General features: G+C 35.8%; 7 protein-coding genes, 3 long non-coding RNA genes and 2 pseudogenes across 14 annotated transcripts; 9 read left to right on the top strand and 3 right to left on the bottom strand.

Annotated features, from left to right (window-relative positions):
- Positions 1-1,006: 1,006 nt before the first annotated feature.
- On the bottom strand, positions 1,007-22,109 carry LOC100313611 (FYN/Yes-like tyrosine-protein kinase). Of its 2 annotated transcripts, none has more exons than NM_001168076.1 (12): positions 21,915-22,044; positions 17,271-17,541; positions 16,369-16,462; positions 15,235-15,333; positions 14,324-14,427; positions 13,989-14,138; positions 12,248-12,403; positions 11,218-11,363; positions 10,871-10,984; positions 10,280-10,430; positions 9,739-9,870; positions 1,007-1,947 (listed from the first exon to the last, which is right to left on the bottom strand). In NM_001168076.1, the coding sequence occupies exons 2-12, from the start codon at positions 17,464-17,466 to the stop codon at positions 1,733-1,735; spliced, it is 1,557 nt and encodes a 518-aa protein (NP_001161548.1). In that variant the 5' UTR covers positions 17,467-17,541; positions 21,915-22,044; the 3' UTR covers positions 1,007-1,732. The 2 variants fall into 2 exon arrangements, with proteins under 2 accessions (NP_001161548.1, XP_085348770.1); XM_085492644.1 differs by lacking the exon at positions 1,007-1,947 and adding an exon at positions 2,497-5,611 and having other exon boundaries at positions 21,915-22,109.
- A 6,309-nt stretch (positions 22,110-28,418) lies between these two features.
- On the top strand, positions 28,419-32,882 carry LOC100375501 (N-acetylglucosamine-1-phosphodiester alpha-N-acetylglucosaminidase-like). Its single transcript, XM_002730607.2, has 6 exons — positions 28,419-28,510; positions 29,690-30,175; positions 30,966-31,105; positions 31,543-31,651; positions 32,169-32,297; positions 32,723-32,882. Exons 1-6 carry the CDS (start codon positions 28,419-28,421, stop codon positions 32,880-32,882), a joined length of 1,116 nt encoding a protein of 371 aa, XP_002730653.1.
- A 648-nt stretch (positions 32,883-33,530) lies between these two features.
- LOC144347232 (uncharacterized) lies at positions 33,531-34,314 on the top strand. The gene is made up of 2 exons (XM_085493007.1): positions 33,531-33,735; positions 33,911-34,314. Exons 1-2 carry the CDS (start codon positions 33,531-33,533, stop codon positions 34,312-34,314), a joined length of 609 nt encoding a protein of 202 aa, XP_085349133.1.
- A 12,625-nt stretch (positions 34,315-46,939) lies between these two features.
- LOC100375349 (transforming growth factor-beta-induced protein ig-h3-like) lies at positions 46,940-65,095 on the top strand. The gene is made up of 13 exons (XM_006811375.3): positions 46,940-47,625; positions 48,084-48,317; positions 48,654-48,748; positions 49,332-49,489; positions 51,294-51,476; positions 52,452-52,602; positions 52,778-52,915; positions 55,837-56,049; positions 56,445-56,569; positions 57,704-57,877; positions 60,729-60,830; positions 61,889-62,126; positions 62,372-65,095. The coding sequence occupies exons 1-13, from the start codon at positions 46,949-46,951 to the stop codon at positions 62,566-62,568; spliced, it is 2,685 nt and encodes an 894-aa protein (XP_006811438.2). The 5' UTR covers positions 46,940-46,948; the 3' UTR covers positions 62,569-65,095.
- On the bottom strand, positions 63,988-192,606 carry LOC100313633 (hippocalcin-like protein). Of its 4 annotated transcripts, NM_001168094.1 has the most exons (8): positions 192,493-192,537; positions 147,966-148,005; positions 115,342-115,408; positions 88,092-88,254; positions 72,303-72,500; positions 70,438-70,706; positions 66,544-68,182; positions 63,988-66,433 (listed from the first exon to the last, which is right to left on the bottom strand). In NM_001168094.1, exons 5-7 carry the CDS (start codon positions 72,409-72,411, stop codon positions 67,976-67,978), a joined length of 585 nt encoding a protein of 194 aa, NP_001161566.1. In that variant the 5' UTR covers positions 72,412-72,500; positions 88,092-88,254; positions 115,342-115,408; positions 147,966-148,005; positions 192,493-192,537; the 3' UTR covers positions 63,988-66,433; positions 66,544-67,975. The 4 variants fall into 4 exon arrangements, with proteins under 4 accessions (NP_001161566.1, XP_085348772.1, XP_085348773.1 ...); XM_085492646.1 differs by having other exon boundaries at positions 63,988-68,182; positions 192,493-192,606; XM_085492647.1 differs by lacking the exon at positions 88,092-88,254 and having other exon boundaries at positions 63,988-68,182; positions 192,493-192,606.
- On the top strand, positions 125,895-126,654 carry LOC146731928 (uncharacterized). Its single transcript, XR_014926989.1, has 2 exons — positions 125,895-126,034; positions 126,529-126,654. It is a non-coding gene; the product is annotated as an uncharacterized LOC146731928 (long non-coding RNA).
- Positions 192,607-192,822: 216 nt separating the features above from the next.
- Positions 192,823-205,080, top strand: LOC144347303 (solute carrier family 66 member 3-like). Its single transcript, XM_078007384.2, has 7 exons — positions 192,823-192,980; positions 196,509-196,591; positions 199,719-199,791; positions 200,371-200,437; positions 201,534-201,654; positions 203,096-203,137; positions 204,799-205,080. The coding sequence occupies exons 1-7, from the start codon at positions 192,823-192,825 to the stop codon at positions 204,888-204,890; spliced, it is 636 nt and encodes a 211-aa protein (XP_077863510.2). The 3' UTR covers positions 204,891-205,080.
- Positions 205,081-205,352: 272 nt separating this feature from the next.
- Positions 205,353-208,014, top strand: LOC146731929 (uncharacterized). Its single transcript, XR_014927003.1, has 2 exons — positions 205,353-206,154; positions 207,658-208,014. It is a non-coding gene; the product is annotated as an uncharacterized LOC146731929 (long non-coding RNA).
- Positions 208,015-224,190: 16,176 nt separating this feature from the next.
- Positions 224,191-228,412, top strand: LOC144347226 (uncharacterized; annotated as a pseudogene).
- A 17,530-nt stretch (positions 228,413-245,942) lies between these two features.
- On the bottom strand, positions 245,943-249,477 carry LOC102809913 (solute carrier family 35 member G1-like). Its single transcript, XM_085492835.1, has 2 exons — positions 249,317-249,477; positions 245,943-248,007 (listed from the first exon to the last, which is right to left on the bottom strand). Exon 2 carries the CDS (start codon positions 247,968-247,970, stop codon positions 246,864-246,866), a length of 1,107 nt encoding a protein of 368 aa, XP_085348961.1. The 5' UTR covers positions 247,971-248,007; positions 249,317-249,477; the 3' UTR covers positions 245,943-246,863.
- A 4,145-nt stretch (positions 249,478-253,622) lies between these two features.
- On the top strand, positions 253,623-260,670 carry LOC146731930 (uncharacterized). The gene is made up of 2 exons (XR_014926985.1): positions 253,623-253,775; positions 260,563-260,670. It is a non-coding gene; the product is annotated as an uncharacterized LOC146731930 (long non-coding RNA).
- Positions 260,671-262,464: 1,794 nt separating this feature from the next.
- On the top strand, positions 262,465-277,767 carry LOC146731931 (uncharacterized; annotated as a pseudogene).
- Positions 277,768-281,230: the final 3,463 nt, after the last annotated feature.

Raw genomic sequence — 281,230 nt, forward strand, 5'->3', positions numbered from 1 at the left:
CGCCTCTTTCAACTTTTCCCGGTTTCTTTACGGGCGATGTTGCCAAAGTACCATTTTCGGTAGCCAATGCTCGTTTATTCTGCCACCGCCTCCCCACTGACGCCTTGACAGGTGCTACATAGCCAACGTGTATTGAAGTGCGCCCTCTCTGGCAATACTAGAGATACGTCCTTCAATGCATTGTTCAGTCAAATTGTTCGTTATACATGATTTTCTTCCCATTCTGAGATTGAACTGACATTTTACAACCGGATACTTGAAGATTAACATCCAAATAAGTGGACACATTCAATCTACTAATCTGTTTCCTCATTTTCACTATATTACACTAAAGAATGCAGTTGTTAAAAACGACAACGTGAAAGATCAGTAATATTAAAGCGGGGTGGGGGGTCGTCACCTGCGCACGCGCGGGAATTGAGTCCCAAGCGACAATAACACACGCTAAAACGCAAAGGCTCATGGCTAGACGCTTGTTTGTAAACAATGACACGCTATGGCCATCTGACGCATGCGCAGGTGACAACTCCCCCGCTTTAACGTGCCAGTTGTTACGCTCTCAGTAATAGCATAGTAACTATAGGGTTGCTGGGTATGAACTTTGAACTTATAACAATGGTATCAATATTTTGCACAGACCGAACCATGCTCGAAGCGGAGCATCCAAAAGGACGGTCACATTGAAGCCAAACTGTAATGTGATGCAAGTTTCAAATTCTAGTACGCACTGCTATACGATCAAGTGGTAGTCTGCAAAAATAGTTCTAGGTCACATACCGAGTATTATCCTGGAAATGGGAACAACTGTACAAGTTATAAAGCTTCAAAACATGCATTGGCGTTTTATTCACGATCGGCAACACAACCGTGACGCTACATCATGATTCTGTTTATGATCAGGGATCACGGGTAACGTCAAATTTGATTGGGCGTATGCTTTACACCGAGCGCGCGAAACGAAGATTCAAATCATGCCAACTACCAGCTACAATTAAAACTTTGCAACAAAGATAGAATTTATATATTTAAACGACTTGCGGTGATTTAGTTATTATAAATAAAAGATAAAATGAAATACTGTAAAGGGCTTAATTATTCACTGGGTTTTAATTTGGCTTATTTCGCTGACTGGAAAATGCGCTAAATTAAAACCCAGTGAATATGTAAAATTTAGCATAGAACACATTATCTAAATGATAAAACCGTGAATTTAAAACCCACTGAATATGCCTGAAATGGCAAATCAGTGAAATTTAAACCCAGTGAAAATTAGTCATTTTACAGTATAATATACTGTTATTACAATAATGTGATCAGGCTTTCATAACTTATGACGAAATACAGAAATCAATTATGTCTTATTTAATATCACGATGATTTCCTCTCCGTAATTAAACAACGTTAATAATCCGAGAAAGTCTTTTTACACATTAATCACGACGATCAAACAATTACAAAATAAATTTGGAATCTATTCGATGACATATACAAGGTGAAAAGATATTGACATTTTCAAAATGTTAATTTAAATTCTAACCCCCGTTTTTCAGTTTTGTTTTCTCAGGATGATGTTACTGTAATTCTTAGATACCCCCCGGCGGGTTTTTTCCCCCAAATTTTGTCACGGCAAAAACCGTCATAATCGTAATTCATTCATTCATGCACAACAACAAACTGTCACACCTAGCCAAAACACATGTTCCTCTTCCAAAGTTTTGGAAATTTTTTTGGTTCACAGATAATCGTTCGCCTCGCTGTAGTTAGCTTCAGTACTAACAAAGTAGTCGTCTAGGAAGCTGAACAAAAACTCAAAAGTTGGTCTCTCAAATGGATCCTTGGCCCAACACTTCATCATGATGTACTCGTAGAGGCTGTCGGGACAGTACATCGGTTTTGGCATTCGATAACCACGTTCCACTTGCTCTAATACATCTCTACCACTCATTCCTGTAGGAATGAGACATAAATGAAAGTTAAGATGTCAAAATCCAAACACAACACGAATCACGAGCTAATCAGTCTCCGAATTGCACTCACAATGTACTGCATACACGTAACTCAAGGACGCTTACCTATATTCATTTCTATCGTTATGCGTATACCCTTAGGGTGAGTCGAAAAGATATAATCAAAACGATGTGAATTGGAATTTTTTTTTATAAGGCTTGCAGTCCGCCAAAATTGTGACGTTATTGAACACTGCGCTATTTGATTGACTGTAGGATTGAAATTTATAAATATCTTTTTAGTAACCGTACCCCTAACGTTTTCAGCTAACAGAGTCATTCAAATTCAATAAAAATGTGTCTAAATACTAAATATTTCTAATATATACGTAATATATAATTGATGTTGGGAATTGCAAATCAAGTTATATAGGGTCTATACAATTAAATAATTTCATAAAAAAATATCGCTGTTCACGAAAGAGTCCCAACACGATGTGTCTGGTGAGGTAAATAATAATAAAAATGTAAATAATAATATTACACTATGTTCCATACTTGTCTGTATATTCTTTATTTGAAACTTGTTATTGTACAGCTGACATATGATAACATATTTAAAAACAATTCTTGAGTGAAAATAATTTGCATCATTTATCAAAAACACGTCATTATCGCGAACGGATTCAGAACTGTAGTAACCTTGCAAACACGATGCATATTGAAGATGTATAATGACTTGCACTTGTAACATGCGCAATGGAGGTAGACATTACATACTTTAGATGACGTCATGCGCAATGCTCGTGAGAGGTTATGCGCAGTGTGAATATGATGTCACTCACAATGTTACATCTGTGAATCAAATCAACTAGCTGGCCCACAACCTAAACGATCTAATTTATACATATTCCTATCTACAAATTGAAGTAAATTAACAAAAGACACGCTTTTGATAATAACTTCAACATATATAACATATTCATTAGTTCAAAATAGCTAAAATGGAACTGCTGTCATCGTCCGATGACGTCACTAAATCCGTTAAAAACAGGTGACGAATTTCGGTAAATCAAAGGATTATTGTAAAATATTGTAAATAAAATACCCAGACAATAAAAAACATGTAGCTAGATTATACACGAGTTCTGGTTATGGAAATACAATTAAAATAGATACAATTCTTGAGACATAGTTCATATTACTAGATTCAATACAAGGCTCAAAATGTGCTTGATTGAAATTCAACATTAAAAGAGTCCAATCTAATATTACTAGTATTGGTCATACACTATTCGTGGTTTTCTACTGCAGTCACGTGATATTGTGTTTACGCCACCAACCTATTGACTCGCACCAATAGACGTTTTTCGGGTATTTCAAACAGAAAAATAGTTACTACTAACATGCGCCGCCATAGACTGATATTCTACATATCCATTTCAGTGATTATTATACGTCTAGTTACGAAGCAGAATAAAAAAATATGTCGGAATTAATGACGTTGTGATATCACGTGACCCCGAACTTCCGAAATAGTATATTGCAGACCATTGTGACCAACAACCACTAGAGTTTGGAAGCGTAGAACAGTTTCCGGGAAACCATTCTCAAATGTCTGATGATTCACAATCACATATCCACCAAGGAAGGAAGGAAGGAATACGTCACAAATGACGTATTTATTGGAATATATTATTAAGCAGTTAAGGTTTATACATACTATTGACAGTTTTCGCAATTAATAACTTTAATAATTTTGCCGGAAAAAATCGTAATCTGAGTAAGTACCAGTATAAATACAAAATTCAATTTCAAAATTAATGACACAATATCAAAATTGAAATAATATTTCATTATAAAAAAAAAAACAAATAATATGTGCAATGTATTAAAGCGGGAGGGTCGTCACCTGCGCACGCGCGGGAGTTGAGTCCCAAGCGACGATAACAACGCACACCAAGAACGCTTGTTTGTAAACAATGACACCTATGGGCATCTGACGCATGCGCAGGTGACGACCCCCCGATTTAAACATAAAGCACACAATGCTAGCTTATGCGGATGAAGCAATACGGGGATTAGTCATGGTTAAGTAATATTATTTTGAAATAAATTCCCGTATTAACATAACTTAATAAGAACAAGCTGGATTACTTGTACATGTTATTTTTAACCCACCCAATGTATAATGTTTCCCTCCAAAATTCGGAAACGCATATATCTGCAACTTTCTATAAATTCTCATTGGTTACAAATCTAAATCAACATTTTTGAAAAACTAATATATAGATTTACTTTTGTGAAAGGGAACGTGTGAATGGTTAAAGTCCTCGTTGAGATGATATTTTAGATTCATTAGTGTTACATAATCGATGCAGAAAGATGCGAGAAAAGACGATTTTGCGTTCATTGCGAGATCTCGCGTAATGCGTGAATAACGTATACCCAACGTCTACGCAAAACTCGAATAATTTGATTTTTAACTTGAATTTTTTCATAGTTCAATGTCGAAAGGCCGACCTTACAGAGCGGTATATGGCCTTGAGAAAATATTACTTCATCAAAATGACCATCATGAAAAAGCGTATAGCGTAGAAATTTCTCCAAAATATGTTTGTCGAATGCCAGGCAATGTTTTGACGCCATTACGACGCCGTGACATTTTTACATTCGATTTCACGCATAATGCGGGATCTCACAGCGAACGGAAACGATTTTAATATGTTCGAATTAAAACGCTCGAACATTGACGATTTTATTCATCAATGATTCAACGTAGTTCACACATATTTATAAAACTTGAATATATTTAGTAAACCTGGAGTAACAACTGCAGTAGTTGTAAGACAACTCGTCTTTGTAAAAATTATGGAATATCAATTCATAGTTAAAAACAATGTGTCATTCCAAAACAATTTTTTTAGTTGGTGCAGACGATTTTCAAAAAGGCGCTAAAGATAAATATAAGTATTTTTTTCCAGTATTTCTGTTTGTTGTCATACACACTAAAAAGCATGTTTATCACGAATTAACAATACTGTATTGGTCGCCCATGAAATATCAGTGGAATTTTTATGACGTAATAATGAATCAAGCAAACGCGCATGCGCGTTACCAAAGGAATACCACTTGCATATTGTCGGCGAAAAACACAATATCTGTATTTCTGTTTACAAATAATCATATATCAAAACGTATGATTCTATCACAACACCATGAGAATTTTCCAGATGTTCAACCGTTCAAAAATATTGCCATTATTGAATGTACAACGTAAACCAAACTGCATGAAGTTATTTTATATTGAAATTTGACGAAATTCTGATTATTCCTCTTCTTGGGATTATATGTGATGTTATGCTGGAGTATTGTAGTTTACCCATAGTTCATAGCTTAATTATGCATTCATAAATCACGTCACTTCCCTAACAACAAAGGTCTGCTTCATTACAAACAGTCTTCTGCTTGACTGTAGCCCGGCTCTGAGCTAACAAAATAGTCGTCTAAAAAGCCGTGAAGAAAATCGAATGTTGGACGATCATATGGTTCGTGGGCCCAGCATTTCATCATTACGTCATCATATAAGCTATCCGGGCAGTGCCTTGGTTTTGGCATACGATATCCACGTTCAACTTGTTCTAACACTTCTCTGCCATTCATACCTGGTAAAGTAATGAATGAGATAAATTTTATTTATTATATCAATAACGATATCACCTAGAAAAAAATATGTATAGTATCATTACATATCACACATGCATGTCTCCCCATTTGTGAGTGAGTGTGACACCCAGTACGGAACTCAAAAACAGAATTGACACACTAGCACTGCACCTCCGTACGTACACCCATCTTGTCTGACATACAAAAGTGGGAATAGCATACATAACCGTAGAACTTTACACACATTTTGGTCAATTTACAGCCAAAGAACACAACAAAAAGTACAACAACCATTAACAAAACAATCCACAAGGATAGGGCAAAACAACAATACAACTCTTCCAACTAAATCCATATTCAGTGCACAATTATATACTAAGTAGCTCTTCCCACTGATTCCCTAGATTAGTGTACTTGTATTCTGTTTTACACCTCTTCCCACTGAATCCCTAGGTCAGTGCACTTGCGTCTATTGTTATACTTCTTCCCACTGATTCCCTAGATTAGTGCACTTGTACTCTGTTTTACACCTCTTCCCACTAAATCCCTAGGTCAGTGCACTTGCGTCCATTGTTATACTTCTTCCCACTGATTCCCTAGATTAGTGCACTTGTATTCTGTTTTACACCTCTTCCCACTGAATCCCTAGGTCAGTGCACTTGCGTCCATTGTTATACTTCTTCCCACTGAATCCCTAGGTCAGTGCACTTGCGTCCATTGTTATACTTCTTCCCACTGATTCCCTAGATTAGTGCACTTGTATTCTGTTTTACACCTCTTCCCACTAAATCCCTAGGCCAGTGCACTTGCGTCCATTGTTATACTTCTTCCCACTGATTTCCTAGATTGATGCACTTGTATTCTGTTTTACACCTCTTCCCACTGAATCCCTAGGTCAGTGCACTTGCGTCTATTGTTATACTTCTTCCCACTGATTCCCTAGATTGGTGCACTTGTATTCTGTTTTACACCTCTTCCCACTAAATCCTTAGGCCAGTGCACTTGCGTCCATTGTTATACTTCTTCCCACTGATTCCCTAGATTAGTGTACTTGTATTCTGTTTTACACCTCTTCCCACTGAATCCCTAGGTCAGTGCACTTGCGTCCATTGTTATACTTCTTCCCACTGATTCCCTAGATTAGTGCACTTGTATTCTGTTTTACACCTCTTCCCACTAAATCCCTAGGTCAGTGCACTTGCGTCCATTGTTATACTTCTTCCCACTGATTCCCTAGATTAGTGCACTTGTATTCTGTTTTACACCTCTTCCCACTAAATCCCTAGGTCAGTGCACTTGCGTCCATTGTTATACTTCTTCCCACTGATTCCCTAGATTAGTGCACTTGTATTCTGTTTTACACCTCTTCCCACTAAATCCTTAGGCCAGTGCACTTGCGTCTATTGTTATACTTCTTCCCACTGATTCCCTAGATTGGTGCACTTGTATTCTGTTTTACACCTCTTCCCACTAAATCCCTAGGCCAGTGCACTTGCGTCCATTGTTATACTTCTTCCCACTGATTCCCTAGATTAGTGCACTTGTATTCTGTTTTACACCTCTTCCCACTAAATCCTTAGGCCAGTGCACTTGCGTCCATTGTTATACTTCTTCCCACTGATTCCCTAGATTGGTGCACTTGTATTCTGTTTTACACCTCTTCCCACTGAATCCCTAGGTCAGTGCACTTGCGTCTATTGTTATACTTCTTCCCACTGATTCCCTAGATTGGTGCACTTGTATTCTGTTTTACACCTCTTCCCACTAAATCCCTAGGTCAGTGCACTTGCACCCAATGTTATACCTCGTTCAGCTGTATTCCTAGAACTGCGTACTGGTACCAAGCGAAACACTTCTTCCAACTGAAACCCCAATTCAGTGCACTTGAATTGCACACAGCGATACACCTCCACCAACTGAATCCTTTGATCAGTGCACTTTCGCCCAGAAATACACCTCTTCCAACCTTAGCCCTTGCATCAGTTTACTTTCACTCAGCAATATACCTTTTCCCACTGAATCCTAAGATCAGTGCACTTGCACCCAGTGTTATACTTCTTCCAACTAAATCCCTAGATCAATGAACTTTCATCCAGTGATATACCCAGTGATACACCTATTCCAACTGAATACCTATATCAGTGCGCTTGCACCCAGTGATACACCTTTTCCGACGGAACCATTAGATCAGAACACTTGCACCCATTAACACAAAGCTTCCTAAGGTTAGAATAATTTCAACCAATGATACCTTACAACTGCCCATATGTAATCACATTTTCATCTGACCATTGTGATTTTGAATTCATTGCAAATTGATAAGCAGAAGCACTGGGGTTAAAAAATGTATACTTAGGCAAAACATTACAAGCATGCAAGGGGAGCAGAGCAGTGCAATACATCTTTATTATAAATTGCGCCTTCTAGTGTCGAGGCACTTCAAAGCGTCGATAATGTTTGAAACTGTAGCCGTCCAATATTAAAGCGCGGTGGCAGGGAGTCGCGCAGCGCTTGTTCAAATTTCATGTAAAGAAACAATGTATTTTACACGCGTTGTATATGTCGCTATGAGTCCCATATCGAACAGGACGCGGCACGACGACTGCCGCCCTTTAAACATTAATTTGTCAACGTATTTGACTATATTCCTTATGACAAACGACTCTAAAATCCAACACAGTGGTCGATTTAAACATTGCCTTCACTCATATGCGTCATTTTGACGTCAGAGACGGAACCGCCCTGTCACTAGAGTGCGCTATTTATAGGAATCGTGTTTTATCAAACAAGCATGTGAACACATTTGACCATATGGAAATATGGAGGTGGCAAGAATCACATGACACTATATTATACAATAGATGTGGACATCATGAATCTAAATGTCAGCGGAACCACACATATAAAATTATGCGATCACTACAATAATAAAGTCGGCAATCACACACCATAGTGAATCAGTCATGTGATTACAAGAAATAATGTGATCACAGTCACGTGACTACTAATCGACGTCATGTGTTCACTACAATAATAAAGTCAGCAATCACACACCATAGTGAATCAGTCATGTGATTACAAGAAATAATGTGATCACAGTCACGTAACTATTAATTGACGTCATGTGATCACTAACAGTCCACACGAGGTGTATATCATTTATTATTGTCGCGACCCGGGAAAATGAAACCCACAACATTTGCAGGTTGGATGAAAGCCGATTAATGTAATCTTAGATAGATACACCCAATACTACTACATGAAGTTACACTACACAAATAGGTAGAAACCGATCCTCAACTTACCCATATACCCGACGTTCGAGTAAAAAGGCTAACTGTGATATCGGCACATGGTTTGCTATTCTTTAAGACAACGCGCAAGTTGCGAAGAAATAATTTTTCATTAAAATTACGCTATACGTGGTAGGAGTCATTTAAACTTTTACAGAGATCCACAAATAAAACAGTTCAATGACAGACGAGGCATCACGAGGCAAAGTCATTTATTTTCTTTAAAAAAAATCCAAATATTCTAAAATATAAACTATAATACTCCATCTTGGAACTCCAAATATTAAGACGGCCCGGGAGTACCAGGGTCCGCTATTACAAATACCAGTCAAGTCTGACTGGTATAGCTAATTACAATGCAAAAAAACAAAACACAAGATCTTACAAAGATTCAAGATCTTAATGATAAGTTTAGGAAACACGTAACTGACTTAAACAATGACATACAGCGAGAATTTCAGTGAATAAAATCCAAACTACTGAAGTCCAATTTCACATTGCCTATACTATGCGCAATACCTTATCAAAAAACGCCCAAAGCTAAGCTGCAGACTTCAACAGTAGATTATTCGTTCGTTTACTGGGGGATATGTTGTATTTGTCCGAAGCTGGACTAGAATACAGGTCGACAACATTTCTAACATATAGCCACCTCAACATATATATATATATACAATGAGAAGATACAGCATGAGAGCTGACATGTTCATAAAACGTGATATGATAAAAAAAATATTAGTTAAACTTCTCCTATATTCAGAGAGTCAACAACTGCCTTAGCACCAGATTGGTATGGGATTGAGAATATCTACATGTCATTAAGGATTACATACCTGCATAAGGCATTCTGCCTTTAGTGACGATTTCAGTCAAAAGAATACCAAAACTCCAAACATCAGATTTAATTGTAAATCTGTTGTACAGTGCTGCTTCGGGTGCTGTCCACTTGATAGGAAACCTTGCGCCTGTCGGAATACAAACATTGTGACGTCACTTCCTATGCTATATAATGTATATACATATTCCTGAATGATGTGAGGCTTCGCATAAATTGAATTGTAAATCACATAATACAGCGCTAAAATATTTGCAGGCGAATGACCTCGTGTACATTTGCCAAGCCCAAGCAAGAGGTAATTTAGATATTTTGTTCAATTGGGTCATAGCGTCGAGCGTGGTCGGCGGCTCGTACACGCTCAAACTGTCTTCATATGCTACAATCTTGTGTGGCATGTCAGGTAAACCCTTTTGCCTTGCAAATTATGATGTTATCATTTGGAGAACTATTTCAGTCAATACTACACAAACTAACGTTGACGGAATTTGATTTGATGCAACAAAGTATCACAAGACTACGAAACTATCATTTCATACCTTCTCTTGCGACATATTCATCCTCGATAATTCTTGATAACCCAAAATCAGCAACTTTATATTCGTTCTTTTCGCCAACTAAGATATTTCTCGCTGCCAAGTCTCTGTGTATGAAATTTTCTTTCTCCAAATAGACCATCCCACTTGCAATCTAGATTAACATATAAATTAATAAAGCCACATTACACGTCAACATATAAGGAGTATGAATTAGCTGAGACAAACGTTATAAGCTAAATTGGGCCTTATGTGCAAACAGCTGACGAGGTCTCTTTGAGTACGAGAATACAACGAGATTTGTTTTGTCCCTCAAATAATGTTTGCAATGACCAGATATTAGTCACCTACAATAGAAACGTTTGGATAATGTATAACCACACTCCAGATGATTGGAAGCATATATTCATGTACAAGAATTTGTATACGTCGCAAAAAAATGTCAATAAATAAGCTGATATTCTATTGGTCTGACTGCTAGATGTTAGGGTTGAGTAGCCAATCAGGCACAACAATTTAAGTAGTTTCGATTCAAGATTTACTAGCTATGAAGTAATGAAAATGTACATTGCAGGAGTTAACTATTGGTCTTACCTGCGTTGACATGTCAATCATATCTGGAAGCTTACTGTGGTGACCTTCGCCTTCCCTTAGGTAGTCCAACAGACTGCCTTTAGCCATCATTTCTGTTACTATGTAAATCGGTTCCTGGGATATTTAAGATAATTTACAATAAGCCATTTTAACAGTCAATCATTCAATTGATAGACGACATAGTGCGTGAGGTATCAAGGAATACACAGGTACGATAATCATGACTGGAAGTGAGTATTCTGACACGCTATGTCCATTTAAATAATTTGCACATGCAATGGTTTAGAAAAAGTTACATTTTCAATATATTTTGAATTAGAGAATATAAAATGTGATTTTTTAACTACCATGTCAGAGCAAACAGCTAGTAGGGACACAAGATTATCGTGGCGCAGTTTTTTCATGACGTTGGCTTCACCCAAAAACGCTTCTGGCGACATGGCACCAGGTTTCAACGTTTTCACAGCAACTTTTGTAGTTTGGTTCCACAATCCTAGAAACCGAAGCAGATATTTATGTGTTGTGAATTAGATTATGAGACAACTCCTTCTCTATATTAATTGATAAATACTACAAACTTGAATAATGAAATGAAACATATCGTAAATCTTGTGAGTGTGGGTTTTTCACAAAACAATTCTGCATAATATTTTCCACAATTTTTCAAATATCTTGAATAGGGCCTGTAGGAAATGGTGGTGCAAAAATAAAACTTTCTAGAAAACTACATACAAATTTGCAAAATTGGGCACCAAACAAATTTGGGGATTGTGACGTATTGATGTTCAATTTATTAATTATTCATTGAGCAATGGACGTGGCACAAATTATCGATTGTACAGTGAATATTAACGGGATACTAGTGTGACGTAAATATGTGATTAATTGAGTTGGTGCCTTCTTAAAATTCTGTTCTTCTCGTTTTTTTTTCAGCAAGGGTAAAACAGGAACAAGAAAGTATTTTTTGAATTCGATAAATCAAAGCAGTATATATGTGGGATTTGTTTATTGTATGCAAAATATATCGACACATTTTGCGCGAAAAATACTGGGTAAAATTTAAGTGGAAACAAAAATAATTGTACAGCAACGTATCTAAGCAACATTTGGCAAGAAAGTAAACGCCAACATGTTCCTCAATTATTACAGGTACAATATAAGTTTGAAAAAAATACATAAAAACTGCTTGAGTTATTGTAACCACAAGAAAAAACTAACTACAACTACTGCAACAACAACGTGAACAGACGTTTTTCTACCTTATCAACCTTTATTTACGATGGTATGTACAAGGTAGCAAAAAAGGTCACAATGAGACACTCTCTGACGGGTGCAGTGCTACAGTGGAACACTTGAGCATTATTCAAATAAACTCACCTTCCCAGACGTCGCCGAACTGTCCCGAACCCAACTTTTTGCTGAGTGTGAGTGATTCTCGCGGTATTTCCCATTTATCGTGGCCCAGTCCTGGTGTGTTAGGATTCTCCTTGGGACACGCCACCGTCAGTTTGCAGCAGAGACCGTCTGAGCTATCTGGAGAGGAAATGCGTTCAGTGAGAATGGCTGTCACCAATTATGCAAAATTTGAACAATTACTTCGCAATAATTAAGTCATGGTAACACGAATAAAATAAATAAAAACTAAAATAATAAATAAACAAATTATAATAAATGTAATCATAGCGTAAGTCAAGGCGAATACCGTAACGATCCCTGGAAGATCTCCACAAATGCAGAAGAATGCAATTTCCTTTTTTTTGTTATACTTTCCTTTCCCTACTTTTACTTGGAATGATTTGTTCGCTTTTTAGTAGGGTAATAGGTGTATGTTACTTTTATGGGCAGTGAATGTCACATTTAATTACGCCTTTCTTTAAAAGGGTACCTGAGATGAACTAAAAAACTATAGTGGTATAATTTCCCTGTTCAAATTAGTAAACGTCCAGAGTCACGTTGTTAGTTTGAAACGTAAATACTATGCTATATACATCTTCGCTAGCCAAGGTCTAAGTTTATTCGGCCAAGCCTCTAAATAGACCTTGGCAGGACGACCATCAAATTTGCGTATTCTAACAGCGCCCCGAGTAGTCAGTTTCGGCTAATCATTGTCCAATCAGTTTGCGTGTTACACATCCCTCTTTGGCGTTTCATTTTAAACAAAATGGCGGCGCCCATAAATCGTGATATTTGTGATGATAAAATTGCGAAAGTTTTCGGTGTTGGTGCCTTCAAGCCTCATCAGGTACAGCTTTGTGTGAGAAGGATGTCTGCATAGCGACAAAAACAAGAAGTGGAATTTTGTTTTGCCTTGTTTCGAGACGCGCCAAATCTAATCTCACTGCTTAAGATACGCAATTAGCTTATGCGATCCCACACGGTATCCTGTAGAGGCCTATAGGTCGAAGACACGGGACCGTGCGATTCGGACGATGTGCTACAGCGAATTTATTATTAATAAATATTTATCTTATCCATGTGGTTGGCTATATTGTGCCTCTATCAACTACAAAAAACATTTTGATACCGTAGATCGCTGTTCACTGTTTATACAAATTAGTTAAGGTTAGAGTACGGGTGAAAGTTTTTAAAACTCGCAGCGGAATGTGCAGCTCAGTGAAAGCATGCGTCAAAACACCCAAAGGTTTTGTTTCATAATCTGTTGTGGTGCTGTTCGACAGAAACCGGCCCGGTTATTTCTCCTCTCGACTGTCATTGAAACTTGTATAAGGAATGGAACTGTTATTTTTTGGTATTCATGTTGGGTCAACTTTATTATCTTTTATTTTCAGGCGATCTAGCGATGCTTAGCACCTCGCACATTTGTACACGACGCTTATTGATTACTGTGTAAAAGGCAACATTAAAGCGCGGTGGTCGTCGCGCAGCGCGTGTTCGAATTTCATGTAAATAAACAATGTATTGTACACGCGTTGTATACGTCGCTATGAGTCCCATATCGAACAGGACGCGGCACGACTACCGCCCTTAAAGTGATAAAGGCTCATTCATCTATGTATGGACTAAAACAAAACAACAAATAAATAAGCATGATAATAACAAATAATTAGTGATACAATGAAATATTATGTAAATTAACTAATTAATATATAACACTCACTTTTATAGTGCTTTACTAACTCGACCAGAGTGGGGAAAATAGCACGCTGAGCAATGAAGAAACCACCGGCATCCATACTTCTAATTCTGTAATGTTTGACAGTGTAACCTTTGGTAGCATCATAATCCAATGTAGACATAGAATACGCGCCTACAATTTAAAAGACATCATTGGTTAACATTCATTCATTGATTCATTCATTCATTCATCATTCATTGATTCATTGATTCATTCATTCATTCATTCATTCATTCATTCATTCATTCATTCACAACCGTATTAGGAACGTTAGAAGCAAACCACCCATTAAGCAAACGAACCCGAGGGTCACCGACCTTTCACTGTTTCGGCGTCTCTGATCAAGAACGTTCCTCTCACTTGGGTTGCCATTTTTAACTTTTTCTCGGCTTCTTTACGGGCGATGTTGCCAAAGTACCAGCTGCAATTCAAGCAGGGCAACAAAAAGTAAATAAATGAATCGTATTCAATAAGTTATTAGTGTATTAGGACCATAACAATTACTTTCTATTTAAAATTGTGTTTGCGAAACGTGAAATTTGAAACCATAATTGAACAATCTGAATTCATTGCGATTTTGTGATAAAATCCGTAGAAAAAAAAAAGTTGTGTAATGATTTTTGCAAATAAAGGCGAATATAAACAAGCTTATTCAAAGAAAATAATTTACAATTGACTAAACATGTACATGTAGAGCACAATAGACCTGTTAATTTGGTAAAAATGTCGTCTGCCGATGAAACGGCAAATGTACACGTGTTCTTTATCAGACGATAATGTGTACACGTGATCATACAGACCAATCACATTCTGCGTATTAAAATTCGATATGAAACTATTATTTACTGACTTATTGATATTATAGATTTGGGGGGAGAATTACCACAATATATTATTACATAGTCACGACTTACCACGGAAATATGTTGTGATAAGTTAGGAGGAAGTCAAGCTTAGTGATGAAACAATGTTGCTAGACTTTCGAAACAGCTTTGACGTTTATATATCACTCACATAAATTATTTTTATAGTGTATTGGGGAGGAAGTTAAATATAGTAACGTGGCAATGTTGTATGATTTTCGACAATTATTCAAATGAAACATTTTTGTGTATTTTTCAACAATTTTCGACCAGAATGAGCATAATTTCACAATCAAAAAAAAAATAGAAAACAAAAAATGACACTGGCGGTGAAAGTGATATCGACCAAATGTTTAACGACTTACTCTTGTGATTCAATACTGATCTCTTCTGCTATGTAATTACTTGGTACATATCCTTCTATACTATCATTAACATGACGAGCCATCCACCAATCACCAGCACTGTAAAGATGTACAACAGCTATTATGAATAACTTATAATTGTTATATACTTTATCGAAGTGCACATTATTATGATTCATGTTCGATATTACACGGTGACGTAGTGCACACTATCATGATTTATATTCGATAGTACATGGTAATGTAGTGTACACTATAATGATTCATCTTCGATAGTACATGGTGACGTAGTGCACACTATCATGATTCATGTTCGATAGTACATGGTGACGTAGTGCACACTATCACGATTCATGTTCGATACTACATGGTAACGTAGTGCACACTATCATGATTCATGTTCGGTAGTACATGGTGCCGTAGTGAACACTATTATGATTCATGTTCGATAGTACATGCTGATGTAGTGCACATTATTATAATTCATGTTCAATATCACATTGTGACGTAGTGCACACTACTGTAACATGATTCATGTTCGATAGTACATGGTGACGTAGTGCACATTATCATGATTCATGTTCAAAAGCACATTGTGACGTAGTGCACACTACTGTATCATGATTCATGTTCGATAGTACATGGTGACGTAGTGCACATAATCATGATTCATTTCAAAAGCACATTGTGACGTAGTGCACACTACTGTATCATGATTCATGTTCGATAGTGCATGGTGACATTGTGCACATTATAATGATTTATGTTCGATGTGCATACAACTCGAATTACTGTTACGTAATAATAGATGATTTCTAGTTTATTGAACAAAACGATAAAGTGTAAAATCTATTCATATACAATTTCGTGCACAGCAAATTTATTTTACATATCCAATCTCTTGGACATTTTTGGACGCTCGTTTAAAAAAACAGAAGTGAGATAAATCAATCTCATTATGACGGAAGGCCAAACTCTTAATCAGAAATGGTCCGATTTTTTCCAGTAGAGAGCAGTTAGACAAGGGTGGCCCTCAATCGACGTACTGTAAAAATTTGATAATACACAGTAATGGTGATGCATTACGTGCGTCGATTATGTGAAGGTCATTGCCATGACAACTGGTTGACTCACCTTTTATCTAGGATCAGTAATCTGTCGCCCTTTTTGAATGCGAGGTCATCGGCCGATCTTGAGTCGTATGAGTACAGAGCAACATATATTGTACCTTGAAAGAAAGCAAAAAATAAATGACTATCGGAGTCCAACTAAGCGCGGCCATTGTATGTTTTACAAACTTATAACTTTGATAAATTAGTCAATAATTAAGACGTCAACAGAAAGTACCATGCCAGTTACAACGCGTCAATAACACAATTTCATACCGTGGCCCATAACTACAATCGAGACGTAATCGAGATATAGAGCTAACTTCAACGACTTGATATATATAACGCGTAAAACACACTTAAAATGTAGTGTGAATGAACCCATACCATTTGTAATATTAGTTTAATATTGTATTATAATACATTGGACTATGTTTTAAAACAGCTTGAAAACGCTGTTCTGGTTGCAATTGCACGCAGCTATAAGTATTCGTTCGATTAATCTATGAAATTCTCGATTGCGCATGCGCATTGATTGTTTTAGTGCGTAAAGTAAGAATCATTGCATATGCGAAGCGTTTTTTGTATATCCATCGTACAAATTTTATTATGTGTGCTATAAAAGTGACATTTGTAGTTTATGATGAAACTTCACATGGCATTATTTTGTGTAAAAATATATTAGAAATATTTTTTCCTTCAACGAATTGTTTGACTGTGGCAAGATGAGTGTAATGTTACAGTGTAAATCTGAACAAAACTACGTATATGGTGTGCGTAGTCGAGTCGAATGGACCTAATAAAGAGTGTACCTAATACACAGCGAAAAAAACCAAATCAGGCCAAGTCAAATAATATGTTAAAAAGACACCCCGACAAGAAACCAATGTTCGAGATGGAAACAACTTGAAGGTGAACACTACTTACTGCCCTCAACGTGTGTCGGTGAAGATGGCGGGTCCGCTGTTATACCCTTGGTCGGCTCATTCGAGTAAGAGTTTCTTTTACCATCTTCTTTAGCATCCGATTTTTTTCCTGACTTTTCTAAACGTTTCTTTTCTTTCCTCGTTTGCTTCGCAAGTTTCTTTTCCTCCTTTTCCTCCTTACTCAGCCTACCTCCCATGGTTACTGATATACTGAAGTCCTGTTTTCAGTATTTTGAAATGACAGATGAGAGGTTGAAGAAAGATTGTGTGGTCTGTCAAAGAAAAACATAAATACAACACGAGATAACTCACTCATTGAATCCATGTGTACGTTTATTTCAAATAACTCCTTCGTTTTATTTATTTATTTATTTATTTATTTATTTATTTATTTATTTATTTATTTATTTATTTATTTATTTATTTATTTGTTTGTTTGTTTGTTTGTTTGTTTGTTTGTTTGTTTATTTATTTATTTATTTATTTATTTATTTAGGAAATGAGCTAATAGTCACTTAGTCATCCTACAGTTCATGGAAAGAATGCATGAGTAGTTTTGTATTTCGTATAGTTTGAAACATGACATTGAACCACCATTTTTTTTAGTATCGTCATACACTCCATTGCGAACAAGACTTCAGCATCGATGCGTGTCATCTTGTTATATAATAATCAATGATGGTCACTGTAACCAGGCAACACGATAACTACTTCTAATTTTTACTTCCTCATAATTAAGTTCCGCAACTCAATAGATTACGCATGTGTAATTAACAGAACATATCATGATAGCGAGGTATGAATCCTGTAAAAATTGAAACACCAGAGCAAAATGTACAAAACCCTCCACGCGGATATTTTGAAGCAGAGACCCGAGCATGCGAAGTTCCCAAACATGTACGCGCTAATGGCGTTACACCGCCGCCACTGGTCATTTCTGTGTAAAAAAAAAAAAAAAAAAAAAAAAACGTTTCTATTTACTCTTCACGAATCGATACTTTAAAAAAAATATAATATTAAAATACATATAACCTATCTAGGAAATATACATTGTTATAACGGACGAAGAGAGAAACATAAGTGGCGATTAGGATTTCCACTCAGACGTTTGTAATAGCGGAAGTGGCGACAAGGGGCGGAGATAAATTTATTTACCATGAACATACATGTAGCCGAATTGAGCCATAAACATTTGTTTATAATTAACAGACGAAGAATGCGGGGAAGCAAAGTGACAATAGGGGAGGGGGGGTTCTGATTTTTACTCAGACGACTGTGATAGCGGAAGTGGCGACAAGGGGAAACTCCCAATCACTGGTGACGTCGTGACAATGATAGCGTCACATGGCAGATGAGCATTATGTTTTTTCTTACATTTTTTTTAAATGTATCAAAGGAAAGATGTTCAGCATTTTCCCTGCAGCAGCATGCCACAGAATACTAGTAGCAAAAACAAAAACTCATAAATATGTTTTTTTTTGACAAATAAGCACAGTAACCTTTAAAGCGCGGTGGTCGTCGCGCAGCGCGTGTTCGAATTTCATGTAAATAAACAATGTATTTTACACGCGATGTATACGTCGCTATGAGTCCCATATCGAACAGGACGCGGTGCGACGACTGCGGCCGCCCTTTAAATAATCACAACGATCAAATCACGTGACTATTGTCAGCAAGGTAGACAATGTACATGTTGTATTCACGGCGAACATTGTGTTATAACATGAATTACCGGGACAATACACCGGTTAAAGAAGACGTGGTCTTCTGATGTGTGAGATATGATGTTGAAGAAAGTCCGCCCACCATGTGTTAAATATAGCGACACGGAAGTAGGTAACTAAATCTCCAAATGACACGTGTCTATATGAAATTTATACAGTAAGTGTGATACCGGTGTCCGCTCTGACTGCATTGACTGCATTAAGTTTTTTTTTCTTCTAGAAATGAGCAAGCAAAGAATCTCAATAGGAAACATGTGTGGAAAACACCCTCCCGGTCAGACTGTGTGACGGGACTGTGAGGCCGCACCTTCCTAGGGGCTCTGTGGTAATTTAATTCGCTATCCCGGTCCAGGAAAAGAAAACAGTTACTACGCCTGTAACATATTTATAAACTTGAAATCAACACGCATTTGGGGCTATATTTCTATAAATCAAAGGTTGTGTTTTGACAAAGTGAATGCGTCAAAAAAGGAAAAAGGAGTGGTTTAAGGAAAAAATGATCCATGAAATAATTTTCCAATGCATATACTAGTAGTCAGTGCAAAAGTCTTTGCAGAACATGGATGCTTATGCATCATAAATTACGTGTAGACAACATGTCACTTTCAAAGGGTATATCTGTCAGATTCCCGTATACTGTACAACACTTTCAAATAGCTACATGCCATTTTAGCGAATTTGAATCAATGCATGAATTAACTGAATCTTAATTTAGTTAAAGTGGCAATAATCTTACTGTGAAAATATACTCTAATTAACGACATCTTAATTTAGCGAAATTGCGGATTAGCTAAATTAGCTAAAATAGCGTGTTAGCTAAAAAGACATGTTTTACAGTATATACATATATAGCAAACATCGTGTGCATTCAACACAGTTGCGCAAAAACGTCACGGGCCAGTTAAATGGCATTTGCCTCTTGCATAATCTGTCCTTCGACTTACTGTTGGTGTCCAGCCCCAGCTAGGATTTGAACTCGGGATGTAACGAACTTGAAATTCAAAAAGTCCGGCGCTACCGATTTGAAGTACCCTTCTGCAGCGAAAGTAACGACTGAACAAACTGATCTGTGTCAAAGTTTATTTTTCTCCTAAACTGTAGCCAGACATGCACGTGCCGACCCTTGATTCTATTCAGCCGCAGGCATCTATTGTCGGCTAGAAGCCCTGTATGACCCTGATGATACGGGTCGCTGTAATCTGACGAGGCTTATGCAATGACGATGGACTATTTTCAGTTTTAGGGTCATGTGACTAAAAGTACGAAGGAAAAAAATGTTTTATCAGTATATATAGTAGTCAACAGATAAATGCTAAATATTACCATTTTTTCTAGTATAGTTGGTATAACTTTCTGATTTTGATTTGCTACTAACTAGCATTAAAACAGATCACCCGATTTCAGTGACAATGTGGTTTTATGTGGAATTATGCCGCAGTTAACTAAACCATACAATGATGGCGTTTGGGCAATAAACTATTTTTCGCCAAGAAATTAATATTCCGCGATATAAAGCCATATCAACTAAGACAAAATTGTGCCCGGTAAACAATAAAAAATAATAATAATTGGTTCATGATAATATTATTCACAGTTGTGATGAACTACTTTATTTATTTATGAAATAATGCTATTCCATAGATTTCCATAGCGATAACTACAGAAATGTCATTTTTTACATATATTCAGACAGTTTTCCCAGGAAAAATAGTACTGAGCAAAAAACAATATTATTTAATAATTTTGAGAAAACAAAACAAAACATTTTTTTCAAATCGAAGATGGTTACGGCCTACTTTAATCATACAAATGAATATGTGTTACCTTTAAATTTGATATATTAAATCACACCTACTTTCCTTGTAACACTGTAGAGTAACTAATCTTACCAATGAAATTGAGTCATCTATTCGATATTGTCAGAACTTGGCAAATATATGACTTATCTTATATATAATGACATGACATCACGTGACATGATCACCGACATTCCCGTTATATGTTCACTCGGAAGTAAATGCGCCTATATTAAACGTCCGCCGCAAAATTCACCAATGATTTTAATAGGTGTGCTTACATTTTGAACCTTTAAAAAAACTGAAATGGACACGCTGTATGCAAAACGTTTTGACCTGTTGTTTAACAATCTATAAATAAATTACAGTACATTATTAATCTACATAATAAATCATGCATATTATTATTATTATTATTATTATTATTATTATTATTATTATTATTATTATTATTATTATTATTATTATTGTTATTATAACCATATTCCGCATGTTCTATCTAAGAAGTACGACTGCGAATAGGGTTGGCTGACAGGCATGATATCAGAACACTGCTAAGTACACAATGACATTCCATCGTGCGTAACTATTTAATTAAAACGTTTTACCGTATTGCAAATATGAATTAATAAAAAAAAGGGTTAAATTTCAAGTGTGATAAATAAAAAACAAAACGATAATTAATTAAATCAAACATTAATTGGTGACACGGATTATCAAATAGATATAATCTCATACTGACGAGGGGGTAGTGGTAGTGTCTATGGGCCACATTAGACTTAACTTGACGCTATCTTGAGAATAAAAAAGACGTATGGTGTCATAAACGTCGCGAACTGTGGATTTAAGAATAAGCATTAAGGTCTGACTCGTCCACCCTCGTCTTTAATCAACCTATATTAAGGGGCTCATAACGAACGAACATCGCCTGGTTCAAGTTCTAATATTATTACTAATAATCCAATTATCGATATAAGATTAGTTTTGACCCATATTGATTCGGTGAATTGTTTTGACAAAACTAACAATGGAATGAAGAGGCGGAAGTAAAATGCATAAAACCGATCGCCATTTATGTCCAGTGGTAATACCACCATTTAAAGACGTGTGCAACTAACGACCTACCTTAAGTCACACTCCTGTGTTCTCTGGTATCTTCAAAATAATTTTCGGTACCGATCAGCGAGTATGGATGACTAATTTTCGATATTTTGAGCGTTTTCTGCCATTACTTTACGTATCCACCTTGTCAGCCTTTTGGTTTCAATGGGAGCTGCCAAGTATTTTTACGGGGTCATTTCCTGGTTCAGGGTTCAAGGTTCACACTAGGCCAAGCTGGAACAAGCGGATATTCAAATTAGGACAACTTGTTGCACAGTTGAGGCGAGGCAAACTCCATTTGTACCAGTCTCCAAAAGTTTCAGACATTTTTCACGAGTTCACAGCAATCTCCGCAGATGGCAGACTTTTGCCAGAGTGCGTTAGACTCGGATTTTGAAGCGGGGTGCTAACGGAGTGTTAATTAAATCGGAACACGGGTAGAAGTGTAAATTTATACCTCCATGTTCAAGGTGACCGGGGTGTTTATTGATCGAGGTGTTAGACAATGTGTTATATACCACGGACCGGAAGGAGTGAAAAATGACGGGGATTTGCTGCTCGAACTCAAAACATCGACAGCTGTTCTAAGGAAATATTGGTCTGAAAAAAGACGAAAAAAAGCTGTTTTATTACGGAGAAAGGGCATTGGGCGATTACGTCATGTCCGTGCAAAAACAGTTTTTGATGACAATTATTCTGTATGATGTGTTAGGCTGGGTGTCATGTTGGTTTGTATATTTCTACGTTTGAAATAATGGGGGGGGGGACTTGAAAAGGATTTTCCAAGCTAAAATCAGAAAGACGATAATGCACACGGGAAAACATACTAATACATTAAAGAAAATATATATGTACAGGTATGACACCGCGAAAAATACGCTCTTCCAGCCACCCATCATGTTTTCAAATGATCTACCCTTCAACCTGGGAGAAGTAGAAAATTGGCCACGGCGTGACGTCGACCCTGTCACGCAGGGTTGCCTATCTGGGAGTCATTATTAGACTTCGCCACTTGGACGTTACACAGTACAATAACACATACCAATGTCGCGATAGCTTTAGAAAACAATTTAGTATAAAATACACGAAGGGTCGTGTCTTTGTTAGACTAGTAAAAACATAGGCCATTGTAAATGGTTTACACTGAGCCGGTGCGTGTACACTATCGAGGTGACTCTCAACAATTAGTCTGGGCGTGATTGATTGTTCGGTGGCGTGAATACCGAAAACTATGGTGGCCCATATAAGAATTCATACCCTAAGTGTTCGTTACCGCAACGTTTGGAAATAGCTAGTACATGTATATATGTCAACTAGCTCTTTTCCCATATTTCTTTTAAATATGTTGGTCTGTAGGCAACGTGAAATTATGTCCATTTGGCACATGTTATAGAAAAATAATTACATATATGCAAGATTTAGCTATGATATCGCTAATATTACGGTAATGTTCAGTATCGGTGTAGATTCTAATAGCGAAATTGACATATACTGTGAAGTAATTTATGTTCACATGTAATATATTTTTAGCTAAAGGAATGATTATGTGAAAATAAAATCAAGTGAAAATATCCTTTTTATATATTTTACAATCAGCTAATCAAAAATAACAAAACGCTAATTTTTTTTTTACACTGATTAATCAACGCGACGTTTGTTGCAAATCGAACAAAATAGTACAGTTTCAGACAATTCCATGCGATTTGATTGGTGGAATTACTGACAGTAAATTTGGAGTTGATGAATAACATCACATGTTTGATTAAGACTAAAAAACGGGTTTCTAATATTTGATTCACCCATCAAATAACGGTGTGTGATGCAATAAACATGGTATTTTATAACAGCATTGATATATTACACCCATAATATGAGGAGGGAAGTGAAAATTTTACTATTTCTTCATTTACAATGTACCTTATGAATAACTTAAGACCATGTCAAACGGAATTGATTGTTGGATTTAGTGGTACGTATCGGAAGTACACATCAGACCTATAGTAATATAGTAAAATTTACTTTCCAGTACGGGAATTCGTTGTACCAGATAATTATACCTCTGTCGTTCATACTTATTTATCCCTTGGTCACAATATTAATTATATTTTTGGTGATATTGGAATTATAGCGTCCCTGCTTTCTTCTATTGTGAGCAGTAATCGGAGTACTGCTGCCATGTATGATCACCGTCGCAGACTTGAACGTATACAAATTAAATTTAATTTAAACACTTTGAATCCCATAGACATGTTCTAGTATTCAAATATGTTAATAAAATTTACCACTCTTTATGTATTTTGAGAGAATTTCTATTTCAGATTTCCTGTGCGCGTTCACAGAAAGAACGTCTATTTTAAATCGGTCGGGGATTTCCCGTATCAGAAAACTCCCTTTCTTACCACGTGCAGTGTATCAAGTGCTTGTGGATATTTTAATGGCATTACTAATGGTTTCAGCAATTCCTTTCATTTTACCCTCTTTACTATTAAAACATATTGTTCAACTTATTTTATTATTATTTGTTTATCTTATAATCTTTTTGTATCTTTACGAATAAAATAAAATAAATTAAAATGCGGCATACGATTGATTTGTTTATTGTTTCTGAATATTATTTTATTTATGTGTACCTAGAAAATAAAATTTATTATTAAGCGATCACATCTGTAATATTAGGTATTTAGATAGCACATTCACTGTGACAACGAACTCAGTTCGCCAATTTACTAGTACGGGATAGTCTGCGTAAGTTCGATCCGAATTAAGCAGAGTACTTGTAAATGTGTGCGATCCAGTGAAATCCAGCATGTTATATTATAAGTTGTGTTGTTTCATTTTATAAACGAATGTGAAATATCGGTTACGCTTCAAATATAGTCTCGATGTTAAGTAAACTTGTTTGCTTTAATTACGTAACAAATCTGACTTCAAATTACTATGAATTATGAAAATGTTCAAAATGGTTTATAATAAATAAAATCGTATATTCTGTTCGCACCAACGGAACAGTAGTATAATTATGTACTTGTTCCGCTTTTGTGACTAATTATATCACTGCATTGAAAAAACTAAATGAATTTTTAATCCTTTTTGAATCCCTCTGAGATGACCTGACTCCTTTTGGAAATCGGTGAACTGAAGCTTTCCGGTGAACCGAATCCTTCTAGTGAGGGTAAATCATGATGAACTAAATCATTCTTAGGATAAATAAATATTCTTGTATGTGGACAACATAAAAACGAAACTCACTTACCCTAAAACGAACAGGAAGTGTGTGGTATTTACCAGTTATGTTTTTCCTAGAAAGGGTATTAAAGATAAATCTCAAAGGGCTTTCCAGTTTGTACGTATTCAAAGACGATCTTAGGGATAATTTGGAGTCTTTTACTTAATATATATGTACAAAGCAGTGAACTCGCCCGGAACCATAACGTTTTATTTTAATTATGCGCGTTCACGTTGTTGTAGGGACAGCTTAGTGACAACTTTTTCATTGGGTACGCAACTTTAGGAAATAACAACGGGCAAACACACTACTTTTCTTCTAGTAGCCGTGTACATATTAAAACAATTGCAACGTCATATGAACTCCCTAGCACGGCCCTAAGTCAAAAACGTTAGTCGGTGATGAAACTAGCACGAACGCTTAACACGGTCTGAGAAATAGTAATTACGTTCTGGATCTGACCCGCTTTTAACGACTCTGTCTAACGAAGTGTACGTGAACGGTTAGCTCATGGCAGGCTAAGCGCCGAAAACACCATTGTATGTCTATTTAGAAGAGTTTTTTTTTTATTCATCATAACTATTTTTTTCGGTATGCCATTTCCAACGCGATAATCAAAGCGCACATACATAGACATTATTTTCAGGGAAAAATGAACTCAAAGTGTGGCTCACTGTTACTAAGTATCTGCAATCTTACACTTTCTGAATCACCATTGTTATTGTTTTATATCAATATAATAGAACTACATTGTATATTTATATCACTAGAGGGCGGTTATTGCAAAGATACCAGTATCCTCGGGGCGGAGCTACGTCACCAGACGTTCCACGTTGCTCTGCGCGAGCTGCTGGGGAACGCCGGTCGAGGAGCCGGTGAAAATATCAAAATTTGAGAACAGTTCAAACTCAACTTTAAAGTAATCCCGAACCACCAAATTTATATATGTTGGACATGCAGGAGTAATCTTGTTACACTGTTCAGGGGAGTCTGAAAACCATCCCAAAGTACCGTTTTCTGAAAATTTTCAGCTTTTGTTTTCACCGTACGCGTGATGGTTGCCAGGCGGGGAAAATACCCGGATGTCCACCCCCTTTTTGATAAAAAATAACAGAGATTGGCTGCGTAGAGGTTCGTCGCAATTTAGAATTGGGTAAATTTCTCAACAATAATATTGTTGAATGGCCAGGCCTTAGTCTGTTCCAAGAGAAGTTTTTGTTCATCATTTAATCCACCCTAGACACGACACTACCGGTGTGTCCCTTCAACTGTGGTTTTTATGGAAAGAGTTAAAATCCCCCCACGCCTATTCTGAGTCCCTCACAATTCCCCCCAAATAATTCAATATGCCCCTCCAAATATAAGTAACCCAAAAGTTTGGAGTAAGGATGCGGGGGGGGGGGTATATTGCCTCCCGCACATTACATAACACGCGTGGCATATTGTCTGAATTGCTTACGTGATGTGTCAAACATATGGCTGGGTATGAGCAAACTTTTGAGACGGCGCTTGATGGACAAACAAATCCGTTTATAGATAAAGGGATTGTGGTTTAAAGTACAACAACGGGCGCCGAAATAAACTGAGTTTTCATGAACAGTTTCTTTCGAAGCCTGTTGTAATATTCGGGAATCACTGCATGGTATGATCTTAGACTACTAAACTGCCTTCATCCTCCGTCTTTTTCATCGTGTCACTGACTAAATGAAGAAATCGCACAAAAAAAAACAATTCGGCCACGTGCATATGAAAGAATGAATTAGAAAATACACTGCCAGTCACGCCCTCTGACGACAAAGCACTTCACCAACTTAAAGGAGTGAAAGGAAAGTGGTTGATATCGTCGTTGTATTCATCGCAAATACACCAATTTTGTTTTGATAGGTTTACTACACGAACAACTACACAACCAAACAAAGCTGTCACTGTGAGCGACATCGCGTTCAGCCTCGAGGGTTAGTTAACGCATGGAGGTAAAAAGAGATTACCTCCATGGTTAACGTTGATAGTCTGTAGCTCAGTTAATTGAACCCACAGTCACTACTCCTAGTAGAGTGACTGTGGTGAACCGCGGCCACCTGCATATTTAATAAACATATATAATATCCTTAAAGAAAGTGATTACCAAAACTTGAACAAAAAAGAACAATTTAAACTTATACTACAGTCACCAAATACAAACCATATTATCACTCTCTGCAAATATTTAGTTAAATATAAACACTAATTTTATTTTGTCATGTTCTTTTATATTTTATACATATTCTATGCTACATACAGTGATACTTACATATCACAGTATTTTAATATTTCTTATATTATTAATAATTGTCTGTAGTATTTTTGTCGTTCACTAATTTTGAATTCTTTTTAAATCAATTTTTACATTTCATGTACTTTTATTATTTACTTTATTAATCTGAAAACCTAAAAAGAAATGTTAACTCTTTCTTTACGGTATTAATAAAGCATTATTCTATTCTATTCTATTCTATTCTATTCTATTCTATTCTATTATATTCTATTCTATTCCATTATATTATATTATATTATATTATATTATATTATATTATATTATATTATATTATATTATATTATATTATATTATATTATATTATATTATATTATATTATATTATGACCTTGCGTGGCGTTTTAGACAGTGCAAATCGGCATTGTCAAACCGTCTATGTGGTCTGGAGTTTGTTGTAGTCATCTCATTTAAATATCAATACAACAAATGAATGAACCAGTTCCTACTGCATAGCACAGATCACGTGACCACACATCCAATTCTACGTGAATAAAGCTGAATGATTTGCTATTTGGTATCCAGCTACTCTGTATACGTTTTATTCACTTTCCGTTCCTCTCCATGTGTATATGCAGTCTCTCTATAGTCTATAGAGGAACTGTGGTTTTGTGCCACCCACCGCCGGCCCCACGCGAATAGTACAGAGTTGTGGACATTTGTAACTTCGGACTTCGATATTTGACGTTCAAATCTAATCACTGTAGAATAAAAATAATATTGACCTTTGATAACAAGCCAATCGCAATATCAACAATGGATACGAATTCTGAGAGAAACTGAACACGGATAAGTGAAATTGTTTACTTAATTTATAAATGAAAAAAGAAAAAGAAAAAAAAACTGAATTCTGCTATCGGATTTTACAGATGATGTATTATTAATAATTCCATCAACGCCACTTGGTTGGTATGACCCTTTTATTTAAACACTAAACATGCTGGGTCACCCGCCAGATTGCTATCGGTACATCACAAAACGGATTTATCATCATGGCTACCATAAGCATAACTCCGATTGTTGCGTTCTTGTTCCTGTGTTGTCATGAGCTAAATATCGTCAATGCAAGTAGTAATAAATACGGGTGAGTAATAAAAACTGTAAACTAAGTAATATTACATATAGCATCGTGACCGGACGTTCATTTCCCGATCTTTGGCGATGTCAACTTCGACAACCAAGCAGCTCGGGACTGTGTCCAAATCGAGCACGCTATCTATAGTTAGTGTATTTTCGTCCTACTACTGACAGTTCCATCTATTCGTCAGTCCGTTTTTCCTCCGAAAGAAGTTGAGAGAACCGACAAAAATCGTTTGAAATGTTCTTGTAAGAAAGTTTCTTTCATTGTCTGCCCGTATTATTATATATGCATATGCCATAAGTAAGTACATCATTCGTTAGACCATGGAACCCATGGTTAGACGTTGTATCTTAGTAACACGTGTCAAGATACAATGATGGCATGTTATCTTGTTAGCAGACACGTTTAAGTTCACGACTCGGTTTATTTTAATCTGTTTCGTTTGCACTAACAGCAAATAAATAGAGCAGCGAATGAATACATAAATAGCCATAATGTGACAATATTGTATCAGATCTAAAAATTGCGGCGGTGACAATTAATATTGATTCCCAGTACTCTTATCACATGATAAAACCAACAACTGTGGGGTCGCGATGGCGTAAACTTCTAAGGGACAGCTCAGTTTGTTTGACCGGAGTGGGCCGGCAAAATCTTCATCAGGCTGTACAATCGATAAGGCCCCACAGCCCAATCATGAATTTAGAAAAGGGAAACAATTAAATGACCCTCCTCAAATGAGCAAATATCTGGAATGCACGTATGTGGTCGAATGCCATCTTCACTGTGAATTACAGATTTGAATATAGGCGCCCACGAACCTGGGTCTCAACCTTAAATGAAGATTAGTTTGTTATGTATTTTATTTGCCCTTTTATTTTTCTGTTTTGTATGTGTTAAATAAAAAAAGAATTAGTTTATTAGCTTACTGTATTTTGGCGACATCAATACCAAATAACTCATGTACATTTGTTTGTAATGATAATGATATCACTTTTATTTAGTACCATGCGCTAGCATTTTTAGCAACTTGAAAATTAATAAGTGCAAAAAAAGTCGATCGCTATAAAATTCCCTGTTCAATATATATAAACTGCATTCACCTTCAATTAGTGACACGGTCTCTAGTCACGTGGTACATCTGATCACGGAACCCTAAGTTATCCATTTCCCTTTCTGTAGTGAACATCCAGGCAATGATTATCTGACGCCATATCGCCCTGGTAACCACGGGCCACGGCATTCACATCGATACATACGGGACTGCGTAGGACGTGAAGAGGGAGAATTAATTCACGAAGCTTACAACGTGCACGAACGGTCGACCGATGAACCGCTGATAGAAGCGCGCCATTTCATTTACGACATTGTGTCAGATTCGGGCGAGACACACACCATCCAGGGTCACCACACCACCGTAAACGATCCAATGAAATTGTCTGTTTTAGAACCATCAACCCCCGGAGGTTGCGACCGAAAAGACCTGGAAACGGTCGTGGAAACTGGTAAACAGAAACAGTGCATCATGGGATTGAATGCAGGCTTTTTCAACACGAGCGATGGTAGTTGCCTCGGCAACGTTATCAGCGACGGCCGATTGGTTGTAGATTCGGGAGGATTAATAAACGCCAATTTTGGTATTAAAGAGAATGGTCAGATGGTGTTTGGGTGAGTATTTTTGTTGCTACGGAAATTCTTCAATTGTTTGCAATTGTTTAGACAGTCGGTGAGACAAAAGAGCGGTATTAACGTAGCGGGAATGGTGTTATGACATTTTTGAATAAAGAATTCACTTTCAACTCATTCTAATCCTTCATTCACCACATCCCTTAAATTTGAATATAATAGCTTGTCGTTTGTTCACCTAAACGTCACGTGACAGAATAATTGCCAGACCTTGTCAAAATAACTATAAACACACGATTTCTGGAACACACTGCAGTATTTCCAGCTGAAGCTCACGGGATTCACGGTGTTACTATGTCCATGAAAGTTTTTCCTGACAAAGCATTGCATTTTAAAACCCAGATACATTCTCGTTAAACAGAATTAGTTATTTGTGGCTTCGGCAATATTTAAAGCGGGGGGGGGGGGGGGGTCGTCACCTGCGCACGCGCGGGAATTGAGTCCCAAGCGACGATAATAACTCACGCGAAAAACGCAAAGGATCATGGGTGTCATAGCGTGTCATTGTAAACAATGACACGCAATGGCCATCTGGCGCATGCGCAGGTGACGACTCCCCCGCTTTAACATAGTATATGTTTTTCAGTGGCCATATTTTTCAGATATAGTAGTTGCAGCAGTGCTTTCCAAGCACGCGATGTGGGGTTTAGGAGATTGTTGATTTTTTATAATTGAAATTTAACGACTGGTAAATGACATTACAGTACGAATTGCCTTTAATCAAAGATGGCGATGACCGAACATGATGGCGTTCTTTCCAAATAACCAACAGGTATTTCAGTCAAGAAGAAGTTACGAATCCGGAAGTACCGTTTATGCAGCTCGTAGCTGGCGTTATATGGATTCTTAAAGATGGTGAGGTGTTTATAAATACCAGTAAGGAGATAGAATGTGAAGATATGCAAGAAACAGGTATTTATATATATATATATTTTGACAAGTCCTATGCTAGAAAATTACAGTGCACTGTACACACGTTGTATATGTCGTATGGGGCTTATATCAACGCGCCACGAAGATTGTGACGCTATAAAACAATATTAGAATTTACCAAACGTGGTGTAATTTGATAAAAACTGTAAGACACCATGACTAACTTGACTAACAATATAGATGAGCTGATTCCAATGAATGAGTATAGCTGTCTTGAAATGGACAACATAATTTCAAGAGAACAGCTATTTGCATTAACATCAAATTCAAAACCCGAAACCACAATTATTGTTTCCTGTTTTACAATATCGCATTGCGACAATAAACGACACAATTTGGTGAATGAACAATTCCAAGCTGTAACACTGTAACATAACATATACCACATCATGCACGAGAGTATAATGTATTTGCAGGAGAAATGGATTATTTCGTTGACGTTTTGTCAGCTAGAGCTGCCGTTGGCCATGACAAGGAGGGAAGACTGATCATGGTACAAGTCGATGGAAAAACAGGAGACCATGGGTGAGTCACTGATACATCGCAAAGCGGAGCTTACAGCGTTCTATACCTAGTTCAGCTGCGTAAAGAAGTGCGGTAATCTGCCAGTGTGCGATATCCTGACAGGACTTTGGTGTGGTAGCCATGTAACTACACAACCCTATGCTAGCTAGCCCTGTTCTGTACTGCACTGTGCTGCAATCTACTGCGCTGCGCATGCGCTGCACTATACTACGATACATTGCGCTGCCCTTTGCTACGTTACACTACATCGCGTTGCGTTTTGCTGCATCGATAAATAAAGGCGCTAACCTAACATGACTTCAAATTAGCGAAATTGCCATGTCACTACACAGCTGTACTGCACTGTGCTGTACTGTACTGCATGCGCACCTGACAGCGCTGCACTGTGCAACGCCACATTGCGTTGCGCTACACTACACTGCTATACACGAACTGGGGTGTGTCCTGTAATATTTCCAACTGAAATGAAAAAACAAATGGCTACAAATTCCAATGATATCATGTTGTTCTATTTTAGTATCAGTCTTTGGGATTTTGCCGACTTTTTACTTGAGCTTGGTTTAGTGAATGCTATTAATTTGGACGGTGGGGGCAGTGCCACTACTGTTGTCAATGAAACTGTCACTGGCTACCCAACGGATTACTGGTACGTACGAGTATATAACATCTAAACAAGGCTATGGTTATTATTCAAAGTGAGAAAACATCACTACCGTCGTTATAATGTTGATGTAACTTGTGATTAACCAATACATATATCGTAATTTGATATCATCATATTTCTGAAATTAAAGCAGGAGGGTCATCACCAGCGCATGCGTCAGATGGCCATAGCGTGTCATTGTTTGCAAACATGCGTCTACCCATGAGCCTTTGCGTTTTTAGCGTGTGCTGTTATCGTCGCTTGGGACTCAATTCCCGCGCGTGCGCAGGTGACGCCCCTCCCGCTTTAACACATGTTCGTTTTTTTTAAAATAAGTGAAACGCGCAGTTACCAGAGCGTGTAATTTAGTAACAAAGGTCAGCACATTATTCCTCGTTTAATACTATTTGTTCCTAATCTATTTATAGTTACGAAGATTCGATATTTCGTTGCGCGAGAGAGCTTTCAACAATCCTGTGTGTGTACGACGACGAACTCAATCCTGTAAATGAGGGCGCTATCATCAATATCTCCAGAACTTCCGTATTTATGATGACCTTCTTGGCAGCCGTATCCATGGAGAATTAACATTGTAATACAAGCACCTTTCCTGGAAGTGGTGCCACCTAGCGACGAAGCGCCACGTAATGTTGGTTGTGTATACTTTCGTAATTTGGAATATATCAGTTATATCAGAAAAAATATTAATTGTTTGAATTAGTGGATTAATCCATATAAAAACAATATCAACAGGTTGCCTGGGTCGCTAGAGGGAACCACTTATGGGAATCAGTGTATTCGAATGTGATGTATATTTTAAGTTTACAACGCATGGAAAAGGGTATTAATTTCTTGGTTTGACCAACATGAATATATCCAATGTAAATTTTGTTGCATGTGAAATTAAGTGAATAAACTATTAATAAAGGATCCCAACTGTTTCCAGAAAAGAAAAAAATAGTGTAACCGTGCTTAGATAAGGAAATAATACTGTTCATCAAAAGTCTAAAATAATGAATCAGTTATTTCGTTGTCGTGGAAAGTTAAATTCAAATATAGATCTGTTCTACGCAGCAAAATTATCGCTATGATCACCACCGTGAACACGTGGTCCAGTTGCTATAGAATAACACACAATGCTGACCCTTTACACAGTAGGTAATTTAATATAAGCCACTAAACAGTCTGCTGCCAGGCTACAAACAGTTCACAGTTAAGGTCAGATACTGCTGAAACATGGACGAAGTACGTGTGCCCGCGACAAAGGTGATGTTATGGACCATATTGCGAAGCACATCAACGGTTTTCACAAAGTCTATCAGCTCTTTAGACCGAGTGAAGATATTCTTCGAACCTTTCTCCAATGCCTACTATTTCGGCGAGGAGAGACAAAGCCGTCGATACAACGACAAACCGCCGATACGAGGTCTTACGTTCAAAAGTATGCAGTCAAAACTAGCCGGTACATTTACGGGATACAACGCAGTGTTTAGCAAAGAGATGGCATACTCTCTAAAGAACAGATTCGACGTGATTCCCCCCGGGATACAGACACTCATTTTTAATCCGCAACCCAAGTAAATCAGTCAAGTCGCTTTATAAGTTGATTTCAGCAGGCTCGATTCCAGAGTGGTCAACGTTCCTCGCCGAAGAAGTTGGTTTCCGTGAGCTGTGGGAGTTGTACGTGTACATACAGAAAAACCATAGTCATAACCATAAACCCGTAGTTGTGGTTGATTCGGACGATTTACTGAATAATCCTAAGGCTATGATGAAAGTATACTGTAACGAGATGGGTCTTGTATACACTGATGAGATGTTGAATTGGGATGCACGCCCAGCTGAGTATTGTGAAGCATGGGAAGACGGCTGGTTTAATACAGTGGTTGCTAGTACTGGGTTTGTGAGGCCTCACTCCGAGAACACATCACAAATGCAATTGCCCGAGGATGTACAAAGAGCACTAGCAGACGCACAGGTTTATTATGAAAAACTGTATTCTTGTCGTTTGAAGGTTTGAAATTCCACAGATTTGATATAACAATGAAAATCATAGAAACTAGAAAATTGATAAGTGTCGAGCTGCTATTCTGTGCTAATCGTGTCAGGTTTATTACAGTCATTTGTGCGGTTGTGTTCAGATTTTAGTCATAAATGGCATAGTTAATTCTTGGGGGGGGGGATAAATCAGAAAATCCGTTCCAAATCAACTAACATTGTTTCTATCAAATCATAACTTGAAAAAAAACATAAATCTTCGGGTAATTCCTCATAATGACGTATGCAGCACATAAGCCTTTGGAATTTGTAGCTATGTAGCATTCGTTTCACTCTCTTCCCCATGATAGCCCTAAACATATTGGTATACACCTAGTCGTTATCTGAAAAACCTTTGTCAGTTTGGCGAATATTTAACGGTAATAGTAGTATCAAGCACAGTTAGGACTTGATCATTAAAAGTTAGGGCGAGGATTAATCCAAAGAAAAAAATACGTAAGAAAATGTTTTGGAACAACGCATTTAATAAAGACAATACAATTGTCTATATTCACAGACCTGCGTCCCTAATCTCTATCAGAACCATGTACATGAGGTTTTCTCACGATGTTAAGCAATGAATTGTTAACAGCAGGCATATTATGAACGTATATTCTACGGAATGGTATATGTTGTTGCATTTCCAAGGTTATTTATCTTTGAGAGTCGTAACCTAGAAACTACGTAATCAGTCAATGGTTTGCAGTTACGCGTATTGGTTGGTAACCTACAACACATGCCTAGATATTTAACAGAGTTGTTTGCAATTGTAAATGGAGTTGGAAGCTGAAAGCTGGTATTTGGTTGTTCCCATACTTTTTAACTGATTATTGAGCACACGGTGGTGAGCATGATTAGACCGCGATATGATTATAATCTGATAGCCGTGTCTCGTGATGCTTCCCAAGGTCTATTCCCCCGTTTCCTGTGGATACACTAGTACTGGGCAGACATCAGACACTCCGTTAATACCTGGAAAGCAATCTCACATTCTGTATCCCAGTTAAACATTCTATTTTTCTCCATTAATCTATGCAAAGGTACTGCTATCTTGGCAAATCCTTTTACGTACCGGCGATAATAGGACACTGTCCCCAAGAAACTTCTTACATCCTTCACACTTGTTGGCGTTGGCCACTCTTTTATGGCCCTGACTTTGTCTGGATCCGTGGCTACCCCATCTTTCGACACTATATGACCCAAATACATTACACTGGTTCTGAATAGGTCACATTTCTTTGGCTTGAGTTTTAGTCCGGCTGCCCGCAATCTGCCTAACACTATTTCCAGACGCTCCAACTCCTCATCAACATCTCTGCCATATACAATTATATCGTCTAAATATAACAGGAGTATTTCCCACTGCAATCCAGCCATTATTCGCTCCATAAGCCGCTCAAACGTAGAGGGCGCATTGCAAAGGCCGAAGGGCATCACTTTCCAACTATACAGACCACTACGGGTCACAAAAGCAGCTTTCTGTTGTGCCTCTTCATCTAACTGGACTTGCCAATAACCGCTAGCCAAATCTAAGGTAGAAAACCAGCAAGCGCCTGACAGACTGTCCAGAGAGTCATCTATTCTGGGAATTGGATACGCATCTTTAATTGTCACATCATTCAGCTTCCTGTAGTCAACACAAAACCTTGTCCCACCATCTTTTTTCTTTACTAACACAATTGGTGAAGCCCAGGGACTACAACTTGGTTCAATAATACCGGCTTTCAGCATCTTTTCCACCTGCTTCCCCGCTTCCTCTCTCTGCCAAATTGGTAGTCTTCTTGAGGGTTGCCTAATAGGAGCTGCCTCACCTGTATTAATGGAGTGTTTAACCAGATGGGTACACCCCATATCATCATCACCCCTGGAAAATACATCTGCATACTTCATCAGCAATGCCGCTACCTTTTCTGCTTCACCGTCCTCCAGCTCTGCTGTACTCCGCCTCCATATATCATGCAAATATCCTGGCAGTTGCTTTTCTTTCAGTGGTACCTCATTTTCTTTATCCCTCTCTGCTGTAACCACACCTTCCCCCTCTGATAGCGGCTCCAACATCCCCACCGCAGTGCCTTGTTTTACATGTATCGGGTGTGGGGTTACATTCAACAACCGTACTGGTATTACCCCATTACAATCTGATACTAACGCTCTTGCCACCATTATTCCTCTTTCCGCAATCGGGTTTCTATCTGTTGGTATCACCATTCCCTGCCGAGAGCCTGGGATCTTTCTGTTAGCATCACATCGTACTAACATTTCACTGCCAGGAGGAATATCAACTGCTTTTCTCAGCACCACTCTGGCACAAAGAGTACGGGCCTTCCAGTCATAACATGGGACTATTTCATCAAGAAATTTCAGCTGTAGATTCTTTATGTCCACTACACAGCCTAAGGTAATCAGCAATTCCATCCCCAATATTGCATCAGTCTCCATATCCACTACAATCACATCGGCTGTGGTTTTGTATTTACTTATGCGTACCTCCATATTAGCTCCACCATGCTGTTTCATCAAGGTACCGTCTGCTTGCCGGATCCGAGTCGTCATGGCTTCCAATGCAGGTCTCTGCATCTCAGGTATACGCTCATAATGTTTTCTTGACAACAGGGTTCCTGATGCCCCTGTATCTATTAAAAAATATCCCTGTAATCCACCTATTCTGCCTGCCACAAATATACCGCTTGTTGCCCTTGTATAGTCATGTACGGTAGGCAGGGGTCTACTTTCCTTTCCTGGGGGGTCCCTGTATCTGGTTCCTCTAGTTTCTTTTCCCCTTGCTGTGTACCCTGCCCCTCCTTCTCTGCACCATTTTTACTGCTTATTGGGGTTGCCTGGGCCTGTCTGCATTTCCGACCCAGCCCTGGTCCCTGGGGTTAGTTTTGATGCGTTTCCAGCGTATCTGCTTGGTGGGGTGGTACAGTTTCTCTTTATATGCCTCCGTCCACCACATCTGTAACACTCAATTCTTATCAGGCGCCACCTTCTTGGTCTTTTATCTTTCCCTCCACCGAATGATTGCTCTCCTATCTGGGTTGGTTGGAATTTTCCGACCCCCATTTCTTTTATTCCTTCATTTAGTTCTACCATCTCCGAGTCACCTTCAGCATTCAGCACCCTGCCAAATTTGGGGCACCGCTCAGCCAATCTCCTTTTCTCTGACATCACGTGTGATTCAGTCTCCAATGCAGCCTGTATCGCCTGGTCAAATGTTTTTGGATTTGCTCTGAATATACCGTCTCTTATTTCCTTTTCAGGGATGGCATTCTTAAAATACTGCCTGCCTAGCCTTTCTTGGGAAGCAGGATCCATACCTGGGTAGGCCATCTCTGTTAATTCCTGTATAGCTTCACCCAATTCTTGCAAACTTTCATCTTTCTTGCGCTGTCTAATCCGCAATTCTGCCGCATATGTATCTGCTTGCCCACCGGGACCAAATCTCCTGTCCAGTCTGGTGACTAACTCCTGGTACGGTATTTCTCCACCATCTGCTTCTTGGGTCAGCACTTTCTGCGCCAAACCGGACAAACTCACTGCTAAATACCTCGACTTGTGTACCATATCGCAATTATTTACAATTGCACTTTGCTCAAAATAGGCTTTGTAATCTCTCCATGGCGTTTTCCCATTAAATTTTTCTGGAATTATGTTAGGCTTTGTCACAGCATACATGCCCCTCTGACGGAAAGCCTCCTCTCCTTTCAGTGCTTTTTCTCTGCACAACTTTGGTCTAACTACCAGCTCTGGATCCTCTTTTACCTCCTCAAATAAATCTGAGGTGGGGTTTGTCAGCCATCTGCCAGTTGATTGTGCCCGGGGGTACCCAAGCCATAAGTCATCTGCTCTGTCAGCTGGTCTCCCTCTCAATGCTGATCGGTACCGTGGTGTGGCTGTATCCAGCCTCCATTGTATATCTGTTTTCTCTGCTACTGCTGATTCACTCCGCTTTTCCGCTGTAACTCTACTGCCAGTCAACAGGTCAGCTTTACTCATTTCTTGGGTCCCATAGCCAGAGGTTGGTGTCACCTGTGGGGGCAGCTCCTCTGCTTTACCCTCTGGCTGCACAACCCCCTCTTTTTCAGTCTCCACTGGATCTTTAAGCTCTGCAGTATCACCAGCTGCTGCCTGTGCAAACTGTATTTCTCTTAATGTATCAACAAAAATTTGCCGATAATTTCTTTGCTCTGTATCAGCTACTGGTTCAATCTGGATACTCTCTACCGCAATCGGCTTTGCCATTTCTGGATCTGCTACTGGTTCAGTCTGGATACTTTCTACTGGAATCTTTCTCTGCCATTTCTTGATCTGTAACTGGAGTCGCCTTGATCTGCTTTCTCTGGTTCACCTCCTCTGCACCAGTTGTATCCCACCGCTGCCACCAATGTGACGTTAAATGCGGGGGGCCTTTATGGGGCTACACCGTATTCAGGATCAGGGAGCTTGTCTTTAATACCGGTCTAATAGTCTTTGTCTTTGGTAGCGTGCTTATCTTATAAGTCTCCTCCCTATCAGCTCGTCCACTGTCACAGGGTGGGGATCGTTTGGTGAATGTATATCACCACAACTGAGACTGTGCAGAGAAAGAAATATACCAGTAATGATTATAACAAATCAACACAACACAATATATACGGTTTCCTGTACTTTAATAAACAAATAACAGGGATGCTGGTCACTGGAACCAGCAAGGAGGGGAATACACTGTAAAATAAAATAAATTAGAGACTTGATCGATGCTGCAGGGAACACTCCACTCTCCATTGGACAGCAATGTGCAATGTTGCGTTCCTTCGTGTCTGGCACACTGTCGAAGCAGCTGCACTAAAATTTAAACTCGTGCTCTGTGTCCAGGGAGTATCGGCAACTGCACTGCTATCTGCTGCTACTGGTAGCACTGGTACAACGGGAGTAGTTCAGGCAGTGAGCTTCAGTGGTTCCTGTTGATCAGCAGGGATTACTGCACAGCACGTCTGCATATGTACCCCTGTATAGGGTACAGCTCACTGGAGTCAGGAATCAGCATCACAAGATGTTACAGGATCAAGTCAGGTCACCTTCCTGACTAAAGATTTTCCCTTATGTCTCAACTTAAATACCCTAGCTAATTTATGGCCATGCAAATAGTAAAATGTATATAACGAAATGATTGGTTATCTCGAAATAGCCGACAAATCAGTGTACAGAGGATGCCAATTTTGGTAGTGGAATAAACCACTCTTAATCCAAGCTCTACCAATTTAAAGTAGGAGACTCGGGTCAATGATGTCATATCTATTTTCATTGCCAACAACACTGGGCTCAGCACATTCCAAGGTATTTCACAATCACCATGTCACTGTCTGAGACATACCATTATGCCACAGGGAGAGACAGGATGTACGGTATGTATCTCAACTTCTGCTGACAACACAATCCAGTGACTGTATCAGCAGTCTTAAAAATAAACATGTGCAATGGGTTGTTGCAAAGTATCCAAACATGTGCGCTTTTATTTCACACAGCCAGGGCTCTGTACTTTTCACTTACAATTTATACAATTTATGTCACAATATATTCTTCGCCAATACTGATTTGATGAATTTCAACAAAACTGTTTCCACTGCAAATTTAACGTAAATATACATGTGGATTAAACTGAAATTATAGAAAGTGCAATGCAATAAACATGTTTCATAGATTTATAATTAATATAAGTAATACTATTTCTTGGCTGAAATATCTAGCATTCTATCCATAATTAGCATTTTTCCCTTGTGCATTTGTTTCATTATTTCTTTATTTCATCATGCCTTTTGTTGCTCTTGATAGCTGTATCATTAATAGACCATGTTCCGTTTACTGCGAGATCCCGCGTTATGTATGATATCGAACGTGAACACAGGACAAACAAAAGTCGTAGCGTCGTAGTGGCGACAATCATTGCCTGGGATTCGACAAACGAGAAAGTAATTTCTATGCAATTTCTATGCCTAATAATGTGCTGTACACATTTGATAATGGTCAATTTCGATGAAGTAAGGGTATTCAAAAGCAATAATTCCCCGTCAAAGATTGGCCTTTCGATGTGAGTTACAAAATAAAGAAATACGAGTTCAAAAGCAAATCGTTCGATTTTTGCGGCAGACGTTCGGCGCGCGTCTTTCATGCAGCTCGCGAAATTTCGCAGTTGAAAGAAAAATCACCTAATGGAGATGTTGGATCTTTTATTTCCCCTATAACTCGTCACAAAGCATACAGGGTTTCGTATTATTCGCTGATTTACAAATGTTTGATTTATAATCACGCTTCAGGCTTTCCATTTATTAGAAAGCTGATCACCAGTAAAATGATGACCATGCCTGACCATTGCTGCTCTGATCCTTGCCCATAGGTCTTTATGAAATTTAAAACATTGTAGTAGGTAAAGAAATTACATAGACGTCACTGGTACATGCGGGATGGTCGTCACCTGCGCACGTGCGGGAATTGAGTCCCGCAAGCGACGATAACAACACACACTAAAACGCAAAAGCTTATGGGCTCATGCTTGTTTGTAAAAAAAAAATGACAGATGATGGGGCAGCAAATTTGCAAACTCGCTAGCGAATTGGCTAACTGCTTGGGTTTCGACTAAACGGTTGGCTTTCGAATCTCGCTGGCGCCGGTTTGTGATCGCGTCCACTCTTGGCGAGTCTATATTGCATTAGGGGACATAGAATGTTCTTACGCATCCTCAGGCTGGTACATGTATGGATTCCCCTGAATGATTTGAGCCCGAAAATGGCCACAGTCAGCTGGCGTGATAATATTATAAATGCAAATAATCCACCGATAATTATTAGATGAGGTTAATCTTCTTCAACACTGCTTGAAACTAAATAGACAAGTTGAGAAACAGTACAGTTTCCTACAAATCAGAGGGAAAGTGACAAACTTTCACACTCAACTTGAATGATCCGTTTTTCAACCGCTGAAAAAATCGACCTCATTCGTCGTTTTTGTGTGGACACGAAGAGCATGGAACACTTTCCCTGGTATATTTCAAAGCGAAATCGCCATCCAACTGTAAGACCGTCGCTGATTAGCTCCTAGAGTATGAGGATCTTCCCCTACTGTTACATAGATTCGTCTTAAGTGGGCGTAACCGCAAGACGGCACCAGCGAGATTCGAAAGCCAACCGTTTAGTCAAAAGCAAAGCAGTTAGCCAATTCGCTAGCGAGTTTGCAAATTGGCTGTCCCAATACTTCTGAAACTTGCTGTAAGTCAGTGAATTGACTGATAGCGCCGGGGTCAATAGAATGTCGAGTCCTATTATCAGTCAACAGAATGTCGAGTCCTGTTATCAGGTCAAAATTCAGGCTTTCAACTTGAAACTTGATATCCCTCAGGCTGTTTGTGAGTGTTCATGTTTTAGATAACATAAATATACAAATACACCAACATCTGTTGTTTATCATCTACGTGAGAGGTCTATCTCACGTTGGGAAAATTTATTACCAGCGAGTTATAAATAACCCTACGTGTTACATTTAATCTTGTGATTTAGTCCAGACTGGCATTCACAGAGTCTTTCGGAGTAATACTCATCACTCGTATCAAAACCGATGATATTCGCAGGGTGGAACGCATTGGGTCACTTTCTGTCTGAAATACCCTTACCACGAAGACTAGTTTTACTCGTACAGTAGTCATGTCACGGAATTTAAAAGATTTCTCGTACGTGGATCTACAATCATCGAATATTTTCAAGCCATGTGTGGCCAATACGTTCTGTATGACTCAATGCATCATAGATCTTCTTCGCCGGGGAGACGAAAATCGCTACGTTACACTGTAAACTCATTGCGTGTGATGACTATTTATGTCAAAAGTTATTCTGTGAAACGATCAGGTAAATATATATTTTAAATCATAGTAGCGTAGTCCGTCATTTTTTGAAAAAAACAAACTGTACGTCGATCAACCGATTTTGCATACTTTGCATTTTAGCGGGTTTATAACCGCGGTTTTACGGGGTGGGGTGACTCATACTTTTAAATTTCCAACACATAACCCTCTTTATATGACTATCGGCTTTTAATATTATTCTCTCTCTCTCTCTTTTTCTTGTACGACAGATGAGCGATTCTGATTAGAGTGGTGGAATAAATAAAGTTTACAGACTGCTTGACTCATTGAAAGTAATAAATGTATAAATGAACAACATATGTATATATAGAATGAATTATTTTTTTATTTATCACTGTTTACTGTTATTGACTTTTCTTTTCTATGTTTTTAATCGAATCGTTTATGTACTCGTATTTTTTTCGTGGCGTTAAAAATAAATTGAACCACGCCACACATTTACATGTATGTACGTATTTTTCGAGGTGTTAAGAAATATTTAATCATGCTAAACATTCGCACGCTATGCAACTATTTTCCTTACTCTCATCGTATGTTTTTTCGTGGCGTTAAAAAAAATACTCCACCACGCCATAAATGTATACTTCATGTCAATATTTCATTCTTGTTGACTTCTTTTCTGCAATAAATTCCGTTAGTTTTCAAAATGCCGTGGTTTTATTAGCGTGTGTGTGAGCGCCCTCTACGAAACATTCTGAAAAATCTTTTCTGACGTCCATGCTCGTCCAATTAAAAAATAATTAAAAAATTTAATTAAATAAATAATAATAAAAAAAATATTTAAAAAATGATGGTAGTTTATGCAAATGTATTCACGATGACCTCGACACGACCTCGTATTCACATTTATTTTATATAATCGCACCGGTACTCAGGCTTGTACCGGCGAATAGATCATTTTCCGTTCACTGCGAGAATCACGCGTTATGCGTGAAATCGAACATAAAAACAGGACAAACAAAGGTCATAGCGTCGTAGTGGCGTTAAACATCGCGTGGGATTCGACAAACGCGAAAGTATTTTGGGGACATTTCCATGCTTAATAATGTGCTGTCCACATTTGATGATAGGCAATTTCGATTAAGTAAGGGTATTCGGAAGCAATATTCCTCTGTCGAAGATCGGCCGGTCGGTGTGAGCTACGAAATAAGGAAATTCGAGTTCAAAATCAAATCGTTCGATTTTTGCGGCAGACGTTCGACGCGCGTCTTTCATGCATCTCGCGAGATCTCGCAATTGTACGGAAAATCTCTATTCTCAGGCAACGGGGCGCGTGACCCTTGTTACGCAAGATCTTGGTATCGGCGGTATGACCCTCGGGGGTACGTTCTCGACCCTGGAACAATGTTCGTCAAACTTCGGGCGAACATGGGCGAGCGCGTTCGGTCATTACGAACATAGTTCGCGTGTCAAGAACAGTGCACCCAAACGCACCCAGTGCAAGCACCCAGTAAGAAGCGAGGCGCAGTACATTTATATAGCGCCCTCTATGGTTTCTTTATTAGGATGATCGTGAATCTCGGACTTTAATAAATGACCACACATTTCGTGACCGAGTTTGAAAATCATGGAAAGTACATTTCAAATTCAAATTGTAGTTATTATTGTAATTTTTAGTAAAAGGAATTATCATAAAACAACCATAATACTGTCACGCTCGCGGTCTTGTGACATAGCAACGATACTTTAGCAGCGCCATTTAAACGTCTTCCACAAGACAATAGTATTTTAATGTTGCAGTTCATTACCCAATCGCACGTTTATAAATGAAACTCCTTGCGTTTATAAAATCCTGGCATCTGATTGGTGGGAATGGCCAAGCTATGTTAGAATGTTTTTTATGGATCGACTCGTTTCCTTTTACGTTTTAATTAATAAACTTTGAATTATACACCGGGTTCTACGAAGGCGAGAATTTGTTCTATAAAAAAATGTTGTAAATTTGAAATGGCGATTGAAAGCAACTTGGCTAATCATACACGTAGTGGATGAATACCATCTGTATACAACTACACCCGGATATTTAACCTTTAACCTTTAACCTTTCGTTTGATACCGCCTCGCTTTTGAAATTCAACGTTCTGTGCCAAATGATGACAATAGTTTTTTTTTCTTCTTGTACTAACATTTCTTTAAATTTATTATAACGAACGAATCACTGTAAGGTTTAGCTTGTAATTCAGCCATTCCGAGTACACTCAAAAATGACCTGGTGAGTCATTATGTAACTATGTAGTTGTCACAGAAGTGTGTCATTGGCTGTCTCCATAACTTCAGAACATTACCATGGGAACTCCCATGCGCAGACTGGCTCGTACGTCCACAGCCCCCCCACCCAAATGACTGATTCACCAGTCTAGCATTTGCTTTGAATTTTAATAAAACGAGAGTAACTTTCGGGATAAGTGTTTTATAAATATTTATAAATGTTCATAACAAAATTCACGTATCCATGAAACCAGGTGTACATAATAGTGGTAGAATAAATTCAACTATTTTTATACTTAGGGATTGGTCAGTTACTTCGGCCTAGGGGGGGGGGGTCGGTGGATCAGTAGGGGGGGGGTTACCCAGTTTTTGGTTGTGCGAATAGGGGGGTCACCCTGTTTTTGATATCATGTTTTCCACAATTCACACACGCGCTCATGCATATATTTTATAAAATGTTATTTCAGAACAAACGATAAAAAAGTTAATCGTACAAATGTGTTTTTAATAATAACTATTACCTATATTGCCTATAAATTTGTTGATGCAAAAAATGTTATAGGCTAAATATTTTGAGGTTAAAGTTGCCAAATAACTAACAGATTATGCAATGCGGCTAGAACCCCAATTATACAGTTAAGTTTTAAACACATCCCAAGTCCATGTGCTGCTGATATCAGATTGTTTTATTTCAAGTCTGAAGTCACCATTGTATAAGATATTTACTGGATTTATCCAATTATAACAGGAGACGGAAAGACAACACAGCATTTAGTACAAAGAGCAGTGACAATTTTTGTTCAGCAAATCAAAACAGTTAAAATTGTGAAAATGCTGATATATAAATGATGAAAAAATAAATAAATATATTTTTTTGTTTTTTTAACTTTTAAATATGCATATTTTGCTCTGTAAAATACCAAAATCCAACACAAATTTAAGCAAAAATCAAAGTTTCCTTTGTTTTCATAAGCACAGATTGTGTTTTGGGTGTAAAGCTTTCCTGGTCTATAAGATATGAAAGATATTTTAAATCCAGCTTAGTTTTCAAAGAGTTCAAACCGCCTAGATTCAAATCCTCTTTTCCTATCTTATAAGGGCGTTTATCAAGTGAGTACTCCACAGCTTTGCTTTTATTTACTATCTTTAGCAGCATAGATTTCCCTCCTTCCTGCAGCCGTTTCTGTAGTCATTTTTTGGCTTTAAGATTCCCCTCCCCTCCTAAGGTCTATTAAATGCAAACGCTAAAAATTATGTCAAAATTATGGCAAACCATGATATTTTCAATGCACATATAATACATTTTGTAATCATGTCAAAGCCCAAACTGTTAATGTTTCTTTGTTTTTTTAGGGGGGTCAGCATGTTTTAAGTTTTAAAATATAATGTTGGGGGGGGGGTCACCCACTTTTTTTTATTTGATAGGGGGTGGGTCAACTGAGATTTACAGCTGGCAAAATGGAATCTGCCGACCCCCCCCCTAGGCCGAAGTAACTGACCAATCCCTTAAAGCTAAATGCATTTACCATTTTGTGTAAAGAATACTTATTGATGCTACGGGTATGCCACCTCTTCCAGAAACGTACTTTTCGCACTTCATATAGCAATAATAAACTTAGTATAGAAATACATATATGTATTTCAATACCATGTTTCAAAGAAATCACTTGTGTAGTATAAAATAGAGACTCTCCAACGTACTGGTAGAAAAACTACAACCATAATATCTGGCTGGTGCCTCCATTGACAAAGTTGCATTGAAGTTATTGTTTTTTATCCCTCTAAGAAATATCTTTATGATCCGTCCTTAATAATATTTGATGTCACTGTTATTTAGTTCAACGTGTAGGTCCTTCTTTGTTTCGATGTGAGATGATTTGGTGTGTGACTTGCAAAAATGTTGATGGCTTTTTGTTGTTGGTAGTGAAACAAGGCGCAGAAATAGACTTGAGTTCGTGGTCAAATAACCGTCCCTCTATGTCTGTATAGGGGCCTTGGTCAAATCTGTTCAGGTTGTCGTAACATGTCAACACTATGTGCCAAACCACTGTCCCTCAACGGTTGACAAACACAAAGTTCAGCTGCTGAGCCCCAGAGTGCCTAATGCGACTGGGGGAAGTCTCGCAACATTTGAAATTTCGTCGGGTCGTGTCGGTAAACAACGCTCTGCAGAACGCTCCATAAGTTCGTTTATTTTTTCATTCAAATTGAACTGAAATACTGCACTATGAAAAGCGACAATCGGGATGTTTATCCCATTTGATGGCTAGTACTGACTGACTTGCATGCAATTATGTAAATGAAAGGTTGTTCATATATCGACTATAGGGCAAACCTTGACTAGATTGTTTATGTTTTCGTGTCTGTTCGGAGTACGATCAGATAACGTGTTTGCCAAGAGATAAAACACAATACTGATGAAATAGCAAAGAGACGCGATTGGTCTGTTGTTCAAAATTGTTTTAGACGTCATCAAGTGAAAAAATAGCAGCCTTGATCAGTTAGTACTAGTAATCTGATGATGAAGTTGCTTGCTCTGTGTTTCGTGATTTTTTTAAGCTACGCCGCGGCCCAGCGTGGCTGGTACCATGGTGGCATGGACCGACATTACAGGGGTGGCCACGGAATCGGGATGGGTGGAATGCCGTGGTGGGCCACTGACGACGCGGAGTCAACCGCTAGAATGCCATGGTGGGACGCTAATAACTGGGGTGGCTACGGAGGTCATCGTGGCTACGGAGGTCACCGTGGCTATGGAGTCGGGATGGGTGGAATACCATGGTGGGCCACTGACGACGCGGAGTCAATCGCTAGAAGGCCATGGTGGGCCACTGACGACGAGGGGTCAGTCGCTAGAAGGCCATGGTGGGACACTGACGGCACGGACGCATCTTGGACAAGCGGAATACGACGAGGGTCAGGTGCTTCTGACTGGGACAGTACGTGGACAAGGCATTTCCCATGTTGGGGCGGCGGACCATGCATGAGGAATGAACAATGGGGGACAACTGACTGGGGCGACGATTTGTCATGGTTAAGTGACGACTCTCAGGTCGCCGACCCCGAATCGGACTGGCAAGCTCAGGCACCAGGAGCGAGACTAGGCAGATCACGTCATCATCGTATGGGCCCTGGACATCGGGGACGGGGCATTTTTTCAAGACCAAGCTCAATGCCGCAACAGTGGTGGGATGGGTAAGTCTATTTCAAATTTATAATGAAATCAAACGGAAATGAAATGTTTCTATAGACCCACCGTGGAATAACCTTGGAGCATCTTCGAATATGTCTGTGCCATTTTCATGATGACCTGTCCTCGATTCAGAAACATTCAGGTCTATGTGAAATTCACGGTAATTCATTGCAATTAATTATTTTGGTTCAACCAAAGACACAGAGAATACATTATACATCGTTATTCCATTACTAGTATTTTATTTTGTTATATATCGTATGCGATGCATACGAAATCGCTGAGTAAAACCAAATAAATGAAAAACAAGAATAAAAATAAATACAAAATAAAAGGATAAACAGATTGAAATTTATCTTGTCAATATACAATATTTCATTTTCACATCTATCAAATGAAATTATACATCGTATTTATTATCCTAAATCACTGACAAGCCTGTTACCCCGTTCATTTCCAGTCCGAATGTCTGCATTGAACGTAGTCAAAATGGATCATCTGTGTTTGAGGACATGTTCGACGGGATTCGTGAAGTGTTTGCTCCCATCATGCATCATCTAGGCATTGACATAGAAACTATGCCACGAACCATGATGCAGTACGGTACACGTGCACGCAGGAGTTCGTTTCTATCAAGTTGGCATTCTTCCAGATGTTCTGATCACCATGGCCATTACAGACGCTGTACTTCTAGGTATGTGTAATTATGTACGAGAAGTATTGGATTGAACTGGATTAAACTTGATTGGACTGGACCGGACTGAGTGTACTTTAAATATACAATATGGATAACGTATTTTTAATAATAATGTGTTTGACGATACATCTTGATATAAACAGTGTGAAAGGATTTATCGCAAAAAACCGCGGTTTTCGCACCAAACATAATAACATTATCTGTGATGAAATAATGAAAAGATTACTGCGCCTGCGCGGCGTCAACTTACCTGCCAATGTACATATCATATATTACATAATTCTCACTCATCAAAATTAAATATTAAACACGATCGCACTATTTTATTCTTAGAACTAGATTTCCTGGCGTTAACAGAAACACGTCGGCGACGTATGAATGCTGCTTTGGATACGGACGTAAAGAAGGCCTCGCCGGATGCCCCTACAGTGAGTACAGCACAGTCACATTTATTAGTAGTTGAACATGGTTCCGGTATATCGCAGTTATACGTTACTCATAAACTACAGAGAGCGCGCTTTTTCGCATGGAACAGCTATTCTTACTGCAAAGTAAAAACAAATGCCATTTTTTTAAAGAAGTATTATGGATGAGGCGTATTTTTAATATTAATGTTTGATAATATATATTGATGAAGACATTGTCTTTGACATTTATCATAAATTAATGTTCTTTCAATACTCTAAAACGTTCGATGAAATATTATACTTACATACAGTCTCATGTTTATTGTTTGGTGTGTGTTTTTTCAATAAAATACTTGAGTGTTAATCAGTGTTAACGCGAAAGCCGGTTTTAAATCGCAGTAACCCTGGCTTTCGCCATTTATACACTCCCATAATATTTTATTTTATTTCATCGAATACGAATACGAATACGAATACGAATACGAATACAATGCTGCAAAAGAAGGTACGGAAAATCATAAATGCAATTTGGTTCTCAAATTGTCTTCCATATTGCAATATACTATATAAGTAGTATTATACACTGTATTTTATTATTGTTTAGAATACGACCTCCAACCGCTGACCGATGCACTGATAACTATCCAAGTCAATGACTTCGCGGATTTTATTGACGGTACTGGTGTCAATGAACTCCTTAACGATGGAAACAATTACACGATATTTGTGCCCGAAAATGGGGCCATCGATGATCTTGCATTGGTAAGTGGAAAACTATTTGGTATTTGGCTTCTTTCCCGATCTATCGGTTGCTTTATGTCGAATCAGTGAAATGATAATGAAATGTTATCCAAAGTTATTCAACCATCGATATTCGAGTTCCCAGCGAGATATGGGCAAGATGAAAACGTTCCTGATCCAGAAAGCTGTTGTTCGATTATGACAATTTCCGCGGTACATTGACGTGTCTGAATCTATAATCACGCGTATAACTGAACAGCCTTGCTACAATCCTAGGCGATGTGACTGCCAATAGATTGTCCTAACAGTGGAAGTGTTATTGTTTTATGATAACAGACACAATTGTTGCTACTTGTTGCTATGTTATGAGTTATAACAAGCTGGAGAAGTGTTTGCCATGTATTTTTTGTGAGAAGAAAGTGACAATGAACTAGAATCGAGATGCAGCCTGTGATTGAGGGTGTGTATATGGTGGCTAATGTATATGTTATTGAATCAATTGTGCTTTACCGATTAACACAGATTAAATGCCATACGGCCAAGGCCTATGAAAACAAGACATGGCACTACTTGTGGTGACACAGAGTTTAACACTCCAGTCACTGTATTGTAATATACACTTCAATCACCTCAAATGACCCTTGTTTTCTGTCCTGGTTATACTGTCATCTGATAAATTCCAGCGGTTGAACCCCAGGGTTGAACGTACACACACAATTAGTATTTGCATAAATCACATGCCAAGTATCTATCGCAAGCAGTAGACATACGTTATTAACCACATCTCAACTGGCATCAGAATTATTATAGTATATTTAGTTGTCGTAGTCCGAAAATGAAGACTTTTAATTCGTTAGTCCGTCCGTTCGCTCCTATATCTAAGGCATGCCTCAACTGGGCTGATTTCATTAAAGCTTTACACATACATTACATAACTTATCATAAATATGCACACAAATTTGTTTCATGATCCAATCCGATCCAATCGCATTCAAACTTGACACATACATCACACATCGTGTCATACATAATCATGCATTTGTCTCATGATCCAATTCAATATGGCCGAATGGCGGCCATTTTCGTGCTAACAATTCATCAAAATCAAACATTTCTGCCATTCCTGAATAGGATCTCTGTCGTGCCTTGACATGTTTCATTCAAACTTGATATGTCCATTGAACACATTGGTTCCTTGATGCCGTCATTTTTTCAAATCGGATTGAAAACGGCCGACTGGTGGCCATTTTGTTTTAACAAATATAGTTCTAGAGTCTTATCTCTCCACATTCAAACTTACACATACATCACGCATTATCTCACACATAAGGACATGCATTTGTTTCAAGATCCTATTTAAGATGGTCGGATGGCGGCCTAAATTTATCCAAATCAACATAAACATATTTCATTCAAATTAGCTATATGATAGGCCCCCAAAATAGGTGGCCAAACAGAATAATGGAAGGAATCACAAAAATAAACTGGCTCTACTTTGTATCATGTCTCATGATCCAATTCAAGATGGCCGAGTGTAAATATTTAATTGTCACTAATGTTGAGAGTCACTAATATTTATTTGAGGATTTCGGCGTCAGAGTACGTCTTCCAATCTACCATATTGTTTATTCTACATATGTGGGATATATAATCATAAAGCATATCTCCACCTATCTATCTAACACATCACGGCCCTTTCAGGTAAATGCTAAAGTGTACAAATACCGCAAAATGTTTTTTAAAAGTTATTCACAAATTCACGAGGGATACGTAATCGAAACATTTGCTTTTAAATAGACAAGAAATCTGTAACTTCAATCTGCAGGGTGACATTGACGTTAATGATCTGTTCAGTGATATACAACTTCAGATGGTTCAGCGAACACTGAGAAGTCACATCGTGCCCGGTATTGTGCGAACCAGCCAAATGGAAGACGAAGAAGTGATTGAAAATATAGACGGCGACAAAATACGTATAAACTACTATCCGGACAGTGGACCTGAACTGGTAAGTAAACAACGTCGGTGGATTTAGAGTGCGTTTCTAGGGGGTCAGGACCCCTCAGAATGATTATTCATGTGCAATAACGTTTATTAGTATTACAAATCATACCCTTCAAATCGAAAGGGGCAGATATAATAACATTTTAGCGGAGGACAGAATTTGCCCAGTTTGTGACGAACAGGAAATTGAAACGAAAAACATTTTCTTCTCAATTGTAATTTATACAAAAAGGAACGAGAAATCATGATGTACAATATTAAATACAATAAAAGTAACTTGGGGCGGATGACGAAAAACTTATATACAAATATACTGAAAGGTAAAAATGACAAAACAATCATTGAACTAGGAAAATTCATCCACAAAATCTTAAAATGGCAGATGCCTCAACCAACCACCGAATAATTTAATTTTTTTTCTTCTTTTCTTTATCCAAATGTCTATGAATGTCTTGTGTTTTTTTTTTTTTTATTGTATTTTCAACTAAGATCACACTCCGGAATACGGTTTCAATAAAGATTATTATTATGATAATTATTATTATTACAAACACCGCTGGGGGAAGGTCGCACGGACACAGACGTGAGTCATATCATGTGCTCAAGTTTTCGGACCATGTGTAAAGTATAAACAGAATCAACTAATTATGAATATTGTATAGCACGTATTCTCGGGGGCGGACATCCGGATGTGCTGCGCCATTTTTTAGCGGCATTGTGATTCTTGGATCTATAACAATCGACAGAGGGCGCAACCTATGACTGGAGAAAGTACCGGTAATTTCACGCGCGGATTTAGCCCCCCCCCCCCCCCCCTTCAGCCAGCAAAAAAAAAAAAATACAAATCAATTCATTGACAAACCCAGCCCACGTCAATAGGAGCGCCCCATTACCTAATTTCTGGTTCCGCCACTGAATTTGATATACAACCATGCACTATACGACTCAATATATAAAATGTTGTATTTCGTTTTGACAGATTGTGACGGCAAATTGTGCACGTATGGTGAAAGCCAACCAGTTTGCCACTAATGGTGTAATCCACGTAGTTGACAAAGTTATCACGCCCGCAACGAAGAGCGTCGCAGAGACAATCGCATCGCTTCCAGGGTTTGATATATTGAGAAATGGTAAGTGACAAGAACAAATATCAAATTATATATTATTATATTATATATATATATGTTGGTTTCAATATATGCACTTATGTGTTCGACTATACGCACGTTCGCACTTATAAATGAGTGCACACTGTATATGATGATCAATTTAAAAAATAGGTTTGTATTTATTATTTTGTTTCAGTAATTGAGAGGAGCAGTTTGTACGACTCGTTGAACGAAGACAGTCAGCTTACTTTATTTGCTCCGACTGACGGTGCTTTTGAACGTTTGGATTCAGAGCTTCTTCACTCCATCGTCAATGGTGACAGATGTCTAATAGGTGATCAGACTCACACTCACACTATATATTCAAACAAAATTAGTATTAGTCTTTTTATAATGTTGTTGTGTTCACTACACCCAATCATCATTGTTGGCGATCACTTGGTTTAGTGCTCGCATTTTGTTGCAATAACGGTCCTATAACCACACTTAAAAATACGGGGAATATGCTCAAGGTTACATTATCTTATAACAAAAGACAAAGAGAGTTTCGTAGCTCCCAGCGCCCCGTCCCTCGACATAATTTCTAAATGACTTATGATACATCTGGAAAGTTATTTTTGTAAAACTCGCCCTTTATATTCTCACAAAACAATGGTCACACGGTAGTGGATTATCTTTTGCCATAACATTGTAATGAAATGCCACATTGACTTATGTTTTCATATAGATGGCCAATGACCAATCTGATTAAAATAAGATCCTGGTTGGCTTAATTTTTTTAGCTCCGCTGTCGACTTTGTCGAGCGGAGCTTATCATATGAGTGATTGTCCGTCGTCGTCCGGCGTAGTCCGTCGTCGTCGTCCGTCGTCTGTGTCAATGTTTTACTTTTTCGACTTCTTCTTTAAAACTACAAGCCTGAATGCTTTGATACTTGGTGTATATGTACCTTGGGTAGACCTCTCTTAGGTTTGTTCATTTCATGTTGATATCTTCAATTCTCTAACTTTGGTGAATATTTTTGTCATTTTTAGTAAAAAGTGATATTTTCGACTTCTTGTTAAAAACCGCAAGTGCAATTGCTTTGATATTACATATATAAGTACTACATATGGACCTCTCTCAGATTTGTTCCTTTTGTAATGATATCTTTAATTCTCTAATTTTGGTGAATATTTTTGTCATTTTTGGTAAAAAGTGATATTTTCGACTTCTTGTTAAAAACCAATAGTTCAATTGCTTTGATATTACATATATAAATACTACATGTAGACCTTTCTCAGATTTGTTCATTTTGTGATGATATCTTCAATTCTCTAATTTTGGTGAATATTTTTGTCATTTTTGGTAAAAAGTGATATTTTCGACTTCTTGTTAAAAACTGTAAGTCCGATTGCTTTATACATATATAGATACTACATGTAGACCTTTCTCAGATTTGTTCATTTCGTGATGATATCTTCAATTCTCTAATTTTGGTGAATATTTTTGTCATTTTTGGTAGAAAGTGATATTTTCGACTTCTTGTTAAAAACTGTAACTGCTTTGATACTATACATATTCATTTTCTAATGATGTCTTCAGTTCTTTAATTGAAATGTGCATTGCTAACAGCGGAGCTATCTCAGCCGATAGGCTGCTTGTTTATAATTATTATTTATTTAAATTATTTTTTGACCGTCACGTTACAATAATTGATTTTCCGTACAATTGCGAGATCTCGCGAGATGCATGAAAGACGCGCGTCGAACGTCCGCCGCAAAAATCGAACGATTTGATTTTGAACTAGAATTTCTTTCTTTCGTAGCTTACATTGACCGGCCGATCTTCGACAGAGGAATATTGCTTCCGAATACCCTTACTTAATCGAAATTGCCTATCATCAAATGTGGACAGCACATTATTAAGCATGGAAATGTCCCCGAAATACTTTCGCGCTTGTCGAATCCAACGCGATGTTTGACGCGACTACGACGCTATGACCTTTGTTTATCCTGTTTTTACGTTCGATTTCACGCATAACGCGTGATTCTCGCAGTGAACGGAAAATGGTCTATTATTTCACCGGGATCTCCCGGTGGCTTTCACGAACAAAATCATTTTTGCAGCAAAATAATTGTAACCTCAAAAAATAATTAAAATAAATAATTGTTATAGTAAATAATTAAAATAAATAATAATTATTGTAATTATATAAAAAAAAAATAAAAAAAAATAAGCCAACCAGGATCTTATTTTAATCAGATTGGCCAATGACCTTCAATTTTGTATTTTCGCATTAACTTTCACGTAGGAACATATTTACTGTGTGAATATGTACTGGACACATTATATAATTACATTATCATGAGCTTGACGATCAGCTGGTGACCTCTCCTGAATATTGTCGCTGCATATTAATTATGGCAGTCACAATTTTCAAAGATTAATTGAGATCACAATTGTCACAATCCACAAATCCAAGATATCTCATCAATTATAATTCTAAACGGCCGCTATTTTTCCCAACTCAGTTTCTTTGAATTTGTTATTTGGAAGATATATTTGTTTTGTGATATCTCAAACTGCACATATACTGTAAAAGCGATTCGTGATTCAATATGATTTGCATCCAATACAACTTTCTAATAAGTTGCGCCCGCTATCGATGGTGCGTTGTCAATCAAATTGACAATTGTGTTTGGTTATGAATTAGTTCGTCATTTAGCTATTCCAGCTATTTCGAGTGTCGTTCTCAGTGCTCTCAATAATTGAACGGTGAATCGCTACGTAAATACGTAAACGGCACAGAATTCTGTGTCATCACTGATTTGCTGTCTCCATGACTTCAGTACATCACCATGGGAACACGCATACACAGACTGGCCCGTACATAAGGCCCACCCACAGCCCTTCAGACCGATTGACTAGTCTATTATTCATTGATTTTTCAAGTTTCAAGATCTATTCTATTCGTCATTTAGACTATTGCAAATCTACAAAAGCTGCATTGTTTTTATTGACGGGCGACCACTAATTTACATCACTTGGTCGACAGAGGGCACTATTCATAGGAACGGAACCTATTGAAGTTATCCTCATCTCTTGCTTTTGGATTTCACACATTTTACTCATTTAAAATCAATTCCTGTTAACTACCAATTCTTTGATAAATACCAATAGTCAACTTGAAGAAACCATTTTCTTTGATATCTCGACTATAAATACCATGGTTATACTTCTTGTTTTGTAACTCTTTTTTTTACACGATTCGACAGGACTGGTACAAAACCACGTGATACCCCACACTATATGTTCTTCGGCAATCACAGGTGAGCATATTGTGCGAACCTTGCTGGAAACAGTACTGAACATCTCCAGAACCGAAGACGACAAACTGTTTGTAAACAACGCCCAGATTGTTAATACCGATGTCATAGCAACCAACGGCGTTATCCACATCATCGATGAAGTTATGATACCCCAAGAAGGTAAGAAATAAATCTATTTTTCTAGACTTAAAAAAGTCTGTCTGCCATCTACAATCACGACAATCACGGTCCAAGCGTGATTGTCATGGTCACCAATCACGATTGTGTTTGAGCGCAGTCGAAAAAAATGTGACTTGGTTATTTACAATTCTTCAACAAGTTATGTTATTTTTTAAAGAGCTGGCATTGGTGCACAAAGAATAACTCACACAAGTTATGTAACGGTCATATTGAAATTTTAAACAATTGCTTGTGCTAACAACGAAAACATACGCTTGAAAGCAGTAAAGACATCACTAGTATAGTAAATACGGGATGAAAAGTAACAACATATAGGGATGGAGCCAGTTTACATCACACTATTCTACAAAATGTGCCTCCTATTTTGCTTTCAGCCTTCTCACTAATGGACTTACTTAATGGTGAGGTTAAACGGATGGTTGACAAATCTGAACTCGGGCTGTACTTGAGAGATACAAAAGATGTTACATTCTTTGTACCAACTGACGAGGCGATTCAGGTAACCCAATACAATTTATCGAAAGATCTAGTTGTTTTACGGGTTTATTCTACAGCGAAAATCAGGGCAGTTGGACAACCGGGTAGTGATGCCGTTTGTATTTTAATTAAAGCGGGGGAGTCGTCACCTGCGCATGCGTCCGATGGCCATAGCGTGTCATTGTTTACAAACAAGCGTCTACCCATGAATCTTTGCGCTTGGGACTCAATCAACTTGGGACTCAATTCCCGCGCGTGCGCAGGTGACGAACCTCCCGCTTTAAATGAGCCATGAATTGACAACACGCACTACCGATTATTACCGAACGGTCATAGTTAACTGCGCCCTCTATAATTCTATTAAAATATAATGTGGAATGTTGCATGTAAATTAGGCTCTCTCGCGTCAAGCTGATTATAAACATGGCTGATGTTGATAATTCTAAATGTAAGAGGTCATACTAGACATCGCCTGGTGATGATAAACTTGCCACTTTTTTGACGATGGACCTATAGATGCAATATCATACCGGCTGTACTTTTACTTTACTTCCAATTATTATTTCTGTAAATCACAAACAAAAACAAAATGTTGCGTTCTGCTCATGTTTTAATGACGAGATGAATCGATTTTCACTGTATCTCTAGTCAGCGAAGCCGAACCGACCTGAATACACCTTACTCATACATTATACCTACATACAGTTGCCTATAATTATATATTTTCAGATGAAATTATTGTTTAGTATGTGTCCGTCATCTATGTCAATTGTATACGTAAATTACACATTTCGTAACAATATCAGCTCGCTCTGCTCCAATTGAATCGAAGTATATATACAATTTGATCGTTGACAAACTGCTCTGTGATTGGTTCGACCAGCAATTTAATAACATCGCCTGGTTCATCGAAACTTTCACCTTCAGTCTTAAAGTTACTTACACCAAACGTAGTACACTGATTATGAAGTCTTGATAAACCTGATAATTATATCGAGAGTTCGAAGTCAGTCTTTTGTGTGAAAAAATAGCTTAAGAGTTTTCGTTCGTGGAAAATATCTATCATTGCCCCCCTCAACTACGTATTTATGATGGAGAATTTCCCTGCGCATGCGCATAAAATAATACCTTTCTTTGTTTATCATGATGTATGCAGGATTTACCTGAGGAAATGTTTGAAACGCTACAAGACAGTGGACGATTACGTCATATTTTGATGTATCACATCATAGCCGACCAATCCATGACATACAGTGATATTGGAGAGCGCATAAACGAAGAAATAACTACATCCAATGGAGAGACCATGAGAATTGGTACTTGCTCGAACGTAAGTATAATTCCATCAAAAAATAATAAAAACTATTATTAATACCAAAGGTACATTATTTGGGGTTTGCAAATAGCGTGACGTGATACCAAGATCCCATTTCAATCTCGCTCTCGCATAAGCATTCCCAACCCAGAACAATGCAAATGCAAATGCCCAAGGTAACTATGATACTGGGATGGATCAGAATAGTTGCACATGATAAGACGGATTACGAGAACTATATTTTCTGTACATTTTCGATGTATTACATTTTTCCACTATGATAGTGGTGAGACGTGTTTTATTAAAACCCTCGAACATTGATACTAGTATATGTCATGTCAGAAGGTCGTAGTATCAGTCTCACTATCTACGAGATGACCCTTGAATGGGATCTTGGCATGATGTCACCATACATTACTATGCGCGTTGCAAACTCTAAGTAATGTACCTTTGGTAATACTAAAATCATACCTACAACTGTATAACATCAATCTTATCATGTTTTTGCCAAGATAATTTAAAAATATAATAAAAAATAGATCTTATGTATCTTTGATTGCTCCATAACACGGGTTTGAAAATGGGTTATTAAGCTGGTGGCAAGCCGCTGCTCTCAATGGCGAGATCTGTAACGTCATTTCTGAACGTATGCACTGACAGTATCCGGGGACAGTATCTGCTCTCCACGAAGCGTTTGTTTGGATGGAAAACTCCAGCGTTAGCAAAAATGAAAATAAAATTTGATATGTATAGTATAACAGTTATAACGCCAGTTTGAGCCAACGTATTGTGCAGGAGATGGCAGAGAATGTTTGACGGAAAGTGAAAGTTCTGGCACAGTCCTTCTATCAGTATTTGAGTGCATTTGTTGCCAAGAAATATCGGGATTAGATTTTGTTGTGGTCTGAGTCGTGTTATGGCCACATTTTGTATCATGGTTGTTATCAGTCACGATTATCATTCGGTACATGTTACTTCCATTCTGGATAGGTCAGGTCATTTGCAAACAATAATTACGTAAATGAGTGAACGTCTATAGTTACTCGCGAGATCTCGACCGAAGCGGAAGATAGCCTATTGCATTGTCGTCTAATTATTATTTCGTGGTCCCAAGAATGGGAGCCGCGAGAAATAACCAATTGTCATGTACGTGGCGATGTGTGAAATGAATCAGTTCGCTCCAAAGGTGTGCTAAAATCTGGTCTGACTCGCGTACATCTATATGTACTATTACATGCATACACTTCAGAATTACAAACAAAATAAAATGCTGGTTTAGAATACATGGATGATGGTCACTGTTTTCTAAATGCAGTGATAGACTGAACAAATTGAAACAAGGACAGGGTGCCGGACAAATCTGGCTACATCTGCTTTAAAGAAAACGCTTTCCCGTATTGAACATCTTAAAATTATGTAACCAGTATTTCTTTTTCTTTCACTTGTTTGTTCGTTGTATATCGATATGTTGCTTAATAAATGGAAAACACAGAGGTGACAAATTACCACGAAAAGAACTTTCTTTATTGAGAGTACTAGTACTTGTGATAAAATAGTTATCGGACCACAACACACACAAGACGGCAATCAAATAAAAACACAATGTCTTCGGTTGTACCAATCAAAGGTGTGTGAAAGTATGCCCATTGTTTATAATCTGAGTCCAATGCACCAACTATAACACGAATCATTTCCTGTGTTGAAAATACATAGAATCATGGCTGATATTAGGAGCTCCTGCAGACTACTTTTCATGATAGAAGTGCGGCGAATTCAGTGTATTCACAAGAGCACCAGGTTCGATTCAATTTAGTGAAAATGTTTTCTGGCAGAGAACAACACACAATTCAACCATCTGTAAGACACAATATAGACTACTGGCACTTGATAGGGGGTGGAGTTTTGATAAAACAAATGTAATATATACATTTGACCACAGTCCCTAGATAGATAGAGGGACTGTGATTTAACATTGCAATCATTGTTTATTTGCCTCTACAGTCGATTGTAAGTTTATACCATGGTACTGTATTTACGCGTCGGTTGTTATGATCAGCGCACACCAATCTGCATAATATCGCAGTATTCTCGTAATAACATGATGATAATGCTCGGAGCATAATTATGTGTGAGATAATGTGAGATTATTTCATTTGCAAATTTTACTTAACCCTCTGCCTCTCAGGTCTTTGTCACTGGTAATTTAATAACATCTAACCCCTCTCAAGTTTTCTCTCGAGTCATTGTTGCAGTCAGTAATTGTAAAATTTAATAAGGAGACCGTGAAAATCAGCATTGCCGCTTTATCGTTCGGGATACTTTTCCACGTGTTACGTACAACCCCACAGTTGTACTAAGAGATTTTGTATTTCTTGTTTCAACGTACAACACCATCATATCAACGTCTATATTCATACATTATTTAGCTCTGCTGTAAATCTCTCTATCCAAAAGATGAAGTGAGGTGCATTATTACGTTAAAGGGCGATGGTCGTCGTGCCGCGCATGTGCGACATTTGTGTTGACAAACATTGAGTTTTCCACAATCCAATGCGCTGATCTAATGGAAATCACGAGAACGAATTTGGACCTGGGCGCGACATGCACTAACTGCCGTCGATGACTACTCCGATAACTTCCAATCACCAAGGAAATTATCCAGTTAAAGCTTGGTAACGTCTCAGTCAAAGTCGCCATCTTTGTTCACATGAGACCTATATCTCACCGACCACCGCCCTTTAAAATCGCTTTCTCGAACATTTATCCACTCAAACGTAAAATTGATAAGATTGCAATTGTCATAGTAACTTTTGTAACCTTTCACAAAATATTTTTTTTTTCCATTTTGTCAACTTGGTATTCCTAGGTGTTGCCACTCAGCTCTCCAAGAAGGCTTACTGTAGAATGTGCTGACATAGTTGAGGCTGATATCCAGGGATGCAATGGCGTAATTCATATGATTAATAAGGTATGTGCTGAAATACTCGATTTTGATATCAAGGGATGCAATGGCGTAATGTATATGATTAATAAGGTATGTGCTGAAATACTCGATTTCGATATCAAGGGATACAATGGCGTAATTCATATGACTAATAAGGTATGTGCAGAAATACTAGAGTTTGATTTCCAGGGATGCAATCGCATAATTCATATGATTAATAAGGTATGTGCTGAAATAGTAGAGTTTGATTTCCATGGATGCAATGGCGTAATTCATATGACTAATAAGGTATGTGCTGAAATACTAGAGTTTGATTTCCAGGGATACAATGGCGTAATTCATATGACTAATAAGGTATGTGCAGAAATACTAGAGTTTGATTTCCAGGGATGCAATGGCATAATTCATGGGAATAATAAAGTATGTGTGTGAGTAGTTAATTCTATGGATGCTTTGGCGTAATTCATATGATTAATAAGGTATGTGACAAAATAATGCAATGGTGTAATCTATATGATTAATAAGGTATATGTCAAAATAATGCAACAATGTAATTCATATGATTAATAAGGTATGTGACAAAATAATGCAATGGTGTAATCTATATGATTAATAAGGTATGTGTCAAAATAATGCAACGATGTAATCCATATGATTAATAAGGTATGTGACAAAATAATGCAATGGTGTAATCTGTATGATTAATAAGGTATGTGTCATAATAATGCAATGGTGTAATCCATATGATTAATAAGGCATATGTCAAATAAAGCAATGGTGTAATCCATATGATTAATAAGGTATGTGTCAAAATAATGCAATGAAGTAATTCATAAGATTATTCGGGTATGTGCTGAAACAGGTGAGTCTGATATCATGGAATTAATGCAATGGAGTTACAGGTACAAGTTAAAATAGTTGAGTTTAATATCCAAGGATACAATGTGTCAAAATAAAGGGATCAAATTTTGGATAATAATAATGATACTGATAGAAATGTATCATATCAATCAGGAGCAATTAGGTCACTACAATTCAACAGGAATGAATCAATAGTACTTAATTTATATTTTTTTTTTCAGGTTCTGATTCCACCATATAACAGTATAATGGAAATTATCAAAACCGACCCATCATTCTCTATTCTATTAAGAGTAATCAATTTCATTGGTATTGGGGAAAAACTTGAAAAGGAAGGACCTTTCACAATTTTTGCTCCGTCAAATCAAGCGTTTGAATCCTTGGATCAAGATTACTTGGAGAACCTTTTCAATGATAAGAATGCATTCACTGATGTGATAAATTACCATATTCTAGATGGTGAGTGGAACATGTCTTAGTTAAAAACAAAATTAAACATATGAAAAGTGTTATACATCTTTTTATCATCGTATGTTGGGACATCAGAAGCAAGCAACACACAAAATGGCATCAGAGAGAAGGAATATGCTGAGAGGCCAATATCAATATTTATCAAACAATCACGTGACCACTTTTGACCAATAACATTGACTTTCTCATACTTGCATCCTAATAAAATTCAATATTTTCAATTTGTATGACAGATGTTGTATGTAGCAGTCAACTGGCCAAATCAGCGTGGTGGTTTCCGCTGCGTTTACCAACCCTCAATGGCCAGCGAATTCGTTTCTGGAATGGTCAACGTGGAACAATGATGAATGATGCACTCATCACGGCAACTGATACCATGGCAACCAATGGGGTCATCCACACCATCGACAAGTTGCAGCTCCCATATTAACCCATTTAATTTGTAAAATGTACGAAGGCTTCAGCAGTTATGTTAATGAAGCACCACTGATATGCAAATTTTATTAACTCTGGGCGTGTAACCCATTTTCGATAAATACAATTTATGCAGTAGACTGATATAATGGATCAAAATCCTGTTAGACTTTTGAACATTTTGTATATTATAGATTTTTTTATTGATAATTATCTGTCGCAACATTTCCATAATTCTGTGAAATAAATAGGGAGTTTATTATGCCCAGGATATTGTTTGTTTTTCATGCAGAAATAAATAGGCTAACCTAATATGAGAACAAGTGACCCACTGCTTGAATGACCTCTGCTGTCCTACAAGAACATTGGAGTAATGCACACCCAATAGTTTGGTTCTGGCTGTTAAGAAAATGCCCACCTAATTCATTACGACAAATTTTATATGCACATGATAGCACAGTTGTAAGGTCAAATATCCAAATATACCATCCCACTAACCTCAAAAACGTATGTACAGTATGTATTGGTCAAAAATGTGTTTCCACCGGATTATGGGTTGAAAATTGAATTTTATGGTGTAATTACCTTACTTAACAGGCTAAGCACAAAAATTAAAAAAAAATCAACGAACAATGCTGCTTGAAAATGAGAAGACGTCCAGTTTGGTGAGCACAGGCCTGTATGGAAAAGATGCAAAATTACCCCAGGTCTCGTGTTACTAATCAACTAATGGCTGCTTGCAAGAACCAATGAAATTTTTTAAGTATTTTTTTTTTCAGGTGCTCCCTGTTTGAGGGCGTCATCACCTGGGTCAAAGGTGAGACCAACATGTGGTCTTTTGTTTACTACTTAGCGGCTGTCACTGTGTACCTGTGGGTTTAATGTGCATGTATTTGAATGTTCTAATCTTGGTGTTTTTCCAGTGATTTCTCTAGGTGCAATCCAAATACAGTAGGTGTGTCTCGTTTACCTGCGATTTGTAAGAGTTTGAGCTGGCCAACATGTTAGTTTTTTTCTTGTGGTTGATTACTGGCATGTTGATTTCCCATTTTTGAGCCATGTTTTCAAACTTATTCATCATTTTCATATAGCAATCTCGTCATATGTTAACATTGTCGTCTACAGAGATTCAATTAGTGGTATGAGCTCCCCAAAGCATCCTCTGTGGTTAAATTGTTCACTCATAATCCTTTGCAAAATTCAATATGGTGGAAACGCATTTCTACCCTATACAAGTGGGATTTGTTTTTTGAGCCAATAAACAGTCCAATAACATCCAGTGAAAACAAAATAATGTGTACAGTTTTACACCAACAGTTTCTAATGGTCCATTCTAAAAAATATACATTGTACACAATCGTTAGATGTTTTAACTTAAATATAGAATCATATGGTGGGAATGGGTGAGACTGAACTATTGAACAGAGGCAAGAAATGAAATTCAAAGTTTAATATCATAATTCAAAAGTGCAACTGTATACTGACTGGAGCAATGACAAGTCCTTGACACATGCATCTTAATAATCTACATAAATCATGTTCTAATTTAATATTATAGTAAAAATTTCTTTTGACTAACCATGATAGGAAATTTAATGTGAAATTGTATTTACAGTGGAAATTATGTTGATTTTGTTCACTTCATTCAAGTTCACATTCTGTAAACACATATCACGATGGCTGCCATTTTATTTGTTTGCTCGATATCTTTTGTTTCTTTACTCCACAAATTTATGGTCAAAATGGCCGCCATCTTGGAATTTCTGTTTAGGGTAAATGAAAGAGAAGTGAGTGATACGGATTGGCTTGATCGAAAGCAGCCTCTGATTTACAATTAAATACATTATGCTGTGTTACAATATAGCTTGGCATATGAGTGTGGTATAACTAGACATGAAAAGTACATTTCTACAAAACTGCTACATATTCCAGTGAATCATAATTATGTATTTCTGTTAAAAAATAGGCTACTGATCTAATATCAACCTGAAATAAGAGGAAAATTATTCTAGAAGATTATTCATAAACTATGATTGAGCAAAACTATATGTATTGTGAGAATATTTAGCTGAAGATTCACAGGTCAAAATAGAGGTCAATTGAAAGAAAAATTACTCCTGAGCAAACCCAGAGAATCTCAATGCTAGGAAGGCTGGATGGTCCGACTTTGAATAATAGATATGTAAAAATAGCAGTGAATCTAATATGGCTGACAGATTGTCTTAAGAACGGTTGCTATGCTTGTCTCAGACAGATTCATTTACCTTGGTATGACACACTACATACAATATTGGTTTGGAAGATCTAAACTATTAATTAGAACAAAGAAATCTGCAAACTACTTTTACTGGTGAAATTAAAAAATATCAAGCTTTGTTTGTTGTGAATCCAATTCTGCAAAAACAAATTATAAAGAAAAGAAAAAAAAACTGCTTGTTCATATATAAATACTCAGATGCCACATTTACAAATAGTTTTCTAGACATTATATATTATACACGGTTTGACATTGTACCTTATTAAATACATTTAAATAACTTTTATATTTTTGTTCGAATCACTTTCTTTGTTCAAAATATGGTAGAGGCAAAATTGTGGTGGAGTGAGGATGTGGAAGCATACAATGACAATCATTTTGTTCAGCACGTTGAAACATTGCAGCCGCCATGAACATTGTGTCCTGTTTGATATGGAAGTCGCATGTGACATATAGAATACGTTAAAATGCATGGTTCAAATGTGCATTGTATAATGACCGAGTTGGTTAATGATTGCTGGGATTAGCTAAGATATCTGATTGAATGCCAACTACTCAGTGGAACACGTTGGTTGCCAGTGTCCTACTTGAAAAAAGAATTAAAAGTGGCTAATTAATAGTGTTTCAGAATGAAATGAGTGATTGCCAAACGAATGCAGTTCTGTTCCATTAAGAAAACGTATCCTGTATTTGCTGTGTCAGAAATATGTTTCCAATAGAAATGCACATAAACAAAAAGGTAGGGTTACTTGTATACTGCATCATTAAAATATTTTGAATATAGACATACATCTATCATTAACATACTGGTAAGTTCATGCACTACTAGTACAGGTTGTCAATGAAAAAAGCAGTCATTTACCATTAACCAATGGTATTTCATAATGCAAAGTACTGAATAGGGTTAATTATTCACTGGGTTTTAATTTTGCTTATTTCGCTAAAATGAAAATGCGCTAAATTAAAACTCAGTGTGTATGTGTAATTTAGCATAGAACACATTATCTAAATGATAAAACCGTCAATTTAAAACTGCCTGAATATGCCTGAAATGGTAAATCAGCGAAATTTAAACCCAGTGAAAATTAGTCATTTTACAGTAGTCCAATTCAAGGAATGCAATGGTCACTCGTGCATCACTCTAGTAAACCTGAATAATGTTGAGCCTACCATTCATTACTTAATATACTGTGGTACTAATGCATGTGACAAATGCACAAGACACTTTCATTCTCAGGATCAAACAAAACTTTCTACAGGTGGTAATACACTATATGGCAAAATTATAATCAATTCGTTTTTTTTTTTGATTTTAGGATTCTTGAACATTAAAGTGAAAGATTGTAAATTCTGTATTCTACAGGGCGCTGTTACTACTCCCATCATGCATTGCACTAGCAGTAAAATGGCTACTGCTTAATTTAAACTGTGTGTACGGTCTCACACTAAAATAATACTCTCAGTAGAAAATGCATATTTCTAACTTTTTTTCAAAATTTAAAAGATCATTCTCATTAGTTTTTAAAGAGGAAGCAGTATCACTACAGTAACAATATTTCAAAAACCACAAGATGAAGTCAAACCAACAAGACTAATGCTGGCAACATTAAAGCGAGGGAGTCATCACCTTCACAAACAAGCATTTACCCATGAGCGTTTTTAGCGTGTGTTGTTATCATCGCTTAGGACTCAATTCCCGCATGCGCAGGTGATGAACCTCCCACTTTAAGCCATGCAAGTAATCACAGTGGATATCGATTTCCCCTATTACCCAAACAAATCAGTTGTCGCTTGAATGTCTCAAATCAGAAATGTAATAAAACAACAAATACTAGCATGGCATCCCATACAGTGAAAAGTTAGAAAAAAAGAAAGAAGAGAATTATCAGTATCTATATGACCTTGTGCCTGGAAGCATTAATAATAGTGTGAAATATGTATCTACCCACAAGTTGTTATATTTTCAAACTTGCATTGTTTGTCATAAGCTATATCTGGGCCATCTGAGAAGAGAAGGAGGGGGAGGGAAGTACCTTTATTATTACATGCATATACAAGTATTGGTTTGATCACTAATCCATTAACTTGCAAAATTCATTGGTGCTAATTTGGAATCAAGTTAAACGAGTTCTCAGGGAAATTAACTCGGGCAATGCCTGGCAATGATTTATTTCTAAGACCTTTCATGGTTTCTACAACAGATATATTAGTGTGATAACATTTTGCCAATACGATGTACAAACCGGGATAATATATTCTTTCAGGGATCCTATATAAAGAGACTTTAAACATGCATGTATCCCAACAAATTATCAACAGTGCCCTCTAATGACCAGATACAGAAATGGTAACAGTGCCATCTACCGGGGGCGGTAGTATCTGAGTGGAAAAAAATGAGTGCCCTCTATTGACCAGATGGAGAGATTTTATAGGCAGTGCCCTCTGGTGACCAGATGGAGATGTTATTAATAGTGCCCTTCAGTGACCAAACAAAAAGATTTTATAAGCAATGCCCTCTAGTGTCCAGATGGAGAGATTTTATAGGCAGTGCCCTCTAGTGTCCATATATAGAAATGCTTTACTGACCAATAACTTAATGGTACTAAAGATTTATACTCCAGCAAACAAATATTATTGATCAGGAAAAAAAAGTACTTAATTTGTGGTTTCAGTCTTTGAAATCGGACAATATCCAGGAAGGTTGTGGAAGAGACCATTTTTGTGAGAAGCATAGGGTGCACAATAAATGAGAGACGTGAACACAAAAACAAATACTTGTAAAACACAAGACCACATACAAGAGAAAGATATAGAGCAATCTAATAGCTAAGACAAAAAGCGCATAAGATACAAAATATAGGGGTCATGAAATGACAATTTTAGAGGATAACGTCGGAATGATAAGATTGTAAATTTGGTATATAGTAACAATGCAAAGAGTACTCCAGAAATATAATACATCTTAAATATTCACAAAAATTACCCTTCAGCTTGATATCTTGTTCCATTCTACAACCCTACCACATCTCATGTGAAGTTTGACGTTTGACCTTTGATCTAAGTTATGCGACTTTTTGCGACTTGCATGATATCCACTTTTCAAAACTGCCCATGCTACAATACTAAGTAGCATTGAAAAGTCCTGACCCCTAGATGACCCTTGACCTCACATGAACTGTGTACCCCCACTTGGGTCACATTGCAGTAATCTAACTATGGAAGGGTCATTTTTTGCTCCACTAATAAATTCTTCCAGTGACAGTTTTCCATCCGAGTTCTTGTCCATTTGCCGAAATATCTTATCTGTTCTCTTCTCTGGAGTGGATTCATCTTCTGGCATTTTCATTACAGTTCCTACCATCTTATAAATAGCCTATAGTAGCAAAAAAAAACAATATCAGTGATAATATAAATAATAAATAATAACAGAGGTACATTACTTGGGGTTTGCAACGCACATAGTACTGTATGATGACATCATGTCAAGATCCCATTCAAGTCTCATCTCGTAGTTAGCGAGACTGATGCTACTACCTTCTGACATGACATAGGCGGTTTGTAATAAAACAATAAAACACGTATTACCACATTTATAGTGAAAAAATGTAATACATCGAAAATATACAAAAAATATAGTTATCGTAATCCGTCATATTGTGAGCAGCTATTTTGATTCACCTGGACATCCCAGTATCCTAGTTACCTCGGGCATGCGCATTCGCATTTTTCTGAGTTGGAACGCTTATGCGAGCGCGAGATTGTAACGGGATCTTGGTATCATGTCACCGTAGTTGCAAACCCCAAGTAATGTGCCTCTGATAATAATCATAAGTATAAGGGTATTTACTGAACTTTGGCCCAAGATATAATAAAATAAAAATGACCATATTGAATTGATATAACGGTCTTGAACGTAATGAAATAAAAATAGCCACCAGTCAGCCATATTGAATTGATATTATGGCCTTGAACATAATGAAATAAAAATGGCCATCAGTCAGCCATATTGAATTGATATTATGGTCTTGAACATAATGAAATAAAAATGGCCATCAGTCAGCCATATTGAATTGATATTATGGTCTTGAACATAATGAAATAAAAATGGCCATCAGTCAGCCATATTGAATTGATATTATGGCCTTGAACATAATGAAATAGAAATGGCCATCAGTCAGCCATATTGAATTGATATTATGGCCTTGAACATAATGAAATAAAAATGGCCATCAGTCAGCCATATTGAATTGATATTATGGTCTTGAACATAATGAAATAAAAATGGCCATCAGTCAGCCATATTGAATTGATATTATGGCCTTGAACATAATGAAATAAAAATGGCCATCAGTCAGCCATATTGAATTGATATTATGGCCTTGAACATAATGAAATAAAAATGGCCATCAGTTAGCCATATTGAATTGATATTATGGCCTTGAACATTATGAAATAAAAATGGCCATCAGTCAGCCATATTGAATTGATATTATGGTCTTGAACATAATGAAATAAAAATGGCCATCAGTTAGCCATATTGAATTGATATTATGGCCTTGAACATAATGAAATAAAAATGGCCATCAGTCAGCCATATTAAATTGATATTATGGCCTTGAACATAATGAAATAAAAATGGCCATCAGTCAGCCATATTGAATTGATATTATGGCCTTGAACATAATGAAATAAAAATGGCCATCAGTCAGCCATATTGAATTGATATTATGGTCTTGAACATAATGAAATAAAAATGGCCATCAGTCAGCCATATTGAATTGATATTATGGCCTTGAACATAATGAAATAAAAATGGCCATCAGTCAGCCATATTGAATTGATATTATGGCCTTGAACATTATGAAATAAAAATGGCCATCAGTCAGCCATATTGAATTGATATTATGGTCTTGAACATAATGAAATAAAAATGGCTATCAGTTAGCCATATTGAATTGATATTATGGCCTTGAACATAATGAAATAAAAATGGCCATCAGTCAGCCATATTAAATTGATATTATGGCCTTGAACATAATGAAATAAAAATGGCCATCAGTTAGCCATATTGAATTGATATTATGGCCTTGAACATAATGAAATAAAAATGGCCATCAGTCAGCCATATTGAATTGATATTATGGTCTTGAACATAATGAAATAAAAATGGACATCAGTCAGCCATTTTCTCCTGAAAATGACTGCAATTCGGCCATCTTGAATCGAATAATGAAACAAATGCATGTGCATATTTCTTGATACATGTGTGAAATTTGAACTTAATTAGCCCAAGCATATGTGAGATACAGCTTGATATGAACATACGCATACATGCTGGTCAATCTGTAAGTCCTCAATTTTGCACTGTGTCTGAACAGAGACCAACAAAGTAAAAAAACATCTACAACCTGACATTTATTGTAGCCATAAGGAACAAACTGATTCAGTGGTTACACTAGAAACAGATGTAGGCACATTATCTATGATTTTTTAGCATGACCAAAATAACAACCAATAAGTCTTGTATTGGATCAGATCACAAAATGTTTATGATATTTTGTTTTTTAAACGAGGACTGTTAGAAGCAGTCTATGCATATGAAGCCAGAACACATGAAAGAAAACTTACTGTGACAATTTCTAGCATTTCCTGTCGGGAGATGTATCCATTGCCGTCTAAATCATACATACTGAATGCCCATTTTAGTTTGTCTTCCAGTTTGCCACGCGATGTTACACTCAGCGCACAGATGAACTCCCGGAAGTCAATTGTCCCATCACTGTTTGTATCAAACGTACGAAAAACGTGTTCTGCAAATTTAGATGCATCTCCATATGGAAAGAAATTGCCGTAGATTTTCTTGAATTCTTCCACAGTTAGGTGTCCAGTAGGGCAATCTGAAATCAAAGACAAGAAAATGAACATCCTAAAATAAATACTATTCACCAACTGACCTTAAAGGGTGGTAGTCGTCGCACAGCATGTAACATGTAAACAAACAATGTATTTTACACATGTTGTACTCGTCGCTATGAGTCCGATGTTGAACAGAACGCGGCACAACGACCACCGCCCATTAAGGTAAGAAGCAGGGTATTGCAAGTAGGTAAACATTATCTAAAAGTTACTACTATAACAACTTGTACATCATCAAATTGCAAATTGAATTGACATGTACCCATTTATGACATGCTAAATATAAATGAAAATGATACATGGGTGACAGAGATATAGCAATATGGCCAAAAATAAATACAGCCGTTATTCGGCCATCTTTGATCGAATTATGAAACAAAGTGACATGTATGATGTATGTGCCAAATACGAATGAAAATGGTACATAAATCTTGGAAACATGGTAGTAAGGCCAAAGGGTCAGATGGCTGTCAATCAGCCATCCTTGAGTCGATTGTGAAACAAATTGTAATGGACATGTATCCTAACATGTAAAATCTATGTACCAAGTTTGAATGAAAATTGACAAAGCATGTCCAAAATACATCATTTTAAAAAAACAAGATGGCTGCCAGCAGGCCATTTTGAATCAAATCCCTAAACCACTGCATGTGCATATGTTCCACATAAAGTACTAGGCACACGGAAGCATGGTGACAAGTGACAGTCAAACCTGTGTATAACAACCACAAAGAAACTTTTTTTAAAATGGTCTTTATAGATTCTACTCAAATAAGCAAAAATATTGCGAGAAGGATGGTTACATAAGAGAGGTGGTCTTTATACACAGGTGGCTCATACATCATGCCACGGGACTGCCTAGAAGTGGTCACTATAGGCAGGTTGTCTTTATACACGGGTGGCTCATACATTATGCCACGGGACTGCCTAGAAGTGATCTCTATAGGCAGGTTGTCTTTATACACGGGTGGCTCATACATTATGCCACGGGACTGCCTAGAAGTGATCATTATAGGCAGGTTGTCTTTATACACGGGTGGCTCATATTAAGCCACGGGACTGCCTAGAAGTGATCATTATAGGCAGGTTGTCTTTATACATGGGTGGCTCATACATTATGCCACGGGACTGCCTAGAAGTGAACATTACAGGCAGGTTGTCTTTATACACGGGTGGCTCATACATTATGCCACGGGACTGCCTAGAAGTGGTCACTATAGGCAGGTTGCCTTTATACACGGGTGGCTCATACATTATGCTACAGGACTGCCTAGAAGTGGTCACTATAGGCAGGTTGTCCTTATACACAGGTGGCTCATACGTTATGCCACGAGACTGCCTAGAAGTGATTAATATAGGCAGGTGGTATTTATATAAAAGTGGTCACTAACATAGGTTTCACTGTAATAAATATATCATTTTGACAATATTGCAATAATGTAATATTATATTTGATCTATTAGAAGCAAGTTTCCAATACATGTACATGAAACTTTGTGTGATGTGTTAACGCCGACATTTTAACAGTATTTTATAAATGTGCTTCTAATAGAACAAACATGGTATGTGTGACACACCTTTGAGAAATCCTTTATACCATTCTTGTAGTTCATGTTCGTTGAACTCTGTATGTTTTCTAAGATCATCCAGCTGTTCAGGTCTCAACTTACTGTTCTGCTTACCCATGATGCAACACAGATAAATGTAAATTGGTTGTGGCTGTGGCGGCAAGTGCACTTCTTGGCAATGATTTATCAGTTTATACAAAGGTCGATCTGTAAGAAAAAAATATTAATCCATTTGAGATTTCACAATAATTTTGCATATGGGAATTATCCTCATGGAGTTCATTGGACTTGATGAATTTAATTTATTGTTCACGTCTTTTCAGTCTGAAACTGCAGCGATTCATTTTATTAAAAAAATATTGTTATAACAATATGTATTCAGTTTTCAGATTGTTAAATGAAATGTTTATGGAATAATGCACTTTTCCCCAATCAGATGATTTCTCATTTAGAATACATTGTACCATTGCCTGCACTGTTTAGGTATGTAATTTCACTGTCCATGGAGCCAGTTTCCCGGCTGATCGCGTTGTTTCAAAGGTCTATTACGACAAACGTGGACAATGACATTCATGTACATTCTCAGTTTGCCCACTGTAGCACATTTCCATTGAATGAAAGATACAACAAACTCACGTAAATATTAATTTATTTTCGCACAATTACGGGATGTCTCGACGTATTTGACAATGCAATATCAATGCCACTCGCACTATGTACATTTTAGCACTAGATCTAGTGCCATTATAGCACTAGATCTAGCACCTTTTCGGATTAGTGCTACTAGCACTAACCACTTGCACTACGCCCATTTTGACACATTTACATACATGCACTGTTGTACTGTTGGCAAGAACAAAATATTGCTTGTTTTTGCAGTCATGTAATATTAGAAAGCATTTTTAATGATACACATGGATCAAAGCATGAATTGTCTTGCAAGGGGCTGTGTCAACACAAAATTCTGATTCTCAAGCTACAACATATCAGGGAGACCAAAGAAATTGGACAATTGGAAATTGGACCGATCACTGGTAGCATAGTGGTTGTTGCATCTGATTCATGATCGGTAGATCCAAGTTCAAATCCTACCTTAGGTTGAACATCAAAGGGTCAACCTCTACCCTGGGTGAGTGTGCCACAGACACAATGGGAAGGCCAATTCCACTGAATGTGACTTTGCGGGAACCTTGATTTGCAGGTGCTTGTGTTTGGCCGAGCCTGGTTGATGCCAGGATAGTGCATTAAATTACCATTTAGAGAGATGGTAGCACAGCCCTGTCATGTGTGTAATCCCAAAACATGAATATGGCTTCTGGGGCAAAAATGCACTATATGTCAGCACTTGCAACTTGCACATCCCAAAAAACAGACAGGAGAGACAGTGACGTTTAAAAAAAGAAAGAGACACAGCCCAAGTATTTACTTTCTCAGTACTTTGTCCCTAGGAATCACTAGCAGAAAAGATTTATTGCAATCTTCCAAAGTCCTCACAACCGGAAATAATTTGCGAAATAAAAACACGAAGCTGCAAATTGAATAAATACATGTACAAGAAAATTCAGTCATAGTTTAGATAACAAGAACGACTATAGAGTCAGTCTGTACTGAATAAGAGTACTAAAAGGAACATGCACTTTATATATAAAGAATTAAATGAACCTTCAGACAATGGAATGAATGAAGTTAGCAAAAAACATACGCAGAAAAAACTTTTACGCTAATTATCATGTCCGTTAGTTGAAATTAACTGTTTAAAAGTTGATTGACTGGCTTTGTTGTTGGCAAAAATGCTAGGGGTAGTCTTTAATTTAATTGTGATATGCATGTATTATATAGAAAAGGATACTAAGATGACAGACACTCGATCCTGTTATGAATGCTGCAGGACGAGACACTTCTAGAGTTTGGAATGCTACCATTACTGCAGGTCAAGACACTTCTAAAGAGTTTGTAATATTACAATTACTGCAGGTCAAGACACTTCTAGAGAGTTTGTAATATTACCATTACTGCAGGTCAAAATGTTCCTAGAGAGTTTGTAATGTTACCATTACTGCAGGTCAAGACACTTCTAGAGTTTGTAATGTTACAATTGCTGCAGGTCAAGACACTTCTAGAGAGTTTGTAATGTTACCATTACTGCAGGTCAAAATGTTCCTAGAGAGTTTGTAATGTTACTATCACTGCAGGTCAAGACACTCTTCTAGAGAGTTTGTAATGTTACAATTACTGCAGGTCAAGACACTTCTGGAGAGTTTGTAATATTACCATTACTGCAGGTCAGGACACTTCTAGAGAGTTTGTAATGTTACAATTACTGCAGGTCTAGACACTTCTAGAGAGTTTGTAATGTTACAATTACTGCAGGTTAAGACACTCTTCTAGAGAGTTTGTAATGTTACAATTACTGCAGGTCTAGACACTTCTAGAGAGTTTGTAATGTTACCATTACTGCAGGTCAAGACACTTCTAGAGAGTTTGTAATGTTACAATTACTGCAGGTCAAGACACTTCTAGAGAGTTTGTAATATTACAATTACTGCAGGTCAAGACACTTCTAGAGAGTTTGTAATGTTACAATTACTGCAGGTCAAAATGTTCCTAGAGAGTTTGTAATGTTACCATCACTGCAGGTCAAGATGTTTCTAAAGAGTTTGTAATGTTACCATTACTGCAGGTCAAAATGTTTGTAGAGAGTTTGTAATGTTACCATTACTGCAGGTTAAGACACTCTTCTAGAGAGTTTGTAATGTTACCATTACTGCAGGTTAAGACACTCTTCTAGAGAGTTTGTAATGTTACAATTACTGCAGGTCAAGACACTTCTAGAGAGTTTGTAATGTTACCATTACTGCAGGTCAAGACACTTCTGGGGAGTTTGTAATATTACCATTACTGCAGGTCAGGACACTTCTAGAGAGTTTTTAATGTTACAATTACTGCAGGTCTAGACACTTCTAGAGAGTTTGTAATGTTACAATTACTGCAGGTTAAGACACTCTTCTAGAGAGTTTGTAATGTTACAATTACTGCAGGTCAAGACACTTCTAGAGAGTTTGTAATGTTACAATTACTGCAGGTCAAGACACTTCTAGAGAGTTTGTAATGTTACCATTACTGCAGGTCAGGACACTTCTGGAGAGTTTGTAATATTACCATTACTGCAGGTCAGGACACTTCTAGAGAGTTTGTAATGTTACCATTACTGCAGGTCTAGACACTTCTAGAGAGTTTGTAATGTTACAATTACTGCAGGTCGAGACACTTTTAGAGTTTGTAAAGTTACAATTACTGCAGGTCAAGACACTTCTAGAGAGTTTGTAATGTTACCATCACTGCAGGTCAAGATGTTTCTAAAGAGTTTGTAATGTTACCATTACTGCAGGTCAAAATGTTTGTAGAGAGTTTGTAATGTTACCATTACTGCAGGTTAAGACACTCTTCTAGAGAGTTTGAAATGTTACAATTACTGCAGGTCAAGACACTTCTAGAGAGTTTGTAATGTTACCATTACTGCAGGTCAAAATGTTCCTAGAGAGTTTGTAATGTTACAATTACTGCAGGTCGAGACACTTCTAGAGAGTTTTTAATGTTACAATTACTGCAGGTCTAGACACTTCTAGAGAGTTTGTAATGTTACAATTACTGCAGGTTAAGACACTCTTCTAGAGAGTTTGTAATGTTACAATTACTGCAGGTCAAGACACTTCTAGAGAGTTTGTAATGTTACAATTACTGCAGGTCAAGACACTTCTGGAGAGTTTGTAATATTACCATTACTGCAGGTCTAGACACTTCTTGAGAGTTTGTAATGTTACAATTACTGCAGGTCAAGACACTTCTAGAGAGTTTGTAATGTTACCATTACTGCAGGTCAAGACACTTCTGGAGAGTTTGTAATATTACCATTACTGCAGGTCAGGACACTTCTAGAGAGTTTGTAATGTTACAATTACTGCAGGTCAAGACACTTCTAGAGAGTTTGAAATATTACCATTACTGCAGGTCAAAATGTTCCTAGAGAGTTTGTAATGTTACCATCACTGCAGGTCAATACACTTCTAGAGTTTGTAATGTTACCATCACTGCAGGTCAAGATGTTTCTAAAGAGTTTGTAATATTACAATTACTGCAGGTCAAGACACTTCTAGAGAGTTTGTAATGTTACAATTACTGCAGGTCAAACTGTTCCTAGAGAGTTTGTAATGTTACCATCACTGCAGGTCAAGACACTCTTCTAGAGAGTTTGTAATGTTACAATTACTGCAGGTCAAGACACTTCTAGAGAGTTTGTAATGTTACCATTACTGCAGGTCAAGACACTTCTGGAGAGTTTGTAATATTACCATTACTGCAGGTCAGGACACTTCTAGAGAGTTTGTAATGTTACAATTACTGCAGGTCTAGACACTTCTAGAGAGTTTGTAATGTTACAATTACTGCAGGTTAAGACACTCTTCTAGAGAGTTTGTAATGTTACAATTACTGCAGGTCAAGACACTTCAAGAGAGTTTGTAATATTACAATTACTGCAGGTCAAGACACTTCTAGAGAGTTTGTAATGTTACAATTACTGCAGGTCAAAATGTTCCTAGAGAGTTTGTAATGTTACCATCACTGCAGGTCAAGATGTTTCTAAAGAGTTTGTAATGTTACCATTACTGCAGGTCAAAATGTTTCTAGAGAGTTTGTAATGTTACCATTACTGCAGGTTAAGACGCTCTTCTAGAGAGTTTGTAATGTTACAATTACTGCAGGTCAAGACACTTCTAGAGAGTTTGTAATGTTACCATTACTGCAGGTCAAGACACTACTGGGGAGTTTGTAATATTACCATTACTGCAGGTCAGGACACTTCTAGAGAGTTTTTAATGTTACAATTACTGCAGGTCTAGACACTTCTAGAGAGTTTGTAATGTTACAATTACTGCAGGTTAAGACACTCTTCTAGAGAGTTTGTAATGTTACAATTACTACAGGTCAAGACACTTCTAGAGAGTTTGTAATGTTACAATTACTGCAGGTCAAGACACTTCTAGAGAGTTTGTAATGTTACCATTACTGCAGGTCAGGACACTTCTGGAGAGTTTGTAATATTACCATTACTGCAGGTCAGGACACTTCTAGAGAGTTTGTAATGTTACCATTACTGCAGGTCTAGACACTTCTAGAGAGTTTGTAATGTTACAATTACTGCAGGTCAAGGCACTTTTAGAGTTTGTCATGTTACAATTACTGCAGGTCAAGACACTTCTAGAGAGTTTGTAATGTTACAATTACTGCAGGTCAAGACACTTCTAGAGAGTTTGTAATATTACAATTACTGCAGGTCAAGACACTTCTAGAGAGTTTGTAATGTTACAATTACTGCAGGTCAAGACACTTCTGGAGAGTTTGTAATATTACCATTACTGCAGGTCTAGACACTTCTAGAGAGTTTGTAATGTTACAATTACTGCAGGTCAAGACACTTCTAGAGAGTTTGTAATGTTACCATTACTGCAGGTCAAGACACTTCTGGAGAGTTTGTAATATTACCATTACTGCAGGTCAAGACACTTCTAGAGAGTTTGTAATGTTACAATTGCTGCAGGTCAAGACACTTCTAGAGAGTTTGTAATGTTACAATTACTGCAGGTCAAGACACTTCTAGAGAGTTTGAAATATTACAATTACTGCAGGTCAAAATGTTCCTAGATAGTTTGTAATGTTACCATTATTGCAGGTCAAGATGTTTCTAAAGAGTTTGTAATGTTACCATTACTGCAGGTCAAGACACTTCTAGAGAGTTTGTAATGTTACAATTACTGCAGGTCAAGACACTTCTAGAGAGTTTGAAATATTACAATTATTGCAGGTCAAAATGTTCCTAGAGAGTTTGTAATGTTACCATTACTGCAGGTCAAAATGTTCCTAGAGAGTTTGTAATGTTACAATTACTGCAGGTCAAGACACTTCTAGAGAGTTTGTAATGTTACAATTACTGCAGATCAAGACACTTCTAGAGTTTGTAATATTACCATTACTGCGGGTCAAAATGTTCCTAGATAGTTTGTAATGTTACCATTACTGCAGGTCAAGATGTTTCTAAAGAGTTTGTAATGTTACCATTACTGCAGGTCAAGACACTTCTAGAGAGTTTGTAATGTTACAATTACTGCAGGTCAAGACACTTCTAGAGAGTTTGAAATATTACAATTACTGCAGGTCAAAATGTTCCTAGAGAGTTTGTAATGTTACCATTACTGCAGGTCAAGACACTTCTAGAGAGTTTGTAATATTACCATTACTGCAGGTCAAGACACTTCTAGAGAGTTTGTAATGTTACCATTACTGCAGGTCAAGACACTTCTAGAGAGTTTGTAATGTTACAATTACTGCAGGTCAAGACACTTCTAGAGAGTTTGTAATGTTACAATTACTGCAGGTCAAGACACTTCTAGAGAGTTTGTAATGTTACAATTGCTGCAGGTCAAGACACTTCAAGAGAGTTTGTAATGTTACCATTACTGCAGGTCAAGACACTTCTAGAGAGTTTGTAATGTTACAATTACTGCAGGTCAAGACACTTCTAGAGAGTTTGTAATATTACAATTACTGCAGGTCAAGACACTTCTAGAGAGTTTGTAATGTTACAATTACTGCAGGTCAAAATGTTCCTAGAGAGTTTGTAATGTTACCATCACTGCAGGTCAAGATGTTTCTAAAGAGTTTGTAATGTTACCATTACTGCAGGTCAAAATGTTTGTAGAGAGTTTGTAATGTTACCATTACTGCAGGTTAAGACACTCTTCTAGAGAGTTTGTAATGTTACCATTACTGCAGGTTAAGACACTCTTCTAGAGAGTTTGTAATGTTACAATTACTGCAGGTCAAGACACTTCTAGAGAGTTTGTAATGTTACCATTACTGCAGGTCAAGACACTTCTGGGGAGTTTGTAATATTACCATTACTGCAGGTCAGGACACTTCTAGAGAGTTTTTAATGTTACAATTACTGCAGGTCTAGACACTTCTAGAGAGTTTGTAATGTTACAATTACTGCAGGTTAAGACACTCTTCTAGAGAGTTTGTAATGTTACAATTACTGCAGGTCAAGACACTTCTAGAGAGTTTGTAATGTTACAATTACTGCAGGTCAAGACACTTCTAGAGAGTTTGAAATATTACCATTACTGCAGGTCAAAATGTTCCTAGAGAGTTTGTAATGTTACCATCACTGCAGGTCAATACACTTCTAGAGTTTGTAATGTTACCATCACTGCAGGTCAAGATGTTTCTAAAGAGTTTGTAATATTACAATTACTGCAGGTCAAGACACTTCTAGAGAGTTTGTAATGTTACAATTACTGCAGGTCAAACTGTTCCTAGAGAGTTTGTAATGTTACCATCACTGCAGGTCAAGACACTCTTCTAGAGAGTTTGTAATGTTACAATTACTGCAGGTCAAGACACTTCTAGAGAGTTTGTAATGTTACCATTACTGCAGGTCAAGACACTTCTGGAGAGTTTGTAATATTACCATTACTGCAGGTCAGGACACTTCTAGAGAGTTTGTAATGTTACAATTACTGCAGGTCTAGACACTTCTAGAGAGTTTGTAATGTTACAATTACTGCAGGTTAAGACACTCTTCTAGAGAGTTTGTAATGTTACAATTACTGCAGGTCAAGACACTTCAAGAGAGTTTGTAATATTACAATTACTGCAGGTCAAGACACTTCTAGAGAGTTTGTAATGTTACAATTACTGCAGGTCAAAATGTTCCTAGAGAGTTTGTAATGTTACCATCACTGCAGGTCAAGATGTTTCTAAAGAGTTTGTAATGTTACCATTACTGCAGGTCAAAATGTTTCTAGAGAGTTTGTAATGTTACCATTACTGCAGGTTAAGACGCTCTTCTAGAGAGTTTGTAATGTTACAATTACTGCAGGTCAAGACACTTCTAGAGAGTTTGTAATGTTACCATTACTGCAGGTCAAGACACTACTGGGGAGTTTGTAATATTACCATTACTGCAGGTCAGGACACTTCTAGAGAGTTTTTAATGTTACAATTACTGCAGGTCTAGACACTTCTAGAGAGTTTGTAATGTTACAATTACTGCAGGTTAAGACACTCTTCTAGAGAGTTTGTAATGTTACAATTACTACAGGTCAAGACACTTCTAGAGAGTTTGTAATGTTACAATTACTGCAGGTCAAGACACTTCTAGAGAGTTTGTAATGTTACCATTACTGCAGGTCAGGACACTTCTGGAGAGTTTGTAATATTACCATTACTGCAGGTCAGGACACTTCTAGAGAGTTTGTAATGTTACCATTACTGCAGGTCTAGACACTTCTAGAGAGTTTGTAATGTTACAATTACTGCAGGTCAAGGCACTTTTAGAGTTTGTCATGTTACAATTACTGCAGGTCAAGACACTTCTAGAGAGTTTGTAATGTTACAATTACTGCAGGTCAAGACACTTCTAGAGAGTTTGTAATATTACAATTACTGCAGGTCAAGACACTTCTAGAGAGTTTGTAATGTTACAATTACTGCAGGTCAAGACACTTCTGGAGAGTTTGTAATATTACCATTACTGCAGGTCTAGACACTTCTAGAGAGTTTGTAATGTTACAATTACTGCAGGTCAAGACACTTCTAGAGAGTTTGTAATGTTACCATTACTGCAGGTCAAGACACTTCTGGAGAGTTTGTAATATTACCATTACTGCAGGTCAAGACACTTCTAGAGAGTTTGTAATGTTACAATTGCTGCAGGTCAAGACACTTCTAGAGAGTTTGTAATGTTACAATTACTGCAGGTCAAGACACTTCTAGAGAGTTTGAAATATTACAATTACTGCAGGTCAAAATGTTCCTAGATAGTTTGTAATGTTACCATTATTGCAGGTCAAGATGTTTCTAAAGAGTTTGTAATGTTACCATTACTGCAGGTCAAGACACTTCTAGAGAGTTTGTAATGTTACAATTACTGCAGGTCAAGACACTTCTAGAGAGTTTGAAATATTACAATTATTGCAGGTCAAAATGTTCCTAGAGAGTTTGTAATGTTACCATTACTGCAGGTCAAAATGTTCCTAGAGAGTTTGTAATGTTACAATTACTGCAGGTCAAGACACTTCTAGAGAGTTTGTAATGTTACAATTACTGCAGATCAAGACACTTCTAGAGTTTGTAATATTACCATTACTGCGGGTCAAAATGTTCCTAGATAGTTTGTAATGTTACCATTACTGCAGGTCAAGATGTTTCTAAAGAGTTTGTAATGTTACCATTACTGCAGGTCAAGACACTTCTAGAGAGTTTGTAATGTTACAATTACTGCAGGTCAAGACACTTCTAGAGAGTTTGAAATATTACAATTACTGCAGGTCAAAATGTTCCTAGAGAGTTTGTAATGTTACCATTACTGCAGGTCAAGACACTTCTAGAGAGTTTGTAATATTACCATTACTGCAGGTCAAGACACTTCTAGAGAGTTTGTAATGTTACCATTACTGCAGGTCAAGACACTTCTAGAGAGTTTGTAATGTTACAATTACTGCAGGTCTAGACACTTCTAGAGAGTTTGTAATGTTACAATTACTGCAGGTCAAGACACTTCTAGAGAGTTTGTAATGTTACCATTACTGCAGGTCAAGACACTTCTAGAGAGTTTGTAATGTTACAATTACTGCAGGTCAAGACACTTCTAGAGAGTTTGTAATGTTACAATTGCTGCAGGTCAAGACACTTCAAGAGAGTTTGTAATGTTACAATTACTGCAGGTCAAGACACTTCTAGAGAGTTTGAAATATTACAATTAATGCAGGTCAAAATGTTCCTAGAGAGTTTGTAATGTTACCATCACTGCAGGTCAAGATGTTTCTAAAGAGTTTGTAATGTTACCATTACTGCAGGTCAAGATGTTTCTAAAGAGTTTGTAATGTTACCATTACTGCAGATCAAAATGTTTCTAGAGAGTTTGTAATGTTACAATTACTGCAGGTCTAGACGTTTCTAGACAGTTTGTAATGTTACAATTACTGCAGGTCTAGATGTTTCTAGACAGTTTGTAATGGACGTACAAGATGTTTAATTATGAAATAGGATGTATATTTAGCCTGAAATGTACACATTATGTCAACAAACAAACAAATAAACTTTTCTTTGAATGGTTACGCTTTGATGGCTGTAACTTTCCGAAGTTCCTGCAATTTAATTGTTACCGACAAAAATTAAAAACTACATCGCTCTGTCAGGCGTGCGTTGGGTTTTGAGTAGCGCAGAAGGCGCCACTTATGAAAGCTTGTCAGGCTAGATGTATAATTTAAGCCAAAGAAAAAGACAATAACTAAGTATGTGTAAAAGTCTTGCATAATTCATTGCCAACCCGGGGGGCAAATCATAAACAGAATAATCTTTATTGAAACCGTATCCCAGAGTGAGATCTTAGTTGAAAATAGAATAAAGTAACACAAAAAACAAAACAAAAAAACACAAGACAATCACAGACATTTGAATGTAAAGAAAAGAAAAAAAACAAATTTAATTATTTGGTGGTTGGTTGAGGCATCTGGCATTTTAGGATTTTTTCTTGTCGTAATTTGAAACAAGTGTGGATGAATTTTCCTAGCTCAATGATTGTTTTGTAATTTTTACATTTTAGTATATCTGTAAGTTGTTCGTCATCCGTCCTCAAGTTGCTTTTATCGTATTAAATATTCTTGATCATGATTTCTCGTTCCTCCTTGTATAGATTACAATTGAGAAGAAAATGTTTTTCGTTCTCAATTTCCTGTTTGTCACAAATATTGTAAACTGATTTGCTGCAGGCAATTTCAATGATTCAAAGGACCTTGCTCATATTAGTAGATTTAATGACTGTGAAACATCAGTGGGGGGGGGGACAATAACAAACACAGCATACAATGTAGCCCAATAACTGCATACATGTTAAAAAATAATATTTACTTCAAGATATCCCATAATACTCAATCACTATCTATAATTCATGACTCCTAAATTAAAATATAAATATTTTATTTCTGAAGTACTAAAGTCAATGATAGAGCAGATTTTAAATAAACCTCACGAGTTTTACCTGAATCTAGCGTGTGATTATTATATTAACATTCATTGAGACAGGCAAACACAGAATAGGGCTATCACATGAATTAAACAACACGCCCTCACATAGTACAATGTATACTACAAAATTGCATTGAAATTTGACTTGTATTCAAACAAGTGTTATATACTGTACAATACTTTATTTTCGCTTGGAATTTATTTTCGCTATTTTCGCTGAAGGATGATTCCGTTAAAATAAAATCCAGTGAATATACTTTTTTTCCTATATTTCACATTAAACTCATCAAAAATCAGTGAAAACAAATACCATACAAACTGCTCAAAATGTCTTTTCAGCGAAAATTAATTCCAATGAAAATAAAGTATTCCACAGTATGTACCAGAATTATACATGTACCAACATATCGCACAATAAAAGAACAACAAAGAATTGTTAAGTGAAAGAGGCCCTGGAATTATATATACCGGTACATGTATGAAGCTTTGCACCATTCGTCATACACAAAACAAGTTTAAATTACAATTATGTTAGATTTTAGAATGATAATGTAAAAATCAACTACACTGGTATTAAGAAAGTTGACAAAGCTGACTGCTCACTCTAAACGTATCAGATTACCATTTTTAAAACCTACTTCCGTTTACTAAAATTCCATTCACAAATTTAAAGCTTGATTTATTCTGGTATTATATTAAAAAAAAAATACAAGTACACCATTCCTTGCAAAAAGTTGTTTCCAAAACAAGAATTACTTACAATTGTGGCAAAAAACTTTTTAGTCAAACACCAGCAATCATGTATTATTATCTGATACTCAAGCAACAAAGTGGGAAATCATAGCAACGTTAACAGGTTTCATTTCATCTCAGCGAGAAGCTGCTTCGCTTTATGTGATGTAATAGTTTGTGTTGTATGTCCATTATTGATTAGAAACGAAATAAAAATATAGCTTAAATAAATAAAAAAAAAAAAAAAAAAAAAAAAGGCTGCTTCGCTTCCACACATTTTTATTAATTTGCAATATATACTCAAAGCCTGATTAGGAATACATTATTAATAGAAATGTCATATTCAGCCATTACTGTGTTTAATTTCTTTCTAGCATGTCAATGACATATAATCTGTGTCTCAACTGATCCTTGTCAAATCTCGTCAGAATTTGAAAACAAAACACCTTAGATTGTAATTGGATTCAAGACATTGCTGCTATCAAGACACTGATTTTTATCTTGTATGTATTTAATGTCGCACTCGCATATAGCACACAAGATTAATAATGTTTTCTTACTTGATAGTTTGAATATATGAGCCTTGCGACTTATTTAATAGTGTGTGTATGAGCATATAGTGAGACCTGTTTGATATTATAGTGAATATGTGCACTGGAGCAGAAACACATGAATGATCCTATAAGAATATTATTCCTATAGGACTTATACATATAAATGTAGGAATCCTATTGGACATTTTCATAAGTGGTACATATGACAACCATAGCACTATATACTGTCTATAATTTTTGTGTTTGAGTATAAAAGAAAAGTTATCAGAAACAACTTTAATATGGGAAATGACTGAAGCCAAGGCATTAGGCTGAAAAAAAAAACATTTTGCTTCTTAGTATCGCCCATGACAGTTTGAAACCTATGCCTCACACATTTTTTTTTGCAATTGTGTGTGCCAATAACGTGCATCACATATAGTATGGAGAAATGATTTGTCTTTGTTACAGAGGATGCTTTGTTGCTTCAAATTAACCTTTAATGAATTTGTAAACAAAAATAAAAATTAAAAACTCATAATTATAAAATTTTGAATTATTCTGAGAAGCTAAACTTATAAATAATGTTAATCGTTACACCCAAAATGGTACCAGTATTCCGTAAATTGGACACATTTTTTCTGCAAGTTTGAAATTTTACAATCCTGGTGAGATTACTGTAAACCATTTCAATTTTGCAAGACACAAATTTTTGCAAGTCAAATTAAATCACAAATTTTGTAGTTGTAAACATTTTTCTGTTACACTATCACACAGACAGTCAGTGACATTTGAAAAATTACATGCATGTCTTCATGAATGCTGTAAAAGCTTGAAATCATGAACATTCTTAGCAGTGAAAATTTACAGTATTTTTTTTTTATTTTTGTGAGCTTGACGTGAGAAAATTGGTTAAATTGTTAGTGAATAACAATAACTGAGCTACACGCAAATGATAGTCATTAAGTTTAACGAAAGCTTAAAAAGATGATGTTCATCCAAATGTTAGAATTGTTGCCTGAAGCAATTAGTCATCTTGTCCCAATTTTAATTTCAAAATGAAACACAGTAACAAAAGAGTGGCATCCTGTTGAGATAAATTATTATAGCTTTAATGAGCTAAGTAGTTTTCCCACTTTTACTTTAATTATGTACAGCTACATGTATCAAAATAATTACCCGTTCAATATCAATTTCATCAGGCTTTCCGTAAAAAGTTGAATGCCAAATTAATCATTCAGCTTAGATCTTCGTCATGTGAAAATCAATGTGATTTCTGAACAATAACATATAACTGGATAATACTGGACACGATGTTTGACATTATGGAGTTTACTAGTTTAAATTCCAATATTTGTTTGCATATTATTTTTTTTTGTAATATTATGTTTCATATCTAAAAAAATGATGAATAACCTATTAGATCTATTATTGATGTGCTGAAAATATTTAGTTTCCCTGAAAACGAATTAGCATTTTTTTATCTTTGAAACTTGTGATAAATGAATTGAGCGTTAATCAACATTCAACAGAACACTTGATATTAGTAGATAATTCCACAATATTTTCTGATATCTTGACATCAACAGACATGTGTAATCAGTGACTTTCCGTTCCGTGCTAGATCTCAAGTAATATGTGAAAGATGTGAATCCAAGAACTGCTGCAAAAATCAAATGATTTGATTTTGTACTTTTTTCTGTTTTTATAAGTTCTATGTCTAAATGCCAATTTTTCAAAGAGGAATATAGCAATGAGATACCCTTACTTCATTGAAATTGACATAGTTTTGCATTTGTTGAATCTCACAGGATGTTTCTATTAGGACACCTTGATCTGCTTATACATTTGATTTCACGCATAATGCATGATCTCACAGTTAACAAAACATGGTTCATTCCTGCTATACATCAGGCTGCTATGTTGGTAATGTTTGCTGACGTCAACCTACAAGAACGTTTTGCAGGATTATTATATATGACCTACTTAAAACCTTAGACCCATCAAGCAGCCGCCCCTCACTTTTGTATATTTTCTATTTTTGGGGTCACCCTCCCCTTCTGATATCCCCTAAATTTGACTGTCTATTTATGAAACTTGGACAACAGACATTCGTTTTGATCATTGTTTCATTTCTGAAAAAAAATCGGTCATTAATGTTTTGACAATGAGCTAGTTTCTGTTTACTAATCAAAAACTGCTATTCCCCCAAAATCAATGCAAACAGATAGCACTACAACATCAGTAATACAATTCTGCATTACATTCAGTATACTGCATAATTAAGTATCTTTATTGTAATTTGTATATACCAATTCATTAACATATGCCGAACTGACGACCCCGATTGAAGGTCGTGTATTCTAGAGTTTAGCCACGAAATGTAATAAAAATTAAATTTAAAAATCGACATTACTTCTTTGCGAATAGTATAATTTGTATTATCTGTATGTATCATTAATTATAATACACAGACATGCACTGTACATCTGTGTTTTGACTACAATACCTGATTGACCTAAGGCTGATTGAGGTTTATAACTTCTACTCACAATTGTGAGGTTTAGAATTGTAAACCCGTACAATGATATTTGGGGATTCCCTGAGAATTGCCTTAGTACCAAACGACATTCTGAATGGTAAAGACTTATTCTTTCGGGTCAGAGATGTAGTTGCAGTTCAAACACATTATGGCAGAAATTACTTTGTATCAAGAGTTCAGTTAGCAAAGAACTAAAAGCATCCACAATGATGACAATTTTGACTTTGACATGTTTCTATCAATGCGTAAAATGAAAAAGACGCGTCATACAAATGTACATGTAATATGCATATTTGATCTGTCCTCTGTTACTATGTCTAATCATTCTGCACAGTATTGCATGTGATAAAGTCATAAATCCATTATTTTTCTTTTAAACATGGTGAAAACATTTTCTCATACTGTAAAAGGGTGAATAATTCACTGGGCTTTAATTTTGCTTATTTCGCTGACTGGAAAATGAGCCAAATAAAAACCCAGTGAATATGTAAAAATGAGCATAGAACACATTATCTATTAAAATGATAAAACCGTGAATTTAAAACCCACTAAATATGCCTGAAATGCTAAATCAGCGATGTTTAAACCCACTGAAAATTAACCATTTTACAGTAATTGTCATGTTAATATAAACTTAATTATTGGCTCTATGTATAACAGTTTTTCTTGCTTTTCAAGTCTTTACATTGCTATGAGTATATCTATCTTTAATAGCCAGTCCATACAGTGAGTGACACAGAGGGCAACTCATATCGGCAAATTTCAGGATGAGCACACATACGCTAACCACAGTCCTTAAGCATTAAGCATTTAAACAAACAATGTATTTTACGCTTCTCACGAGAGACATATCGCACATAACGCTGTGAGACGACCGTGGCGAATTAATGTAGAATATACTCTTACCAGTCAGCCTATTATATAACCAAACTTAGGAGCAGTAAGGAACAGCGATAGATTCTTGATACTAGATATGTAACAACCTCTGACTTGAATGTAAACACTAAGTCACCTAGCTATGACTTCACCTCCCAATTACAACAACTCACTGTCCACTTAATAAGTAAATCTGTAAAAAATACAAGAATTGAAAAAAAGACAATGAGTTGATAAGCCTTACAATGATTGCAGCAGGGTGATGTAAAAAGACAGTAACTAAGTCTTTTTTCTAATTCATATTCAATATTGCCCAAAATGCTAAAATTAGTAGTTGCCTGGGTAAGATGTGCCATATGCTGCACCCCCGGACAGCATCCTGTCTGTCACATCGCACAGTTTATATCAGGTCACAATTCAGAATCACAATCCCATGAATTATTCAGTTATTCTAATATGCATGTTTGCCTTCCCACTTTTTAAGATCACATAACAAACATTGACTCAATATAAATTCATAGAAATTAAACAGAGTCAACAAAATGACGTTGGAAACTCAATTTGTACGAGAGCTGTATAATAGAAATGGCTATAGCATTGTCTGCCTGACTGGCATGCAATAATACAGTGAAAACATTTGCGAAATGGACAGCTGCCGAAGCGTTTAATGTATTACCCATCAATTCATGAGGTACGAACGAGTAATAATCTTCCCAACCCGATATGACCTGATACGACACACGACATCAAATTGAAAACACAGACATGCACTACGCGTCAGGTAATGCTCTCTAAACAGGACTGATCAAAGAAGCAATAACTATTTATGAGCATTAAGGAAATTAAGCAAGAGTGTGGGTAATTTTTATAACCATCAAGTGACCAGGTTTTATAAAGACTGTAATCATAAACCGTGATGAAACACCATTTGAAATAGAACTCAGTCACAATCCCCAGGTTGCAGGTTGACACATAAAATATGCTACTGAGACTCAAGTTTAACCCTTAGAAAGAACTTATGTCACAATTCACAGAATGATATCACATAATTTTGCTCATAATTTCAAACATTTTGATGAAAACCAATAGGTGATGTCTATGGTGATGGGAGGGTATCGTCCATTTGATTCAAAATTAACCAACAAATTATAGTAAAATAAATAAATGTAGTAAAGTGAAAAATGTTTTAGTAGATGCTTTTGGTAGTAACCAAGAGTTCAATCAACAGGTTGCCATGTTTTTATTTGAAATTTCATAAATTCTAATGAAGCAATCACATGGCAATCAAAAGACTATAGATGGTGCAATAAACACATTCGAGTATAAACTTTAAGAGGACAAATGTTGTCGCAGCGCGTCATATAAAATATGGGCACACTTTAATCCTTCACTTCAATGAATCATTTGATGATGATGAATATTGCAGTAGACTGCATGATTCTTGTCCTTAGAACTGTGCTGAATAGTTAATTTTTAGGCATGAAAATTTATATCTCATGAAACTGAAGCAGTCACTGACATAATTTATTTTTTTATTTTTATTTATTTCAAATGAATTCTATAGTCATTTATGAAAGACTTAAATGGCGATAGTTGCTGAACCACGCATGTGCAAGATATATGGTTGTCATATAAACAAAGATGGCAACTTTGACTGTTGTGCAGATCAACGAGTACAAACTGAGACGTTACCAAGCTCTAATTATGTAGTTTTTAGGTGATAGGAAGGTATTGAATGAGTCACCAGCGGTAATTAGTGTGAGTCATGCCTAGGTCAAACTTCATACTTGTGATTCCCATTAGAAGAGTGCATTGGATTGTGGGAGAATCAATGTTTATCAACACAAATGTTGCACATGTGCAGCATGACTACCACTGCCCTTTAATAAAAAAAATACACAAAACACAAAAAAAAAAGAAAATACAGTTTCAACGACAATGGAAATCAGATAAAATATTGTTTGATTTCTTGTCTTGTAACAACAAAAAGAAGACAATTTATGTGAAATATGTAATCAACCATCATAGAACTTGACCAACATCTTAAACTGGGCCATCAAATATTCAAGTTGAAAGAGATTGGATAAAAACTGTTATCGTAACCACAAGAAAAAGTTTTACACTGAAGTCAGCTATGATAACATGTACAGACATTATTCCCATATACCTTTGCTATCATCTATGATGACACAGGCAAGGTAAAAGCTGTATATGCTCTCTTATTGTCAACATAATTTGATGGAATCGTTTCACAAAAGTAATGTTTCATACAACTGTATACACATTGTAATTGATCCGTTTTCCTGTTCATCTTAGTCACGCCATAATCCACTTACATAATACCTTCTCTCAACTCATCAATCAATGAAAGATTTGTGCTTCCATGTGCTAGATTATTGGAGGAAAGGGTTAAATTGAGTGCATGACATCGATACAAGGTGACTAGAGTTGGATAACATCTGCTGCAAAAAAACAGAAGCTGATGGCTTTCAGTTCAAGACTGAATCTGACAATGTTAAGATCCACATCTGAAAATGTTTGAATTCCTTTATTTTGAAAAAATGCAGACAGAAACTGATGGGAATTCTATTGGTAGATAGACTTGTGCCATATTAACACTGTAGCCTATGGGAATTCTACTGCAGTCTAGTGCAATATTTACTGCACTCAAAATATGCACTACTGAGCATGTTATTGCATATTATGCAATGCATCATGGGAGATAAAGTCTCATTGTATATATCCCATATCACTGAGCAAAATTTTCAGATATGAATAAATAAATTCATCATAGAAACCTGTGTAAAAATGACAATTTTGACCATTTTTATATTTCAGACATTTTTCAAAAAATCATCTGGTTACCGAAATGTAGTTTGGTATTCTGATGGTATGAACTTATAAAAATGAAAGTATGGTGAACATGATTTATAATCTTCAACTCGGCTTGAACCTCGTTAATATTTAGGTAACTATTTCATCTTCTTCTGAGTGCATCTTTCAGATATATGAGATATGAATGTTGACAAGCATCAGAAACTCCATAATATATGATGATAATGATACAATGCAAACAATCATCTGAAGACATTATTTCATGCATAATTATCACCAAGTGAATAACATCACCTACCTAGGCATTTTTTTTCATTAATTAAAATAATACTAAATTTTAACATTTATTGAAGACAGTCATCTTTGTTACCTCTGTGTGCATATATGTACATTTTGTAGCTACATGTATAATTGATTGATTTATCAATAATTTTTTTTTTGTGGTGTCATAATTAGTAGTATGAGTTTCATTTTTTTGAAAAACACCTCTACCTATGTATTTTTAAATATTGTACGATGAATCGTGGCCCAGTACTGAATGAAGATTGATTGATTGATTGATTGAGAATACGATCCACATCAAACCCAAGTTGCAGCGTTCACCCTTTAATATGAGTGACCTTTCGCAAAATAAAAATGCATACATTTTTTCCATAATTAAAGCGCGGTGGTCGTCGCGAATTTCATGTAAATAAACAATGTATTTTACACGTGTTGTATACATCGCTATGAGTCCCATATCGAACAGGAAACGGCGCGACGACTGCCGCCCTTTAAAAGAAATTTTAATCAAAACCTTCTCGCCAATATTCAACTCTACACATCTGATCAAAAATTAACAAAGAAATTATAGAAAAATGCATAAAAATGTGTAAATGTTTCATCAAAATTTTGACTGAAAATAACAGTCCTTCAAATGGTTAATTAATGTTATCCCACGAGATGTGTGTGACTGAGTACAGCAGGCAGACGTCATCACACCCACTCATATATGACACTGTACGTTTCATATGATGACATAAAGGAACTAAATACCATTAAGAGTATTTGTGTTAAGTCTTTGACAAGTAAACGTCAATCAAGCATTGCGAATTTAACAGCATTTTTTGTAACATTTGGCAAGTCCATCTAAAACTGGTTACAAAATACATTCCTGTATGTATCCTCATTAATACAACATAAACCAGCATTTTCTGTAATTCCAAATAATTGAATAAAAAATAAACACAACCTGAATAGTTCTTCTGCTTAAAGAAGAAATTGAATAAATCAAAGGTTTGAATGAAATTTCAATCATTATAAAAGCATAGAATATTGTAGTAGTAATGTTTTTTTTTCTAATTTTATTTCAAATATTTGCTGCACGACAAAAAGGTGACCATTAGAAATCCAATCATGATTAAATAACATAAAAATGTTTATTCAATATATTTGTTTCACCTCATGCCAATTTTGGATCAAATCAGCCAACTGTGGTAATTAATGGGTGGACACATAAACAAAATCAAAATGGCTGCCAGTCAGCCATATTCAATTTAAAACAAAGAAACAAATGTGCAGGCATGTGTATGCTATACCACGTACACATCTGTGGGTCAACCTCGTACACTTGTTTGGTGTCGTAAAATGTTGGCACATTATTATATTTATCCCCCAAAATTACAATTTAACTACATTCCTGGCATGGCAAGACATAAAACATAAATATATGTTATAAGAATAGATACATGTATAACGTAACTGCAAAAAAAAAACTTTCCAGTCGACCTTCTTCATTAGATGTGATGTCATACATCTTTTTCAGTATTTTATCGGACTTTACTAACTGCATATTTTGTACGCTCCAAATATTCCATGCTATCCTATTATTTTTTTTAATTTTATTTTATTCCTAATATTGAATATCACTGTCTATCTTGACCATACACATGTAGTAAACTTTGTCACAGAAACCATATTCCACACTCTGGGACTACATGACAGGGTTAATAAAAAACTTAATATTGTGACAACATTTTTATAATAATAATAATAATCACACTACGGAAATTCATTGCGCCACCCCTTTATAATAACTTGCTCCTAAAATATTGATACTTGTTTCCAGATGTATTGCCTCAATACCATACTATACACACTCTATTAAGCTCAAAAACTATACAGACTACATCATGACATCAATCATATCAACACAGCTGCTTAAACAAGTGAATAATAAATCTCATATTATATATTCAAGGTATCACGTTCCTATGAGAACAAGCGGTTCTGATAACAGGTACTATATTTGCTCTAATAGAAGCCCGTGTATTTAGGTAAATGACAGGAGTGTTGTGTCTATGGTCAAATTACATTTCAGTGATTTAAAATAAATGCATTTTTTTGAATATATGTGTTTCTACTGAAGATGCGTTTTTAGTAGAGCAAATATGGTACAAATCGAAATCATTTTCATTTTCAAACTTTTCTTTTCACGTTTATCTTCATCAAATACTATCAAATATTTTATTTTCGCTGAAGTAATGATTCAGTGAAAATAAAATCCAACGAATAGACCTTTTTTTCCTATATTTTACATTCAAACTCACCAAAAATAATTTCTGTACAGAATACCCAGAAATCCTTTTCAGTGAAAATTAATTCCAGCTAAAATAAAGTATTTCACAGTATTGTACATGTGCTAGTACATTTGTGCAGTACATAAGCTCATGAAAACAAGGTCAGTGTCATCAGAACTCTGTAAATGTCAGTGCTCTATTATATTAAATATCAACAATATTATCAATAATACCTGGTACGTATATGAAGGCAGAAAATGCTTTTTAATACGAAAAGGCATACATATTATGTACCAGTATATGTGCATTAATGTGAAGGGTATACAACACATTTATTGTTTATTCATATTTGTTTTTGATTTGTTTTATATTTTTAGAATAGGCTTTTTTTAGATTATAGTTTTAAAATTTTTTTTTTTAAGACCCTTTCATTCTTTCCTAAGGATTTCATGCGTCTAATAAATATTATTATTATAAAAATGAAGACAGTTTTATAATCGTACACACATATTTTTTGAGCAAATTTTGAACAGCATACATGATAATCATTATACACACTGCAGGAAATCCTATATGAACACAGTCAGCCTACCAGTCAGCCTATTTTTCAGACCTCCCCCAAATAACATGAACTTTTAACAGCACAATGGTCAGCAAGACAAGTTTGAATGGAATCTTTACTACCTAGATTATAGACTCCAGTGAGACTTCTATTAAAGTAGATATGATGAGCCAAAAAATTTGCAATGTGATACAACAATGAGTGCCAATGAAATTGAGCAACAGAAAATAGTACATTGATTTATCGCACAGAAAACAGTTAGAACTTTCTATTTCTTAGTAGGTCATCTAATCATATAAGAAATTAGTTTTAGTCAACATTACAAACTTCACTGAGAAACAATGTTGAATCTTCATCACTAATGAATAGCTTCCTTTCAGGGGGGTTGAATTATAGGTTCCAATTCCATTTTGGGGATACACTATGGAACATAAATGAGAATGTGGGTAAAACCTCATCAGAAGTTCAATATGCTGGGCACTTCCATAAAAAAAGGCAAGAAATTTGTACACATACATGTATGTTTGTATTGACCGAGTATTTTGAAAAGGACTTTACCTAATACATGTATACAATACTGTATGTACTGCATAAGTCGATCACATCATAGACATGTTGATTCAGATAGATTTCTTAATTAGACATGTTTGCTGTGTGTTATGATCTATAGTTTCCCTACATTTTAAGGAGTCCCTCCCAGTGAAACAAGGTACATGTACAGCGAGAATTATTGCATTTGACAATTGGATAGTAACAACATTTACATTTTGAATTGAATGAGCCAAAATAAAGTAATGTCTAGACATAACACAGAAAGTCAGAGACAATGTAATAGATGAGTATTATAAAACATGTTGACGTTGATTAATCTAAATGAAAGAAGTCCAACTAGTTGTTGCCCAGAGTTGATACACTCGCCACCTTTTTTGACGCTAGATCCTTATTGATACTATGAGGTTATTACGAGGATACTGCATGAACAAAGACAGAACAGTGGGAGTATCGACCGACGTGCTGCGTACTTTGCAGTATCCTCGTAATAAACCTTATTATTATACATCTTTCCCTCCCAGGAATACTGTACATCATGGGAATGCCGAAATTCAAAACGTCTGAACAGATTTAGCGTACTTCTTTGTGTGGAGTACGGTCAAACCCTGGGGGCATCCATGTTTGTTTTTTTATATTAGAAGACACTTGCCACGTAATCATTCCATATTTTGAATTTGCATTTGCTAATACGGTAGGATGAAAATACCCAGTGCAATACCGCAAAATTATGAAAGACTTTAAATTATGGCATTACAGTGACAGATGTATAATATTTTATTATACTGGCTGTATCTTTGTTAAGCTTCCAATTAGTAAATCACTAAACAAAACAAAATTTTACTCTCTGCTTTTGTTGAGCTGAATTAATTTCCACTGTACATTTCAGACTGTAAAACACCAAATTCAAGGACCCTTATCAAAAATCGACAGCAGTTTTCCTTTTCTTTTTATTCTAGCACACGCTGTAAATCTTAATAGATCGCCACACTAAAGAGTGTATCTAATAGTCAATGACTATTAGAAAGATTTAATGAGTGAGACGTTTATAGAGCTTGTCTGAGATCCAGTACATCACAGTTGGCTCTCCCTGGAAGCTTTAAGTAAGAATCACATGTTTACCGAAACAAAATAAACAAGCCATGCATGGCAAAGTCCCCATTAGTTATCAAATTTAAGATAATTAGTTTTGTTTATTGTAATATAGCTGGAATATAAACATGTTAGGAATATGATTATGATGATTGTTTAACATTAAAATGATTGACATTTGTATCTGATCGTAAAATGAGTATTGAGAGATATTGCTCTGAAACAGCATTAATTAAAAGAAAATTAGCCATTTTGAATACATGTACAATGAATATATAAAATATGAACATAATCAGTCAAAGCATGTCAGATATGGCTCTAGAAGCCCATTCAGTAAAACAAAATGGCCGCTGAAGAATCTGAAGAATAAAATGAAATGCATCAGGAACCCGTAATATCTAATGTACCAAGTTTGAACAAAATTTCCACAAATATTAGAAAATATATCCCACCAAATTGATTAATATATAATCTCACTAATCTAATTATTTTTTTAAAAATATTATGCTATAATCACAGACACATATCCACAGAAATAAAATCATTTTTCTTCTATTTTACACATGCATGCACGATAATAATGTTAGTAAACACTTGCTAAAGCTGGCTTTGTGCTTTAGTCATACCAAATTTAAAATTTGAATAAATGTTTCTGTTATAATAATCACATTATTACCCATTATTTTTTTTATATTATATTAAACTATAATTTAAAATAAGTAAAATGGCCATCTGAAAAAAAAACACAGTGGCTAGAAACTAGTCTAAGAATATTGTCAACCTTGTATTTTTAGAGACACCTTGTTGACCAAGTTAGTATAATTCATACAGATTAGAGAATATTTATGCAAAATCATGACAAGAACAATGAGTATGATTAAGGATGTTTTAAATCAACCCCTATACAATTTTCTGTTACTATTATTAGATGATCATTAACCCCACGTGGAGTCGCACAATGATCGATGACACATTTTCAGACAGCTCTGAAGAATTATCAGGAAATAGCGAGATGAATACACGACAGGATAATGGAAAATCAAATTCCAAAATTGATGAGCAAAAAAAAAAATCACAATGTTTCATTTGCCATGGTTACCCCAGTCTGTATCCTAGGGTGAATCTAATCTGTATGAAGTTATTAATCAAATATTGGAATGTAAATAGCTTCAGTGAAATTGTCAATGTTACCATTTTCTAACAATGACATTCATAACTACTGACAAAGTTTGTCAGATAATAAAAACATTCAATTAAAACAAACACGTATACAGTATTCTCTTTTGGTTTACAAACGCTCCTATTGAGAAGCACTGTATTTACTAATAGAGCAAATACAGTACATTATAACAGGGGAATTCAGAATATATGACTAGATATACTAGATCATTCTGATATTTACATTGTGTAGGAAATGAGAAGGAAATCATTTGACAAATAGCTTGCCATGACGATACAATGTACTGGAAGATTATTTATTTATTTATTTATTTATTATTTAACTCTGCTGGGCTACTAGTTTTAAAAGCATCATAGGTACTTGAAGCTATCCAGAAAATAGTCATTAATTAAAAGTAAATAAATGTCATTTACCGTAAATGCAATTTGTCTTTTTGCTTTTGGATTATATACTTTGGGAAGAAATTAGGGTTAGGGGTCCACATATTTCAAAGGTTTTAGTTGAGTTTTGCAATGGTTTAGGGTTTTTTAGAATGTACTGTTTGATGTACATGTATGAAGCCAAGGATTCAACAGGAATTTGTAGAACTTACTCGCTTAAAACCTGGAAAACATGACTGCCATTTTGGAAATAATGTACTAGCTGTCCCTTAAGGTAGTTTGCTATCATGAAAAACATACTCAGAAATCCTTGAAATCTACAAAAGAGTGGTTAGAATATAATGTTTAAAATTCTGAAAAAATATATAGTCACTGAACTAAGTTTTTCACAAAACAACCCCGAAAATTGATCAAAAATATGTGTTTCGAGTAGTTTACAATCGATTCCTATGGCAGTAACTTTCCATCATATCTCAAAATTTTGTTCAGTCACCTATGCTTAAAAAAATTAAATGCAGTGTTATAAGGGCTACATATGAAGAAAAATTGGAGAATTTTGTGTTCACATATATTGTTCACTTGTGCCTGCACAAGTGTGAGTTTGTAAGGACATGGAACCCTCGAGCTTGATACAATTTTAGGATTCAGGATGCTCTGCTCTCAGCCAATCACAGCCCATGTATTTCGACCAATCAGCTCACATCTTTGTCAACCAATCAGCTTCTTTTCGACAGCCAATCATAGCCAGCTTGTGCACACAGACTGTAAGGGTCCCTACCTTGTCTTATGTTCAGCAGTTTCAGTTATTTCTATGCTTTAATGGTTGTCAAATATAACTAAAACTAATACAATACATAACAGTTAGAAAAAAAATAGAAGATAATTTTATATATAACAAATATGCATAGTAAAAAAAGAAATAGACTAGTGTTTCTTTGTTATAAGGCAGCTGGAAATCCTTTTTTTAAACTGTCTTCCCTCATAATAAAGCACTGGTAAATAAATTTACTTAACTCTTTTAATATTTGTTTATCTTTTAGTTTTAGTATGTTTATAAAATTGTCATAGTCAGAGTAATTGTCTTGGAGTATGTTGTGTTTGTTGAAGAGGTCATCTCTCCCCGTTTTGTAGTAATTGCATTGTATAAGGAAGTGTGTTTCATCTTCAATCTGACCATTGTTGCATATTAAGCATTTTCTTTCGTTCAGATAAATATTTTTATGTCTTCCTATTTCTATATTAGTATATATTGTATTAAGCTGACACCACCATGTGATCTGGACAACAAAAAGAACTCATGCTAGAGGCTATTTATACTTGTCAAAAAGAATTATAAACTGCGTGCATGCAGACTAGCATGCATTTTGTAGAATTGTGAGTACTGTGGATAAAGCTTCTTTGAAATCCTGCGACATATGTCATCAGTTCCCTGTCTAGGTTTTATTGCTAACCATTCAGAATAGTCAACATGAGAGATTCTAAATCAATCAAGATTTATAACAAAGACAGAGTCACGGTGACAAGGATATCCACTGAGACAACATTTATGTCGCATAATACAAATAAAAGATCTGTCTTGAATAGATGTTTTAGATTCCTTTTACCAACTATCTTTATATTTTTGTATTACAATAAATTACTAATTGTTAGTTTTACGGGTAATAAACTTCAAACTTCAAGTAGCAAGGCAAGGGCTCTTAAAAAGTTCAGGCAAGGCTTTTTGTGATTGTCAATATACATGTACATTATGACCATGAACAAAATATTTTTATCGGTGACTTGTCATTGTTAAAATTTTAAATTAAATATTTTGAGTGGTAGCTGTAGAATTATGGATATAATTTGAAAAAAAAAAAGTGTGAAGTGTTGAAATGAAATACAAAAAAAAATTGAGAAAACTAATTTTATTTCCAGTACAATGCATTGGATTAATTGATATGGTATCTGGAATAGGGCTGGAGTTGAATTCCTGCAGACAAAAACAAATTTGAAATATTACTATTATGATAAGAATTACCATACCCACTCACATGATTTAAGTGTCACATAGCAATTTACAAAAAGAGTTTGAACTAAGATAGAAATTACTTCAAGTGTCTTCCTGTTTTATGCAGACTAAATCGACAGTGGAGATCTACATGTATGTTTAAGGAAAACGTACAATGATTCAAAATGGTGATACAATCAGCAGATCTATGTCACATGTGTGATAACAATCATAAATTTAATTTGAACACTGCATTCATTATCGATAAAAGTTTGGCAAATTATTGTAATTCAATAATTTTTTTTATTGAAATTTGCTAATAAACTAATAAGTTATGTAAAGGAGGTTTTTAATTTGAGCTAAATCCTATAAACTACAAAGTACAATTGTCTTAACAGTTTCCATTTCAGCAATGGAAAAACTAAAACCTACATAATTATTTCTTCAATGTGAAGTAAATAGCCCCCCAAAAAATGATAAAAGAAAAACAAAATGGTTTAAGGTAAAAAACTCACAATGTTTGTTCTGTATTTTCGCAAATATGTTAAGTTTTCACCAGAGCATTCATGTAAACATGTATACTTCTGATAATACATGTAACTATTTTGCTCTATTAGAAGCACATTTCTAATAGAAGTGCCCATAAATTGCATTCTGTGCTAGATCATTGAAATAGGTCATATATAGACCATGGACTAATCTCTGTCATTTACATATAAAGCACATGTGCTTTTAATAGAGAAAATATGGTAGGGTTTATAATATAATACTATACAACCTATTATGGCCCAAGTTTTTTTCAAAAATTAATGAGGGATAACTTTTGTAACATTTGTAGATCACATGACAGCAAACTGACATTTGCAAGATGTTAGCCCCTGGAACTACATGTTCATCTATAATAACACTTGTTTTTTTCAATCGAGGAAACTGATCAATATGCCAGAACTGACGACTGAATTCAACTTTAATGGAAGGATATTTGATTTCCAATCAGATTTGATGTCGATTGCAATTACATGTCATTGTCCGGAGACACTTGAAAAGCTATACATGTATATGTATTTGCATTTTCACAATTTTAAGGTCACATCAATCAAGGAGCATGTACCGTTTTGGAGTCACATCACTTCCGACCATGTACCGTTTTGAGGTCTCATCATTCCTGACCATGTACCGTTTTAAGGTCACATCAATCCCGGCCATGTACCGTTTTGAGGTCTCATCACTCCCGGCCATGTACCGTTTTGAGGTCTCATCATTCCCGGCCATGTACCGTTTTGAGGACTCATCACTCCCGACCATGTACCGTTTCGAGGTTTCATCATTCCCGACCATGTACCGTTTTGAGGTCTCATCACTCCAGGCCATGTACCGTTTTGAGGTCTCATCACTCCCGGCCATGTACCGTTTTGAGGTCTCATCATTCCCGACCATGTATCGTTTTGAGGTCACATAACTCCCAGCCATGTACCGTTTTGAGGTTGCATCATTCCCGACAATGCACCGCTTTGAGGTCTCATCACTCCCGACCATGTACTGTTTTGAGGTCTCATCACTCCCGACCATGTACCATTTGAGGTCTCATCTCTCCCTTCAGTGTACTGTTTTGCATGAGGTCTCATCACTCCTGGTGGTGTAACGTTTGAGGTCTCATCAGTCCTGGCCGTGTACTGTTTTGAAGTCTCATCACTCCCGACGGTATACCATTTTGAGGTCTCATTACTGCTGAACATGTATGTTGTTGTTGTTCAAAGTATTCTGAATACAAGTCATTGAAAATGACACAGTCCCCGTTAAGTTTTCTTTGTGCTTGTCATATTAAAGCGGAGGGGTTGTCGCGAGCGTGTCCCTGAAACTTGAGTTCCAAGTGGCGTATACAACAGATTATTTATTTACATCAAAACACGTGTTTCGTGTCATAATAATATGGCCAAAATAAAAACAGCCATTATTCAGCCATCTTTGATCTGATTATGAAACACACTGATATGTATGATGTATGTGCCAAATACGAATAAAAACGGTACATAAATTGTGGAAATATAGTAGTAAGGCCAAAAAGTCAGATGGCTGTCAATCGGCCATCCTTGACCAGATTTTGAAACAAATTGTCATGGACATGCATCCTAACATGTATAAAGTACATGTGCCAAATTTGAATGAAGAGTGACAGAGCACGTCCAAGATACGGCATAAAAAAAGTAAAAACAAGATGCCTGCTAGTCGACCATCTTTGATTCAATTGCGAAATAAATCGTCATGGACATGTATCCTAACATGTATAATCTATGTACCAAGTTTGACAACTGACAAAGCATGTCCAAAATACAACATTTTCAAAAAACAAGATGGCTGCCAGCGGGCCATTTTGAATCTAATCGCTAAACCACTGCATGTGCATATGTTCCACATAAGGTACTCGGCACATGCAAAGAATGAACGGAATCGATCCACAGGATTCTGAAATATGACGTTGGATAGACTGACGCACGGACAGACGGACACACGGACGGTCGGACGGACAGACTCAGAAACTCACAGACGATCGGGGACATGTATCCTAACATGTATGATCTATGTACTAAATTTGAATGAAAACTGACAAAGCATGTCCAAAATACGACATTTTCAAAAAACAAGATGGCTGCCAGTCGGCCATCTTTGATCCAATTGTGAAATAAATCATCATGAACATGTATCCTAACATGTATAATCTATGTACCAAGTTTGAATGAAAACTGACAAAGCACGTCCAAAATACAACATTTTCAAAAAACAAAATGGCTTCCAGTCGGCCATTTTGAATCGAATCGCTAAACCACTGCATGTGCATATGTCCCACATAAAGTACTAGGCACATGCGAAGAATGAACGAAATCAGTCCAAGGGATTCTGAGATATGACTCTGGACAGACGCACGGACACATGGACGCACGGAGACCAAATTATAAGTTCCTTTTTTGGACTTCGTCCGAATGGGGACTAATATATACCATGTTTTATTTGGATCTACCATGTTTCATTTGGATCTTGCTTCTGTAAAATCCTGTGGTATACCAGGCCAGATGATGGATTTCACTTAAGTTGCACTCTGAGATCATTCCTACAACTTCATTAAGGTCTTGGGACTACTATGGGAAAAACTGATAATCTGACCATGTTTAACTATAAGTGCATTTACACAGTTGTCCATCATTTGCAGTGGGGTGTCCAGGTGTACTTTACCTAGAGTCTGTAGGCGAATTGCTTAAAATTGCTCATTAAGGCTGCCTTCATAGTCAGGGAACCAGTGTGTTATTTCATGCATATCGTGTCACACGTACATTGTCACACATACTTTTAAGATGACATTTAAATCCACAAATATATAGTTCTATTTATAATAAATATCTTTATCTCAGTCTTTCACATGCAGTGTATCACAATATATAGCCATTCCTTGTGGCATGTCCTCTTTGGTAACATCCCAGATGCCAAACCCCATTAATTCAGTTAATACCTTCCATTTAAATGAACAGTCACAATGTTTGTCTTAATACGCAGAATGACACCACCATCTGGGCAGGATTGTGATTTCACTCACTGGATTGTGCAATTAATCCCAGGATTATACACTATAAATAGATCAAATCAAATGCAAAATGGGCTCCAAGACATACATGCTCTAAACCACTTTAATTTTGTGAATCAGAGGAGAAAAAAAAAACAAGAAATCACAGTGGCTTTCAGAAAAAGTGCCATTTGAACACTCTTGAGACATCACAGTTGTTTTGTGAAAACAAAAAAATTTGATGCACAGTAAATCAATTTTTGGCAGCAGTACATGTTCCTTGAATTATTGATTCTATCATTGACTTATTGGGGATTTTTTGAATGTACATTTGCGTGTAACAAAGCCACGTACTGCCATTACTTTTTGTTTTAGAACAGGTATTCACTCAATGATATATGTTACGATTATCTCAAGTATTATTCTAAAATAGTTATTCACTCAATGATATATGTTACAATTATCTCAAGTATTATTCTAGAATAGTTATTCACTCAATGATATATGTTACAATTATCTCAAGTATTATTCTAGAACAGTTATTCACTCAATGATATATGTTACAATCATCTCAAGTATTATTCTAGAACAGTTATTCACTCAATGATATATGCTACAATTATCTCAAGTATTATTCTAGAACAGGTATTCACTCAATGATATATGTTACAATCATCACCAGTATTATTCTAGAATAGTTATTCACTCAATGAAATATGTTACGATTATCTCAAGTATTATTCTAGAATAGTTATTCACTCAATGATATATATGTTACAATTATCTCAAGTATTATTCTAGAATAGTTATTCACTCAATGATATATGTTACAATTATCTCAAGTATTATTCTAGAATAGTTATTCACTCAATGATATATGTTACAATTATCTCAAGTATTATTCTAGAACAGTTATTCACTCAATGATATATGTTACAATCATCTCAAGTATTATTCTAGAACAGTTATTCACTCAATGATATATGCTACAATTATCTCAAGTATTATTCTAGAACAGGTATTCACTCAATGATATATGTTACAATCATCACCAGTATTATTCTAGAATAGTTATTCACTCAATGAAATATGTTACGATTATCTCAAGTATTATTCTAGAATAGTTATTCACTCAATGATATATGTTACAATTATCTCAAGTATTATTCTAGAATAGCTATTCACTCAATGATATATGTTACAATTATCTCAAGTATTATTCTAGAACAGTTATTCACTCAATGATATATGTTACAATCATCTCAAGTATTATTCTAGAACAGTTATTCACTCAATGATATATGTTACAATTATCTCAAGTATTCTTCTAGAATAGTTATTCACTCAATGATATATGCTACAATCATCTCAAGTATTATTCTACAACAGGTATTCACTCAATGATATATGTTACAATTATCTCAAGTATTATTCTAGAATAGTTATTCACTCAATGATATATGTTACAATTATCTCAAGTATTATTCTAGAATAGTTATTCACTCAATGATATATGGTGTAATCATCACAAGTATTATTCTAGAATAGGTATTCACTCAATGATATATGTTACAATTATCTCAAGTATTATTCTAGAATAGTTATTCACTCAATGATATATGTTACAATTATCTCAAGTATTATTCTGAAACAGTTATTCACTCAATGATATATGCTACAATTATCTCAAGTATTATTCTAGAACAGTTATTCACTCAATGATATATGTTACAATTATCTCAAGTATTATTCTAGAATAGTTATTCACTCAATGATATATGCTACAATCATCTCAAGTATTATTCTACAACAGTTATTCACTCAATGATATATGCTACAATCATCTCAAGTATTATTCTAGAACAGGTATTCACTCAATGATATATGTCACAATTATCTGATATTTAAATTAGGTAATTAAATATGCACAACTAAAAAAGAAAATACCTTTGAACTTGTATTAATTATATTTTGAGCCATGTTTCAAGTTCATGTCAACTCTTCTGACATTTTTCGTCAAGTTATTTGTATGTTACAAATACACGACTGGCCAACCCTATATTATATGGCAATCACTCGCCCAGGATATATTCAAATCTATTCTTTAGTGTTCAACCCAAGGCAAAATTTGAAATTACGACAAGATGATCATGGATTCGGCAAACAACAGTGTGTTACCAGTGATGAACACTGAACCAGCAATTTACATAAATTTAGTGCATAATTATTTGTATAAACGGTAAGAAAGAATTTTAAACTAGATTGTATAATTTTTTTTAAATCTACAAATGCAATAAAAGCTTACAAAATCACAATTGATGGTTTATTATGGTTAGGAAACCTAGGATTTCACCTCTATTGAAAATACTCAAAGACTCATTAAACAATAATGGATGGCAGGAAACCGAACATAAATCACACTTCTTCTCGAAGTCTAATAGAATTTCAAGCAATTCAACTTAAATCATAAAGTGATTAATTACTATGGTTACGATGGTGGTATTTTTTGTTTAGAATGACTGAGTTTTATCGTATGTGTAGTGAAAGCAGAATTTCATGGTCGTCATGTTTTAAGACAGGCGATACTCTCCCTATATATGTCATGCCATGGGCAGAGTTTGTTAACTCTGATTAGTGTATGTAGCAACTAGAAAATAATTGAGCTACAACTAACACAGTTTTTTGATGAACTATAGCCACTTCAAACCACAGAATATAGCACAAAGTGACAGTTCCAAAAAATAAATATCTTTTGTTTCTTTATATACAGTGTTAGTTTACAGGTTTTTATCAAAATATTTGAAAAACAAACGAAAAATGTAAAATTTTTAAATATCGATATTAGAAAAAATGTAAAGAAACTTTCAAATGTATGAACAGTGGAATATTACAAAATATAGAAATAAATGTCAATGATTTAATAATTTTATAGAACTGACTATTAAATGACTCATATCTCAATAACTCGTATATAAATAAATCATCAATAACATCTCAAAACAACTCCCTATTTTTGCTGACTCGTGTATACGTAGTTCACAGAAATTTGCTTCTAATGAAATTAATGTCCACCGTATGATGGTTCAAATACACAAGACGATTCTTGAGTCAAAACCCTGAAAAACGCATTGGAGGCAATACTGCAAAAAATAACAGGTACATAAGGCAATAAACTGTGGTGAGAGGCAACTATTAGTAGTTGCCTGAAAGACCCTCATTTTTTTCAATTGACGTGGCCCGATTCATTATAACAACACCTCTTAAGTTTCGCTGCTAGGACTTTATGCTATTTAAGAAGACAACAGATTTGGATAGTAACTGGCGTTTTTGCATATGAACCCCCCTCCCTCCAGATAAATTTCGCAAATTCCAATAATTTGCAAAAAAGCAGTTTACAGTTTTCTTATGAGCAAGCATATGCACTGCCTCATGAACACTTTTAAAGCAACCTACATATAGTGAGATTACCAATGTCAAAAGCTTTTAGTACCTTTGCCAAAACATCACATTTAATTCCCATTTCAGGGAAATCTCAGCTCACATTGGCTGTATCACACTAAATCCCCAGGGAACATACAGCAATTGGATTAGGGTAATTACACAGCATGCATTCACCACTGCCAATTGCTTATTAGCTATCTACAATAATTGTTTATTGAGATAGTACATGTATACAAGGCAGAATGTCAAACAAAACACTTAGAAAATAATTTAGTTGTACCAATCAATCTCAACAGTATAGTGTAGGCTTTAATTATTCACTGGGTTTTAATTTTGCTATTTTTGTTGTTAAATCCACTAGAAATAATAAAATAATGATAGAACTTGTTTCAATGGCAAATTGTTGAATTGTAAATATATGCTCACAATAGTGAAATATTAAATGATGAAACCAGCCTGAGGGTAATTTTACTGTTTCTTTAATTGACAATAGTTGTGTCCAATGGCGCTGCTTTCACAACTGAAAAAGCTAAAAAAAAGTCAAAACAAACACCGCAAACAATCTTGGATAATGGAATCTTCCACGGGAAACTGATAGCCATTTTCATGATTAGTTGATTTAGGCACCCACTGTAAGTTATGCTCATACTGTACTGTACACACTGGGTAACGATTGGAATACCATAAAAACTCTCTTCATGTAAACATGTAGCTTGAAATTATTACTCAGTATGTGATGACAGAAATATGACTTTCCTTGCACATGAATACTCATTACTCTGGGTAATCCTTTATCATTACTAATTGAATTTTTGTTATGACATTTCATTCTAGTTTGATAAAAATGTTGTAATTAGACATATGATATACTTTTCTCATGGCAACTTACACCATGTAAATTAGAATTTTTTATCAACACATGAAGAGAAGTTAGCCATGGCACAAATCACATTAAAATTACATCACATGAAACCAGAGCTTATTAAGAATTCTGTGACAATAATGAAAACTGCCTAAATTAATTTCAATGCAGATAAATGAATTACACAATTCAGTATTATAACACTATTCATTTATCAATAATCTGATTAAAATAATGGACATTATTATCCATCTGTCACCGTAATGCCATAAGTTACAGCATGCCATAATTTTGCAGTATTGCACTGGGTATTTTCATCCTACAGTATTAGGAAAGGCAAATTCCAAATATGGAACGATTACGTGTGTAAGCATCCTTTAATAATAAAAAAACAAACATGGCTTCCACCAGGGTTTGACCTGACCCCACACAAAAGAAGTTCACAAAATCTGGATTTCAGCTTTCCTATGATGTATTCCTGAGAGGAAAAAATGTATAATAACAAGTCATTGTCAATGACACGTCCCCGTTCCGTTCATATTTGAGTGACATATACATTCAAAGCAGATCATGACCGAAATGCACCTGCATATGTACAACACATTGTGCTAAATCTGAACAAAATCCATCCATGCATGACTGAGATCCGGTTTTGGAATTGTGAAAATACGTGATTTTGATGCATTTTCGGCCTTAAAATGGCCATCATTCCGCTATTGTTAAGCAGATCATGAAACAAATGCACATATCTATTTGTGACATGATGTACCATGTGTGTGTGAAGTTTGAACTTGATCAATCCAGACATGTCTTGGATACGGATCCAGAACTGAATTCTTTAACAAAATGGCCGCCAGTCGGCCATTTCGAACTTGATCCGAAAAAAAAAAGACGTGCATCAAGGTCCTATTATGTTTAATGTATGTACCAAATTTGAACAAAATCCATCCATGCATAACTGAGATACGGGTCCGGAATGATGAAAATGTGCGATTTCAATGCATTTTCGGCCTTACAGCGGCCCCCATTTGACTATCGTTAATGAGATCATGAAACAAATGCACATACATATTTGTGACATGATGTACCTTGTGTGTGTGAAGTTTGAACTTGATCAATCCAGACATGTCTCGGATACGAATCCAGAACTGAATTCTTTAAAAGAAAATGGCCGCCAGTCGGCTATTTCGAACTTGATCCAAAAAAAAAAATGACGTGCATCAAGGTCCTATTATGTTTAATGTATGTACCAAATTTGAATGAAATCCGTCCATGCATAACTGAGATCTGGGTCCGGAATGGTGAAAATGTGCGATTTCAATGCATTTTCGGCCTTAAAGCGACCCCCATTTGGCTATCGTTAATGAGATCATGAAACAAATGCACATACATATTTGTGACATGATGTACCTTGTGTGTGTGAAGTTTGAACTTGATCAATCCAGACATGTCTTAGATACGGATCCAGAACCGAATTCTTTAAAACAAAATGGCCGCCAGTCGGCTATTTCGAACTTGATGCGAAAAAAAAAATGACGTGCATCAAGGTCCTATTATGTTTAATGTATGTACCAAATTTGAATGAAATCCGTCCATGCATAACTGAGATCCGGGTCCGGAATGGTGAAAATGTGCGATTTCAATGCATTTTCGGCCTTAAAGTGGCCGCCATTTGGCTATCGTTAATGAGATCATGAAACAAATGCACATACATATTTGTGACATGATGTACCTTGTGTGTGTGAAGTTTGAACTCGATCAATCCAAGCATGTCTCAGATACGGATCCAGAACTGAATTCTTTAAAACAAAATGGCCGCCAGTCGGCCATTTCGAACCCGATCCAAAAAAAAAAATGACGTGCATCAAGGTCCTATTATGTTTAATGTATGTACCAAATTTGAACAAAATCCGTCCATGCATAACTGAGATCCGGGTCCGGAATGGTGAAAATGTGCGATTTTGATGCATTTTCGGCCTTAAAATGGCCGCTATTCGGCTATCGTTAATCGGATCATGAAAAAAATGCATGTGCATATGTCCCATATAATGTGTGATGTATGAGTGAAGTTTGAACTTAATCGGTCCATGCATGTTCGAGATACAGGTGATCACGGACGCACGGACGCACGGACGGACGCACACAGGGCAAAACATAAGTCCCCGTTTTCGGACTGCGTCCGAACGGGGACTAATAAGGTTATTACAAGGATACTGCAAAGTATGCACTCAGACAGTACGTGGTCGCATCGACCTCTGCTGCGCAACCATACTCCCGCTGTACTGTCTTCATACATACTTTGCAATATCTTCGTAATGAACCTCATAATATAATTATGTTCTGGCACCAAAAAGAATACAATTTAAAATTTTTTTTTAGCAAGTTATGAGAGTGATTTTAATGTGTTGAGAAATAATTCTGCATGTGTAAACAAGTTTTTTTTAGCTCTACTACGTGATAATTTTTGATTTTATATTACACAAATTTAACATATTGCTAATATTATCTTGTTAGGTTTGAATGAGGATGGAAAGGTTTGCAGAAAATCTTGTCCTTCACAGTGAACTTTAAGATTTTGTGTTGTCTCAAATTTTGAAGGTCACATGCTCACATGCATTTGACCTACCCCAATAAGATTTGATTCAATGACATCACCAGTGAGTAAATCATTCAACCAATCAGAGAATTTTTTACTTCCAAAACGCACCGACAGCATATAGTCAAGTTTCAAGTTCCCAGATTGGTAAATGTGCAAAATAAAAGGAGAAGGGGTGATTTTATAACCAGTCAATCATAAGCCTGTTTCCTCAATTTATCACTGTAAGTTGGAAACACATCTTTCACTGTTCCTTAGAGATATCTAACAACCTAGGCACATACAGTTGACACAGTGTTGAAACATGTATTCTGATTATAGGCATTGTAAGTTGTGTGATTTGAAAGTGGTCCTAGAGATAACAGAAAGTTGCCCAATGAATGCAAATGACACTGTGGGTAATTAATACCTACAGTTTCAGCTAAAACTAATTATGTCTGTAGATTACCTCAGGGCATCTGTGTACTGAGCCTAATTGAAATTTAATGATTATTTTTTCGAGATACCCAAGAATAGCTAAAAATGCCTATTAATTTGATATTTACTAATGTTCGCTATTTTTGCTGAAGGAATGATTCAGTGAAAATAAAATCCACCGAATATACCTTTTTTCCTATACATGTATTTTACATTGAGTTTGTCAACAATGATTGAAAATAAATTCCGTAAAAAAAAGTATTCTACGGTATAACATATTATGTAATTCTTATGCACAGGTTTCTACCCAAACCTAATCACATATGTAGAGTAGCCTGACCTCTGATGTATCATTGAAATCTGATGAATGGTTCTTAAGATATTATTGGAACAGAGACACATACTGACAGGGAAATGGCAAAGATTCCCAGTTATTTTCTTCTACACATGCAGAGACTGAAACCATAACAATTCTAGTAATAAAATAAAAAATTGATGACCCTTTAATTCAAGAATTGACATATAATTGTTCTCCATGCACTTGTGCATTGCACACACAGCTATACAAGTAGGTAATTTCCTGGCCACCTTTTCACCTAGAAAGAAAGTTCTTTAATTTATGCTATACGTTAATCTTGATATTTGACCCGCAATCATTAATCACCTTGTTGGTGAAGCCTCTGGAGTCGAGAATGGTTAATTGCTAAATCCCTCATAGCTATGAAGTTGTCTGGAGTGACAGCTAAGAAAGCAGATGGGAATGGGGAGGAGATCATTAATTAGAATGGCACAATTGTTCTGTCTATATCTTGGTTCTACATTTAGTAATTTTTATCATTTTTTTCTGTATTTTATATGTTATTTTGGACCAAATGGGAATAATTTCCCATTGATGACAGGTCTTGATCAAAAGAAAAAAAATACAGAAATAAATTATGGCAGTTTTAATTCATCATGAAAAAGGGTTTTATTGAAGGATGATCAACATTTGCATATCAGATATATCTGAAAAACACCCTCCTGCACTCTGAAAATGCAATGTGTGGAAAGGTTAGTTTAGGATAAAATACTATACAGGATACTTTCAATATTTTAAGATTTTTTTCAGCAAAAACAACAACATTTTCACATATTTTATATTTGCGGACAATTTAGATGATTTTCCAGAGATTCTCACGAATTTGTCTCTTTTGAAATTGAAGCAGTTTACCAATATAATCAGTCAAATCAACACCACTTTCTCAAATAAAATGTCTTTAATAATTTTATTGAAACTATCATAAACACATACTCTGGTCAATAAAATATTAAAAGCAAAAAAAAATTAATATTATAATTTTGTGTTTATTCCATGATAATTAAACATCTATTACCCGGCATAGCCATAGGAGTAAAATGCTAGAATTTTCACACTTGATAACACCTGACATTTTTAACTCAACTTCAATGCACATCACACTGCATACCCAATGAATGTATGCAGCATAATAATGAGACTGTGCCTGTCACTATTAATACTGGAAATATAAATGAATAATGTCATATTGCATGATTTTTACAAATTAAAATAAACTTTTCAGTGTGATAAATCAAAATAAAACACTTATTTCAAATGTATTACGAGCCACTCTATGAATTTAGGGCTTGCAGAGTTGTATAACACATGGTACTTATGAAGAAGTAAGTTTGGAAATTAAACACACTATCATCTTTTTTTTATCTTATGAATCACTTCTTGTCACAAGCATATTGGTAACTCAAAAAACAAAATCTTAAAAACATGTGTTACTTTTAAAAGTGTGATGACCTCTTAATGACACCAAATAGGTAAAAATTTATAACAATATTGTCGCATCGAGAGCACTATTATATTGCTACACATGAGGGTGTTAAAATACCTTATAGGAAAGCTACACGTATATTGTCACATGGAGGCACTTTATTCTACATGGTGGTGGCTATATTGCTAAATAAAAAAACAAATACACATAAAATGCTAATGGGGGTGCTATATTTCCACATGGAGATGATATATTGCCAGATGAGTGTACTATATTGCAAAATAGATAAACTATAATTATTGTATAATTATTATAACTATAATTATGTATAATTATTGCCCTCACAGGATGGAGATGTTATTGGGATGTAATATTTACTAGCTTATACTAAAATATGTTTGGATATTTAGAGTAGTTATATACATTTAGTTGCTCATGATTGCTTCAAAGTTGAGTTTGTGTTCTTTCCTCAACTTTTCCTCGGCTGTTTTCACCGGTTCTTCGACCTGCATTCTAAAGCAGCTTGTGCAGAGCCCATAGAAATACATGGTACAGTGGTGAGCATCTTAACAAAGAATGGTCGCTTCATATACTTGGAATACTATGATATGATGGTACATAATTCAGTTAATAAAAATGAATTAATTACAAACTGTGGTAACCCTACAGGATCTGAATATTGCTAACAATGTAATGACTAATATCCAACACGTTAACGCTTCAGTTCACGTGCTTGGAATATCACAATTGCTATGATACAGATAACAGTAACATTTCATTCTCTCTCAGGGCTTTGTTTTTACACCATACTTCACTTTCACTTACAAACCAACAAAAAAAAAAAATCCTTGACTGCAGTGCATGTATGAACACCATGATGTATTCATCCTTCCCAGGGGAGCAATAAAGATACAAGTCTGTTTTTTTTATGACTGTTCCAATATTTCTCTTGAGATTTGAATATTTGACTGGGTGAAATTAAACATTAAAAATTCATAACCATCAATAGGGCAATTATTTCACTTCATGCATCGTGGTTGATCTGATACCATCTAATTTCTGAAAGTTGAAATCAGGTCAACATCCATACGAACAAATGAATTGCTATCTCATCTTATTAATTTTATACTCCAGCTGTTATGATCGGGAAAAGTGCGAACCATTCCCCCATTATTACATGTAGGCTTCACTTTTTCACACAATACCTATATTTATTTTAGTCATTTCTCAAATGGAAATACCATATTTGTTTATTAGCAGTGCACTTTTTGGCCTGATGTCCTTTTACCCATTTATTTCAGTATGACTATGGAGACTTTCAGCAGGTGATGTAATAACATAAATGCATGAATTATAATAAATTTTGCCAGCAAGCAGATGATGGATTTGACAACTTTTTGTACAAAGCTCAGAGTAACTTGCACCAATCATATTCTTTGTTATGTGTTAATTCTGGCAGTATCAGTGGTTTGTGGTTTCGTGTTTCTTTTTGAAAAATTACATCATCAAGACACAAACCAAATACATCACCTGTCATGATGGGACAAGAAAAATTAAAATTTTCAAAAAATGAAAAAATCTGATAATAACCACTATTCAATTACATCAGGTATCAGGGTAGCGGTTTTAAGAGTACATGTAAGTTGAAAATAATTTTTGTTACTTAGAAATTTAGAAGATTTAAGTTATTATCACAAAAATGCAATAATATAATATAGAATGAACAAAAATCCTCATTAAAAATAGAAAACAAATACTCGCACAAAATAACTGGAAATAAGACCACCCAAAGGCACCTACTTAAACACTCACTATGGATTCTATCGAAATAGTAAGAAGAAGTGTCATTTATGAAAAGTTCATGACAGATGATTAACAATCAGTCTTACCATAAGCCTCACGTCAGCAGACAGCGAAGCTAATACATAATATTATCATAGTAGACAAATGTCTGTAAACTGAATCTGAATTGATTCATTAGAAGACAAATTTGATTACAGACTCAGTTGTAATAGATCATTTGCCAATTCCAGGTGCACATGATGTAATTTTCGTTTACGTCAGCAACATGCAGACTCGTGAGAAGTTGTTTCAGGATGCATACAATCACCACAGACTATATTTGTAAAGCGACTGCATACAATGTAGTTTGAATTAAATAATTTACTAAAAAAAATATTATTATATTAAAATATTATTTTGGAAATTTTAATTTCTTTGTTAGTTTTGGATCAAATGAACATAATCCCTATTGGCTATAGAGCTCTTAACGAAAATATTTGATGTTTTTTAAAGAAAATTAAATAGGTTCGTTTCATGACAAACAAAATTTACTTCAGCATTTATAGGTTAATTTATCTGTCAAGTCGAGGGGTGATATTTTGAGAATGAACAATGAACTAGAATGGACAAGATGGCAGACTTGATGACCTACTCTGACATATCATGACACCCTAAAACCTGAAAATGTGCAATTTAGTCCGATAGTATGTTTTCATAATAAAGAAGTATAAATTATGATAATAAATGGCATTTTACATAACCTCCACTCATTTATAAAAGGAAATAGTTGACCCAATTTAAGTGCAATTTCTAGGTTATTGAAACGGTACGCCAGTCTGTCTGGCAGAAGCACGTATGCTATAACGGCAAGGCCATTTAAGTCTGCGAATCACAGTACTTATTACTATCGTAAAATAAACCGCTCAAGCCCATTCTATCACTGATCAATCAAGTATCACCGCAGCTATAAACGGCGATCGTAAACACCGAGCATTGTACACTGTTATAGGTTAGCACAAATATGCTTTGCATATTCACAAGTCATTAAGGAAGATTGTTGATGACAATTCAGACTTCACTGAAGGAGACAAAAAATATATATTTAAATTACCAAGCTAGTATTTTTTTGGAGAATGTCTGACATTGTGGGAAATAAAATTTTGTTTTTGTTATATCAGTATTTACCATATCTTGAATGTGATAAGTTGTTATCAATCTGATTCATTATTTCAAATTTTGAAAACAATGCCATCATGAAATTTTATTTCACCATTATATTCCATATTAAGTATTTCTATCCTGTAACATACTTTTAAATCCTGTGAATGCCAAAGTAAACTTTTGTCGTCTTTCACAAAATAATTTACTTAAAATTTTTCAATGATTTGTTTCAAAATTTTGTCCACTATTAACAGAAAAATGAGAGAAAAATACATAAATCTTTGCAAAATGGCATTCAATGGTTTATGTACTGCACCATTGCTGTTGGCACTGACGATGCTACCTTATCAAAGTAGGGATTGAAAATACACATGTACTGACAGTTTGTCAAACTTACAGTCACAACAAACAGTCATACAGTGCTCAATATTGTGCAGTGAAAAAAAAAACATACAACAAGCTTAATGATTCATTTTTGAAAAAAAATTGGGTTAATAATTTTCAAAAATTTTACAGCAACCAATCAAAATATTTGTTACATCACCTTTTTTCCCCTATCTGTTTCTATAGCAAGACGCATATAAGGTATCCGCTGATTGGACAGTTATAATCTGTAATGATAATAAAGAATATATTGGCATCAGCATAGTTACATGAAAAAGTCATGTTTGATGATTCCATGAAAATAACAGTTGTAAACACATTCAATTATTCACTATTTTTTAATTTCACTATTTTACAGGCAAGTAAAATTTGATAAATTCAATCTATGTGTACACCTAGAAAAACAATAGAACTCATTGTTTCTCAGACAAGTTTATAAACTTGAAACACCACCATTTATTTTCCCTGAAATTTAATTTCACTTCTTTGGTGTTTTGAGCAAATATTCACTCGATTTCAAGTTCACAGATTTACCAGGGAGTTACAAATATTTATTGTTAATTAATATGTTCACATTGGTTTAATTTTAGCACGTTTTACTTTAGCAAAAAGTGAAACTAAAACTCAGGAATGATTAGTATATTTACATTATATGTAAAATACAAAATGTTTACAGGAGATTAGCCTAAAAGAGGACAATAAAATTGAGAAGTGATGGAGGCAGAAACAAGTGTAACAGAGTTACACTATAGTCGACATCCTGTTTCTCACTGATTATGTACGTTATCATATATGTTAGAGTTCATTACAGTTATTATAAAAGAAAGGGGAAAAGCTGCGTGAATGCTGTTAATGGATTGCTGGAGCACCATGTAAGGAGGGAAAATCACAGTTGGAGTAGCAGCCCTGAAATAACTACATTTATACTCCTATATCATTACCATCGGTGTGACTTTAGTATGAACTATATCAGTGATCACATATGGCGTGCTGATAATGGGAGCAGCGGTACTGAACAACAGGACATTGTCCCCGTTCGTATTAAGTTGAAATGACATTTGACGTCATCAAAGGGGGGAATTATATGAAGCAAATTTCATCATAATCCAAAACGAATTGTCATGCATACGTGACCAACTGTATGTCTTTGTACAACATTGGTTAATACTGTAAAATCTGTATTAGAAGCTGCGGCTTGTATAAAAATGGTAGAATGTAACATAGGGGATGCGGCTTCTATTAGAGCACATACACATATGAGAAATGATGAATTTTTTGTTCTCAATTATTTTAAAAGAGTGGGTGCGACTTCTATTAGGGATGCGGCTTCTAATACAGATTTTATGATATATATAGTATACAAGTGTTTCACATGGGAAAATCTAAATCATGGAAAATGTGCATGGACACATGACTGTCAGTTGGCCATTTTTAATAAAATCGTGAAATTGAAGTGTTGATCAGTACCAATTTCAAATGAAATCGGCTCAGGTATATCTGAGAAGTAGACATCAGTAAAATGATGTGAAAAGGTAAAATATCAAGCAATAGGTAGTCATGATTCTGGAAGGTCACATAATATGAATTTAAAATAGAGAAAGGAGTTTGACAGAGCTGGCATGAGTAAGACATGACAAATGCTGTTTTATGGTGATTTGGGAGATGAAATGGTGAAAGGTGAAAAAAACAAAAGACAATTTAACATGGACATCTATATGTAGTGTACCATTATTGTATATATTTGTCGGTCATGGCTTGCCAAGTAATGATGTCGGGTTTACGAATGAACACAAAGACGGACAGATAGATGAAATCCCAAACAGTGTCATCAGTGACAAAAAAATAGCAACCAAAATAATCATGCAACAGCATCACCTCTAAAAAGAAGAGATATTTATAGTACACAAGTTCTTTCATCAATACCGCTAGTACAAGTAGGTGTTATCAAATATTAGAAAATATGATCTAATTTGAAGCAAATTGAGTGAACAGGTCTGAGAGGTAATATATTTTTCATAACTTACAAATGATATTAGGATGGTTGAAACGGATCAGATAATGATACACATGCCAGAGGCAGCAGAGTTCTTCTTACATTTTCATTTCACTTTGATTTAAGAATAAATGCATATGTCTGATAACATTATTCCTTGATTCAATTACTGTTGTCTGAGTTTCATATTATTCACAAATTTAGATAGGGTATATTTTCAGTGTGATTTACATGTAGTTTGAAATCTATTATAGTATTGTATGTGTAGTTTAATTGTAGTTTATTTTAAAAAAGCTTTAATACAGCAATTACCAAAACTGAAATGTCAGTTTTCATTAAGGATGTTATAAAGCATTATTCTATTCTATTCTATTCTATTCTATTCTATTCTATTCTATTCTATTCTAATCTATTCTATAGATTCTGTACATGTAGATACGTCTTTTCCTTCTTTCTTAGTGATGACATTCTTTAGTCTTACTTTCTGGTCACAAAGTGTGCATACATATACTGTGGATACTATTTTTAATTTTAATATTTTTGCAGATAAGTAGAATCGGCTAAATTAGATTCCGGCGAGCATGATATTAGAACTTGTTGTTTCTCTGTAAAATTCATAAACTTAAAACCCAGTGTAATTGCTGAACATTTAGAAATAGTGAAATTAAATGCCAGTAAAAATAAATGGTTTTACAGAAGTCTTATGTGATGTAGGTTTCACACCACAATTAGACAATATATAGACTATTACTGCATTTGCTCTATTAGAAGTGCATGAAAAAAAAATCCCATTTACTTCTGAGTCAGTAGTGTATATACTGAATCATGACTTTAAACATAGAAGCACTGAAAATTACGTAAAAGCAAAGTTGGTATAAAAACAAACAACCTTGTACCCTTGAGTAAAAAAAATAAAATACGGTAAATTAAAGCTAGATGAACCACGCTATTAAAGAGGAAAAATTGAACCAGCTAACGACAGTTTAGACTACTACTAATATTTCAAAGGCTATCAGTGTTCACTAAAATCTGACTCATAAATACGAGACACAGTTATAATCTATTGTACCACAACCGTCTTTAATTGGCCAAAGGACAGTCTAGAATTTCTATGGTTTTTGCTGTAACCTGGTTATGGTGTGTATAATGAAATTAAAGTACCAACAACTCCCAATATGCCACAGTTGGTTTATAAGCAATAACGGTAAAAGTTTTCCCATAACTCTAAACCTAACAGTGTCCCTCCCCCCATTTTAATTGTATATGCCTTCTTCAAGACGCATATTTATCTGAAGGGGCATATACAATTACATTGGAAGGCTCAGGTTAGGGCTGGTGTGGATTTGAGTACTAAGCTCTTTCTACAGTAATCATCACACAACTATGATTTAACTAGACAACATATATTTAAACTTGATGAATACAAATGTGATCTCATGCACCTATAGCACGCTTTCTAATTGCAGTATGAAAACTATAATAGATAAATTAAAAACACTCCCCTTAAATCCTGGTAATATTGGATTTTTGTATAGTACTTGAATATAGTATTTATTTTTAATAAATTGAATAAGTCATTTTATGGCTCATGTGGAAACACAAGAAAAAGGTTGCAGTTAGTAATAGTTGTAAAGAATAGATTTTCTCACAAATGACAGAAACAAACAGGTATTATGTAATGTCGCTCAATAAGTGTGTACTATTTCAACAGTATACATTGTATACCAACACAATGGTTTGTACATTTCAACATCTGCAGAGAAACTCTCGCTACTGTAGAATGCTTTATTTTCGTTTGGAATTAATTTCTGCTATTTTAGCTGAAGGGATGATTCCGTGAAAATAAAAACCAGCGAATATACTTTTTTTCCTATATTTCACATTCAACTCATCAAAAATCAGTGAAAATAAATTATATACAAAACACCCAAAAAACCCTTTCAGCGCAAAATTAATTCCAGCTAAAATAAAGTATTTTACAGTATTTATTTCTGCTACATGCATGGTAGATAGCAAATAGAGGGAATTTGATTTTCTTCATTCAATCATTTAAACAATTACTTTAGAGCACTGCAAAGAGAATCATATTATCTTATTTCATTTTCTTCATCCTTATAAAACAGAAAATATCAATTTTATTTATTTTTGGATGAGACGTTATCTCAATGTGATAAAAATATCAACATATTTCCGGTAATAGTCAAAGATAAATAAAGTTTATTTTTGGAAAACATGATAAAAGGAAGAAATAGAGCAATGTGTATTTTTAATAACTGATGACAAAAATTAACCCATACAGTAAGACGTTATTTAGAATTAGGTAAATAGCTTAAAGCATTTTCTCATAATAGGACAAGCCATTTTCTCAGAACACAGTACAAGGCGTAGAGACTTCATTCTCTTCATCTTCATAGCATATTTTTATTTTGTACAAGGACTGTGCGTTTGTGATCTTCTTTGAAAGAGAATTTATTTCTGATATCATTAAATGATTACATTTTCTTGGTAAAAATATTGTCATAGATCTCAGTAAATAAAACAGAACAAAGTGAATATTTTTTTAATAACTTATGACAACAATTATCCTGTAGATTTGGACATAGTTTTAAGTCTACATGGAACCCTTTGAATGCCATAATTTTGGTGCAAGATTTCGCAAATGTTTATTCTTTTATAATTCCTTCAAACTTTTCAGCACCAGACTTTCTCGCCCAAATTTGTCTGTGCTTTATTCTTATGTTCTTCAATATTTTTGGTTTTTACTCACAAAATTTGGTTATATTTGTCCCAATCTTCTGAAGGAAAGTTCAGACTATAAACCTGACTATTTGGTGAATTTGTAATGAAACAAGCAGCCTCTCGGCTGAGATAGCTCCGCTGTTAGCAATGCACTTTTTAATTAAAGAACAGAAGATATCATTAGAAAATGAATATGTATAATATCAAAACAATCAGACTTGCGGTTTTCAACAAGAAGTCGAAAATATCACTTTTTACCAAAAATTACAAAAATATTCACCAAAATTAGAGAATTGAAGATATCATTACAAAATGAACAAATCTGAGAAAGGTCCACATGTAGTACCTATATATGTAATATCAAAGCAATTGGACTTGTGGTTTTTAACAAGAAGTTGAAAATATCACTTTTTACCAAAAATGACAAAAATATTCACTAAAATTAGAGAATTGAAGATATCATCATGAAATGAACAAATTTAAGAGAGGTCTACCCAAGGTACATATACACCAAGTATCAAAGCATTCAGGCTTGTAGTTTTCAAGAAGAAGTCCAAAAAGTAAAACATTGACACGGACGACGGTGGACAACCACTCATATGATAAGCTCCGCTCGACAAAGTCGACAGCTAAAAAGGGAACTGGTGGTGAAGAGGTTTAAGTCCAAATGAAAATAATTGCCCATTAGACAGGAGTCTCACTGTGTAAAAAATTAAAGTTCATTTGTGAAATGCGACAAACCTGAATTTCAAGTTCAAATATAATTTTTACATTAAATGAAGACAACCTTTTAGAAACCTCATTTTATCATAAACAAACCGTGATTAATTAGTATTCTCTGCATATACAATACTAGATTCTATTCACATCTGTTTTCTTATCAATATATGCAGTCAGATCTCATGGGCAACTTACAAATTCCAGTTTCTTTATAAATTAAGAAAGTTCTTTATAGGATTTGGAGGCTGAATCGTCTGACGAAAAATATATTGAAATTAGTGGTTGAAAAATTATAGTTATTTTATTCAGTGATAACACGATTACAAAATCTTACTGAAAATAGATATGATGCAGGGATTGAAATAGGATTTTTTTCCCTGCATGCATAGTGTGCATGTTGAATTTGAAATTCACCTGCACTGGCATGTTGTGAAATGCACTACTTTTAAAGTTTAAATAAAATTTACGGGTTCACGATTGATGCGATCACGAAAGAATTGTTTTTTTTTTTTAGTTGTTTCACAATGTTGGTTGAACTTTAGGCTTTAGGCTTTATTAGTGAATATACTGAGAAAATGTTGTGTTAATTTCTACATGCACAGCGTGCACATTATATTTTGAGTTTACTTGCACTAGCTAATAATCTATGTGCATAGTGCAGTGTGCACCAGGATATTTCGATCCCTGTGATGTAATCATAGAATCAAATGAAGATAACGTTATATGTTTATACTGATGATAACGACAATTTCAACCCCAACTATGATATTTTGCTGTAGCTTTTTGGTCATTTGTAGTGAATCTCAAGGAAGTTATTGCCCTAATTACCAAAGCCCTTGCTAAATCATTTCAATACCACACCAGTTTTAGTTTTTGTTTACTTGTTTGTTTAACTAGAACATCATCATGAATAGTTCATCAAATTATGTAATGCTTAAATGAATGTTCTTTGTGAACTATGTTACAATTAGATCACAAAACCATGGCAACATTTTACTTTGAATTCAGTGATGAATGAGACTATAAGGGAAACCTTGGTTCTCAGATTATAGCGATCAATTGGGCCTGTATCCCGCCAAGATGGTGCATTTAATGGCCATATTAAATACTATGGTCACTCAGCTGTAGTAACGTAGTACCAAACATGGACATGGTTTCAGTGGCAAAATTCACTATGTACCATCAGCAATCGCTAAAGATGTTAGAAAAGACAACTGTAGCAAAATATTGTTTGAAGCAGGGAGTCGTCACCTGCACATGTGCCAGATGGCCATAGTGTGTCATTGTTTACAAACAAGTGTCTACCCATGAGCCTTTGTATTTTTAGCGCGTGTTGTTATCGTCGGTTGGGACTCAATTACAGCACGCACGCAAGTGACGACCCTCCCACATTAACCATTTATGTGCTTAAGGCAGTTCATGCAGTTTCCCAAACTTGGAGGGTTCAAAGTGAAAGTGCAGGAGTTTTTGCATGGGAACACATACTATGGCGCATGTACTAAAATTGCTGTTTATATCCCCCAACATTTATTTCTCCAAAATTTAGTTTCAGACACATTTTTCATTACCTTGAGTTTAAAAAATCGAATGGGTTGTTTTACTTTTTCCCATGTAACTCCAAATTCTGTATATATCAAGTTGATCTCAAAAATAAGCCCCCGTATTTTTTTCCACATATGACCTTATACAGCAATAAGCAAACTATTTGCAAAGTAAAAGATTTTTGTGTCAACTTTTGTCACATAGCTTTCATAAATTTAAACCTACATAATTTTTTTCATATTTTTCTCCAAATTTTGATCAAGACCAATAGGAAATTATGTCCATTTGTTCCAAATTATGTACAAACAAGCAGCTTCTTGCCTGAGATGACTTCGCTGTTAGCAATGCACGTTTCAATTAAAGAAATCATTAGTAAATGAACAAATCTGGGAGAGGTCTACCTGATGTACAGTATCATTTGAAAGCAATCAGACCATCTGTTTTCAACAAGTCAAAAATATCACTTTTTACCAAAAATAAAAAAAATATTCACCAAAATTAGAGAATTGAAGATATCATCATGAAATGAACAAATTTAAGAGGTCTACCCAAGGTACATATAGACCAAGTATCAAAGCATTCAAGCTTCTAGTTTTCAAGAAAAAGTCGAAAAAATACAAGTCATTGTCAATGACACGTTCCCGTTACGTTCATATTTGAGTGACATATACATTCAAAGCAGATCATGACCGAAATGCACCTGCATATGTACAACACATTGTTCTAAATCTGAACAAAATCCATCCACGCATGACTGAGATCAGGTTCCGGAATTGTGAAAATACGTGATTTTGATGCATTTTCGGCCTTAAAATGGCCATCATTCAGCTATTGTTAAGCGGATCATGAAACAAATGCACATATCTATTTGTGACAAGATGTACCATGTGTGTGTGAAGTTTGAACTTGATCAATCCAGACATGTCTTGGATACGGATCCAGAACTGAATTTATTAAAACAAAATGGCCGCCAGTCGGCCATTTCGAACTTGATCCGCAAAAAAAAATTATGTGCATCAAGGTCCTATTTTGTTTAATGTATGTACCAAATTTGAACAAAATCCATCCATGCATAACTGAGATCCGGGTTCGGAATGGTGAAAATGTGCGATTTCAATGCATTTTCGACCTTAAAGAGGCCGCCATTTGGCTATCGTTAATGAAATCATGAAACAAATGCACATACATATTTGTGACATGATGTACCTTGTGTGTGTGAAGTTTGAACTTGATCAATCCAGACATGTCTCGGATACGGATCCAGAACTGAATTCTTTAAAACAAAATGGCCGCCAGTCGGCCATTTCGAACTTGATCCGGAAAAATAAATGACGTGCATTAAGGTCCTATTATGTTTAATGTATGTACCAAATTTGAACGAAATCCGTCCATGCATAACTGAGATCCGGGTCCGGAATGGTGAAAATGTGTGATTTTGATGCATTTTCGGCTTTAAAATGGCCGCTATTCGGCTATCGTTAATCGGATCATGAAAAAAATGCATGTGCATATGTCCCATATAATATGTGATGTATGAGTGAAGTTTGAACTTAATTGGTCCATGCATGTTCGAGATACAGGTGATCACGGACGCACGGACGGACAGACGCACGGACGGACGCACACAGGGCAAAACATAAGTCCCTGTTTTCGGACTACGTCCGAACGGGGACTAAAAACATTGACACAGACGACGGACAAAGTTGACAGCGGAGCTAAAAAATACATAAAAATACATAAAAATAGAAAAAAATATGGTGAACTGAAGGTTTGAATCACTAGAAAAACCGACATATGAGAATACCTAAGAAAAATAAACTGCTACAATAACAATTTTGAAAATGGACTATAAAATAAGTGTTAATATTTATTTTAATGAATTGAATCTTTATTGGTGCAGTATACATGTAACACATTTGTAGACAGCGTGTTGCGAAAACAGAGCGGCTTTTGTCAAGTCTGACACAATCATACTGCTGCTGTACGAGTATACAATGTTTGCTGTTAAAGTACAGCTGGTACACTCTGTGTAATAATGCTGGTACCACACTCTCACATGTATTGACCACTTATACAGAACTCCTACCAGGCAGAGACAGGCATACAAACTGAAAATATAAATACAATAAAATAATACTGACAATTTTAAGAGTTATTGCTGGTGGAGAAAATATTTTGTTTACAATAGTTTTCAGGTAATATCACAATGTGGTCATATAATATTGTATTATGTTTTACCTAATATAATCAAATAATATGCAATGCCTTTAGTTGAGTCAATTCAATCGAACTATGCATAAGGAACATATATTTCAACCTTTTCACCACCAGTTCCCTCTTTTCATCACAAATTCAGTGAAATTTCAAACCATAATCAGGTTGCAGTGAAATTAGCAAATGCATACATGTAGTCATCTCTGTAAATCAATATTAACTGGGTTAGTATTTGCGAGGAACACCCCATCCCCCAAATTTGTTTACGACAACGCTTAACAATCCATTGAGGGTTTTTCCAGCTAATCTGCTTCTGACATACTGAGACTCTGACTCCTGCCATGTCTAGCAGTGTAGATAATAACGCCTATTAACTCCCATGAAACTTCCTACATGTTCTTGGTGATTTGAAGTAAATAGCCGACTTTCAGTCATTGTCATACTGAAAAAAGCTTCATACAATTTGTCTCCATTGTATTAGTTAGTTTGTAAAGCATGACATGCATGGCTTTTGATGATTCAATATATCTTTAGACGCTGACAATTTTAAAATAGACTGCATGACTTAATGTAGTGATACGGCTCAATTGGTCACGACAAGCAATCAGCATTTATCACATATATTGGTAGTACGTTGGCGAGTTTAGAAAGATTACACGTGAAATAATAATCCGTAGCAGCACGTCATTGTGAATTAATATAGACAGATTAATTAAAAACCAGAACGCGACACAGATAATGTGGGAATGATTACAGCAGCTTATCATGATATATTACGACAATTTATAGTAAAACAAGTCATTGTCAATGACAAGTCCCTGTCCAGTTTTTAGTGACTGTCAACATTATAGCCAAATATTTATAAACATTCATGTGACAGACATGATCCAGTTTATTTATTATTATTCATTCCTTTATGTACATGACATTCATAATGTATTTCTATCATAAATATGACAATCACTTATCTTGAATCAGATTCTGAAACAGATGCATGTGTAAATGTGCTACATAATGTATGTGTAAAGTTTGAACATGAACAGTCCAGTCATGATAGCTATACGGCTTCAAAACCAGCATTTATTATTAAATTCAAAATGGCCACCAGTCAGCTATTTTGAAACAAATCAAGGACCCAGTATGTTTAATGGACATACCATAAGTTTGTCCATGCACAATACCAATGGCAGGTGTGTATGTCGCAACATACCAGGTATATAACACATGACAGGTGTATATGTCACACAACACCAGGTATATATATCACACAACACCAGATATATATATATATAACCAATCTGATTAAAATCTGATGTAGTGTACGGGCTTTAATTATTTTGGCTATAAACTTATTTTAATTTTATTTTTTATTACTTTTGTTATTAATGCCCTTTTATTTTATTTTATTATTTTACTTTGATTTTGATTTTGTGATTTTTTTAATTCCGCCCTACCTACATCTGAGCCGATGCCTATGTAACGAGATTTCAACAAGACCCACTATCGACGATTTTAGTCAACGAATCACATACCTCCTTCTATAGCGCACATGATGACGTCACCGGGCGGAGTTGGGTGGCAAACACACTCAAATAAAATGGCGGATTATACCGACGTTAGCGACCGAGCATAACACGGCTTTTCGGTAAGTTTATCATTGTCAAATGCAACGAAAGTCATTTTTATGTTAATATTGTGGCTCGAATGGTTCGACTTTAGATCGTTATTTTGCATAGTTATTCTGGGAGTGACGATTTTGTTTCCGCCGTTTCGACCGAACACCAGTGTCTTTTTCCAGTCGCCTGCCCTGGAGACGGGTGATGTTTTGTTGAAGATCGGGCCAACATCGTCTACGGTATTGAAACCGTAGCTGTAAATATTCATCAAATTGTATCATCATGTTGTACATTATACAATAACTCTTTATTAAAGTAATTGAGCTGATTTGGACTGGAATAATATATTTTTTATTGGAACACATCGCAATTGATCAGGAAATATTTTTTTGCTCCAATTTTCTGCGTCGATGCCGTGGGCCGGTGACCGTTATACAATTTAAAATCAGTTTGCATTGTTTACTATAGCTGTTTACAGTGTTCTAATCATTACGATTTACTTATTTTTTTGTTTCCATTCTAGATAATTATGCTCAGTGATGTAAAATTGAAGCGATGACTGAATGAACGAACCTTGGTTGGCGAAGATGTATCTGGAAGTGTACACATTTGTTGGAAGTGAAAAAAATATTCAATGTAATGACAAAAATTGTAAAATGCTGTGGAATTTCTTTTGCAAATAAAAATATACTAGCAATTTTCTATTAATGGTTTATTCAAGTGGGCAAAATATAATGTACAGAAAGATTGCCCGTAGAGTATCGCTACACTGAAAAGTAAGCAACCGACAGCCTGTATAAAAGGGGGGCTGTGATTGGCTGTTACTTATGCGAGATTTGAACGGGACTTACATAGGCGTCGGATCAGATGTAGTAGGTAGGGCAGAATTAAAAAAAAAATCACAAAATCAAAAACAAAGTAAAATAATAAAATAAAAGGGCATTAATAACAAAAGTAATAAAAAAATAAAATTAAAATAAGTTTATAGCCACAATAATTAAAGCCCGTACACTACATCAGATTTTAATCAGATTGATATATAACATGACAGGTGTATATGTCAAACAACACCAGGTATATATAACATGACAGGCGTACATGTCACACCACACTAGATATATATATATATATCACATGACAGGTGTATGTCATACCACACCAGGTATATATCAAATGACAGGTGTATGTCATACCACACCAGGTATATATAACATGACAGGCGTACCGGTACATGTCACACCACACCAGATATATATATATATATATATATATATATATATATCACATGACAGGTGTACATTTTGTATGTCACACCACACCAGGTATATATATATATATATCACATGACAGGTGTATGTCATACCACACCAGGTATATATCAAATGACAGGTGTATATGTCAAACAACACCAGGTTTATATAACATGGCAGGTGTACATGTCACACCACACCAGATATATATATATATCACAGGACAGGTGTATGTCATACCACACCAGGTATATATCAAATGACAGGTGTACATGTATATGTCAAACAACACCAGGTTTATATAACATGGCAGGTGTACATACCACACCACACCATATATATATCACACGACAGATGTATATGTTACACCACACCAGGTATATATCAAATGACAGGTGTATATGTCACACCACACCAGGTATATATAACATGACAGGTGTATATGTCACACAACACCAAGTATATATAACATGACAGGTGTATATGTCTCACCACACGAAGTATATATATCACATGACAGGTGTATATCAGGTATATATCATGTGCCAAATAATAATAACTTTATTGCATCTGTACAATGTTTCTATCAGTTAATAGCAATAAAGATTAGTTGTGATAACTACTACTATACAAAAAGAAAGTTAGTTGTTAATGGGATAAAGCAAGTGTTACATATCAAATGGCATTTTCATTTCTTGATTGAAATGCATTATGAATATAGTTACCAATCTTTTTTATTATTACATCATTTTTTGAAGTAATCAAAAAATTAAATTTCTGGAGATCATCTTCTATTTCATTCTGTGTACCTTGTTTGCAAATTCTGTTTTCAGTAGATATTTTTGGTTGTGTATGCCTCCCTTTTTCTATTGCTAAATTGTGATTACATTGAAATTCTTTGTTTCAAATTCAACACATCCAAGTATTTTTCAAAATTACAAGAGTCTTTGAATTTTTCATGAGTTCTCAGTTTTGTTTTTTCAGTTATATTTTTATTTTTGTTTGACAACTTTGCCAATTTGCTTTGTATGTTTTGTTAAAAATCATTCTGTTGTTCTCGTGAAAAATTCATGTCGTCGTCATTTTTGTATTGAAGAATACCTTTTTTGTAAATTGGATTTCTTTTATTCAAGGTATGCTTGTTTTGTGATATTATTGCCTGGTAATTTACTGATTTAAGTCAAGTGAAATACTGTAAAAGATGTCTTTTGAGCTAGCATGTTATTTTAGCTAATTTAGCTAATCTGTAATTTCGCTAATTCAAGATTTCACTAATTTAAAATAAAGAATGTTCTCACAAGTTAAGATTCAGTTAATTCATGCAAGTAGTCAAATTCGCTAATAAAAAGGTTTTACAGTATTTGCTACAAATTTGTTCAATCCTAGTAGTTGTTTATGATAAATAATTTTATCTTTGAATAAATTATTAAGGGGCGATAGTCGTCGCACCACGTCCTGTTCGATATGGGACTCATAACGACGTATACAACGTGTGTAAAATAAGTTGTTTATTTACATAAAATTCACGCAACGACCACCGTGCTTGAAGCATTTGACAAAATAATGTAACGGTGCCAATGCAGATATTTTTTAAAATGAATATTGTACATAGACAAGGACATTATTTCATTGACAAAAGGTAAATTTAGATTATATTAATTCACCCTTTATAAAAACTTTGATAATTTATTGTCTAACCTGAAATCAAAAATGTCTAATGAAATTAATGTGTCTCGCTTTCTCTCTGATTTAATTTCAAAAAACTGCTTGAGCACTAAAACCTTTTACAGCAAAAAAATGAATAATGGGTCAATATTAAATTACAGTCATATTAACAAGGGTTTCCATGACAACAACCTACAATACTGATAATATTTTTCAGATTTAATATCAATATGCAATAACAAAATTCTGAATCCATGTGGTGAACCAATTATCAAGGTCACGGCTTTCATCGTCTATACTCATTTTACAGATTAGTGTCATGCTAATGGAAGTCTGAAAATGGAGGATAATTTTCACAGACATGATGAAATCGAATCAGATTATAGCGGAGGTCAAGTACACGGAAAAATTTACATGCACCTCAATACATTAATGTCATTCGGAGAGAGAATGTCAACAACTATTTTACGACTGATATTTTTAATGTAATTTTTTTTAACTCTTTGAATGTTGATGGAAAATTATGTCTATTTGGGTCAAAATTAGGACATTTGAAGATTTAAAAGAATGATATTTTGTTTGCTGTGAAGATGTATATTAATTCACACATAATAATTGTTGCTATACATTCTTTATTTTTCTATCACACTGAATTTTTTTTGTGCTCAGTAAAATCCTATAAATGTTTTTTCCAATTTTGTAAACGCGCACAGGAATAACGACCAATTTAAGCAATTCAACCCCAATAGTGTCGGCTTCAAATATTAAAGTCATTGTACCGCTAGATATTGACCCAATGCGAGTGCATTACATGTTTTGAATACACACAGATACACTGCATGATGACTGTGGGGTATCCTTAGGAGCGGAGCTACGTCACAAAACGTTCTCTGTTTCTAAAGCACGCAACCACTGTACCATGTATTTCTATGGGCTTTGAGTGAACTGCTGTTGAACGCTGGTGGTAGAGCCGATGAAAAAACCTAAAGTCAAGGAAACAACACAAGCTCAACTCCGAAATAATCCTGAGCAACCCAATGTACATGTACACATGTTGCACATATAGGGGTAATCTTGTTACAATGTTTAGTAGAGTCTCAAAAACCATCCCAAAGTACTGTTTTCTGTGAGTTTTCGGCCTTTATTCTCACCGTGATGGTTGCCAGGCGGTTAAAATGCCCGGATGTCCGCCCCCCAAGAATAAAGAATATTCGTTGCATATATTGAATATTCTTTATTGAGGCATTGAAGGGTGTGAGCATTGGGACACTGATGGCCACAGTTTTGCTAGATCGGATGAAAAAAAACAAGTTTTACATCTCTCATTCAGAATTTTAGATTTGACATAAAATTTTACTGTTTTTCATCAATAAATAATGAAAATGAAAAAAAAAGAAAGAATTATACGTCAAAATTTCTGGTTTGCAGATTTTATTTTCTGGTTTGCAGATTTTATTTTCTTCATCAACTGTTAAACAAGAAAAATGATTATTAATAATTAAATGCTGTACGATTATACCACAAGTTACCTACTGAGCAATTATTATACATCTGACATTAGAAAACAACAGAATTTATCTGTTCGATTGAAAAACAGTTGTACAAACACATTTATTCTTATTAACTTCATATTCCAACACTATCTTTTTACATAGGTCACAGAAGCACGTTAGCAAAAACAGAACCCTGTCACTGAAACATTTGTAAAGTGCCATTTCAAGTTGTTATTCATAATTATATTATTATTACAAGTAGAAAATAGATGTATAAAAATAAGGTTATCGCAAACATTCTGTCCAAATGCACTCAGGCAGTATGGAAACACATAGACCTCCATTATGTGTCAGTCAATACGATCGTCATACTGCCTTTTAGCAGATTTTTAGGTATTCCCAGAGTAACTAGTAATTGAGTTACTATTATTAGGCTGTATTTGGTATTTTTTTTTTTTATAAGCAATATCAATTAATTATCTAATGCACCCATCTGTGTAATTTAAATGTTTGTACTACATTGTGTACGCATTATCACAATTTCTAAGAACCTCACACTGAGTCCTGCCTGACATTTCACAATGTATGTGTATTTTGCATGGAAGGTCTTCATAAGATTGAAAGTACATGTACCTCATTAACAAATCACTAATCGATGCAGTATCTATTATAGTGACCTTTTTGAAGATGCATTTTGTATCATTTGTGAAAATAATTTGAATAATATAGAATTACCGGTAGCGAGTACATCATTTTGTAAGGAATGGGCCATACTTTGCTAAATACTGTAATAATAATTACTTTACTGCAAACGTATCCACATTATTGATATTTAAAAATGAAAAAAAAAATCATGTGAAAAGAGAAAAGAGTGATTGCGTAATTTTCTTTGTTTTGCCTATACCTATAATTCCTGTGACTCGTATCACCCCTGTACATCATCTATACCTACACATTGTGTGTATTTGAATTCAAATTCATCAAGAAATTTGGGCTTCTGTTGAATACAATGAATGAAATTCTGTTGGCAAGAAATACTCATAGAACTCTTCGTTCAAGTAATACATCTACACTTACAGTGCCCAGAACCAGACTCAAGACATATGGTGATCGCTCATTCTCACATGCTTCTCTGTCATTATGGAATCAGTTACCAGCAGACATTCGTTCTGCAGCCAGTTTAAACATTTTCAAATCTAAACTGAAAACTTATATGTTTCAGAGAGTATTTCTGTGAACTGACAGCGTCATTGGACATCATCATGATGGATATTAGGGGCTATACAAACTCTATTATTATTATTATTCAAAATCATGACAATCTTTGACGGAAAACATTGTCAATTTCCATTATTATCTAATTAGTATGACAGTCAACATAGATTGCATACCTCAGTGTAATTTTCTACAAGTATAATAGGTATTGATTTACCTTTACTTAACAATAAATATTGCATGTAAGTCGTAAATATATGCAATGAGAACACACACTGACATGTATAAACACATGTCTATACAAGATGACTTCCTCCCATCTTCCAGATAAACTTATCAGAGTAACCTTTGTAACAGTCTGTTGAGCTTTCTACTATTAGGAGTCTGAGGTATTCAATGAAAGATATAAAAAATATTAAGGGCAATTGCTATACATAATGGGATATATAATGCATTATGGGATATATAATGCATTATGGGACATACTATGAGTTATGGGACATGCTATGTATTATGTACATACTACATATATGCATTATGGGTCATGCTATACATTTTGGACCATGCTATGCTTTCTGGGCAATGCTATGCATTCTGGGCAATGCTATGCATTCTGGGCAATGCTATGCATTCTGGGCAATGCTATGCATTCTGGGCCATGCTATGCATTCTGGGCCATGCTGTGCATTCTGGGCCATGCTGTGCATTCTGGGCCATGCTGTGCATTCTGGGCCATGCCACGCATTCTGGGCCATGCCACGCATTAATTCTTGGCCATGCTATGCATTCTGAGCCATATGCTTTGCATTCTGAGCCATATGCTATGCATTTCCGGGCCATGCTATGCATTTCCGGGCCATGCTATGCATTTCCGGGCCATGCTATGCATTTCTGGGCCATGCTATGCATTTCTGGGCCATGCTATGCATTCTGGGCCATGCTATGCATTCTGGGCCATGCTATGCACTTACTCTGGGCAATGCTATGCACTCTGGGCCAAGCTATGCACTCTGGGCCAAGCTATGCACTCTGGGCCATATGCTATGCACTCTGGGCCATATGCTATGCACTCTGGGCCATATGCTATGCACTCTGGGCCATATGCTATGCACTCTGGGCCATATGCTATGCACTCTGGGCCATATGCTATGCACTCTGGGCCATATGCTATGCACTCTGGGCCATATGCTATGCACTCTGGGCCATATGCTATGCACTCTGGGCCATATGCTATGCACTCTGGGCCATATGCTATGCACTCTGGGCCATATGCTATGCATTCTGGGCCATATGCTATGCATTCTGGACCATATGCTATGCACTCTGGGCCATATGCTATGCACTCTGGGCCATATGCTATGCATTTCCGAGCCATGCTATGCATTTCCGGGCCATGCTATGCATTTCCGGGCCATATGATATGCATTTCCGGGCCATATGCTATGCATTCTGGGATATGCTATGCATTCTGGGTCATGCTATGCATTCTGGGTCATGCTATGCATTCTGGACAATGCTATGCATTTTGTGCCCCGCTCTGCTTTCTTGGCAATGCTATGCATTCTGGGCCATGCTTTCTGGGCCATGCTATGCATTCTGGGCCATGCTATGCATTCTGGGCCATGCTATGCATTCTGGGCCATGCTATGCATTCTGGGCCATGCTTTCTGGGCAATGCCATGCTTTCTGGACAATGCTATGCATTCTTGATCATGTTATGCATTAATTCTGGGACATACATGTATGCAATGTATTATGGACATGCTAGGAAAAGCTAGCTACCATGTGGTGACAATATTTTTAAATAACCAAATGGGTTTGCATTGGTAACTCACCACCATGTAAAATCTACACACCTTATTCTGTTTGCATGTTCATCAATGCAACCAAATAATACATTTTTAGAACAAAAATTTAATGTTATTGAATAAAAAAATTAAAAAAATAGAATTGACAAGGATTATGCATTATACCAACTTTGAACTAATTTTGTCATGTGCAGCACCGACCTGTATCAAAATCATATTAAATTATAGTTATGGTCTTCATACCAAACAGCAATAAAACATCTTTGAACTCATCGGGTTAACAACCACTCCTATATCGCATGTATGTGATTTTGTCTATACACATATCTGTACAGTATGCAGTATTATCACCGGAAATTAAACACGTGGGATAGAATTGCTCCATCAAGTTAGAAAGTATGAGACAATTACCCATCCATGTGAAACTAGAGACAGAAATTTAGTGTAGACAGTGTACCTAAATGTTTATTATATTTGAATATTATTCTTCAATTATGAATTGTCACTTATCTATTTTCTTCCATTTTTGTGAGTAAAAAAAAATAATCCATGAGAAAAATGTTTCAAGTTTCAAATCTGGGGGGAACACTGTATAATCATACATATATACATATATGTATAACAAGACAGCTTAAACAAATTTTTTACAACATCGACCAATCAAAACAAAGAAGAAAAACTAGTAAATATACTTAAAACGAAAAACAAAAACATGTTAATTAATTTAGCCAAATTTGTATACCAAGCCTTATTAATGAGAGAAAACTACATTAAATCTAAATTACCAGCTGACTCATAAAAATAATGCTTTTGCTTTGTTTTGTGTTTTTGTTGTTGTCTTTTGGTTTTTTCTCTAATTTTTTAATTTTTCTATTTTTAACTTACAACATTTAACTTTATTGTATCACAAACAATATCTCAATTAAGGATACGTTTATCAATAAAGATTATTATTATTATTATTATTATTACATTTATACATACACACGCATAAAACTAAAATGCATAAAACATCCAAAGTTCCATGTCAGAATCTGCTCTATAGTTTCAGAAAGATTAATATCATAATTTGTACACATAAAATATGAATCACCAAATTGATAGAAATTATTATTAGCATAAAAAATGTAAATTGAAACTCACAGGATAAGCAGTGATCTAACTAACTTTAGAAAAAATCTGTTGATGTTAAGAAAAAATAACCTGTATAGACCTTTTTGGTGCACATTTACTTGACAAAAACGAACACACAAAATTTTCATCCAAATTTTATTTCCTACCAGAATAGTGTCAAAATTTAGCTCACATCAAGTTTAATGTAAATATTTCTATTTTCTAATAAGAGACATGCATTAAAATAAATGGATAATATGGGCCTATTTAAATGATATTCTTTTTCACAAACATCAATGGGTTTTCTGAAACCAGTTGTTGATATTACCTCATTCAATTCATTGAAATTAATTAAAGTGTCTTTTTAAATCCTAAATATGATTTCAAACTGCACAATTTATAATTCCTCAAAATTTGATTAATTTTAGACAAAGAATGGCTGATTTGTGGATAAAACCGAACTTGAACTTGAACATCTGTTACAATATTCACACGGTTGCAAAATGACAATTCCATTTTACACATTTCATTCAATTTTAATATAAAAAAAAACTTCTGGTACAATTGAAAAAGATTTTTTTACTATTTCTATATTAAAAATGGTATTATTGATGTTTGTTCACTGTTAGCAATGTTCCAGACATTTTTATTTCAAATCAATATCTAATATTAGAACAGATTTATTTTCTATGGACAAGACATACATACTGTATTAACAGACTTTTTAATATAATATTCATTTAGTAATTTAAAAACACAAACAAATATTTTTTTATATTTATATTTTATAAATCTTCAGCATAAAAAATTGAAATTTCAGAGCATTATTATCGTTTTCTAGTGCTTTCTTTGAATGTAAAATTATTAAATGTATTAGTGTTGAGAAATCCATGCACAATCCTTCTTTATATGAACATCCTTTTCCAATATAATGCCATTAGAAATATAATTGCACTATAAAATATTAACAAATTATATCCACATGGAAACAAACCACATTGATAAATATAATGATGCTCCAAACAATACAAGACAGGCAAGAATAATACAATCAATTTAGCAATAGAACTAGACATATGAGTAGAATAATTACATTCAAGTTGAATTAATTGCGAATATGTTTTGTTGTTTTTGAAAAAAATCTATATTATTCTGTTTGTAAAATAATCTGCAAAAATAATTGATTACGTATTTTAAAATAAAATTAACAGAATCTGATTAAGCAGTATCAATGCCAACATATTAGGTTAACCAATCAATTAATCTTTTGTTATATTTTGATTCAAAAATTGATAGATGATTACCATGATCTGAAGGGACAATGATATGTTAACCGTAATATATAAATAAAAAAAAAATTATATAATAAAAACAGATCATTTTGAATTAGGTGATGAAAAGACACTGATAAAAAAACTTAATTGGGTCATATATGGTTCATAAAAAAAGTGTTTGAGATGGCGTCTATACAAAGATCGGCACTGAGTGATAGAGGAGCTTTAATTGCCCGTTTACACTCATCCAAACCAACAAATCTCCCATTATAGGTAGCCAGGTCCACTGATCAGCACTCAGTGAATATTTCCGTCTCTGTGATACTTCCCTGAAATAATCACGATGACAGTTGCCTACAGTATATGCTAACAAGGCTATGAGAGGAGACAATAGGGTGATGTGATCAATCTACACACAACGAGGCACACACATTGAAGACATCTGCTTGTGCCATCTCACACAAGACTTCCCACCTGCAGACTTATCAAAGCTAATTTCTCCTCAAAAGAAAAATTAAATAGCAATTAAAGTTGTAAATTGTAAATATCAGAAATGGACAATACCTGCTGGATGCTACCATATTATCCGTTAAACACACACAGACTAGTGTGGACAAGTAACAATGACAAAAATCAACAATTGTGAGAGGTTTTACCAGACATCTATAGCTGGCACTATTCTTGTTTTAAATAGCTGTAGGCTACAGTATCATTGAATTTCCCATGATGCTATGCTTGACATCAGAAAGAGGCTCATTATGTATTCATGCACACCATGCGTTGCTATGGAGAGATAATAATCCTAAGCAGTTTCACATGGATAACCGGCTACATACAAGTATGTTCCATGCCACCTCAGGGATATAACAATGTGCATTATTAAGATACAAATTATTATATTGGAGACCTGGGTCACTGGCAAGATGAAAATCAATGTCAATGTGACCTGCATTGTATCATGAGAGCTAACTGAATGAACAATTCAATTTACTGATCCTGTATTTTTCACTATGAGTATATTGATAGCGGCATATAGTGAACTTAGTGACTGATGATTGATATAATGACAGATATATGGCTTGACACTGGGAAAACAATTGTACACAGTTCTATGGCTTGACACTGGGAAAACAATTGTACACAGGTCTATGGCTTGACACTGGGAAAACAATTGTACACAGGTCTATGGCGTGACACTGGGAAAACAATTGTACACAGGTCTATGGCTTGACACTGGGAAAACAATTGTACACAGGTCTATGGCTTAATTGACACTGGGAAAACAATTATACACAGGTCTGTGGCTTGACACTGGGAAAACAAATGTACACAGTTCCATGGCTTGACACTGGGAAAACAATTGTACACAGGTCTGTGGCTTGACACTGGGAAAACAATTGTACACAGGTCTGTGGCTTGACACTGGGAAAACAATTGTACACAGGTTTATGGCTTAATTGACACTGGGAAAACAATTATACACAGGTCTGTGGCTTGACACTGGGAAAACAAATGTACACAGTTCCATTGCTTGACACTGGGAAAACAATTGTACACAGGTCTGTGGCTTGACACTGGGAAAACAATTGTACACAGGTCTGTGGCTTGACACTGGGAAAACAAATGTACACAGTTCCATGGCTTGACACTGGGAAAACAATTGTACACAGGTCTGTGGCTTGACACTGGGAAAACAAATGTACACAGTTCTATGGCTTGACACTGGGAAAACAAGTATACACAGGTCTGTGGCTTGACACTGGGAAAACAAATGTACACACTTCCATGGCTTGACACTGGGAAAACAACTGCACATACAATGTAGGTCTGTGGCTTGACAATGAGAAAACAATTGTACACAGGTCTATGTGCTTGACACTGGGAAAACAATTGTACACAGGTCTATGTGCTTGACACTGGGAAAACAATTGTACACAGGTCTATGGCTTGACACTGAGAAAACAATTGTACACAGGTCTGTGGCTTGACACTGAGAAAAACAATTGCACATAAGGTCTATGGCTTGACACTGGGAAAACAATTATACACAGGGTTATGGCTTGACACTGGTAAAACAATTGCACATAAGGTCTATGGCTTGACACTGGGAAAACAATTGTACACAGGTCTATGGCTTGATACTGAGAAAACAATTGTACACAGGTCTGTGGCTTGACACTGGGAAAACATATGCACACAGGGGTATGGCTTGACACTGGGAAAACAATTGCACGTAAAGTCTATGGCTTGACACTGGGAAAACAATTGTACAGAGGTCTGTGGCTTGATCACTGAGAAAACAATTGTACACAGGTCTGTGGCTTGACACTGGGAAAACAAATGTACACAGTTCCATGGCTTGACACTGGGAAAACAATTGTACACAGGTCTGTGGCTTGACACTGGGAAAACAAATGTACACAGTTCTATGGCTTGACACTGGGAAAACAATTATACACAGGTCTGTGGCTTGACACTGGGAAAACAAATGTACACACTTCCATGGCTTGACACTGGGAAAACAAATGTACACACTTCCATGGCTTGACACTGGGAAAACAACTGCACATACAATGTAGGTCTGTGGCTTGACAATGAGAAAACAAATGTACACAGGTCTATGTGCTTGACACTGGGAAAACAATTGTACACAGGTCTATGTGCTTGACACTGGGAAAACAATTGTACACAGGTCTATGGCTTGACACTGAGAAAACAATTGTACACAGGTCTGTGGCTTGACACTGAGAAAAACAATTGCACATAAGGTCTATGGCTTGACACTGGGAAAACAATTGTACACAGGGTTATGGCTTGACACTGGTAAAACAATTGCACATAAGGTCTATGGCTTGACACTGGGAAAACAATTGTACACAGGTCTATGGCTTGATACTGGGAAAACAATTGTACACAGGTCTGTGGCTTGATACTGGGAAAACAATTGTACACAGATCTGTGGCTTGATACTGGGAAAACAATTGTACACAGGTCTGTGGCTTGACACTGGGAAAACAAATGTACACAGTTCCATGGCTTGACACTGGGAAAACAATTGTACACAGTTCTATGGCTTGACACTGAGAAAAACAATTGTACACAGTTCTATGGCTTGACACTGAGAAAAACAATTGCACATACATGTAAGGTCTATGGCTTGACACTGGGAAAACAATTGTACACAGGTCTATGGCTTGACACTGGGAAAACAATTGCACATAAGGTCTATGGCTTGACACTGGGAAAACAATTGCACATAAGGTCTGTGGCTTGACACTGGGAAAACAATTGCACATAAAGTCTATGGCTTGACACTGGGAAAACAATTGTACAGAGGTCTGTGGCTTGATCACTGAGAAAACAATTGTACACAAGTCTGTGGCTTGACACTGGGAAAACATATGCACACAGGGGTATGGCTTGACACTGGGAAAACAATTGCACGTAAAGTCTATGGCTTGACACTGGGAAAACAATTGTACAGAGGTCTGTGGCTTGATCACTGAGAAAACAATTGTACACAGGTCTGTGGCTTGACACTGGGAAAACATATGCACACAGGGGTATGGCTTGACACTGGGAAAACAATTGTACAGAGGTCTGTGGCTTGATACTGAGAAAACAATTGTACACAGGTCTGTGGCTTGACACTGGGAAAACATATGCACACAGGGGTATGGCTTGACACTGGGAAAACAATTGTACAGAGGTCTGTGGCTTGATACTGAGAAAACAATTGTACACAGGTCTGTGGCTTGACACTGGGAAAACATATGCACACAGGGGTATGGCTTGACACTGGGAAAACAATTGTACACAGGTCTATGGCTTGACACTGGGAAAACAATTGTACACAGGTCTATGGCTTGACACTGAGAAAAACAATTGTACACAGGTCTATGGCTTGACACTGGGAAAACAATTGTACACAGGTCTATGGCTTGACACTGGGAAAACAATTGTACACAGGTCTATGGCTTGACACTGGGAAAACAATTGTACACAGGTCTATGGCTTGATACCTGGAAAACAATTGTACACAAATACATGACACAGAATACAATTGTATATACACATGTACATGTAGGTCTATGGCCGACACAGAAAACCAGTGTACACAGATATACCGGTATATATATATAAATATAACTGACACAGAATACAATTGTATACAGGTCTATGGCCAACACAGAAAAACCAATGCACACAGATATATATATAGCTGACACAGAATACAGTTGTATACAGGTCTACGACTATTATTATAAAAAAAAATGATAAAATTTGAGGTACAACATTGGAAATTATTGATGTTATAATAAATCAGGACTATTCCAGAAAGGTGGATCTTTAGAAGCATATGATAAATGCATTCTGTGAACATTATACAACTTACTCCAAGATATCAATCTGGAAAGCGAATATCTGGGATCTAGCGTGACCTAAAACATCACAGAGTATACTTTTAGAACACAGTGTATCCATTGACCTCAATAGTTCAGAATGTAGAATACAGAGTTTTAGATCCTTTTAGACATATTATAATAATTATAATTAGCATATTTGCAGATTTGTTAATTTAAGAATCAATTTAAGAATACATAAAATCCAACGCAAATGAAGACTTTGAATGTTTTCTTGCAGAAATAATTCCATTTTCGTAAAGCACTTTACACTTAAGTTCACGCATGCATAGAGCCCTCTAGTAGCAAAGTAGCACCCTCTAGTGGCGGGACTTTATACATGTGATAACACTGTATACTATATAGTGAAATTGAAGATGGAAACACTTTCTCCATCAATGTAGTCATTACACGGAATTAAGGAACACATTTTTTAACAAATTTAACATTGTTCCTTCTATCTGTTCAGCAGAACAGGAATTTATCAAATTATTGAAAAGGACACATCAGGAAACCATTATTGAACTTGATCAACTTATCTACAATTGTTTTCAAATGAGAGAAAAATGTTTGAATAAATAAATTTACCAGCTGTCTCATTTTACTTTTGTCTCAACTGAATTTTCTGTTTTTACTTTTTTATTATTATGATTTTATTCTTTATTGTAATTTTATCTATATCTCAACAGAGATTCGATCTCAAAAAAGTTATTATTATTATTTACGGTGCAAGACAACATCTCTTCTACAATATACCTATATAGTCAAAACATTGTTGTTCTCTATTACAAGCACATGCACATGACATACCTGTAACAACACAAGAACTTCTACATCTATGTAGATGTATGAAAAATATAGTTCACTCTTGCAAGTGGCAAACAGGTGCCTCAGGTGATTGTTGTTCATATCACAAATCGAAAACACAAGCAGGAGTGAAAATGAAAGAAAGAGGAAACAATTTAAGATACGAAATAAAGTTTTGCTTGAATGGATACAAGCTATCATTCCAAATAGTTTCCCAGGCACGCAAGTTTATTGATACAAGCATATAAGGCTGTATAATTATAATTGGTATTCAGTAGAGATACCGATGCTATACATGCGTATAATTAGTTATGGGATGGTTTCGAGAATATTGAGAATATCTTGGATGCATTCAGTTTTGACAATCGATCATCTTTTTTTTGTGATTACATAGCTGTGTAGCTAAATAGACCAGTTCTGATAAAAGATGTTTTAAAAGAATTAATTTACACTGACAACAAAAATATAATGCACAAAGACTGAGAAGATAGGACTTTTACAGCTTTGTTTTTCAGCATACTTGTACACATTCAAATTTTGTTTGTAAATAAACAATTTCTGATCAGTAAGCCACACATGTATCGTTACAATGTACATGTTGATGCAGCTCATACAAATGCATGTGGAACATTGTATGTCGACTGTCTTAACTTAGCAAATGAGAAAAAACCTAATAAAAAATTAATAATTATTTAATTTTTTTTTTTTTTAAATTTGGTGTTTTATTTTTTAGAATAAATACTATGTGATTAAAAATATGAGTACACTCAGTTCTGGAAAAGACTGTACAAGAATAAATAAAAAATCAAAGAAAGCAGATTTGGGTGTAAAACTAATGAGGTCTGCGCAATGTAACAGAAAATCTATGTTTCGAAGTTTAACTGAAATGTGATTAGAAACAAAAAATTATGAATTATTATGCTTATTAGGGAATTACTATAAACAGATTTTTACCCCAAACTAATTAGGTTTGTACATTGTCCTAGAGCATCTTTGTACTAAGTTTCATTGAAATGGAATAATTAGTACTTTAGATTAATTATGCAAATTAGGTAATTAATACGTACAGATTTTAACCCACAATTATCCAGGTCTGTCTATTGTCCTACAGCATCCATATACATTCATTGATATGTGATGTTTAGTACCTGAGATATCAGTGTGAAAGTTGGTTAATTATGCAAATTAGGTGATTAATATGCACAAATATTTACCGGAAACTAATTTGGTCTGCATAATTCTAGATTCATTGAAATGTGATGATTAGTACTTTAGGTATCAGTAGAAAAGCTGAAAATTAATTATGCAAATTAGGTAATTAATATGCACAATTATTTACCCTAAAACTAATCAGGTCTCTGCATAGTCCTAAAAAATCTATGTACCAAGTTTCATTGAAATGCGATGACCAGTACTTGAGATACCCGTGGAAAAGCTGAAAATTAACTAATTATGCAAATTAGGTGATTAATATGCACAAATATTTATCGGAAACAATCAATCTCTGCATAGTCCTTGAGTATGTAAGTACCAAGTTTCATTGAAATGTAATGCTCACTACTTATATTAAATGCTGAAAAATAATTATGCAAATTAGGTAATTAATATGTACTGATATTACCATAAAAACTATCAGATCTGTGCAGTGCCATATGACATCTATGTACCAAGTTTCATTGAAATGTGATGATTAGTACTTGAGATAATTATATCAGTGGAAAAATCGAAAATTGACTAATCATTATGCAAATTAGGTAATTAGTATCCACGGATTATTACCAAAAACTAATCAAAACCTAGCATTAGTTCAGAGCCATGTATGTACAAAGTTTCATCAAAATCTAATGAGTGGTTGTTTAGATATCAGTGGAACAATCACGGAACAGCTAAAAATCAGCTAATTATCATGCAAATTAGGTAATTCATATGCACGGATTTTTACCAAAAAGTAATCAAATCTGCGCATATGTTCAGAGCATCTATGTACCAAGTTTCATCAAAATCCAATGAGTGGTTCTTTAGATATCAGTGGAACAGTCATAGAACAGCTAAAAATTGGCTAATTATCATGCAAATTAGGTAATTAACGAGCATGGATTTTTACCAAAACCTTATCAAATCTGCGCATTGGCCCAGAGCATCTATGCACCAAGTTTCATCAAAAACCGATGTATGGTTCTTGAGATAGCAGTGGAACAGTCGGACACACATACACACATACACACACACAGACACACTAACTGCAAAGACTTCCATTATGTGCTTCGCACATGGGAGTCAAAAAGCATGTTCCCGTGAGGTAAACTACATGTAGTCTTCATCTTTCACTTTAATGGCACTTTTAATATTAAACACAATTAATGTAACAGCTACAGAATGGTTACTCGTTACAAGTGGCACTACCTCGTTATTGTCATTAAAAAATCTCAGTTGAAAATCGATACTTGCATTTTTAAACATTTATTGCATAATTTAGAAGCTCCTGAGAAGCAGTTAAAAAGATTATTTAACGAGGACGGTGTACGCACAACTGAATTGCTTTTGTATCATGCGAGCCTTTGTTGACATGCTTCTGGTAGAGCAAATACAGTATTTTTGTTTTTGTTTCAACCTCTCATGACATCAGACCTACCCACATTAAATTTCAGTATGCGCATGCAAAATGGGAATTTAAAGGGTACTTTATGTGTAAAATTATACAGAAAAGAAATAGTGATGATAAAAAATAAACTTGTTCACATTAAGGTTGTTCGCACCAAACATATTAAATAGCAAAAATAATGATGACATTCTTTCATCAATGCACAAGTAATTCAATTTTGGTCTCTTTTACTTAGAACTTAACTATTTGTGGGGGGGGGGGGTGTAAAATTTGGTCTATTTGGTAATTATTTTTATTCAGGAATTCATGTTAAACAATTATTCCATTAAAAAAAATACTATTTGACAGATTTTCCTAATAGTTTATTTAAGACAACCATGATTGAAATAAAGTACAATTGATTTTTAGTTTTGATGAAATCTTTTTACTGTAGAAACCAATGGGTAAGTGTAAACTTTGTGTGACAACCTAATTACTATTATCATACATGTTTTTCACCTATTTAAATAAAGACGACATGGTTTTCGTAGCAAACTACAGAACAGTCTTAGGATAACTTAACTTCCGAGCTGGCTATGAGCTGGCTTCACCTTTTCATAAAAATGTACAATTTTAAAGGGAGTACCATTGTCACTCATATTTTAAACTTAATATTCTTTATAATACATGTACAAGTTTATTATGAGAATACCTCAAAGTATGCACGAAGACAGTACAGCTGGAGTATCGTTCGACGCGCAGCAGAGGTCGACGCGCGGCATACTGTCTGAGTGCGTACTTTGAGGTATTCTGGTAATAACCTTATTATTATACATCTTGTCCTCCCAAGGATACATCATGGGACTGCCTAAATCCAAAAAGTTCAGAACAGAATCAGCAAACTTCTTTGTGTGGAGTCCGGTCAATCTCTGATGGCAGCCATGTTTGTTTTTATTATTAGATGACGCTTACGCACATAATCATTCCACATTTGGAATTCGCATTTCCTTAAACGATATTACGGCATGCTGTAACTTTTATGGCGTTACGGTAACAGAAGTATAATAATAGTATTTACTTATATTACTAATATGAGACATTTTAGGTAGATTACTCTACACAATTTAGATATCAGATGTTTTTGAAAGCAAGGTAAGCTAGCTATAAGCCAGCTAAAAGCAAGCTGAATGTTAAGTTACATTTAGACTGTACTGTACATGTAGCTGTGTACACTTAAAGGCTATTCTATAGCTGACAGGGAAAGTATGATCATACTGAATACTTTGTAATTATTTTGTTTACGACTGAATATAACTTTTAGTTGAACAGGTATAATATATTGATATACAAGTTGAAATAATGGAATGTCTGGGGGAATGTGACTTTGTACTGTAATTATTTTGTTTATGATTGAATACCGGTATAACTTTTAGTTGAAGAAGTATAATTTGTTGATATACCAGGTGAAATAATGGAATGTCTGAAGGAATGTGACTTTGTACTGTAATTATTTTGTTTACGACTGAATATAACTTTTAGTTGAACAGGTATAATATGTTGACATACAAGTTGAAATAATGGAATGTCTGAAGGAATGTGACTTTGTACTGTAATTATTTTGTTTACGACTGAATATAACTTTTAGTTGAACAGGTATAATATATTGATATACAAGTTGAAATAATGGAATGTCTGGGGGAATGTGACTTTGTACTGTAATTATTTTGTTTATGACTGAATATAACTTTTAGTTGAACAGGTATAATATATTGATATACAAGTTGAAATAATGGAATGTCTGGGGGAATGTGACTTTGTACTGTAATTATTTTGTTTACGATTGAATACTGGTATAACTTAGTTGAAGAGGTATAATTTGTTGATATACCAGGTGAAATAATGGAATGTCTGAATGAATCTGGATACATGTATTAAATGTCGTGCAGTATCATCCACAATATATATTGTGACAAGTTACAAATATGACTATAAATATGACTAATACTGGTAAATACGGAAAAAATTGTGCCAGGAAGAAATGAAAGGAAAGTGTATGTCAAATTTATAGTCAGCTGGAGCGAAAGTGATAATAAAATAAATGTTATTAATCTGCTGATATTTACTATATGGGGGCAGCCATCTTGAATATGACTTGAAACTGAATAAAGAGACAATTTGAGAAATGTGTTTTTCAATTTCCTACAAATCGAGGGAAAAACAAATTTTCACAGCTAAATGATTCATTGGGGTAAAATTAAGCCAACCGCTAATAAAATTTGACTGAATTTGTTGTTTATGTGTGGGAAAAACTCTTGCATATGAATACTAATTACACAGAGAACATGGCGAAACTCTTTCCCGGGGGGTGTGTTTCCGAGACAAAACTTCTATTAAAATGGTACAATACAATAGAGGGGATGCGGTTTTAATTAGAGCATCTACACATATGATGAATTTTTGCTTCTCAATTGTCCAAAAAGTATGGGATTAGGGATGCCATACTAGTATTCAAAAATTTCCCATTTTTCATAACAGGAATTTTTGGCCCTCGTACGATATGATGAAACCACTAACTATGACGGAAAGTATCTGCCACAGAAACCAATGAAAAACTGTTCAAAAACACTTTTTTATCAATTTTCGAAGCCATTTTGTGGGAAAATTAGTTTGGTGACCACATTTTTAAACCTTATAGTAACGAACCCATTATACTGGATTTCAAGAATTTCTTAGTATTTTTATAATGGTAGCATATCACCTTAAAACATCATTTTAACAGTAATACATACAAACAGAGAGAGAGAGGGTGACCACAATGGCTCACACATTGTATGCTTCGCTGACATGATTAAAAAAATAGGCCAATGGCCTGTTTCTGAGCGGCTATTGTACAAAAGATTAGTGTTGTATATGTCACAACTTTTCGTTTAAATTTGTACTTTTAAATGAAATATCACCAAACAACCACACAAAGTTGTTAATGGAATAATAAACACATGTATGCCTAACACTAAAGCATTGGAAATAGTGGTTAGTTGAAATTCCATTTTTAACCAAAAATGACAAAAATATTTGCCAAAATTGGAGAATTAAAGATATGGCCATGGGATGAACAAATCTAGTAGATGTCAACACAAGGTACATACACATCAAGTATCAAAGCATTCAGGCTACCGGTTTTGAATGACCATTTTAAAATAGTCTGAACTGAAATCAGGTCGGGTCGCAACAGCCGTTTTATTTTCATTATTTTCGTCTTAAATTTCTACCTTTCTACTGTCGATGGGTCCCGAAACTATCTGAATATGGTCCGAAATTGGTCGATTTCACGACAAAAACTGCGTGAAATGGGAAAACTATGATGCCTCGTGGCGTCACAATAACTTATTCAAGATGGCGGCAAACACAGGGATTTTGCTGTAGTTTTCCGCGGTTTTCATCTTGAAACCGACCAATTTCGAACCATCGCCCTCAAAATAATTGATGAAATAGTTTCGGGACCCATCGACAGTAGAAAGGTAGAAACTTAAGGCGAAAATAATGAAAAAAATTAACAGCTGTTATGACCTGACCTGATTTCAGTTTGGTAAAATTGAGTAACTCGCAAAGAATGGAACTGTAGCTCCATGGTTTCGCGTTAATACCACGACGAACGAAATAATCGACAGCGAAACCAAGTGAGCTAAAGAACTGCAGCTAGGTTCAACCACGGTTTCGTTCAACACAATGGCAACAGCAGACTGCAACGTCAGCGGTCGATCCACACAACTTTTGGAAAGAACTTCTGCCAGTCACTGAATTCCTCGCAAACATGATTTCGTCGGTCCCAAAAGTTCCACAACATCCATAACCACTTTAGTTCAGTCTTTGGAAGGAATTCAGTCGATTTAACAGGAGAATCGACCTGCCCACACAGACTGAAACAATTCGACTGTCCGACATAGGAACGCATAGACTTATTCATAAACAAAGTTATTCCAACACCATACTATAGATAGCACTCTCACTATAGGCCGCCACAGTAGAGTTTTGGGGGGCTAATTTGCATAATTTTTGGCAGATCGACTTCTCATGAACAAATTACCATCTACACTCATCAAGGCATCCACACACCAAAAATCGAGTCAAACGGCTTGGCGGTTTTTGAGAAGAAGTCGTGCACAAACAGACAGACATACAGACAGACAGACAGATAGACAGATAGATAGACAGATAGATAGACAGACGGACGACAGACGCAGAACAGAAACCCTGCCCATAGGCTCAGCGGACCTATGGTCCGTTGAGCCAAAAATATATTGCCATCCATACATCAAATATACATGCTCAGACAATAATGGCTATTACATACCTTACAAGAGAAACCAACTGATATTTATAACAGGTAGAATCTAGAAAATGTAAATAAAAATATTATTTAGTACAATGTTTGTTCAATTGTTTTCAACCAAATCAGTGATATAAACTTTGTATAGTAAACAAGCTCAAACACTCAATTATTGACATGCAAATAGATACCATTGCGTAAAGTACATTTTAAACAGGTTGCATGAACATAATTGCCACTTGTACAATGTTTGTTCAATTGTTTTCAACCAAATAAATTGGAATCAGTGATATAAACTTTGTATAGTAAACAAGCTCAAACACTCAATTATTGACATACAAATGTATACCATTGCGTAAAGTACATTTTATACAGGTTGCATGGACATAATTGCTAATCTGTTTCAGAGAAGTTGTATATTATGTTCAGATAAAGTACAAAGGCTATAATGCAGTGCAAATTCCATGTAAGAATATCACATGTGTTGTTGATAGTGTTTTTTTGACATCACAACAATTGTACGCAGCCATATAAAAACCTTAACTTCTAAAAATCCTAATATTGTACATTTTTTTTAACCATAACTTCCAAAATATATTTTGAAAATAAATTTAGTTATCTTGTTATCCAGCAAGGTGGTAAGATAACACCAATATCTCAAAGTGTTCCCTGAAGACAAGAAGAACCGACAATCAGTGCAACCTGGGGGGGCGTGGATATTTTCTTACATTTATCAGTGTGTGGGTGTGGGTGCATAATTCATGATTACATTGTCTATCTAAGGCTAATCTATATTTGTATATATATTATTATACATTTAAAAATATTTGTTTGAGGAACATTTTCACCTCCACCCTCACAACTCATTGAAAAAAAAAAAACATTCTAGCCAAAGAACATTTGAAGTTGAAATAAAGTATAGTAAAATTTGTATTAGAAGCCACATCCCTGATAGAATCTGCACCCATTTTTTCTGAACAATTGAGAACTGAAACTTCAGCCGCAGCTTCTAATAAAGATTTTACAGTCCTAACTTTAAAATTAACATTAGGACCATGTAGCGTTTGTTTTTTCCTCAATCGATGAATGTTTTATCTGTATTACTTTATTACCCGATTCATATTAATGGTTTATGCATTGTACATACTGTTAAGGGGTTAATTATTCACTGGGTTTTAATTTTGCTTATTTCGCTGACTGGAGAATGTACTAAATTAAAACCCAGTGAATATGTAAAACTTAGCATAGAACACATTATTTAAATAATAAAACCGTGAATTTAAAACCTACTGAATATGCCTGAAATGGTAAATCAGCGAAATTTAAACCCAGTGAAAATTTGTCATTTCACAGTGAAGCACAAAATCAATGAACTTATACCATAAATACGACATGTATTTTAGTGCGACCACAAGTTAATCATATTATATTAAAGACAAAACATTTCCTCCCCAGCTCCAAAAAACCTGTGAGCAGTTTACCTATTACAACAGCCTTGTGCAATGGTGTTTATCACTATTTGGGTGACTTACTAAACAAGCAGCCTCTCGGCTGAGATAGCTCCGCTGTTAGCAATGCACATTTCAATTAAAGAACAGAAAGTATCATTAAAAAATGAACAATATATATAGTATCAAAACAATCAGACTTGCGGTTTTCAACAAGATGTGGAAAATATCACTTTTTACCAAAAATTACAAAAATATTCATCAAAATTAGAGAATTAAAGATATCATCATGAAATGAACAAATCTGAGTTAGAACCACATGTAGTACCTATATATGTAATATCAAAGCAATTGGACTTGAGGGTTTTAACAAGAAGTCGAAAATTTCACTTTTTACCAAAAATGACAAAAATATTCACCAAAATTAGAGAATTAAAGATATCATTACAAAATGAACAAATCTGAGAGAGGTCCACATGTAATACCTATATATGTAATATCAAAGCAATTGGACTTGCGGTTTTCAACAAGAAGTCGAAAATATCACTTTTTACCAAAAATGACAAAAATATTCACCAAAATTAGAGAATTGAAGATATCATCATGAAATGAACAAATCTGAGAGATTATCAGTATCAAAGTATCAAAGCATTCAGGCTTGTAGTTTTCAAGAAGAAGTCGAAAAAGTAAAACATTGACACGAACGGCGACGGACAATCACTCATATGATAAGCTCCGCTCGACAAAGTCGACAGCAGAGCTAAAAACAGAACTAATGATCCATAGTATAGTAGACATCAGTAGATTGTCACAAAATCTGACATCTTACCTCATTATGGCTTTACAGTAAATTGTGACGAATCCTCAAGAACTTTACTAGTAAACAAAATCCTTGCTAAAAATAATGTCACAACCAATATAAATACATATGTCATTTTTCTTTTATTGCTACTAACAATTTTTCTGGCCCACTAGTAACACTAAAGATGATTAAAGAAAATTTTTTCTCAATCAACAATCTTATAATATTCAAAAAGTGATCATGTAATTACTGAGTATTCATAAGGTGGTGAGGATGATGTAATTAATCTCATTAATATTCATGAAGGCTAAATCTAATTGAAATCTGATGAAGGTAAGTGGCAATAGTGGCTTTCAATATACACAATGTATGGTCATTGGTTATGGCCTTTGGTGTATTAACTACCCATGAAAACCACTTTAAATTCTTGCAGAATCAGCAGCCAATCAGACCTTGTCTTACAAGCCGTTACTTACAACATTACCTGTTTTAGTAAAACATGTTCTCATTGGTTGATAAATCGCAGAACACAATTTTGCATAGTTGGGGCTTTCATTGTGTCATTACAGGGCACACTGTCTCAGCACAGACCTGTGAATTAATATGATGCCTTACTAGCCGATTTTAGTTGAAAGAGCGCACTCTTATTTTTCACACTCAATATTTTTTCTTTAGAAATTAATTTGATTTCACATCACATATTTAGTGAAATAATGTTTAGTGAGTGAAATATTAATGTCAAACAAAATTCAATCTTTGGAACAGCAGAAATAACAATAGTAAAATTTGTGTTTGACGTTTAAATTTCCAATGTAATTTCAAACTAGCTTGAAATAGAACGTCCTTGAACAGAATAATATCTTATATGGAATGCACTCTGGACAACAAACTAGCAGCATAACTGATTTGAGTAATTTTAGCGATAGTTTATTTCTACAATATTTCTAACTTCCATCTATCATTATTTAGGAAAGAAATCACTGGAGCGATTTTTTATATCCATAAAAAATGTACCAACTGACGATTGACTTTGAAATGTTCAAAGTTTCGAACAAACAACAAATATAAGTGCACTCATTGCGTGATATGTGTCAGAATTATGTAAAGAGAATGTAGACCTGCAGTGTCAATGAGAGAATTTAACACAGACAGCCATAAAGTGATGATCGCAGATTAAGAGCAACCAGAATCTCTTTCTGCATCAAATTTTAATCAGATTGTTGGACTCATTAAAATTTCCGGAGTATTATATTTAGCAGTTTCATATCAGACTAATTGAAAATGAAAACTAAGAATGACATATCTCAAAAATGAATTTCATCTTCATCACACTGAATTCATATGCAGCTCCCAACAACGACAATTCACGAGATAAATGTTTCAGGATTTACTTCACAATTTTTTTTTCTTTTCTGAGAAAATTTTCAAACACATGATTTAATATTTAATGGGTATTTATTTATTTTTTACTCCGAAAAGTTGTTTCTTACAAGAGTAAAGTGGTTATTTTCAAGACTCACGACTCCCTGTCTGTCAACATTGGGTTGATGTACTCTATACAGTAGCCCAAGGGGTAAACAAAACACGACTGGAAAGTAATTTTTAATAAGAAAAAGATATGACACTCAATTACTTTTAAAATAAGCAAATTGCTTAAAACTATGCAACATCATTTCAAGCTGTTTATTAATCCGGCAACTCACAGACTTTAGAGCATTAAACTGGAAACCATAGCAACCACTCATGACAAGGTCTCGAGGAAGCAGGTCCTCAGGATCGTCCCATTCAAACTGCTTCACAATTCAAACTTGTTAAATGTATAATATTGATACAATTAACACGGCAATATTGCATTTTAGAGATTGTATCAATTCTATGCATGAGAAAGCAATCAGTCTATCTAGACAGAGGTACATGTATGAGCTGCATAATTTTTTTTTTCCAAGCTTGTTTGTATTCAGCATTCTAAATACTGCTGACCCAAAATCGGCCATCTCTTTCGGCAAATAGATAAATAAACGGTATTATTATACATCTGTCACCATAACACCATAATTTTGTGGTATTTTACGGGGTATTTTCATCCTACCACATAAGGAAATGCAAATTCCAAATATGGAATGATTACGCTCTTAAGCAGGGCTGCCACCAGGTTTTAACCAGACTCCACACAAAGAAGTTTGTTGATTCTGTTCTAAACTTTTTGGATTTCCATGACGTTTCCTTGAATGGAAAAAATGTATAATAATAAGGTTATTACGAGGATACATGTACCTCAAAGTATGCACTCAGACAGTACGACGTTGCATCGACCTCTGCTGCGTGTACTGTCTTCATGCACACTTTGAGGTATCTTCGTAATAACCTCATAATATAGCATATTCTATAAGGGTTTATATGATGAAGGTATGTATAAGGGTGTGATGATGAACATTAGAACATAACACAAATTATGATAAGAACCTACATTTCCTAAAAATCTTAAATACAAATTAGTGATAGTGAAAGAACTGGTTCAGGTTCACTCAGACCGTTTTTTTTTCTCTAAGAGCCCATGCTTAATTGTAAAGCATGTAATACGCGTGTTTTGTGTTTTTAAATGAGTCATTAATCTCTTTATTTTCTGTTCATGCAATCAAACATTTCCAATCACCCACTGTGTTCTATTATGCTATTGGTTAAAACTAACGGTATGTTCAAATGACGTGCAGGAAATATTAAAAAGGAATGGATTTGTTGATGGGTATTAGTTGTTCCTTACAGTTACATTCTCACTTTGTGAGATTTGCAGAAAACCTCTCACTGACACCTTGGAGCATGCATAAGAGTTTTCAGTTCTGTACAGAAATCAGTCTATGGCCAACTGCAGCATCAACAACATCTTGAAATCAAATTTAGAAGTACTCGAAAAATAGCCTTGAGAAATTACAACAATGAAAATCATGTTTGATTTGGCGATTATCATTACACACTAAGACCTTTTATAGACTAGATGTTGTCTATTATCATGAGACTTTGACAAATCTACGATTAATAGACAAGAGAATCGGTCTAGGGCTATGGTCAGCCTTTACATAAGAGTCAGCTGCACATACAAGTTTCCATGATAAATAAATGTAATGAAGTCGCGGAAACAGCCAATCAGTGATGACATAGATTTCTGCGCCGTCTGCATATTATGCAATTTAACAGACAATTCTTGAGTGCACTGGGAAGTGAATTCTGAATGACTGGATTCCAGGATAACACCTTCAGTGTACATGTAGGCTAGCTTCATTGCTCCGATATTTCAGGATTTGTTGCCAAACCAACTGACTTTATCTTTCCTCATGGTGACAGGGGTCGAAATATTTTGGTGCACACTGCACTATACACATAGATTATTAGCTAGTGCAAGTAAACTCAAAATATAATGTGCACGCTGTGCATGTAGAAATTAACACAACATTTTCTCATTATATTCACCAAGCCTAAATTAAGTTCAACCAACATTGTAAGACAATTTAAAAAAAGCAAATTCTTTCTTAATTTTATTTAAACTTTAAAAGTGGTACATTTCACAACAAGTTAGTGCAGGTAAATTTCAAATTCAACATGCACACTGCGCATGCAGGGACAAAATTTTATTTTAATGATCACAATAAACTATGGGAAGTGCTCTGCATATAGTAGGAATGTAAAGAAAATGGACAGAAATTGCTGATGCAAATCTGAAGATGACCATTGTATCATTGTATGAAGAATTTGATACAATGTGGTCAGGTTATTTTTTGCGATCATGCTAAAAGGACTATAAGAACAATTAATTATTTCTTTTTGTAAAACAAAAAAGAATTCCTGACTTTGCCAGTCTAAAAAGAAGTTTTTTAACTCTGCTGTCAACTTTGTCGAGCGGAGGCTTATCATATAAGTGTTTGTCCGTCGGCATGTGTCATCGGTGTCTGTGTCAACTTTTTACTTTTTCGACTTCTTCTTGAAAACTACAATCCTTATTGCTTTGATACTTTGTGTATATGTACCTTGGGCAGACATCCCTAGATTTGTTCATTTCATGATATCTTTAATTCTATAAATTTTGATGAATATTTTTGTCATTTTTGACGCTAGTCTGATTGCTTTAATGTTATACATGTAGGTACCTCAGGTAGACCTCTCTCAGATTTGTTCATTTCATGATGATATTTTCAATTTTCTAAGTTTGATGAATATTTTTGGTAAAAAGTGACATTTTTGACTTCTGGTTGAAAACAGCAAGTCCGATTGCTGCAGGTAGACCTTCTTTCAGATTTGTTCATTTCGTGCTGATATCTTCAGTTCTTAATTGAAATGTGCATTGCTAATGGAGCTACATTATTGTTTGTTATTTGTTTGAGATGCATGTACAAATAAAAATGGGAAATGAATGTACGGTAATTGATATCATAAACAACATGCTGGCCAGATGCACGACACCCAAAAAGTTGCATATGCTGGCAAACATCTACAAAATATGTTTCATTTCAAACTGTGACATCAGTGGAAATTAACCAAAAATTTACCTACGACTCTGAACAAAAACTGTCCAATTTTACCAATATTACTTGCCGAAAAATAGCGCCCCCACAGTTCAGAAAATAAATAGACAACCAGACAAAAGTTGTTTGAAGCGACTCCAAATTTTGAGATTCAAAATTTCTTCAAACATCGCTAAAAAGTTACCAATGTGTCTATGGTCTCTCCTTATATGATAAAATTCTTTTAAATGTGTACTGAATGCTATAGACATAGAACATGTGACAACTACTAAATGTATATAATTTTTTTACCAAAAATGACAAAAATATTCATCAAAATTAGAGAAATGAAGATATCATCACGAAATGAACAAATCTGAGAGAGGTCCACCCTACATACCAAGTTTCAAAGCATTTGGGCTAGCAGTTTTCAAGAAGGAGTCGAAAATAGCATTTTTGACCAAAAATGACAAAAATATTCGTTATAAATATTAAAGACAATTGAACACGTAATGAACAAATCTGAGAGAGAACCACCCAATGTAAAGTTGACGATGGCGACGATGAGGACGGCAACGACGGACAATCAGTAACACTATAAGCTCCGCTAAAAAATAATTCTTCTTCAGAACCACCAAGCAAAATAATCTCAAATATGGTATTAAGCATCTATATATGAATACTTATGCCACAATTAAATGATTATGTTTCAATTGTTATGTTGCATCTCTATATTGAACTTTTTCAGACAGTTAAAAAGAATTCAGATCACATGGTGTAGCCACCATCTTGGATTTTAGGCTAAATAGACCAAAAGTTTGGGCATTTGTTTCTCAAAGGTGTTTCAACTTGATATTTTGTATATAACATGTCTGGCCATAGCTTGTAACAAGAAAAATGTTATAATTTTGATCACTTATAATCGCATGGTTTGACTGCCATCTTTGATTTTTGATAAAGATGACCAAAACTTTGGGCATTTGTTCCTCAAGGACGCTCAAACCAATCAACCATAGCATAAAATTCGATGAGTCACTTGGTTGGTCTCCATCTTAACCAACGATTTACAACTTCTCCCAAAATAAGGGAATGATAAACAGAGTTACTGATAACAAAAGATTTATTTTATGTGGCCTCTTTAGATCAGACTTTGAGACATTGTCAGAAGGTAAATGGATTTATGGTAATGACTTTAAGGTAGTTGGAACTAAATCATAACCTTAATCGCACAGTTTTGTGAACTTCATGTAAACGTACTCCTCCATAATTACACTGAGAAGTTGCTTATTTGACCTCAGTAAGAGAGATAAATCTGATCGGCCTTCCCGGTATAACATATAATAGGTATTCAGAGAGTGTTTTAGACCCCTTACTTTATCATTTGAAATAATAAATTCAAAAAAAAAATCCAAAAAAATCATTGTCATTCATAATTTATCCTGAAATTATTATGCATTAAAGATACTGTTTAAAATGAAACATAATTTAACTGTTATTCAACTGTTGTTGAGAAACATGTTTCAAAATAGAAAAGAATAAAATGTCTTTAACATGATTCAAATATTGTGAAAACATCACGTACACAAGTTTACTTTGACGAGGAAAAGTCCATTTATCAAATATTAAAAATGTCATTATGGGAGGCTGATTAATGAGAATAAATGGATGTCTTGATTGTCTGTAGATAAACCTTGAGAAATAGAAGTTGGTTTAAGGAGCATCATAAATTATAGACAACAGACATTTATTTCCAATAACAATAGAATAATGAGAATTTATGTTACTAAAAATAATGTTTACACACTCATTTAAAATTACCCATAAATGCGGTTTACAATTAATTTGAAATTTTATGAACACTGCATCAATTAGTGAGCAACTCTCGGCCAATGACTTTGGGCCTTCCGATTAAGTGTGGCTCACTTACCCAGAGTATAGTGGCTTAACAAAATTTGGCTTCCCCATCAAGTGTGGCACACTCATCCTGGATACAGTCGCTGTGGCCTCATCATGAGTGTTGCACACTTATTAGGATCAAATGGCTTGCCCTACCCATTGAGTGTGGCACACTTACCCAGGATACAGTAAGCAAATAACACCGAATAAACGGCAAGGTAAAGACTATGTCTAATTAGAGTAAACACGTACTGCGTGCGTGACTCGAACCGGCGCTCGTGTACGGCACCTAATCGCCTAGCTTCACGCCACTACACGTCTTCCCCTCGGCCACCGGGCATCCCCCAAAAGGGATGCTTAATAACCGAGCTTATTACGTGCAGAGAACATGAAACCCGTCCACGCGATCCGCGCCACACAGCGTGGCCAGAATGTGGCAAAGGCCTTCAGATCTGGCTGTAGTAGGATGGTGAAAGTAATGGTACAGCATTGTAACAGTGAATAAGTACTGAGAAATAATTTTAAACTCATACCCAGTTTTGGCCTCTCAATTGAGTATAGCACACTTACCTAGAGTACAGTGGTTTTGGCCTCCCAATTGAGTGTAGCACACTTTAGTGAACTACACATATTCCTTTATGTCACTATTGAATTGCACATATTCTAAAAGACATCACTATTGAACTGCACATATTCTAAATGACATCACTATTGAACTGCACATATCCTAAATGACATAACTATTGAACTGCACATATATTTTGTATTCTAAATTACTATTGAACTGCACATATTCTAAATGACATCACTATTGAACTGCACATATTCTAAATGACATCACTATTGAACTGCACATATATTTTGTATTCTAAATGACATCACTATTGAACTGCACATATTCTAAATGACATCACTATTGAACTGCACATATATTTTGTATTATAAATGATATCACTATTGAACTGCACATATTCTAAATGACATCACTATTGAACTGCACATATTCTAAAGAACATCACTATTGAACTGCACATATTCTAAATGACATCACTATTGAACTGCACATATTCTAAATGGCATCACTATTGAACTGCACATATTCTAAATGACATCACTATTGAACTGCACATATTTTAAAGGACATCACTATTGAACTGCACATATTCTAAAGGACATCACTATTGAACTGCACATATTCTAAATGACATCACTATTGAACAGCACATATTCTAAATGACATCACTATTGAACTGCACATATTCTAAATGGCATCACTATTGAACTGCACATATTTTAAATGACATCACTATTGAACTGCACATATTTTAAAGGACATCACTATTGAACTGCACATATTTTAAAGGACATCACTATTGAACTGCACATATTTTAAAAGACATCACTATTGAACTGCACATATTCTAAATGACATCACTATTGAACTGCACATATTCTAAATGACATCACTATTGAACTGCACATATTTTAAAGGACATCACTATTGAACTGCACATATTCTAAATGACATCACTATTGAACTGCACATATTCTAAATGGCATCACTATTGAACTGCACATATTCTAAAAGACATCACTATTGAATTGCACATATTCTAAATGGCATCACTATTGAACTGCACATATTCTAAAAGACATCACTATTGAACTGTACACATTCTAAAAGACATCACTATTGAACTGCACATATTTTAAAGGACATCACTATTGAACTGCACATATTTTAAATGACATCACTATTGAACTGCACATATTTTAAATGACATCACTATTGAACTGCACATATTTTAAAGGACATCACTATTGAACTGCACATATTTTAAAGGACATCACTATTGAACTGCACATATTTTAAAAGACATCACTATTGAACTGCACATATTTTAAATGACATCACTATTGAACTGCACATATTCTAAAAGACATCACTATTGAACTGCACATATTTTAAATGACATCACTATTGAACTGCACATATTCTAAAAGACATCACTATTGAACTGCACATATTCTAAAAGACATCACTATTGAACTGCACATATTCTAAATGACATCACTATTGAAATGTACATATTCTAAATAACATCACTATTGAACTGCACATATTCTAAAAGACATCACTATTGAACTGCACATATTCTAAATGACATCACTATTGAACTGCACATATTCTAAATGACATCACTATTGAACTGCACATATTCTAAATGACATCACTATTGAACTGCACATATTCTAAATGACATCACTATTGAACTACACAATACACATATTCTAAATGACATCACTATTGAACTGTACCTATTCTAAATGACATCACTATTGAACTACACATATTCTAAATGACATCACTATTGAACTGCTCATATTCTAAATGACATCACTATTGAACTGTACAAAGTTATATTAAAATTTCACAAAGCAATCATTTTGGACTTACATCAGTGTAGTGTGTACAAAGAGGAAGCGAATGATCCGTGCAATGTACCCTGACTGAATAAACAGACATTCTATAATAGCATCCCAACACTTTATGTTACCACATCATATATATATATATATTTTTGCCGGAGAAATTATGGTATAATATATATATATATATATATATTATAATATATTATACCATAATTTCTCCGGCAAAAATTTTTGGGTACAACATTTTTTCTGTATGTTGTATAATTTTATTGTTGATATTGGAGCACAGAAACATAATTACCCATAACTTGCAGGTTTTGATCTACAGTTTCAAAAAAATTATAGAAAAATTAGTTTATTTTGGTAAAGATAACCAAAATGGATTTAGGCATTTAAAGGAGTCAGCAAAAATTGAAGAGAGTTCCCCAGCATAGATAGTCAATTTGAGAAGATGTTATGTTTCAAGTAACACCATCAACACAAAAGACTTGATAAAAGTGTTGACAGTTTCCTAGCAACCATATCTTGATTGATTTCACCTAAAGGATGTTGTAATTTGAAGTTCAAAAGTTGGAGAAAATGATAGTCATCTAACTATGTAAAAGCAATTCATTTTTCTAAGTGTTTCAGACAGAATCAGTAATGAATGACGGAAAAGATAACTGAATTTCACTTTCAATAGTATACAAAAAACAAACAAATTTTCTCTGTTACTATTGTGTAGTTTTTCAGCACTTACAAAAATCAATGGATTCATACATGAACAATGTTAGCATATCCATTATTGAGATAATTTTTTTATTATTATAATATTATTTTTTTTTTTTGAAGTAACCTTGCTTCAACCTTTTGATCTGGAAAAATGAACTTCTGACACATTTCACAAAATAAACCTGCAAATTTTTCTATAAATTTTCACCTTTTTACTAAAAATTTTTTAATTCAAAACGTATACGGGAAAGGCAAATTATACCCATTTTGGTACAAACGAAATAAGTTTTGTTCCAGAAACAAAACTTTGATTCTTCCACAAAATGAGTAAAATATGATCAATGCCCAGTTTTGTGAAAATAATGAGTCATAAGTTTTAGGGTGTCTTGTACTTTTTAACAACAAACTAGGGAGTCTTAGTATTCTGCAATCATATGGAGATTCAATCTCTCCAGGCAGAGTTCTATTACGAATATATCTCTGCCACCACGCGATCTTATGCTTGTCGTTGATTGGTCGATGCGTCACAGTGGTACTACTTTCAAAGACATGCACCAAAACATTGCAATGCAGGTGTTCGATTTTCGAACCCAACATAAGTGTGCGCGTTGTTTGTAGATTCTGGCTGTTTTCACAGTGAGAAGCTCATATTTTTACTTTCCTTAGCACAAACGGAGTGGCAATAGAACGTGTTCGCTGTCAATACCACAAAGTGCTTTCCTTTCTTCATATGTCTTCACCTAGCGATCGACAGGGCCGTCAACTTGATGAACCGAGTAACACCTTAGTAATCGTTATTCCGCGATGAAATTATTTTCTTTTGTAAAATATAACTATTTCACCGTTTTCAGTGTGTTTACGAAAAAATCATTATCAGCTATCGACGAAATAATTTAAAACTTGTTTTCAAGTAGGAATAAATCAACACGAAAGCCATCTAATAACAAAAATACGCAAATGATACGCGTAGTAAAAGTCTTGTGTTGTTTCACCACAAAATGGCGGTGTGTGGTGGCAGAGATACTTTCGGTGATCTAACCGCAAGGAACTCTGGGAAGGAGAATGATGGAGATTCTGAAACAGGTGAGCACTAACATTTCGATTTCCCACAGGTGATGTTTGCTTGGAATTCACTAAATAAATGTAGAACATTCCTTGAGCCAAACGACCTTCATTTACACTGACAATAAATATCAAAGTATAGAAAGAACTCCTGTGTGCTGAGAGTATTGGATAAACATTAATAAATAATTAGTCTTTCAAACAAGGACTGCACAATGTCACAGACCATAATTGTACCAAGTTTCCTTGAAATGTGATTAGAACTTGAGATATCCATGAAAAGCCAATAAATTATGGATAATTATGTAAATGAGGTAATTAATATGCACAGTCCTATAGCATCCATGTACCAAGTTTCATTGAAATGTAATGAGTACTACCTTAAATATCCGGGAAAAAAAACCAAAAATTTACTAATTAAGCAAATTAGGTAATTAATATGCATGAATATTAACCCAAAGCTTATCAGGTCTGCACCAAGTTTCATTGTAATGTGATGATAAGTACTTGGGATTTAGCAATACACATTTCAATTAAAGTTCTGAAGATATCATTAGAAAATGAACAAATCTGAGTGAGGTCCACATGTAGTACACCTTTATGTATAATATCGAAGCAAGCGGACTTGCAGTTTTCAACAAAAAGTTGAAAAATATCACTTTTACCAAAAATTACAAAAATATTCATAAAAATTAATGAATTGAAAATATCATCATGAAATAAACAAATCCGAGATAGGTTTAACCTGTAGTACCTATATGTATAATATCAAAGCAATCAGATTTGCAGTTTTCAACGAGAAGTCGAAAATATCACTTTTTACCAAAACTATTCATCAAAATTAAAGATATCATCACGAAAAGTGATGTCTGCATAAGGTATGTATCTTTATGCAAATTAGGTTCTTAATATGCACACATTTTAATCAAAACCAAGTTTCATTGAAATGTAATGATAAGTACTTGAGATCAGTGGAAAAGCGGAAAATCAAGTAATTATGCAAATTAGGTTGGTGTTTAATTGTAAGATTAAACTGTATTTATGTCACGAGATTTCGCCTTTTCTTTCATGATCATTTGACTAAGGGGTCTTTCATGGCTATTTCACTAGGCGGTCTGTTTTTCTCTCTATTAAGCGTCTAGCGCCGCGCTTACTAGAAGACCGCATCTTGGTTTTTGACGTCTATCCCACCACGATCCCCATTCTCCACCGAGTTCTAGTTTAACTGTTTTAGTTTTATGCAGGGTTTCTTCGCTATAGGTATACACTCTTATCCCCCCCAAGATATGTAGAGTTTTATAGTTTTCAGATCAATTATCATATATTCTGTGTTTATTATCATATTCTTTGTCAAAGTTAGTACTATTCTATGTCAATTTATCACAGATTCCATGTAAATCATATTCGATGTCAGTTTACTATCACCTTCATTAACATTTCACCAAGTAGCTAGCAGTCACGCTCCTTCTACTACTAACCAAACATCTTTCATGTAATGGCTAGCGACCGCAGTCACTCAACAGTATACCGCAGTATACACACAGTTGCAACCTGTTCATTACTAACTCAATAACTACGTTAACTTCACGTGGCCGCAGTCGCATAACAGTATACCGCAGTATACATAGTCTCCTCCATTTCATTACTAACTTCACGTGCAGCCCAGGCTGCTCTAATATCTGCACTGTTATTTCATTTGTAGTTGCCCTACACTTGAGTGGGTTTTTGCACTGTTATATAGTTGCTCTACACTTGAGTGGGCTTTTCTTTCCGTCTTGGGGGCTTGCTCTGGGACCACCTAGATAAGCATTCGCATGCTGTTTTCTGTATCTTTTGCATGGGTGGTTTTGGGGTGAGTCCCCCTTATGCCAAATAAATAGTTTTTTGAATCTTACTCAAGAATCTTGTGTCATAAATAATTATTTCACACAGATTTTTACCCAAAACTACTCAGGTCTGCACATTGTTTTAGAGTTTTCTATGTACCAAGTTTCATCAAAATCCGATTAGTGGTTCTTTAGATATCAGTCATGGATCAGCTAAAAATTAGCTAATTATCATGCAAATTAGGTAATTAATATGTATGGTTTTAACCGTAACCTAATCAAATTTGCGCATTAGCCCAGAGCATTTATGCATCAAGTTTCATCAAAAACCAACCTATGATTCTTGAGAAATCAGTGGAACAGACGGACACACACACATACATTGTACACACATAAAGACTAACTGCAAAGACTAAGGGACAACATCAAAAGTTCAATGTAGGATAAAAAACTTAATTCCTTTAGTCCCCCCCCCCCCCCCCCCACCCACTGAAACTTAATTGATAAATATTGATCATGGCATTAGACTATATTCACAATTACCTGTAAATACAAATTGATAATCGAACAGTAGTATTGCATAGCAGTTGGTTGTCGGGTGGGTGTAAAAAGACTTTACAAATGCACCTCATTTGATGCACATATTTACACTCGGACCAAACCATTTTCTCATCTTGGGTGTTTTTTTGTTTTATTTTCTGCTATTTCTGCTAGAAAACGAACTACATGTACAAATACTGCAAGATTTTTTTGACTTCATTAAAAAATAAAATCGTTTTTGTAGGATAGAAACTGTTTGAGGTCACCCCCCCCCCCCCCGAACTAAAGCAAATAAGTTTTTTATCCGACATCGACCTTTTGACGTCATCCCTTACTGCATTGTGTGATTTGCACACAGGAGTCAAAAATGCTCATAAGGTCATCGATCATTTGTGTACTTTTCCATAATGCCTCAAGAAGTAGACCACAAAGCTATCTTTGTCAAAATTAAAGATGGCCGCTACCACTACTAGTACCAAAGCATGTCAGATAAGGCCTAATATAGGGTTAGGGTTAGGGTTAGTGTGGGCACCACGAAAAAAAAGAACCCTTTTTTTTTCACTTATTCCACTATTATACAGCACCCTCTGTTTTCGATACAGTGAAAAATAATTTATTTGGGAAAAAGAAAAATTAGACAGAAGCGATTTTCTTTTCAAGGCCTTACAAAGAATTATTATTATATTAAGATGCGTTCAGTGGACTATACCATTACTAAATTCGCAGAAGAAAACCATTTTATAACATTTTAAGCCAAAAGTTAAAAAACTTAATGACACTTATCAATGGGCAAATACATGTATCTCATATTTGGGCTATGAGTGGTAACTTGTGAGGTATTACAATTCAGAGCATGTCCTTCATCACTGAGTAAGTACTTGACTGCCTCAAACCATTGAAGACTCATCCATAGCCGAGCATTCTTCTGAGATTGTATTTTCCCAGCACAGACAGTAAACAGAGACTTCAAACATGATTTTCTATTCTTAGTACATCTGGTTCATCAAATTTTCAGACTTTATGTGACTATATGCATTATGAGAATACTGTGTATGTAAATATCATTAAAACAGAAGTCACCATAGTCTACTTTAAAGGTACTTGTACTTTAAGGCAGAACATTTGTTATGCGAGGCAGGGGAAATCACAAAATTTTGTCATAGTGAAAATTTCCATTAAGATGGTTCATTCAATCTACCGTAATATCAAAGTGTAAAATAATTTAATTTGTTTTTCAAAAGTAGCAAATAATTATTGATCTGCGCAAGCATCAAACTTTTCAGAGCTTTTCCCCAATACAAAATATATTTTTTTTTTTTAAAAAAAAGAGACATATTTACTTCTTTTTTTTCTCCCAAAAAAATGAAAAATTATATTCATTTGCCCCCCCCCCATTTGATGCCACATCTTCTTCATTAAAAATAAACTCTTACCATTCTTCATTCACTAATGTACAGTGTGTGACAGAAACCTGTACCTTAGTTTATAAATTGTTTTATAACTATTTGTAAATACTGGACCTCAGCTTTCATTCAAATTAAAATGTAAATCTTTTAGGATATATACACAGTCTCAATACCTCAAAAGTTCACTAAGTGGCATATGCAGTATTGTGTGATATGCAGTGACTTACAAGGTACAGATAACCTGTTGTCGGCAGCATGTCTGTAGTTATTTAGTCATAGCTTGAAACAAGACACAATCCTCTAGTCTACAGCACTACAAATGTTTGTGCAATCACAGTTAATTTGCATGACTGAAAGTGTTAAAAAACTAAGTTTTATAGTCTGAAAAAAAAATCACAATTTATAGCAAAATTGTCTGTCAGGTAATCCTTTAGACAAACACTGGTACTTCATATGAACTATGGTATTCACCTTTATTTAAAGTGCCTGTGAAATGCTTACTGTTTTATGGCTTATATTACACTTGAAATATATACTAGTACAACATTAATGTTATTGGTTGTATAATCACAGAAAATATATTTAACGCCCAAAAGGTGCTTTTTCGTCACCCCTTGCCACACAGCCTATTGCACGGTTGCTGAGCTAATTAAATATTCATGACATTTGCATAAAGAAAAATCCATGGTGACATCACCATGTGCTAACATACTGACTACAGGCAATGGAAGTTGTTCGTCCAACCAGTGTTTCATCATCATTATGGGCAAGCCAGGGCTTAAAAACAAAAGTTGATAGTAGGCATTTCTCAGGCACTTTAAACTTTCAGATGATGTAAATGATGAATAGTATGCTCAGTAACTTTTTGAAAATGTCTGAGTCACAGATCAATTATTAAACTTGTTTTCCCTTGCTTCGACCTTAAGATACACAAACAACATTTCAACCCAAATTCAATGATTATCATGTAAGATGACATTTGATGCATCCACCTATAACATTTTGTCATCAGTGTTCCTTCTAAGCCTTGTTTTCGCTCAATTCTCTCAGATTCAATTGTAGTTTCTCAGTGAAATTTTGTCTTTTGAGAAACTTTCCATGCATTTTGTATGCAGAAAAAACATTTCAAGGGGAAAATGGGCAAATTTTCACAGTATTTTCAAGATTCAAAAAAATAAAAGGAAACAGTGATTGTGGTGATGTTAAATAGAACCTCAGAGGGTACAATTTGAAAGAAGAATTTTTAAGTTAAAAAGAAACCTCACAGCAAAAATTACAAATGTTTGTTTATAGAATAAGTTTACAACATTATCAGTGTTTTGGAAGGAAGGAAAAAAAATAATTTACATATTAGCCCCCAAGCCCCCATTCTGAGTTTCCAATTAATCCTACATACATCTAAACTATGCACACCGAAAAGTAGAGCAACTTTTTTCTTTGAGAGTCCTTAGGAACTTTCTATGGACATTTATTTTGTCACAGTCGAAATTTAAATTTCAGCTACAAGAAATATCACTGAACATTGAGCTTTCACAACAATTTGTTTTTCCCCATGAGTGGACAAGTTTTCCGGATCAGACAAGATTTCCATGATCAGGTATGATTTTCATAATGAAACAAAATTGCAAAAGATCTATTAATTATCGATTCATGTCTTCAAAGTCATCTCATTGGTCAAAACATGATATAATCTCACTAGCCAAAATATGATATGATCTCATTGGTTAAAACATGACATGATCTCATTGGTTAAAACATGACATGGTCTCACTGGTCAAAACATGACGTGATCTTGCTGGTCAAAACATGATATGATCTCACTGGCAAAACATGATGTGATCTCATTGGTCAAAACAAGATGTGATCTCATTGGTCAAAACACGATGTGATCTCACTGGCCAAAACATGATATGATCTCACTGGCCAAAACATGATATGATCTCACTGGCCAAAACATGATATGATCTCACTGGCCAAAACATGATATGATCTCACTGGCCAAAACATGATATGATCTCACTGGCCAAAACATGATATGATCTCACTGGCCAAAACATGATATGATCTCACTGGCCAAAACATGATATGATCTCACTGGCCAAAACATGATATGATCTCACTGGCCAAAACATGATATGATCTCACTGGCCAAAACATGATATGATCTCACTGGCCAAAACATGATATGATCTCATTGGTCAAAACATGATATGATCTCATTGGTCAAAACATGATATGATCTCACTGGCCAAAACATGATATGATCTCACTGGCCAAAACAAGATATGATCTCACTGACCAAAACATGATATGATCTCACTGGCCAAAACATGATATGATCTCACTGACCAAAACATGATATGATCTCATTGATCAAAACATGATATGATATCACTGGCCAAAACATAATATGATCTCACTGGCCAAAACAAGATATTATCTCACTAGCCAAAACATGATGTGATGCTATTGGTCAAAACATGATATGATATCACTGGTCAAAACATGATATGATCTCATTGGTCAAAACATGATATGATCTCATTGATCAAAACATGATATGATGTCACTGGCCAAAACATAATATGATCTCACTGGCCAAAACAAGATATGATCTCACTGGTCAAAACATGATATGATATCACTGGCCAAAACATAATATGATCTCACTGGCCAAAACATGGTATGATCTCACTGGTCAAAACATGATATGATCTCACTAGCCAAAACATGATGTGATGTCACTGGCCAAACTTTAATGCGATGTCATTGGTCAAAACATGATATGATCTCATTGGTCAAAACATGATATGATCTCACTGGCAACATGACATGTGATCTCATTATCAAAACACGACAAGAAAAGACAGATCATCTCATTGGCCAAAACATGACTCATTGTCAAAACATAGTATAGTTTTCTGTTATCATTTTATGACTAAAAAACCCTGGCCTCATCCAACAGCATTGGCTACCAAAGATCCACAGATGATTGTTGTTACAATTTGTATGCATGACAACTGAAGCTTAAAAAATATGAAAATCTAATTTCAATGAAATGAATTGAATTTTATTTCCTCAACAAGTAAGAATTTTGCCTGAAAATCTGAGGTAACCTTAGTTCTGTACAATTTAAACCTATATGGATAAAAAAAAAATACCGGTATGTTCATTTGATCCAAGAAATTAAAAAAAAAATTGTTGATGGCATATTGTCTCAATTGATAATAAACTCTTCCTATTCTTCATTCACCAATCTACAGTGCATGACAGAAACCTGTACCTAAGTTTATGAATTTATTTATAACTTTTGTAAGTACTGGACCTCAGCTTACATTCAAACTAAAATGTATAGCCGTGATTGACTCCAGATTGTCTCAGACTCAACATTTTCCTCACCAATACTGTGCGAACATGCCTGTAGTCGTATATATATTTGTATGAATGTGGGATTCACTTTATATTCAAATTAAAAGTGTTCACTGATTGGATGATGTTCAACTAATTTATAATGAATTTATACTCGCTATGATGTCACGCCATTCTTTGATTGGTCAATTAGAATTCCAACAGCTCCATCAATAGAATTTAAAAAAATTAATTTATGATGTCCACAGGTTTCTGCCACACACTGTAATAAGAATTATTTCCTTCTCTTGGTGTTTTTCCTTGTCCCTGTTAAGCAGAGGGGTATGAATAGAACCAATTAAGATATTGACAACCAAAGAACTGTAAGCTGCCTTGTAACATACAGAGTAACATTTACGTGGTCTCCAATGTGTAACCATTTTAAACTGAAGTTAACTTGCTTACTGTATACACAAAAGATACTGTAATGATAAAATTATGTTGCATATAACAAATATTTAAAGAGGCCAAAATGTTATCGATTAAATTATCTAACAATAAATTGTCAGAATGACAAACATTTGTTTTTGTCAGAATAATTGTTCTGTGTTTGAATAATGGTTTTGATTTGGCAAGATTAGGCAGCTATATCAGATCGTAATAGATAATTTTGTTTTGCAATTCAATATTCATGTAAAAAATTATGTTGATTTTATATTATACCATGTATGTTTTTATCGAATATTTTTATGTAAGACTTCAATTTCAATGATTTATTATTATTGCCTATCATATGGATTTTTATTTCAGGTCACAGACACTGGCATGCATGAATCAATTATTATGAAAAAATATCTAACATTGTTATTGTATTCATAAAATTTAATGATCAAATAATGTATTGTATTTGCTAACAGGTTGATGGAAGTATCTAGATATTTTTAACAATATATTTAATGTGAAATGGTACTTTTAATGATCAAAGCATATGATCTGAGAGAGTTTGTGAGAATGATATCTTCTCTGTGATTCTCTGTCTCAACTGCCCAAGTGAAATGTTCACTGTGGCTCTCTGTCTTAATGGCCCAAGTGAAATGTTCACTGTGACTCTCTCTCTTAATGGCCCCAGTGAAATGTTCACTGTGACTCTCTCTTTTAATGGCCCAAGTGAAATGTTCACTGTGACTCTCTCTCTTATTAGTCCCAGTGAAATGTTCACTGTGACTCTCTGTCTCAACTGCTTAAGTGAAATGTTCAATATGACTCGAGATCTGTCTTAATAGCACAATAAAATGTTCAATAAAATGCCCGATCATGTAGTCTCAAACATGAATATGACTTCTGTGGCAAAATGCACTATGTGTTAGCACTAGCACTTGCAATTTGCACATACAAAAAAAAAGTCAGGAGAGACAACAGTGACACTCAATGTCCAAAACTGTTGCCTGGCACAACAAAATTATAATCAAGGAAAGCTTAGAAAGAACTCCCATGTGCTGAGAGTATTGGAGACACATTAAAAATTATTTGAAATTACTAGTACTTGAGAAATTGAAAAACTAATTATGCAAATCAGAAAATTAATATGAACAGATTTGAGTGTAAAACTAATGAGGTCTGTGCCAAGTAACAGACCATCTATGTACCAAGTTTTATTGAAATGTGACTAGAACTAAAAAATTATGTATTATTATGCTAATTAGGAATTAATAAGAACAGATTTTAATCACAAACTAATCAGGTTTGTACATTGTTCTAGAACATCTTTGTACTAAGTTTAATTGAAATGGAATAATTAGTACTTTAGATATCAGTGCGATAGCTTAGAATTAGTTAATTATGCAAATTAGGTAATTAATATGTACAGATTCTAACCAACAATTAATCAGGTCTATCTATTGTCCTATAGCATCCATGTACAAAGTTTCATTGAAATGTCATGAGGATTAGTACTTGAGATATCAGTGTGAAAGTTGAAAATCGCATTACTATATACATTTGTAGGGTTGCGTTTTAATTGGAGTTTAATTAAACTCAATTCCAATGCAATACAATGGAGAATTGCACTTTAATTAAGTTTAATTAAACTAGAGTTGAATATCCCGTGACTGAACATAGAAATGTTTGCGAAGCTTAGGTTTAGTACCGGGGTAAGGTATGGTATAATTATATTAATATTAATATAAACTGAACCATACCTTCCCCCGATACTAAACCTAAGCTACGCAAAACGTATTAATAATCGAGTCAACTATTAATATAAATTATGTTTTCCGAGGACTATGAAAAAGGTCCTCGGAAGGTGTGTATGTCCTCGGAAGTTGCTATATATCTGTATTTTTGTCCTCGCAACATATAGCAATCCAAGTACACACAGACAAACTAACTGCAAAGACTCCCATTGTGTGACTCTGTCTTAATGGCCTGAGAGAAATGTTTATTGTGACTCTCTGTCTTAACTGTGAAATATCACCCATGATTTCTGTTTTAACAGGCACAGGGAAAGGTTAAAATTACCGCAGAATGTGTTGCTGTGTGTGATATGCAGCAACTACTGTGGAATACTTTATTTTCACTGGAATTAATTTTCGCTGAAAAGGGTTTTTGGGAGTTTTGTATGGAATTTATTTTCACTGATTTTTGATGAGTTTAATGTGAAATATAGGAAAAAAAGTATATTCGCTGGATTTTATTTTCACGGAATCATCCCTTCAGCAAAAATAGCGAAAATAAATTCCAAGCGAAAATAAAGTATTCTACAGTAGTATGTTAATGAATGTCGCTATTTGATTGATTCAACTAATAGGAGTTGAATGGTAAACAATAGGAATGAATGATTGACATGGTCAGCATAAACAATATTAAACAACACCCGGCGAGAAGGTGCTTTTAATTTAATGGTGAACTGAATAAAGTTCAGAATCAAATGACAAACACTGTCATTACCGGCAGTGGTCATTGTGAGAAAAATACTGTAAAATGACTAATTTTCACTGGGTTTAAATTTCGCTGATTTACAATTACAGGCATATTCAGTGGGTTTTAAATTCAATGTGTTTTATGCTGAATTTTACATATTCACTGGGTTTTAATTTAGCGCATTTTCCAGTCAACGAAATAAGCAAAATTAAAACCCAGTGAATAATTAATCCTTTTACAGTAGTACAGTAATTTTTTTGTTCACATAACTTTGCAGTCTTTATTATTGCAAATGTTTCTGCTATACATGTACAAGTACCTAATTTGGAAAGTAGAATATGACGCTCATTTGCCAAATCATGTGAAATCTTGCAAGACACTAAAATTGGTCTATTCAGTATTTGTCCTATAATTTTGCCTAAATTAGCCATTAGACTATTGTAGTTTTAAAATACCCACAATTATTTTCAGCATGAACAGGTACCATTAACTGTGTGAGTGGCTGGTTCATGAAAGAATACCATGATAGTTTTAAGTCATTGGTCAAGCAAATGAATTCAAACATTATGTGTTGAGAAAGACATGTACTAGTAGACATGTGCAATATGGTTGACACATCTATACCCATGCCAAGGAACGATGGCAGGTTTATCTCATTAGCAATGCATATGTATTTAAACATAATTATTATTATATATCTGTCACTGCAATGCCATAAGTTACAGCGTGGCATAATTTTGCAGTATTTTACAGGGTATTTTCATCCTACCATATAAGGAAATGTGAATTCCAAATATGGGATGATTATGTCAGTAAGCGTCCGCTAATAATGGCTGCCACCAGGGTTTCACCGGACTCCACACAAAGAAGTTCACTAATTCTGTTCTAAACTTTTTCGGCATTCCCATGATGTATCGGTACAGGAAAAGATGTATAATAATAATGTTATTATGAAGATATCTCAAAATATGCATTCAGACAGTACAATGTTGTATCAACCTCCGCTGCTTTTCGGTCGATACTCTCGCTGTACTGTCTTTGTGCATACTTTGAGGTATCTTCATAATATGCTACATCTCAGACAAATATCCACATGAAAAGAAAAGGTGATTACAAAAAAAGTGTTGACACATACATGCAATTCTTACAATATTGTAAAATCTATGGTTGACACATCTACAATTAATTAATGCCTAGCAATGATAGCAGGTTTATCTCATTAGCCATGCAAATGTATTCAAATGTCACATACTATGGGATGTCAAATATGAATTATGGGAAGTAAAATACTATCTGTTCATTGGTCAGTTTGGCTTATTAGACATGCAAACATATTCAAATGACACATACTATGGGCTGGCAAATCTGAACCTTGGGAAGTAAAATACTCTCAGTTCATTGGTCAGTTTGGTCTCTTAGACATGCCAATGTATTCAAATGTCATCGACTATGGGCTGTCAAATCTGAATTATGGGAAGTAAAATACTATCTGTTCATTGGTCAGTTTGGCTTATTAGCCATGCAAACATATTCAAATGACACATACTATGGGCTGGCAAATCTGAACCTTGGGAAGTAAAATACTCTCAGATCATTGGTCAGTTTGGCTTATTAGCCATGCAAATGTATTAAAATGTCACATACTATGGGCTGTCAAATCTAAATTATGGGAAGTAAAATACTCTCAGCTCACTGGTCAGTTTATCTTATTAGCCATGCAAATGTATTAAAATGTCACATACTATGGGCTGTCAAATCTGAATTATGGGAAGTAAAATACTCTCAGATCATTGGTCAGTTTGGTTTATTAGCCATGCTAATGTATTCAAATGTCACATACTATGGGCTGGCAAATCTGAACCTTGGGAAGTAAAGTACATGTAGTCTCAGATCATTGGTCAGTTTGGCTTATAGGCCATGCAAATGTATTCAAATGTCACACACTATGGGCTGCCAAATCTGAACCATGGGAAGTAAAATTCTCTCAGATCATTGGTCAGTTTGGCTTATTAGCCATGCAAATGTATTCAAATGTCACATACTATGGGCTGCCAAATCTGAATTATGGGAAGTAAAATACTCTCAGATCATTGGTCAGTTTGGCTTATTAGCCATGCAAATGTGTTCAAATGTCACATACTATGGGCTGTCAAATCTGAACCATGGGAAGTAAAATACTCTCAGATCATTGGTCAGTTTGGCTTATTAGCCATGCAAATGTATTCAAATGTCACATACTATGGGCTGCCAAATCTAAACCATGGGAAGTAAAATACTCTCAGATCATTGGTCAGTTTGGCTTATTAGCCATGCAAATGTATTCAAATGTCACATACTATGGGCTGCCAAATCTAAAACATGGGAAGTAAAATACTCTCAGATCATTGGTCAGTTAAGCTTATTAGCCATGCAAATGTATTCAAATATCACATACTATGGGCTGTCAAATCTGAATTATGGGAAGTAAAATACTCTCAGATCATTGGTCAGTTTGGTCTATTAGCCATGCAAATGTATTCAAATGTCACATACTATGGGCTGTCAAATCTGAATTATGGGAAGTAAAATACTCTCAGGTCATTGGTCAGTTTGGCTTATTAGCCATGCAAATGTATTCAAATGTCACATACTATGGGCTGCTAAATCTAAACCATGGGAAGTAAAATACTCTCAGATTATTGGTCAGTTTGGCTTATTAGCCATGCAAATGTATTCAAATGTCACATACTATGGGCTGTCAAATCTGAACCATGAGAAGTAAAATACTCTCAGATCATTGGTCAGTTTGGCTTATAGGCCATGCAAATGTAAGGTATGGTATAATTATATTAATATTAATATAAACTGAACCATACCTTCCCCCGATACTAAACCTAAGCTACGCAAAACGTATTAATAATCGAGTCAACTATTAATATAAATTATGTTTTCCGAGGACTATGAAAAAGGTCCTCGGAAGGTGTGTATGTCCTCGGAAGTTGCTATATATCTGTATTTTTGTCCTCGCAACATATAGCAATCCAAGTACACACAGACAAACTAACTGCAAAGACTCCCATTGTGTGACTCTGTCTTAATGGCCTGAGAGAAATGTTTATTGTGACTCTCTGTCTTAACTGTGAAATATCACCCATGATTTCTGTTTTAACAGGCACAGGGAAAGGTTAAAATTACCGCAGAATGTGTTGCTGTGTGTGATATGCAGCAACTACTGTGGAATACTTTATTTTCACTGGAATTAATTTTCGCTGAAAAGGGTTTTTGGGAGTTTTGTATGGAATTTATTTTCACTGATTTTTGATGAGTTTAATGTGAAATATAGGAAAAAAAGTATATTCGCTGGATTTTATTTTCACGGAATCATCCCTTCAGCAAAAATAGCGAAAATAAATTCCAAGCGAAAATAAAGTATTCTACAGTAGTATGTTAATGAATGTCGCTATTTGATTGATTCAACTAATAGGAGTTGAATGGTAAACAATAGGAATGAATGATTGACATGGTCAGCATAAACAATATTAAACAACACCCGGCGAGAAGGTGCTTTTAATTTAATGGTGAACTGAATAAAGTTCAGAATCAAATGACAAACACTGTCATTACCGGCAGTGGTCATTGTGAGAAAAATACTGTAAAATGACTAATTTTCACTGGGTTTAAATTTCGCTGATTTACAATTACAGGCATATTCAGTGGGTTTTAAATTCAATGTGTTTTATGCTGAATTTTACATATTCACTGGGTTTTAATTTAGCGCATTTTCCAGTCAACGAAATAAGCAAAATTAAAACCCAGTGAATAATTAATCCTTTTACAGTAGTACAGTAATTTTTTTGTTCACATAACTTTGCAGTCTTTATTATTGCAAATGTTTCTGCTATACATGTACAAGTACCTAATTTGGAAAGTAGAATATGACGCTCATTTGCCAAATCATGTGAAATCTTGCAAGACACTAAAATTGGTCTATTCAGTATTTGTCCTATAATTTTGCCTAAATTAGCCATTAGACTATTGTAGTTTTAAAATACCCACAATTATTTTCAGCATGAACAGGTACCATTAACTGTGTGAGTGGCTGGTTCATGAAAGAATACCATGATAGTTTTAAGTCATTGGTCAAGCAAATGAATTCAAACATTATGTGTTGAGAAAGACATGTACTAGTAGACATGTGCAATATGGTTGACACATCTATACCCATGCCAAGGAACGATGGCAGGTTTATCTCATTAGCAATGCATATGTATTTAAACATAATTATTATTATATATCTGTCACTGCAATGCCATAAGTTACAGCGTGGCATAATTTTGCAGTATTTTACAGGGTATTTTCATCCTACCATATAAGGAAATGTGAATTCCAAATATGGGATGATTATGTCAGTAAGCGTCCGCTAATAATGGCTGCCACCAGGGTTTCACCGGACTCCACACAAAGAAGTTCACTAATTCTGTTCTAAACTTTTTCGGCATTCCCATGATGTATCGGTACAGGAAAAGATGTATAATAATAATGTTATTATGAAGATATCTCAAAATATGCATTCAGACAGTACAATGTTGTATCAACCTCCGCTGCTTTTCGGTCGATACTCTCGCTGTACTGTCTTTGTGCATACTTTGAGGTATCTTCATAATATGCTACATCTCAGACAAATATCCACATGAAAAGAAAAGGTGATTACAAAAAAAGTGTTGACACATACATGCAATTCTTACAATATTGTAAAATCTATGGTTGACACATCTACAATTAATTAATGCCTAGCAATGATAGCAGGTTTATCTCATTAGCCATGCAAATGTATTCAAATGTCACATACTATGGGATGTCAAATATGAATTATGGGAAGTAAAATACTATCTGTTCATTGGTCAGTTTGGCTTATTAGACATGCAAACATATTCAAATGACACATACTATGGGCTGGCAAATCTGAACCTTGGGAAGTAAAATACTCTCAGTTCATTGGTCAGTTTGGTCTCTTAGACATGCCAATGTATTCAAATGTCATCGACTATGGGCTGTCAAATCTGAATTATGGGAAGTAAAATACTATCTGTTCATTGGTCAGTTTGGCTTATTAGCCATGCAAACATATTCAAATGACACATACTATGGGCTGGCAAATCTGAACCTTGGGAAGTAAAATACTCTCAGATCATTGGTCAGTTTGGCTTATTAGCCATGCAAATGTATTAAAATGTCACATACTATGGGCTGTCAAATCTAAATTATGGGAAGTAAAATACTCTCAGCTCACTGGTCAGTTTATCTTATTAGCCATGCAAATGTATTAAAATGTCACATACTATGGGCTGTCAAATCTGAATTATGGGAAGTAAAATACTCTCAGATCATTGGTCAGTTTGGTTTATTAGCCATGCTAATGTATTCAAATGTCACATACTATGGGCTGGCAAATCTGAACCTTGGGAAGTAAAGTACATGTAGTCTCAGATCATTGGTCAGTTTGGCTTATAGGCCATGCAAATGTATTCAAATGTCACACACTATGGGCTGCCAAATCTGAACCATGGGAAGTAAAATTCTCTCAGATCATTGGTCAGTTTGGCTTATTAGCCATGCAAATGTATTCAAATGTCACATACTATGGGCTGCCAAATCTGAATTATGGGAAGTAAAATACTCTCAGATCATTGGTCAGTTTGGCTTATTAGCCATGCAAATGTGTTCAAATGTCACATACTATGGGCTGTCAAATCTGAACCATGGGAAGTAAAATACTCTCAGATCATTGGTCAGTTTGGCTTATTAGCCATGCAAATGTATTCAAATGTCACATACTATGGGCTGCCAAATCTAAACCATGGGAAGTAAAATACTCTCAGATCATTGGTCAGTTTGGCTTATTAGCCATGCAAATGTATTCAAATGTCACATACTATGGGCTGCCAAATCTAAAACATGGGAAGTAAAATACTCTCAGATCATTGGTCAGTTAAGCTTATTAGCCATGCAAATGTATTCAAATATCACATACTATGGGCTGTCAAATCTGAATTATGAGAAGTAAAATACTCTCAGATCATTGGTCAGTTTGGTCTATTAGCCATGCAAATGTATTCAAATGTCACATACTATGGGCTGTCAAATCTGAATTATGGGAAGTAAAATACTCTCAGGTCATTGGTCAGTTTGGCTTATTAGCCATGCAAATGTATTCAAATGTCACATACTATGGGCTGCTAAATCTAAACCATGGGAAGTAAAATACTCTCAGATTATTGGTCAGTTTGGCTTATTAGCCATGCAAATGTATTCAAATGTCACATACTATGGGCTGTCAAATCTGAACCATGAGAAGTAAAATACTCTCAGATCATTGGTCAGTTTGGCTTATAGGCCATGCAAATGTATTCAAATGTCACATACTATGGGCTGTCAAATCTGAACCATGGGAAGTAAAATACTCTCAGATCATTGGTCAGTTTGGCTTATTAGCCATGCAAATTTATTCAAATGTCACATACTATGGGCTGTCAAATCTAAACCATGGGAAGTAAAATACTCTCAGATCATTGGTCAGTTTGGCTTATTAGCCATGCAAATGTATTCAAATGTCACATACTATGGGCTGCCAAATCTAAAACATGGGAAGTAAAATACTCTCAGATCATTGGTCAGTTAAGCTTATTAGCCATGCAAATGTATTCAAATATCACATACTATGGGCTGTCAAATCTGAATTATGGGAAGTAAAATACTCTCAGATCATTGGTCAGTTTGGTCTATTAGCCATGCAAATGTATTCAAATGTCACATACTATGGGCTGTCAAATCTGAATTATGGGAAGTAAAATACTCTCAGGTCATTGGTCAGTTTGGCTTATTAGCCATGCAAATGTATTCAAATGTCACATACTATGGGCTGCTAAATCTAAACCATGGGAAGTAAAATACTCCCAGGTTATTGGTCAGTTTGGCTTATTAGCCATGCAAATGTATTCAAATGTCACATACTATGGGCTGTCAAATCTAAACCATGGGAAGTAAAATACTCTCAGATCATTGGTCAGTTTGGCTTATAGGCCATGCAAATGTATTCAAATGTCACATACTATGGGCTGTCAAATCTGAATTATGGGAAGTAAAATACTCTCAGATCATTGGTCAGTTTGGCTTATAGGCCATGCAAATGTATTCAAATGTCACATACTATGGGCTGTCAAATCTGAACCATGGGAAGTAAAATACTCTCAGATCATTGGTCAGTTTGGCTTATTAGCCATGCAAATGTATTCAAATGTCACATACTATGGGCTGTCAAATCTGAATTATGGGAAGTAAAATACTCTCAGATCATTGGTCAGTTTGGCTTATAGGCCATGCAAATGTATTCAAATGTCACATACTATGGGCTGTCAAATCTGAACCATGGGAAGTAAAATACTCTCAGATCATTGGTCAGTTTGGCTTATTAGCCATGCAAATGTATTCAAATGTCACATACTATGGGCTGTCAAATCTGAATTATGGGAAGTAAAATACTCTCAGATCATTGGTCAGTTTGGCTTATAGGCCATGCAAATGTATTCAAATGTCACATACTATGGGCTGTCAAATCTGAACCATGGGAAGTAAAATACTCTCAGATCATTGGTCAGTTTGGCTTATTAGCCATGCAAATGTATTCAAATGTCACATACTATGGGCTGTCAAATCTGAATTATGGGAAGTAAAATACTCTCAGATCATTGGTCAGTTTGGCTTATAGGCCATGCAAATGTATTCAAATGTCACATACTATGGGCTGTCAAATCTGAACCATGGGAAGTAAAATACTCTCAGATCATTGGTCAGTTTGGCTTATTAGCCATGCAAATGTATTCAAATGTTACATACTATGGGCTGCCAAATCTGAACCATGGGAAGTAAAATTCTCTCAGATCATTGGTCAGTTTGGTCTATTAGCCATGCAAATGTATTCAAATGTCACATACTATGGGCTGTCAAATCTGAATTATGGGAAGTAAAATACTCTCAGATCATTGGTCAGTTTGGCTTATTAGCCATGCAAATGTATTCAAATGTCACATACTATGGGCTGCTAAATCTAACCCATGGGAAGTAAAATACTCTCAGATTATTGGTCAGTTTGGCTTATTAGCCATGCAAATGTATTCAAATGTCACATACTATGGGCTGTCAAATCTGAACCATGAGAAGTAAAATACTCTCAGATCATTGGTCAGTTTGGCTTATAGGCCATGCAAATGTATTCAAATGTCACATACTATGGGCTGTCAAATCTGAACCATGGGAAGTAAAATACTCTCAGATCATTGGTCAGTTTGGCTTATTAGCCATGCAAATGTATTCAAATGTCACATACTATGGGCTGTCAAATCTGAACCATGGGAAGTAAAATACTCTCAGATCATTGGTCAGTTTGGCTTATTAGCCATGCAAATGTATTCAAATGTCACATACTATGGGCTGTCAAATCTGAATTATGGGAAGTAAAATACTCTCAGATCATTGGTCAGTTTGGTCTATTAGGCATGCAAATGTATGCAAATGTATTCAAATGTCACATACAGTACAGTTCAAGAGTATCTTATCATTTTGCTAGATTTTAATTCACAGCAATAGGTCTCATATCAGTAAATAAAACATCAGTTGAATTTAATATATGACAATATAGTACCTGTAGTTATTTTAAAAATTGGAATATTTTAGGAAAAGACAAGCTAGCTAGGGAGTTAAAGACTGCACTGTACTATGGGCCTGCTTTACTAGAATCAAGAAAGTTAAAATAACTGAGTCAAATCAAAGATTTTACTTGTTTGGCTACCCAACCATAACAACATTTTGTTGACAGTTTTTTTCAACATATTGTGCCTTTTTGTATATGCTTTGATTGAACTAAAAGACTCAACCTTATTTGCCAGTTTAAATGCTGACTGCTTTTGTTGACTGCATTTACATTTCAATATAGTTGACCGTATCACATTTATTGACTAGCATGCGATGTGGCATTTCATAACACCCTTAAAAAGATTTTATGATGGAATAGAAATATGAAAATGAAAGTCAGCGATATCAATTATAGAAACTTATTGATCACAGCGCAGTTTTAAAGTAGGTGATAATTTATTCATCGTGAAAAGATAAGAGTCAATCAGCCTTAGTATGATGCAGCCTCAAGGCGTGAATTCTGTCTCAGACTTCAGAATTTATCAAGAAGGGAATACTATTATACTGATGCCAAAAGTTCAAAACTCGTATAAAGTTTACGGTTTATTAAAAATTTCAGAAGAAAATTAAACACAAATGTTAGTTACAAGAATGTGTGAAAAGATTATATTACTGTAAAATCTGTTTTAGAAGCCGTATTCCTAATAGAAGTCGCACCCATTCTTTTTGAACAATTGAGAACCAAACATTCACTATTTCTCCTATGTGTAGATGCTCTAATTGAAGCCGCATCCCCTGTGTTGCAATGTACCATTTTAATAGAAGCCGCAGCTTCTAATACAGATTTTACAGTGCTTAAAAATTATAACACATTTACAAGAAGAGATGAAATTGTAACATTCAAATTTAAAGATGTGTTTTTTTGATTATGCAACTTGTGTGTTACATTCAGGTGTGGGCTCGTACATGTACGATAATAATGTGTACTTAAGAATGACCTAAAGCTAATGAAATTAGGGGAAATTTAAGAGCACTACAAATGCTGGTTTCTATGGAAACAATGACTTTGTGATTTCCCCATAGCGCTGAGCCTTAATATAGCAGTCATTTTAAATAATAAATTGGTCAAATGATACATAAAACTAAAGTTCATAATTGATAATTAGCTTGGTCACTTGAAGTTTGTTCTTTGGACTTTTAAACGATCATGCAGTCACAGGGAATAAAATGGCAACATTTCATGCATTATGCATGGCCATCAGTGGAGGCATATATGTATCTCACATTAATGCGACATAGGCTTTTTTTGAAAGACAAGTGTCATATTTTGGCCTCCTAATACCATAGCACATACTTGACACCTGTCGCATGTATACTGACTGATATATTGACCTCTGTCATTTCCAACACAAATGGGAACTTTTTAAAATTATTTCTGCTAACTTTACAAGGATATACAAGTCAATAATTAATAGTCATCAAATTATGACATTTATTTTGGCAAACACTGCCAACTCATATACTGCAATAAATCTAGTTGTGATACTGTAAATGCATTAATGATTCACTGGGTTTTAATTTCGCTATTTTTAATGATAAGTAAAATCTGCTAATGAAATTAAATCTATGTGAACATGTAAAATAACAATAAAACTCATTGTTTCCTTGACAAATTCCTGAAATTAAAACACAGTGAATATGATGAGAACATCAAAATAGTGAAATTAAATGTCAGTGTAAATAAATGGTTTTACAGTATTTAACTTACAAAACAAGAAGTACATTGTGTATATCACCTTATTTGAACAAACCAAGCACTATAAGTCAAACCTGTGTACAGAAACCACCTACGAAACTACACAGGTGGTCTTTATAGAGAGATTGTTTTTTATGGATCGGCAAATTTTGACATACATTTTGACATACATACAAACAAATGTGATGGCTGTGTAGCAATAAAAACACATTTTATTTTGAGTTGATTAAAATAAAAATCTTATAAATTTGACTGGGAGGAAATTATTTCACGAACAGAATAGTAATTAATATATTTGTATTTTCGTCTCTAAACAAAAAAGAATCTGTAAAAATATTGCTGAAAGGTTGGTCACATAAGACAAGTGGCCTTTATACACAGGTGGCTCACATACTGTACATTATGCCTTGGGACTGCCTAGAAGTGGTCACTATTGACAGGTGGTATTTATATAGAGGTGGTCACTAACAGGTTTGACTATATAAGGGCAAAATAAGTAGGTCTAAAATAATTGTGGTCAAGCATGCACTAAACGCAGTTTTGGGTTTATGAGTACTTCTATTGGAGATGGAGGTCTAAATACATGCGTGATTGGTTAACACTAAAGCAATTAGGGACGACGTCAAAAGATCGATGTTGGATAAAAAACTTAATTCCTTTAGTTTTTTTCCAAACCCCCCCCCCCCCCACTGAAACTTAATTGATAAATATTGGTCATGGCGTCAGACTACATTCACCATTAAATACAAATTGATAATCGGACAGTAGTTGGTTGTCGGGTGGGTGTAAAAAGATTTTACAAATGCACCTCATTTGACGTACAGATTTACACTCGAATCGAACCATTTTTCTGGGTTTTTTTCCCTTTTCGGTTATATCTGTCTATGATTGGATAGAAAAAACAAGCAGCCTATCGGCTGAGATAGCTCCGCTGTTAGCAATGCACATTTCAATTAAAGAACTGAAGACATCATTAGAAAATGAACAATATGAATAGTATCAAAGCAATCGGACTTACAGTTTTTAACAAGAAGTCGAAAATATCACTTTTTACCAAAAATTACAAATTTAAAATATTCACCAAAATAAATTAATTAGAGAATTGAAGATATCATCACAAAATGAACAAATCTGAGAGAGTTCCACATGTAGTACCTATATATGTAATATCAAAGCAATCGGACTTACAGTTTTCAACAAGAAGTCGAAAATATCACTTTTTACCAAAAATGGCAAAAATATTCACCAAAATTAGAGAACTGAAGATATCACAAAATGAACAAATCTGAGAAAGGTCTACATGTAGTATCTATATATGTAATATCAAAGCAAATGAACTATTGATTTTTAACAAGAAGTCGAAAATATCACTTTTTACCAAAAATTACAAAAATATTCACCAAAATTAGAGAATTGAAGATATCATCACAAAATGAACAAATCTGAGAAAGGTCCACGTGTAGTACCTATATATGTAATATCAAAGCAATCGGACTTGCGGTTTTTAACAAGAAGTCGAAAATATCACTTTTTACCAAAAATGACAAAAATATTCACCAAAATTAGAGAATTGAAGATATCAACACAAAATGAACAAATCTGAGAAAGGTCCACGTGTAGTACCTATATATATAATATCAAAGCAATCGGACTTGCGGTTTTTAACAAGAAGTCGAAAATATCACTTTTTACCAAAAATGACAAAAATATTCACCAAAATTAGAGAATTAAAGATATCATTACAAAATGAACAAATCTGAGAGAGGTCCACATGTAATACCTATATATGTAATATCAAAGCAATTGGACTTGCGGTTTTTAACAAGAAGTCGAAAATATCACTTTTTACCAAAAATGACAAAAATATTCACCAAAGTTAGAGAATTGAAGATATCAACATGAAATGAACAAACCTAAGAGAGGTCTACCCAAGGTACATATACACCAAGTATCAAAGCATTCAGGCTTGTAGTTTTCAAGAAGAAGTCGAAAAAGTAAAACATTGACACGGACGACGGAGACGGACAATCACTCATATGATAAGCTGCGCTCGACAAAGTCGATAGCGGAGCTAAAAAACGAACTACAAATACTCCAAGATTTTTTTAACTTCATTAAAAAAATAAAACCGTTTTTGTAGGATGGAAACTTTTTGAGGTCAAAACCCCCCACCCCCAAACTAAAGGAAATTAAGTTTTTTATCCGACATCGATCTTTTGACGTCCCTTACTGAATGTATGTCAACCAACATAAAACTGTGCGTGTACACATGTACACATATAACCTGTAAAACAAGAAGTACATCACCATATTGCTGGAAACAAACCAGACATTATAACTTATTAAACACTAGAGCCATTTTATTATCGTACTAAAATCTTTCATGATGGCTCCCATAAAAACCTTGTAATCAAAGATAGGGTCCAATGTGTTGGCACATCAGTCTCCAGCCATGGTTTTGTAGTTCCAGGGTTATATTTTGACAATTGGGATATTATGTGGACTCGTAAAAACTAGGAATGAGTGCATTTAAAAGGAGAAGACTGGGCGGGCAAACAACATAATGCTCCACAATGAAGGAGGCTCCACAAATGTAGGGGAATTCATTTTACAGTTTTTTTTATATCACTTTTCATTCTCTAGATATTAAACTTTTCACCAGTATTATGTAGTCTATCATTTTGATTCTCTAACAAAGAATTATGGGTAAAGTATGACATCATAGCCACTCTTGTAAAAAAAATAAGAAAATGATTAGATTTGTTGTTTGCCCGGATTTATCCTTATATGAATTGCCCAAGTTAACAGGTGAAAGCAAAAATATTATTTATCTGAAGTAAATTATTTCTAATGGTACTCTACATTCTCTTACTAAACAGAAGTTTTGACTTGATGCATCTTCCTTATTGGTGGTAGCTTTATTGCCCTTTTCACCATGTGTAATGATCTGAGGCTATGACGTTTAGTTTAGTTATTTGCATAATGATATTGATATTGATACATTGATACATCTGAGTTTTTAGACTTGGTTCCAGGCCTAACAGTTGAGCAATAAACACCTTGGCTACAAGTGCTCCTCTGCAGTGTGTTATCTCCTCCCAGATTTGGTGACCAATACTCACTTGGTTCACTCTACCTTGAGAAGTCAGTTCTCAGTTTACACCATGACTTTATTGCTATCATATTTCCCAGAATTCTTAGTAGTTATTACATCTTAAGTGACATGGCAGCTTTCGGAAACAATAACATATTTTTGAAAGGTTGAATAAAACTACTAATAAAAAAGAAATATTAAGTCAAAATCTCTGTTGATAATTGGGAAGTACATGTAGTCTACCACTAGAATTAATTATCAAGATATTTTTGTTTTCCGACCAGATACATTGTATCTTGGGTAGTTTATTTGAAATGCCGTTGCTGTCAGTTTACACCATTCTGATATACAGTTAGAACCTTGGCATAAAGTATTATGATCAAAATACGACCCACAGCCACGAAACCATGACTACACATATTAAAATTAACATACGATGAGAAGTGCATCAATTATTAAAATGGATCGATGATGAAATTTGAGTCTTAATTGACGGCCATAAGGAAAGCACACAGGGAAATAGAGTACAATTATACTCATCTCTGCTTTGGATATTTTCTTCATGTTAGGTAATAAATGTATGTTTCTTGTTAATATAACAACTATTGTACCATATTTTTTTATATTACAAAATGCATTACAATCTGCTATAGTGAAACATGTGATTAAAACTCAAAAATGATATAATTAGGATCACATTAGTGTCGGCCTTTTTGTTGAAAAAAAGACCAATTATTTACTTGAAAAGATCTTTGAATGAAAAGAGCCCGCTAGTATTTTGATACTGATTTTAAAGTATGATTTCAGTGAAATATAGTATATATTTAGAGCTTCCCACTTTTAGGCATGTGATATTAAGAATTGTGGTTCTTCTTGCAAAACAAACATTGATGAAAATTATAAACAAATACGAGGAGCTGTTGCTAGGAGATAACTATATCTGATTCCCATACACAAACTCTTTAGATAGAACACTTTATAGCACAGTGCCTTACTACATTAGAATTTTGAATAGAAGGAATTTCAAGTAGAGAATAGGGAATGAATACGGACAGTTAACTTGCATCCTGTATTCTCTGATTCTGTGGTTGAATGTCTGAAGTTGATGTGAATTCAAATCAATCATAACTGAGGAATACTGATGAATCTGCATATTCAGTAAGGCTGTCTTAGAGTATTCTAGCTCACCAAAAAAATTTTTTCAAAATAGATATATTGTTTTCAAACGTTCATAATGTGTTATTGTTGTATCATTAACAATAATTTTTAGATTTTATAATAATTATAAATTTATAAATAATTTATAAATTCTAGGTATGTGGTATATTTATTGCCTCCAGCTTTTTTTATGTATATTCTTTTATATTTTTACTCATTTTCGATCAAATTACCTATTGCTGGCAGGTCTGGATTTCTGAAGAAATATAGAAAATATTGCCTGAGTTCATGTTACAAAAATTTGACTTTGATGTGAAACGGCTAAGGTTAACCTTTTGAGTGTTTTTTTAGTGTCATTTACACCATTATTCTGATTTCCATTTTTACTTCAACACAGTGAACAAAGTAGTTTATAAGATATAGCACATACCCTAGACAAGGATAGATTAATGAACTATTTCTATTGATTTGAAGTAATGTAACTTTGCATAAATTATGGTAATTGTTATTAAGCACCATACAATATAATTGCCAACATTCTTCAATGAGTTGAACTAAGGATGCAATATGGACAAAAACATATATTTTTTTTAATATTGCTGTTTGATCAACTAAAACTAAAAATCAACTAAAAATTTTCAAGATGCACAACTTTATTCGTTTGACGTATAATCAAAACCACTAAAACGCATGTGCAAAAATGTTACTGTTCATACAATATTAGTTTAATTTGAGTGTTTCATCGAATGCACACTGAGATATGCACTCCAAGAACAGTATTTTCAGTTTGTGGCAGTCTAATGTCTTCATCAACATGCAGTATCAAACCACTATATTGAAAATTACATTTTCATGCCCATATTATCTTCTAAGTTTGCGGGCATTCAATCTAATAAGGGAGAACAATTTATCGCAATCTTTCCTTTCAAAAAAGTCACTTAATTATTAATTTAGAGATGTATCATATAAACATTTCATGGTTTTGTTTCCAGTATGGAATATTTTTTGAGAAAAATGAACTTTTGAAATATGGTGACAACTTTTTACCATAGAAACCAAAACTAAATGGCTAAAAATGTCATTTTCAGGATGTCTGTTCATCGCGTGGTCCCATATTATGCATAAAATCAAATGTAAAAACACGACAAAAAAAGGTACTGTCAAAACATTGTGTGAGACTCACAAACATGAAATTATTTTTGAGGTATTTCTACACCAAATTATGTGCTGTACACATTTGATGATGGGAAATTTGATTTATAATAAAGTATGGGTATGTCATATTCTCGTATAAATATGAGGTTTTTAACAGGATACCTCAAAGTATGCATGAAGACAGTACAGTGGGAGTATTGATCAATGCTTAGTGGAGGTTGATGCGACGGGTACTGTCTGAGTGCATACTTTGAGGTATTCTCGTAATAACCTTATTATTATACATCTTTTCCTTCCACGGATACATCATGGGAATGCCGAATGCCAAAAAGTTTAGAACAGAATCAGCGAACTTCTTTGTATGGAGTCCGGTCAAACCCAGGTGACCCATGTTTGTTTTTATTACTAGAGGACGCTTACGTGCGTATAATTATTTCATATTTGGAATTCACATTTCCTTATATGGTCAGATGAAAATATCCCGTAAAATACCGCAAAATTATGGAGACAGATGTATAATAATGATCAGCAATTTGACATTGAGCTATAAAAACAAAATTCAAGTTCAAAATCAATTTATCCATGTCTTTCACGCAATGAGACAGATCTTGCAGTGAATAAAAAATCATCCATTACACCGCGCTGCACTGAGCTTTAATTTTAAACTTACTTTATATTCAAAATGTATGTTACTATGTACAATACTATATTCTATTAAGGCAAGTGAGTTTATACTATTCAGTTGTCTGAATGGTAATTCTATTCTACTTGTGCCTGACTATAGGACTTACGAGTCAAGCCCTACTGCAACACATGGAAATACATGTACACGAGATTTGTAACATCATTTACTTCTGTATAAGGCCAAACAAATATATGTGCTTCTAATACCACTAAAAATTGTACAGGGTAGGTTTGTTTTTTCATCTTAAATAATCTTTTATTTCATCTGGATATTAATTGTTGTCAACAGGAACAATTTGCAAATTTTTTTTTTTTTTTATTTAGATGTACATGTACAACTGTAGGAACCAGTATTTTTGTGTGAAGAATTTTCAAGCATCCAAATAGAAGGATCCAGGCAAGGTCAGGTTTACCAGAAATATACTATTTTTTTTTTCTGCCAAACTACCTAATTACTGTTAATACAAGTATACACAGTTTGTGGTATTAAAGAAATTGAAAATGAGCAACACATTTACAATAAAGAAAGAGGAAGTTTGTTCAAAAAACACAACATTATTCATGACAACAAAAACAATGAATAGTTATTAATTAATATTTTAAACAATAAAGATGAAAACATTATAAATGATGTTGCGAAACACAATTATAACTGTTTTAATATACAAGAGAATGCAATTAAAAGTGAAATGTTTAAACTAGCTGCTTCAGAAAAAAAGCAATTAGCCATTTTTTCTATGTTAAGAAATTTGAGCATCTTGTTTGATTTTTTTCCCTGTATTGTATTGTTAGTGCCTGTAAAACTTATATTCAACCAAAGGTCACTTTTTTTTTGTACTCCAAATGTTGTTGGATAATATATGTCAAATATAACTAGCAGGTCATCTGAATAACAGTCTGGTTCACTATTTACAAGATTTATTGGAGGGTGTCGAAAGGTGTAGGTGTGTAAAAGTATAATTACAATATCTTTTAATCCAGCTTACACTAAGCTTTATCAAACTGTAAACTAACTATAGGAATATATACTAGGGCTATAAGTTAGAGCAACACTGAAAAGCACATTGTGAATGTGCAGTATAGTCCAGGTATAAGTTTATTTCCAAGCTAGCTATCAGTTGTCTTGGCAGTTTCATAAACAATTTACAAATTTTAAAGAGAGTATCATTGCCCTCAATAATTTCAATATATTCTTTGTATTATTTTCCAATGTTTCTAATATCCTCGGGGACAGAGCTACGTCACAAGATGTTCCATGTTGCTAAGACGTGCACCACTGTACCATTTAATTCTATGGGCTCTGCGCGAGCTGGTGCGTAGAGCCGTCGAAGGTAGCTAAATTCGAGAAAACGGCACAAAATCAACCTTGAACATGCAGGAGTGATCTTGTTACACTGTTCAGGGGAGTCTCAACAATCATCCCAAAGTACCGTTTTCTGAAAGCAATAGGCCTTTGTTTTCACTATGAAGGTTGTCAGGCGGTGTGGCAATTCATGGAAGTAACCTAAGCTAGCTAAATCTGCACATATGCTTATTTAAATTATTTTTTTAATGGTCAAAATAAGTATATAATATTTCAATATTTCAGTACACTATATTTGCTTTTATTAGTAGCACAGTTATTGAGGTTTTTCCATGGTCAAAATAAACATGATTCAGTATACAGATAATGAGATTTTTGGTTTATATGCTCTTCTATTCTGGAGATGCACATTTACTGTGGTTCCAAAAAAGAATGGAATGGGAATATTGCTGTACGAGACACTGTTTTGCTAACAAAATAGTTACATTACACAAAGTGTTGCTACAGGAAGCAATGAACACATTATGAGCAATATAATAACAATTATAAAATGTAAATTTGATTTGTCACGAATACAATATCATTTTCCTAAGAATTAAACTGACATAATCAAATGTGGTACATCAAGTCTGAAGAAATCAAATGAGGACAATGTACGCTGACGATGAAGACATTTTCAATCCAAACTGCATTATGTTGTTGTGAGTTTCAGTAATATGTGGTTAATACCAAGAAAGTTGCCATGAGAATTTATTTCAGCGACGTAAGTCTTTTAATAGCAGGCCATCATCCTGTAATAACAGGCCTTAAAAATAAATAAAAAGGCTCTCAACAGTGCAAAGCGCTGCAGTGAGACGGTCGAGACAGCAAAGAGTAGACAGCCAATTTGGGCTTATAGCAGGCCATATCGCCGGTGGGCAGCTCTTAGTGACCCCCCCCCCCCCCCCCCCCCCCCGAGTCTTAAAACTTGCTTGTGCGAATCAAATGCCCTTCATGAATAATTAATCATATGCTGTCATGCTCAGTGATATCATCATTTAACAATTTTTTTACTGGCAAATTGGCACATAATTAGAATTTTCAAGGTACATGTAATACATTATACATGTTGCACATGTAGTGGTAATCTTGTTTGACTGTTCAGGGAAGTCTCAACAACTATCCCGTTTTTAGGCTTTGTTTTCACAGCAATGATTGCTGGGCGGTGAAAATACCTGGATGTCCACCCTCTAGGATATAAATTGGTCTGGTTGTGGAAACATTTTTGTTGGAGGTTTTTCTAAGTTTGTATAATGCATGAGCAACCTGATGTAGTGATTATCTTAGATATCAATTGAAAATTACTGTATAAAAGAACACAGTCAGTGCCTGTCAATTTTTCAACCAGCGTTGACTTTTCTCTTCTATGTTTATTATGAATCTATAAAATTTTATGCATGCAAGACTACAATTACCAACGCTGAACATCAACATGGTCTTTCTCAATAAAGGTACGTTGCTTCTATACAACATGAACATAACGCCAGTAGTCTTAATATGTACAAGATGAATTAAACATCTGCCTGAATCTTAGCCATTAGCTTTGACCGCCCCAATCTGCATCACTTTATACTGAATAAAAAGCATGTAATCATCTACTGATTACAGGTAGAGATGTTTAACCCTAGGATGAATTTAGATCCGAATGATCATCATACTGTTGTAAAAACAAACAGACATCAACCAAATTACTATCACTGTACCACTGATGATTGTGAGTGGTGATACTGTTTGGGTCACTGTAGATTTAAATTTGCTAAAACCGAGAGGTTAGGCATAATTGGGTGTCATATCTTTACGTTGTAATTTTTCTTTAACTGCGACGATGTTGGAAACACCTCAGAATAAATGAAACGATGATTATTATAAACTGCTCACAAGCAACTTTGAAATGTTAGTATTTGTAACAACAAATTTGATTAGCTCACAACTTAGCTATAGGCGCACAATCAGATACAACCTCCAACATATACCCTAATTATACAATGTACTCTTATAGCACACATGGAAAGTGGGATGAACTGATACAAAACCATGCAATCTGACAATGAATTGATTGCGAACCAAATTTCTGTTGAGTGAATGTAATGATTATACTACACAAGTAAATTTAATATAATTTTGCATTTTTAATTACAATTACATCGATGGCTTGTATTATTGACATTCTTTTGAATTTTTGGCCAACATTTTTATGTATATTTATCGTATTTTCATATAATTTCTTGGTTAATTTCTGACCAAATGAACATGATTTTTTTCTTGCAAATAGGTCTTTTAAAATTTGCTGCAAGGTGACAAAGTTTGATATTCAAATTTGTATGCATTGATAGCTATACAAGACTGTAGTATTATGTACTTCTGCACATACCTAGGTTTATTGAATTCTCTTTCTCTTTCAGTTCAAACCTTATTCAAAGCACTGAATAGTTTTTGAAAATCAATTACTAAAGCTGATACACGCATACTAATACAATAATAATATTGTCCACCCAATGACATGAAATGTGGATATATTTCAACAACAAATTTAAGAGTATTGGCAATTGTTATTAAATCATGAATACCGGGTAGTTTCAGATGACATCGCTATAAAAACATTGCATAATTTGATTGATTATTCATACATTATCAGACTCTGACAAACAAGAAAAGTAAACAAAAAAAAAAGAAATCCTGACACCGAAAGAGATGTATTTATACCTCCTGTGGGATTGAAAGAGACTTGTAACAAATCAGTGAAAAGTCAGTATGTAGTAACGTAGTTGTTGCAATTATTGTTATTATCTATGCATACTGTCCACAATTGATCTGTTTCACATGTTGAATTACTTTCTATGCTGATTATATCAAATTCTATTTTGAGTAAAAAATTCATAATTGTAAAATTGCTATTAATTGCTCTACAACCATTTATTTATAAATAACACAGAAATTTTAGCCAGTAATTATTTGTTCCTAAATTACACTCTATCAACACACATATATTGAAACAAATTTATAATTGCAGTCATGTCCGATTTACGTTACTCAACAAGTATGCAGAAAGAAATTTCTATTGAATTGCTGAAGACGTGTACATTTATCTCATTTTTTGTTCAGGTTTAATTTTTTGACAGAGAATAAAATTGGGAGGTTAACAATTTCAAGATCTGGCCCGCCACCATTTTTTCGTAAATGGAACATGGGTAAAATCATGTTAGAAGGTGAAAACATATATATATATGCATGAAATATACAATGTTTGTTTTTGGTCTGCTGTTTGTCATGATGTGTTTGTGTCATTAAACAAATAAAAATGATATATTAACATCATAATAAATTTTACAATAATAATATTTTATTTTATTTGTATGTACTTCTGTTTCTCAGTACTGTCAATGTATTCAATTGAAATCAGAGACTTAGCAAACGCACAAATTAAATTTGAAAGTGGAGAAATGAGAAAAAAAAAATATACGTGTCTTTGAAAAGATGAGCCGCATCACCGCCGTAAACATGATGACAGTGTTATTTTCACAGTGCATACATGCATGCATTTCGATGACCTCCACAGAGATAGAGAAATAACAAATGTGACCTTATTAATACCGTGATACAGTTATAGCGTATTGCAGCAAAATAATCATAATTATCGTGATAGATCCGTCAACAACAACGCTGTCGGTTTGACGCTTAGTCAATGAATGACATGACGCAAATATAGCGATTAACGTCAAATTAAAAAAATATTCAAAAATACGCACATGCTAAAAAATCGTTTTCCGGGGAAATTGTCATGTTGTGATGATTTAAGATTAACAAACCTTACCTGAAACAGGAGGATTCTAGAGGCAATGAAATAGGACGATAAGAGACAATCACAGCGACGAGCAGCGGGTATTGAAACCTCGCGTTAGTCTCGATCTGTTCGAGATGTCCACGAATCAAAAAGAGGTCAAATCAAGAAGGTCAAAAGGAGAATACCGTGCATATTATGTTTCATTCTCTCCTAACAGTTGTACTGCGCAATCAATCAAAAATTGCTAACATCATAGTGATTATGGTTCTTTAAGCAAATTTGTTATTTTCATTATTTTTTAATTAATTATTAAATTGAGGTCAGACTGTTGACCTTCGATCGTGGTTGTTCAACTTTAAAATGGCGTCCTCCGAGTTTGAGTTGGGGGGTGTGGCAGCTCTGAACTTTTTATGTGTTTTTCCATGTTTATTTCTAAAAATTCCGCAAATTTTGCGAATTCTAAAGACGAGAAGTGCAAGAGGCGTTAGCACAACCAGTGTTTTCTTCGAATGGGAAGCGTAAGTGATAGAATTGTTTGTTTCGTCTGGTGTCGTCTGCTATTATACTGACGGTGCAAGGGTGTGCATGTGTTGTTATTATACTGTATATATTCACTTGATCATACCGCTGTATAATAGAATATATATTTTTACTATATGAATGAACAAATTATTTTCCCCGTAACTGTTGCCAACCCACTGCGATGATAATTGCAGTGTATAACAGAATTATTATTTTGTAATATTATTTTTGAATTCTGTATTTGCCAAACAGTGAAAATATACATTTATTTATTTTAATATTCTCTTGGGAAAAAATATCTTTACAAAGCCGGTGGACCACAGGTATCATGTGTGACCTTCACTTATGTTATATTATCATGTAATAACACAACATGTCACAAAACTCTGGGTGACTATATAGCTGAATGACACCTACTTTAAACAAATAAACATTGAAATTAAAAATATTGGTAAACATTTGTTTCAATATTTTTGCAAATAGTTATATTTATTTGGACACAATTCGTGAATATTTGATTTTTTTACCCAGAATGACATATGCTGGTACTTCCAACTTATAATATTTTATGCATGCTGCTTGCAGCTTGGAATTATGTGTGACTTTTTTAAGGCCTATTACAATATTCCAGTCAACAGTAAAACCTGTTGTTCTTCGATATATGCATAGGATATGGAAACTATTGTCAGAATCAATTATTTAAAATATTTATGTTGTTGATTTACCTATATTTACTGATGCCAATTTTTAATTTTTATCCTCACTTTAGAAAAATACTTTTTCTGACATTGAGCTGTAGAAGGTGAATACATAATAATATACTGTAGTAATGTGGTTGGTGGTTTTCTTGGCCAAAAATTGTACATATTGAGACTGTACTAAAAACTTCTATTTAATATTGAAAGATAACATTAAGGAAGAAGCCTACTCATAAATAAAAAATACCCAGAATTTATTCATTTTGCAATAAATTGTACTCTCAGGTAATATAAATGACTTGAAAAGTGGGGATCACATTTTTTAAGTCTTTTTTTCAAGAAAATGATAGTTGTACTAGATAGTTGCTATATTAATGATTTTAACATAGGTAGAGATGTTATATATAATTGCCATATCTCAAATTGCAGGCTGGTGACATAGGCTGAAAAAAAATTGTATATTGACAATGTATATTTTATTGCTTTAAAAAGTGTCAAAACATGCAATTTTTTTCTAACATTGACCTGAAAAATAATATAACAAGTTTCTCAAAAAAAGTAACTGTAACATACAATAGAATGCTATTTCACTGTGCCATGGGATATTAGCGCATTGAATGTACATAATAAAGCATTGAACATTATTATGCGATTTATAACCAACTTTCTCCAAAATTATGAGAAGGTCTCTGCACATGAACCTTATTGTACAGAATGATTCATAATATTTGGTGCAAGGATTCGTCCAGCTGTACATCTGTCTATTTCTCATGCTTTGACCGACTTGAATTTCATATTTACAATCATCTATGATCCTGTGCAAATATGTAGTTTATTTTACTGACAATTTAAAACACATGCCATACATTTGTGTAAGTGCAGTGAGTCTTGATTCAGAAAATTGATTTTGAATTTTATTGGGTGTTACTGTCACCAGGTAATTTGTTTGGACAGTCAAACAGCGACAGTGCCAGCTATAAGTTGCTGACTGGTTTGCTATGTTGTTTTCAAGATTGTTACATACTTGTTCGATCAAACCATTTTACAAGGGTGTGCCAACTACATGTAGCTGAATTTACTAACATTATGCTATGTATATAGAATCATACTGGTGACTGTTCTGACATTCAAGACTAGCATCAGCACATTTTGTTATGGTTTGCCCTGTGTGCGTCCGTGTGTCCGTGCGTCTGTGCATCCGTGCGTCCGTGATCACCTGTATCTTGAACATGCATGGACCGATTAGGTTCAAACTTCACTCATACATCACACAATATATGGGACATGCATTTTTTTCATGATCCGATTAACGATAGCCGAATAGCAGCCATTTTAAGGCCAAAAATGCATCAAAATCGCACATTTTCACCATTCCAAACCCGGATCTCAGTTATGCATGGATGGATTTTGTTCAAATTTGGTACATACATTAAACATAATAGGACCTTGATGTACATCATTTTTTTTTTTGGATCAAGTTCGAAATAGCCAACTGGCGGCCATTTTGTTTTAAAAAATTCAGTTCTGGATTCGTATCTAAGACATGCCTGGATTGATCGAGTTCAAACTTCACACACACAAGGTACATCATGTAACAAATATGTATGTGCATTTGTTTCATGATCTCATTAACGATAGGCAAATGGCGGCCGCTTTAAGGCCGAAAATGCATTGAAATCGCACATTTTCACCATTCCGATCCTGGATCTCAGTTATGCATGGACGTATTTTGTTCAAATTTGGTACATACATTAAACATAATAGGACCTTGATGCACGTCATTATTTTTTTCCGATCAAGTTCGAAATGGCCGACTGGCGGCCATTTTGTTTTAAAAAATTCAGTTCTGGATCCGTATCTGAGACATGCCTGGATTGATCGAGTTCAAACTTCACACACGCAAGGTACATCATGTCACAAATATGTATGTGAATTTGTTTCATGATTTCATTAACAATAGCCAAATGGCAGCCGCTTTAAGGCCGAAAATGCATTGAAATCGCACATTCTCACCATTCCGGACCCGGATCTCAGTTATGCATTGACGGATTTTGTTCAAATTTGGTACATACATTGAACATAATAGGACCTTGATGCACATCATTTGTTTTTTCGGATCTAGTTCAAAATGGCCGACTGGTGACCATTTTGTTTTAAAGAATTCAGTTCTGGATCCGTATCCGAGATATGTCCGAATTGATCAAGTTCAAACTTCACACACACATGGTACATCATGTCACAAATAGATATGTGCATTTGTTTCATGATCCGCTTAACAATAGCTGAATGATGGCCATTTTAAGACCGAAAATGCATCAAAATCACGTATTTTCACAATTCCAGAACCGGATCTCAGTCATGCAAGGATGGATTTTGTTCAGATTTAGTACAATGTGTTGTACATATCCAGGTGCATTTCGGATCAGACCACTGAAAGTGGTCTGAGAATTCGGTCATGATCTGCTTTGAATGTATTTGTCACTCAAATATGAACGGAACGGGGACGTGTCATTGACAATGACTTGTTTTATTTGTTTTAATAATTTTGATATTTGTCATGCAACTAAATAAGTTTAGGTTTGATTTCACCTAAACAAAATTGTTCCACTATTAGTAGTATTACAATCTCAACCAGTCAGCAACCTCGCTGGCAATGTAGCTGACAGAAACAATATGGCAGTTAACAAATCAATTCCTCATTTGAATTTTAAATGTGGTAATGTTTTTATGTTGCATGCTTGACACATAATATAAAGATGATAGATATCTCAACTATCTAGGCTGTATTAACTAAAGTGACTTAATTGGAACAGTTTTGTATTGCAGGTATACAATACTATTTGTTTATCAGTATGCTAACAAGTATCCCATCACTTCATATATTGAATGGTTTTTCCTGAATATACAAGGTTAGTATACCAATATTTATCAAAACTGCTATCAGCACATATTGTCTTATTTTTCACTTTGGGAATACATTAATAATGTGGAGTATGAACAAAAATGATATTCAATTAGTCTAGTGTGTCTTGTCTACTTGTTTGGGACCCAGTGTGTTTGGTTCACTTGTCTGGTGTCTGGGGTTCAGCGTGTCTGTTCTAATTGTCTGGAGCCAAGTATATCTGGTCCACTTGTCTGGCCTCCAGTGTGATGTCTGGTCCTCTTGGCTGGGGTCCTAGTGTGTTTGGTCTACTTGTCCGAGATTTAGTGTGGCTTGTCTACTTGTCTTGGTCCCAGAGTGTCATGGTTACATGTCCGTAGTCCAGTTTGTCGGGTCCAATTGTATGGAATTCATTGTTTTGGTCTACCTGTCTGGGGTTTAATATTCTTGTCTTGGGTCCAGTGTGTCTGGTCTATGTATCTGGTCCATTTGTCTTTGGTCCAGTGTGACTTGTCTACTCGTCTGAGGTCCAGTGGGAGGTCCACTTGTCCGGGGTCCAGTGTATCTGGTCTATTTGACTTGGGTTCAGTGTGCCTGGTCTGGTTATCTAGGGTTCATTGTGTCTGGTCTGGTTGTCTGGGGGTACAGTGTGTCTGGTCTGGTTGTCTTGGGTACAGTGTGTCTGGTCTACTTGTCTAGGGTCCAGTGTATCTGGTCTATTTGACTCAGGTTCAGTGTGCCTGGTCTAGTTATCTAGGGTCCAATGTGTCTGGTCTAGTTGTCTATGGTTCATTGTGTCTGGTCTACTTGACTAGGGTTCAGTGTGTCTGATCTGGCTGTAAGGGGTACATTGTGTCTGGTCCACTTGTCTGGGGCCCAGTGTGTCTGGTCCACTTGTCTTGGGTTTAGCATGTCTGGTCGACTTGTCTTGGGTTCATTGTGCCTCGTCTACTTGTCTGGGGTTCAGTGTGTCTGGTCCATTTATTTTGGGTCCAGTGTATCTGGTCTACTTGACTAGGGTTCATTGTGCCTGGTCTACATGTCTAAGGTTCAGTGTGTCTGGTCCATCTGTCTTGGGTCAAGTGTATCTGGTCTACTTGACTAGGGTTCAGTGTGTCTGGTCTACTTGTTTGAGGTCCAGTGTTTCTGGTCCAGTTGTCTGGGGCTCAGTGTGTCTAGTCTGCTAGTCATGGGTCCAGTGTGTCTGGTCTACTTGTCTAGAGTTCAGTGTGTCTGGTCTACTTGTTTGAGGTCCAGTGTCTGGTCCACTTGTCTGGATCATGTGTGTCATAGCTACTTTTCTGGTGTTCAGTGTGTCATGTCTACTGGTCATGGGTCCAATGTGCCTGGTCTAGTTGTCTAGGGTTCAGTGTGTCTGGTCTACTTGACTAGGGTTCAGTGTGTCTGGTCTATTTGTCAGGGGTCCAGTGTGTCTGGTCCACTTGTCTGGATCCTGTGTGGCATGTCTACTTTTCTGGGATTCAGTGTGTCTGGTCTACTTACTGGTAATGGGTCCAGTGTGTCTGGTCTGGTTGTCTAGGGTTCATTATGTCTGGTCTACTTGTTTGGGGTACAGTGTGTCTGGTCTGGTTGTCTTGGGTACAGTGTGTCTGGTCCACTTGTCTGTGGTCCAGTGTTTCTGGTCTGGTTGTCTGGGGCTCAGTGTGTCTAGTCTGCTGGTCATGGGTCCAGTGTGTCTGGTCTACTTTTCTAGGGTTTAGTGTGTCTGGTGTACTTGTTTGAGGTCTAGTGTGTCTGGTGTACTTGTTTGAGATCCAGTGTGTCTGGTCCACTTGTCTGGATCATGTGTGTCATGGCTACTTTTCTGGTGTTCAGTGTGTCATGTCTACTGGTCATGGGTCCGATGTGTCTGGTCTAGTTGTCTAGGGTTCAGTGTGTCTGGTCTACTTGACTAGGGTTCAGTGTGTCTGGTCCACTTGTCCGGGGTTCAGTGTGTCTGATACACTTGTCTGGGTCCAGTGTGTCTGGTTCACTTGTCTGGATCCTGTGTGGCATGTCTACTTTCCTAAGATTCAGTGTGTCTGGTCTACTTGTCTAGGGTTCAGTGTGTCTGGCCTACTTGTCTAGGGTTCAGTGTGTCTGGTCCACTTGTCCGGGGTCCAGTGTTTCTGGTCCACTTGTCTGGATCATGTGTGTCATGGCTACTTTTCTGGGGTTCAGTGCGTCATGTCTACTGGTCATGGGTCCAATGTGTCTGGTCTAGTTGTCTAGGGTTCATTGTGTCTGGTCTACTTGACTAGGGTTCAGTGTGTCTGGTCTATTTGTCAGGTGTCCAGCGTGTCTGGTCCACTTGTCTGGATCATGTGTGTCATGGCTACTTTTCTGGGGTTCAGTGCGTCATGTCTACTGGTCATGGGTCCAATGTGTCTGGTCTAGTTGTCTAGGGTTCAGTGTGTCTGGTCTACTTGACTAGGGTTCAGTGTGTCTGGTCTATTTGTCAGGTGTCCAGTGTGTCTGGTCCACTTGTCTGGATCCTGTATGGCATGTCTACTTTTCTGGGAATCAGTGTGTCTGGTCTACTTACTGGTAATGGGTCCAGTGTGTCTGGTCTGGTTGTCTAGGGTTCATTATGTCTGGTCTGGTTGTCTGGGGGTACAGTGTGTCTGGTCTGGTTGTCTTGGGTACAGTGTGTCTGGTCCACTTGTCTGGGGTCCAGTGTTTCTGGTCCAGTTGTCTGGGGCTCAGTGTGTCTAGTCTGCTAGTCATGGGTCCAGTGTGTCTGGTCTACTTGTCTAGGGTTCAGTGTGTCTGGTCTACTTGTTTGAGGTTCAGTGTGTCTGGTCCACTTGTCTGGATCATGTGTGTCATGGCTACTTTTCTGGGGTTCAGTGCGTCATGTCTACTGGTCATGGGTCCAATGTGTCTGGTCTAGTTGTCTAGGGTTCAGTGTGTCTGGTCTACTTGACTAGGGTTCAGTGTGTCTGACCCACTTGTCTGGGTCCAGTGTGTCTGGTTCACTTGTCTGGATCCTGTGTGGCATGTCTATTTTCCTGAGATTCAGTGTGTCTGGTCTACTTGTCTAGGGTTCAGTGTCTCTGATCCACTTTACTGGGGTGAATCCAGTCTGCTGGTCAGGCATATATATATATATACACCTGGCCATATAATTGCATGTATGTTCTTTCTAATCACAGAATTTATTTTGGTAATGTTGGTACTGTACTTTCAAAAATTCTCAACTATGAAAATCTTCTTGTTTGGTCTGACGTATCCTTTTTCCCAAGTGTTTTTTTCAATTGTATAACAAAATGACAGTGCACTTCACCACAGATAAGATATTAAACTCACCCAGTAACAAACACAAAATCAATATATATTTATTAAACATATATGATGTTAAGAATTGCAGTTGAGTGTTGGGTTTTGGTGAGCACGGTCACATATTTTTGTGTCTGAAAATCAGGTTTTGAGATTAAAGTTTGAAAGTGAATATGGTCAATGATTACATTTTTGCACTGGTTTCTTTGGTTAAACTATTCCTGGAAAAAAAAAAAAGTTATATATTATTGATATTTCTGATCCTTATTTATAAAAACATATTTTGAAAATTTGAACCTTAATTATTAGTTTTCGTGTGATAATATATGTTTGTTCTGCATGTGTATTGCCTACATGTGCAGAAGCAAGTTCAGTAGTTCAAAATTTGCTTCAACTGTCTTAAGACTAAATTTCTTGTACAATGCAATTTGTTATTCTAACATCAACTACCAGTATACCAGTATTTATTTGTGATTGATAAATAAATCATATCATAGTTGTTTTTCTTTTAACTAAAATAATACTCAGATATTTCATATTTGTTGGTGCTGTTGGAATAGAGTTGATACCAATATGGGTTTTAAGCATACTTATGGTAAGTATTCTTTCTTCTACAGTAGTTATCGTATAGTACTGTAGAATACTTTGTTTTCGCTTGAAATTATTTTTGCTTTAGGAATGATTCAGGAATATAAAATCCAGCAAATGTTCCTTTTTTATATATATTACATTAAACTTGTCAAAAATCAGTGAAAATAAATTCCATACAAAACACCCATAAAGTCGTTTCTGCAAAAATTAATTCCAGTATTTTACAGTATGACATGTCTTGTGTACACATAGTGTTTTTGTATCCCTCTACATTGTTGATATAACGTTGGTGTGAAGAACTCAAATTTAGATTTATTTTATTTCAAAGAATAATTTTCTTAAACGTGAAGAGCAACAGGGTATGTTTATAAAACAATTGGTAAATGTTTTACACATTCAAGTTACTTTTGGGGCTAATCTGCACTGGCTCGGAAGGTTGTAAATGATTAGCTAGTTTGAATTTGCATAACAATACTGACAATGAAAGTGCATTCAACGCCACAAGTTTTTTTGTTTTTTTAGCCAATCAGAATTCATCTTCCGAGCCAGTGCAGATCAGCCGTACTTTTGTATAGCAGCTGACCAATCATATCATGTTAAATTACACATACATGATATTTGTGGGCTTTTTGTTGCCATGGGTCACTACTACATGTACTACCAATCTATCTCCTTCCCATTGCACTTTTATTAATATATTATTAACACCTTGCACTTGTAATAATAATTATATTGATAATAATAATTTATTGCCGTCTTGTAAAGAATTTACATTGGGTGATATCAAATAGATATAATTTATAGAATTTAAGTGAATACGAATTTAAGTGAATATTTACTTCACTATATAAATGTATTTTGTCAGCTACATTTTAAATATGTTTGTATCACTACTTGATAGTAAATAATAATAGTAAATCTTATACTTATACTTTTCAGAATCTAATAGAAAGTGTTCTTCATATTCTGTCTTGTACTAGATTTTCTCTTTCTAATTTATTGTTGCTGTATAATTTTTCAATACAGTTTTTTTGACAGCCTATAATATATACGTTTTATTTATTGCGGTTGAAATGTGTGTTTTAATTCATTTTGCAAAAAGTCTAGTCATTCCAGCTTCAAGTGGCAGTAAGATTATACAGTTACAAAAGATAATAGCTTCCCAAGATTCAGGACAAGTCAGCTTACTTACCTGGGCAATTGCTTTGTTTACAGCAACTGGTGAGTAACATTTTTATAATGGTCATAATGTTTGTATACAGTGACAGTAGATGTTTTTTTTTAATGACAGACTGAAGAGGCAATTTACCATTCTTACCAATCACTAACCTTATTTTGTATACTGAGTCTATTAACTACATTTCAGTAGCTTTAGTTTAGTACACTGTAAACTCGATATAATGAACACCGTTATAATGAACTTCCTTATATAATGAACACATAGCGTGTCTCCCACTCATAACAAACCCAATGTATTATGTACTTCATTATAGTCAACATTTCACTATAACAAACTAAATGTATGTCCCCCAAAAAGTTTGTTATAACGAGGCTACAGTGTACATACATTAGACCTCAGAAATTTGATGCATAATGATCATTTTGTTTTCCCAGATTGAATTCTATTTGTTTTTATTGATTTCTGTTTCTAAGCCATATCTCTGAAAGGACCTGAACAACCTGGTTCAAACTTTACATAAATATCTCTATGTATTTATTTAATCATCAGATTCAAGATATCCGAATAACAGCTATTTTAATGTTAAAACTCAAGCTTTTCTACCATTTGGAACCAGATATTGGTCATATATTGATTGCGTTTTGTTCAAATTGGATATACATGTATATTGGACATTATTGTAGTAACCGAGTGTTTGCCTATCCACCACCGCAAAGATCCACACAGGAAAAACGGCAATTAACACGTTAACTCAGTTTAATTCTGTGGAACTGCAGACTACAACTTGGCAAGCTTTGCCGCCATTACAAACTTAAAGGATGTCATGTGACCACTAACAAAAGAACATCTAGCTTACTAAATATAGATACGAAGTTATCACAATTATGAGAGCTTGGTTCTTGTTATTTTTTTTTTCAAATCTGATTTAAGGTGGCCAATTTATTTGAACTCTGTTCCAGAGCCATATCTGTGACATACTTCAACCAATCATGTTTAAACCTCATATAATGCATCGTACATGATGTCACATACATCGTGTGTTGTGAGTGCAATTAATTTGTTTGATGACTGATTTATGATGTTAAAAGTGCGATGGTCTTCGCACCGTGCGATATTTGTGTAAATGAACATTGATTTCCTACAATCCAATGCGCTTTTCTTATGGCAATCACGCATAGGAGTTTTGAATTGGGTGCAGCGTGCACTAATTACTTTCGATACATTCCAATCGCTGTCTCTGGAGACATTATGTTTCTGACCATCATGTTCAAACTTAAAGTGGGGGAGTCGTCACCTACGCATGCGTCAGGTGGCCATAGCGTGCCATTGTTTACAAACAAGCACCTACCCATGAGCCTTTGGGTTCTTAGCGTGTGTTGTTATCATTGCTTGGGACTCAATTCCTGCGTGTGCGCAGATGACGACCCTCCCGCTTTAATATCTCACAGGAACTAAATGCTGTAATAATTATGTTCTTCACAGGTCGCACAGTAACAACTATAATAGGAACCCAGGACATTCAGTGTAAGTTTTTTTTTTTGTTTTTTTTACAATTAAATTTTGTATTGTAAATAAACTGTGTTTAAATACTTGCATTTTAATGTACTCCTACTGTCAACCAAAATTGAACCAGAGGTATATTTGGGGTGCAAAAACAAGTCTTGTAGCTGAACAAGATCTTGGTGTTCATTTGCCAATAATTAAGTTCTTAATTGGGGAAACTATACCATGTAAATAAAACATGTAAATAAAAATTGCATCTGAATGTCTAATCAAAGAGCATATAAACCTCCAAAAATACAATCATGTAGCTAGCTTTTGTCTTTTCTAATAGAAGTGCACATAAACCAAAAAAATGCATTTATTAATTGTATGCTGTGTCATTAAAACAAATAGAGCAAATACAGTAATAATTAATGGCTTACACAGTAATCACTCGCCCAGATTTTGAAACAGAGAGGGCAATATTTAATTGTATGACTGAGTTGAGGGTGTTGATCAGGAATTGTGGATGACATGCCCATAGCTAACATATTTCTTTGTTTAGAGGGATGACTTTGTTTTATATTGTACCACTTTTTAGATAAGCAAATTTTGCTTATTGAGGGGAGAGGAATGAATAATAATAAACCAAGAAATTACATAGAAAGTGCTGTACATAGCTATGTATGTAGACGTCTTCGAATTAGAAACTTGGGGGGGGGGGGTCTTACATTGTATATATGTAAAATAAGACTGAGGTATGCATATCATTATGTGATCCACAATTTACTGCCCCACACATAATATATTTTTTATATATTCACTGCATACAAAATAAAAAACACAAAATGCTCTATGTATACCAAATTATATATTATTATATATTCATGTAAATTACTTTTTGCTTACAATTTTTTATATTTCTTTAAGTCAGTTAAATCCTCATTCTGCTATTATGTACATAACTTTTTAATGAGTCTTTTTGACTCCCATGTGTGAAGCACACAATGGGAGTCTTTGCAGTTAGTTTGTCTGTATGTGTATGTGTGTGTATGTGTGTCTGACTGTTCCACTGCTATCTCAAGAACCATACATCGGTTTTTGATGAAACTTGGTGCATAGATGCTCTGGGCCAATGCGCAGATTTGATTAGGTTTTGGTAAAAATCCATGCTCGTTAATTACCTAATTTGCATGATAATTAGCTGATTGACTCCCATGTGTGAAGCACACAATGGGAGTCTTTGCAGTTAGTTTGTCTGTATGTGTATGTGTGTGTGTATGTATTACCTAATTACCTATTTTGCATAATTAACTAATTTTAAGCTTTCACACTAATATCTGAAGTACTAATAATTCTATTTCAAGGAAACTTGGTACACAGATGGTCTGTTACATTGTGCAGGCCTTATTAGTTTTACACTCAAATCTATTCATATTAATTTCCTGATTTGCATAATTAGTTTCCAGATTTCCCATCAATATCTCAAGTACATTTTTAAGTAATTTTAAATTAATTTTTAATGTGTTTCCAATACTCTCAGCACACATGAGTTCTTTCTAAGCTTTTTTTGATTCTATAATTAATCTAAAAGGACATAATTACCCATTTTATGAAGGTCTTTATCAGAAGTTTTGAAAAAAATTATATTGCAGGTTTGGCATTCAAAAATGTTTATAGTTAATTGTTTCTATTCATTTCAGTGCTTGCAAATTATTCACTTGCTGCCCTGTTGAATCTGTGTATGGTGATAGCAATTGTTGTCTACAGCAAAGGAAAGAAAAAGATTTCATAGAAAAAGTACTCAACTCTGTACTTCTCAGGACAGATTTTCTTATGGTCTGATTAAAATGATAGTAGTATAATCACAGTTATAATATATTACTAATGTATGACGGTAGTTCTGTGTATACATGCATATTTGTTATGTATTAATTTATTAAAAATAAAAGCAATAGCTGTGAATTTGATGGCAACGTAATTGACATCATGCCAAGGGTTTCCGAAAATGTTTTCACATTGTGACGTAATCTATGAGGTTGGCTTGACAAAACCAGAAAAACAAGAAGGCGGCATTCGCTGGAAACACTGACACAACCACATTACATTACATGGAAATGTTTTATTAAAAAAAATAAATGAGAGGAAAAAAGGTACGTAGTTACATTTACGCTTTAAGTATGTGCTACAGTCATGCGTCACATAATTCTCTGAAGTCAAAGTCAGGACTTCTTTTTTGTTTTGCAAAAAAAATAATTGTTCTTATAACCTGACCACTAAAGAAATCCCGACTGGACGCATCTGCGGGCATTTGACTGCTATTAATTATTCTTGATGTCATTGATTATTCATGAGTGTGTATGTAAAAGTAAACATGACCTTTTAAAGGTTGATTCAATTCGATCGCAGAGATGGATACTTTAACTTTCTAAGTGTCAAAGGCAATGCTTTCATCCATGTTTTTTGAAAACAAGTCGATTTAAATGACCAATGTATAAGTAGTCTTTCAAAAGTGAAAGGTCATAACATTAACATATGACATATAAAGCCGCAGGGGGTCGCCTACAGATCATCCAGTCTGGATTTCTTTCGAGGTCAGGCGAGTTTTTAAGATCTTGTTAAAAAGACTAAATTTACAGTTAATTATATTTTTTTTTGTCAAACAAAAAAGAAGTCCTGACTTTGCCAGTCTAGTCACCATGCTGCAACACTAAAAAGCATTAAGCATGATAGACATGCCTTTGGCTCTAGATAGATTTAACCCCAGGCAACACCTGGATTCCCCATCAGAGTCGAAATGAATAGGAGTTAGCATAACTGTGATAGGAGCTAATAAAATCGGCATGTTAGATTTTTTTTAATCCACAGAAAGCATCATAGAAGCATTGTCGCAAGAAAGTGATGAAACATTCTCGGTCAGAATCACATGTTGTCTGTAAGGATTGGGCTATTTCAGTATCCAAACTCATTTGACTTTGCTATAAAATAATGCTGCGGTTTATTATCCATGGAGGTTCAAGAGTCTACGTGTCACCTATCAGACCTATTTGCAGCAAGGGGTATGTGTAATATCAGCTTATTGTAGTACATCAAGCATTGCTTGCTATCTTTATAGCTGCCCTATGCTTTATGAGGTTACACAACTGTCATCATACCCATATATCTGACAATTGCATGAGAAGCTGTCAAAGACAGACTTTTGTGCCCCAAATATACTTTACAATAACAATGTCACTGCAAAATTCACGATTGTGACTCGGAGAGATATATGGCGGGTGCCACATGTGGAGCAGGATAAAACACCTGACATCACCTCTTGGCTTGTGCCTTGAGGTCCATGTATCTCTCTCACCAATTTGACAGGGTATTGTTTCTTTTGTTTGTGTGTCCCTGTGTGTTCTCGGATTTGTAAATATTGCCTTTTGACATTGATTGTTTGGCTTATAGTTGGGTATTGTTGCTTGGATTTTTAGTAGAGCATGCACTCATAAATGCAAGTGCTGAGAAAAGTGGCTCACCTATCTACCCAGGTTCAACCCAATCCTACTGACCAAGGGAGTTTCCTAAAGGAAAAGACAGATGTGTAATTACAAAACATTTGTAATTGTATGTTAACGTCCTGAAATGTGCACTTTTTGTTTCCCAATCTTTTGACCTTTGACAGCTAGCTCATTTCCACCCTTGATTACGTAACTTTATGGATCATTTCCCGGCTTGTTCTATTTTATTCAGTATCCCATCAACCATCATGTGTTTACATTTTGCCATCTCAGCCAATCATACTAGTGCATCCATGGCGTCCCTCAGTCTTTTCTACTCTCAATCACATCAGTCATTCATTTCCTGCTTTCACACAGTGAGCATCATTCAAGTTTTTCACCTACAAAATTTTACAGGCTTTCTTTTGTCGCCATTCAATAATTAAGTTCACCATGGGTAAAACTGGATGCAAAAACTCAAAATAAACTCCTTTCACTATTTTGAACTCTGATCTTCACATGTACATGTGTTCCTGCAGGAGAGCTGTTTGTAAGATGCATGATAGGCCTCGCCACCACTGCTTCATCACTCAAGCTCATCATACTCCTTTCTGATGACTTTCACCTAAATCTGCAATGGTGGTTGAAGTTTTTTTTCAAACTGGAATGGCTTGGCCCACACTCTTGCAACTTCATAGTCTCTGACACCAAATATGAGTCTCTACATAGACGCTTCATCTGTCATCTCCAGCGGGGCCTTCTACAACAAGCAATAATTCCCCTGCCTTGGTCACCGGACAAATGTTCCATCAACACTCCCCTCTCAATTGAATGGAAGGAACTTTTTCCCATCATAATTTCATGTCTAATTTGGGGCGACCTTTTGTATGAGAAAAACGTTTTACTCACGTTTTACTGTGAGGCAATTATCAACATTTGTAAAAAAAGCTCTACGTGATGTCAACACATCATGTCACTTGTGCGTGCCATTTTCTCTATTGCAGCTAATGGCAACTTCCATGTCATGTTTGCATATATTCAGGGTACTGACAATTCAAATGCTGACTCGTGTCTCATTTGCAGATGAAACGATTTTGTCAACTGGTGCCAGATGCAGTAAAAGAACCAGCCACACTGCCAGACCTCAAGATCTACTACCCATGACAGTAACTAGACTTGAACAACAAGCCCATCAATTCATTCTCTATTGCCTCACGACTAACAACACACTGCATCAGGTCAGTCAAAATACCATCTCTTCTGCCAGCAACACAGGCTAACTCCCATACCTGTGACGCTGCAGCTGTCCACTCTATTCGTCACACCTCTTGCCATGGAGGGACTAGTTTACAAGTCAATCACAGTCTACCTTGCCGCTAGTGTCAGCCTAACAGCAATGATATCGCCACTGAGCAATGTACTACAAAGCATCAAACGCTATCACGGTGACCCTATTCATCCTAGATTGCCAATCACAATGACACTGATGCATAAAATCAAGAATGCGCTCAGGTGCACCCATTGATTCATTAAATGACAAACTAATGCATTGGTGGGCTTTCTTCAGGTTTCTGCAAGTTAGTGAGTTTACTGCAAAGTCATCACCATTGCACCTATGCAGTCATCTATCTACGCTCTTTGCACATTCAACAACTACAAGTGGGCGTACCAGCACTCTGCTTTATAAACGACAAATACCTTAGGCATCAAGCTGTAACACACCTTCAAGATCTACTCCTTCGTGAAGAAGTTCCAAATGTGTCTCGTTACGCCAGGCACAGTTTCCACAGTGGTACGGCTGCCAAGGCGAACCTCCCTGACTGTCTGATAAAAGTCCTGATACAATGATGTAGTGATGCACATCAGCTATATATTACCACACCAACTGACATTATTCGTAAAGTACCAGCAACGCTTGCTCAACATTGCTAGAACTTAAATTCACACCAATCCTTGCCAACTTGAAAGCAAAAGCAATTGATAGTCACATGCCTTGATCTTATCAATTTATTATAGTCTTCTGTTTCGCAGTAATCATCGATTCGATTTATTTTTACTTTTAAGCACTTTCCTGATTTCTAATTTTGTAGAAGATATTCGATTTTTTGAGATTTCGTAGTTTTAGTTTGCTTGATTACTCGCTCAAATGTTCGTGTACCCCACCTTGACTTACGCTCGAGCCAAAAAAAAAAGACCTACCATGTGTTTCTACTTCATCTAATTCGGTGGTCTGTCACACATGGATTTAATACTCTGTTTGGGCAACACAGCGCACTTGTCCTAAGATGAGTTGGAAGTTATGACTCGCCGTGGGGCATAGGCCTCAATGACGCTTACACACAGCGTTCCCTTAGGTGGCACCCTCATTCAAGTACCACGTCTTTCTTGCCATGATGTTGGTCAAAGGCGATTGATTGATATCACGAAATAGACTGCTAAGACGCTTGCATGCTGATGCTCTCGATCCCCTTACTTTTCTTGCATATCAGTCTTCTGTGTCATTTCTCGTGCGTTAACAATCAGCTTGGAGGTAAGGCTGGTGGAGAGTCTTGCAAAGGTAATGAGTTGAATCCCGCCATGAATAAGGAGGATAATGTGGCACATTACTAAGAGTATAGAGGAAATGTTAGTATTTCATCCTCAGTCACTTTGTGTACCATTCATTTTTAAGGGTTGGGAACCTGAGGACTTAAACCATAAGAATCTTTTGTTGGATGCAAAGGAACATAATGCCCTGCGCTGATATACAAGTACTGTCATTATCACAGGGGACAGACAGTCCAATTTTTAAAAATTTTCTGTGCTAAAAGAGCACAAGTTGTGCCACACGAGTGAGATGGAACTTAGAAACGGTAAGTTAAATCTACTCGTCATAAAGATGCATGATCTGCAAAAGCTCTGAGTAACCAATCTCACGATGTAGCACCCTTTGACAACGTTTTGGCATCTAGGTTTTGGAAGTCGTGCTACATTTGTATTTCTAGACATGTTTACAAAAAAGATTAATAAATGTTCTCACAACTTAAACTGTACACAAACCATGTAGCACAGCTAAGTACAGTAGTGTATTGTTAATATGGCTGACACAGAACATGAATGATATTGTCTGTATAAATTAACTACACTGACTTCAGCAACTATTGACGTCACCATATATAAAATTAACATACTATAGCCTTAATATTTTATTTAACAGCAAACACACTGAGGTAAGATTTTTCGTTTCCATACATACACTGCTGATTTTTATATTAACCCTCTCTTTGAAGACTAACATATAAGCTTATACAAGTAATACAAATGCCACTTACTGTAGACAGACCAGGTTAACACACCAGCCAGTGGCAACCAGCAAAATGTTCATGCATGTGATGAAAGCAGACCATTGCAGCAAGAGGAACATACTGGAACTTACTGGAGAGCAATTGTCGGGATATCAATGGGATTATTGTCAGGTTGCATTATCACCATCTCTGATGCATTTGGTCTGTTGTGTATCAAGTTTGGTTATTCTCCGGCACAAGTCTTACTTGTAAAATCATTAGCAATGATGACAATAATGATTCCATTTCTAATTTACAATAGAATTAACATCATAAAACTCAAACGGAAAGATACTGTATTGAACATTGCTAAAAGCATTTGTGAAAACGCAGCAAGTATATTGTTTTTATATGGTATGGATGAAATTGGAATGGGTGATACCACCTCAATTGCAATTGGCTCACTGCCAATATTTACACCTCTGTTTGCTTGTATTTTCATACAAGAGAAGTGTAGATTCCATGATTGTATTAGTTTAGTGATAAATATCGCAGGAATTATTTTAATATCTCACCCTGACTTCATCTTTGTCAATGACACAAGTACATCCCCTAGCATAGGGTATGTGTATGCCCTTTTAACAGGAATCTTTTTTTCCATTGGCACTGTATGTTCTCGAGCAATGTCCGACGGTTTATCTCTCTTAGTTGTAATATTCTATAATGGTCTATTGGGGACTATACTTACGTTGATACTTGTAACCCCAACAAGTAATCATCGAATATATTCATTGATACCAGACTATCCTATTACTATCCCATATATAGTAGGAATGGTAATATTGTTTGTTTTATACCTATACTCGTTTAACAGAGCTTTGCAAGTACAGAGTGCTGCAAAAACCACGATTCTATTTAACATTAGTCTTATTGTCAGCTTCATTGGTGATATCATTGTATTTCATAAACATGTAGTGAATTTAGAAGTAATTGGTGCAGCACTTATCATTCTCAGTTCAATTGTTGTTTTCCTGGTTACTTGCTATGAGACAAAACACAACACAAACGAAAAAATAACACTTATAATGAAGCCCAAATGAAACAACATTCAATGGGGCTAGATATCCAAGCATGACCACTGATTACGATGCCATATTTTCGATATTCATCTGGCATCTCCATCTGTTTACAGAGGCACATGTTATTGTATGATTGTCTGAAGTGTATTTTATTCATCATACTAATTCTTCTTCTTTTGAATATCCTAATTATATTGTGTGGCTATTTAATAAACCTGTTGCTATATATCATTTTTTATGTGACTCGTAGTTCTTCAGTTCGTTGAAATTGATGAATTAAATTGCATGAATGTATCCATGATCTTGTTGCCAGAACTCAGGATAAACATTCATACTTTATATCCATATACAAGCATTTGATCTGCGAGGACTGTTTTAACATGGACAATTGATGAACCATCTCCAAATTAACGAAGCATTGGCTATGTTATGCAGAGATTCGCGTGTTGCTGTTGCTATGTTATGCAGTATGTGGCAAGAGTCTAGTAGCGCACAGTCATTCAATGCTGAAGAGTGTTGTAATGTAAATTTGTAGTCCCTCAACTGTGACACGTGAATACGACACCACTCCCAATATTCCGTTTTTGAAATTTTCACATAACATAGAAAAATAAATAGGGAACAAATGTAGATACAACTAAATTCGAGATTTTGTTCACCCTTTTTCGTTGTTGTTGCAGAATATTATGAGTGTAAACATGGAGACGACATGTTTTGATAACATCCGGACTGTGCAGACAAGCTTATTTGTTCTGCAAATACTTCCAGTAAGGTCTTGCACAACACTGTCCATAGTCTGTGGTGAATGAACAAACACTTAAATGGCAGAAAAAAACGTTTCAGCGATGAACCACGTCAACCCAGTAAAACACTCTTATTAAAAAAAAACACCGAGAAAAACTAAAAACATCTAAATAATATAGCAAGAATGTTTGTCGAAAACAATCACGTAACGGCCAGGGTACATAATACAGCTTGATGGTCAACAAAGTATGCAAATTGAATTGTTTGCTTTCAGTACATCAGTATGAAAAGTTACACGGGAAAAATGCATCACAAAATAATTTTGTACAAATGATAAAGTAAGTATACAATATAATGTACAGCAATTTTATGAAAATGAATGTTTTATTCCGCTGTCTCCCATCGCTATCTTAATTCATTCACAAACTAAATGGATGTACAGAAGCATTAACTTGTCTGTATTTGATGTATTGCACACGCAATTATTGTTCGATATCTCAAACTGTTTTTCACAAATACCCTGCTCGAAAATTATCTCATTTAAAAAGTATGACCTCATCTTATCTCCGGTATTCTAAGCTCATGTAGACGGACTGCTATATAGTATATTCCAGTTGCACTGGTCGTAGATGTGGTTATAAATAAAAACAAAGCTTAGTGACTATTAACCTGGTATTCTTACTATGTTTAGTCACAACGTGTGATCAATTGCTCTTTTTTGATGTAAATACAAAAATAAACTACATCTAGCAAAACATTAGATAAGAAACCTTTGTGTGTGAGACTCTTGCTTAAAACTCAGTATATAGCAGACAAGTAGTCTACATTAGGTTGATTATGCTTAGAACCCCAAAGTGCTTTTCTCCATGTTGCACAAAAATAGCCCAGGAATTGCATGTATTTATAACAGATAACATTTATATGATCATTGTGTTGTACTACACGACTGGTTTACTACATCACCTACCAGAATGTCCGTGGAAATAATAAATTTCATTTATTACTCGTTAGACTTAATTATACATTACAGTCCCGAATGAAAACAATTAGGGAATATACCCGGGTCCACAAAAAACACCCTAGGGTAGCATTCCCTATAGAAATCCGTTCATTCTACCAACAGGTTCAGATATTTTTCAGCTCCGCTGCTACGCACGACAGGAGAACAGGTTACAGTTTTATGACTGAGATTATCTAGGAATCTAGTGTTGGTGATCAACTCTATTACTGTAAAGGCTTTCTATTATTAGGGGCTCGTTTGTTTACATGTTTTAGTTGAATCGCCGGCTCAGTTTATATTCACCCGGAATCCGAATTCTGGCGCGGTGAATTTTCTCGTTTTTTTCACGATCTAATTTCGTAATTTTTTCCTGACTGCATAATGCCTAAGTCGTAAAAAAAGACAAAGAATGCCCCGACGCAACAGTAGGGACGTAAGACATGCTCATCCTGCCTTAAACAAATGTTTGGGACCCGCACATGTGTTGCCATTTATGTCTCGGTTGTGTCAGGGACTCAGGGTATTTCCTAGAGGGTTTCTGCGATCAATGGGATCCTAAAACGTGGTTGCATTGCGAGGCGAGGTGGAAAGCTGAAGGCAAGCGATCAAAAGCTGGTCAAAATCGCGATAAAAACGTGGAAATCCCTCGCCGCAGCTAGAGATGTTATGTCTGAATAAATGAGTGAAAAAATCTCTCCTTCCACTTGGTAATCGCGACAAGGCTCGCCTCCGATCGACAACCAAGATTGTTGGAGAGTTGATACTGCCTTTCGCTCCACCAGGTGTGTCCCATGCCCCCAGCGATCTCTCCTTTAGAGGATCGGGGGGACAACTCACATCAGTGGGAAAAGGAGCGTCCACTTCTTTATAGAAGGGGGCCCTCTCCCTGGAGCAGATCGCCTTACACGTCCTCTTCTGTATTCCCCACACCCCTCAGACTCGGGCTGACCAGGCATCGCTTCCTGTGTCTCACCAAGCCGTGCAGAATGCCCCCACTTGTGACTCTTATGGGGTGCAGCTACCACTCCCTCAGCAGGGGAGGGGAGAGCTTTGTCGTCTCTTGTCCCCACTTTGTTGGAACAGTCACAGGATACCCAACCAACCGAAGCCTAGCTAACACATACTAATATGCAGTTAAGGTCACAGCTTGTGAACCGGGCAGTGATGGCCGGGAAACTTTTGTTTTGTATGGGGCCAGTGGTAATCTCAGCCCCTGGATGGGAGAGTCGCCTTTTGACCCATTCTCATCAGCACTCTCCATAGTCTGCTCCATTGGTTCCCTGTCCCATTCCTGGTACCCATACCTTCGTCAAGACAGGTAGTGCGGATCGTGAAGGCCACGTTGTGTCGACATTTGACCGGCACCAGTGCCTGCAAGTGCATCAGGCTTTACGTGTGGTACTTAGACCCATCTATTTTATAGAATGGGTTTCTTTTGTGTTAGAATGTCAGCTCAACTTGCTAAGTTCTGACCGTCTGAGTGCTCAGCAACGAACATCGGGCAGAGTGTCGCTATGTGCGATATCTTGCAAGTCCATACTGCCCTCTTGGCAGGAGCGGTTTCTGTTGAGTACTCCAGCGGGAGAAGGCCTTCGAGCGTGACCGGCTATTTGGTGGCTGGTTAGCAGATGCGTTGAACGGTTTGGTGGTTGCTGATGATCAGCGTATCCAATTAAAGCAATCAAGGTACCTTGTCCTTCTGGTCAACAGTTCAAATCAAAACCGCAAGGTGGCTCAGGCAGTAAGTCCTATGCTCGGGCCACAACCAGCGAGGATCAAAGATATACCAAATTACTGTTATTACCACTACATTTATTACTACATTTCGGTCCAAAACATTAAAATGGCATGCTAAAACTCATGCGTAGTAGTAGATAAAGTATGTCAATAGTCATTGTCCTAAGTCATCTAGTATTTTTACTTGGCAAAAGTGCAATCTGTATCAGCTACTAGCAAAAGAATTATTCCCAAATATAAGAGAAAGGGGCAATATCTTACTTGGGATTTCAACGCTAGAACTAAAAATTAACAAGAATGAGTTATATATAACAATATGCATAATTTGTATTATTATATAGCATTGCTACAGATAGTTAATGCAATCAGTGCTTTAATTTGTAAATTTGTGTTAGACAGCCGACTGATGGTCATTTTAACAAATTCTACTTCGAATGTTATACATAGACAGTTCATCATTGCCTACACACAATAACTTTGACATCCATTCAATAATGGCGGTTTGTTAGTAACACCGTTTTAGTTATAACAACAATCAGGTATGTCAGTTATGTATGGGAGTAGTCTTCAGGGCTCACACCACATATTGAAACTGTTAACATACGACAATGTTTATTGCTATATGAAAATGATAAACCAAGTTGAAAACATGGCTCAAAAATGGGAAATCTACATGCCAGTCATCAATCACATAAAAAATAACATGTTGGCCAGCTCAAACTCATGCAGATCTCAGGTAAGCAATACACACTTGCTGTATTTGAATTGCACCTAGAGATATCACTAGAAAAAAAACAAGATTAGAACATCCCAAAACACAGAATAAACCCACAGGTATACAGCCGTTAAATTGTAAACAAATGACCACATGTTAGTCTCACCTTTGACCCAGGTGATCACGCCCTCAAACAGGCAACACCTGAGAAAATATTTAAAAAAATGCCATTGGTTCTTGCAAGGCATTGAAATTGAACAGCGATTGGTTGATCAGTGGAATGAGACCTTTACTGGTAATTCACATCAACAAACTGACATTTGCTTGAATGATATTGTCTGTATAAATTAACTACACTGACTTCAGCAACCATTGACGTCATCATACATAAAATTAACATATCATAACCATCATATTTGATTCATTTCTCCCTTCAGTAACAGCAAACAGACTGAGGTAAGATTTGTCGTTTCCATACATACACTGCTGTATTGTTATGTTAGTCTTCAAAGAGATGGTTAATATAACCTTATACAGATAATACAAATGCCAATATTAATATTATACTGATAAATTAACGTTCATTTGCACTGAATATTTCTAGGTTTATATTGAAAACTTTAGGCATATAGTCGGTTCTCTAAAAATAGTACCAGGGGAAGTCAGAGAGCAACATTTACACAAGCCAAAACTTATGTATTGCAGTGTATACAAGAAATAACAGAAATGAATATGCCTACTTTCTCATGATTCCTATGAAGCAGCAACGAAACCAAAGAAATATGTCAGTATGACGGTGATAGTGGCCTATTTTTATCAATAGATAAAACAGATCAACATAAGCTGCAGCATAAACCAAAATGTGTTCAATGGAAAAAAGTGCCAAAATAGGCAATGATGCTGACTAAGTTAAAACACCCGCCAGTGGCAACCAGCAAAATGTTCGTGCATGTGAAGAAAGCAGACCATTGCAGCAAGAGGAACATCCTTACTGGAGAGCAATTTTCGGGATATCAATGGGATTATTGCAGGTTGCATTATCGCCATCTCTGATGCATTTGGCCTGTGGTGTATCAAGGTTGATTATTCTCCGGCACAAGTCTTACTTGTAAAATCATTAGCAATGATAGCAATAATGATTCCATTTCTCATTTACAAGATAATTAACATCATAAAACTCGAACGGAAAGATACTGTATTGAACATTGCTAAAAGCATTTGTGAAAACGCAGGAACCTTATTGTTTTTATATGGTATGGATGCAATAGGAATGGGCGATACTACCTTAATTGCAGTTGGCTCAATGCCAATATTTACACCTCTATTGTATTTTCATACAAGAGAAGTGTAGATTTCATAAATTAGTTTAGTGATAAATATTGCAGGAATTATTTTAATATCTCACCCTGACTTCATCTTTGGCAATGGCACAAGTTCATCCCCACGCATAGGGTATGTATATGCCCTTTTAACAGGAATCTTTTTTTCCATTACCACTGTATGTTCTCGAGCAATGTCCGACGGTTTATCTCTCTTAATAGTAATATTCTATAATGGTCTATGGGGTACTATACTTACGTTAATACTTGTAACCCCAACAAGTAATCATCGAATATATTCATTGATACCAGACTATGGTATCAATATGGTTTCTTGCATATCTATACTCGTTTAACAGAGCTTTACAAGTGCAGAGTGCTGCAAAAACCGCGATTTTATTTAACATTAGTCTTATTGTCAGCTTCTTTGCTGATATCATTGTATTTCATAAAAATGTAGTGAGTTTAGAAGGGTACAACTCACAACAGTGGGAAAGGAAGCATCCACCTCTTCAGAGAAGGGGGTCCTCTCCTTGGAGCAGATCGCCTTACGCGTCCTCTTCTGTATTCCCCACACCCCCTCAGGCTCTGGCTGACCAGGCATCGCTTCCTGCGTCTCACCAAGCAGAGTGCCCCCACTTGTGACTCTGTGAGGGGAGCGGACTCCAGTGTTGGTACTCCTGTACAGGTTGGTACACAACCCTCTTATGGGGTGCAGCTACCACTCCCCCAGCAGGGGAGGGGAGAGCTTTGTCATCTCTCGCCCCACTTTGTTGGAACAGTCACAGGATATCTAACCAACCGGAGCCTAGCTGCCCCTTACTAGTATGCAGTTAAGGTCGCAGCTTGTGAACCGGGCAATGATGGCCGCAAAACTTTTGTTTTGTAAGGGGCCAGTGGTAATCTCAGCCCCCGGATGGGAGAGTTGCCTTTTGACCCATTCTCATCAGCGCTTTCCTCTCCCATAGCCTGCTCCACGGGTTCCCTGTCCCAATCCCAGTACCCATACCTTCGTCAAGGCAGGTAGTGCAGATCGGGATGGCCATGTTGCATGGACATTTGACCGGCACCAGTGCCTGCAAGTGCATCAGGCTTTACGGACAGAACTTAGACCCATCTATTTTATAGAATGGGTTTCTTTGGCGTTAGAACGTCAGCTCAACTTGCTAAGTTCTGGCCGTCTGAGTGCTTAGCAACGAACCTCGATCATCGGGCAGAGAGTCGCAATGTGTGATGGCTGGTTAACAGATGTGTTGAACGGTTAATTGGTGGTTGCTGATGATCAGCATATCCAATTGAAGCAATCAATGTACCTAGTCCTTCTGGTCAACAGTTCAAATAAAAACCGCAAGGTGGCTCAGGTAGTAAGTCCTATGCTCGGGCAACAACCAGCGAGGATCAAAGCCCACATGGTCTCCTTTGAAGGGGCAGAAGAAGACTAGTAGCGGGAAGCGTCAGAAAAAGCCATGAAGTCTCTTTGAAGGTTTCAACGTCTGCCTGGACATAGATTGTGGTATGACTCCGGGTCTCCCTCCCCAGAGTCCTCGAACTCAGTCTCCCCTTCTTCGTCCTCCCATACTCCCTTCTCAGGAGCGATGCAACTCCCTTGCAGAGCTCGACAGCCAACTCCGATCGTGGAGTGTTGTAATGTGATTTGTTTTTAAAATTGTCACTTAACATAGAAACATAAATAGGAATAAATGTAGAAACAACTAAATTCGAGATTTTTGTTCACCTTTTTTCGTTGATGTTGTTGAATATTATGAGTGTAAACATCGATACGACATGTTACGATAACGTTCAAACAAGCATATCCGTTGCACAACACTGTCTATAGTCCGTGGTGAAAGAACAAACACTTAAATGGCAGAAAAAAAATGTTTCAGTGATGAACGACCACGACACTCTTATTAAAAAAAACACTGAGAAAAACTTGAAATCTAAATAATATAGCGAAAACTATCATGTAACGGCCACGAGAACGTCATAAATAGTCTCGCTGGAGGTCAAATTTTAAGCCTGGAAGTAAATTAAGATAAAATTCAGTGTCGCAACTGTCCATACGAACTTGGAGTTGATAAGTGTCCAGCACAGGGTAAAAATGTGGTAAGCTCCGGGAACGAGTATTCAAACATACAACAGTCAGTGAAAGCCATCGCTACATGTGATTCACTTTTATTTACTCAGACGACATAACAAGTGTACGAACTTTAGAAACTGAAGCTGGACAGCAAGGAAGCACAAGACTGGTCACAAAGTTGTGATATGTTTATGTATAGATTTTAAATTAGATAGTCGCGGGTTGATATTATTCCAGAGTCAGTATATATATATATATATATATATCATCCGCAAACCACATCCTCAAACCATGCTAAGTAAATACGGCCCACTACTATAACTTTTGAAGTACTATAGCAATCACATGATCAAGCCTGTTGGGCAGATACAGTTAGAAGTAAAGCTTAATATATCTAATACAAATGGCAGTTATAAGTAGCCAACCTATTCCTATTACATTTCAAGTTGTAAAATATACTACTGTAGCGATTTTTGGCAGAGATACATGTGATAGTATTTGTCTTTAAAAAGGGTGTGCACAATACAACCTAGCGTTACTGTACTAAATATGCCTCAGGTCAACACTAAATCAAGTCCCGTAGTTAGTCACAGAGCATGCAAAGAGGTACGAGAATTATTTGGGCACAATAGGGGTCTGTTTAAGGGGTTAGATGTTATTCAAGTTGACTCAACTGTTCCCCCAGTGCAACTACCACCAATTCACACCCCGACAAAATACGCTATTAAGTTGAAACTAAGTTGAAACAGATGGTTAAATTGAATGTAGTTGAACCAGTCACTGAACCTACTGAATGGTTAGTCAGATTACCACGGTAATTACAAAAATGGCCAAATTCGTGTATGTCTCGATCCCGCGAGAATCAAATAAGCGATTTGTCGTCAGCACTTTTCAACTACCATGCTGTAAGACATACGCTAAGGTATTCTCAAAAGTTGATGCAACCTCGGGTTATTGGCAACTCTGGTTGAGTGAAATAGTTCGAAATTGGCTACATTCAACACACCCTTTTGGAGATACACATTCAAACATATGCCATTCGGAATTAGTTCGGCAGGGGAAATTTGTCAGAGAGCAATGGTTGAGGAATTTGGCACTCTTGAAGGGTTTTAAGTTATGGTAGATAACATGTTGTTGTATGGAGATAATGTAATGTTCAACATGATAAATGCTTCGCTCAATATCTGAGAAGGGTACAAGGTCAGAAATGCGAGGTTTTCAGGCCACCGGTAAACAAGTAACGAACTGAAACTTATTGCAGGGAGAATTATAGCTCTTACATGAATGCCTAAACTAAGAAACAAATCAGAACTCCAAATTTTTCTTGACTCTTGGAAATGTACTTGGTAAAGATAAGAGTGGTCCTGGAAAGGTACGCATGATGTAGCATATAACAAATTAATTACGACGCTAAAAAACCTGTCACGGCTTCAACTGATACTAGTAACAAAGGATTGGACGCTATGATTAGCCAAGATTCACAACCAGTCGCATATGCATCACGGAGGTTCAATAATGCTGAAACGAATTATGCACCCATAGAAAAGGAAATCAACGGAATTCTTTTTGAGCTAAAAACTATAGTGGAGACAGATCATAAAACACTAGTTGGAATATTCAAAAAATCGCTGCACAAACTTAGCCCTCGTTTACAACGCATGCGCATGACTGTCCTTAGATACAACTTAGAATTCATATACAAACCAGGGAAGAAAATGTTTGTATCTGATGTGTTATGTCGAGCCCCATTAATGGATGCTCCTCCACAAGTCAATGAAGACAACGATGTTCTAAGTATTATAAATCAAATGCACATTTCTGACCAGAAACTAGCTATGTTGCGTGAGAAAACCGCGGTTTTTCAGGATGGTCAAAGTGTAGGGCACATATTCCGGATGATGCTAAGCCTTTTTTCATACATTTCGCGATGAAATCACCTATTCTAATGCCTATTGTTTCGCAACAATCAAGTGGTAATTCCTTCAAGTATGCATTAAAAACTACACGTAAGCCACAAAGAAATAGTAAATCAAAACAAAGTCAAAGTTCTGTGAAAACTGAAGCGGTTAATGAAAAAAAAGTGGCCAAGATATGTACATGTCATTGTTAGAATATCGGAACACCCCCTTAGTTGTTAGAATCAAAACCTACAACTGCTGAAAACCTGGTCAAACCTTAGATTGTTCCAAAGGCCAAGCAATGCAAGCAGAAATACTACTATAATAACACAGCCAGCCATAACATTTGCCAATAGTTTTCTGTAAGATTTGGAAATGTGATTATGGAGTAGTAAAGAAAACATTGCAACAGCCTAGAAGTGTGCTTGTTGAAACTACATCAGGACACATGTACCCTGCTTGATGACTGAAACCCATCTGAAACAATTGCTAACCCCATTTCCGACTTAAGTGATGAAAAGGGTTCAACATAAATTATGAAGTAGCACAAGTGTAGGAAACATTCCAACTAAAACAAAATATGAACATGTTAAGGTTCGCAAAACATTACTACTGGTATTGGTAGAGTGTCAAAAGGGGAACCCCAGTTAAAAAGTCAATGTTTTCTTTCGCAAATGACTGTTAACTGTTATGAGTTATTTGTTTTAATGGTTCTTGCACTGTAATATTAAAATAAACCACCACTTTTACACTGCAAAAGATCACATGAATTCCACGCGTCGAATTATAACCAAGTTTATTTTGATTCCAAAGAAAATGTTATTTAAAACAGTTCTCAGTGAGTTTTTTCTTTGATCTTCAAGTTGTTGTAAGAAATAAAATACTGTCTGTGACTTAGTGGGTACAGTTCGATGACTGATTTTAAGTATTGTGAGCACCATTCAAAACCGTAAATAAATTCATAAATGATAAGAAACAAGTGAAAAGGGGCATGTGGTGTATGTTACATTGAAACTATGTACTTTGCATGGTATACTATTTATGTAATAATCTCCGCCAAAGTTCAGATTAAGAAAATAAAGTTACCCAGTAGTCACTGGCGGACAAGACAACATGGCGGCTGAATCATTTTACACGCACAACACACTGCAGTTGACAAGTATCACTGTTGTATTTTTAAAGCTAAAGCATATTGAAATATTAAAAATCGTTTTTAATGTGCATGATATTCAACTCTATATTCATACTAATGAAATGATAAAAGTTTAAACATTTTTGATATCAACATACAGTCACGGATTTAAATACAGATAAATACTGGAACAATGATGTAGTGTTACAAATAAATACAATATTTCATTAATCTACAATCGCCCAACCAAATTCCTTTACTCAATTGCGTACAGTTGAGCATTACTTAATACATTCAAGTTGTATTGTGATATTCTCCGGCTCAATATTGCCGACGAGAAATTCATAAGACATTCATCTATCTGTCGTACAGTGTTTACTGTGATTATGATTATTATGGTGATGATATATGATGATAAATAATAAATGTAATATAAATGTCATCACTGGATTACAAAAATGTAAAATCGGCCCACAGATGCCTTTGCCAAAGTATAACTAAATGAGAGACACTACAATTAAGGTATCCGAAATATGGAGATTGTAATGACGAAGAAAATACCTCCATAAAATACACTGATGCCAGGAGAATACTAAACATACATAACATAATATGTGTTTATGGCTTTTTATCTAGTCCTATTGAATGTTGCTGTGGCTTTAGTATAAGTGTTGTTTCTTCATTTTTGTTTTGTTTGGTCTCATAGCAGGTAACCAGGAAAACAACAATAGAACTGAAAATGATAAGTGCTGCACCAATTACTTCTAAATTCACTACATGTTTATGAAATACAATGATATCACCAATGAAGCTGACAATAAGACTAATGTTAAGTAGAATGCTGGTTTTACCAGCACTCTGCACTTGTAAAGCTCTGTTAAATGAGTATAGGTATGCAAGAAACCATATTACCATTCCTACCATATATGGGATAGTAATAGGATAGTATGGTATCAATGAATACATTCGATGATTACTTGTTGGGACTACCAGTATCAACGTAAGTACAGTACCCAATACACCGTTATAGAATATTACAACTATGAGAGACAAGTCATTGGACATTGCTCTCGAACATACAGTGCCAGTGGAAAGAAAGAGTCCTGCTAGAATGGAATACACATACCCTATGCTTGAAGACGGGTTTGTGCCATTGCCAAAAATAAAGTCAGGTTGGGATATTAAAATAATTCCTGCAACATTTATCACCAAGCCAATACAGTCATGGAATCTAAACTTCTCTTGTATGAAAATACAGGCAAACAGAGGGGAAAATATTGGAAGTGAGCCAGTTGCAATTGAAGTAGCATCACCCATTCCAATTGCATTCATACCATAATAGAAAAATATGTCTCCTGCATTTTCACAAATGCTTTTTACAATGTTCAATACAGTATCTTTCCGTTTCAGTTTCAAAATATCAATTCTCTTATAGATTAGCAATGGAATCATTATTGCCATCATTACTAATGATTTTACAAGTAAGACTTGTGCCGGGGAATAACCAAACTTAATACACAATAGAGCAAATGCATCAGAGATGGCGAGACTGCAACCTGACAGTAATCCCATTGATATTCCGACGATTGCCTTCCAGTAATGATTTTCCGCGTGCTGCAGTGGTTCGCTTTCTTTACTTGCAGCATTTTGTTGATTGCCACTGGCTTGCAACTTAAACTGATGATGCTCATTCGGTGATTTGGCACCTTGTCCCATTTGATTCATTTTGGTTTATACTGCGGCTGTTGTTGATCTGTTGTATCTGTTGTATCTGTTGAAACAAATAAGATGCTATTAGTCATGGAAACCACACCTGAGTAGGCATGTTATTTTGTATATCTCGATACACTGCGAATACACGTTTAACCTCGGCCACATTTTCCTCTGAAACCCCAAGACATCAGAAATTTCAGATGTAGAATGTGAATTAGCAGTGAGGACTTCGTAATACAATACAATACAGATGTCAGGGTAAAATTTTCTTCTGTCTCTGTATCTCGTCTGCTTGAGGTACCGGACCGGGAAAGTCACTTAAGCTTAACAGTCAAATAGACGCACACAACGAAATACGTTTCAATAGCTCGTCGTTAGCCACATCGAGAACGCCTCAAGGCAAACTGCCTCGTGGGGTCTCTGCCCAACACTGACCAAGACTCCCTCGCTCTCTGTGACAAAGGACTTAGACTGTTTATTACATATCAAAACTTAACCAATTACAGAAAAGTTAAAAGACTCCAAGGCGTGGCCTTCACACATTCAACTTGCACAATCAAACTAAGTACTGGACACGTCATATTTTTTGATTAATCGCTCACTATATTAGTAACTGAGAATACCAACTGTCAGAAATAGCCATTCACTAGTAATCAGCTAAATAAGTCGATCAACAGATACGCGAAAACTAATTCATTACACAGATGTAGTCGTGGTAACAGGGCTTATTTACCTGACAAGCATCATTTCAATTGCGTTGTGTACGCAACATAGACTAATAGATAACCCACCAAGGGGACGAAACTCGGCTTCTGTTTATTCGACACTTGCTGATGGCAATCCACTTGTGCTCATAAGTATAGTTGGAGAATATTTATATTCGGTGTACATGCTGTGAATATAAATTTCAAGAGAATCACCGATGCCGTTGTTAAGATGACTGGTGTGGACTACAGCCTTAGCCATGTATGCTGAAACACAAAAACACTAGAGTTGATATGTCTCCCAGCATCTTCCTACAAGCACTAGATTCTGTTTCCAATAGTGCTCAAGATATTTATGCAATTTCAAGAAGTTCGTTACATTCCTCTTTACATTTGAAATAAGTGTTTCTATATTAAGTGGGAATAGAATAGTGGACTTCTTCAATACCGCATTGAGGTTAACGTTCGGAATATATTTTTATGTTTGTTATTGGACAGGTCACGTTGTTTACTTTTGCCAGTTCAGTTCTACAACAGTTTTCCTGACCAAGTGTATTATTGCGACAATCTTCGTGTTATTTTCGTATTAAAACAGATTGTAGTCATACAATAAATGTACATGTACCCATTAATGGTGCTAAACGTAGGTATGTCGTTGTTGAACTTCAATGACATTAGAATTCATAAACCAATTCACCACCAAATGTTAAAGTTGAAGCGCTCAATTAAAATACATACATTTTTTTACATTGAAGGTGAAAACAGAATTTTATATAGCTGACCAATTTCGTAAAAAAGTTCATTTTTACACCCCCCCCCCCAATCGTGACCCGTACTTAGAAACGTATTACCCTAGTTAATGATGATGTCACTGATTTCAGTCGTTACCATAACAAAGTCTGAGATAACCTTAGCAAACCAGAAAGAGAAGCCCTTGTCGATCTGGCGAAGAGACAAGATATTGTCATCAAGCTATTGCGATCATGGATACAATTTTTTTTTATTTCTGAAGCCAATAACACTAAACACTAAACATTACAAAAAATTAAAATCAGATCCGACCAACAAAATCAACAAACTTATTAGGGGAGCTAACGAAAATGAACTGGTTGAAAATAATATCACCAACCCAAGTCCTGGTAAAATCTATATGCTAACTGAAATCCACAACGAGGGGTCGCACTTCAGACCAATCATTTCAACTATTAACCACCCTACACAAAAAATACCAGAATTTGTTGACCACTATTTACAGCATTTGGTAACATCCTTTGAACCACATATAAAAGACACTACACATTTCTTACACAAACTAAACAACTTAGGTCAGATTCCTAAGCATTTGGGCACCTTTGATGTGACGTCCCTTTATACCAATACCCATTGAAGAAGGTATTCTTGCGTGCCAGGAAGTCCTTGACCGCAGACCAGTTAAAACTTCATCGACCATAATACGTTCCCTCACATTAAGTCTCAATAATTTCACATTTAATGGTAACAACTATTTGCAGATATTTGGCACTGCTATGGGCCAAAAAAGGCACCGAGTTATGCCAATATCTTTATGGGTAAACTTAAACCAATCTATTATCACTAGCACCAATTGCAAGCTTTCCCATTCATTATTCTCGTTTCATATACGACTTTTTCACAATTTTACTACTAATCAGACTGATATTAACCAATTTCATCAGTTCATCAATACGTTTCATGACACTATAAAATTCACAGTAGAATATTTACAATCAGTCATTTAATTTCTTGATGTTAAAGTTCACATAGACCAGGCAGGCAATATTAATACCTGCAAAAAAACTCGACTCTCCCACCTGGTTCCACAAACTGCGGCTCCAAGAGGGGTTGCACTGTTTGTAAATTTTCACATAATACTACCATTTTCCATAGCACCACAAATAACAAAGTATATACCATAAAGCACCCCATCACTTGCACAACTAGAAATGTCATTTATCTCATCACTTGCAAACGGTTTTAAAAAACAATATGTTGGCGAAACAAAGACTGAGCTCAGAACCAGATTTAATAACCACCTATCGACAGTGAGACACAACCAGGACACATCAGTAGCCATGCACTTTAATAAAACCAACCATGACATATTTCATTTATTGGCATAATATAAATTAACAAAACAGACGACCACCTTAGAAGAAAACTTGAGTCCATATGGATAGACAAATTGACTACACACACCCCTGGGCATCAACATCTGCCAGTGAGGGAGAATTTATCTAACAGCGCCATGGATGAATATATCGCCTTTGAACTTAGAAAGTTAAAGTATCCATCTCTGCGATCGAATCGAAGCAACATTTCACCCATCCACTCATGAATAATCAATGACATCATGAATAATTAATAGCAGTCAAATGCCTGTAGATGCGTCCAGTCGGGATTTCTTTAGCGGTCAGATAATATTATTCAGTATTCAGTATTATTCAGAAAGAGACGAGCAGCATTGAGGTCGAGCAGATCAAGCGTGTACATACTCTTGGATTAGAGTAAACGTGCGGGAGGATTTACTATAATAGCCATACCATATTTTAGACGGTTTCGATAAACGTAACCGCGGTTGAAATATGCAGGTGAGGCAGAGGGAAACTGAAACCTTGCTGTTTGCGCGTGTAAGGTAGATTTACTTTACCGGACGTAACGAGGTCGAACCGGAGCAAAAACGTGGCGACAAACTTCAGCCGACTTGGTTTCCAGGGGTGACTCACATCACGAAAACGCTGTGCCATACGATAGCTGACACTAGAACGACCAGGGAGTAAGTTCCCAATCAGGAGTTCAATGGTGACGTTATCTGTGGTATACCATACTTTTGGTGGATCGTCCAACATGCAGCCCCAGGCCACGATTTCTTGTCCAATTTATAAGGAAACATATGTAAATCAAGATGGTCGAAAGCAAAAACATTGTGGGAAACTACCACATCAGGTGCTATACATCATTGTTATACAACGAATAACCTCAAGACAACAGGAATGTTATGCAAACTAACAGAAATGCATAAACGAGTTTGTTGACTCGTCTAACCAAGTTCACCAAAGTTTATTAACCTCAAGTTCATACAGAGTGCTGGAATCACCTCGGCCTAAGACATTCAAGTTCGTATCACAGCAGAATCGCATCTGACGTCATCCTGATTATCGGAAATCGTAAAGTCTTCGGTACCATAGTATTTGGAGACAAATCTCACCCCAGAGAATCATTTCATTTTCATAGCATATGTATAAATGTCATGAAAGCCGTCTTAATAGAAATTCATTATTATTTAAATTGTAGCCAGTAATTATATCTGTACATAGAATGAGGGAATTGTATCTACTGTTTCAATTAATTTGTACAGAGATGAACCAACACCAATCTCTGACAGGGATTTATATACAAGGTTAAATGTTCATCAGTACAAACAGATGGAACAACCTTCAAATACAAGGAATACCAGTAACCAGAATTAATGATACCGGCGTCATAGTGGCTAAACATTTTATTTTATTTTTATTTAGCCGGTATTCATCTAATTGAGGATGCATATTAACCACTTATATAATAATCTCTCGTCAACAGGACATTACAGCCTCAGAAATGAGGGACGGCATATTACAAACTTCAGTTGAGCCATAGAAACCACTGCTCTTTGTGATAGGAACAACTGGATCTTGTACGTGTACTGAAGATAGAAACAGCACATGGGTCCGTCTGCTTTTACGTCCCCGTCAAAAAAGAAGGTATTTCTCCCAAATGCGAAGGTACTCTTTGTTTTTGGACTGCTGAATGTGCAGTCGATGGACGCACTGATCTTTCTTGCCATACCACATGGAGCCCAATAAATATAATCATCTGTACGACTAGTTTCCATGCTGGAGTTGGGGGTGGTTATCGGCTGGTATGTATTTTAAGAAATATACAAAGGATGAAGTCGCTATCAAGCAAATATTTTTAAACTGAAAAAAAACTAACGAAAAAAATATTAAATAAAATCTATGAAGAACTACTCAAATTGACTCTATTCACGAACAATTAACAGTTATACAGAAGGAATGGCACAGTTGGAAGCGTGGTTAATAGAGAATTTGTATGAATACGGATTAGTAAAAATATAATCAAGTACCTGGCACAAAAGCGAATGTCATATTACGGAGCCGAATCACATCGACGTTAATGCGACTGGGGATATTGGCAGCGAAGACGTGACTGAGAGTATTGGAATCAAAGAAGCGACTGAAAATATTGGTAGCGAAGAAGTGGCTGAGAATATTGGAAGCGAAGAAGCGGCTGAGAATATTGGCAGCGAAGACCAGAAAATGCGTGTCTTCCAACAAATTTCTTCACCGAGTTTGTTGTCATCACATTCTCCAGAGTCTAACCAAGAAATTGAAACTGCTAGTATCGAGAATATATTTAATACAATGGTTTTGATAACTTAATCTTGACTTTATAATTGTAAAAAGACAAATTAAGGTGGAGCAGATTGTTTAATTTCACACAGTGACTAGTGAATTCAGAAATAAAGGTAACATTATTGCTGTTGAAGCGCTTACTTATTTGAGAATATCGATACATAGTGGAGGTCGTTTCGATTCCGTATTGCGATTGTGCAATCTAATTAGTTCATAAACAGTATGTTTATAGAGATATCAATACCAGTGTGTCAGAATATAACTTGTATTTTTGTAAATACGAGCATCAAAATAGAGAATAGCAAACCCAACCGTATATGGAAGAACACAATGCAAATGAGTGACTGACAAAAAAAGATAAATTTATATAGACCTCGCGGTATACTTTTAAGAATGTCACGTGTTTCGAAAAAAGTGTGCACATCCAAGTCCACAGTAACACCCGCCATATATATTTGAGTCAAATACTTTGTTTGAAACCTAGGTCTACAGACAATTGGCATTGATGACATTTGAGGTCATATGTATAACAGTGCGATAGTCGTCGCGCAGCGCGCGTTCGAATTTCATGTAAATAAACAATGTATTTTACACGCGTTGTATACGTCGACATGAGTCCCATATCGAAAATGACGCAGCACGATGACTGCCGCCCTTTAACCTCAAGCGCAATGAGTCTTCCAAATATATTCTAAACGGCTATGCAAATTTAATCAAAACAACAATAATGTTTTGTCTACAGTTTTAGGTAAGTTATGACATTTTTCTAGAACAAATCAAATTGAGGTATAGATTGTAAAAAGTATAAATGTACATTTATTTAATCAACATTCGCCAAAAATGAGTATAACATCCTTGTACGGCATTAGTTCAATGAGACGACATTGTTGATGGAATGACAACCACGATGGAATGTCGCCTTGCCAGTAGTAATAATACAAGTATGCATAAAACAACTCACCTCAGTCGCAGCATACATGTGCAAAACATGGACGAAATGATATAGATTAAGCGTGTCATCGTATGGTAATATGTTTCTTGACGTCAGTGTAGTTAAACCTCGTTGGATCGTGAAACTGCATTACCAATATACAGGGTACGGGTAGAAGTGAGGTCAGTATTTGATTATTTCGAAAGTAGTAAATTCAGACCATTCACGCCAAAGGGAACATTTTATAACGCAAAATGAAGTTGTAACATTGGAGCGAGGTTTTCATTGAAAAAGCAGACTGAACGTTATTTTTTTAATCCGACCTTATAAAAATAGATTTTGTTTTAAAAATAAGGTTGTTCAATTTGCTGTATATTACTTAATGTTTTTAAAGCAAATATCGTAATTTATGAGCGTGAATTTATAATCTCCAGTAATATTTAATTTTATTTACCTATATGGTCGTCATTTCACTTTTCAATGACTGTTTATCCGCAAGTAATTATGAAATGTTTATTTTTAAAAAAAACATCAATACATCTACGGTTTCAGAAAATCACTGCTTACACGATTAAAGGTAATCCATGTATATATGGAATATATTTACATATTCCACAAAATCAACAGTAGTGTTTTTAGCATGTAATGCGACACTTACTTTTTACTCGTAGCATTACATTGTATTGCACAGTATCCAAAAGCAGATTAAAATTTCACGGTTGAAATATCAAAATATACCCTATTTTTAATTTCAGTTTAAACGTAAGGTAGAAATCTCCCAACCTCGTTCGCACAGTTTCGTATGTCCCCATGTCCGGTGGACATTTAATATGTGAAGTGGCTAGATTCCAATTGAATTTACAATTTCGATCCCAAAATCATGACATGCTGATGGCTTTACATAATTTGTAAAGATGTATTTAATTTTCTTCCGTTGACGACTAAACGCTCTCATTGGCCTCTACTTCCAGTGCTTGCATTCTGTCTCTATGATTTTCTTAGAAATACAGTTTACTAATCACTTTAATTTGGCTGTGATTTTGTCCCGCTTATGCCTTGTATCAGAACAGTTTTTACATTGCCACCATGTGAATCGAAGTGTTTAAAACTTTGACACATTTTTTGTCCGCACTCTGAAATCACTGTTTTATAATTACAACACGTAAGTAAGTTTTCTCCTTATAGTCCAGTGGATTTAGCCCTGAAACAAGCCGAACCAGGAAGTAAATAGTATAACAAGTTTGGTATCAAAAGATAGGGATTTTTTCGTAGATTTATCAAAAAACAACCAAGACTGATAACATGGGCAATTTTTTAAACGGGTAGAAGTAAGGGGTAGTGTTTTTCGTACGTTTTAGATTTTTCTTACATTTATATTTTGTAATTAATATTACTTACAGCCTACACATTATTTCATATAGATATTGCTAGTGCTTTCTATACACTTTTTATTTAGATAAACTGAAAAACTATCCATCAGTTATAGAACAGATATTTGCTGATGTCAGCATTTTTTTTACAATTTACAATTATTTTAATCCTGTCAAGTAGTCAACCAATCTTTTGTTTTACCAGATACCAGATATAACAAAACATCTTTCCTTTATTTCTAAGCACCAGCATCTAGGAAACTAAGCACTGTTTGAACTTTTAATGACTCGTTTGTAATTTCCAGGGTTTTTTAAACACCCCGATATTCCCAAAATATAGCTGAATCCTGTTACACAAGGACGATTGTTATGGTAAGACTTATATAAACACTTTGCTATGATTACTTCTCTTTTTCCTTTCTGTATAAATTGCTCAGTTTAGAGTAATCATATTTTAATACAGTTAAAACAAGCCATTTGCAAGTCATAATAAATTGCTCAATTTGTAAAGTCAATGTGACTTTTGATTATCATTACGTGATTTCCTTATATGGCAGCCAGACGAACCTGATGTAGCACAAGATTATGTCGCGATTTGTTTGCTTGAACACTTTCAAACTTTCTGAATGCAAACACTTACAACTTTTGCCAAGATTTGATAAGCTTTTGTGCGTACTAAACGCGTCTTGTTTATGCTTGTGATAAATTTAGATTCGCGTGTCCCTGAATTGCAACATTGCAACAACAAAACTCATTATCCACGAAGATGAGTGGGTGCAAGGTACAAGCTAGACTTCTTAGCATCAGCAATTTGACATGATTTCCACTATAATGCAAAGACAGAAGCTCCTGAATCCGAAAAATAAATCGGCTCTTAAAACCTTTGCACCACTTATTAAAAATGATATGAAATCGTCCAGCAAAACTAGTCATTTACACTCAAACACTGAAGAAATGCAATGCACTGAGAAAGCCATTGAGTACTTTCCATCCATCCTGAAAGTTTTACTTCAAGATATGTTTGTTGGAAAAGCCACTGATGTTAAGGTGGCATCCGTAGGGCAGGCCATCATGCAGTCAGTTCGCCCACCCACGAGTTATAGTGACTACACTACAAATATGACTTGCTTTTCAAATGCATCGCCCGTTTGGCTCATGATTACTCATTGATTCTCTCCATAGTCATGGGCTTTGTTCATCATATGCAGAGGTACAGAAGTTTGAACGTAGTACCACCTTTCACCAAGGAACTGACATTCCTGTTTTTACAACCGGACATTTTATACAGCATGAAGCTGATAAGGTTGAGCATAATGTCCGGACCATTGACGGGCTGAACACGTTTCATGGTATGGGCATAATAACGAACATAACACCAGGGATAATGTGGAACAACACCATACCTAAAGTTCATATCACATCCGAGGATATAGTTTCTGTTGTAAAAGTCAATATTATATATTATAAGCAGTTATCAACGGGCATGGCCAAATTAAAGTATCCCCAGTTATCCAGTGATAGCAGGTGATGATACATTTAATGTTGATCTTCTGTGGAAAATCTCTCTGTTGTTACATCCATCTAGACATCTTGGAATGGTTTTAAGCAAAGGGTACATGAAGGTCCTCATCCTGGGGTATTATCAATAATGTTCATGTCAATGATCAATATGAAATCAACTGATGAACCATGTATCTTCTCAACTATGTGCTTCATCAGTGAACAAGCCAAGAAGGATGATGTAACACCAGTACCCACCTTCGACCAGCCTTTGTAGTGGAAATCACTGGAAATCCAACAGAATGAGCCCACAAGTAGCAGTGTGAGGAATATTGATCTCAGACTGGGTGGTCTGCATGTGCAAATGAGTTTTCTGGGTTGCATTGGACATTTAATGAATGGATCTAGACTTAAGGAACTATTGGAGACAATTTATGCCGAGAATGTTGTTGGACATTTGTTGAGTAGCAAGGCCATTTCCAGGGCTATTAGGAATCACATTCTAGTGGAAGCAGCGTTATATGCATTGCTTTTGTCAATGATGTATGACCTTCAATTACCAGGAAAAGAATCAAGAGGAAATGAGTTGAAATAACCAGGGACCATCCCAGAGAGACTGCTTGCAATCGAGACAGAGATAGAATCGGTTTGTTCAGAGGAAGTACTGACTCTAATCCAGGAAAAAATCAATTTAAGGAAACACTCGCTTCCCTTAGAACATCCAAGTTATGGTACAGTACATAGAGATGATTGAAATACTCCAGCAGTTCATTTAAGCTGAAAGAACTGGTAACTGGTCTCTCCATCTAAAAGCTTTTCCAGACATGGGCAGGTATACCGACTGATCTTGCATTTGCTAGTGTTGATGAGGAGTGTCAAAACAAGTGGTGGGCTGACAAGGGGGAGAGGTATGTCAGAAATACAACATACCGTTTGGCTACTCTCAAAACCTGTATGTGCAGAAGTCAACCGTGCAATGCAAGAGTTCACTGGTGTTTCTTACATCACAAGTGAGCAACACAAAGAGAGTGCAAAGACCAGGCAAATTAGAGATCATAATGACCTAATGGAGTTGATACAGTTTATTTGTGCACGAAATCCATTCACGAACAACTCTTCTCCATGTAGTATGGCTACTGGAGTTTTTGCTGTTGACACAGTAAATGTCGATAATGCTAGGTCTATTGGTGCTGAAAAAATAAAGTCTAGGATTCTAAAAAGCGCAAGTGATTTTTCAATCACTAAAAAAGAACAGGCTAAAAAATTACGTGTGAACACATCATTAAAGCTTGATGCAGATGAAGTATAAGTTGATCCCCAGTTGTTATTTCAAAGACTTGTTTTCATTGCAAGGGGAATTGTATCAACATACGAGTTGTCCAGTCTTTTCACCTATGAGCTGTGTACTCATGCACCAGCAATGTTTGCCTCTGATGGACTGGTGCGGGAAGCAAACAAGCCAGCTTTACCCGAAGCAGTCTGGAAATGTGTTGGTCCCATTACTAGTGACATGTCCATTGAGGTTAAGTATGTTATTGATGGAGGTTCACTTTTACAGAGGATTCCATGGCCACGAGGACTAACATATAAGGGCATCTGCAAACTTTACCTTGATTACATTGACCGCAAATGTGGTAAAGAATCAACAGTTGTTTTTGATGTCTGTCCAGATTGACCATCAACAAAAGACATAACTCATCTTAGGCGTTCGATAGGGAAAATGTCTACTAGTATTAACTGATTCTGACATGGTTATGAATATGAAGAAACAACAGTTCCTTGCAAATGCAGCAAATAAGCTGCGGTTCATTAATATCCTGGGAACTGAACTAGAAGTGAAGGGAATCAAGGTTCGACATGCTGAAGAAGTTGCAGATGTCCTTAGTGATGACAGTTGTAGACTCTGCAGTCAATGCACCAATGGCAGTTGTAGGTGAGGACACAGACTTGTTAGTGTTGTTGATCTACCATGCCAACTTAAATAGTCACAAAATGTATCTAAAATCAGAGGCACGGCGAAATACAAAAAAACGAAGTCAAAGTGTGGGACATAAAACATACCAAAGACAAACGAGGACCACTTGTTTGCAAAAACATGCTGTCTTGGGCTGTGACACCACATCCAGGATATATGGCTTAGGAAAGGGCCTGTCCTTGTAAACATTCCAAATCAACAAGCAGTTTCAATGTCATGCTTCAGTGTTTGACCAAGATGATGCTTCAAAAGACGACATTGTGGAGTCAAGAGAAAAAGCGTTGGTCCTTTTATATGGTGGCAAGTCCGATAAAACATTGGATTCACTCAGAATGGGATTTTTTTTCAGACAGTTGCTACAAGCGTTACATCTGCAACTGTAGGTTACCATAGTCAACGGGTATACCACCAGGTTCTGGTGTGGAAAGGGCAATCCAGAAGAATGGGGCTGGAAAGTGAAGAAGGAAAAATTGCTTGCTATCCAAACTGACAAGCCTCCTGCACCTGACAAATTACTAAAAGTAATCAGATGTAAATGTAAAGCAGACAGTCTAACGACACGTTGCACATGTATAAACATGGACTAAAATGCTCCTCCATGCGTGATGAATATAGAGGTGTAAGCTGTAGAAATTCACCCAATCGGGATCCTAATGATGATGATGATGAACTACAATATTATAAACTTAGAATTACACTGACTTGATTTTATGACTGGCCAACCAACCAACCTATTTTCATACCAATCCTAAACAGAATGAAGTTATGACAAGACACAAGTCTGATCATGGGAAGTTTGTAACTGTCTCATTCTATCACAAACTTTGACATATTTATTGATATAATCGATACATCACAGGTCTTGGTAATCACTTTTTTGAAATTACCACATCAAACCTTGATATGAGCCCCCTTCATTATGTGATCGTTGCCACATTCCACATACCTGTAACTGTGAAATGTCCTTCATATATATTGCCATTGTATCACCAATCTTTACATGATACAATCACATATACTTTGATAAACACGATTCATTTGTATGATTGTATGCAGATGTATAATTTGTGGGAGGTGCGAGTTATGGAGACCGACTGCAGGAAAGTAGCATGTTGATTTGGCGAATGATGAATCTAAATATGCCCCAAATATTCCTGAAATTTTGTTTTTTAATAATGAAAATATATATGAACAATAATCGCAGAGTTTTCTATATTGTGTAGAATTTATACTGATAAAATGTCAATAAAACAAGACTAATACCAGACCCTGTATATTTCTGAAAATATCACCACTCGGTGGCGCTGTACATGAATATAGAGAGCGCTATTTGCCTCACCATGCGCAAAAAAATGTTTGGCTGACTACGTATGTATGATCAGTGTGGTAAGTGTGATGAATATGTGGATATATTGACCATTTTTGTGTTCATTTATTTATTTATTTTTCATACTAGTTTTATATGGACTTTCAAATGCTTGACAGTCTGAAATAAAGATAAATAAATAAATAAATTATTACATATGCATTTGTATATGTACGTCTTACTGCATCAATAAAATGGCTTAATATTTCCATTATATGGGCAATATTAATACCTGAAAACAATTTCTCTTTCTCCGATTTTGGTAGACTTTTGATATGTTGTTTATAGATGTATATTGTTGCTGAATATGCAAAGAAACTTTCTGTTGCAATTTTGTCCGGGTTGACCTAATAATCAAATTAGATTGACTGGACTACTAGCTTTCAAAAGACATCGGCTTCACAAGGTCGACGAACTTCTGACGTCAGCAATGACGTCATCATCATGTTGCAGTGTTCTGTTACAGATGCAGATTTATATTTCATTCATTGTTTTTAAAATACTGTTGCTATACAGTAATACATTTCAATGGTATCTAGAGGTTATTGCATGGTTGGATATCTGCGGTAGGTAAAATCAGTGCTTAAAAAACAATATATCTTCAACATGCTCTAAAAAAAATTCCCAACGGGTTAGTTCTTGGGGTTTTTTTGGTCATTCTCGAAGACCTTAGCCAACATTTGAAACTAAATTCGCTAATGTACTATTTTATTCACCTAAATTCACTGGACTATTAACATCGCAAATGATGTACATTACTACAATACTGTTCTAAAATTACATATAAAGCGTTATAAGCTTTCCCCCACTTTAAACACAACTGTAGTCTGTTGGTTTTGATTGCAATATTTTGGGAACGCGTATTTAAACGTGTTCATTATGACAACACTTTGAAAATTGCAAAATATTGAAAAGTGCTTGTATCAGACGCATTGGTCAAATCAGCGTGGGATTTGATTGTTTGGTTGAAAAATATAATGTTTCCAATTAAAACAGTGTCATGAAAAAACCAGATCCCAGTACTGGTAACAGACTCGCATATTTTGTGTTACCAGTGCTTAGAAGATGTGCGAAGTATCTAGCCAGCATAAATAGACATTTTTTATCGTTTTATTCCAGGGAGCATTTGAAAGTTTTGCCAATTTTTAAGTAAAACTCTTGTCTGAAATCTGCGTATTATTCAACCACTTTAACCAGTCATTGGACACTTTTGAATAGTTAAAAAAATACACAAATGGTCAAGCGCTAAAAATAATATTGTTGCGAATGTTGGTCATTGCATTTAGATGATGATTTAACTACATTGGAGTTCCTTACTTCTTTGAAACCAAATTCAACCCTCGCTTTATTGGGTGGTGCAGACGTTCGAATGTAATTTTCAGCATTTTTCACTATCGATATTTCTAGGCTTGTCCTTAAAATGGTCACAAAAATCTTGATCACATACATTTAAATACAAAAATGATTTGTTTTTCATTAATTCTTATTGGCAGAAAGGTTCATCTAACCCCAATGAATAGTAAACAAAGTAGGAGTAATGGTGATATATATATATATATATATATATATATATATATATATATATATATATATATATATATATATATATATATATATATATATATATATATATATATATATATGGTTACAGTACACGTAATAATAAACAGCAGAGGATAACACAGTTACTAGGATACCATCTAAAAGCTGTGTGCTGATATGTGATGTTTCTCAATCTTTGTGAAATACAACTTTGACATCATAGATTCTACTTCGCTATTTTCATTCCTAACGCTGATTAAGCCTGTACAATTTATGTTTCCCATATCGTGATTGACAGCATAACAGAGTACATAGTATAGACACATTTCGAACATGAACACTGCTCATATGTCATTTTTACATTTCGCAGTGGACTAATTTCAACTACGATAGAGTGTACTATATTCATAGTATTAGAATAGCTGAGAGAACATATTTAATATATTGAAAAATGAGATTCTTCAAAGCGTATACTTAAGGATGTTAAATCAGATAAAGCTCTTCATTCGTGTTTTTCTGGGTTGTGAGGCGTAATCGGGCATTGTCTCGTATTCAGATTATCCATAATGCTCTTTTTGCCTAAGCTGGATACGTGACTATTTGAGCAACTAGAGCTGTGGGGTCTTCGTACGCCATTAAAGCACACTGGTATACTTTTATTACATTCTTATCTTGTCTCTTTTCAAATCCGATAAAATGTACCATAGTATGAGCTTTGTTTCCGCATAAGCCTTCCATGTGGTGCATATAGACGTTATCATAGTACTGATGTTGGAAAGAATTGAAAGAATGATCGTCAAATCGTCAAATTGACAAGCTGGAGTAGAAAAACTGAGTCGGTAACACTGTTAACTGTATGGACATTGAGAGATTGATAAGATGATATATTACCATACAATTTATACATGTTGCATCACATGATGTGATAACCCTGTAACTTTGACTTTTGACTTCACTCATGTAAATACACTTCAATGAAAAATGTATATTTCTCAATGACCCGATTACATACGTGTCTGTGTAACACTACCTTATTATGGGATCATCATCCAGTAAATCCGATCTTGGAGTGTATTATTTATTATGTCATGACAAGCTGATACACGTTATGTATTATATGTTAGTTAAATGGATGCGCAAACGCAATGTGTTACAATAAGCCGCGATGTATGTGTGTATGTGCAGCAAATGGTGAAGCGTGGTGCAGAAGCATTGCGTCACATTTTGGAACATTCACAACATACCTGCTCGGATTCAACCAGCAAAACAAGCAACATAATCAGAGGTCGCACATATAATTACTTCTATTGGGTACTATACTTACGTTGATACTGGTAATCCCAACAAGTAATCATCAAATTTATTCATTGATACCATACTATCCTATTACGATCCCATATCTAGGAGCATCGGTAATATTGTTTCTTTTTCACCTATACTCGTTTAACAGAGCTTTAAAAGTACAGAGTGCTGCAAAAACCACGATTCTATTTAACATTAGTCTTATTGTCAGCTTCATTGGTGATATCATTGTATTTCATAAACATGTAGTAAATTTAGAAGTAATTGGTGCAGCACTTATCATTCTCAGTTCAATTGTTATTTTCCTGGTTACTTGCTATGAGACCAAACACAGCACAAACGAAAAATAACACTTATAATGAATTCCAAATGAAACAACATTCAATTCAATCATTCAATATCCAAACATGACCACTGATTACGATGCCAAATGTTATTGTATGATTGTCTGAAGTGTATTTTATTCATCATACTAATTCTTCTTCTTTTGAATATCCTAATAATATTGTGTGGCTATTTAATAAACCTGTTGCTATATATCATTTTCTTTATGTGACACGTAGTTCTTCAGTCCGTTGAAATTTATGAATTAAATTGCATGAATGTATCCATGATTTTGTTGCCAGAACTCAGGATAAACAGTCATACTTTATATACATATGCAAGCATTTGACTGTTTTAACACGGACAATTGATAAACCATCTCCTAGAATGTGCCAACACGTTCTGAAAAAGTGCATGTCAACTCATTAAAAAAATTAACGAAGCATTGGCTATGTTATGCAGAGATTCACGTGTTGCTGCTATGTTATGCAGTATGTGAAAAGAGTCTAGTAGCGCATGTTATATCACAGTCCTACAATCCTGAAGAGTGTTGTAGTGTGAATTTGTAGTCCCTCAACTGTGACACGTAAATACGACACCACTCTCAATATTCCGTTTATGAAATTTTCACTTAACATAGAAAAATAAATAGGGAACAAATGTACAGACAACTAAGATTTTGTTCACATTTTTTCGTCGTTGTTGCAGAATATTATGAGTGTGAACATGGACACGACATGTTTCGATAGCATTCGGACTGCGCAGACAAGCTTATTTGTTATGCAACTACTTCCAGTGAGGTCTTGTAGTCTGTGATGAATGAACAAACACTTAAATAGCAGAAAAAAACGTTTCAGCGATGAACCACGTCAACCCAGTAAAACACTCTTATTAAAAAAAACACCGAGAGAAACTAAAAACATCTAAATAATATAAGCAAGAATGTTTGTCGAAAACAATCACGTGACGGCTAGGCTACACAGGATATAATAAAGCTTTATGGTCAACAAATCAGTATGCAAATTGAATTGTTTGCTTTTAGTACATCAGTATGAAAAGTTACACGGGAAAAATGCATCACACAATAATGTTGTACCAATGATCAATAAGTATACAATATAATGTACAGTAATTTTATGAAAATGAATTTTTATTCCGTTGTTTCCCCTCGCTACCCTAATTCATTCACAAACTAAATAGATTTACAGAAGCATTAACTGTATTTGATGTATTGCACACGCAATTATAGTTCGATGTCTCAAACTGTTTTTCACAAATACCCTGCTCGAAAATTATCTCATTTAAAAAATATGACCCCATCTTATCTTTGGGGGATTCTAAGCTCATGTAGACGGACTGCTATATTGTATATTCTAGTTGCAGGCGTTGATTGGTCGTTTTGACGGATGTGGTTATAAATAAAATAAAGCTTAATAACTATTAACCTGGTATTCTTACTATGATTATTCACAGCGTGTGATCAATTTCACTTTTTTGATGTAAATACAAAAATAAACTACATCTAGCAAAACATTGGATAAGAAACCTTTCAGTGTGAGGCTATTGCTTAAAACTCAGTATATAGCAGTCAAGTAGTCTACATTAGGTTGATTATGCTTAGAACCATAAAGTGCTTTTCTCCATGTTGCACTAAAACAGCCCAGGAATTGCATGTATTTATAACAGATAACATTTATATGAATATTGTGTTGTACTACACGACTGGTTTACTACATCACCTACCAGAAAGTCCGTGGAAATAATAAATTTCATTTATTACTAGTTAGACTTAATTACATTACATTACATTACAGTCCCGTATGAAAACAATTAGGGTCCACACAAAAAAACATCCTAGGCTCGCATTCCCTATAGAAAAAAAGCCTCACCCGAGGGGTTACCCTCAGGGTGCTCACGCATGTGAGGCCTGATCCGTTCATTGTCTCTTGTTCCCGCTACCAACAGGTGCGGATATTTTTCAGCTCCACTGCTACGCACGACAGGAGAACAGGTTACAGTTTTATGACTGAGATTATCTAGGAATGCAGTGTTGGTGATCAACTCTATTACTGTAAAGGCATTCTATTATTAGGGGCCCCGTTTTTTACATGTTTTAGTTGAATCGCCGGCTCAGTTTATATTCACCGAGATTCCGAATTCTGGCGCGGTGACTTTTTCGCTTTTTTCACAATCTAATTTCGTATTTTTTTCCTGACTACATAATGCCTAAGTCGTAAAACAAGACGAAGAATGCCCGACGCAACAGTAGGGACGTAAGACATGCTCATCCTGCCTTAAACACATGCCTGTCTGTGACCCGCACATGTGTTGCCATTCATGTCTCGATTGTGTCAGGGACTCGGGGTATTGCCTAGAGGGTTTCTGCGACCAATGGGATCCTAAAACGTGGTTGCATTGCGAGGCGAGGTGGAAAGCTGAAAGGCAAGCGATCAAAAGATGGTGAAATTCGCGATAGAAAGGGGGAAATCCCTAGCCACAGCTAGCGATGTAATGTCTGAATCAAAAATATCTCTCCTTCCACTTGGTAATCGCGACAAGGCTCGCCTCTGATCGACAACCGAGATTGTCGGAGAGTTGTCACTATCTGACTTCCTGCTGAGATATTGCCTTTCGCTCCACCGCCAGGGCTAGGGTCAGGTGTGTCCATACCCTCTGTGATCTCTCCTTTAGTGGATCAGGGGGGACAACTCACATCAGTGGGAAAGGGAGCATCCACTTCTTCATAGAAGGGGGTCCTCTCCTTGGAGCAGATCATCTTACGCGTCCTCTTCTGTATTCCCCACACCCCTCAGGCTCTGGCTGACTAGGCATCGCTTCCTGTGTCTCACTAAGCAGAGTGCCCCCACTTGTGTCTCTGCGAGGGGAGCAGACTCCAGTGTTGGTACTCCTGTACAGGTTGGTACGCAACCCTCTTATGGGGTGCAGCTACCACTCCCCCAGCAGGGGAGGGGAGAGCTTTGTCGTCTCTCGCCCCACTTTGTTGGAACAGTCACAGGATACCTAACCAACCGAAGCCTAGCTGACCCTTACTAGTATGCAGTTAAGGTCGCAGCTTGTGAACCGGGCAGTGATGGCCGCGAAACTTTTGTTTTGTAAGGGGCCAGAGGTAATCTCAGCCCTGGATGGGTGAGTCGCCTTTTGACGCATTCTCATCAGCACTCTCCTCTCTCATAGCCTGCTCCACGGGTTCCCCGTCCAAATCCCAGTACCCATACCTTCGTCAAGGCAGGTAGTGCGGATCGAGAAGCCCATTTTGCATGGACATTTGACCAGCACCAGTGCCTGCAAGTGCATCAGGCTTTACGGGCAGAACTTAGACCCATCTATTTTATAGAATGGGTTTCTTTGGCGTTAGAACGTCAGCTCAACTTGCTAAGTTCTGACCATCTGAGTGCTAAGCAACGAACCTCGATCATCGGGCAGAGAGTCGCAATGTGCGATATCTCATACTGCGCTTTGGGCAGGAGCGGTTTCTGTTGAGTGAGAGGCAGTTCTGAGTCTGTGCGCCTATTGTACTCCATTGGGAGACGAGTTTGATCGCCTGCGGAGAAGGCCTTGGAGCGTGATCGGCTATTTGATGGCTGGTTAGCGGATGTGTTGAACGGTTTGGTGGTTTCTGATGATCAGCGTATCCAACAGAAGCAATCAATGTACCTAGTCTTTCTGGTCAACAGTTCAAATCAAAACCGCAAGATGGCTCAGGTAGTAAGTCCTATGCTCGGGCAACAACCAGCGAGGATCAAAGCGCACATGGTCTCCTATGAAGGGGCAGAAGGAGACTAGTATCGGGAAGCGTCAGAAAAAGCCATGAAGTCTCTTTGAAGGTTTTGACAGCTGCCTGGACATAGATGGTGGTAAGACTCCGAGTCTCCCTCCCCGGAGTCCTCGGACTCAGTCTCCCCTTCTTCATCCTCCCATACTCCCCTCTCAGGAGCGAAGCAACTCCCTTGCAGAGCTCGACAGCCAACTCCGATCGTGGAGTGTTGTAATGTGATTTGTTTTTAAAATTGTCACTTAACATAGAAACATAAATAGGAATAAATGTAGAAACAACTAAATTCGAGATTTTTGTTCACCTTTTTTCGTCCTTGTGGTAGAATATTATGAATCTAAACATCGATACGGCATGTTACGATAACGTTCAAACAAGCATATCCGTTAAGCAAATTCTTCCAGTATGTATTCGCACAACACTGTCTATAGCCCGTGATGAAAGAACAAACATTTAAACGGCAGAAAAAAATGTTCCGGTGATGAACCACGTTAACCACGACGACACTCTTATTAAAAAAAACACCGAGACAAACTTGAAATCTAAATAATATAGCGAAAACTATCACGTAACGGCCACGAAAACGTCATAAATAGTCTTGTTGGAGGTCAAATTTTAAGCTAGGAAGTAAATTAAGATAAAATTCAGTGTCGCAACTGTCCATACGAACATGAAGTTGATAAGTGTCCATCACAGGGTAAAAATGTGGTAAGCTCTGGGAACAAGTATTTAAACATACAACAGTCAGTGAAAGCCATCGCTACATGTGATTCACTTTTATTTACTTCACTCAGACGACAAAACAAGTGTACGAACTTTAGAAACTGAAGCTGGACAGCAAGCAAGCAAAAGACTGGTCACAAAGTTGTGATATTTTAGTTATAGATTTTAAATTAGATAGTCACAAGTTGATATTATTCCAGAGTCAGTATATATATATATCATCCGCAAACCACATCCTCAAACCATGCTAAGAAAATACGGCCCACTATTATAACCTTTGAAGTCATATAGCAATCATATGATCAAGCCTGTTGGGCAGATAAAGTTAGGAGTAAAGTTTAATATATCTAATACAAATGGCAAAGTTATAAGTAGCAAACCTATTCCTATTACATTTCAAGTTGTCAAATATACTGCTGTAGCGATTGTTGGCAGAGATACATGTGATAGTATTTGTCTTTTCAAAAGGGTGTGCACTATACAACCTAGCGTTACTGTACTAAATATGCCTCAGGTTTACACTAAATCAAGTCCCGTAGTTGGTCACAGAGCATACAAAGAGGTGCGATAATTATTTGGGCACAATAGGGGTCTGTTTAAAGGGTTAGGGTGTTTACAAAACCGATATTCAGATGATATTCAGGTTGACTCAACTGTTCCCCCAGTGCAACTACCACTAATTCACACCCCGACAAAATACGCTATTAAGTTGAAACTTAAGTTGAAACAGATGGTTAAATTGGATGTAGTTGAACCAGTCACTGAACCTAATGAAGGGGTTAGTCAGATTACCACGGTAATTACAAAAATGGACAAATTCGTGTATGTCTCGATCCCGCGGGAATCAAATAAGCGATTTGTCGTCAGCACTTTTCAACTACCATGATGTAAGACATACGCTAAGGTATTCTCAAAAGTTTATGCAACATTGGGATATTGGCAACTCTGGTTGAGTGAAATAGTTCGAAATTGACTACATTCAACACACCTTTTTGAAGATACAAATCCAAACATATGCCATTCGGAATTAGTTTGGCAGGGGAAATTTGTCAGAGAGCAATGATTGAGAAATTTGGCACTCTTAAAGGGTTTTAAGTTATAGTAGGTAACATGTTGCTGTATGGAGATAATGTAATCTTCAACATGGTAAATGCTTCGCTCAATATCTGAGAAGGGTACAAGGTCGGAAATGCGAGGTTTTCAGGCCATCGGTAAACAAGTAACGAATTGAAACCTATTGCATGTAGACATATGGCTCTTACATAAATGCCTAAACCAAGAAGCAAATCAGAACTCCAAATTTTTCTTGGCTGTCTTGGAAATGTACTTGGTAAAGATAAGAGTGGTCCTGGAAAGGTAGGCATGATGTAGCATATAACAAATTAATTACGACGCTAAAAAACCTGTCACGCCTTCAACTGATACTAGTAACAAAGGGTTGGGAGCTATGATTAGCCAAGATTCACAACCAGTCGCATATGCATCACGGAGGTTCAATAATGCTGAAACGAATTATGCACCCATAGAAAAGGAAATCAACGGAATTCTTTTTGAGCTAAAAACTATAGTGGAGACAGATCACAAAACACTAGTTGGAATATTCAAAAAATCGCTGCACAAACTTAGTCCTCGTTTACAACGCATGCGCATGACTGTCCTTAGATACAACTTAGAATTCATATACAAACCAGGGAAGAAATTGTTTGTATCTGATGTGTTCAGTCGAGCCCCATTAATGGATGCTCCTCCACAAGTCAATGACGACAACGATGTTCTAAGTATTATAAATCAAATTTCTGACCAGAAACTACCTATGTTGCGTGAGAAAACCGCAGGTGACCCCACACTGATAAAGATTATGGACCTTGTTTTTTCAGGACGGTCAAATTGTAGGGCACATATTCCGGATGAAGCTAAGCCTGTTTTCATACATTTCGCGATGAAATCACCTATTCTAATGCCTATTGTTTCGCAACAATCAAGTGGTAACTCCTTCAAGTATGCATTAAAAACTACACGTAAGCCGCAAAGAAATAGTAAATCAAAACAAAGTCAAAGTTCTGTGAAAACTGAAGCGGTTAATGAAAAAAAAGTGGCCAAGATATGTACATGTCATTGTTAGAATATCGGAACACCCCCTTAGTTGTTAGAAATCAGAATTCTCGAATGAAAACTTACAACTGCTGAAAACCTGGTCAAACCTCACATTGTTCCCAAGACCAAGCAATGCAAGCAGAAATACTACTATAATAGCACAGCCAGCAATAACATTTGCGAATAGTTTTCTGTAAGATTTCGAAATGTAATTATGGAGTGGTAAAGAAAACATTGCAACAGCCTAGAAGTGTGCTTGTTGAAACTACATCAGGAAAATTGTACACAAGAAATTACAGACACATGTACCCTGATTGATGATTGAAACTCATCTGAAACAATTGCTAAACCCATTTCCGACTTAAGTGATGAAAAAGGGTTCAACATAAATTATCAAGTAGCACAAGTGTAGGAAACATTCCAACTGAAACAAAATATGAACATGTTATGGTTCGACAAAACATTACTACTGGTAGTGGTAGAGTGTCAAACGGGGAAACCCAGTTAAAAAGTCAATGTTTTCTTTTGCAAATGACTGTTAACTGTTATGAGTTAATTTGTTTTAATGGTTCTTGCACTGTAATATTAAAATAAACCACCACTTTTATACTGCAAAAGATCACATGAATTCCACGAGTCAAATTATAACCAAGTTTATTTTGATTCTAAAGAAAATGTTATTTAAAATAGTTCTCAGTGAGTTTGTTTTTCTTTGATCTTCAAGTTATTGTAAGAAATAAAATACTGTCTGTGACCTAGTGGGTACAGTTCGATGACTGATTTAAAGTATTGTGAGGACCATTCACAATCGTAAATAAATTCATTATTCATAAATGATAAGAAACAAGTGAAAAGGGGCATGTAATGTATGTTACATTGAAACTATGTACTTTACATGGTATATTTATGTAACACTGCCACCTAAGTTCAGATTGAGAAAATAAAGTTACCCAGTAGTCACTGGCTGACAAGACAACATGGCGGCTGAATCATTTTACACGCACAACACACTGCCGTTGACAAGTATCACTGTTGTACTTTTAAAGCTAAAGCATATTAAAATATTAAAAATCGTTTTTAATGTGCATGACATTCAACTCTATATTCACACCAATGAAATGATAAAAGTTTAAACATTTTCGATATCAACATTACAGTCACGGATTTAAATACAGATAAATACTGGAGCAATGATGTAGTGTTACAAATAAATACAATATTTCATTAATCTACAATCACCCAACCAAATTCCTTTACTCAATTGCGTATAGTTGAGCATTACTTAATACATTCAAGTTTTATTGTGATATTCTCCGGCTCAATATTGTGATTATGTTTATTATGGTGATGAAAAAATAAGAAATGAAATATAAATGTCATCACTGAATTACAAAGATGTAAAATCGGCCCATAGATGCCTTTGCCAAAGTATAACTAAATGAGACACACACCATAATTAAGGTATCAGAAATATGGAGATTGTAATGACGAAGAAAATACTTCCATAAAAATACAATGATGCCAGGAGAATACTAAACATACATCACATAATATGTGTTTATGGCTTTTTATCTAGTCCTGTTGAATGTTGCTGTGGCTTTAGTATAAGTGTTGTTTCTTCATTTTTGTTTTGTTTGGTCTCATAGCAGGTAACCAGGAAAACAACAATAGAACTGAAAATGATTAGAGTTGCACCAATTATTTCTCCATTCACTACATGTTTGTGAAATACAATGACATCAGCTAGAAAGCTAACAATAAGACTAATGTTAAGTAGAATGCTGGTTTTACCAGCACTCTGCACTTGTAAAGCTCTGTTAAATGAGTATAGGTATGCAAGAAACCATATTACCATTCCTACTATATATGGGATAGTAATAGGATAGTCTAGTATCAATGAATACATTCGATGATTACTTGTTGGGACTACCAGTATCAACGTAAGTACAGTACCCAATACACCGTTATAGAATATTACAACTATGAGAGACAACTCATTGGACATTGCTCTCGAACATACAGTGCCAGTGGAAAGAAAGAGTCCTGCTAGAATGGAATACACATATCCTATGCTTGAAGATGGGTTTGTGCCATTGCCAAAAATAAATTCAGGCTGGGATATTAAAATAATTCCTGCGACATTTATCACCAAGCCAATACAGTCATGGAATCTACACTTCTCTTGTATGAAAACACAGGCAAACAGAGGGGAAAATATTGGCATTGAGCCAGCTGCAATTGAAGTAGCATCTCCCATTCCAATTGCATCCATGCCATAATAGAAAAAAATGTCTCCTGCATTTTCACAAATGCTTTTAACAATGTTCAATACGGTATCTTTCCTTTTCAGTTTCAAGATATCGATTCTCTTATAGATTAGCAATGGAATCATTATTGCCATCATTGCTAATGATTTTACAAGTAAGACTTGTGCCGGGGAATAACCAAACTTAATACACAATAGAGCAAATGCATCAGAGATGGCGAGACTGCAACCTGACAGTAATCCCATTGATATCCCGACGATTGCCTTCCAGTAATGATTTTCCGCGTGCTTCAGTGGTTCGCTTTCTTCACTTGCAGCTTCTTGTTGATTGCCACTGGTTTGCAACTTAAACTGATGATACTCATTCGGTGATTTAGCACCTTGTTCCATTTGATTCATTTTGGTTTATACTGCGGCTGTTGTTGATCTGTTGTATCTGTTGAAACAAATAAGATGCTATTAGTCATGGAAACCACGCCTAAGTAGGCATGTTATTTTGTATATCTCGATACACTGCGAATACACGTTTAACCTCGGCCACATTTTCCTCTGAAACCTCCAGACATCAGTAATTTCAGATGTAGAATGTGAATTAGCCTTCTACAATGTGATACAGATGTCAGGGGAAATTTTCTCCTGTCAAAACTTAACTAATTACAGAAAAGTTAAAAGACTCTAAGGCGTGGCCTTCACACATTCAACTTGCACATAGCCAATCAACTAAGTACTGGACACGTCATATTTTTTTATTAATCGCTCACTATATTAATAAACTACAAATATCAACTGTAAGAAATAGCGGTTCGAACGGCGACGGTTATATCGTAATTAGTTCCAAATCACTGAGTCGAGTTCCGTCCAGGACCTCGCATGAGCCTAAACGATGACAGATATAACACAGCCATTCACTAGTAATCAGCTAAATAAGTCGATCAACAGATACGCGAAAACTAATTCATTACACAGATGTAGTCGTGGTCATATCAGGGGGAAAATCTTCTCTCCGGGGGTTCTCCACACTTGTCAGGGGGGAATCTCGTCTCGTCTCTATATCTCGTCCCCTCGAGGTACGGGATCAGGAAAGTCACTTTAACTTTACAGTCAAGTAAGACACACACAACGAAATACGTTTCAGCTCTCGTCTTAGTCGGTCAATCGAGCACTCTACCGGACACAGCGCCCTGGGGAAAAATCCCCAAGACTGTCGCAAGGCTGGCCCAAGACTCTCTTAGACTGCGTCAACACTCGCCCCAAGGCTCTCCAGGACTCTCTTAGACTGCTCAGGACTGCACTCTCTCTACTGCGTCTATCGTGCTGTGCTTCCCAAGACCAACTCAAACTCTCTTTATTCATTTTCACTACTCTAACCAATTACAAAGCAGTAAAAAGACTCTAGGGCGTAACCTTCAATCATACAGCCAATCACACTAAGTACTGAATACGTCATATCTTTTGATTAATCGTTCACTACATTAATAACTATGGATATTAACTGTCAAAATTAATAGTCAGAATCGCAGCGGTTATCTGGTAATTAGTTCCAAATCACTGAGCCAAGTTCCGTCCAAAACATCAAATAGGCCTGAACGATGACAGACATAACACAACAATTCAGCTAATAATCTGCTAATTAAGTCGGTCAACAGATACCAAAAACAAATTCATGACAGTAACATGGCTTATTTACCTGAGAAGCATCATTTCAATTGCGTTGTGTACGCAACATAGACTAATAGATAACTCACCAAGGGGACGAAACTCTCAGCTCCTGTTTGTTCGACACTTGCTAATGGCAATCAACTTGTGTTCATAAGTATAGTTGGAGAATATTTATATTTGGTGTACATGCTGTGAATATAAATTTCAAGAGGATCACCGATGCCGTTGTTAAGATGACTGGTGTGGACTACAGCCTTAGCCATGTATGCTGAAACACAAAAACATAAGAGTTGATATGTCTCCCAGCATCTTCCAACAAGCACTAGATTCTGTTTCCAATAGTGCTCAAGATATGTATGCAATTCCAAGAAGTTCGTTACATTCCTCTTTATTTTTGAAATAAGTGTTCATGGTGTTTATTGTTATTATTATTATTATTATTATTATTATTATTATTATACTTTATTTTCAGACTCAAAGGTCTATAGAGAAATTACAACAGAAATAACGTCTATAATTGCGCCAAAAACTAGACCTTAGGAATAAATCACTATTTATACAACTATCAATTATACTATTGTCACTCTGAAACTATCGCTGTTTAAAATTGTACAATGATTTTCTATGAAGTGTTGAAAAATTGAAAATATTTCTCATGACACAATTAGCACTTGCACTGCTCGACCTCTCTAATTTAAAAATCAACCGAAGTGCATTGTTGTACGCTACATGCAGAGCACGCATCTGCTTAACAGTATAATTGCTCCATACATTTAAGCAATAGTTACTATATACAAATGAGCGAAAAAGAGTACATTTCACATGTTCCGAACACTTCCCAAAGTTCCTCAAAATAAGATTTGCCCTTGCATAAATTGACCTGAGTTGTCTACGCATGTCTCTAGCATCAATATGTATCTAAGGTACTTATATCATCAACAAATTGTAATGGTTTGTTATACAAATATACAGAAGGAACTCTGGCTTGTTTCCAATATTTTGGGAAAAAAAGCCATACATTTTGTTTTTATTGGATGAAATATAATATCATGGCGTATACTATACTTCTCACATATTTCAACCAATTTACGAAGTGCCTTCACCCACGGAGACATTAACAACAAGTCATCGGCATAAAGTAAATGATTTATAGGCACACCTGCTAAATGGCATCCCACTTTTGCCAAATGAAGCTTATCACTGAGCTCGTTTACATACAACACAAATAATTTTGGTGACAGTATACGTCCCTGGCGGACACCGTTAGTTACATTAAAGCTACTTGTAACCACCGTAGCCCACCGTACACAAAAAAGCTAGCTGCTATACCAAACCATTAGAAAACGCACAATAAACAATAGAACACCTCTATTAATTAACTTACTGAACAGTGTCCAATGATTCACCCGATCGAACGCTTTAGATGCGTCCATAAAACAAGCGAATACCGGCGACTGGTGGCACTTATAAAAATCTATGATTTCCTTAAGTACAAAAATACACATATCTGTCGAGGGCCTCTTCTTAAAGCCAAATTTATAGTCACTGGTATGAATATACTTCTCGAGGCGCGTAAGCAAACACGATTCTAAAACAATTGTCACTGGTCTATAATTTTCTTTTGACGATACATCTTTGGATTTTTCTTTGACAATCGGAACAATAAGTGCATTTGTCAAACTACCAGGCAGCTTCCCTTGCACAAGAAATGCAGTAAAACACAAACTAAGAACTGAATAAAGGCTTAAATTGGCATGTCTCACGTGTTCAGAGACCAGATTTTCCATACCTATGGCTTAACCTTTTTCTAACCTGTTCACCGCCTGCGCGATTTCCTGTGACGTGACGATGCTGTCATCACGTTATTTTTCTTTGCACAATCGATTACACAGTTGAGAAGAGATGAATAATGCTGTTTCCACATGTCCGATATGCACAAATCGCCATTACATCCGTCTACAGTGGTAGGTAGTGGGCATGATCTATTAGTAACTGTTCGAACCGAATCCCAGAATTTACGTGTGTCATCATGATATAATTTACTAGCCATTTTGTTTGCTTTAATGTGATCATCATTCCCCCTGCACATCCTAAATCCTAATGTAAACTGCGCACGTGTTTTACGCATTAGTTCACAAATTACACAAGTGCGCGGTTTGCCAATATGGTGACAATCACGAATTTTGTCATTCCACCCCGGAACTACTTTATCCTTCCTAGTTTTAGATACAATGCTGGGCCGATTGCTCCAACGATGTCACTATATTAGTATATAATTTACACAACTCCTCAGCATGGTTGTCATTAATACAGTTCGGGTTACAACAGCTTAGTGCGTCCTTGGGGAGGACGAGATTTCTCAGTAGATGACCTGATTTTAAACAATATTCGTTCAGGTTCTTTGCGGTTGCTTTAAATTTGTTCACATTAAGAAAAGTCACGTGTTCACTGATCGTTTGGACGTTATTCAAAAAATGAACTGGACCTGCCAACTCGACTGTCACGCTCATCGGAAAATAGTTAGAAGACAAGACATCGTGCATAATATTAATACTTGATATAGCATTATGCACCAAATATGTGCTAACACAATGGTCCAACCAAGCGGTACTACCATGGGCTTCACTATAAAACGTGAAATTATCGTTGTCTTTGCCCAGCAAACTAAAATCAGAAATAAATAAGCTGTTTTCACTGGAGAATCGCTCAAGCGCAAGACCAAATGATGTTCCGACTCCAGCGTTGAAATGTCCCAGAACAATGACATTCGCCGAATCAAATTCTTGAATGATACAATCAATTTTTCCTAAATACATAAGAAAACTGTCATAATTGTCATTTGCACACGTAGGCAAGTAAGAACATACAAGAAGAAGTTTTGTTGTATCATTGCAAAGTTCCACTGCAATTAATCTACAGTCATTTAAATATTTGATTTTCACCATATTACCCAATGACTTTCGCCATATTATTGCTACACCACCATATGACCTCCCCAATGCTCCTGGATTAAAACAATGTTATGAGAGTCACACAGTGTTCGAATATCATTAATAGATGGTTTTACACCTCTACAGTTATATGTGACCAGTCTGACTGCCATGTTCATTATTAGTAATACCTTCGAATTAATACCCCACTGGGCCATGAAGCAGGACTTAATAGTCGATGAGACACTTCCCGATTAGATTCGACAACAAACGAGGAATATGTATCAAACTTCGATTTAAGTTTTTCACACTTTACTTCCAGATTGATCGACTTCTTCAGGTAACTGCAAATGTCCTCTGACTCTGTGGTCGGTGCTAATCTCGATACGAATAACTTGAAGGGAGGATTAGGGCGAACCGCTGTGATGGCGCACGATTCATCCACACTGGCTATTCCGACTGTCGACTGAGGGCGCCTTCGTCTCCGGCTCTTGACCATTATGAAGCCATTATCACCACGCACAGGTGCCACATTCATGGTTACCTCGGCAACATGCGGCTTCACTATTTCGAAACCACCATCGTTATTAAAAGGTGTTACATTCCCACTTACACCAGGAACACTCGACTTCACTTTTGTTGCATAAGTGGTCGTATTGCTCTCTTTCACCAGAGAGTGTTTTTTAACAGAACCTGTATAAGCGTGACTAGAATGATTAAAGCCCTTGTTCTGCTTTCCGTCTTCCAATACCATCTCGTGCAAATCCTCACAATCCTCAGACTGTACACTTCCAGGCCCGGCCCGTATATCCTGATTTTCAAAATAACGTTTCATGAAATTCATTTCGTTGCGTAGGTTTTTAACTTCTTGTATCAATTCGTCATTTACCTTTGATTGAGATCGTAGACATGATTCCTTCAGCTGAAATACTTCTGATCTAACCGATTTCATTTCCCGAGTCATTACGGAGACATCCACATGAGTAAGTGGGAATAGAATAGTGGATTTCTTCAACACCGCATTGAGGTAAACGTTCGGAATAGATTTTTTTGTTTATTGGACAGATCACGTTGTTTACACTTGCCAGTTCAGTTTTACAACAGTTTTTCTGAAGAAGTCCAAATTCTAGGGCGAAACGTTGAAAGGAATAATATTCTTTATGGACTGGATAAGGCTTTTGCGGCCCGAGGTCGTGCGGCGGAAACGCCCGAGCTTGCGAGGGCGCGTATGTTAAGCCACTATTTTGGTATTTGCCACTATTTTGGTACCCGCGAAAATTAAAACCAACGTTCTCTTGCTCTTTGTTATTATTTTTCTTCACAAGTCAATAAATCTCATAATTCTGAATAATTCTGGACAGTTTGTGTATAATTTGGAGTAATTTGTTATGTTTAATTTAAGTTTTCTTTACTTGCGCATCTTTTCAGACCGAATTGTCATCTTTTTGACGCAGACACAGTGACGCTAACTTAGGGGGTATTACAATCGGCTGTCCTAACAGCCATATCGCGGAGCTCAATTCAACTGTCGTACTTTTAAAAATCAATTGCATAGCATATCCGTCGCCGATTGAAATGGTGTTAGTGCATCGAAACTGTTCGGCGAAGCTGCTAGGTAAGTATATGGCGATTCAATACTAATATTGATATTTACTAGCTAGCTATCGCACTATGACTTGTTTAGTGTGCCTGCTCAGACTGCTGCGGCGTCTCGAGTCGTCCATTTGATTCTATCATCATCATCATGTTGTGTTCAATTCCAATTTCGAATGTGCATCGATTTCTCAAAACAGTAATTTATAGACATGTATATAGTTCATCTGATCCAGAAAGTGATAGTTTAAACTTCATGTACATGTCCAGCTTGAATTTAAATAATCTATATGCGGACGTTGAGCAGGCGGACAACAACAGAGCCACCGAGCGATATGCTATTTTTCCGTTTTGTGTTTCTTCCATTTGAGATGCATTTCTGTAAAATATTCCGTATATGATGACAGAATTCGCTGGTGTTGTCAAGTTGTAGCATCCATTCTGGTAATTTTTATATTTTAGCAGCTATTTATTTTCTTGAAATTAGAATGTTTTAATACGCAAGATTTAAGTAATTAATGAGGTCTTGATATTAGTAATTTATACCCATAACCTGAATGATATTCTTGTATAAAACATGTCAGTCACTTTCTTATTTTATCATATTTTTTCTCTATAACATGACGAGATAGAACAATTTGTATAATATATTATACACTTGCGTAAATGACAAAGGTGTGTCAATAGTCAATAAAACAGCTAGCTGCGGTTTCGTAGCTCTTTGGTGCGACCTACAATCGAATTTCGCCCTAACAATTTCATTTGGACGTCTTTTTTTTAATTTTGTAGTTGTACGTCGAACATAGAGCTACGGGATCTATCACAGTTTAATAACAGAAATCTGGCATACGTAAATTAAATCGCTTTTGCTTTCGATTACTATGGTGTGACGTACCTTTATTGTGAATTGATTGCTGGATGAATAACATACAAACTTTTGTTTGCAATTTGTGTTTATAAATAAGCAATAATTTGTGATATTTTACAATTACCGCGGAAACCAAGCAAATTACGAGAAAACGGCAGCCATTGACATCCCACACTCCCTAGCACAGAATAAATGTAATCTCGTTTGGTGGTCATGTGATACAGTGGTGGAAGAATAAAACTCACTCTTCCCGTTATTCTAATTGTTCAAAGAAAGCAATCACATACAGTATTTATAATTGTATGATTTTTGTTTAATAATAGAAACTAGTTGCATAAACGCAATTTATCTACTGATTTCGGTCACGTGGTACAAAATTATAGGTCTCGCGTAATTTGCTATAAACTCTGGAATACAAAATGGCGTCTTTCGTCTTGTTATTTTTCTGCGACTCGGTGTACGGTAAATAAAGTCAATTTTTTATGACCACCGTCATCATTTCACAGCGCAAATAGGTTCTGGTCATTGTTTGGAAGTAAATAAACATAGTGAGTACTTTCGAAGGTCTTAAAATGTGATTTTCGCGACGACCAAATTTGGCATGTGGATTTTAACCGGTATTCAGTCGCACAAGGCCCCATAGCCCTATGGGCCGGCCAGAGTCAGTCACGTAAATAATGCGGTCGGCAACATAGGGCTATGATTCCACAGCTATAAAACAGCCTAGGCAATACTATAGTCATTTAGAAAAGACATACAATTTGTTATTAATCTCATTATACACTTGTTATTAATCTCACTAATAACAACCATTCATGGTTATTTCAATTTTTGTATTACATTTTAATTTGTTTAGTAAGTTTTACAATACAAAAACCATCTTTATTATTGCTGCATTGTGGATATAAATGTAGCTCCAGAATGTGAGTAACCACTTGGAATTCCTACTGAATTTTGGGACGCCATGAATTCACAGAAATGCTTTCTTAATTTCATTTCCAAATACTTGCTGTGATAGATGAATGTTTAAACAATCATTTATACATGTTCCATAAGTGAATAAATAATATTACTAAAAAAATCCTTTGAAAATCAAAAGTTTACCATTCAATCTATTTGTATCTAACAACGTTGTCCTGACTCACTGCACTAATGATCAATGGGATAATGGCTTCCTATAGAGAAGAAATGTGTTAACTCAATATTGGATTTTGCAAAGAATTGTGGGATTGAAAATTGAACTGAACAATATAACCATAAAATTTTTAAAAATAACTTGCACGTTGCTTGAAAACAGGAGAGGTAAAAAGCTTATTTTAACGGAGGGCTCTATGGAAAAGATGTGAGCCCCCCAAATGCCATCTACAGTTCAATTTTCTATCTCACAACTTTTTGCAAAATCAAATATGGAGTTAACACAGTTCTTCCCTATACATGTATATAACACATTTTTTCCCTATACATGTACATGTATAACTAAAACTGGATATTATGAATCACTGTCTTCACTATGAAACAAATAATAAGGTATAATTATTCCCTTAGAACCTAACCTGACTCACTGCACTAACAACCAATAAGACATTTGTTACTCATAATTAGGACTAGGTATTATTATTATTTTTAATAATTTTTTTGTGCCAGGCAACAGTTCCGGACATTAAATTTCACTGTTGTCTCTCCTGACTTTTTTTATGTGCAAAGTGCAAGTGCTGACACATAGTGCATTTTTGCCACAGAAGTCATATTCAAGTTTGGGACTACATGACAGGGCTGTGCGGCCATTTTCCTATCAAATGGCAATTTAATGCACTATCCGACCTTAATCAAAGTTCCCCCAAAGTCGCATTCGTTAGTGAATAAATCTTGGCCAGTGGAATTGGGCTTTCCGTGTTCAGTCTTAGTAGGATTTGAACTTGGGTCTACAAATCATGAGTCTGATGCGACAACCACTACGGTATACTACCAGTGACCGGTAAGACTACATGTAGGTATTATTACCTGGTAATCGAAGACGACCTGACCCGACTCACTGCACTAACTATAAAACTAATAATAAGGTATTATTATTCCCCTTGAACCTAACCTGACTCACTGCACTAACAACAAATTGGACATTTTTACCTACATGTATAACAACAGTGTTCTCTCCACACCTCTAAAGCGTAATGGTACAGTGATGTGACCCTGTGAGATGTTCTTTCAAGGGTGTAGCCCCTCTAAATCCAAATCAAATACTAGAATATTAATAATTTGCCCATTGCACGTAACAGCAACAATGTGACAAAACAAGTCTCACAAATCACAAATACTGCACATGTCCGGAAAATATACTGATTTGGTACACTGCTATTATTTGCAGTTTGTACTTTAATTCAAAAAAAAACAAGTGAAATTAGGTCCCATTGAAAATAAAACTGTACATAAATCGAAGCAAAAATTATTCAACTGCAGGCATCGCCAAAGAAAAAAAACTGACTGGCAACACTGTTGTTTGGAGGTGTCAATCTGCCCAACGATTGTGTGTCTCGGCTACGCTGGTGGCTCATGCTTTGCCAAATTTTGTCGAATGGCGAGTTGAGTTTTAAGTTGATTTGCCAAATAATATATTTTATAGCCAAAATTGACCATATTTTAGGAAAGTAATGATTATTTGAATGTATAAACCATCTTTATAGTAATGTTCTTGAATGTATAATAAAGAAAAATGAACGACTTTTACCATAATATTTTTTCTGATAGTTAGTCGATTTTTCTAGGATAGTTGACGTCGCCATGTCTACAACAGAGTTTGTATTATGTTACTGTATTTTGCCGATCATGTATTAAAAAACTCTTGAAAATATGATACATCAGGGCAAAATGTAAGATAAAATTTGAAACTTTGGTCTGACCTTTTGCATCACTTCCTGTTGAAACACCAACAAAGTCGTATGTTATCGCATGACTTTGTGGACATTTTTTTTTATCATCCCCAGTTCTTTCTAAGATTAAAACATTAACTCGAGACACACGTTAGATCAAAAGAAATACCTGGATTGCCAGTCTGTTTATTAGTGGTTCTAAGATAATCGCCAATGAATCATTTTCAGGAATTTTTTTAAACAAGAAACAGGGGTGCATCGCCCTCATGCCATGGCCATGTGCCCCTTACCCTAGGGGGCAGATTTTCTGGCAACCACAAAATTCTGAATGACAAGGGATCACAAGTGGCTTCAGTCTTCAACTTTGACCTGTCTGACAGAAATTTTGGCCCAAAGGAAGCCAGAGAATGCTCCACACCCTGATAGGGAAAACCCCATCTCCCCTACTTGATGGTGCCGCTGAATTGCAGTGCTCCCTCTTGCAGTTTTTTTCAAGAAAAAAACCTGATTTTAATTAACAAAACATTCTAAATTTGTTCAATGCAAGAATGTTACGGTTTAGCGGACAAAGTTAGGGTAATCATAGCATTACACATAAGGTATAGATCAATGAAAAATCGTTGACTTTAGTTTGAAATTTTGTCATTATTGATTTATTATTTTCATCCTATTTTGATAACTCGCAATCTCACAACAAAAAAATGTTTGCCCTAATGTCTCATGAACAGACAGTGACATGGGCACTAAAACTGACTGTACTTGTTGACACGAAATAATGATAAACAGTTATCTCCATGGATAACAATATATTTACTGACTGGCTATAACATATTAACTATTTCTATTGCTTTTTAGCTCCGCTGTCGACAAAGTCGACACAGCTAGGCATTAGTGGAATGGTGCATAGCAGACTGTCAAAACCTCAAATTCTCTAATTTTGGTGAATATTTTTGTCATTTTTGGTAAAAAGTGATATTTTCGACTTCTTGTTAAAAACCGCTATTCCGATTGCTTTGATATTACATATATAGGTACTATATGTGGATCTCTCTCAGATTTGTTCATTTCATAATGATATCTTAAATTCTCTAATTTTGGTGAATATTTTTGGTAAAAAGTGATATTTTTGACTTCTTGTTAAAAACCGCAAGTCCAATTGCTTTGATATTACATATATAGGTACTACACCTGGACCTCTCTCAGATTTGTTCATTTTGTGATGATATCTTTAATTCTCTAGTTTTGATGAATATTTTTGTAGTTTTTGGTAAAAAGTGATATTTTCGACTTCTTGTTGAAAACAGCAAGTCTGATTGCTTTGCTATTATATATATATAAGTACTACATATGGACCTCTCTCAGATTTGTTCATTTTGTGATGATATCTTTAATTTTCTGATTTTAGTCAATATTTTTGTAATTTTTGATAAAAGGTGATATTTTCGACTTCTTGTTAAAAACCGCAAGTCTGATTGCTTTGATACTATACATATATGTACCTCAGGTAAACCTCCCTCAGATTTGTTCATTTCATGATGATATCTTCAATTATCTAATTTTGATGAATATTTTTGTCATTTTTAGTAAAAAGTGATATTTTTGAATTCTTGTTGAAACAGCAAGTCCGATTGCTATACATACCATACATATTGTTCATTTTCTTATATGATATCCTCAGTTCTTTAATTGAAATGTGCCTTGCTAACAGCGGAGCTATCTCAGCCGATAGGCTGCTTGTTTTGCTGTTCTATTTCAAACTTTATTTGACTTGATAAATACATAAAAGACAATGGAGTAAAATGATATAAAATATCAGACTGTCTCGTCTTTAATTAATTGTAGATAGATTGTTAACTAATTTTATACTAACACAGTTATTGTATCACAATATTCAATGGGAAATTTATGCAAATTAGATACAGTGTTTGACTTGGGGTCTGGGGAGAACACTGAACTTGGACTGGATTTTTTTAATCCTGAGGCCCTGACTTGAATCACTGCACTAACAAGCAATGAGACATTTGTTATCTATAACTAGAACTGGGTTTTACATGTATTAATCCTGAGGCCATGGCCATAATCATTGCACTGATGACCAATGGGACACATAACTAGAACTGGGTATAGTAGTTTCAGAGGACCTGACTTGACTCAGTGCACTAACTACCAATGGGTCATTTGTTATCTATAACCAGGACTGGGTATTATTATTCCCAGAGAACCTGACCTAAGTCACTGCACTAACTAGCAATGAAACTTTTGTTACTTATAACTAATACTGGGTATTATTAATCCCAGAGGACCTGACCTAACTCACTGTACTAACTAGCAATGGAATTTTTGTTACCTATATCTAGGACTGGGCATTATTATACCCAGGGAATCTGACCTAACTCACTGCATTAACTAGCATTGGGACTTTTGTTACCTATATCTAGGATCAGGCATTATTATACACAGGGAACCTGACCTAACTCACTGCACTAACTAGCAATGGGACTTTTGTTACCTATATCTAGGACTAGGCATTATTATACCCAGGGAACCTGACCTAACTCACTGCATTAACTAGCAATGGGACTTTCGTTACCTATATCTAGGACTAGGCATTATTATACCCAGGGAACCTGACCTAACTCACTGCACTAACTAGCAATGGGACCTTTGTTACCTATATCTAGGACTGGACATTATTATACCCAGGGAACCTAACCTGACTCACTGCACTAACTTCATGTACAAATCAGACTTTTGTTACTTATACTAATACTGGGTATTATTAATCCCTGGGGCTCTGTTCTGGCATTTGTTAATGAGGACTGGGTTTTATTAATCCCAGAGAACCTGACCTAACTCACTGCACTAATGACCAATGAGTCATTTGTTACCTATAATTAGGACTGGGTACTACCGGTATTACGGTAATATTAATTCCCTGACCTGACTCACTACACTAACTACTAATGGAAGACTTGTTACCGATAACCCTTAGGCCCTGTACTGGGATAAATTAGCATAACACACAAGCTTTGTATTTTGATAGATATTTTAACAATTTTTTTTTTTTATTATTGTAGGAAACTTGGAAATACTATACAGAGAAATGAAAGAATATGGTATCAATGGCTTCAGTACCTGTAACAATGATTTATGACTTTTTAGTAATTGTATTTGTATACCACTTTTTCAGTTTTCTGATTATTTCATGACTGTATGGTGTATTTTGTTATAACATGATGATAATAACAAAAATATTATAAAACTGTATTACAAAGGTACCATACAGTATAACAACAAGAATTAAAGTGTGATTATAAATTTATACTTAAGTTAGAAATAACATTTCTCTTCTGGACCCTTGTCAGTGTTGGTCACTTTGTAGTAAAGCATGTGATCATGTCAGCATTATGCATATTGTCAACAATTATAATATTTGAACTCTCAATATTTTCCAAATGAGTGAGGTGATAAGTAAGATGGTGCATTGTTTATTTTCAAACATGCTATATATTAAATTGTTCAGTACTATGGAAAATTCTATATTATTTGAAATTGCAGTGTTAGATTCTTTAATTGGGCAAATAATATAGTTTGTACAACTACAAGACAAAAATATATTATTTCTGCTTCTTGCAATACCACATTGTGTTGTGTTTATATTCTACAAAATGTTTGCTTTAAAAATTTAAACTTGATTGAAGCATAAAGCTTTGATCTCTATGATTTATGTCTAATAATTTAAAAACAACTGTTCATGTGTAGCACAAATTAGGGGCTTACAGTTTGACCTAGGTTCATGGTGTACACTAATTGTGGTTGGCATGGTCACACTAATTTCCCAGCAGTGTAAAGGCAGATCACAACAAACTTGATATGAGCATCATACATAGTGGGTTGTTACATTTGTATGTCACATTGTTTTGTTCAAAAATGGGAACTGATTGGGATTGATCTTGTGTGTGTGTGTACAAGCGTACATCTCCAGCTGCATCGTTAACATGCCAGGACTGCTAACATTCTAACTGTACACATGCATCAAACATCTTGTGATATACCGGTATATATCAATATGTATATACCGATATATACATTGTCCTGAAACCAGATCTTGGTCGTGTGTATGGGATTCTTTCAAATTTGGTTTAAACATGGGATCATCCAATATGACAATAAAATTGATCATGTGTGGGGTCCAGTGCCCTTTAGTTTAGTTCTATATTTTCTGATGAGTCAAGTCTACTCAAAAAATGTAGCCCAAATAGAAAAATTCTTGGGATAGATAAGTATATGAGGTGACTGAGATGGTACAATAACCTCAGTGTAGATCCACTGTTATACCACTGCCACCTGCTGTTGATTCATTCGTCGAGCAGAGGGCAGGGATATTAGGTAGGGTTGCAAATTCCACACCACGCCAAAGCACCATTTGATTACAAGTGGGAACATGAGTACTGTATTTCTGGTGACAAACCAGATTGTAAAGGGGACCCTGTATCATATGATCCAGTACTGTTGGTGGGCCCAGATGTACCATTCTTTTGCAAGGAAGAATGTCTAACCTTGGGCACCATGTTAAATAAATTTTAATTTCCACATAAGTTGCATTTTTCTGATTTACCAAGTGCTTGCTGCAGTCTCTGGCTTTAAGCTGGCACTCAATGGACAATACAAGAATTTGCTGATCGTAACGTGTCCCGTTTTTTACATGGCTAACATCACCCAGAATGTTGTATTTATGGTAAAAGGATATTCACTGAACAGGGGCCTGCAAAACTATTTTGATTCAATGGGACCAAATATAAGGAATTAGTTTAGCCCAGTTCTGCCTAGGTAGTTTGCCATTTTGAGGGCCTCAACAGAGGCAGCAGTCAAACATATTGCCAGAACCAATGATGCTAGGCATAGATGCACCAATATAATATGTGTTCTAAATATGAAGACAGATACACACGAACAATAATCTCATTCATAGGGTCAGAATGCCCAATAATGACAGTCTGGTCGAGGGGAATACAGGAACAAACATATCAACCATGGAAATGATCGTTGAGGTTGAGGTGGATGTGGTTGGGGTCAGGTGTTTTCAGTGGTATGAATTAAAGGATTCATTTTGTTTCCCAACCCTTATTTCCTGTGACGTTAAATTGTTCGGTTACCGTAGCAAACTACCACAATGACCCTGTAGGACCTTTCAGAAGTCAAGCACAGCTACAAGATCAAGTTGGCCAAAAAGCTTCAGTTGACTCCATCACCAGTGTCAATGGCTCTGCCACGAGTAATGGTAGGCATGATTTTCCAGGAAGTGAGAGAATTATTGGCAAATGGCAGCAGTGCAGTGCCTGTTATTCCCCCATATTTTTGGTGAACAATAAAGAACAATATAGACCCAAGCCAACTGAATCAGTATATTCTCTCAGAGCATTTTATGTGATGGTGACCCCAGCAGAGGTACACTGCTGTGTACATCAGGGGATTTCCTGATATCACTCAAACATTTGATTCAAGATATTAGTTCAATGTTTGCCCATTGTAGCCTCACAGTTTTTTTTCCCAAAATTAATGGCAGTGCCAGTTTTGTGGCTGCACAGCAGGCCAACAATGTGAATCCATTTTATCAATATCTGGTTGATACAAGAGCAGTAATTTTAGCACACATCCTTCAAACAATCATATCCCACATTTAGTATTTCCGGGAATGTATTCTTGGGAGTGTTTCAGGTTGAGAGACCCGGCAGCCACACTTTTTGCATGCACGCACAGCTCAGACAATTATTGAGCTTTTTGGAAATGGCTTCATCTATGAGAGGCCTTGTGCCTCAAACAGCTCTCAAAGGTATGCTCGTCCAGGTCCACACACTCCAGTTGTGTGGATCGCCACATGAGAAATATCATGGACCCCACAAAGCTTGACTGCCATCAAGTGGATGGACTTAACCAACATAAGACGGAGATAACAGATTGCTCCATCAACTGCGGCTATAACACTGGTCATGGACGCCTTGAAAATAGAATGGGGAGTGGCTCCCTTGCAAAGCACAGCTCCACATAAACATACCTAATATGTTGGGGGGGGCATTAGATTGCTTTCTAGATGAAGTATAGAATAAAACAGTTCCCATCCATTGCGACAACACAACTGTATTAGCATATATTACAAAACATGGGTGGACAAATCCCACAAACTAGCCAGCTAGTGGAGGAGATAAAGAGTGGGAAATAGAGCTGAAGCCCACCTGGCAGGGATTAGAAACAGTGTGGCCAACACAACACGCAATGCCGTGTTTCACATTCCAATCTCGTTTTTCAGTTTATATGTTCATATATGTGCCTGTAATTTTGAATAGATAATTATTTAGCTGCGCCCCTTTCCCCATTTTGGGATTTACTTGAGGGTCACTAATGGGCTTGAACTCCCGCAGTTCAGCCACCATCAGGGTATACTTTGTACCCATTGAACATACATACAATACATTGGTTTTGGCAAGGTAGGTATGGCTTCACTATGCAAAATTTCGAATAATTCCCCGGGAATCTGATAATGCAATGATCAGTACATTAACAAAGGGAATTAAAAATTGTTATGGGTCATGTGACAACAAAAGAATGCACACTCCTATGTTGGAACCTTTCGTATATTGAAAGAGAATAATACATGCCACTATTTTCGTACCAATCGTATATTAAATAATAGCAGATCCCGACAACAGAATAATACATGCCACTATTTTTGTACCATTCCTATATCGAATAATAACAGATCCCGACAACAGAATAATACATGCCACTATTTTTGTACCATTCCTATATCGAATAATAACAGATCCCGACAACAGAATATTACATGCCACTATTTTTGTACCAATCCTATATCGAATAATAACAGATCCCGAAAACAGAATAATACATGCCACTATTTTTGTACCATTCCTATATCGAATAATAACAGATCCCGACAACAGAATAATACATGCCACTATTTTTGTACCATTCCTATATCGAATAATAACAGATCCCGACAACAGAATATTACATGCCACTATTTTTGTACCAATCCTATATCGAATAATAACAGATCCAGACAACAGAATATTACATGCCACTATTTTTGTACCATTCCTATATCGAATAATAACAGATCCCGACAACAGAATAATACATGCCACTATTTTTGTACCATTCCTATATCGAATAATAACAGATCCCGACAACAGAATAATACATGCCACTATTTTTGTACCATTCCTATATCGAATAATAACAGATCCCGACAACAGAATATTACATGCCACTATTTTTGTACCAATCCTATATCGAATAATAACAGATCCCGAAAACAGAATAATACATGCCACTATTTTTGTACCATTCCTATATCGAATAATAACAGATCCCGACAACAGAATATTACATGCCACTATTTTTGTACCAATCCTATATCGAATAATAACAGATCCCGACAACAGAATATTACATGCCACTATTTTTGTACCAATCCTATATCGAATAATAACAGATCCAGACAACAGAATATTACATGCCACTATTTTTGTACCATTCCTATATCGAATAATAACAGATCCCGACAACAGAATAATACATGCCACTATTTTTGTACCATTCCTATATCGAATAATAACAGTTCACGACAACAGAATAATACATGCCACTATTTTTGTACCATTCCTATATCGAATAATAACAGATCCCGAAAACAGAATAATACATGCCACTATTTTTGTACCATTCCTATATCGAATAATAACAGATCCCGACAACAGAATAATACATGCCACTATTTTTGTACCATTCCTATATCGAATAATAACAGATCCCGACAACAGAATATTACATGCCACTATTTTTGTACCAATCCTATATCGAATAATAACAGATCCAGACAACAGAATATTACATGCCACTATTTTTGTACCATTCCTATATCGAATAATAACAGATCCCGACAACAGAATAATACATGCCACTATTTTTGTACCATTCCTATATCGAATAATAACAGATCCCGACAACAGAATATTACATGCCACTATTTTTGTACCAATCCTATATCGAATAATAACAGATCCAGACAACAGAATATTACATGCCACTATTTTTGTACCATTCCTATATCGAATAATAACAGATCCCGACAACAGAATAATACATGCCACTATTTTTGTACCATTCCTATATCGAATAATAACAGATCCCGACAACAGAATATTACATGCCACTATTTTTGTACCAATCCTATATCGAATAATAACAGATCCCGAAAACAGAATAATACATGCCACTATTTTTGTACCATTCCTATATCGAATAATAACAGATCCCGACAACAGAATAATACATGCCACTATTTTTGTACCATTCCTATATCGAATAATAACAGATCCCGACAACAGAATATTACATGCCACTATTTTTGTACCAATCCTATATCGAATAATAACAGATCCAGACAACAGAATATTACATGCCACTATTTTTGTACCATTCCTATATCGAATAATAACAGATCCCGACAACAGAATATTACATGCCACTATTTTTGTACCAATCCTATATCGAATAATAACAGATCCCGACAACAGAATAATACATGCCACTATTTTTATCCCATTCCTATATCGAATGTTAACAGATCCCGACAACAGAATAATACATGCCACTATTTTTGTACCAATCCTATATCGAATAATAACAGATACAGACAACAGAATAATACATGCCACTATTTTGTACCATTCCTATATCGAATAATAACAGATACCGACAACAGAATAATACATGCCACTATTTTGGTTCCAATCCTATATCGAATAATAACAGACCCCGTCTACAGAATAATATTATTTTGGTACTATCCCTATAGTAAAGTATAGCAGTCCCCGACAACTAAATTATATGTGCTACTATGTTGGTACCATCCCTATAGTAAAGTATAGCAGTCCCCGACAACAACATTATATGTGCTACTATTTTGGTATCATCCCTATAGTGAAGTATAGCAGTTCCCGCCAACTAAATTATATGTGCCACTATTTTGGTATCATCCCTATAGTGAAGTATAGCAGTTCCTGCCAACTAAATTATATGTGCTACTATTTTTGTATCATCCCTATAGTGAAGTATAGCAGTTCCCGACAACAAAAATATATGTGCTACTATTTTGGTACCGTCCATATAGTAAAGTATAGCAGTTCCTACCAACTAAATTATATGTGCGACTATTTTGGTATCATCCCCATAGTGAAGTATAGCAGTTCCCGCCAACTAAATTATATGTGCCACTATTTTGGTATCATCCCTATAGTGAAGTATAGCAGTTCCCGACAACTAAATTATATGTGCTACTATTTTGGTACCATCCCTATAGTGAAGTGTAGCAGTTCCCGCCAACTAAATTATATGTGCCACTATTTTGGTACCATCCCTATAGTAAAGTATAGCAGTTTCTGTCAACTAAATTATATGTGCCACTATTTTGGTACCATCCCTATAGTGTAGTATAGCAGTTTCCGACAACTAAATTATACGTGCCACTATTTTGGTACCATCCCTATAGTGAAGTATAGCAGTTCCCGCCAACTATATTATATGTGATACTATTTTGGTACCATTCCTATAGTGAAGTATAGCAGTTCCCGACAACTAAATTATATGTGCCACTATTTTGGTACCATCCCTATAGTGAAGTATAGCAGTTCCCGACAACTAAATTATATGTGCTACTATTTTGGTACCATCCCTATAGTAAAGTATAGCAGTTCCCGACAACTAAATTATACGTGCCACTATTTTGGTACCATCCCTATAGTGAAGTATAGCAGTTCCCGACAACTAAATTATATGTGCTACTATTTTGGTACCATCCCTATAGTGAAGTATAGCAGTTCCCGACAACTAAATTATATGTGCTACTATTTTGGTACCATCACTATAGTGAGGTATAGCAGTTCCCGACAACTAAATTATATGTGCTACTATTTTGGTACCATCCCTATAGTGAAGTGTAGCAGTTCCCGCCAACTAAATTATATGTGCCACTATGTTGGTGCCACCCCTACAGTGAAGCATAGCAGTTCCCGCCAACTAAATTATATGTGCCACTATTTTGGTATCATCCCTATAGTGAAGTATAGCAGTTCCCGACAACTAAATTATATGTGCTACTATTTTGGTACCATCCCTATAGTGAAGTATAGCAGTTCCCGCCAACTAAATTATATGTGCCACTATTTTGGTATCATCCCTATAGTGAAGTATAGCAGTTCCCGACAACTAAATTATATGTGCCACTATGTTGGTGCCACCCCTACAGTGAAGCATAGCAGTTCCCGCCAACTAAATTATATGTGCCACTATTTTGGTATCATCCCTATAGTGAAGTATAGCAGTTCCCGACAACTAAATTATATGTGCTACTATTTTGGTACCATCCCTATAGTGAAGTATAGCAGTTCCCGCCAACTAAATTATATGTGCCACTATTTTGGTATCATCCCTATAGTGAAGTATAGCAGTTCCCGACAACTAAATTATATGTGCTACTATTTTGGTACCATCCCTATAGTGAAGTATAGCAGTTCCCGACAACTAAATTATATGTGCTACTATTTTGGTACCATCCCTATAGTAAAGTATAGCAGTTCCCGACAACTAAATTATACGTGCCACTATTTTGGTACCATCCCTATAGTGAAGTATAGCAGTTCCCGACAACTAAATTATATGTGCTACTATTTTGGTACCATCCCTATAGTGAAGTATAGCAGTTCCCGACAACTAAATTATATGTGCTACTATTTTGGTACCATCACTATAGTGAGGTATAGCAGTTCCCGACAACTAAATTATATGTGCTACTATTTTGGTACCATCCCTATAGTGAAGTGTAGCAGTTCCCGCCAACTAAATTATATGTGCCACTATGTTGGTGCCACCCCTACAGTGAAGCATAGCAGTTCCCGCCAACTAAATTATATGTGCCACTATTTTGGTATCATCCCTATAGTGAAGTATAGCAGTTCCCGACAACTAAATTATATGTGCTACTATTTTGGTACCATCCCTATAGTGAAGTATAGCAGTTCCCGCCAACTAAATTATATGTGCCACTATTTTGGTATCATCCCTATAGTGAAGTATAGCAGTTCCCGACAACTAAATTATATGTGCCACTATGTTGGTGCCACCCCTACAGTGAAGCATAGCAGTTCCCGCCAACTAAATTATATGTGCCACTATTTTGGTATCATCCCTATAGTGAAGTATAGCAGTTCCCGACAACTAAATTATATGTGCTACTATTTTGGTACCATCCCTATAGTGAAGTATAGCAGTTCCCGCCAACTAAATTATATGTGCCACTATTTTGGTATCATCCCTATAGTGAAGTATAGCAGTTCCCGACAACTAAATTATATGTGCTACTATTTTGGTACCATCCCTATAGTGAAGTATAGCAGTTCTAGCCAACTAAATTATATGTGCCACTATTTTGGTACCATCCCTATAGTAAAGTATAGCAGTTTCTGCCAACTAAATTATATGTGCCACTATTTTGGTACCATTCCTGTAGTGAAGTGTAGCAGTTCTTGCCAACTAAATTATATGTGCCACTATTTTGGTATCATTCCTATAGGGAAGTATAGCAGTTCCCGCCAACTATATTATATGTGCTACTATTTTGGTATCATTCCTATAGGGAAGTATAGCATTTCCCGCCAACTAAATTATATGTGCCACTATTTTGGTACTATCCCTATATTGAAGTGTAGCAGTTCCCGCCAACTAAATTATATGTGCCACTATTTTGGTATCATTCCTATAAGGAAGTATAACAGTTCCCGACAACTAAATTATTTGTGCTACTATTTTGGTACCATCCCTATAGTGAAGTGTAGCAGTTCCCGCCAACTAAATTATATGTGCTACTATTTTGGTACCATTCCTATAGGGAAGTATAACAGTTCCCGCCAACTAAATTATATGTGCCACTATTTTGGTATCATCCCTATAGTGAAGTATAGCAGTTCCCGACAACTAAATTATATGTGCTACTATTTTGGTACCATCCCTATAGTGAAGTATAGCAGTTCCCGCCAACTAAATTATATGTGCCACTATTTTGGTATCATCCCTATAGTGAAGTATAGCAGTTCCCGACAACTAAATTATATGTGCTACTATTTTGGTACCATCCCTATAGTGAAGTATAGCAGTTCCCGCCAACTAAATTATATGTGCCACTATTTTGGTACCATCCCTATAGTAAAGTATAGCAGTTTCTGCCAACTAAATTATATGTGCCACTATTTTGGTACCATTCCTGTAGTGAAGTGTAGCAGTTCTTGCCAACTAAATTATATGTGCCACTATTTTGGTATCATTCCTATAGGGAAGTATAGCAGTTCCCGACAACTAAATTATATGTGCTACTATTTTGGTACCATCCCTATAGTGAAGTATAGCAGTTCCCGACAACTAAATTATATGTGCTACTATTTTGGTACCATCCCTATAGTAAAGTATAGCAGTTCCCGACAACTAAATTATACGTGCCACTATTTTGGTACCATCCCTATAGTGAAGTATAGCAGTTCCCGACAACTACATTATATGTGCTACTATTTTGGTACCATCCCTATAGTGAAGTATAGCAGTTCCCGACAACTAAATTATATGTGCTACTATTTTGGTACCATCACTATAGTGAGGTATAGCAGTTCCCGACAACTAAATTATATGTGCTACTATTTTGGTACCATCCCTATAGTGAAGTGTAGCAGTTCCCGCCAACTAAATTATATGTGCCACTATGTTGGTGCCACCCCTACAGTGAAGCATAGCAGTTCCCGCCAACTAAATTATATGTGCCACTATTTTGGTATCATCCCTATAGTGAAGTATAGCAGTTCCCGACAACTAAATTATATGTGCTACTATTTTGGTACCATCCCTATAGTGAAGTATAGCAGTTCCCGCCAACTAAATTATATGTGCCACTATTTTGGTATCATCCCTATAGTGAAGTATAGCAGTTCCCGACAACTAAATTATATGTGCCACTATGTTGGTGCCACCCCTACAGTGAAGCATAGCAGTTCCCGCCAACTAAATTATATGTGCCACTATTTTGGTATCATCCCTATAGTGAAGTATAGCAGTTCCCGACAACTAAATTATATGTGCTACTATTTTGGTACCATCCCTATAGTGAAGTATAGCAGTTCCCGCCAACTAAATTATATGTGCCACTATTTTGGTATCATCCCTATAGTGAAGTATAGCAGTTCCCGACAACTAAATTATATGTGCTACTATTTTGGTACCATCCCTATAGTGAAGTATAGCAGTTCCCGCCAACTAAATTATATGTGCCACTATTTTGGTACCATCCCTATAGTAAAGTATAGCAGTTTCTGCCAACTAAATTATATGTGCCACTATTTTGGTACCATTCCTGTAGTGAAGTGTAGCAGTTCTTGCCAACTAAATTATATGTGCCACTATTTTGGTATCATTCCTATAGGGAAGTATAGCAGTTCCCGCCAACTATATTATATGTGCTACTATTTTGGTATCATTCCTATAGGGAAGTATAGCATTTCCCGCCAACTAAATTATATGTGCCACTATTTTGGTACTATCCCTATATTGAAGTGTAGCAGTTCCCGCCAACTAAATTATATGTGCCACTATTTTGGTATCATTCCTATAAGGAAGTATAACAGTTCCCGACAACTAAATTATTTGTGCTACTATTTTGGTACCATCCCTATAGTGAAGTGTAGCAGTTCCCGCCAACTAAATTATATGTGCTACTATTTTGGTACCATTCCTATAGGGAAGTATAACAGTTCCCGCCAACTAAATTATATGTGCCACTATTTTGGTATCATCCCTATAGTGAAGTATAGCAGTTCCCGACAACTAAATTATATGTGCTACTATTTTGGTACCATCCCTATAGTGAAGTATAGCAGTTCCCGCCAACTAAATTATATGTGCCACTATTTTGGTATCATCCCTATAGTGAAGTATAGCAGTTCCCGACAACTAAATTATATGTGCTACTATTTTGGTACCATCCCTATAGTGAAGTATAGCAGTTCCCGCCAACTAAATTATATGTGCCACTATTTTGGTACCATCCCTATAGTAAAGTATAGCAGTTTCTGCCAACTAAATTATATGTGCCACTATTTTGGTACCATTCCTGTAGTGAAGTGTAGCAGTTCTTGCCAACTAAATTATATGTGCCACTATTTTGGTATCATTCCTATAGGGAAGTATAGCAGTTCCCGCCAACTATATTATATGTGCTACTATTTTGGTATCATTCCTATAGGGAAGTATAGCATTTCCCGCCAACTAAATTATATGTGCCACTATTTTGGTACTATCCCTATATTGAAGTGTAGCAGTTCCCGCCAACTAAATTATATGTGCCACTATTTTGGTATCATTCCTATAAGGAAGTATAACAGTTCCCGACAACTAAATTATTTGTGCTACTATTTTGGTACCATTCCTATAGTGAAGTGTAGCAGTTCCCGCCAACTAAATTATATGTGCTACTATTTTGGTACCATTCCTATAGGGAAGTATAACAGTTCCCGACAACTAAATTATATGTGCTGCTATTTTGGTACCATCCCTATAGTAAAGTATAGCAGTTCCCGCCAACTTTATTACATGTGCTACTATTTTGGTACCATCCCTATAGTGAAGTATAACAGTTCCCGCCAACTAAATTATATGTGCCACTATGTTGGTACCATCCCTATAGTAAAGTATAGCAGTTCCCGACAACTAAATTATATGTGCCCATATTTTGGTACCATCCCTATTGTGAAGTGTAGCAGTTCCCGCCAATTAAATCATATGTGCTACTATTTTGGTACTATTCCTATAGTGAAGTATAATTTGTGTGCAATTTTACTGTTAAAGAATTTTTGTCATTAAATCCATTTTCAAGAAACAATTAATTTGGAACACGCCTTCAGTTTATTTTATTTTCAGGCTAAACGTTGATACTTTTACAATCCACCAATGTCCAAACAAGCTGCAAATAGTTTGGTTACTAGTGGCGGTCTTTATTGTCGATATAGTTATTGTCCGCTTGCTCATTAGTAGTATTCAATAGGCTTTACTGCCACCTCCTAGGCCGCTCATTATTGACACGGTACCAAAATAGTGGCAAATACCAAAATAGTGGCTTAACACGCGTAAGCCGTACGAACGAGGGCAGCAAAAGCCGTATCCAGTCCATAAAGGTTTTATCATATACATTATATAAATAAAAAGTCTTTAGTTATGTTATTTTTCGCACGTCTGGCCCAAAAGAAAACCTATTCGATTTCATCCGGGTTTCGATACGGGTCTTTTTACTGGTGCGGATTTATACGATGGATTCTAAATGACGCAAACGCGTCAACATGTCTCACACAATAGACCGGTACCGCATGACGTCAGTGACAGGGATCTATAGACAAACTAATGTCACCAAATATATCCAAAAATTACGTTTTAATGAAACAGCAAATGAACCTAAATTTATAACAATATTTAACGGTAATAAATACGAACTCATTATAAACTTTCTTTCTTAAGAATGGACACTACAGTCCAGCTAAGTTGGCCATTTACTGACCGTCCGACAACGGACGATTTCTTGGAGCTGATGTTGTAGCCACAGGTAAAGACGGGTGAAGACACGTTAATTTCACAGTTGTTAAAAACCTTAGTCGGTGAACGAGAAACAATTGCTTGACAAGAAGCAGTTTGGTTTACAGTTCCAGATTCTGGCGTAACCAAGAATATCTGAAATGCGCCGACTATCTTCCGTTGAGATACAGTATCGTCAGACAGTCAGCTGGCATCGGTGTCGCTGGGTGTATCCCGCGACACCGATGCCAGCTGAATGTGAGTATCGTAGTGCTGTAAACTTGACACGTTTTTGTGACCAGTTATATTTATGATTGGTTGTGGTGGAATGCCGGCTTTCGTCAGGGTAATAATGAGTCCAACTTGTGTTTTCGGTATATTTTCCATCCACAGAATAATATCGTCAGCCATTATCGAAGCGCAGACGCAAATTACGCGCGTTGTTTATAAACAGAAAGTAGTTCCAGGAAATAGACGCGTTTACCAAATATGGTAAACGGGGCCCGGGCGTGATATGGAAAATTATTGCACGGCTCGCGCATCGGGATTCCCATAGCGTTACGAGGCCGGGCAATACGAGGTATATGGTAAACGTCATTATTACATAAATGACCAAGTGTATTGTTGCGACAATCTTCGTGTTATTTTCGTATTAAAACAGATTGTAGTCACACAATTCATACGATAAATGTACATGTACCCATTAATGGTGCTAAACGTATGTATGTCGTTGTTGAACTTCAATGACATTAGAATTCATAAACCTATTCACCATCAAATGTTAAAGTTGGAGCGCTCAATTAAAATACAAACATTTTTTTACATTGAAGGTGAAAACAGAATCTTGTATAGCTGACCCATTTCGTAAAAAAAGTTCATTTTTACCCCGCAATCGTGACCCGTACTTAGAAACGTATTACCCTAGTTAATGATGATGTCACTGATTTTAGTCGTTGCCATAACAAAGTCTGGTATATTCTTAGCAAACCAGAAAGAGAAGCCCTTGTCGATCTGGCGAAGAGACAAGATATTGTCATCAAGCTATTGCGATGATGGATACAGTTTTTATTTCTGAAGCCAATAACACTAAACACTAAACATTACAAAAAATTAAAATCAGATCCGACCAACAAAATCAACAAACTTATTAGGGGAGCTAACGAAAATGAACTGGTTGAAAATAATATCACTAAACAAGAAGATTTTCTGGTTTGCAACAACCCAAGTCCTGGTAAATTCTACATGCTAACTAAAATCCACAAAGAGGGGTCGCACTTCAGACCAATCATTTCAACTACAATGTATTAACCACCCTACCCAAAAGATATCAGAATTTGTTGACCACTATTTACAGCATTTGGTAACATCCTTTGAACCACATATAAAAAACACTACACATTTCTTACACAAACTAAACAACTTAGGTCAGATTCCTAAGCATTGGGCACATTTGATGTGACGTCCCTTTATACCGATACCCATTGAAGAAGGTATTCTTGCGTGCCAGGAAGCCCTTGACCGCAGACCAGTTAAAACTTCATCGACCATAATACGTTCCCTCACATTAAGTCTCAATAATTTCACATTTAATGGTAACAACTATTTACAGATATTTGGCACTGCTATGGGCCAAAAAAGGCACCGAGTTATGCCAATATCTTTATGGGTAAACTTAAACCAATCTATTATCACTAGCACCAATTGCAAGCTTTCCCATTCATTATTCTCGTTTCATATACGACTTTTTCACAATTTTACTACTAACCAGACCGATATTAACCAATTTCATCAGTTCATCAATACATTTCATGACACTATAAAATTCACAGTAGAATATTTACAATCAGTCATTTAATTTCTTGATGTTAAAGTTCACATAGACCAGGCAGGCAATATTAATACCTGCAAAAAAACTCGACTCTCCCACCTGGTTCCACAAACTGCGGCTCCAAGAGGGGTTGCACTGTTTGTAAATTTTCACATAATACTACCATTTTCCATAGCACCACAAATAACAAAGTATATACATGTACCATAAAGCACCTCATCACTTGCACAACTAGAAATGTCATTTATCCCATCACTTGCAAACGGTTTTAAAAAACAATATGTTGGCGAAACAAAGACGGAGCTCAGAACCAGATTTAATAACCACCTATCGACAGTGAGACACAACCAGGACACATCAGTAGCCATGCACTTTAATAAAACCAACCATGACATATTTCATTTATTGGCATAATATAAATTAACAAAACAGACGACCACCTTAGAAGAAAACTTTAGCCCATATTGATAGACAAATTGACTACACACACCCCTGGGCATCAACATCTGCCAGTGAGGGAGAATTTATCTAACAGCGCCATGGATGTATATATCGCCTTTGAACTTAGAAAGTTAAAGTATCCATCTCTGCGATCGAATCGAAGCAACATTTCACCCCTCCACTCATGAATAATCAATGACATCATGAATAATTAATAGCAGTCAAATACCTGTAGATGCGTCCAGTCGGGATTTCTTTAGCGGTCAGATAATATTATTCAGTATTCAGTATTATTCAGAAAGAGGCGAGCTGCATTGAGGTCGAGTAGATCAAGCGTGTACATACTCTTGGATTAGCGTAAACGTGCGGGAGGATTTACTATAATAGCCATACCATATTTTAGACGGTTTCGATAAACGTAACTGCGGTTGAAATATGCAGGTGAGGCAGAGGGAAACTGAAACTGAAACCTTGCTGTTTGCGCGTGTAAGGTAGATTTACTTTACCGGACGTAACGAGGTCGAACTGGAGCAAAAACGTGGCGACAAACTTCAGCCGACTTGGTTTCCAGGGGTGACTCACATCACGAGAACACTGTGCCATACGATAGCTGACACTAGAACGACCAGGGAGTAAGTTCTCAATCAGGAGTTCAATGGTGACGTTATCTGTGGTATACCATACTTTTGGTGGATCGTCCAACATGCAGCCCCAGGCCACGATTTCTTGTCCAATTTATAAGGAAACATATGTAAATCAAGATGACATCACTTTGTTTACACTGCTCATTTCTAATTGGTCGAAAGCAAAAAAAAATTTGGGAAACTACCACATCAGGTTCCATACATCATTGTTATACAACGAATAACCTCAAGACAACAGGAATGTTATGCAAACTAACAGAAATGCATAAATGAGTTTGTTGACTCGTCTAACCAAGTTCACCAATGTTTATTAACCTCAAGTTCATACAGAGTGCTGGAATCACCTCGGCCTAAGACATTCAAGTTCGTATCACAGCAGAATCGCATCTGACGTCATCCTGATTATCGGAAATCATAAAGTCTTCGGTACCATAGTATTTGTAGACAAATCTCACCACCCCAGAGAATCATTTCATTTTCATAGCATATGTATAAATGTCATGAAAGCCGTCTTAATAGAAATTCATTATTATTTAAATTGTAGCCAGTAATTATATCTGTACATAGAATGAGGGAATTGTATCTACTGTTTCAATTAATTTGTACAGAGATGAACCAACACTAATCTCTGACAGGGATTTATATACAATGTTAAATGTCCATCAGTACAAACAGATGGAACAACGTTCAAATACAAGGAATACCAGTAACCAGAATTAAAGATACCGGCGTCATAGTGGCTAAACATTTTATTTTATTTTTATTTAGCCGGTATTCATCTAATTAAGGATGCATATTAACCACTTATATAATAATCTCTGGTCAACAGGACATTACAGCCTCAGAAATGAGGGACGGCATATTACAAACTTCAGTTGAGCCATAGAAACCACTGCTCTTTGTGATAGGAACAACTGGACCTTGTACGTGTACTGAAGATAGAAACAGCACAGGGGTCCGTCTGCTTTTACGTCCCCGTCAAAAAAAGAAGGTATTTCTCTCAAATGCGAAGGTACTCTTGTTTTTGGACTGCTGAATGTGCAATCGATGGACGCACTGACCTTTCTTGCCACACCACATGAAGCCCAATAAATATAATCATCTGTACGACTAGTTTCTATGCTGGAGTTGGGGGTGGTTATCAGCTGGTATGTATTTTAAGAAATATACAAAGGATGAAGTCGCTATCAAGCAAATATTTTTAAACTGAAAAAAAAAACTAACGAAAAAAATATTAAATAAAATCTATGAAGAACTACTCAAATTGACTCTATTCACGAACAATTAATAGTTATACAGAAGGAATGGCACAGTTGGAGGCGTGGTTAATAGAGAATTTGTATGAATACGGATTAGTAAAAATATAATCAAGTACCTGGCACAAAAGCGAATGTCATATTACGGAGCCGAATCACATCGACGTTAATGCGACTGGGGATATTGGCAGCGAAGACGTGACTGAGAGTATTGGAATCAAAGAAGTGACTGAAAATATTGGTAGCGAAGAAGTGGCTGAGAATATTGGAAGCGAAGAAGCGGCTGAGAATATTGGCAGCGAAGACCAGAAAATGCGTGTCTTCCAACAAATTTCTTCACCGAGTTTGTTGTCATCACATTCTCCAGAGTCTCACCAAGAAATTGAAACTGCTAGTATCGAGAATATATTTAATACAATGGTTTTGAGAACTTAATTTTGACTTTATAATTGTAAAAAGACAAATTAAGGTGGAGCAGATTGTTTAATTTCATACAGTGACTAGTGAATTCAGAAATAAAGGTAACATTATTGCTGTTGAAGCGCTTACATAGTGGAGGTCGTTTCGATTCCGTATTGCGATTGTGCAATCTAATTAGTTCATAAACAGTATGTTTATAGAGATATCAATACCAGTGTGTCAGAATATAACTTGTATTTTTGTAAATACGAGCATCAAAATAGAGAATAGCAAACCCAACCGTATATGGAAGAACACAATGCAAATGAGTGACTGACAAAAAAAGATAAATTTATATAGACCTCGCAGTATACTTTTAAGAATGTCACGTGTGCACATCCAAGTCCACAGTGACACCCGCCATATATATTTGAGTCAAATACTTTGTTTGAAACCTAGGTCTACAGACAATTGGCATTGATGACATTTGAGGTCATATGTATAACAGTGCGATAGTCGTCGCGCAGCGCGTGTTCGAATTTCATGTAAATAAACAATGTATTTTACACGCGTTGTATACGTCGATATGAGTCCCATATCGAAAATGACGCAGCACGATGACTGCCGCCCTTTAACCTCAAGCGCAATGAGTCTTCCAAATATATTCTAAACGGCTATGCAAATTTAATCAAAACAACGATGGAATGACAACCACGATCGAATGTCGCCTTGCCAGTAGTAATAATACAAGTATGCATAAAATAACTCACCTCAGTCGCAGCATACATGTGCAAAACATGGACGAAATAATATAGATTAAGCGTGTCATCGTATGGTAATATGTTTCTTGACGTCAGTGTAGTTAAACCTCGTTGGATCGTGAAACTGCATTACCAATATACAGGGTACGGGTAGAAGTGAGGTCAGTATTTGATTATTTCGAAAGTAGTAAATTCAGACCATTCACGCCAAAGGGAACATTTTATATCGCAAAATGAAGTTGTAACATTGGAGCGAGGTTTTCATTGAAAAAGCAGACTGAACGTTATTTTTTTTAATCCGACCTTATAAAAATAGATTTTGTTTTAAAAATAAGGTTGTTCAATTTGCTGTATATTACTTCAACGAGCAATCCAAATTTGCTTAATGTTTTTAAAGCAAATATCGTAATTTATGAGCATGAATTTATAATCTCCAGTAATATTTAATTTTATTTACCTATATGGTCGTCATTTCACTTTTCAATGACTGTTTATCCGCAAGTGATTATGAAATGTTGATTTTTTAAAAAAACATCAATACATCCACGGTTTCAGAAACGCACTGGTTACACGATTAAAGGTAATCCATGTATATATGGAATATATTTACATATTCCACAAAACGGACAGTAGTATTTTTAGCATGAAATGCGACACTTACTTTTTACTCGTAGCATTACATTGTATTGCAATATCCAAAAGCAGATTAAATTTCACGGTTGAAATATCAAAATATACCTTATTTTTAATTTCAGTTCTAAGGCAAGGTTTGAAATCTCCCAACCTCGTTCGCACAGTAAAAAAATTGTGTAACTTGCGAAACGAGAGCACATGTCCAATGATGTTGAGAAAATGTAGTTTTCAACAATTAAACCATGAATTTTGGGGTTCAGTATATTCTCTAGGTACCACTGACCATTACTGAGGTCAAAGTATGAAAACATATGAAGGTTCGGAAGAGAAATTTCGTAGCTGGTGGACATTTAATATGTGAAGTGAATTGACAATTTCGACCCCAAAATCATGACATGCTGATGGCTTTACCTAATTTGTGAAGATTTATTTAATTTTTGTTTGTTGTTGTTCCGCTTCTGCCTTGTATCAGAACAGTTTTTACATTGCCACCATGTGAATCGAAGTGTTTAAATCTTTGACACATTTTTTGTCCGCACTCTGAAATCACTGTTTTATGATTACAACATGTAAGTAAGTTTTCTCCTTATAGTCCAGTGGATTTACCCTGAAACAGGCCGAACCGGGAAGTAAATAGTACAACAAGTTTGGTATCAAAAGATAGGGAATTTTTCGTAGATTTACCAAAAAAAACCCAAGAACTGATAACATGGGCAATTTTTTTTTACACGGGTAGAAGTAAGGGTTAGTGTTTTTCGTACGTTTTAGATTTTTCTTACATTAATATTTCGTAATTAATATTACTTACAGCCTACACATTATTTCATATATATATTGCTAGTGTTTTCTATACACTTTTTATTTAGATAAACTGAAGAAACTATCCACCAGTTATAGAACAGAAATTTGCTGATGTCAGCATTTTTTTTACAATTTACAATTATTTTAATCCTGTCAAGTAGTCAACCAATCTTTTGGTTTACCAGATACCAGATATAACAAAATATCTTTCATTTATTTCTAAGCACCAGCATCTAGGAAACTAAGCACTGTTTGAACTTTTAATGAATCATTTGTAATTTCCAGAGGTTTTTAAACACCCTGATATTCCCAAAATATAGCTGAATCCTGTTATACAAGGAAGATTGTTTGGTAAGACTTATATAAACACTTTGCTATGATTACTTCTCTTTTTCCTTTCTGTATAAATTGCTCAGTTTAGAGTAATCATATTTTAATACAGTTAAAACAAGCCATTTGCAAGTCCTTGCGTGACTGTCAATCATAATAAATTGCTCAATTTGTAAAGTCAATGTGACTTTTGATTATCATCACGTGATTTCCTTATATGGCAACCGGACGAGCCTTAAGTAGCACAAGATTATGTCCCGATTTTTTTGCTTGAACACTTTCAGACTTTCTGAATGCAAACACTTACAACTTTTACCAAGATTTGAAGGCTTTTGTGCGTACTAAACGCGTCTTGTTTATGCTTGTGATAAATTTAGATTCGCGTGTCCCTGAATTGCAACATTGCAACAACAAAACTCAATATCCACGAAAATGAGTGGGTGCAAGGTACAAGCCAGACTTCTTAGCATCAGCAATTTTACATGATTTCTACTATCATGCAAAGACAGAAGACCCTGAATCCAAGGAAAAAAATCGGCTCTTAAAACGGTTGCACAACTTATTAAAAATGATATGAAATCGTCTAGCAAAACTAGTCATTAACACTCAAACACTGAAGAAATGCAATGCACTGAGAAAGCCATTGAATACTTTCCATCCATCCTGAAAGTTTTACTTCAACATATGTTTGTTGGAAAAGCCACTGATGTTAAGGTGGCATCCGTAGGGCAGGCCATCATGCAGTCAGTTCGCCCACGAGTTATAGTGACTACATTACAAATATGACTTGCTTTTCAAATGCATCGCCCATTTGGCTCATGATTACTCATTGAATCTCTCTCCATAGTCATGGGCTTTGTTCATCATATGCAGAGGTACAGAAGTTTGAACGTAGTGCCACCTTTCACCAAGGAACTGATATTCCTGTTTTTACAACCCGACATTTTATACAGCATGAAGCTGATAATGTTGAG

Source organism: Saccoglossus kowalevskii, chromosome 18, assembly GCF_978046115.1.
Source record: "Saccoglossus kowalevskii chromosome 18, keSacKowa6.1, whole genome shotgun sequence".
Taxonomy (NCBI): domain Eukaryota; kingdom Metazoa; phylum Hemichordata; class Enteropneusta; family Harrimaniidae; genus Saccoglossus; species Saccoglossus kowalevskii.

Bases quoted from the DNA above. Each gene is read 5' to 3' on its own strand.
- LOC102809913 (XM_085492835.1), bottom strand. From the start codon at position 247,970: ATGAATCAAATGGAACAAGGTGCTAAATCACCGAATGAGTATCATCAG.
- LOC144347303 (XM_078007384.2), top strand. From the start codon at position 192,823: ATGGCGTCCTCCGAGTTTGAGTTGGGGGGTGTGGCAGCTCTGAACTTT. The intron at 192,981-196,508 runs GTAAGTGATAGA...TTTGTATTGCAG, and splicing joins GTTTTCTTCGAATGGGAAGC to GTATACAATACTATTTGTTT. The intron at 199,792-200,370 runs GTATCCTTTTTC...AATAATACTCAG, and splicing joins ATCTTCTTGTTTGGTCTGAC to ATATTTCATATTTGTTGGTG.
- LOC100375349 (XM_006811375.3), top strand. From the start codon at position 46,949: ATGATGAAGTTGCTTGCTCTGTGTTTCGTGATTTTTTTAAGCTACGCC. The intron at 48,318-48,653 runs GTATGTGTAATT...TTTTATTCTTAG, and splicing joins TACAGACGCTGTACTTCTAG to AACTAGATTTCCTGGCGTTA. The intron at 56,570-57,703 runs GTAACCCAATAC...TGATGTATGCAG, and splicing joins CAACTGACGAGGCGATTCAG to GATTTACCTGAGGAAATGTT.
- LOC100313611 (NM_001168076.1), bottom strand. From the start codon at position 17,466: ATGGGAGGTAGGCTGAGTAAGGAGGAAAAGGAGGAAAAGAAACTTGCG. The intron at 11,364-12,247 runs GTGAGTTTATTT...TTCGGTTTCTAG, and splicing joins GTTCGGCGACGTCTGGGAAG to GATTGTGGAACCAAACTACA. The intron at 1,948-9,738 runs GTATGTAATCCT...TCATTCCTACAG, and splicing joins AGGCAGAATGCCTTATGCAG to GAATGAGTGGTAGAGATGTA.
- LOC100375501 (XM_002730607.2), top strand. From the start codon at position 28,419: ATGGCTACCATAAGCATAACTCCGATTGTTGCGTTCTTGTTCCTGTGT. The intron at 28,511-29,689 runs GTGAGTAATAAA...CCCTTTCTGTAG, and splicing joins GCAAGTAGTAATAAATACGG to TGAACATCCAGGCAATGATT. The intron at 31,106-31,542 runs GTATTTATATAT...ATGTATTTGCAG, and splicing joins TGAAGATATGCAAGAAACAG to GAGAAATGGATTATTTCGTT.
- LOC100313633 (XM_085492647.1), bottom strand. From the start codon at position 72,411: ATGGGTAAGCAGAACAGTAAGTTGAGACCTGAACAGCTGGATGATCTT. The intron at 70,707-72,302 runs GTGTGTCACACA...CTTTGATTTCAG, and splicing joins GTATAAAGGATTTCTCAAAG to ATTGCCCTACTGGACACCTA. The intron at 68,183-70,437 runs GTAAGTTTTCTT...TTGCTACTATAG, and splicing joins AAATGCTAGAAATTGTCACA to GCTATTTATAAGATGGTAGG.
- LOC144347232 (XM_085493007.1), top strand. From the start codon at position 33,531: ATGGACGAAGTACGTGTGCCCGCGACAAAGGTGATGTTATGGACCATA. The intron at 33,736-33,910 runs GTATGCAGTCAA...TGATTTCAGCAG, and splicing joins ACGAGGTCTTACGTTCAAAA to GCTCGATTCCAGAGTGGTCA.